At 44.4% G+C, this 205,000-nt stretch overlaps 4 protein-coding genes and 2 long non-coding RNA genes across 6 annotated transcripts in view; 2 read left to right on the forward strand and 4 right to left on the reverse strand.

Moving 5' to 3' along the window:
• Window positions 1-4,410, forward strand: part of LOC310779503 (uncharacterized protein) — a gene marked incomplete at its 5' end in the record, with an annotated part of 4,704 nt that extends 294 nt beyond the window's left edge. The window contains 5 exons of the mRNA XM_083640034.1: window positions 6-37; window positions 369-885; window positions 1,483-1,598; window positions 3,899-4,015; window positions 4,392-4,410. Of these exons, the coding sequence (XP_083496160.1) occupies window positions 6-37; window positions 369-885; window positions 1,483-1,492 (559 nt within the window). The 3' untranslated portion in view covers window positions 1,493-1,598; window positions 3,899-4,015; window positions 4,392-4,410. The remainder of the gene's footprint in view (window positions 1-5; window positions 38-368; window positions 886-1,482; window positions 1,599-3,898; window positions 4,016-4,391) is intronic.
• Window positions 4,411-4,477: 67 nt separating this feature from the next.
• LOC310779263 lies at window positions 4,478-9,207 on the forward strand. Its single transcript, XR_014552826.1, has 4 exons — window positions 4,478-4,875; window positions 5,668-5,782; window positions 8,547-8,667; window positions 8,767-9,207. It is a non-coding gene; the product is annotated as an uncharacterized lncRNA (long non-coding RNA).
• Window positions 9,208-20,597: 11,390 nt separating this feature from the next.
• On the reverse strand, window positions 20,598-138,089 carry LOC310779142 (uncharacterized protein). Its single transcript, XM_083639639.1, has 40 exons — window positions 138,032-138,089; window positions 133,009-133,143; window positions 131,192-131,230; window positions 130,780-130,923; window positions 122,919-122,992; window positions 106,406-106,432; window positions 101,928-101,976; window positions 101,591-101,704; window positions 96,147-96,295; window positions 94,239-94,366; window positions 93,757-93,806; window positions 93,429-93,578; window positions 92,816-92,944; window positions 91,223-91,352; window positions 89,941-89,981; window positions 89,593-89,760; window positions 89,320-89,445; window positions 80,796-80,834; window positions 72,459-72,587; window positions 71,228-71,360; window positions 68,363-68,533; window positions 67,231-67,265; window positions 65,007-65,171; window positions 62,844-62,978; window positions 60,596-60,634; window positions 59,271-59,417; window positions 53,244-53,347; window positions 50,887-50,913; window positions 49,914-49,962; window positions 49,019-49,076; window positions 48,669-48,750; window positions 44,287-44,346; window positions 38,670-38,828; window positions 32,409-32,536; window positions 32,239-32,306; window positions 30,179-31,789; window positions 29,901-30,015; window positions 27,780-27,896; window positions 24,555-24,676; window positions 20,598-21,394 (listed from the first exon to the last, which is right to left on the reverse strand). Exons 1-40 carry the CDS (start codon window positions 138,068-138,070, stop codon window positions 21,317-21,319), a joined length of 5,463 nt encoding a protein of 1,820 aa, XP_083495765.1. The 5' UTR covers window positions 138,071-138,089; the 3' UTR covers window positions 20,598-21,316.
• A 9,320-nt stretch (window positions 138,090-147,409) lies between these two features.
• LOC310779504 (uncharacterized protein) lies at window positions 147,410-175,996 on the reverse strand (the record flags this gene model as incomplete). The annotated part of the gene is made up of 11 exons (XM_083640035.1): window positions 147,410-147,537; window positions 148,735-148,905; window positions 150,308-150,434; window positions 156,986-157,114; window positions 158,868-158,906; window positions 163,371-163,517; window positions 164,910-165,074; window positions 169,026-169,063; window positions 172,299-172,514; window positions 173,350-173,482; window positions 175,880-175,996. The coding sequence occupies 11 exons, from the start codon at window positions 175,994-175,996 to the stop codon at window positions 147,410-147,412; spliced, it is 1,410 nt and encodes a 469-aa protein (XP_083496161.1).
• Window positions 175,997-177,081: 1,085 nt separating this feature from the next.
• LOC310779245 lies at window positions 177,082-180,908 on the reverse strand. Its single transcript, XR_014552825.1, has 3 exons — window positions 180,692-180,908; window positions 177,405-177,439; window positions 177,082-177,208 (listed from the first exon to the last, which is right to left on the reverse strand). It is a non-coding gene; the product is annotated as an uncharacterized lncRNA (long non-coding RNA).
• Window positions 180,909-202,514: 21,606 nt separating this feature from the next.
• Window positions 202,515-205,000, reverse strand: part of LOC310779505 (uncharacterized protein) — a 38,276-nt gene continuing 35,790 nt past the window's right edge. The window contains exons 30-31 of the mRNA XM_083640036.1: window positions 204,402-204,523; window positions 202,515-204,308 (exon numbers count right to left, since the gene is read on the reverse strand). Coding sequence (XP_083496162.1) covers window positions 204,231-204,308; window positions 204,402-204,523 — 200 coding nt within the window. The 3' untranslated portion in view covers window positions 202,515-204,230. The remainder of the gene's footprint in view (window positions 204,309-204,401; window positions 204,524-205,000) is intronic.

Here is a 205,000-nt window from a genome sequence, read left to right on the forward strand (position 1 = left end):
AGAAGCCAACCCAAGAAGAGAACCAGACAGACCCCTGGTAACACACACACACACACGCACGCACGCACGCACGCACGGCACACACACAGATGGGAAGGATACAATCAAGGAATATTCTTCTTACAGTGATTCATCACCTCGTTCATCATCCAGTTTCTCTAAAATCCAGAGGCTCCTGATATAAAGTGTTATCATTTTGTCAACCATGGACTTAAATTACATAACTGTGCATTAAAAGCTAGTAGTTTGATTGACTTTTGTGTTAATCATTTTGTGAGAGTTGGTTTGATTTTTCCAGACTCATCATCACTTGTATTATATTATTTTACAAATTCTCGCTCAAACCGCTCCTCTCCGTCTTTCTGCAGTGAGAAAATCTACCAGAGGAAAACAAGAGAGCACCAAAGTCGAGGAAGAGAAGGAGCCCCCAGCTGCTGACGTAGCCCCTCCCACTTTACTCGACGCCGCCTCCTCGTTGGTCACAGACCCGCCGGTGTCGTCGAGCGACAGCCAGCCGGAGCTCCAGGAGAGAGAGGCTGAGGCGGGAGCGAGCCAGCCCAGCCTCGGGGCCATCCTCTGCCGGGCAGGAGCCGCAGCCTCGACCCCCGGGAGAACCAGCAGGGACGAGGAGGGAGGTGTGGAGACGGGAGAGGAGGAGAAGGAAGGACAGACCAGGGAGATGGTGACTCTGGATGAGGTCGGGGAGGACGAGCCGGGAGAGGAGGAGCAAGGAGGAGTGCTGAGGGACAGAGGGATCACAGAGGAAGAGCTGCAGGAGTTGGTCACTCTGGACGAGATCGGAGACGAAGAGGAGGAGGAGAGCATGCCCGGGGCCCCCGCCCACCCCACCAGGAGAACGAATCGGGAGACTCCTTCAACCCAGAGGTGAGCTGAAAGTTTGATTAAGTGAAACCTTTAATTTTCTTCTTCTGATGGGGTTATTTCAGTCGGGTTTTGGTGTATTTTGTATGTACTATTTTCCTTAAAAACTGCCCATCTTTCATTCAAACCAAATTTCTCTTTAACTAGACCTATGTTCTCTAACTGTATTATCTTGTACACCATTATCCCACACGTTAGATGAGCATACACACACACACACACACATTGAATGAATGAAAAATTTGTATTTCCAACATTTAAAAAAAGGAAATATACATGTATATGCACATATATACACACATATTAAACACACACACACACACACACACACACAAAACAAAACAAACAAAAAAACTAACAACATTGTAATTATCTTGTCCGAAAAGGAGTAGGAGGAAGCAGATGCTTATCTAGTCCTACCCCCTACATTACATTACATTGGTACACTTCTTCAAAGCAACAACTGAAGGTCTGAGTTCGTTTCTGAGTGGTTTTATCAGGAATGGTTTTTTTCTGGTTTGAAACCCCAAAACATTGACACCTAACACCACCCTCTCTCTCTCTCTCTCTCTCTCTCTCTCTCTCTCTCTCTCTCTCTAGACTCTTGTGACAGTAGTTGAAGCAAGTGGTGAGGAGCTAGAGAAGAATGGAGGAAGAAGAGCAGGCTGAGAAAACCTCCACCGCTGCTAAACAGAAACGCAGCGAGGACGACACAGGTGTGTTTTGTTATTGTTGTTTTCTCTCTTTTTCAAACACTGTCCTTTTCACATTCACACACCCACATTCATACCTGGAAGCTGACCAGTACAACCAGTCTGATCTGCTGGCTACTGAGCCGCTCCACTGGAGCAGTTGGGGTTAGGGGTCTTGCTCAAGGGGCACCTTAGTGGTGGTAATGAGGGGGAGGGGCAAGCACTGCTTTTTCGCTTTCCCCACCCAGATCGATCCTGCCAGTCCCGGGGATTGAACCGACGACCTTCCGGTCACAAGCTCCCTTCTCGAAGAGAGCTTGGCTACCACTGCCCACTGTGGTTTGGTGTATTCTACCTCAAGTCTTTCCCCATCCTTGACTTGTTTTAACCGTTATTTATGAGACAACGCTTGTCCCGCCATTGACGTAATTCCAGGTCAATCCGTGTTTTCACTGTCATTGATAGATGGCTCTCTTACTCACCTTATGAAATGCTCCAGCACTTCCAGAGTTACACCAGATTGATGATACACGGTGATGGTCCGCCGACACCAGGCAGGCCGAGGAAAAGCAACAATCTCCCATCAGAAAAAGCTCCAACTCGCTGCTCAAAAGCGCTGGCACCGGCAGCTTTGACCCGAGCCGACGCGCTGATAACACCAGGCGCTGGCAAACGTACACAACAAGGTCAAGTCACTTCTCCTCTCTGGTGGTTTGGTAATCCACTTCCTGAGCTCTCACACCGTGTACATTTCAGCTGGTAGATCAGTCCCAGACCTCCAGACCAGGAGGAGACAGTCGCCCCCCCAGGCAAGACGAGAGTGTGACCCCGCCTCCCCTCTCCTGAGAGCGCGGGGTGAATCTGCCCTCACGCACCGGTGTTACAGTGAAAGCTGTGACCAGAGACATGTTTGGCCGGAAAGGGAAACCAAATCATACAGTGTGGGTTGCATCGTTGAGTGTAACACCGGCCAGTATCCTCCATCAGAGACGTGTGATTCGCTTCAGGACCCGTGAACACGACTTACAATCAAAAATGCATTTTTCTCCGCTTTTTGGGGACAGACGGACGTTTTCGATGAACACTACCTACATTCAAGTGTCAATAGAGAGCCGCAGGGATGACGTATTTTTGTAGTCAGAACGCGGAAGTCCCGGACTTCCTGGTTCTTCACTGTTTCTGTCTATGGGATTTTTGAATGGGTTTTTGCCGCGATGCTTCTAATAATCTCTCTGGGCAACGCTGGCTTAATCAAATGCGAACCAGAGTTCAGTCGGATAATCTTCACACATGAGGACCACTTTCATGAGTTTTGTAGCGTAAATGCGAGCCCTAGAAGTAAAAAGCTCGAGCTAAGCTAATCCAGAACTACACACTGTCGCATAGGCTTCCACGTCACGTCAGCACTCAACCTGGACTGTTGTTGATGCTGTGCACTGATTACCCCGGGCTGAACGGGGCTGAACCAGGTGAGGGAAAGAGAATTTCCGTGTTCGTCGTTTGAAGTGGTGACGTTATTGACGTATATATCCACATCGACTCAGCAGTGTAGTCTCATTTAGCCGTTTGCTAGCTAGCCGCCCGTTTAACGGCATGTAAAAGCTTCAAAACTCATAAAAGGGGTCCTTGTGTGTGAAGATGATATTACTAAACACTGGTTCGCGTTTGATTAAGCCAGCGTTGCCCAGAGAGATTATTAGAAGCATCGCGCCGAAAAACCCATTCAAAACTCCCATAGGCGAAAACAGTGAAGAAGTTAGCATCGATGATTTCCGGACTCATTCCTGCGGCTCTCTATAACTAAAGAACGGATGAAGGTAGAATCAAACTTTTTCTACGGAAATAGAGGCTCTCTTCTTTCTTTTGGGATCTTTAGTGTTTACATCGTCATAGAAGAAAATGTTGTCTGGGTCTTGGAAGGATAGTGACGATTGTTAATCTTAAGAAACACAACGTTTATATCTTCTGCAGTTTATTCAGTGTCACAACAACAACAACACACCCGGCACCGCCACTTTCACACACACAGAGTGAAGCGCACGCGTCACCTAGTCAAGGTGGAACCACTTTTACCGTAAGGAACAGAGTAGATGGGAAGTACAAGTTAACAAGGATGATCAAAAACCCTGTCGGTGGCTGGCGACTTTTCCTTTGAAACCTCTGGCGGGGATTGAGTTAATTTCTTTCAGCAATAGTTTTGCAATATTGGATATACTGAGTTAGATATTCTATTGCACCAAGTCTGAGACGCAGGGAAATGGTTGAATTTGTGTTTGTGACTGACACTGTTTCTTCTTCTTCTGCCTCTCTCTCTCTCTCTCTAGAGGAGAGGATGAACTTTGTGACGGTCGACGAGGTCGGAGAAGAAGAGGAGGAGGAAAAGCAGGTGGTGACACCCAGGACCAGAAGCCAACCCAAGAAGAGAACCAGACAGACCCCTGGTAACACGCACACACACACACACACACACACACACACACACACACACACACACACACACACACACACACACACACACACACAGGGAAGGATACAATCAATTCATATTCTTCTTACAGTTGAAGTTCATCATCCAGCTTCTTTAAAATCCAGAGGCTCCTCATATAAAGTGTTATAATTTTGTCAACCAAGCATTTAAATTACGTAACGGTCCATTAAAAAGCTTCATAGGTTGATTTAATTGTGTGTTGTTAATAATTTTGTGAGAGTTGGTTTGACTTTTTCCAGACTCATCATCACTTATATTAAATAATTTTACAGATTAATTTTGTCATTATTTTGACAACTCAAAACGCCTCGTTCTCCGTGTTTCTTCAGTGAGAAAATCTACCAGAGGAAAACAAGAGAGCACAAAGTGGAGAAAGAGGAAGAGAGGGAGATGCGCGCCGCTGACGTAGCCCTCCCCCGGTGTCGTCGAGCGACAGCCAGCCAGAGCTCCAGGAGAGAGAGGCTGAGGCGGGAGCGAACCAGCCCAGCCTCGGGGCCTCCTCTGCCGGGCAGGAGCCGGAGCCTCGACCCCCGGAGAACCAGCAGGGAGAGGAGGGAGGTGTGGAGACGGGAGAGGAGGAGAAGGAAGGACAGACCAGGGAGATGGTGACTCTGGATGAGGTCGGGGAGGACGAGCCAGTAGAGAGAGGAGCAAGGAGGAGCGCTGAGGGACAGAGGGATCACAGAGGGAGAGCTACAGGAGTTGGTCACTCTGGACGAGATCGGAGAAGAGGAGGAGAGGGCGGATTTGAGCATGCCGGGGCCCCGCCCACCTGGCCAGGAGAACAAATCAGGAGACTCCTTCAACCCACAGGTGAGGTGAAAGTTTGATGAAGTGAAACTTGAATGTTCTTCTGATGGGGTTATTTTTCAGTCGTCGTTTGTGTATTTTGTATCTTTTCCTCAAAACTGCCGCTCTTTCATTCTAAACATAGTTCTTTAGCTAGGCCCATCTTCTCTAAATGTCTTTTCTTGCAGGGGCGTTTCTACGGGTGGGCCTGGGTAGGCACAGGCCCAACCACTTCTTGCCCTGGCCCACCACCAAAAAAAAAATTAATTAATTAATTGGTTGTTTTCTAGAGGCAAACTGCTTGCTGCTGCCTTGCTAGCTAATGGTTTTGTAGCTTAAAAACGCAGGGCACATCATCTCCAGAGTCTAATGCATGACGGCTTCATGACATCTAGGAATTTTGCACGCTTCCCGCGTAAAATTTCGTCACGCAATTGCCCCACCAATTTTCTCCAGACCCACCCAATTTTCTCCAGGCCCACCCATAATTGAATTTCTGCCTACGCCCCTGTTTTCTTGTACACCATCATCACACATTGGATGATCATACACACACACACACACACACACACACACACACACACACACACACACACACACACACACACACACATTACATCAGTACACTTCATGTAAGCAACAACTGAAGGTCAGCATTCAACAGGATGTTGATATCAGATTGTTTTTTTCAGAAATGTTTGTTTCGAACCACTGGAGAACCTGCAGTTCCCCTGCCATTTCTGACACAATTTTCTGTTTTGAAACCCTAAAAATATTGATACTAAACCCCCCCCCCATCTCTCTCTCTCTCTCTAGGCTCTTGTGACAGTAGATGAAGCAGGTGTTGAGGAGGAAGAGAAGATGGAGGAAAAAGAGCAGACTGAGAAAACCTCCAACGCTGCTAAACGGAAACACAGCGAGGACGACACGGGTGTGTTTTTTTTCTACCTTTTTTAATCAATGCGCTTCTACACTTGGGATTATTGCTGCCTTCAAATGGGGTCGTGTTTATGACGAGTCCATATGAACTAGGGGTGCTCCTGAAAGGATCGCGATTCTTAAAACGATTCCTGGATCGATTCCAAATTCACAAGAATCGATTCTTCAATGTCTAATTTTTAATGCTGTGGATGTCTTTTTGAGCTGCATGTGAAGGCTAGCACTGTGCCGCGGAACCAATGGTGTCCATTGAAAAAAAGCACGTGATCTACTCATCATGGGAAGAGCGGAAGGGCTCTTTGCTCAGACCATGGATGTATTAAAAGAACTGGATAGGGGACGAGCCACGCCCACCCATGCATTCGGACGGAGGTTGCTCACTAGGCGCATGAAGGGGGCTTTTTCTTCCTGGTTTTACTTCCTGACCATGCGGCCCAAGGCGAAGTGCACATGTGTGCCATGACGTGTTCCCTGACGTCTCCCACCCCTCCCACCCATGGATTGTATTACAAGAAGAAAATACCCCCGTATACGGCTCTTAGTGGCTTCTGAAGAAAAAAATGCCCCATAAAAAGATTAGTTGATAATTAAAAGAGTCGTTTTATACTTTGAGTGACACCCGGAAAAAAATTCCCCTGGGTTTAACAGCTGCCGGTTCCCCATGCAAGTGGATGGGAATTTTCCTTTCTGGGCTGCATGGCGTCACGTGACTTGCAATACAGAGCTTCGCCACCATGTTCAAATGGCTTCACAGCCCAGCGCTATAGACCCTTCTCACGGGGGCCATTTTGTGTCGAGAAGCCAGGGTAAACACAGGTGCATAGCAAAACACTAATGAGGGTTTCCAACTTCCATGATTGGAATTTGGAAACCCTCATTAGTGTTTTGCTTGCACCTGTGTTTACCCTGGCTTCTCGACACAAAATGGCCCCCGTGAGAAGGGTCTATTCCTGGGGGCTTGGCTCAGACGGGCTGGCTTGTTCTAGGCTCGCCACAAGCTCACAGCCACAAGCCAACCTAGCTGGCTGTTATGAAGAGTCACATAAACAGATGGAATTCAAATGTGTCAGACGATGGTTTTGTACACGGGAGACAGAGCTACAGTTGCAGCAGACAATAGTGCTAGCTAGCGTTAGCTGGCTGGCATGAATAAGATCGCTAGTTAGCATTTTACTGTCGATGGCTAGCGGTAGCGATGTTAGCATTAACGTCAACGTTACAGCGTATATATATATATATGACAGTCGTGAAAGCGGCTACCCGCTCGCTCAATCTTCAAAAGTCCGTTGACTATCTGGCTATCGTTATGCATGGTAGACCATTTATAAGTTAGCAGCTATCTGAATATGCGGCTATGGTTTTAACTATCGGTGCTTCCTTTATCAGACTACGGTAATAGAGCAACGTTAGCTGCTGAACAACACCCAGTGTGTCTAACGTTTAGTAGTCTTTGGTCAGTGATTTTCACTGGATGCACGCAGGGCACTTTTGTCTAACCTGATGCAGGTGTTTATTCAGACTGTCTATCCACTGTCATCAACCTGCCTTACGATGTTAAGCTGAGGGATATGTCCACCACATCTATATGATAATATAATAAAATAAACTATTTGTATAGCACCTTTCTTAACAAGGTTACAAAGTGTTTGTACAATAGAATAAGCACACCAACGCCCTTAATGTATAATAAGGCAAAACAATTATAAACAAGCAGAAGAATTAAAAAGAAAAGAGATGAGAGAAGTCCTTTATCTTCCTTCTCACCTCTCTGGCTCTCCTGTGGGTAAAGCATGGCACTAATAATGCCAGTGTGCCACCACCTCTTGGACATAAGATGTGTAGTTATACTCGGGTTAGTGTCCCCCCCCCCCCCCCCCCCCAAGTCTACAAATCTTTTGTAAATCTACAAAATCTATCTATCAGATAGACAAATCTTTTTGTCTATCTGACAAACATAAGGGGGAATTCCCACCTAGTTTGCAAAATGAATTTTAGGCAAGTTCAGCATTAATACATTTGACCTTTTTGTCTTAGATTTGCCTTTGTGTGTTATTGCAATAATAATTGAGAATCGATTCTAGATTCTGGAATCAAGACTCGTTGGAATCGAGAATCGATTCTGGAATCGGATCGTGACCCTAGGAATCGGAATCGGATCGGTATCGTGGCTTACCCGGATCGGAGCACCCCTAATATGAACGCTTCGAGTTCACGACTTGTCTTGTGACCTTTTCAGAAAATGGGCCATGGACGTGGATGGAAATATATTGTATAATATATTGTAATTTAGCGGTATAGAGCTTTTCATTGTCATTTTATAATATGTCTGAGTAAAATGTTGATATTCCCAACGGTAGATATAAAAAGTAGAGCGCGCACATCCACTCAAAACAGCAGCTGCAGGACTAAGGAACAACAATCAAAAATAAAAACATAGCACAGTAGATTTGTTTCCACATTCGGTCTAACGACCTTCAGAATGAACGACCGAAACGTCAAAATAAATCTACTGTGGGAGACATCTTTAGCAGTGTGCGGACTCTACTTTTTTTATTTTTGATATTCCCAATGGGTCTCATCTTTCTTCATCTGTCTTTATGCCTTTGCATTTCTTGCAATAATGTAGTTAGCTGCTTGTTAGCTAGCGTTGGCTAAATTGTTAGCCTTGGTGGCTCGCTATTCAACTGCACTGGCTGTGTGAACGTAGCCTAAGTCTGACAGTTTCTTCTTCTTTCTCTGTTTCTCTCTCTCTCTAGAAGAGAGGATGGACTTTGTGACTGTCGACGAGGTCGGAGAAGAGGAGGAGAGGAGGAAAAGCAGGTTTGTGACCACCCAGGACCAGAAGCCAACCCAAGAAGAGAACTAGAAAGGCCCCCGGTAAAGCACACACACACACACACACACACACACACACACACACACACACACACACGTACGTACACACGTGTCCCTTACATGACTCTTCTCTCCTTCCAGAAACATCTCCAGAAGCTCCCAAACGTTCAACAAGAAGTTCTGCTCAAGGCCCCACCTCTGATTGATACTGATATTGATACTTTTTTTCTCTTGATAATGTGAAGAAAAATTGAAAGTTGACCTTGGAAAGCTTCATGACAACGTTCTTGAACCAGTGTAGACGGGCAATGTTGCCTGCAGCCTATTAGGTAAGTTTAGCTTAAGCCCCGACGCAGTATTTAGCGCAGATTTCCCATTGATGGATCCAAGGGCTCTGGTATGATCACAATCTATAATCTATTCTATTATGAAACCTATATCAAACACATGTCTGCTAATAATGCATAATCATTTTTTTTGTAATATTAGCAAGGAAAGATGGAAAGGGAGGTTTTTGCTTAGTTGTTTATAAGCTTCAAGAGGTAATTTATTCATGTCTGCAATGATCGAATGAACTGTTACTAAGAAATAATGTCAAGATTAATTTTCTGTTCCCTTAACTAGCAAAATAGGCAAATGGCACACTCACCATAGAAAGTCTGCTAAAAAGGAGATTTAAAGTGTCGTGGACTCTATTCAGTTTCAATGTAGTTATTGGAACATTTTCTCACTTTAACTCAGTAATACATATGTTTGAATTGGGTAATTCTTTGAGTTGTTTTATGGGGTTTTCATAGCCTGATATTCAGACTGCATCGACAATTCATAAACTCATTTCCTCTTCGTCAAGAAGAGCCCAAATCCACAACTGTGGATTCATTGAGATAGCTTTGTGTGTTCTCTGTCCTAACCACATCAAGACACTGTAGTTATGCGTGACTATCCTGATGGATTGACCTAATCCTCATTCAGTGCATTCAGTTGTCACACTGTTCTTTTGGGGGTGCCAACAAGTGCCATTTCTTTAACGAGGGAGCCAATGTGATGATGTGTCTCTGCTGTACATTTTGCTCAGTTCTGTTCTTTAAAACAGAATATTACCCGGTAATAAAAAACTTGTGTGTCTGACCTGATCTGTAATTAAAGTAAGATTAATCCATTTTACATTTGAGTTTTATTAACTCTCTCTGTTGGCATCTGGATCATGGATTAATTAAAAATGTTGAGATATTTTGACACATTTCTTACTCCTACTAGGCCGTTTGACCGATCTCCAGCAACATCACTATGTAGCATCTATGGACCACAAGTTGTATTTTTGTCTTTTTTTTTTATCTCCTTTAGTTTTGAAGATACTATAGAATACTATACTATAGAATAGTTGGGCAGCTTAGCAACAGGGGTTCAAGCCTTTTCTGAACGGTGCTGAAGTCGCAAAAAAGTGTCTGTGGTCCTCAGGACATGGTCCAAATGTATCCCTTTATTTATTAGCACACATTAAATACAGAACCGAATTTAAAAAAAATGCAAACAAGAAAATAATGTGCAGGTAGAGACGGGCGAAAAAGACAATTATGCGCACATCCCAAAAACTTACAGGCGCTAGACAAAAGGTAACTATAACAAAAAGATAAAGTCCGCACACTGAGGCTCCATCAATGGTTTTTGACAAAAAACATTTTTTCTTGGATCTTTGACGAAGGTCCTGTGAAGATCAAAATGTTGCCTCAGTGTGCCGTCTTTATCGTGTTGCAGGTAGAGACAGGCAGCACAGACATTCCTTTTATCTTTATCTTTATTGTTTATTGAAGCAGGGACAGTACACAATAAATATATTGCACCAGAGATAGCTAAAAGCTAATTTGCATCTGTAGTACCTCGGCGCACAGAGTCCTGTGCGCACACAGTACAGACCAGATAATGGATGTGGACATTTCGTGTTAGGCCACCCACATTTTTGGGGTTTGCACGCCCCCTTTTAGTCGAAACCCACAAAATTCAGTACTCATGGTCATTTGATGATATCTCTGAACATTTTCATGATTGGATAATCGGACATGAAGTTATGACAACTTAGGAGATTTCAAAAATCCTAAAAGACAACTTGTAGAGCTTGATCTGTAGAGCATTGCAAACAGAATCCGTTTTTTGAAAAGATAATTATGTCCTTGTGTGCATATGAAACTCCCATCTTACCGGCTTTAGTCAGCCTGTGTGGGCTGTTCCGCTGATAGTTGTAGTGTTGTAGAACTACAAGACTACAGACTTGTAGTTGTAGCAAGCAGAACTCTGGATCCGTAGACTTGTGAGAAAGTATATCGTTTGCTGGCATACATTAGAATGTGGGCCTGGAATGACTCGAGATCAGCAGTAGATATATGAGGACCATGAGATGGGAAAAGTACTTACACACTTTCTTTACATAAGGTGCAGGTAAAAAAGAAATCTGAATTTACATTTTAATAATAATAATGATTGGATTTATATAGCGCTTTTCTAGACACCCAAAGCGCTTCACAGGAATCATTATTCATTCACACCATTCGTACCAGTGGTGGTAGGCTACGGGTGATGTAGCCACAGCTGCCCTGGGGAAGACTGACGGAAGCGTGGCAGCCATTTCGCGCCTACGGCCCCTCCGATTTTGGGCTCATGCAGTGAAAATACAAAGATCCCCCCACCCCACAGGCCCCCAGGGTATACATATGGAGCAAAAGGTGGCATTTTATAAATGCGTGTGACAACACGAGTGACATCACAAGAGGATAATGTTCTGCTGGGCCTGACACAGGGATGCAAAGTTATGGGGAGTGAAAAAAAAGGAGACCGATACATGCGAGAAGCGTACATTTTCAGTTGAGTGACATTTCTGTCATTACTCGTGACAGACACTGCCACAGACACCACTTAACCAATTTTAACAATTGCTCGAGTAACATCACTGATGACATCACATACGAGCAATTGTGTGACATCACTTCCATTTGAGTGACATCACTTAACGCACACCCTCTTCCTCGTCGCCTCGATCCAGACCCAAATCTCGGGGAGTAACACACAAGTGACTGACTACATAGGCTACACATCGTGTTCCTACAGTCTTTTTTTTATTATGATTAATATTTTATTTGCTTTTCCATGACAGTGACACTCATGATTACATCAATGTGGGAGAAATGTAAGTGACATTAAAACATAAAACAGACCGCACATACAGTATCCACCAAGACAAAAACAGAAATGGTGCCTAATTGTAGGTTATGTTACATTACAGTTACAGGCTACAGTGAATAGCAGTCACAATATTTGGTACAATGATCGCACGACTGAATACAATGCAGTCCTCAGCCACTCAAATCATGATATTGCTACCATCGATAGCCATCCACTCTGTTAAAAGGAGTCTATTTTATTTTGCTCCTTGGTCTTGGAATGATCTGCAGACCCGTCTCAAAGTGGTCTCCATTTCATTGTCCAGTTTTAAACAAAAACTGTCAGAGGTCCTTACCTCAAGCTGCTCTGCAGCAATGTATAGGCTATATTTCCCCTTTGGATGTCTTCTGCAACCCTTACATTTTGCAGTAGACTGTACTCTTTGCTCCATTTGTATTGTGTTAATTGTATTGTTTTTTACATGCAACTTTGCTGCCTTCTTGCCCAGGTCACAATTGTAAAAGAGATTTTGTATCTCAATAGTTTTTATTATGTTAAATAAAGGTTAAATACGATAATTTAGCTCTTGGGCCCCCCCCTGTGGCTGCCATGTTATTTTAAAAATTCCGTCAGAATTCTAAATCAAGTTAGGAGTGTTTTGAGTCGACTGTCCATACACCGATTTGTCTTGATTACTCTGTTTTTAACAGTCCCAGACGAACATGCTTTCTTCGATGTTTTGCTGAGCCCTCCTCACTCCAAGCACCTAATTTCTACCTTTGTATGTTTGTTTGACAACTGCATCATGGTCTCTACTGAGAGGATTAGAGAAGCATGGCAGGGGGTACTTGGCATTGAGTTATAGTAGACATCAGCTGATCATATATATTTATATATATATATATATTTATATATATATTATTTATATATATATATTTGAGGTAAGCCACTGCGGATTTAACATGTCAGGAGGATTATTCCCATCCTTTTAGTCAACAGCCCTTCAGCAGCATTTTACATGTTCACTGAAAATCAGAATTCCTCTTGGAAAAGTAAAATGTTCAGTTTATGGAAAACTTCTGTGTCTCCTTGCTCTCCAGGGTACGCCTCAGGGAATTCAAATCTGCAGAAGATGAAAGGGTCTAGCTTGTAAATCATCAAGGCTAATGTAAAGGCTTTCTCAGGTGCCACATCATAGATGGCTTAGTCCTTCTTTTGTGGTCTATTCAGTTTCACCCCAGGTTCCCCATCACAAGAACCTGGTTATTGAATGACCAGCTGCTTCAGGTATGGTGTGAATTAAAGTCTTATGTAATACATTTGGAGTGGATTCAATGAATGCCAATAACATAACCAATAAAAATGTTTTTAACCCTAAAAAAAGAAAACAAAAGTGCAATCTTGGGAAAACACACATCAGTCCATCAGTAGTCTCGCTGGCCAGCCTCCTCTCCCTTCCGTCCGAGGAGTCTGCCGCCGCACGTCTCCATAACTGGGATAACCCCTCCCCTGCTCTACTCTGCTCTCCCATTGGAGGCGTCAGTTTCAGACGCTGCCGGATTTCCGCTCCCCGCTTAAGAAGCTCCTTCATTGGCTCCGACCATGTCAATCAGAGTGGCTTCCCCTCCCTCATCCCTGTGTGTTGCTGTAAAATGCATGTTATTTTAACAAACAAACAAAAAATCAACATAAACACTGTTTCCCCCCCTTATTTATTGAGTCAGTAATACAGTAGTAGCCTACACTTTTGTACCGTTTTTAAATACCAGAAATGATTATTATAGACAAATAGACACAGCTTCTCCTTATATTGGTTTTTAGTGTGTTTACTGCATCATGGAAGCTATTGAACTAAAACAGGAATTTTCCACAAAAATATTAATATAAAATACAAGAAGCACTAAAACCGACAAACAGGTTAGAGCTACGTTACATCAATAGCTACAGAGAATACATTTGCCGTTACCGTTATGTTACATTACATGGAAGGTTATACACGGGAAGATTACTGGAACAATTTCATTACACACAACAAAATGTCACAACTTTTCATAAACGTTCAAGGATTTTAACAATTCCATGACTTTTCCAGGTTTTCCATGGCCGTGGGAACCCTGAGTTAAATGTTTCTCTCTTGAAGTCTCCTTTACAACCAAAACCTTTACCACAAACTGAACAATTAAATTGTTTATCTCCTGTGTGGACTATCATGTGTCTCTTCAAGTTTCCTTTATGACTAAAACCTTTACCACAGACTGAGCAATTAAATTGTTTATCTGCTGTGTGGAATACCATGTGTGTCTTCAAGTTTCCTTTATGACTAAAACCTTTACCACAGACTGAGCAATTAAATTGTTTATCTCCTGTGTGGACTAGCATGTGTGTCTTCAAGTAGGCTATGCTTCATTAGCAAATATTTTACCACAGACTGAGCAATTAAATTGTTTATCTCCTGTGTGGACTATCGTGTGTGTCTTCAAGGATCCTTTACGACCAAAACCTTTACATACAATACAACCAGAGAGCTTATATAACTACTTGGTATATTTATTTGAACATAAACTTTTTTTTATTTCAACATAAACATTGCCCCCCCCCCCCATATTTATTGAGTCAGTAATACAGTAGTAGCCTACACTTTTGTACTGTTTTGAAATACCAGAAATGATTATTATAGACAAATAGACACAGCTTCTCCTTATATTGGTTTTAGTGCGTTTACTGCATCATGGAAGCTATTGAACTAAAACAGGAATTGTCCACAAAAATATTAATATAAAATACAAGAAGCACTAAAATCGACAAACAAGTTAGAGCTACGTTACGTCAATAGCTACAGAGAATACATTTGCCGTTACCGTTGTTACATTACATGGAAGGTTATACACGGGAAGATTACTGGAACAATGATTATTATAGACAAATAGACACAGCTTCTCCTTATATTGGTTTTAGTGCGTTTACTGCATCATGGAAGCTATTGAACTAAAACAGGAATTGTCCACAAAAATATTAATATAAAATACAAGAAGCACTAAAATCGACAAACAAGTTAGAGCTACGTTACGTCAATAGCTACAGAGAATACATTTGCCGTTACTGTTGTTACATTACATGGAAGGTTATACACGGGAAGATTACTGGAACAATTTCATTCCACACAACAAAATGTCATAACTTTTCATCAACTTTCAAGGAGTTGAACAATTCCATGAGTTTTACAGGCCTGGAAAACAAGATTTTGAAATCCCATGACCTTTCCAGGTTTTCCATGGCCGTGGGAACCCTAAGTTAAATGTTTCTCTCTTCAAGTCTCCTTTACAACCAAAACCTTTACCACAGACTGAGCAATTAAATTGTTTACTCTCCTGTGTGGATTATCATGTGTGTCTTCAAGTTTCCTTTCTGACCAAAACTTTTACCACAGAGTGAGCAATTAAATTGTTTATCTCCTGTGTGGACTATCATGTGTCTCTTCAAGGATGCTTTACGACCAAAACTTTTACCACAGACTGAGCAATTAAATTGTTTATCTCCTGTGTGGATTATCGTGTGTCTCTTCAAGGATCCTTTACGACCAAAACTTTTACCACAGACTGAGCAATTAAATTGTTTATCTCCTGTGTGGACTATCATGTGTCTCTTCAAGTCTCCTTTATGACCAAAATCTTTACCACAGACTGAGCAATTCAATTGTTTATCTCCTGTGTGGACTACCATGTGTGTCTTCAAGTATCCTTTATGACTAAAACCTTTACCACAGACTGAGCAATTAAATAGTTTATCTCTTGTGTGGACTATCATGTGTTTCTTCAAGTATCCTTTATGACTAAAACCTTTACCACAGACTGAGCAATTCAATTGTTTATCTCCTGTGTGGACTATCGTGTGTCTCTTCAAGTGTCCTTTATGCCTAAAACCTTTACCACAGACTGAACAATTAAATTGTTTATCTCCTGTGTGGACTACCATGTGTCTCTTCAAGTGTCCTTTATGACTAAAACCTTTACTACAGACTGAGCAATTAAATTGTTTATCTCCTGTGTGGATTACCATGTGTTTCTTCAAGGATCCTTTGCGACCAAAACCTTTACCACAGACTGAACAATTAAATTGTTTATCTCCTGTGTGGACTATCATGTGTCTCTTCAAGTGTGCTTCATTAGCTAATCTTTTACCACAAACTGAGCAGCTGAAGTGTTTCTTCCTTGGAACTTCACTGTTTTTCTGTGAGCCTAAACCTGACTGAAGTTCACTCGTTTCCACCCATTCACCATCATTGTCTTCAGTCTCAGAAGAGTCTGAAGTCTTGTCATCACTAGTTGGTTGTGAATTACTAGCTAGATGTAAGCATATAAAGTTCCTGGCTGGTTCTGATACTCCACAGTCCTCTTCATCAGCTTCTGTTTTCATCTGTTCAGTTGAGCAGGTGGATACAGGCTCTGCCTCTCTGTTCTCTTCAGTTTGGCTTTGATGAAGCTGTGAGGACTGAGGTTTCTCTTCCTCCTCTTCACTCTTCACAGGGACAACAGAGAATGGGAACATGGTGATATCAGCCTCCTCCAACCGTTGAAGCTGCTCTCCCTCCCTCCTGATCCAGAGTTCCTCCTGTTCCTCTTTAATGTCTGGGGGCTCTGGTCCCTCCTGAAGCTGCTCTCCCTCCTGACTGATCCAGAGTTCCTCCTGTTCCTCTTTAATGTCTGGGGGCTCTGGGTCCTTGTGAAGCTGCTCTCCCTCCCTCCTGATCCAGAGTTCCTCCTGTTCCTCTTTAATGTCTGGGGTATCTGGTCCCTCCTGAAGCTGCTCTCCCTCCCTCCTGATCCAGAGTTCCTCCTGTTCCTCTTTAATGTCTGGGGGCTCTGGTCCCTCCCGAAGCTGCTCTCCCTCCTGACTGATCCAGAGTTCCTCCTGTTCCTCTTTAATGTCTGGGGGCTCTGGGTCCTTGTGAAGCTGCTCTCCCTCCCTCCTGATCCAGAGTTCCTCCTGTTCCTCTTTAATGTCTGGGGGCTCTGGTCCCTCCTGAAGCTGCTCTCCCTCCTGACTGATCCGGGGTTCCTCTTTAATGTGTGGGGGCTCTGGGTCCTCCTGGTCGAGACTGGGGCTCTCCTGCTGCTCAGCGGGAACTAACAGCTGCTGGAGGTCTGGAGGCAAGGCTTCTCTGTGTAACCGCACAGCGTCCAGCAGTTTATCTTCATCACCCGCAGTTAGGTGCTGCTTCACCACAGCTCTCAGCTTCTGGACTTTAGACATTTTAATTTTCAGATTTTTCACACAGTGACAGGAACTTTTCCTCCTGAACTTTACTGACAAACTTCCTTCTAAGCTCCGTTAGCTTCACAGCTAAACCATTCATCTGAGTCTAGTGAGTCTTCTCCCTCTGATCAACGGAGCCCTGGTTCCACTTCATATATTCGTGATAATATCGTCCGCACATACGAGTCTTCTGTTTGTAAATTAAACTTCTTAAAGTAGCCTATTATAAACGGGAAATAGGCTAGTATGCTACTGCTAGTGCTAACGTTACTCTTGTTGTTACAAGAACGTTTGCATGATGGCCGCTTCAACATGTCACCCAATACCCAGAATGCCTTGCGGTAAGAAATGCGAGCGGGGTCGGGAGGTGATCATGGGGGAGGGGCGCAGTGAGAACCTGGTGAGAACACAACAAAACTGCTGCCTACGCACAGTAGGAGTGTGTGTGTGTGTGTGTGTGTGTGTGTGTGTGTGTGTGTGTGTGTGTGTGTGTGTGTGTGTGTGTGTGTGTGTGTGTGTGTGTGTGTGTGTGTGTGTGTGTGTGTGTGTGTGTGTGTGTGTGTGTGTGAGTGTGAGAGAGAGAGAGAGAGAGTGAGTGACCAAATCATGTGCTGTGCGACCAACTGAAAAAGTTGTTTTTCTTTTATTGAAGAAAGACTATAAAAATGCATTACAACCTATTTGTGAGGCATATTGTCACAAAGCACTTTGCAGAAATGATTGTATAATAAATGATTGTATAATACAAATTGGGTTTTCACAAATAACTGTGATGATGCCAAAAGAAAAGAATCAGCTGTTAACTGTTTACTTATTGATGCATATTTAAACATGGCCTCCCCTGAAAAGGATAGGGGGGGGGGGGGGGGTCAAATGCTCCAGAAAAAGTCAAGAAGCCTGTAGGCCTTTGTTCAATGATGCGGTCATTTTTGTACAAGGTAAGAAAACTGATCAGATCTCTTGTAACCTTACAAATGTGCTAAGCAAGGTCCAACAGTGGTTGCAAGATACGTGCTTGCTGCTAAACACAAAAAAAACGGTATGTATGATGTTCAGCAAACGACCAGTTGGCATCACCCGGTCCAATGTGTTTCTGGGGGGGGGGAGGAACTGGAACTAGTCTCCCAGTTCAAGTACCTCGGAGTCATCTTGGACTCGAACCTATCCTTCAAGAAACACATCAAAAAAGTTAAACGGACAATTAATTTCAATCTAGTTAATTTTAGACAAATTCGACCATTCCTAACCACTGATGCAGCAAAATCGTATCTTCACTGCATGATATTCTCCCACATTGAATACTGTTTCACAAACTGGTCGTTCGCAGGTGCCACTGTCATAAAAGCCATTGAACAACTTTACCATAGAGCCATCAAGGTATTTGCTAGAAAACCATTGTCATACCACCACTGTAACATTCTGGAACAACACCGCTTTTTGACCTTTGAGAATATCAAGGTCTTAAAGAGTGCGTGTTTTTTCTACAAATGCCTTCATGGATTAGCTCCCCCGCCCATAAATGAATTCATTCACAGAAACAGAACTAGTGGACTTGGCACCAGGTCTGAAACTAGAGGCGACTGCAAGGTCCAGCGCAGACTGACCACGTTTGGTCAGAACGTCCTCTCAGTTAAAGGCAGCCAAACGTGGAACATGTCTGCCAGTCACCATAAGGGAAAGTCCCTCACTTGCCACTTTTAAGGGTTCACTGAAGGAATGGCTGAAAAGCCACCAGTCCTGTGGCCACAGGTAATAAGGTCAATTTCTGAACTTATTTTTATTTTCTTCTTTTTAATGTATACTGTTGTGTTTTTTGAGTGTATTACTGCTGCTTGTGTTTTGCTGTTTTGCACATGTATACTTGTCTTACGGGTGTAAAGCACTTTGACCACGAGTTTTGTTGTTTTATATATTCTGTTTTTATCCTACATCGCACCAAAGCATACAATGTAGGCTATTTTAATGTTATTTGACTTTCTGACCACCCGCCTCAGTGCTTATTATGAGGCCAGAATAACAGATGCTGCCCTTGGCCTTTGGGAAGGCTAACCCTTTACTTTTGGTTTTATTTATTGTGTATGATTCAACTTTTTATCTATTTCCCCATCGCTTAGCCCCATCATACAGTGCAGTACTGTAGTTAAAGGTCCCAATTCGTGCAGCTGTAACCTCTTAAAAACGTGTGTCTCTGGTCCATAAAACATGATTCTGGATTAATCTGTCGAAAATATAGCAACCCCGTTTGTTGTGACGGAGTTCTCACTTCCTCATCTCGTCGCTTCCCAAGAATGGCCTGTTTCTATATTCAGAACTAACAGTTCCCATTGGCCGCTGAGGGAGAGCCCGCCCCAGGCTCCCAGCGGCCAATCAGATTAGCGTCTGTGGACCAGCACGCTAGGTTGCGAGTTATCGTTAACTTAACGGTAGTACGCTAAAGAGGACATCTCAAAATGCCTAGACTTACCGAATGCACCTCTGCAGTTGCTGGATCACATACAGTTGGCGTCACTCCAGCTAGAAGTGTTAATTTTGTGGCTATAGACTAAATGGTGCAGGTAGCTTGTGTGAGAGAGACCCGCGCAGTATGCAGGAGGAAGCTGGTGACGTCCCAATTCCCCTCTGGGCAAACGAAGCGTTTGGGGGTGTGGCTTGGAGGCCTTCAAGCTTTGATAGTTTCCTCTGTCAATATGTGTTTGCATCATTTTATAAATAATCAATGTCATGTGTACATTAAGTCTCACTTACCAGACTTCCCATTAAACATAGTTACTTTTTCACATTCATAGATGCATACCAAGTTTTTGACATCCAGGCAGAATGTTTTGTCTTTTGGATTCGTTTAACTCAATTCAATTCAGAGTAATCTCAGAGGTCACACAGACTAATCTCAGAGGTCTCTCTCTCTCTCTCTCACACACACACACACACACACACACACACACACACACACACACACACACACACACACACACACACACACACACACACACACATCTTTCTTACAGAGATACCTTAAAGCCCCAATCAGTAAGATTTTTTGACATTTTTTACTGTAATATATCAGCTTTTTAGTCACAGGACATGGTAGATTGACTTGGAATAGGGAGACCCTCATCTTTATTTATCCCACACCGCCCTCCATTGGCCAGCACTGGGACTAAGCAGTTTGTCTGCCACGTCCCGTAGCAAGAAAAAAGAAAAAAGAAAAGCATGCGCGCATGCGCTGTACAGCGGAAGCGCTGTGTTCATGAAAACAAGGAAGTAACTCGATTCGGATTTGCTACGAAAATGATGTTTCACGGAACTATGGATTATTATTTCATCACGTGGTGAGTACCCGATGTCACAACATGTACATAGAGCTTTCTGGCGCTGTGTTTTGTTGACTTTGAACGGCGATATCATTATCGATACTAATGCACGCAGAGGGCGCAGTTTCTCCAACAGTAAAACTTGGAAACTTACTGAATGGGGCTTTAAGATAGAAATGTTTTTTTTGATTGGAGGATGGGACATCTGTCCTGCCACAGGTCTTAATAAAGACAAATATTAATCAAATTCAAGTTTATTCATCATAACTACAATTACATTAAAATTACAGTTACAGATCAGGTCATACACACAATATTTTGTTTTTAAGAACACAACTTAACAAACCAAAACCAAACACCCCAAGAGAGTGTGATAGCTGAATGAAGGATTAGGTCAAGTCCAATAGCTTGTGACAGGGAACTAATTATATGTTAGGTTGGGTGAAGTCAAAAATTCACCAGCAATCTGTAAATATTTACAAGCGAGCATTTGTTTTTTAAAGATTAGAATAGATGTCAAAGTGGTTGGATTTCCCCCTCCACAAACAACTCAAAGAATGTTAAAGATGAATTACTGAGTGGCATTTTCCCCAATTAACTGCATAGAAACGGGATAGATCCCGAAACTTGGAAGCTGATTTTGTAGGATGGAGGGTGCCATTTTGGATCAATGGAAAGAAAAGCCCTTGGATCTAACAAACTCAAATTCAACTTGACCTATAGAGCTCAGCAGGCACGTGACTTTTCATGACGTAATTTGCCCCGGAAGTAAGTTCCTCGTACCCTTTTCTCCATAGACATTTCGATAAATCCTTATATAACGAGTTCTAAGGCTCGAACCAAGACAACCTGTGACCTACTGGATCGTGAGTCAGTGACCATATACAAATAAAAATAACAAGTTTCAGTTTTTCTTCACATTATCAATAGAAAAAAGAGAGAGAAAAAAATAAAAGTAGAAATGTGAGTCGGGGTCAATCAGAGGCGGAGCCTTGAGCATAACTTCTTGTTGAACTTTTTGACCGGACTTGTTGAAGCTTCTGGAGATGTTTCTGGAAGGAGAGGAGAAGAGTCATGTAAGGGACGAGTGTGAGAGTGTGAAGCCATTTCTAAACATGCAGTGAACTCCGGAAGATATCCAGACATCACTCGGATGGCCTGCATGTATATAGACACAATTGTCCGTTGTGAGCAGAGCGGCTCTTGTTTAGAAGGTAGAGGCTTCATGTCCAGAGAGCGAGCGAGTGTGTGTGTGCTTACAAGCAAACGATTTGTTGCACTTGTGACAACATAGTGACAAGGAGCATTGTCAGCAAGGGCGCAGGTTTGATTTGGAAAGTGGTGGGGACATGTGGACCCGGGGCATGCATGCCCCCCGGAAGAAAATATAAATTTGAAAGAAAAATGCATCAATCACTGCACTTTGAGACAAAATGAAGAGGCTGGATCTATTCACCTTATTCTTTGCCCACACATGGATGCTTCCGCATTACGTCATTTCGTAATAGTATTTCCGTTTTAGAACTGGATGTAGATTATTTCTTCGAGCTTTATTTTTTAGACTTGCCAAAAACCCCGCACTCCCCTCCTAAGCTGGCAGAATTACTCCCCCATAAACTAAAATATCTTGGCCAATAAGTATGTAACATACAAAATAAAACAACCCGTAATATCTTAATTTTATGTAGAATGCAGAGGACATGTAACTGTTTAGTTAAATTTGCATTCCAGGAATATTGTGCTCTAAAGATGACGTTAGTGGCTCGAGACTGTTTCGTCCTGAAACCCACATGTTTTGCGACAGCGTAACCTATGTGGGATTCGAAATAACGCATCCGAGATAGAAAACGTTATGAATATAGCCACGTTATAAACAACAAACTAACGCTGGTGATCCGTATGGAAACAGTGTTACTTGAAATGTTTAAATGTTATATCAATTTGGTAATTCAGTGGCATTTTACTGCCATATAACATAACTGACTAGCGGCTAATATTAGCCACAGTAGGCATTACCACTGGTCTTAAAGGGCTCGCACCGCGTGAACTACAGTAAAAATGACCGACAACTAGCGCTGAACCGGAAGAACAAATACGTTTGCGTCAAACGCGGAAGAGAGAAAAAGTGGGCGTGGTGAATAAGGTGAATAAAGAACTACAGACATCACATATAATCTTTACGATGATGTGGCTTTACAATGATAAAAAAAAAAGATTGTCTCCTTATTTATTCTGCATAGAGAATTCAGTCAATTCTCTTAAGAACATTCACAAAGCCAATGTTAGGGCTCTAATGTTTTGGCGGCAAGGGATTCCTGGCAATTTAACTCCCGGGGCCCCCTTGTGGCTGAAAATGGAGGCTGACTCTATTGCCAACTGCTCTCTGCCAGCCATGCTGTTTTCTAAGCTCGAGAGGCCGGGGACTTTTCAAAGTTTGAGTTTTGTTGTGAGAAACTCTGTCAGAATTCTGAATCAAGTCAGGAGAATTCTGTCTGCCAGATGTTTCCGTCCACACTCCAATTTGTTTCAATCAATTTTGACTCTTCGGTCAGGGTCTGGCTTCCATCAACGACCTATACATAGATGGCAATTTTGCATCCTTTGGTCTTCTGACGCACTGGCTCAGTTACCTACAAGTCAGAGATTATGTTCGATCCAAAATTCATGGCTTTGTAGTGCTCCCAGATGAGCATGCTTTTTCGATGTTTTGCTGAGCCCTCCTCACTCCAAGCATCTCATTTCTAGATTTGTATGTGTGTTTGACAACTGCACCATGGCCTCCACTGAGAGGATTAGAGAGGCGTGGCAGGGGGAACTTGGTATTGATTTATCTGACATTATATGCGATAGGAGTCTTTCTGTGATACAACTCTGCTCAGTTAATAGTAGACACCAACTGATCCAATTTAAAGTCGCTCATTGTCTTCACTATTCTAAGCATAAGTTGGATAAGATCTTCCCCTCTGTCTCACCATTGAGGGCACACTGTCTCATGCCTTTTCGTTCTGCCCTTCACTAACGGGATTCTGGGCCAAAATATTTGATTGGTATTCTAAGGCCTACAAAATAACCCTTCAGCCGGAGGCTTGCCATCTTCGGCTGCTCGGAGTCCTATCTGAACTTCCCTGCAGCGGTGCAACAGTCTCTGACACAGGGGACAACTGTCGCCAACAGATTCTGAAGGAATGGAGGTTTCCCTCTTCACCTTTTTTCCAGTTGTGGTTAAAAGGCATGGTGCAGGTTGGAGACCACATTGCATTAATATGTGGAAGGGATATATAGCAATGGGATTTGGGGGATTTTTTTTTTTTCAATCACACATAGCTGCGTTGACTAGTTTTTGTAACCATCAGGGGGCACTGGTCCATTTCATGGAACTACCTTTTGTGATGTCACAGGGATGCAAAATAGTCACCTTTAGGGGACAGTCACATTTTTCAGACCAAAATATGAGGATTTCTGAGTGGTTTTATCTCTGCCCTGGTATCTGTCACCTTTTTTCACTCTCCATGACTTTGCATCCCTGTGTGTCAGCCCCAGCAGAACATTCTCCTCTTGTGATGTCACTCCTGTTGTTATGTCACACGCCCATTTATAAAATGCCACCTTTTCCTCCATATTTATACCCTGGGGGCCTGTGGGGGGGGTCTTTGTCTTTTTGGAGTGTTTTCACTGTACTCATGAGCCCAAAATGTCAATTCAGATTTTTTTTTAACCTGCACCATGCTCTGGTGACACAATCTCTGTTATACAGATGGAGAGACTCAGGTTCCTGAGGACCAACTCACACACAAAGATTTCAACTGTCTGGGACCCGTTTCTGGCCTATCTTGACGAGGTCAGAGGTCAGGGGCGACGGGTGACTCGCCTGGCTGGTTTCTCATGGACCCCTTGAGTGCACATAAGCACCTTATGTGGCTGGTAGCACTATCTTGTAATATTGACTGTCGATAATATATAATATATGTGTTTTTTTCCTCTCTCCTTTTTCCCCGTGTCTGAGCCTGTTCGTGTTTGTTTTCTTTCTTCGTGTGTTGCGTGTTCTCCTCCCCCGCCTCCCACTCCTCATGTGTGGAAACAACGATGCCTCTTGTCTGGAAGGGTAACTCCGGGAAATGCCCGGACCTGATTCAACGGACATAGCGAAGAGTTCATGTATCGCTTGTGTGTGTGTGTGTATATGAGTGAGTGTATGTGCATGTGTGTGTGTACCTCCATGTTGTCGTAATGTTTCTGGCTGCTGCAGTGGAGTTTGTTGGTGGTGCTTTCATTCCCGTAGAAGTCGGAGCAGAGACTACAGAAAAACCCTAATTTTGGAACGACAAACTGAACACCTAGAGAGAGAGAGAGAGGGGGGGGGGTGGGAGAGAGAGAAATGTGGCAGAAATTAGAGACAGCTCTAAAGCCCCAGACACAGTAAGCCGACAGTGCGGTGTGTCCCGCACCTTTGCCTCTAGGCTGCTCTGATGGTGGCTTGGCAGCTGATTTTACGGCCGATTCAACATGTTCAATCAACATCGGGTCGTTGGTGAGAGAAATCACTCTGATTGGCTGATTGCATGGTATCACCCATTCAGTGCGGTTTCTCCTCATTTTTCTGCCTCCGCCACTTCCTTTCAGCAGAAGACCAGACAAGGGCTGACATACGCAACTTTTTATCAGACATATTCTCGAGTGGAAGTAGCTCGATTACGAAACCGTTTAAATGAGCAAAATGGTAGGCAAACGCTACTTTCTATTTCATGTTTAATGAATCAGGTCTCACGCAGGCGCATAACGTACACAAGGGCGAATACCTGGTTTCACAAGTGGGGGGGACACAATAAAATGTGGAGCGCCGACCCTCTAGGGGGGTCCGGGGGCATGCCCCCCTGGAAGATTTTTTTTTACATTTTAAAGTAAAATGCATCAATTTGGTACACTCTGAGGGGAAGATTAAGAGGCTAGATCTATGAAGAACTACACACACCACTAAATACATGCCTTTTAGACACCACCTCCTCCAACTCATCAGAGCTCTGATATGAAAGCAGGTGACATGAACAAGGCATAGAACAATACTGATGTGAAAGCCAGAGCCATATTGAAATCACGTTGGTTGTATTATTATTATCATTATTATTAGTGTGCTTTATTTTAAATTCAACCATGTTCACTGCAGTGCTTACCATGTTCACTTCCTCTCATAACTTAACCCTTTATAGAGCAGCAGTGACATGCAGAGAATGTTAGAGGGGCAGGGGCTGGCAAGAAAGTTTTAACGTTTTTAGCCAGATTTAGAGGAATATCTCATGTTAAATTAACATTTGGATGATACTTGTCACAGAAAAATAACTCCACAAACTGAATAATATTAGTACAAAAGTTAAATTTGCTGTTACAATACTGTGAGTGCTGCCTTCAGGGACGGCTTGGAAAGGGGAATTTCCATACAGAGCGCCATTAGAAATGCATTCAGGGTCTGGAGAGGGCACTTTTTACAGACGAGGAAATCCGTGGCAATCTTTTGGAGTAGCCTATAGCTTATAATTAGCAACTCAATTAACATTCTCATGCATAATATGATGGCTGGTCAAACAGTAGCGTATTGAGCATGATTTTTTCAGTTTACCCACGATTTCTTCAGTTTAAAAAGTGGGGGGGACAGAATCAAGGTTTTGAAAAGTGGGGGGGACATGTCCCCCCTGTCCCCAGTGGAAAATTCGCCCCTGTACGTACAGTACGTGCTAGTTGCCCGTCGGCTGCCATGTTTGCGGTGTGTTCGAATGCAACTTCTCGGGCCCGACACAGGAGAGACGTGAGTTGACACAGGAGACGTGAGTTGACACAGGAGACGTGAGTTGACACATCGGTCGACATCTAGTTGCCGCTCGTCCTTTCAAGTGTTTTCGCTGTGTCAGCACCTTTGAAGAGCACGGTGCCGGTTAGACACCGCTTTGCATTAATATGTGGGACTTTTATGTAGCAGTTAGGATTCTCTGGTTTTTGTGAAGCTTCTGGCACGTGCACATAAAAACCCGCAGATCTAGCAATAACACCTGTGATGATTTGAAGACACAATAAACAGTCGGATCATCATTACCTACGTACGCCCAGCGTCTGTCCCGTAACGGTCTGTCCGTCCTTCAAGAGGCGGCTCGCTGCAGTAGCCTACATGTCTTCCCCTCAGTCTGGAGCTAAACATCCTCTCCTCCTGAGCCACTTGCAACCGTCTCTGACGAGAAAGTTATCTGCCTGACACCATTCTGCAGCCGGGTTCCATCAGCTGAGATGGTCGGTCCGCTGTGCGGTCTGATGGCTCTCCAAAATTATATTTGCAAATAGGTGTTATTTTGAAAAAAACGATATTCGGGGGCATATTCGGGGTCAACTAGTTACGTTTGAGACTTGAAACTATTACAAACTTCATAAAGTGCCATATTAACCATAGATAGAGAGCCCAAACTAAACAGAAAGTACAAGAAAACTCGGCTCCGTCATTTCCCCACTAAAGGCAACTGAGTTTTCTTTTCTCCAGTCAATGCCGAAATGCATTCTAGGCAGTGTCGAATTATCGTACCAGAGGGTCAAAATGCTATTGGTTTTGGTGCTAAATTATCGTACAAATACGATAATTATCATACGTCTGCCACCACTGATTCTGCATGATGTAGCCTATTGACTGAATATTATTATTATTACAGTAAGTACAGCAGCCCAAGTGACTTCACAGGTGTTATCAGCCCAGATGTTCCCAGTTACCAAGCTTGAAAATGGTGTTTGTGAGGTCACACAGTGACCTTGACCTTTTACTGTACCTTTGACCACCAACATTGTACCTTTGACCACCAAAATGCAATCAGTTCATCCTGGAATCCAAGTGGATGTTTGAGGCAAATTTGAAGAAATTCCGTCAAGGTGTTCCAGAGATATCGCATTAACGAGCGGTCGTCATGTCACAGTGACCTTGAACTTTGACCTTTGACCACCAAAATCTAACCAATTCATCCTTGCGTCTAAGTCGACGTTTGAAATTTCGTCAAGGCGTTCCTGAGAAATCGCGTTAACGAGCTTGTAAATGGCATTCGTGAGGTCACAGGGACTGTGAACTTTGACCACCAAAATCGAATCAGTTCATCCTCGAGTCCAAGTCAACGTTTGAGGCAAATTTGATGAAATTCCCTAAAGGAGTTCCTCAGATATCACGTTAACGAACATCAGACAGACAGACGGACTATTGCCGGCGGAGGCATACAAATACAGTCCACCACAAGCATACAGTACAAAGTCATCAGGATGACACAAAAAAATCATCAAACTTATTTCCAGTGTGACATGTGTCATGCTTGTCAAGCAGATGAACAGATCATGACAACACACAGAAATCTAACTCATAAGTGTGTGTGTGTGTGTGTGTGTGTGTGTGTGTGTGTGTGTGTGTGTGTGTGTGTATCTCACCAATAGGGTTGTTAGATGTGAACGGTGGCAGTTTGAAGTCAGCAGGGACAGTGGGAGACTGGGAACGAGATCGCTTTGCTTCTGATTGGATAAGCTCCCTCCTCTGTTTACTGGCAACTAGAGAGAGGAAGGAGGGGGAGAGTAAGTTGGGGAGAGAAGGGAGGAGAAGGAGGAGAGAGATATGGAGGAAGGAGAGAGAAACAGGAGAGGAAGAGATGAATGGGAGAGAGTAGGGGAGAGGAGCGGGAAGGAAAGGGGGAGGGAGGAGAGAGGAGGAGGGGGGAGGAGGGGGGGGGGGGGAGTCCCAATACCTTGTTAGACTGATGCTGTTTGACTGATTACATATTGTGGAATTGTGCAAGCTAATTCACATCAGTAGTCCCTTGGCAGGTCAAAACAAAGAAACGGCAGCACAATAAACAGTACAGAGTACAAACAAAGTTATACAAAAATAACACACAACACAAGATACAAAACTACCTACAATAGCACATCACAAATCTATGTTGTTGTTTTTTATCCCATTTTTTATCCCCCATCAGTGCTAATTTTAATTTATTTATCCTGGTTGCTGCTGCCGATCTGGGGAGAGCCGAAACTGGCTCCATGCTTCCTCCGAGACATGGGCAGTAGCCAGCCGCTTCTTTTCACCTGACAGGGGAAGCTTCACCGGTAGGACATAGCACGTGGTAGGATCACGCTATTCCAACATGTTCCCCTCCCTCCGAAAAGGCGCCCTTAACGACCAGAGGAGGCACCACATCAGCGACCAGGATACTGCATGTTTTGGTGTGGGGTTCCTATATGAAGGAAACCCCCAGGGGGCACGGGGAGAACATGCAAACTCCACACAGAAATGCCCTTTTGATGACCCCACCCGGGCGGTGGGCACTCGAGGACATGCGGACGGGCACGCACTCCTTCAGCGCTCACAGCGTCCCAGGTGGGAATCGAACCCAGGACCTTCTAGCTGTGAGGCGACAGCGCTTACCACAGCACCACTGTGCCCCCCACAAATGTATGCTTGTAAACAAAAAAGCAATTATACCATAAGATAGAGCTGGGTGATCATTCCAGTACCCTCTTTTCCCTGATTTCTGAATCCAAGTACCCCCTTTACCCGACTGCAACATTATGCTTAGAAAACAGCAAGAGAAACCTATAGCTATAGGGGCGGCTGCGGCTGTGGTGCGGGTCGTCCACTAATCAGAAGGTCGGTGGTTCGATCCCTGGCTCCTCCATTCTGCATGTCGAAGTGTCCTTGGGCAAGATACTGAATGAAGAACCCCAAATTGCTCCCGATGCTGGTGCCAACACCCTGCGTGGTAGCGATGGTGGTGCCAGCACCCTGAGTGGTAGCGATGGTGGTGCCAGCACCGTGCGCTGTTGGTCACTTGCCACCATTGGTGTGTGAATGGGTGAATGTAGGCATGGGTTCTAAAGCACTTTGAGTGGTCGCTAGACTAGAAAAGCGCTATATAAATCCAGTCCATTTACCATTTATAGCGTTGTTTTGTCTGCAATACCACCAAACACCCATTAGATGGGAGCAAAAGACTGTGTATGAAATTGAAGCTCAGCATTTTAGCTCTCCAATATAGCCTCCAGTGCCGTCTGTTTTGATCGGATAACCACTTGGATGGACTCAAATGACCACGAAAGGGCGAGTAAACGATTAGCTGCTTTTGATGACAGTCGCTTTGGGATTTGATGGAACGTTGAGACATGAACACAAAATCTGACACGTTGAGTCTGAAATGTTGAAGTTTGACAGTGTGATTGCTAAGGGGATGACATGAGCTACTGTAGATAGGTCAGAATATTGTATGCCGTATACCAATGGGAAGTGTCGCTTCTCTACTTTCCGAGGATAACCAAGATGGCGGGGTATTTATATGGCTCTTATTTTCTAACTTAAAATGTTCGAATTATTGACAAACAACCACTGTTTGGACAAAATGCACTTTTGAGGGTTGAAGTGTGAAGGATTTGGAAAAAAAGAAGACAAGGAAAAAACACCACCGCTTTTAATGTACTTTTTACATGCAGTGAAGCCAGGTGGAGCAGAGTTGGGCCCGGTACAGGCCCGTAGAGCTTAAAGGTAGAATAAAACAGACACACCTGTGTCGTCCTTGCTGCGTTTCCGCTTAGCAGCGTTGGAGGTTTTCTCAGCCTGCTCTTCTTCCTCCTTCTTCTCTTCCTCCTCACCACCTGCTTCATCTACTGTCACAAGAGTCTAGAAAGAGAGAGGGAGAGAGAGACAGAGACAGAGAGAGAGAGAGAGAGAGAGAGAGAGAGAGAGAGAGAGAGGGAGAGACAGTTTAGTATCAACATTTCAGGGGTTCAAAACAGAAAATTACATCAGAAAACGACCGCATCGCAGTCTGCATCTCTCCAACCTCTTTCTCATAAGCTGCTGCAGAGGTGTCGCTCTTCTTCATTCGCGTGTTATACGTTTTAACAGCTTCATCTTCTTTCTTTGGTGATTTCTCTTTCTCCTGACTTTTGGATGATCTGGTGGTGGAGCCACTCCTCTTTGTTGGTTTGTCCTCTTTTCTCGCAGGCCTCTCCTCTTTCTTCGTTCTTTTTTCCTTCGCCGCGTCTGACTGATCAGAGACCGGCTGGTCTTCCAGACAATCAATTATCGGATACGTGTCTTCCTCCTGTTCCATCTCTCTAATGTCCTTTTCAACTGTTTGGTCACTGGGTGTCTCAAGCACTTGGGTAAAAATTGGGCAACATTTTTGGCTGTCATCCTCTGTCATGGTTTGATCGTCAACTGAAGCTAAAATCGGGGACGTTTCTTGCTCAGGAACGGCACTATCTGCATTTTGAGAGGTGTCTTTGCTGTCACCGTCTTTGGGAAGCTTGTCCTTCACACAATCTAGAATATGGAGCTCTTCATTAGGGATTTGGCCATCTTTGTTTTCTACATCATTTCTGGCAGCTTTCTTGGCGACTTGTACACACTGTGTTGAAGGCATTTTGCTTTTGTCCTCTTCTATTTTTTGCTTCTCTCTTCTCTCTTCGCTGCACTTTGGAGGGTGTTGACCAACTGAATCCAACACTTGGAAATGATCTTCTTTAGATGCCTCCTCAACTTTACTTACAGTGTCTTTAACTGTAGGTTTATCATCAGATCGGTCTAATGGTTGAAACCTATCTTCCTCGGAAAGTTGCTTTACTGCTCTTTCGTCATCTTTCAGAATTTCCTCTTGATCTATAGCAGTTTCAACTTCGACAACACTGTCTAGCACCTGGAAAGAATCTTCCTTTCCCATTTCCTTGTTGTCTTTGCCTTCGTCAACACTGTCCAATATCTCACAGGTTTCGCCATGCGATGTCTGTCTTTCCTGCGGTTCTGTTTCCTGGTTTTCAGAGCTGCTGTCTTGGTCCCCAGGAGAGCCATGGTCCATCTGTCCATCTGCTTGGTCGCCCAATGAATCGAGGATTTGGTCACTTTCATCCTGCTTCTCTTTAGGTCTTTCAATAGCATCTTCTTTTCCTTCCTCTGTGTTTTTCTTCAGCTCTTGTTTTAGGGTTTCCTCATAAGAAGCAGGCTCCAGAGGGGAGGAGGGACCCTGGGCCTCCCTCCCCAGGAGAGGTGAGCCTCTCTGGGCTTGGCTTACAACGCCTAACCCCTCTCCCTGTGAAGATGGATGAATCTCTGACGATGTTTCCATTTTTGCCTCTGACTCAACACTTTTCACTGCAGTAGTGTCTGCTGACACCTTGTGGTCAGATTTTGCTACGACATCCTCTGCGATTAATGCCACTGTTCCAAGTGGCTCTGAAACAGCCTCTGCCATTGTTTGCGAGGCAGGTTGGAAGTCCTCCTTCGCTGCAGTGGCACTGTCTGTCAACACCTGAGCAGCTGCTGTTGTTTTGGCCATTTCAGTAGAAGCAGAGGACGACCGGGTCCTAATACAACCTGAGGCTGCAGATGTTGTCGGTGGCAAGAACCTTTGGGGGTTTTGGGCTCCGGAGGTTCCACTGCTTTTGCTGGGAGTCTGAAGAAAACAGAAATAATATAACAGCCATTATTACTCTTTGATCAAGTGAAAGTGATTAAAACTGAGACTAGAGTCTGACTCGAGTCCCACCTCTGCCATGTACGCGTCGGCTCTATAGTGTGTATGTGTGTGTGTGTCCTCTGCCATGTACGGCTCTATATAGTGTGTATGTATGTGTGTGTCCTCTGCCATGTATGGCTCTATATAGTGTGTGTGTGTGTCCTCTGCCATGTACGGCTCTATATAGTGTGTATGTGTGTCCTCTGCCATGTACGGCTCTATATAGTGTGTGTGTGTGTGTGTCCTCTGCCATGTACGGCTCTATATAGTGTGTATGTGTACATGTGTCCTTTGCCATGTACAGCTCTATATAGTGTGTATGTGTACGTGAGTGTCCTCTGCCATATATGGCTCTATATAGTGTGTATGTGTGTGTGTGTCCTTACCATTGTCATATCGATGTCTTCGGCCACTACGTCAAAGCCGAGCCTCAATCCTTTTAACCGCAGAGCACCTGGAAAAGGGAAAAGCAAACAATTATAATGGAATGAATATACTGTATTGTTGTTGTTGATGGAAACCAAATACAAATTTGGTTAAAAAAAAAATCTCTTACTTATTGGGTGGAAATGCGTGAAGTTCACTGGACGGTTCACCCAGCCTAGAGGTTCTTCTTTCTTGAGCTTGAGGAGTAACTCCTTCTGGGAGTCCGTGTTGCAGTATTCAATGAACCTTTTTTTTGGTCTGCAGGAAGAACAAGACTAGGTCAAAACCTACTGTAGTCTATGGGTGGATTATGTGTAGTATATGGGTGGATTATGTGTGATGTGTTCATACTAAGACGACCTGGGACGTAGGGCTGCACGATTTGGCCTAAAAATCAAATCTCAGATTATTTTCTCTCAAAATTCGATTTCGATTCAATTTTTTTAATACTATTATACTTCTCTAACCATTTGTTGCCCTGCACAGCTCAAAACAATATTTTTTCTCATATGTGACACAATTTATGCTTTTACTCTGAAGGCAAACAACCCAACTTCCTGTTTTAGCTTGGCGCTGCTATGTCTAACTTCCTGGCTGTTGCTTGCTAACCTGCAGTCACTTGACACGGGTATGTGGGTAACTGCATAGCAGGAGGAGGACATTCAGACAGACGGTGAGTCTGGTAATGTAAAGTTACAGCCAGAGTCAGCTACTCGGTGGCCCCACGTGTTGTTTTGTTGTTATGTGTCCTAAAGGCAACATTTCACCATCCGGTGATAACGTGTTTGCGAAAAGTGTGCGCGTGTGTGCCGTGGCTCGTTATCTTGTGCAGCCCGCAGCAACATGCTGCTCGCATTGCTGTGCTTTTTTAGAGGTGTTGAAATACGTTTGTTGCGCTGCTGTCTTTAGTAGCCACTAGCCACAGCCTTCAGATAGACTTTACAGCAGGCAGAAGGGACGACATAGCAGCACGCGTACATGAGAGAGAGAGCCGATTTGACGATTTAATTTTTTTTAACATCGTCCAACTAATTAACTCGAATTACGATTCAAAATCGATTTATCGTGCAGCCCTACTGGGACGTTGAAAAACATTGTTTCCAATCCGGCCAGTCCTCCAGATTGCAACATCAGAGAACTACACAGTGTGTACAGATCTGTCAGAACTACGTGTTGTATAAATTGTATTATACCATGGTCTGGGTGAATACTCGATTCTGATTGGCTGCAAGGTGTCCATTAAAAAGTGATATTGTACAGTGATAATGGACACCTAGCTAAATGGTCTGTTCACCGTTCATATCAATGCGCCATAGTTTCATCAGTGTTATCAGGAGAGCAGTTTGAGCTCTATACCCCCGTTAAGGGTTAATATGACAATTTTGGATGTTGAGAAAAAAATTGACTCGGTCAAAGTAAGTATTTAAATCACCCCTGTGTGCTCAGTTTATCAAAAATAACTCTTATTTACAATTTTGATTTTCGTTTCGGAGATTTTTAACCTCGCGTCACCAGGCTCTTCTCGGCGACAAAGAGGATATTTCCCTCGGCTCGTGCACGAGCGGGGGCGAGCCCTTAGAGAGAGAGAGAGAGAGAGAGAGAGAGAGAGAGAGAGAGAGAGAGAGAGAGAGAGAGAGAGAGAGAGAGAGAGAGAGATGCATGCAGTGCGAGCCCCCGCTGCACTTTTCTCTTCCTGAAACTCTTCGCTCTTAAATGTTAATATACTTGGCCAATACGTATCTATCATACAAAATAAAGCAAGCAGCCAAACGGTAATGTCTTCATTTAATGTAGAACGCAAAACATCGTTAAACCTGCATTCCTGTGATGAAGTTAACGTTTGAGTCGGCTTTAAAACGGAGATTGGTGGAGGTGGGAGGGACTATTTTATTTCGTGGAAGACTGATTTACAGTATGAATAACAGACATTTAGCCATTTAGATTGCTTTATTTATTACACATGGAAATATAAATGACTGGTCTTATTGTTTTGTTGGCAAGTGACCATGGTATAAGCGGGTTAATGCCCTTCGAGGTGTACATTATCACTTTTTAAGGGACTTCGCGGAGGCAAACCATCCTCGGCTTCGCCTCGGACGGTTCACGCCTCCGCGTCGTCCCTTAAAAAGTGATAATGTACACCTCGTCGGGCATTAACCCTTACTTATACAACGCGTAGTTCCACAAGAGGAAGCACTTCCAACATTGTTTCCCCCCAAATTTAAATCTTTAATGGGTAAATGTACCTTTTCTTATTCAGCAGCTATTTTATGGAACAAACTCCCTGAGAGTATAAAGACCCTTAATTCCAGGTTTTCCTTTAAGCTCGCCTTGAAAAAATGGCTGGTTGGTTGCCAAATGGGTTCCTAACCTTTTATTTTCCTCTGTCTCCTGTATGCTTGCACCATTTGAACCCCTGGTAGGTCTTTGGTTTATTATATGAGCTGGTCTCTCTTTTTATTTATTGATTGGTGCATTTTTGTTGTTGTTTAACTCATTCTCTGCCAAAGACGTACCCGGATGTACTTTTAACAATGGCGTTCTGTGCCAAAGACGTACTCGGACGTACTTTCATGTTTTGGGTGTTTACATTACATCAGACACTTTCCCAGCCTGTGACATTGTTTCAAGTCAAACTGATAAAAGGAACCCGCTAGTTTAGTATTTATGGGTGGAGCCTGTGGTCGAAACAGAGTCCGACCCAGAGTTCTCGGATGGCGACGATGGCGAGGAAGACGCCGGCGTTTTTGTTGTTGCTCCACGACGGAGCGCCAGGGCGACGAAGGCTCCCCTTCACAGCGTTCTGATCCGTCTGACACAGATGAATCGGAGGAGGAGAAATGGGTGCCACTTGGAGAGAGCGATGACGATGGTAAAAAGTAGCCTATTTTTTGTATCGCGTTTGAGATGAAATGATCACACACAGCCGTCTGTGTCACATAAACATTTCAAAGTTTACAGCACTAACGTAGCTATTGTGTGATCTTCTGTGCTAACGTTAGTTATGAGAGGTAACGTGACAGCAGGTAACGTTACAGCACTCGTTATTCCTGTGTGTGTGTGTGTGTGAGAGAAAGAGAGAGAGAGAGAGTGTGTGAGTGTGACCACATAAGGGTTCGTTCCATTTGTTTATGCTTTTATCAAGCTAAGCTAAAAATCCACATGGCAACTGTAAAAGTAAATTATTTATTTGATTTTGTGCACATATTTATCATACTTTGATATTTTGTGTTTTCAGACTCTGAGTCGATGGAGGCGCAGTCCAGTCCTAGTCCCAGTCCTGTGTGTAGTCCTACACCACCTATTTCGGAAAGACCATGTCTCGAAATAGGTTCCAACTTATTCTGAGGTTCTTCCATTTTACTGACAATACTGTAGCAAGGAGGCTGCGGCCAAGCCTCATCTGTCAAGAAACCCCAGGGGCCAAACTCTCTCTCTCTGTAGCCGCTTACTGGGCGGGATGGACCGACACAGCTCCCTCAAATACATTCTCTTATTTTTTATTTTTTATTTATTTATTTGGGAAAACAAATACTGTATATGTCTGATGTGTCACTGAGGCAAAAAATAAAAGGCTCAAAAGAGAGTTCTGCTTGAAACGGTGTCCTTCACTAAAAACCTCCTTTTCTCCTATTTCTCTCCCAAGGAGGGCATTTTTAGTGAAAACAAGCTAACTTCCACTGCTTGTAACTAAACAAGGAAACATGGTAGAGTTTCAGTTTTTTACAAGGGGTAAGAAGAGAGTCTCTGCTTTATTGTGAGATATGTTGTGTAATTTTATTCCTAGCACAGAATATTCTGTGGGTCCTGGGAGATCAGGAAATATGCTCAAAATCCTGGCACTGGGAGCACACAGACCGAAATGACCCTGGCAGAGAATGAGTTAATAACCATTCATTCAATGACTGATCAGTCCTTGAGTGTATGGCTCCAAGGTCAATCATTCTTGAATCAAAGGAATGATTGATGTTGAGTAGTGTTGTTTAATGTATTTGTTGTTTATGTTGCCCGCGCACACACGCGCTCACACATGCAAACGTACACTCACTCCACTCGTCCCATACAAAGGACCACAATGGAAACAAGCCCTCGGCCTTTATTGTGTTTTACAAGTGGTCCTCATGTGTGAAGATTATCCTACTGAACACTGGTTCGCTTTTGATTAAGCTTGCGTTGCCCAGAGACCTTATTAGAAGCATCGCGCCAAAAACCCATTCAAAAATCCCATAGGCGAAAACAGTGAAGAACCAGGAGCGTTAGCATCGATGTTTTCCGGACTCGTTCCTGGGGCTCTCTATTGGCTCTATTAACTGCAGCTGTGCAGAAAGAAACCACAGCAGCTGAGTTAATGGGGCAGTTTTACGTTGCAGGTGTGGTACCTATGCGGTTGGTTGGCTCAGCCTGGCGGACTCAACGGGGACTATTTCTTGTCTAATGGAAATGGAACACTAGGAAAAAGTTTGTTACTTTGAGAGCAAATTGCCCCAAAATATGAACACCATTTTTATATCCTGTATTTTGTTTGGTTGTATAATCGCGCCTTGGTCCTGCCGCATCACTGTTGTGCCAATAACGGGCCCCCTCGGGCTCAGGCCAGAATGCAGGGCTCTAGCCCAGAGTCGCATTCCTCATACACTGAGTGTAACATGCATGCAAAGTATTTGCTTGAGTGAATTCATTCATTTGACAAATTAAATACAATACACCAACAAGCATACAGTATAAAATAATTAATCAGTGTTAGGGGTGCACCGATCACGTTTTTTGCCACCGATCACCTATGGGAAATATCTGCCCGACCGATCACCGATTACTAGGGATGTCACGATATTTCGTCCCACGAAATTTCGCGATACTAAAGTCCCACGAAATTGCGCGATACAAAACATGACGATATCGTGGAGATGAAAAACTATATCCCGAGAAAAAGAACCTCTGAACATGCTGCACTGACGGGCCGGCACTGATCTGTATTCTCTCTCTATCTTTTTTATTGCTTTGCTTGAAATGGGGACTAAACCGCCGCTCATTAAATAACCGACAAGATTAAATGCGCTATTTATAGACTAATGCATTGCTGGCGAAGTTTGCGCAACACAATTCACATTTCCCTGTGCGGTTATCCCAATGCGGACCGCGTGTTTCAGTGGATGACAGCAGCGCACTGGCTGTGTGTCTGCCGCCTGCACTGTCAGAGGCGCAGACGGACACTCTGACAGGGAGACCCCGCCGGTCCGTGGCAGGCGAGATGTCTCCCCTGATAAAGACTAGACCTACAGTAGTCTGAAATGAACTAGTTTGTGCCATTTTATATTGATGTCTTCTTGACCCAATGCAGCACTCCCAATTGTATCTTTATAGTTTGTGCCATTGTTTCCACCGGCACAACATGTCGGGTAAGCAGTTTATAGTATAGCCTACAAATTAATCTCGCTCTGAATGCGTCTAATGTGCGCATAATAGGCTATCTGTCATTAGGGGATGCAGCTCTGTAGGCCTACTCCCGAAACAATTTCTAATTGTACGTTACGATTATATATATAGTTTATTTTTCTTTTAGGCCTACCATGCAACAAACGTTTAGTTTGTGACAGTGTGACACATTATATTGCAATATAAGCCAATTATCTTCCATGTTGTTTTCTAGTTATTATAACAATTTCCAACAACAGCATTTGTTTTGCATTTTGTGTATTTCAAATAAGACTATTTTTCCAGTCATATATTTTCGTTATTCAAGTTTTGTAAAAAACTAATAAATATCGTATCGTATCGTAATCGTGAACCCAATATCGTGTATCGTATCGTATAGTGAACTGAGGGTATCGTGACACCCCTACCGATTACCGATCACCGATCACCGATATATAAACTCCTTAAAAGAAGTTTGGAAACGTTATTTCGGTCGATTATTTCTCCCCTTTAATAATACCAATTGGCATTGTATTTTATATCGTTGGAAAGCCTGATTAGTGATAGTTTTTCTTTTCTTCGTTTTTTCTATATAAAAAAATATCGGCAATCAGCCGAAATATCGGCAATCAGCCGATCGCATATTTGAGGTCAAAATCGGCCGATACAGATTGCTTGCCGATCGATCGGTGCACCCCTAATCAGTATATCACAATAAAGTCGTTATCTTATTTCCATTGTGGTCCTGAGGTCTCTGTTAATAATGAAAAACTACCACCAAGTAAATTGATTGACTGATTATGTCAGTTTTAAATTGTTCTCTTCAATGGATGTGGTTTCACTAATCTAGAACTACAGTTAACTTATATTTTTGAAACCGGCCATGACCCCAGGAAGAATAGCTGCAGCTCTGCTGTAGCTAATGGGGATCTTAAATAAAGACAACGACAAAAGACACCTTATGCAGTGAGTCACTCACATGCGCGTGTTGACCGTCTTGTTGACGACGACGACCCTGAAATTCTTGCCTTGTGGACTTGATTTGTCCACCTTGTGGTCCATGCCGAAGTAGGCGGCCACCTTGTGCACCTGCATGCAGTCATGCCTGCAGGTCGTATGAAACTTCTTAAACTGCGCACTGCAGAGAGTAAACAAGTGCATAATGTAGTCAGAAAACATGTCATATGGGCTACACAAGGGAGGCTACAATTAAATATTACTCCAAAAGACTGCAAGGCACTGGAGGGAAAATAAATAAATACATAAAACTATAAGCTATTGCATTTTTCTTTTTCTTTATGCTTAATAATGTTGCAAATAATGTGATGATGATTTGAAAATTATTTTGAGCAATAAACAAAAAAAAGTGTTTTGCCTTTCTGAAGTGTTTGGCAAACAAGGTCTGAACTGTAATGACAATTCATTTGACTCCACTGTGCACAAGGGGGATTTATTGCAGAAGTATTTCAAATACATTTCAACACAGTAGCACTAGTGATGATACCATCCCAGTGACAGGAGAACATAGAGTGCCAGTCAAAAAACATTATGGTTACTACTACTGGGCTGCCAATATTAGGGCTCTAATGTTTTGGCGGCAAGGGACCCTTGTCACTTTATCTCCCGGGGCCCACCTGTGGCTAAAAATGGAGGCCAGCTCTATTGTCAACTCCTCCCTGCCAGTAGGAGAAGGAGAGCCAGCACACAAAAATGTCCTTTCGTTGAGTTTATTCCAGCTTAACACCAGGTACAGCACACGGACGTTTCAGCCTAACGGCCTTCTTGTGCTGTACCTGGTGTTAAGCTGGAATAAACTCAACGAAAGGACATTTTTGTGTGCTGGCTCTCCTTCTCCTACTAAGTATCTCCTGTGCCGTGCACCGAAACTTTAAAAACACCGGTGAGTGTGCTCGCTGCTGGCTTATGCCAGTTTGTTTGAACAACTCCTCCCTGCCAGCCATATTATTTTCCAAGCTAGAGAGTCCTGGGGCTTTAAGAAATGTAAGTTTTGTTATGAGAAATTCTGTTAGAATTTTGAGCTAAGAGTGTTTTGAAAGTACTGGATGTTTCTGTTCATACCAATTATACCACCAATTTGTTTTAACACATTCACTGCCAGCCTTTTTTTTTTACTGTAGGTAGCTTTTGCCAGAGGGTTTTTTTGAGGATTCTGGCTCATTTTACAAGAGCCAAGGATAATTTTCTGCTTGGAGTTTGTCAACACAAAGTTCACAAAAGTACTAATAGAATGTGTGCTTTCTCTGTCTAAAAGAGTTAGTTTGTAGAGTTAGTAGTTATGTAGATATTAGCCGTTGAGTACAGCATGGTTTCAGCGTCTGAGACAAAAAGCTGAGATAATCGCAGTTTTGTGAAATTCAATATCAAACAGTCACTTTAACCATTTATTTTTGGCATCAGTGAGACATCAGACATAAACAATATAGTTCTGAACAGTAATTTCCTCCATAGCAGCACCCGCACCCCCTCTCCTTACAACTCCTCCCTCCGTGGGCGTGTCTGGTGGATTTCAGCAGCGTTTGTCAGTCACAAGCCAGTCTCTCCTGCCTGTCTGAGCAGTGAGCAGCAGCCTCCATCTCTGGCGGCCCCTCGTCGGCGAGCGTGGATGTGGCTTAATCCGTTCTTGGATTTTCGGTTGAGAGCTTTGACGAAGCCTTGTGTGACTCTAGGCTTTATGCTGCGCGCTTCAAAGTGTGCTTTCCACCCAGTCCACCTTTGGAACCCCCCACCGCCGTGCGCCCGTGTGAAAGGTTTTCGCCTACAGTATGAGAATGAGGCTCGTTCGCTTCTGGGTCCTCGGTTGAGCTCAGCTGGAATGCGTGCGTTTCTGGCCAAACAACACTCAATAGTCTGAGCACCGTCGCCACTCAGTGGGTCGGCGGAATGGATTGCACACGCCCGGCGGCTCTAACAGTATAATAGAAGATGCAAAAGGGCCAGATCAACGATCCACCGTCAAAAAAAAAAAAAGATTTTTTTGACGTATCAATACGTCGCTGGCAGTCAACGGTTGGATTCTGCTTGACGTATCAATACGTCGTTGGCAATGAACGTGTTAATCATTCTTTTTTACCCTTTTTACAGTCAGACAGAATCTGCCATGCCTGGAGTGAGAAGGGACTGGTTTCCATCAAAGACCTGTACATTGATGGCCAATTTGCATCCTTTGATCTTTTAAAGGCAGGGATGCAAACTCATGTATGGTGAAAAAAGAGAGATGCGCAGGAGGGGGAGCGGCGCGGTGCTCTGCCTGAGGGAGGGGAGCGCGGGGGGGGGGGGGGGCAGGGCAGGCAATTGACACATTTCTGTGCTGAATGAGTGAATATTCAACAAACAGCACATTATTAATCTATAAAGGCCTCTATACAGTGAGCCAGAGCCATTACACAGAGCTTGGCTACATACTAGGGATGTCACAATATATCGTCCCACAATATATCGCGATATCAAAACGTGACAATATGTATCGTTGAGATGAAATCTCATATTGCAAGAAAAAGAAGCTGAACATGGTGGCACTGATCTGCATCTGATTGCATGCTCGCTCTCCTTTTCATTGCTTTGTTTGAACAGACGAGGGACGTTACAGACACGGAGGATGAAAATGGTGAAATTACTCAAATTAGCGTGGAGGATGCCCCCTCAACTTACAAATCGATTGCAAAAAAATATTATTAAAATTCGTATCATATCGTTATCGTGAACCCAATATCGTGTATCATATCGTATCGTGAACTGAGTGTATCGTGACACCCCTACTACATACTGTGAACTCTAATAGCCATTAGGCACCTGAGCATAAGTGTGAACCATAACCATTGATTAATCACAAAATCACATCAGTAGGTTCAATTTATGATCCAATGTGTGTTTTAGTGACAATATGAATTAACCCATTTACTCCCGATCATGCTTGTAGAAAGGGCATGTCAGTTCATTACATGTTATATGTGAGCCACTGTAGTGTCCCAAAAAGTGATTGCCAAAAAGTGCAGCTTTTTAAACTTGTAAAAAGGACTGCAAGTGCAATGGTTATTGCAAAATATTATCTTAATTTTATATAAAAGCCTATCTGTAAATAATGTTTCTTATAGCCGTTTCCTAATACAGGCCTAAACAAGGATATTAGACATACCAAACACATATAAACATAGGAAACAATACTATAGTATTGCCTGTAATCATGTAAATGTAACGTTAATGATTAATTGATATTATTATTAATAATACATAAATGTTCTTTTCTCTTTCAAGTAAAATAAGGGCTGCGTTAAAAAAGTAACATACATCAGCAGAGAGCTTAATTTTAGAAAGATTAAATAAAAAGTGTACAATAAGTTGCCTTTTTCTTCTCCTTTTCAACAAAAACTATCTGTGCACATTTGAACAATTCCCCCTCTTTCTCTTGTTCAATGAGACAAGTGTAGCCCAGCTGACCCAGCCTGGTAGAACCATCCTGATAATAATGTGATCTCATACCGCGTTCGGGTTCAAGACAACTCGGACCGCCGTAAGTTTCAACACAGATTGCGGAACCTCCGCCCCCGGCATATTATACGTTCACGCTGTACCTCCCGCTTGGGTGGAAAACATTCGGGGAAAACCAAACACAGGCTATAGGTTGCTATACCCCCAGGGGGTTCCTCCGTATATAACCCCCCCCCCCCCACTAAAAACATGCAGAAGATCAGATCGTCATCGTCATCTGACCAGTGACGACAACATCCGAAGTTGGTCCCCGGGCGCTGTACGAGAAAGCGACCACTGCTCCTGGCCTGCCCCTCGGAGGAAAGGACATGCCTGGATGGGTTAAATGCAGAGGACACTTTTCACCGTCCACCGTCAGCATGTGGCCGCATGCATGTATTGTGGTGTTCGTGTGACAATAAAAGACGGGCTTGTCCGTTACGAGAGAGTTACGAGAGAGTTTTTATAGCAACCTGTGTTGTTAGCATTGTACTAGCTAACAATGCTAACCGAACATGCTGAATGCTGAATTTCACACAGAGCGAAATACAGATGACACAAACACATATTAACTAACAATACATAATTAAGATGTCAAATTTTGTGTTAAAACGTCTTTAAACATCTTTATAATAATTCTGTGATTACCATTAATGATACAAGTCACCATTTTGATGTGGCTGTGACTTTTAACTCGGACAAAGCGGAGCTCTGGATGATACCCGAATTTTCGAGCCGTAATTCCAGCCTGGACGATGGTTCAATTAACTTTTTACAGGTCAGAACCCATTTTTCCCGGCGGTCTGAGTTGTCTTGAACGCGGTATCATACAATCCATTGGTCTGGACTGGACTATCACCTCCCACAATGATTTCAGTGGGCGGGAGTACTTGCCTTGAAAGACAACTCCTTCAGCCAATCAGCGTCGCCACATGCAGTCCAAAATAATCCATCCATCTCATAAGTTTCGTTTAGTTAAGTTTATTTAAGGATCCCCATTAGAAGCACGTGGAAGTACCTCTAGTCTTCCTGGGGTCCTGAACATAGAAAATACAAACATACAAAAAGGTAAAGAACGATGAAAACATCTTTTCCGCTGATAAACTCCACTGGTGCATAGTGGTCATGTTTAATTGTTGTTATTGAGTCTATTTCTGCAAGAACTGCACTTATGGCTGTGTTTACCTCATTGCTTTTTCAGGACAAGGGAGATGCCATTACGCAGCTGAGCGCGGCTGCACTGATTGGCTGGGTAGCATCACCTGGGTTGCCAGTGGTGACACTGATTGGCTGAGTAGCATGTCTGTGAGGCTGGTGAACTAGTGAGTAGTCTAGAAACACTGCGCCGGTTAAAATGGAAACGCTCCGTCAAACTTGAATAATTCTCAATGATTTATCAGTTGATTGATTGATTTTATTATAGATATAAAGACAGCAAAATCCAAGTAAAAGTACGGACACTTATTTCCAACATGATCCCTGGTCTTAAAAACAGGACATACAGTAACACATAACATAGGACAGCGTCTGGGTCCGAGCCTGGACTGCGGTCACCCTACCCCCCCTGGACCTGGATCTGGATGAATCACGTAAGTCACCCAAATTGACATGAGAAAAGCGCAGTTTGCATCCCTGTAATGAGGACATTTTAGATGCCGCAAACACATTTGTACAGATAAATACAAGTTAAACATTACATCCGATCCAAGATTTGCGACTTTGAAGTTCTCCCAGATGAACACACTTTTTAAAATGTTTTGCCATGCCCCCCTCACTCCAGGCATCTTATTTCTAGAGATTTGTATCTCTGTTCGATGGCCGCGTCAGGGCCCCCACTGAGAGGATTAGAGAGGCGTGGCAGGAGGCACTTTATGTTGATTTATCTGAGGTCATATGGGACAGGAGTCTATCTGTGGTCCAACTCTGCGCAATTAACAGCAGGCACCAGCTCAATTTAAAGTTGCTCATCGTCTTCATTATTCCAAACATAAGTTGCACAGGATCTACCCTTCTGTTGCACCATTATGTGATAGGTGCCATCGGGCACACTGTCCCATGCTTTTTGGAGCTACATTTAAATGTGAGTGAGTGGTTGTGAAGATGTGGCTTACTTGTCATCAAGAATGAACTCCATGAATGATCCTTCTAGTTTGAGCAGCACCACTTTAGGCCTGTTGAGGCAAAGAGGGAGAGAGAAGAAAAGGGCAGAGTAGAGAGGGCGAGAGATCATTATTGGGCAGAGTGCAGACAGTGTACCAAGCAAAGATCAAAGACAAGAGGCACTGCAATAAATACCTTTCCAAGTTAACTTAGGTTAGGTTAAAGACCCTGGCAAACGAAATGCACCAAAATCTTCCAACTATGTAATTTATGTGACTAATTGTAAGCCTCAACTAGAAATCCCGCATCGCGGTTGTTATATGCCTCCGCCAACAAGTCAGCAGTCTACAACCATGTCTGTCCAGACTCCTACAAGCACTCACTTAACTCATTCAGGGCCAGTTTAGGACTGCCAATATTTAGCACAGGCCAAAGATTTTCATAATTGTTGGTCATCTTTCAAGACCCACAGTAAATTATCTATTAGCACCAGAGTGATTTGCAATACCTCAAAATGAAGATGTACGTCTCTGGGTTCACCAGGAAAAAAAAAGTGAGCTTTTAGCATGTTCTGTACTCTACTTATAGCCATTTATATACACCCTGTTTTCCCCCAAAAGGTCTCCCTGAGAAAATAAACAGGAGAAAAGGCAATTTTTGTAAAAGGGCACAATCTCAGGCAGAACTCACTCTCAATTATTTTATTTTGAACTGTATTGACATCAGACATGTAAATATTATTCGTTAGGACACAAATGACAAAAAAAAATATATATATATATATATATATATATACACATGAAGTGCTTTTTTTTTTACATTCAACAATACAGTTTACTCGGTGTGAGTGAGTGTGCAGACAGACAGACAGACAGACAGACAGACAGACAGACAGACACACACACACACACACACACACACACGATCCCCCTTTTAGATTTCTAACCCCACATAGGATAAGCAATAACCACGCCCTGTGGCGCTGGGATTGGCCAGGAGCAACACTGGAGGGCACGCAGCCCAGCGATTTCATGAACCAACTGAATAGCTCTTGAGAAAGGACAGCGGGCTGCTGTGACTGCCGCTTCTGCCTTGTGTGTTTATTTTGTTTTGTTCTGGTCCACCAGTCCTCGTCCATGTCTCCCTGTCATATCCTCCCTGCTATCTGATCGTTCCCGTTTTCCCCTCGGCTATTCAACACGTCCTCACCGCCCTCGCAAACTGATCGATCATTTCCTCATTCCTCCGATGATCAAACACATCTCTTGATTACTTTCTCCCGTTTTCTCCCGGCTGGCACAGAGGAAGGCGACTCCAGCTCGTGCAGCGCGCCGAGGCGCGTTTCAATGGCGTTTCTCTTGTCTGCACAAGGAAGCGTTACCCGTTTTCTGCTTTTCCTCTTGCTCAATTTCAAAACAACAGCTGCGGTATGTGTTTGTTCACGTGTTGTCTTAGATGCTAGGGACCTGATACCATGTGACAGGCTGGGGAAGTGTTTTAACTATGCGCTGCACGAATAAAAACAAAAACACGTCAAACACGTCATTGGCCCTCTGGGCTATTCCTGATAACACGTCAAAGACGTCATTGGCCCTGAATGAGTTAATGCCAGCTTTCTTTCAGCAACTAAATTGGCTGCCAGTTGAGAAAAGAGTAATTCAAGCCAAATTGGCTATCTAATTACTTGAATTGTTTCAGAGATATTCACAATTATGTTACTAGAAGAAGCTCTACTGATTTCGTTCTTTCTAGATTTAAGACCTTAATGGGAAAAAACACATTTTTGTACTCGGCAGCAATCGAGTGGAATAAGCTCCCTGTGTCTCTGAAGCTCATCGAAGAGGAGGGATGCTTTAGACGGGCCACAAAGAAGTGGCTAGCAAATGGTCTGTCAAAGTAGGGATTTTGCGCAACCATGGATTGTGTTGCGTTATGCTGTATTTTTTTTTTTTTTTTGCATTACGATGTAAATTAATTATTGTATCGGCATGCTGTGAAGTGAATGAATTTTTTTTGTATTGAAGTGCTGTATATAATGTAAATTGTAAAATGTAAATGTATGTACCGGTATATATATGTGTAAATGTAAAAATTGTTAATAGCGTATTTTAGCAATTTGTTGGACATGACGCTCTTGGCATCTTGCTTGCCTGCCAACCCCCCCCCCCCCCCCCCCAAGAGGATCACATTACAAATAAGCCTTTGGCTTTATTGTGTACTTAATCCTTGGCAGATGTTTTAATGTACTGTATGTAAGTTATAGATAGAATATGAAGCTAGAATATGTATAGTTACTGAATCAAAGATGATGTAATATAAACACTGGTCAATGTGCTGCCTTGGTGCAGTAAAGCTAGAGACCACATCAATCTTGCGTGGCAGTCTCATACAGGGCCCGAAATTAGAGCCCGCCACCCGCCAATGGCGGGCATATTTTAGCTTTGGCGTGTTAGGTTTGGCGTCTCTCCGCCACGTGGCGGGTCGCAAAATAGTCGTCATGTAATATTAAAACTGTGTGTAGCCGCCTGTGTCCCCCAAGCGTCTTTTTCCGACTGTTAAACGCTGGGAGTGCGCTGCGGAGCACTGATCCCAGCCACAATATACAAGGAAGCAGTCTGAAATGAACGTTAGTTCAGTGCAGTAGTATACTGTAACACGAGTGCTTCCTGAGCCTGTTCCATTCTGGCTCTCCCGTATAAGCTACCAAACGTGCCTCTGGAATGAAATGCAGTCTCAATTTAGCGGAGGTAAATTGACAGCCGAACGTCGGGCGAATCAATCAATCAATGAATCAATCGCTCGCACTTGTTGCCGACACTACTCGTATGATACAGTATATATGAGGAGATAATAGTTATGTGTGTTTTGGTGCGCAGCTGGCTTATAGGCTACCAAACATGACTGGAGTGGAATGGAATGCAGTCGTCAATTTAGCGGAGGTAAAAAGCATCTTTTAACCTCTGCTAAATTGACAGCCTACATCGGGCGAATTAATCAATGAATCAATCGCTCGCACTTGTTGCCGACACCACTCGTATGATACAGTATATATGAGGAGATAATAGTTATGTGTGTTTTGGTGCGCAGCTGGCTTATAGGCTACCAAACATGACTGGAGTGGAATGGAATGCAGTCGTCAATTTAGCGGAGGTAAAAAGCATCTTTTAACCTCTGCTAAATTGACAGCCTACATCGGGCGAATCAATCAATGAATCAATCGCTCGCACTTGTTGCCGACACTACTCGTATGATACAGTATATATGAGGAGATAATAGTTATGTGTGTTTTGGTGCGCAGCTGGCTTATAGGCTACCAAACATGACTGGAGTGGAATGGAATGCAGTCGTCAATTTAGCGGAGGTAAAAAGCATCTTTTAACCTCTGCTAAATTGACAGCCTACATCGGGCGAATTAATCAATGAATCAATCGCTCGCACTTGTTGCCGACACCACTCGTATGATACAGTATATATGAGGAGATAATAGTTATGTGTGTTTTGGTGCGCAGCTGGCTTATAGGCTACCAAACATGACTGGAGTGGAATGGAATGCAGTCGTCAATTTAGCGGAGGTAAAAAGCATCTTTTAACCTCTGCTAAATTGACAGCCTACATCGGGCGAATTAATCAATGAATCAATCGCTCGCACTTGTTGCCGACACCACTCGTATGATACAGTATATATGAGGAGATAATAGTTATGTGTGTTTTGCCAGTTTTGGTGCGCAGCTGGCTAATACGAGTGCTTTGTGAGGCTGTTTCATTCTGGCTCTGCCTTATATAGGCTACCAAACATGACTGGAGTGGAATGGAATGCAGTCGTCACTTTAGCGGAGGTAAAAAGCGTATTTTAACCTCTGCCAGCCTACATCGGGCGAATTAATCAATGAATCAATCGCTCGCGCTTGTTGCCGAGCTATGATGAGGAGATGAATCAAAATGCTTACCCACCAATAAAGCCGAAGCGGAGCGGAGAACGAGTGCAGGAGAGCTAACGCAGGTGCCAGGTGTGAGTGGGAGAGAAAGGTGTGTAGCCCAAGTTGTGCGCTGTGCACTGAGACTGTCGCAGTTATTACTTTTAGCTGCGTTGTTTTTTTTACAACAATTTAAGCTCAAGATTGACTTGACATGTATTGATTAATCAATCATCAATCAATATATTAAAATAATTTGCTTCAAATTTTACTCTGGCCTCTTATTCAATTGTGTATTCTTCAACGTAATACCTTCTACTTGAAATGTACTGAAAAAATTGATATATATGGATATATGTGACACAAAAATGCGTTTTTTTTTTTGGCCGGTAAGAAATATGCTTGGCGGGTAGATGTTTTCCATCTACCCGCCACTGGCCGGTGGGTCAAAAAGTTAATTTCGGGCCCTGGTCTCATACCTTGTCTTAGTTTCGCTCATCGTTTTGAACAGAAACTCCTGAAGGCTGTTGCCCGTGGAGTCAGTGTACTCTTGACTGGAGTCTGATGGAGTGGATATCAATGGTACATGGATTACTCTTGAAAACATTGATTTAAAAATGACAAACATGATATTTTCAAGTGGTGTTACAGCATTTATCTTGTTAGTATGAGGGGGGAAATGACTCAACTCATCACATAATATTTAGCAGAGCTTGTGGTCTTGTTTTGTGTACAGCAGGCAGATTATGGCACGAAAACCCATGTTATCAGGGGTTTGATTACGACTATGACACCATGCCACATAAATAATGCAAACAAAGCATCTTACCACGTGACAGCGTCTTGCATGGAGTCTTGTCTTTCTTCTTGTCCAGTTGGATGATATCCTGGAAAATCACAATCCATTATATTATTATAATATATAATATATAATATATCCATATAACTGAAGAAATTTTGTATTTTAATTTTGTTCATTTGCTGTCCATCACATACTATTGATCCTCCACAAACCACAGCTGCATTCAAACAAACAAACTGCAAGCTAGACTAACAGTAGACATTACAGTATTGACTAAGGATTTCTAAATCCATATGTGATAGAGATGTTACACATTCTGGAGCTCCATAAATGGAGAACTGACCAGAGGACTCCTCACACACTGCCAGACTGTACTAGCTTCAGTCTGACTTCCCTTGTAGCATTTGTTGTACAAATTGTACATCTCTCAATAATATACTTTAGGCTACAACATGAAATAATAATAAACAAGTACAGATGCTGTACAGTCCCATGACATCTGACCTAGCTAGTTGTGCAGCATCAAAATGTTGCTGACTGTAGTAATTCTAGTGTAAGTACTACAGTCAGGGGTTCCCAAACATTTTCATGGACAATTTCAAAACGTTTCCATCACTTTTCAAGGATCCATAATAGAATTTCATGTAATGTGAGGCGGTGACACTGAATCAATAGCATCAATTATTTCTACACTGGACAAATAGCCCACACCTCTTTATATTGGATTTTACTGCATCACATTACATGGAAGCTATGAATAATAATAATAATAATAACAAAGAAGGTAAAAGCTGTTATTACTCCTTGATCCTGGATTAGTGAAAGATATATGAACATGTGTGTGTGTGGTAAGTGCAAATGCTGAGTGAGTTGGAAAGCCTCAGCTCAATCTCTGGTTCCCTTTTTTCAGCTGGAGATTTACCTTCTTCAACTTGGATAGGTTTTTTAGACGCGCTGTATGGTCCATAACCCTGAAATGACAGGTGCACAGGAATCGCTAGTGGGCATGGAGGCTTGAATATAGCAACTTTTAAATGGTACAAAATAGTGGTGAAAATCAAGGGAACATATTTTCCAAAAAAGTAGAGGAGCACAATTATGGCTAAAAGGGTAATCTTGTTTATTTTATTAGTGTTGTCACGATTATTAATCACAATTATTAATGTGATGTTCTGGCAGTAACTTTTTGGTTTGGTTTCTTTTCACTTTACAACAGGGGTGCCCGACCTTTTTTGACCCAAGATCTACTTTTCAAGTAGCCAGCCTCTACCAGTCCAGTTTCAACATCGCAAACGCACACACATCATTTCCAGCCTGCAGTAACTAACATCACAACACTTTCTCGTTGTCCCACAACCACTTGACATTAGGGCTGTGAATCTTCACTGGCCACATGAATCAATTCGATTACGATTCAGAGGGCTACGATTCGATTCGATTACGATTATCGATGCATCTTAAATCGATGCATCACTTTTTCCCCCAATACATGATTTATTTTTTCTCACTTTCTTTTTTCTCACTGTGTGGCTACTTTTAAAATAAAAGTGCATTTGGAATTGCATTGTATTATGATCCATAATTAAAATAAACAACTGCATGTACTTCCATTATATTTTATTTGATTATTTAAAAAAAAAAACGATTTTTGACACCCCTCGCGATCGACCTGGGGTCAGTCCGTGGTCGACCAGTAGACCGCGATCGACTGGTTGGGCACCCCTGCTTTACAAACTTTAACAACAGGCATTCTACATCATGGGGAAATACATGAAGACATAAAAATGTTGCCACATTCTGCAGAAACTAGACTATTGTGATTATGCACACACATTTGTGTAGCTTAAATATATAGAGCTTCGGTATGAAGCCCGTTTTCGATAGGACAAACTCACCTTTCAAATTTTCCAAACCAAGTTTTCCTGGGGAAGAGGGGGGGGGGGCAGTTATTCAGCTGGTTGATATCCATGGGTTTATTCAACAAACAAGACTAGGTCAAGACGTAGTATATGGCTGGACCACAGTGTCAATGGTGAAAAATAGGGTACTGAACTGGCCTTCTTTTATTGACTGGTGTCTTTCCTCCGTGATATCACCACCTCTTGTACTCTAGAGAGGGTGACATCACAGGGGAAAGAGACCAGCCAATAACAGAAGGCCAGTTCGGTAACCTATTTTTCACCATTAGGTGTCGGGCTTCATCAAACATTTGAGTTTTGGTGTAGTTACACTTTAAGACTTTTTAAAACCCGCAAACACCCTGTATATCAGTCCCTGCTCTCAGCGGAGGGAGGGGGGCTACGCTGTTTGTGGGAAGCGCTGTGATCATCAGACCTCTCTGGATTAAATAAGCAAGTTCTCATCCTTGGAAACTGAAATAGGCAGGTGCTTTCAAAAAATACCTGGCAGGTGATTGGATGAACCATCTGTCTATCACCATCTATCACGAGCTGGCTTCTCGCTGTCGTCACACCTAAGTCCCACCCATAGCTGACTCAACGCTGACTGGTCCGGCCCACTACTACGGATTCAAATGTATATCTGGCAGCATGACGAGGGGGATTTCTCGTGTGGTCGTGATCTCAAATCCAGCTGCCTCGAAAGGTTACAGAAAACTCAAGGTTATGAATTTAACCCCCGAGTTTATAAAAAAGGTGAGAAGATTCTCACTACGGGTTATCTTGCTCTGCCAAGATCACACAGAAGACAACATCTCTACACCATTTGCCAAATGGGGTAAGCAAAAGGGGCGTGACCCTCCGCCTGGCATGGGGCGGTGCCCCATATGCCCAAGCGGAGAGCGTGCCACTTCAGATTTGGCAGGTTCTCTTCTCGACCCACCCTGGTCAAGAAGGGCAGTCTGGTGAGAATCCTCTCACCTTTTTATAAAACCAGGGTTAAATTCATAGCCTTAAGTTGGCGCGGCTGTGGCTCAGGAGGTAGAGCAGGTCGTCCACTAATCAAAAGGTTGGTGGTTCGATCCCCAGCTCCTCGCATGTCGAAGTGTCCTTGGGCAAGACACTGAACCCCAAATTGCTCCCGATGGCTGTGCCAGCACCCTGCGTGGCAGCTGGCCGCCTTTGGTGTGTGAATGAATGGGTGAATGTAGGCACATTGTAAAGCGCTTTGGATAAAAGCGCTAGATAAATGCAGTCCATTTACCATCTAAGTTTTATCCAAAGGTTTTCGGATTCTCACTACGGGATATGCATCTCTCCCGTAGTGACCAGACACTCCTCAAACCCACCACGTGAGGAGGTGACAGGTTCCCTGCTGGGGTCTCAAGACCGCCTGTGCCACACACGGGCCGGTCTGTAGAAGTGAACAAATGAGAGGGGCGAGGTCCAACTCCCTGCTCTGCAAATGTCACTCCTCTGAAGAGGGCCCAGGATGAAGACATCCTACGAGTAGAGTGCGCGCAGAGAGCCACGGGGGGCTGCGTGCCCTGGCACACAGAGAGCCACGGGGGGGGCTGCGTGCCCTGGCACACAGAGAGCCACGGGGGGCTGCGTGCCCTGGCACACAGAGAGCCACGGGGGGGCTGCATGGCCTGGCACACAGAGAGCCACGGGGGGGCTGCGTGCCCTGGCACACAGAGAGCCACGGGGGGCTGCGTGCCCTGGCACACAGAGAGCCACGGGGGGCTGCGTGCCCTGGCACACAGAGAGCCACGGGGGGGCTGCGTGCCCTGGCACACAGAGAGCCACGGGGGGGCTGCGTGCCCTGGCACACAGAGAGCCACGGGGGGCTGCGTGCCCTGGCACACAGAGAGCCACGGGGGGCTGCGTGCCCTGGCACACAGAGAGCCACGGGGGGGCTGCGTGCCCTGGCACACAGAGAGCCACGGGGGGTTGCGTGCCCTGGCACACAGAGAGCCACGGGGGGGCTGCGTGCCCTGGCACACAGAGAGCCACGGGGGCTGCGTGCCCTGGCAGGGGGCTGCGTGCCCTGGCAGGGGGCTGCGTGCCCTGATGGCAGGTGTCACCCAAGACATTAGCCTCCACAATCCAATGTGAGAGGTGCCGTTTTGGGACGGGCCTGCCCAGGCTAGGATGAACTCAGACTCAAACAAACTCAGACAGAGGAAAAGAAAAGAACGAAAAAGCATACATATACATTGACACTCTTAACATTACAATGTGGTCCAATCAGCCGCATAAGGTGTGGGATCCCACGCAAGCAGTCCATGAGAAACCAGACGGGCGTGTCGCCCGTCGGCCCTAACCTCGTCAAGGTACACCATAACACTTACTGACTGGGCTGATGGTCCTCCTTTCCTTTATACTTCATTGCCTTAATCGCATTCATCTCCTGTAACAAATCTACATCCACAAAGTCATCCATCTCAAAGCACACCTGGGGGGGGAGGGAGGGAGAGAGAGAGAGAGAGAGAGAGAGAGAGAGAGAGAGAGAGAGAGAGAGAGAGAGACACACACACAATGTTTAGGTAATCAAGAGAAAATGGAGACAGAAGGATATTTCTTGTGATGTAAAAATTGTCTTTTTAAGAGAAAGAGAGAAGCATTTTTTTCCTGGCATTTTCTTTGTGTGAAAATGTGCATGTGATTTAATATGGAATAAATAACTCAATAAACTTGTGATGGGATCACACCTAGTCTCTCAAGCCAGATGGTCTCTTCTACATTCTGCGAATGCACCATAAACAGTCTGTAATTCATGCCCACAGAACATGGACAAAGGAAGTTGGGTAAAAAACACTTCAGACTGGAGGAAGTTCGAATCAATGCAGGTGATTGGAGAAATATGAGCGGATGTCCCACCATAATAATAATAATAAAAAATAATAATAGCTTGGATTTATATAGCACCTTTCAAGGAACCCAAGGACGCTTTACAGTAAGTGACACACAATGACAAACAATAAAAACAGAACAGAGAGAAGAGAGGAGATTATAGGCCAAAGGCTTTCTCAAACAGGTGAGTTTTGAGGGTTTTCTTGTAGGAGTCCAGGGATGGGGCGTTGTGGATCTCTGGCAGAGAAGAGTTCCAGAGAGTGGGGGCCGCCACACTGAAAGCTCTGTCCCCAAAGGTTCGCAGGCAGGTGTGGGGCATGGAGAGGAGACCGGAGTCTGAAGACCTCCGATTCCGGGAAGGAGTGTAGGGGTGAAGGTCCTCAGACAGGTACTGGGGGGCAAGTGCATGGAGGGATTTATAGGTGAGGACGGAGCAGGATTTTGTAGGTGATGCGGGACTTGACTGGGAGCCAGTGGAGATGGACGAGAGTGGGGGTGATGTGCTGCCAGGGCTTGGTGTGGGTAAGAACCCTGGTAGCTGAGTTCTGTACATATTGGAGCCTGTCTTTGCTGGGTACCCTGAACAGGACTCCATTGCAGTAATCCAGGCGGGAGGTGATCAACACGTGGAAGAGGGTCTCAGCTACAGAGTCAGAGAGTGATGGCCTGAGTCTGGAGATGATTTTGAGGTGGTAGAAGGCTGATCTGGTGATGGCTTTTACGTGTGAGTGAAAGGAGAGAGCTGAATCAAGGATGACACCCAGGTTGCGGACTTCAGTGGATGGTGAAATGGAGCAGCCGTCAACGTCAAGGAGAAGATCTCCAACCTTCCTGAGCAGTGCCGCCCGGAGCCACAACCATGAGCTCGGTCTTATTACTGTTGAGTTTGAGAACGATAGATGACATCCAGGTTTTTATTTCAAGGAGGCAGTTGACAAGGGATTCGGGGGGAGGTGGGTGGATGGTTTGGTGGGAGAGGTACAACTGTGTGTCGTTGGCGTAACAATGGAAGCTAAGACCATGGTGGCGGATGAGCTGGCCAAGGGGAAGCATGTAAACCGTAAAGAGGAGGGGTCCTAGCACAGAGCCTCGAGGCACGCCATGGTTTACTGGGGCAGGGGTGGAATGGAAATCATTGATGGAAATTAACTGTTGCCGGTTGGAGAGGTAGGATTGGAACCAGGAGAGGGCCGTGCCAGTGAGGCCCAGGTGGTGAGAGAGGCACTTGAGGAGAATGGTGTGGGAGGTCCAGGAGGATGAGGATACTGATATGGCCGGAATCGGAAGCGATGAGGTCATTAGTGATTTTGAGAAGGGCAGTCTCTGTGCTGTGATGAATTCTGAAATCGGATTGGAGGGGTTCATAGAGCTCATGGCTGAGTGGCGACACATTACAAGATATTCCACCAGGAGGAGTCCCCGACAAGTCTGTCTCGTCTCCAAACCACATTTTGTAACATAAACACACACGAGAAATGCGCTGATATGCAGGGAAGAACAAGGAAGAACAAGGTCTGCTCACTTTTTAGCCGGCTTTATTTCCAAACACTCTCACAACATATGCAAATACTTTCTCTGTCTTTGCTCCTCAGAGCACTTGCCCGGTGCTCAGAGGGCAGACAGTCCAGTCTAAATAACACAATTCAGGCTTATCATAATTATCACGGATTCACAGAGGGCTGGAGGGCGCAGCTTCTCCAGCCAGCACAGAGAGCAGTCAACAAGTACCAACTGTGCCAGGCTGCTTCATACAGTGACATTGACACAGTGACACAAAAAATAACAACGGGGGAAAAAAACGATTTATTTTCCCGTTGTTATTTTTTTGTTGTTGCTTAAACCGAATGTTTTATGGTCACTCGCGATTCAGTAGGTCACGGGTTGACTTGGTTCGTGTGAATACGTCGGAATGCATGGGGAACTTCGCAGTAGGGATGGGCATCGAATTTTCGAATAATCGTTGTTATTATCAAGGTCGACTTTTATTATTGAAAGTCGAAATTCGATTTTTTTTTTTTTTTTTTGTGAGTGAAATGTTACATTGTCTCCCCTGATTCTAAGTATAGTCGAATCGCTTGGTTTGAGCAAGTAAAACAAATTTATAAGCATTTTAACACATTCACTGCCAACAGTTTTTTTTTTTACTGTAGGTAGCTTCTGCCAAGGGTTTTTTTGAGGATTCTGGCTCATCTTTCAAGAGCCGAGGATTATTTTCTGCTAGGAATTTGTGAACACAAAATATCTCAAAAGAACTAATAGAATGTGTGCTTTCTCTGTCTAAAAGAGTTAGTTTGTAGAGTTAGTAGTTATGTAGGCATTAGCAGTTGAATACAGCATGGTTTCAGCGTCTGAAAAGGAAAGTTGAGATAAATGCCTTTTTGTGAAATTCGATAGAACAATCACTTTAACCATTTATTTTTGGCATCAAAGACATCAGACATCTAAACAATCGTTCTGAACAGTATTTTCCTCCATAACACCACCCCCACCCCCTTCAAACTCCTCCCTCCATGTGTGTTCTCCTCCTCCCTCCGTGGCTCTGCAGCGGGCGTGTCACAAGCGAGTTTCTGCTGTCTGTGCTGCCTGGCTGCCGCTCTTTGGGCGAGTCTGGATGGGGCTTGTTCGTTTTCGGTTGTGAGCTCAGCTGGAATGAAGCTGCGTGCGATTCTGGGCTTTCTGCTGGTGTTTCAAAGTGTGTTGCACCCATAATCTATTATGCAAATTTGCAATCCCCCACCGCCAGCTCCCAGCGCGAAAGCGAAAGCGTTTTCGCCAATCCATTTTCATGAGAATGGCTTCCTCACGCTGCTGTCTTTGCTTGGCTTTCTCTCGTCTGGAGAGCACTGTCGCCACTTAGTGGGTCAGTAAAATAGGTTAAACACAAATTCAATAGCTCCCATATTTTTATAGGAGATGTAAAAGGGTTTGATCCACGTCCCACCGTCAATTTTTTTTTTTTTTTTTTTTGACGAGATAACTCGTCGACGGCAGTCAACCGTTGGATTTTTTTTGACGAGATATCTCGTCGACGGCAGTGAACGTGTTAAGCAAGGTTTATGGAAAAATGAATGGCGGATGAAATCCCATGAAGAGGGAGAGGGGGTGACTTTGACACCCCTTTGGCACTCAGACCTGAGCCTACTAAATATTTAATGAACCACTCATGATTGTCAAAACTGTTTTTTATTTTCGAAAATGTCAATGTCATGTAACATGTTCTTTACTTCAGTGGTGCAATGCTTGTTTGAGCTAAGTAAAAATCCACAGCAGAAGCTTTTTCTATTAATTAATAAAGCCTTAGACTTAGGGCTGGGCGATATGACGATATATTTCGTCTGGACGATAGAAAATGTATTTCGTCTGATATGATGCTCTATCGTTTATATCGTTGTGTTGCAAATCACTCTCTTTACGGCATTGTTTTCTCACGTCCACAGTCCACACACGCACCAGACTCTGTGTCAACAAGCCCCTTGCGTCCCTTTATAAGTGGCACAAATCAGCCAGTGAGTAGGCTAGAGCAGGGAGATGTTACCTCCACTCCGTCCGCCTAGCCTACCCAGGCATTTGCGCTGTGTTAAGTCCGCGTTTGATCCATATTTGCGTGTGTCCTCCTAACGTTAAACCTGGCAAAACATCTCCTCTCATCATCCCAAGGAAATCTCTTGAGGGCTGACAACAAAACGTCTATCGTTAGCTTTAGCTTTTAGCTTTCCCTGGGTGAGTTGTGTTGGATAACGTTGTTGTTCTTCTTCTACCGTTTTATTCTTCTTCTACTGAACATGTAGGTATTTTGACGTTGACTAAAGGAAGACTGCCGCCTAGTGGCCGCTTTTAGATATGATTCCAAATTAATCAAACACATCAATAGCAAATGCTAGTGTCCTCTTTGAAAATCGAACTGGTGGTGTGGTTCAGTTTGTGTTTCGTTCTACTGCCCTCAGTGCCCTGCAACTAATTATTATTATTTGTGTTGTAAAGAATAGCCATGCTTATCTGTATTCTGAATGCATGTATCCTTTGTGAGGTTTGACAACATTTTAACGGGTTTAACTGCTACATAAATAAATGGCCATGTGGTCATTTTATATAAACTATAAATAGAATTTACAGAAAATGTGCTATATCGTGATATATATCGGTATCGGGATATGAAATGACATATATCGGGATATGAGATTTTGGTCATATCGCCCAGCCCTACTTAGACTTAGAATCAGGGGAGACAATGCAACATTTCACTCACAAAAAAAAAAAAAAAAAAAAAAGCGAATTTCGAATAATGTTTTTGCTAGAAATGCCCATCCCTACTTCGCAGTGAGATGTGCGTTATGGAGTAGTGGAGAAAGGTTTTGGGCTGAGATCTCGTGTTGTCGATGCAGTGTCTGGAGACCTGTGCGCGCGTTTTGGGCATTGCCAATTTCTGCCTCAGGCTCTCCTCCTCCACACCCCAACCCACCCCACTCCTCCCACCCCACTCCTCCCCCCGTCCGCTCTACTCGTCATCGGCAGAAAAAACGGACCATTTCCCAATGTTTCTAAACAAAGATCCCTCATGTCTAGGACGGGAAAACCGGCCATTAACCTGTTTGAACACTTAAAGCAGGTTAATAGCCGGTTTTTCTGTGATGAAACATGAAGTCTGGACCATGGCCGGTTACTTAACCAGACTTCATGTTTTGATGTGGCTTTGGTCCGACCCACCGGAAACCCCCCCCAGAAACTACCAAGTGGTACGCTCCACATCTGAGGATTTCCGGTTTTGGAGCACTCAGCAGTACCGCAGTACAGACTACAGAGAGACGAGGATGTACTGTTTCACATGCAGCAGACCAGTGACAGACACATTCACGAAAAGTAATTAATATACAGTTAATTGCCGAGATATGTCTCGTCTTTTTATTTTCACTGAAATGTTTTGTGTAAATGAGTACAACCCTGACTGTGTCGCTATGTATGATTAACTCTACCGTAACATTACTGCTATCATCTGATGCAACATCAGAGAGGTGGAGAGAGAGCTGCAGCGATAATAACACGGCAACACAGACAACTTGTCAGTAATCACTTTAGCCTTTGTGTCATTACAAGTTGCTGTCTTGCTTTTTGGTCTTTCAGGACTAAATATCTCCACTCCACGGACATGTTGTCAAGTTACAGCAGCCTGCTGTGGAATGGAATTTCTGGAGCGGAGGCATGTCTCATGTTATGTTGGGCTCAGCGCGAGCCATGTGTAAGCTGGATCGGAACCACATGGCACAGATGATACGTGCATGATACATACATGATACCCCGGGCGCTGCACTGCGGCTGCCCACTGCTCCTAGTTCTAAGAAGGTTCCTAGTAGAGGATGGGTCAAATGCAGAGGAGCAATTTCCCCATGGGGATAAATAAAGGATAACCTAACTTATACATACGTAGGTTTAAACTGAAAACTAATAAACATACTTAAAAAACATTTGTAGGTTTGCCCTTTTTTATGTGTTAGATGTCTGAAAACACAGGTGTGTTCATGCGTTTCTACCCGATTGGCGAGCATCAGGTAGTTGCAGACAGGCATCAGGTAGTTGCAGACAGGATGTCTCATCAGGTATGTGATGAGGTCCATGGCCGGCTGTTCAATCTCCACAGTCAGCAGCCTGTATTTCAGCGTGTCCAGATTTTGAAGAGGCTGAAACCAAACAAGAACAAGAGGATTTGGTATTAACTCATTGAGTGCCAGCCACTTTTGGAGAACGGACGCTCCCAGTGCCAGAGTTTCAGAGCGTTTTCAGTGATTTCTCGAGGCCCACAGAATATTGTGTGATATTACTATGTAAACACCGAACACGCAAAAAGAACAAGGAGACTCTATTGTATCATCAGCAAAAAAAAGTTTATTGATACCATTTTCCGTTCTTTAGTTATCAGCCGGAGAAGATAGGTCAAAAACAGCAAAAACATGCATTTCTATCTAGAAGCTGAGATATTCAGCCTTTTGTGAAATGCAGCATTTCAAGCACATTCACTGACTCTAGCTAATATTTTCTGATGTAGTGACCTGGTGTAGTTCTGTGGAGCCTGCGTGCCCCACCCCCCTCTCCCCCACTCAGCTGCAAACTCCTCCCCACACGCACCCAGTCTATTTTCGGAGCCTCCGTTTTTGCGCCGGGCGGCTCCCGGGCGGGAGACAAGGAAATGCGCGACAAGGAAATGCCAAACGGGACTGCAGGTAAAGGTTTGGCCCTTCGGCGTCGAGTGCTGCCTTTCTGGTGGGTAATCGTGTGGAGAAACTATATGCAGACAGACAGACAGAGGCAGAGGAGCTCAGTTGTGTGCGCGGATTGATTGCTGTTGGCAGGCACCGTCAAGCAGCAGCCAGAGCAATCTACATGGCTCTGGGCTGCAGCATGAGCGGTTTCTCTTTGATCACGGCTTTTTCAGGCTGTATTCCTGACATTTCTGTAATCTGGAGAGCACTGTCGCCACCTAAGGGTTCTGTAAAATAGGTTAGACACATTCAATAGCTCCCATATTGTAAGACGCAATGTAAGAGGCTTAGATCGACATCCCCTCGTCAAAAAACGCAATTGACGACTTTAGTCGTCAATGGCACTCTACGTCACTAAATGAATTGACGACTAAAGTCGTCATTGGCACTCAATGAGTTAAGGGCCAGGCGCCCAAAGACAGCGTCTTTCACACAGGGCTGCCCCATTATTCATGATGTATCATCGTTTAATACTATTTCGGTTCCCATGCTGATTATTGTAAAATAATAATAATAATAATAATAATAATAATAATAATTAGTATTATTCTTTCAAGAAATGTAATTAGAAAGTTGGTTTAATAGAACAACAGACTTACAATGTTGCTCAGTTTCATCAGGTTTGTGTACATCATTTCCTGTGAAAAGATCACAAGTCATAGATTATCAGGTTAGTCATTATCTGTTGAATTTTTACAGACTAAACAACAAAAACTAAATCATTAATATAAATAAAAATAATAATAAAAGGCCAAGGATGCAACCCTGGTGGACCCCAAAAAGAAACCTTGACTTCTTGGAAATGCAACCATTTATAGACACAGATTGTTCTCTATCACCTAAATAATTAGTAAGCCACATGAGAGCTGAGTTTGTAAAGATTTATGGTGGACAGTCAACATTGGGCTGTGAGAAAGAGGGATATTTTCTGGGGTATCGGTGAATGGTCTACCCTCAACGTCCCCCTGCCCCCCCTATAACCCTACACCACAAATTAATCGAATAAATACAAGGATACAAAGTAAATTACTTTTCATTTGTCTTACATCCATAGAATCAGAATCAGAATCAGAATCAGAAAGACTTTAATGATCCCCGGGGGGAAATTGGGAATCACAGTAAGATAAATAGTACAGGGCTCAACACTAACTTTCAAAAGTGTTTGCCAGGGTGGCAACCAGGCATCTGCTCTTGGTTGCCGAAACAGAAATATGGTTGTCATTTTTAGTCACCTTATATTTTGAGTAATTAAGATACAATGCACTTAGTCAACTGGTATGGGTTGTTGGTAAATGGAAATGATTCCTGTCAGAGAATCCTTTGTTGTTTGAGGGTTTGATTATTTCAATTAAAGCTGCATTCAGCGATGTTTTTGTGTTCAAATAAGTGTTAAATGGCTCTATATTCTGATAGCAATCACTGAAATAGAGTGTTTGGTCAGTGACTTGAAACCCCCAACCCCCCACTGTCCTCTATCTCTCTCCTGTAGTCCTGCAGGCTGGGCGGACGTATCTCCGCAACCGTAACTTGTAGAGACTCATGGATGGCGGCATTGGATCCGAGGTGAAAAAATACATATATCGGTAGTCCTTTAGAGGGATCGCGATTGGACCTTCCGTTTCTTAGAAAATGTCAACTTTTCTCTGATTGGATCAAAATTGGCGCCGATCTCAAACTATCCATTCACTCTATTTCAGTGATTGCTGTCAGAATATAGAGCCATTTAACACTTATTTGAACACAAAAACATAGCTGAATTCAGCTTTAACTGAGTTGAACATACAGATATTTCAGGGGGTACATGTGGGGTCTAAAGTGACAACTAAAACACCTTGCAAAATGCATGGTACCAAAGGACGCATGGTACGCCAGGCAGGGTCATTTGGTTGGGTTGCCAGGACAATGCAGGATAGCACGGGCAGCCCACCCTTTTTTAGCCAATTTCTCATGGACACACACACAAGCTCCATGTCAAATTACAGCCCTCTGACACTGCCATCCTGCATTTCAAAATTTGCCCCACACCGCTGTTTGGAGGGTTCTGGGGCAGGTTGGCAAAAGGCATGGCTGAGGGCTGAGGACACTTAAATACTGGAGCCAGCTCATCAGCCCAAACCATCTGCTGCCAAAGTTATGGGGGGGGGGTTTGGGTTTAGTTAGTTTGCTTTGTGTTTAGTTGCAGTTGGCGTCCATTTTGTTTACCCCTTGTGTTTCATTTGGTTTGCCCCAGCCACTATATATGTTCCCCTGTGTTCCATTGTGGCAGGTCAGTTTCTTCAGTTGATACCTGTTACTTTGTTACCTTTCGTTATTGTCGTATTTTGTTGACCTCTTTTATAGACCTAGGCATTATATCTTTGGTTTGTCAAAATGTTTTTGGGTAAATAAAACCCTGGTTTTGATGAGCAACACCTGTGTCCTCATTTGCTTCACTGCTTGGTCCCTGACAGTGTTCCTAATGCATTATAGACATGACCTTCATAGAAAGTGTTGCCCAAATGTCTTATTGTCTAGAGCAGTAGAGATGTTGTTGACACTCTGCAATAGCACATGCTCAGTTGAGTTTGTTCCCCCTGAAAACAATAATGGTGGTTACACAGAATGTTGTTCTCTGTTAGGTGGTTTCGAGAATCTTGTACAGTATATTGTAACGGCACAGGCGAGGCTGGTTTTCGAACCCGAGGTCTCCAACTTACAAGCCCAAGACGTTAACCATCCGACCAAAGGGACAATACCTTTTTTTTTTGAGAAGCAGGGTAGTATAAATACTGGGCGGTAATTCCCAAAATGATCACCCGAGTTATAGATGGGTATGACTTTGGGGTGTGTGTGTGTGTGTCTCCATACCTCCCTGTCTACTAGCTGTGTGCGCTGCAAGAGGAGGTGGAGGGTGAGCTCAGAGCCTTGGACAGAAACCGGGCTTTGAATGTGGGACCGGATGAAATCACAGCACTTAGTCCAATCACCGAAATACACAAAGGCCTGTAGGAGAGGAGAGGAGAGGAGAGGAGAGGAGAGGAGAGGAGAGGAGAGGAGGAGAGTAGGCTGCATCAATGTCAAATGTCTGTCAATTGTCATATGGGCACTGATATACTATTTGATAATGACATCATATATCCCCATATATCCTATGACAAGTTGATTCATTCAGTGCGTTTACATGCAGACAATAAACAGTTTATTAGCGGATTTCTGGAGTTACCTGATTATTCAAATGGTCATGTAAACAGCATAAACCGATAAGCTTTATCCGTTTATGGCCGTTATCGGGTTATGAATAAACCGATAAACATACCTAGGTTTTTGGCCAATAACCTGTCTTTTGAGTGCATGTATACAGCGTATCAGGTTTCTTGTGGGTTTATACATCTGCGCATGTACAAGTTGCATGTAAAAAGTTGAATTACCGCCGCCTTCTGGAGAGAAATCCGACTAATTGACTGAATCATGTAAACCCGGGTTTTTCCTATTGTCGGATTATTAAAGTGCACGTAAACGCAGAAATCAGATTATTGCCATAAACTGATTACTCACAGTTATCAGTTTATTGGTGTGCATGTGAACGCACTCAATGATTATTGTGACAGGCCTATTGCCAAGGGCAATAGTCCACACCAGTCTGCTATGATATGGAAATCTTGTGATTCAGATCTGCTACAAAATGTCATTGGTTCTTCCTTGGCCCGTGCTACACCCTTCCACAAAGTAGGGCTGGTCGATTGTTTAGTCGATACGCTCCAGTCCGACCAAATTCTCATTGGCCGGACAATCGCTGGTGTTAATTTCATAAGAAACAAAAGCACTCCGGAACGAAGTAACGTGCCGGAAGCAACGCAGACCTTTTCTGGAAGTGCACACAGGAGCAGAAGTGACAAAAGGATCGATGGATCCCACTGCCCTTGGAGGCAAAACACACCCTGCGCCCGCCTACGCAGCATTCAAGCGCCAGGATTGGCCAGGAGCGAGCAAATACGCCCCAGTGTTCATTTATTACAGTTCAGGGTCACACATAGGTCAAACGCTCTGCATCCACGCATCATAGCAATTTCATTAAGCAACTGAATTCATCTTAATAGCTGATATTGAAATGGTCACGTATGTTCCTTAATGTCTTAGTTACCCTCCTCTGCAGTGTCAGCAGTCACATTGTAGTACATGGAGTAAATGTCCTGTGTGTCTTACCCTCCTCTGCAGTGGCAGCACTGTCACATTGTAGTACATGGAGTAGATGTCTTGTCTTACCCTCCTCTGCAGTGGCAGCACTGTCACATTGTAGTACATGGAGTAAATGTCCTGTGTGTCTTACCCTCCTCTGCAGTGGCAGCACTGTTACATTGTAGTACATGGAGTAAATGTCCTGTGTGTCTTACCCTCCTCTGCAGTGGCAGCACTGTTACATTGTAGTACATGGAGTAAATGTCCTGTGTGTCTTACCCTCCTCTGCAGTGACAGCACTGTCACATTGTAATACATGGAGTAAATGTCCTGTGTGTCTTACCCTCCTCTGCAGTGGCAGCACTGTTACATTGTAGTACATGGAGTAAATGTCCTGTGTGTCTTACCCTCCTCTGCAGTGACAGCACTGTTACATTGTAGTACATGGAGTAAATGTCCTGTGTGTCTTACCCTCCTCTGCAGTGACAGCACTGTCACATTGTAATACATGGAGTAAATGTCCTGTGTGTCTTACCCTCCTCTGCAGTGGCAGCACTGTTACATTGTAGTACATGGAGTAAATGTCCTGTGTGTCTTACCCTCCTCTGCAGTGGCAGCACTGTTACATTGTAGTACATGGAGTAAATGTCCTGTGTGTCTTACCCTCCTCTGCAGTGGCAGCACTGTTACATTGTAGTACATGGAGTAAATGTTCTGTGTGTCTTACCCTCCTCTGCAGTGGCAGCACTGTCACATTGTAGTACATGGAGTAAATGTCCTGTGTGTCTTACCCTCCTCTGCAGTGGCACCACTGTCACATCGTAGTAAACGGAGTAAATGTCCTGTGTGTCTTACCCTCCTCTGCAGTGGCAGCACTGTCACGTTGTAGTACCAGGAGTAAATGTCCTGCGTCTCCAGGTACGGCCACACCAGCTTGGCCACATCGTCCTGCACGTAGCCTCCCTGCGGCAAACCGGTCATCATGATGCAGTTGGGCAGCGGAGTGGAGCTGCTCATCGTCTGCAGGAGACAACAGAGTGGTTACGTTCACACTGCAGCACCAAGTGGCCTGATTCTGACACTTTTCCCTCTCATTTGACTTAAATTATGGTCCTGTTCAAACCTGGTACAGTATTAACATGTATCAAACCTGTAACATGTACAGTATCAAACCTGGTACAGTATTAACATGTATCAGGGGCGATCCGATCGCAAGTGAACAGCTCTAAGTACATCTGTTCACACCTGGCATTAGAATGCGTCTGGAGTGGCCACTTGATCAGATCTCACTTTCCTGTCTACATGCAAATAAACACTTTAGTAATGACTAAACGACTTTGCTTTTCATTTGGCAATTACTATTGCTCAATTATTATAGATACGTTTACGTTTGCAATTATTATAGCCTAAACATGAGAATCAGCAGCTTCTCATGCTGAGTCTCAGACCAGAGGACCCACAAATTCCACTGTGGGCTCCCGTTAAAAAACGGCCGTACTTTTTCATCCGTGTAGCAATCACAACAAAACAGTACTTGCCTTAAAGCCACAAGTTGTTGTCCATCAAAGTGGGGTATTCGTATATTCGTATATATGTTATTTATGCGTTATATATGTGCATGGTTTTCATTACGGAGGGGTTTCTGTCATGTCTGCAACTGTAATTTATTTTCTTCTGGATCATGGGTAATGCATGGTTTTCACCAATAGCCACAGCAGAGAGGGCGCTGTTTCCCCACTGAGAAACGGAAGAACAGCAACGGCCATTTTCAATTGAAAAGACAGGCCAAGACAGGCGTAGAAAGGATACAAACACATCTGTATTGAAAACTATGCAACATTAAGAACACAAATACCCTGCCTTGAAGGTACTTGAAAATGCCCCCTTCATTATTTGCCTTATTTTGTGGAGGGGTTGGTTGAAGTTGAAAATATACAAGCACTGGACACCTCGAGTGTGCACCTGTTAAGAGTTGGGTGTGCAACGTAATTCACATTATTTGGGTATAATGCTTTGGAATTCCCTCACCGCGCCTCTTGAGTTCCTGTTGCACCAGATTGAAACAGTGCTGCCCTCAGAGGTGAGAGAAAAAAAAAGTTTTTTTCTTTTTGTTTCGTTTAACCGATGGGTTCCCAGATTGCCATTTGCGTGCTGCTTTTCTCATTCTCTCTACACATACCGTTTGTTGTTTATTTCGTTTATTCAGTTGAGAACTGGACGAGGAAAAGCTGATTGTCGAGGTGGAGAAAGACAAAGAGCTTTCTTCTCTTCTTCTGGTTGTACGGCGGTTGGTGGGCACACGATGGCAGTAAGAGAAAGCGTGTTGTAAACAAGAATCTACAGGACTATGTAGTGTAGTAAACTGTCTGTTGGACAAACAACAAAACACATGAAACATCTGAGCTGAAGAGGTTGTTCTATCCACGGATTTGCTTCTACTGCCAGATCTGACTAAACGCAGAGGATGTCAGTTGAGTAGGCTGTCCTTCAATGGGTCCTGAGGATGCATTGCGTTCACACAGAAGAATCCATTCAGACCACCTCCAAATGTGGTCTGAGCTATCGATCTCAGGATGCAATGAAGACGCATTGGGTGTGTTCGGACCTGTACCTTTACTGAGATCAGATCATCCAAGATCCAATCTCGCCCATGTTAATTCAGATCTGGTATTAAGGTTTCATGTCCCACACTGACAAGTGAAGAGGCAGGTAGCAAGTTAACTAGTTGAACAAGTTTAGTAGTTTAACAATTCTACACCTCACTCATTTCATGGATTTGGCCATTACAAGAAAATTCTCAGGAATGGGGGGGGGGGGGGGGGGGGGGGGAGTGCTGCTTTCTGCGAGGGATGAGATGGTAAAAGAAGAAATAAGACGTAAGTAAAAAAAAAAAAAAAAAAAAAAAAAAAAAAAAAAAAGATAGGTCCTGAATGTTTCAGGAGCTTCTAGCAGGAGCTGAATTTAACAAGCTGTAGAAAATGGGATAATGTGGATAATGGTGACTTTCAGTTGATCTTATTTCCAAAATGGCTGTATATTCTGGAGAAACACCAAATAGAAAGGTGAGAAATGGACTTACCTCAATGTCATCCAACCCTGTGATTGTCAGGTACTCTAAGAGAAGATAATGATAATAAGAGTGAGAAGAGGTGGACCGATTAATCAGCGCAGATAGGATGGTAATGTCATTGTCTGCTTGAGATAATTTCTATTAAAATCAAAGTTAACTTTAAGACAGCTTTATTAATAAATGATGAGCATGATAAGGTTGCTGGTTAAAGAATGGCATTATTAATGCATTGATAACTGCTGCTCTGCTGAAAGCACAGTGTCTCTGTTATAGGGATGGGGGTCGTTAATTTTGATTGATATTGATACCATTTTCAAGTTTGCTTATCGATCCGGGTTCTTATCTATACCACTATCGATACTTTTCTATTATTTGGTGGAAAGACGAGACCACAATACATTCTCAACAGAACCGCTTTGATTGCTTAACTGTGAGTTTGTGACTGTTTGATTTCTGAACAGTATGATTAGCCTCGATGTAACTGAACAAAATTTAGGCTAAATTAGTCCAATCCCCAGTGGAAACACGGTCTGTATGTTGGTGTTTTTTTTTTTTTCTGTTGTGTTATTGTGGGGAGGGGAGGGAGGTGGTATATGTATGGAATGTTTGTATTGTATTTTCTAAATGTGTTCATTGAATATAATAAATACACTGATGGAAAAAAGAATGATTAGCCTCACCTTCAAATAAACACTGCTGATGCTGGGCATTTGTTTGAAAAGGCAAATAGCAAAATAATAATAGCACAGCAGCAACACTTTTTTCCAACGATAAAGAAAATAAATATGTTGTTGACATACAGAGCCTTTAATGGTTGTATTTTAATTTAAATCTGCTTTGATTAAAAACAAATCTTGGCATTAGGAGATTTTATGTATTACAACAAGCTGTTAGGAAGTTAAACAGGTCATAATTTCCTCTCTAATATTAATTTGATATTGCTGTGCAAACACATTTATCATGCATTGCAAACTGTATTAAAAAAAACTGTAAAAACTACAGTTTGCATGATAAAATGTATTTGAACACATCTAATGTTCTTTACTTAAGTAAAGTTCCAAAATTGATCCTTTCGACTCCATAAGCTACATAACGTAAGATAAAGAAAAATAAATAAATAAACAAACAAAAAAACACTCACCTGGGATGTTGAACCAAGGAGAAGCCGTGGGAAACAAGAAGGGAGGAGCTCTCAGTGGCACGTAGAAGGGTGGAACGGACCCGGGTGGAACGGCAACACCCGTTGACGGGACGGTTGACCCGGTGACGGCTTCCTTGTGGTCCGGCAGAGCATTCAGAGGAAGTTTTGGAGCTGTAGATAAAGCAAGCAAAAAGTCTCCTTTAATAATATCTGAACAGCGACGAAACACAAGAGGCACAGTAGCTGGGTTTCAAATGGTTTCTATCCTACTTTCCCCCCCTTTTTTGTAAAGTATGGGTATTAAATGAAAAGGTTGAATTAAAAATGGCAGAAATTTGTCAAATGTATTCAATATTGTTCCGTTGAAGTGGATTTTGTTGTTGTGGTTGATGAATTAATTACTCAATAGTGATGGAGAAACAAACTCAACAGTGACAAAACAGAACTCCTCATCGGCTTCAAGTCCACCCTCAGTAAAATCAACAACCCCACACTCATCAGGCCCGCAACGTTGGCGTTATCCTTGACCCCTGCCTTTCTCTCGAGCACCACATCCACCAAACTGTCAAATCCTCCTTCTTCCACATCCATAATATTGCAAAGATCCAGCCCTCTCTCACAAGAGCAAAACTCCGATGGTGAAATAAGTTTGCTTGTCACACAATAAATCACACTCGTTTGACTTAAGAGGGCATGTATGTTGTATCCTTCACATTCGCTAACCAGTCTTAGGAACTGAAATCTTTGAAGAAGTTGGGATCCCTGTCGGAGAGAAATAGCCTGAATCGATGTTTATCCGTTCACCTGGTCACGTTGAAGCACTTTTTACAGACTGGCTTCGTTTGATGTGTCCAGGGGCTTGCCTTCGCTGTCGGCAACGTAAGCAAAATACTTCCACATTTCGCTTCGTGCATCTGCTTTCTCTACAAGCAGATGCAAGAACAAGCCACTGCCATTTTCGCTGTCTGTGTCCCTGTCGGGCTGCTGACTGACTGAGGAGGAGGACTGAAGGACTGGCCAGAGAGCGAGCAGAGAAGGGAGGGGGGTAAATCGGCACGCCCACACATGAAGCAGACATACCGCTCTTATTATCACAAGATAATTTCACCAGTTTGCTTTGATGTGCGCGAATGATTAGATTATGCACGCTGGAACGTTAAGCAACGTGTGTACACCTCGCCCATGAGAGAAGGACCGGCAAATGACTTGACACGTTTCACACTTGAGTCGCTCTGCCAGCATACCGGTCCTGTCACTACCTAGGAGGTAGTAAAAGATCGGCGATCGCGGGGGCGCGCTTGTGCCGGAAAACAATTTTCACACATGAAAGGCATAGACCACTTTCTGGTCATTTCCCGGTATAAAGCGCATGTGTGAAAACGGCTATAGTCTTTCAATCCCGCCTCAAGAGCCATCTCTTCTCCATTGCCTTCTCTTACCCCCCATCTATCCTTCTGTGTCTGTGTTGTTTGTCCACTGTTTGTCTCACTAACGCCGTCCCTTAAATGTCTAGTTTTAAGCGACTTTGGGTTCTAGGAAAGTGCTATATAAACGCCATGATTATTATTATTATTAATACTGATGATTTTTCTGGATCGTCTTTAAAATACCTGTCCTCCAGAAATCGGCCTGCCCTCTCATTCTCCTATGTCGCCATCGTGGATTTTTGAACTCTTTGGTGCAGCTGATTATCGGAGTGTATTTTTGCTTTGTTTTTATCTTCAGATGAAAACATGAAACATGGTACGATATTGAATAACAACCACAACCTGCCAGATACCAATTATAGCTGGGTGGTACCATTTGAAAATCGCTACCTTGAATTTGATATCGGTACCAAAACTGTAATCATTTTAACTACTTTATAAAAGCTAGTTACACCTACGTTTTTGGATTATCAAATCATTTTTAGCATTAGTTTTCCTCAACTAAAGGAAATATCGTTTGTAATTTTTTTATCTCTTTATTCTCGATTATTTGATTTGAAAATTCTGGGGACTGGGTTTGGCGTTGCCCAATCCTGGTGTGTTTTTCGCCCACAAATCCAGTGGGATTCAGCGTGTTGTGGTGCTAGGCGAGTGGGATCCGCAGAGTACCATGCTTCCGTGTGGAATGGAGCGGAGTGCTGCCTGCGCGCCTGGAATCTCCGAGGGGCGACCCCTTACGTTAACGTTATCCTGGAATGCGAGTTTAACGAGCCAGTTACATGTCTTTGTATCTTTAGACATTACTGTTTGCTTTATTTTGTATGTTACATACAAGTTATTAGTTAGTTTATGGGCTAGAAATTCTGCCAGGTTACACACTCTAGGCGCCATTTTCTCCATTTCGAGGAGAAGATTCTCTTGAAATGAAGATTGATTGACAGCTGCCATGTCGTGAAATGATTGGTTGAAATGGGGTAGAAATTTGATGGTACTATGTGATGTCAGCAAACTGTAGATTACTGTTATGAATGAAATCTTGGAAAAAAAAAGTTTTGATGTGAAAAAGTGTGAAAAACTAAAGAAATTTCATTTTTGTGATTTTCTTTGCATACATTATTAAAAAGGTGCACTGAATACCCAGGTATTTGAACTAAAATTTAAAAAATATATTTTTGGGTTCAGCTCGTCTTTAAGCCTATTGTCAAGAGATGAACATGAACCAGATAAATGTGTATATCATGTATACATATACATGCATACATACATACCGTCCCCACACACACACACATACACCCCCCCCCCCCCCCCACATACACCCCCCCCCCCCCCCACGCACACCCACCCACCCACCGGGGGGGGGACGACTCAACATTTGACATCTTAAGCGTGAAATTGTTACGCGTTTATTTTTCTTCTCCACTTCAACAAATGTGCTTACCATGTGCCGTGCAGGAGCCTTGTGGTTGTGGAGCCTGCAACCTGATGACTTGGTACCTGGGGAGGTGCTGCAGGTGGCTGAACCAAACCCCGAGCCGGTCTGCATCCTCCACAGACTCAAACTCTACATATACCTGGAACACACACACACGCACACACACACACACACATGCACAAACACACACACACACACACACGCACGAACACGCAAGCACCCACCCCACACACACGCGACCATGGATATTAACTCATTGAGTGCCAAGGACGTCGATCGACGTCAAAGTAAATAGTGACGTAGAGTGCCAAGGACGTCGATCGACGTCAAATGCGTTTTTTGACGGTGGGACGTGGATGAAAGCCTCAGGCATCTCCTGTACAAATATGGGAGCTATTGAAGGTGTATAACCTATTTTACGGACTCATTAGGTGGCGACAGTGCTCTCCAGATTAGAGAAAGGTCCGGAGAAACAGGAGGAAAAAGCCGTGATCAAAGAGAAACCGATGCATGCTGCAGCCAGAGCCATATAGGTTGCTCTGTCTGGAGCTGACGTTGGCTGCGAACAGGAGTCAATCCGCGCCCACAACTGAGCCCCTCTGTCTCTGTCTGTCTGTCTGTATAGTTTCTCCACACGATTAGCCGCCAGAAAGGCAGCACCCGACGCCGAAGGGCCAAACCTTTCCCTGCAGTCCGGTTTGGCATTTCCGTGTGCGCTGGGAACAAAAACGGAGCGCTCCGAAAATAGAGTGGGTGCGTGTTGGCTGTGTGTTAGTGTGGGGAGGAGTTTGGGGTGGGGTGGGGGAGAGGGGGGGGGGGCACGCAGGGCATCACACAACTACACCACGTCACTACATCAGAAAATATTATCTTCAGACTCAGTGAATGTGCTTGAAATGCTTCATTTCACAAAAGGCGGAATATCTCAGCTAATAATTTGAAACGCCTGTATTTGCTCAAAACGACCTATCTTCTCCGGCTCATAACTAAAGAACGGAAAATTGTATCAATAAACTTTTTTTTGCTGATGATACAATAGAGCCAGCTCGTTCTTTGTGCGTGTTCGGTGTTTACATAGTAATATCACACAATATTCTGTGGGCCTCGAGAAATCACTGAAAACGCTCTGAAAACTCTGGCACTGGGAGCGTCCGTTCTCCAAAAGTGGCTGGCACTCAATGACTTAATTTGATTGTATAATGGGATTTTGCCCTGAGACCAAAGTGTGTGTGTGTACCTTGCTCAGCAGAGGCAGGTAGTTCTTGACACCTCCTATCTTTGACAGCGCTGCCCTGAGGTGCCCGGCTGCGCCCGGCGAAACGTTCCAGACAGCCACCACTCGCGCGTGCTCTATCTCAGCCGCAGACTGGAGGAGATAGGAAATCAGGTCCCACCCACACCAGGAAGTAAACAGGAAGACAAAGACACAATCAAAATCACTTTGCAATTTTGGTTTCCAGTTGTTACGGTGAAACCTACTGTAAGTAATTATTTATACAGAGCTTTTCACAGACAGAAGTCACAAAGTGCTTTACATGTGCATAGAGATACATCAAAAAAGAGGGCATTAAGCCACGCAAAATGACAACATATAAAAACACAATAAACAATGACAATAAGATTGCATAATGGAGAGGGCGAAAAATACCCATGGTACATAAGTGCAAGTGCAAGTCAATAAAAATGCAAATTACAAAGTGCACATAGACAGTCAGGTAAATGCCTGTTTAAACAGATAGGTCTTTATCTGAGTCTTAAAAGAGCCAACAGAGTCGGCGGACGTAATAGCAGGGGCCAGAGAGTTCCACAATTTAGGGGCAACGGGCGTAAATGCTCTGTCACCACGGGTCACAAGGCGGGTGGGTGGGACGGATAAGAGATGAAGGTCAACAGATGAGTGAGGGATGAGTAGATCAGCCAGGTAAGCCGGAGCCTGACTGTGCAGTGCTCTGTAGGTAAGTGTGAGAATCTTGAACTGATGCCTAAATGGAACAGGGAGCCCGTGGAGTGATTTTAAAAGAGTGATGTGATCTATTAGATCTAGTGAGAAGTACTAGCAGGGGCGTAACCAGGGATTTTGGGCCCCATGAAAGGATATCACATTGGGCCCACGGATGCGGAAAATTTTGGCCATTTGAAGCCCAATTTAGAGGAATATCTCATTTTAAATCAGAGAGTTCCCCAAACTTTTGAGTAGCCAGTCAGATTGAAAAAGTAGCCGGATCATGTTCGCGGCGTTTTTGTTCCAGTGGTCCTTTTCCCAATTAATAAACAAACCTCAAATATGTATCGATGAGTGTGACAATTGAAATAATACAAATAAACATTCTTATAAAGGCTCAATGCTCAATTTAATTATAAATAAAACAATATCCATATTGCAAAACACAAACAGGCAATGTATATTTTTAAGAACAAAGAAAATACTAATAACTGTAAGTTTCCCACAGGATTTGGAGAGATTGTGGTGGGTAGACCTTGCTTGGACCCTCTTGGGGGGTTCGGGGGGCCATGCCCCCTGTAAGAAAAATGTGTACATTTTAAACTAAAATGCATGAATCTGGTTCACTTTGAGAACCAATTTAACACGTTCACTGCCGTGGACGAGTCAACTCGTCAAGCAGAAACCAACGGTTGACTGCCGTGGACGAGTCAACTCGTCAAAAAAAAAAAAAAAAAAAATTGATGGTGGGACGTGGATCAAAGCCCCCTACGTCTCCTATAAAAATATGGGAGCCACCGAACGTGTACAACCCATTCCACCGACCCACTAAGTGGCGACAGTGCTCTCCAGACTAGAGAAAGCCGAGCCAAAACTGCAGGGGAAAGCGTGAGGAAACCATTCTCATACTGTAGAATGGTTTGGCGAAAATGCTTTCGCGCTGGCGCACAACGGTGGCGCACAACGGTGGGGGGTTCCAAAAATAGACTGGGTGTACTTCTTCCCACTCCTTTTCGAATATGTATATATTCTATTTTTCTTTGTTTCTGAAATGGCTTTTATTTTATTATTTTACTTTCATATTCGAAATAAACACTTCAATCAATCAATCAATAAAGGCCAGAATCGCAAAAGCTTCATCAAAGCTCTCAACCGAAACCCCAAGAAACGAGCGAGCCCCATCCAGGCTCGCCCAACGAGGGGCCGCCAGGCAGCAGACAGGCAGCAGAAACTCGCTTGTGACACACCCGCTGCAGAGCCACGGAGGGAGGAGGAGAACACCCACGGAGGGAGGAGTTTGAAGGAGAGGGGGGTGGGGGTGCTGTTATGGAGGAAATTACTGTTCAGAACTATTGTTTAGATGTATGATGTCTTACTGATGCCAAAAATAAATGGTTAAAGTGACTGTTCTATCGAATTTCACAAAAAGGCATTTATCTCAGCTTTCATTTTCAGATGCTGAAACCATGCTGTATTCAACTGCTAATGCCTACATAACTACTAACTCTACAAACTAACTCTTTTAGACAGAGAAAGCACACATTATATTAGTTCTTTTGAGATATTTTGTGTTCACAAAGTCCTAGCAGAAAATAATCCTCGGCTCTTGAAAGATGAGCCAGAATCCTCAAAAAAACCCTTGGCAGAAGCTACCTACAGTAAAAAAAAAAACTGTTGGCAGTGAATGTGTTAAGAGGCTAGATCAGGGGTGGGCAATTATTTTTCATGGGGGGCCACATGAGAAACCCAGATTGTTGCCGGGGGCCGAACAAATATTGTCATGCCGTAACCCAGGAACTTTGATGATAGAGGGGACCACAAAAAAATTTCCTGGCCACCAGAGGGCCAGATTTTGCCGAGGGTTGGGGGTCGAATGGCGCTGGCGCGGAAAAATTTGGGGCATTTGAAGTCAGGTTTAGAGGAATAACCCATTTTAAATTAACAGTTGTGATGTCATTATTCAGTCTTAACTCATTGAGTGCCAGCCACTTTTGGAGAACGGACGCTCCCAGTGCCAGAGTTTTCAGAGCGTTTTCAGTGATATCTCGAGGCCCACAGAATATTGTGTGATATTACTATGTAAACAACGAACACGCACAAAGAACGAGCTGGCTCTATTGTATCATCAGCAAAAAAAAGTTTATTGATACCATTTTCCGTTCTTTAGTTATGAGCCGGAGAAGATAGGTCGTTTTGAGCAAATACAGGCGTTTCAAATTATTAGCTGAGATATTCCGCCTTTTGTGAAATGAAGCATTTCAAGCACATTCACGGACTCTGAAGATAATATTTTCTGATGTAGTGACGTGGTGTAGTTGTGTGATGCCCTGCGTGCCCCACCCCCCTCTCTCCCCCTCCCCCCCTCAGCTGCAAACTCCTCCCCACACTACACACAGCCAACACGCACCCACTCTATTTTCGGAGCGCTCCGTTTTTGTTCCCATCGCACACGGAAATGCCAAACCGGACTGCAGGAAAGGTTTGGCCCTTCGGCGTCGGGTGCTGCCTTTCTGGCGGCTAATCGTGTGGATAAACTATGCAGACAGACAGACAGAGGCAGAGGGGGGGCTCAGTTGTGTGCGCGGATTGACTTCTGTTCGCAGCCAACGTCAGCTGCAGACAGAGCAATCTATATGGCTCTGGCTGCAGCATGAGCGGTTTCTCTTTGATCACGGCTTTTTCCAGTTGTTTTCCGGACCTTTCTCTAATCTGGAGAGCACTGTCGCCACCTAATGAGTCCGTAAAATAGGTTATACACCTTCAATAGCTCCCATATTTGTACAGGAGATGCCTGAAGCTTTGATCCACGTCCCACCGTCAAAAAACGCATTTGACGTCGATCGACGTCCTTGGCGCTCTACGTCACTATTTACTTGGACGTCGATCGACGTCCTTGGCACTCAATGAGTTAAACACCAATATTTGATCCTTTTCTCAAATCACTCCTATGTCACCACTTGCTCTCCCTACAGGGCTTGAAATTAGCTTTTTTGGCCATCTGCCAATATGGCTGCTAGAAGTTACCAGCCAATTAGAATTTCCACTAGCCAAAATGTTTTTCTTGAAATAAACCAGAATATGAGTGGGTTAATTTAAGCATAAGTATCAGTAAGTGGCCCGGGATTCTCAAAGCCTGTGTTGAGGGTCACACGAACAAAAATGCACTCTTGAAGCTAAATAAATCCAAAACCAACAAGTTAATTATTTACATTTTTTACTTCAATGTAGAACAGTAATTTCTTACACATGAGATTACTTTTAGCCTTTTAGTCATAAAGATTATTGAAAGATATTCCATATTCTAGACTGAAATGTTATAACAGAAGTGGAGTATTGGCCAGAATGACATGAATTATTCAGCGGGTATCTTGTATGTTGTATTCAGGTGCACTGTAAAAAAAAAAATATATATATATATATATATATATATATATATATATATATATATATATATATATATATATTATTTTTAGGGCCCCTGTCAGTCAAGGGCCCTTGGAATCGTCCAGTTTCCTATAGAATACTACAGCCCTGAGTACTAGTACTAGTACTAGATAATTGGAGAGCTGTCTGTTTGTTTGTCTGGAGTTTCAAGGCGCACGGCTGGTCCGATCACCTTAATCTGGTGCCAAAAAAGAGAGATAAAAAGTCTAAATCTAAAGCGATATTTAAAAAAAATTGGCCTTCACAAACTTCCATAACCTCGCCCATCGCCCAACCTCGCCTCATCTCCAGAGTCTCCACCCTAGAAATCGATTCCTAGTTAAATAATTACTATGTCTTTGTCCTTGTATAGTATTATTAGTGTGCTTGCTGCAGGGAAAGCACACTTTTGCTATCTCACATACTTATTTTTCTTCTTCTTCCGAACAGATTTTTGATTCACATCTCCAGTTTTTACACTATAGTACGGAGACACATAACATACATCAAGATGTACAACTCATTGAGGAAGAGTGTTAGCTATTACTTTTCTAAGAGATGCATATTCCACGGCCTTGCCCCCCCGCCTTTCAACAAATTAGTGACAAATCGCAACACCAGTGTGAGAACAACAAGAGCCTCCACTAGAGGGGACTGTTGCGTGCCTTTTAGATTGACTAAATTTTGTCAATCTGCATTCACAGTCAAAGCGGGCGGGCTGTGGAACACCCTGCCAGCAGTAATTAAAGGCTGCAGTACTCTCAGAGGTTTTAAATCCTCCATTAAGAAGTGGCTGAGAGAGGGTCAGTCCTGCGGCCACCTATAGTCATTGGTGTGGCCTCATATACTGTTTCTTTCTGTGCTATGACATTTATTTTTTACCACTACCACATTTGCCAATGTGTGATTTTAGTGGATTGCTATCTACCTCTATGTGTTCTATTTTTACTGTTATGCGCATTGTATATGTTGTATCTTGCTAATAGTATAATTTTTTGTCATGTATCTTGATTGTTTAGACATTAGGATTTTCCTTTAATTGCTGTATTTGATGTGTACTGTGTGCGCACATGACTCTGTGTGCCCAGGGACTACAGATGCAAATGAGCTTTTAGCTATCTCTGGTGCAATATATTTATTGTGTACTGTCCTTGCTTCAATAAACAATAAAGATAAAGATAAAAGATAAAGATATTTGAGATATTAATGATTATTAAATGGCATTTTAAACTAAATACACAGTATTGTAAACTGATGTGAACTCAATCCATTTCTCCCAGACAGTAAGCAGACTCACCAATATGCAAGCTGAAAATAAATGAAGCTAACTGAAACTGAAATAGAATATAGACAGGTTATATAGATAGGTTTTAACTTAACAATAACAACCGTCACAACCCACCTGAATATCGGGTTTACTTCCTGCCTTTGGCTGAGCGCAGGGTGATATTAGGCTCATATTAAATATTAACAGTAGGCCGTGTCTCCGACAGACACAGGAACAACGTAGTCTATTTCGGTCTTTATGTCTTGTAGTAGGTAGTAGTAGTAGTAGTAGTTGTTGTTGTTGTTGATAGTTGCCATAACAAGCACCCGTCGGAAAGATGTGGACACGCTGGGTAGTAGGAAGTGTTGTTGTCTGGTCCGGAGCTAGCCTGAGAGGCTAATAAAAGCTACATGTTACCGAGTAAGCCGACTATCAGTACGTTATTGCACGCATTGGCCTATCTTTTAGGGCTGGGCAATATATTAGATTTTATTTCCCAATACTGAATCGATATTTGGACGCCAAGTATCAATATTTTTTTATTTTTTTATTTTTTTTGCAGACCATGCCATGCCAGGCCTCTCTGCATCTGGTGATTCCCACCCCTAATCGATACTGTATCGATATTTCCCATATCGATGTTTTTGCACAGCCGTGTGGTCAGTGACACAATAAGAATACTTTTTATGTCAGTGCGTTCAGTAACACACTCAACACTCAGTAGTTTTGACTAAATTTGTCCACTAAGTTATCAGTATAAAGTGATGTACATATTATTACACTACCTGGGTGGTACACAGTGTGTTGTATCTTTAGCTCTATTATTTAATTTTGAGTAAATTGTCTAGAACAGTGATCCTCACTACTTTCTCCATGAGAGCCACACTAGCCCGTCAAAGTCAAGAGAGTCACTTTTACCGCAAAACCACACAGTAAGCGTTTGATTTAGTTTTTAGTTTATGATAAAAGATTTAGAACCAATGATAAAAATGTTAGAAACAATTATAAAAATCATAAAAACATTCAGACGACTTTATATATATATATATATATATATATATATATATATATATATATATATATATATATATATATATATATATAAACGATATAAAAAATGATAAAAGTGATGAAAACATTCACACCGACTTTATTAAAATATATATATATGAAAACATTCTGATGTTCAGTCTGTCTCTCTCTGGGATTCAGCTCCAAACCTCCAGACAGCTGCTTTGCTTATCGTTAAAACTCCGACTCTGGGACGCTGGTGACTTGATTGTTGCAGCTTGCGCATTTCTCGTTAACGATGAGGAAATGCCAGCTGCAACAATACGCCCTGTCACACCTGAAGCACTCTGTTTCTGCGTCCCTGCCCAATCCCCCCATGAGGCATTGGCTTGTTTGCAGTGTTGCCAGATTCCGGTAGGCTGGTGAGTTTCAACCCCCATTTGGTGCTCCAAAGGGCCACAAACCTGGCAACCACGCAGTTTGTTTGACACCGCAGTGAGGGAATGGTTTTGACATGATTGTATTATTTCTATCAGCTGCGAGCCGCCAATGAAAGAGTCTAGAGCCGCCATCATCTCGCGAGCCGCGCAAAGAGGACCTAGGCTCTAGAGTATTGCAATATACAGTATCGCAATATGTATTGTATCGCAATGTATCGTGATACAATCGTATCGCGACCCATGTATCGTGATACGTATCGTATCGTGAGGTCCTTGCCAATACCCAGCCCTACTATCTTTACATTTAAACGTTTACATAGCAAAAATAAAAAATAGAAATAGAAGTGTCATGAGTGAGGGATGAACAGCTGAGAAAGTGGACACTGTAAATAGTTAGCACTGTAAAGATGATACAATTCAGTAGGTGGCGGTAATGCAACATTTAAGGATGTCAACCGACATAAAACACAGAAGAAGCTGAGAAAAAGGAAGTGCTGTGAGGTTGGTGGTGAAAACCGTCTATATAGAATTATATCAAATAGCGGTATGCATATGCACGATGCGGGCTGTGGAGTGGAGATCAGTATGGATGTATGGACTTTTATTCTGTATACACAGTCAGTAACAGTCTACAGCGGCGCTTTTACTGGCTGGCTTGATGCAGTTCTATGCTGCTAATGTATGTGATAACTAAAACTAACCGCTTTGCGGTTGTATGCCTCCGACAAACAAGTCAAGTTGCAGTCTCCATCCATGTCTGACTCAAACAAGCACAAATACCTTGAAGCCCACAGGGCAGTGGTGTGGCCATTCTGCCTTATGGCACTTTAGGTAATATTTGGGTGTACCTCAACAACATGGCTAATCGTTTCACCATAGAAAATGGTCCTACCCCTACCCCGACACCACCCACATCCCCTTAGCCACTCCCCCTACCATCCCTCGAACCATGACCTTCCTATCCCTAGCTACGGCCCCTTTACCCTAGCCTTCCCTCAACACGCCCCTCCCACCACCCACAAGCCATTCCACCTTCCCACCCCTCGAAATCCCGACTGTCTTCTACGACCTTCGCATCCCTTGCATGGCCCCTTTTACCTAGCCCCGCCCCTCTCCCTCACCACGACCCCTCCCACCACCCACACCCCCTACCTACCCCTTGAATCCCGACTCTCTACGACTTCTTTGTATCCCTAGCATGGCCCCTTTTACCTAGCACCTCCCACTTATTTGATGGAATGGACGGATGTGAGCTCCCAGTGACCTTGAACTTTGCCCACCAAAATCCAATCAGTTCATCCTTGAGTGTGTTCCTGAGATATCGCGATAACAAGCACGGGACGTACGGATGGACGGACAATCTGAAAACATTATGCCTCTGGCCACGGCTATCACAGACGGTGGCATAAAAACACTAGTCACTAGCCTAGGAGAGGGGATTAAAGTGTGTGTGTGTGTGTGTGTGTGTGTGTGTGCGTGCATGTTACTTACACCACCGTTCAGGGTCATCAGAAATGTATAAAAGCCAACCTGAAACAGACACATCAGAGCAGACAGTGTTGAGTGGAATATTCCTTCAATGAACATTCAATAGTTCAGGTGTCAGAGGGCACTCTGACACCTGACTTCTGGTTCTGCCCTTCACTGACAGGATTCTGGGCCAAAATATTTGACTGGTACTCAAATATAACTCTTCAGTCGGAGGCAGAACTCGCCTTCTTTGGCTGCTCGGCGACCTCTCTGGGCTTCCCCACAGCTGTGCAACAGCCTCTGACACTGGGGAACAACTGTTGCCAAAAAACTCATTCTGAAAGAATCTAAGTCCCCCTCTTCAGCTTCTTTCCAACTGTGGTTGACAGACATGATCTCTGTTATAAGGATGGAGAGGCTCAGATCCCTGAGAACCAACTCACTTAAAAAGTAACTGGGACCCGTTTCTAGCCTACCTCGACGAGGTTGGGGGCAGTGGGTGACTTGCCCGGCTGGCTCCTTCCTGTTGGGCACCTTGCGTGGGACCCCGTGCGCGACATCTCTTACAAGTACATAAGCACCCTATATGGATGGTAGCACCACATTATAATGACTGTTGATATTATATGTATGTTTTTCTTTCTTTTCCTTTCCTGTGTCTGAGCTTGTTCTTTATTTTTGTTCATATCTATATATAAATTTGGCAATGTGGACTCTGTTTACATTTTTGTGCCGACCACAGCTATGTTGCTTTACATGCGATCGGGCCCTGCGGGTGACCTGACGGAGCTAGATTTTTTTATTTGGTGATTGCCCAATTAACTAATGAGTGATGTCATCAGTGATGTCACTTGCGCAATTGAGGGCAACTGATGATGTCATAGATAGGCATTGTGACATCAAAACATGCTATGAAGAATGAAGAGGTTGTTTTTAACCACTAGGGATCTCACGCGCTCGATTCCTAGGCTCGCCTGCTATGCGGGCTCGCCCGTCCTGCAGCTCGCCAAGCTGACCCTGCAGCTTGCATTCGCAGCTCGGCCGCTGCGTGGCCTTGCCCGCAGCTCGGCTACTATGTGGCCAATGAGACCAGCATCACTGATGATGTCAGATTTATGACATCACTGATGATGTCACAGTGGGATTTATGACATCACTGATGATGTCAGTGGGATTTATGACATCACTGATGATGTCAGTGGGATTTATGACATCACTGGGATTTATGACATCCCTGATGATGTCACAGTGGGATTTACGACATCACAGATGATGTCACAGTAGGTTCTATTTCATCCCTGCTGACCGCCAGAGGCGGTGCTTAAGCACTGAATATTCCCCTTCGCGCATGCGCAGTTCGAGTATTGTATACCAACAATGTCACCTGTGACCCCCTGGATGACCGGACCGAGGTTATATCTTCCGGTGTCATCAGGGATCATTTCCTTTTCAACTTCTCGCGCGCAGAGTGCTTTTGAAAGCATTACGAGATACTTCATATTAAACGTTAATTCCGTTGCTAGTAGTTCCGCGGCCGTTGTTGGTCGGAGCAGCGAACGTTCGCCCTCCAGGAGCTGCGACGGAAATATCTTCCTCGTATGAGAGGAGTTATTTTTTGTTCAGGTGGACGCTGCGGCGTTCTTTCGCCGGTAAGGCAGTGTTTTCCACTTCCCTCTCCGGACAAGGTGAGGTGACTTCATAATTGTTTGCAAAGCTGTATCTTCAACGATACCTACTGCTGCAGACTTGCCGGTGAGTGTTGCGTTGCGCAGCCTCCTCCCGGCATTACAAGTGTGGGGGTTGCGTTAGCGCTTCCCGGTTGTTATTAGTTATCGTTATTGTTATGTAATTTGAATAAACCTCTGTTGGGGAAGGCTGCGTGCGCGCTCCCTCTTCCCAGCATATGGCCTCATTTTGTTCATTAACGTTATAGCTTCAGCTCTATGATTAGAGTTTTTTCGTTGTAAGAGTGGTTAAAAGAAAAAAAAAAGAAAAAGAAATAGCCTCTGCTGGTGTAGGCAGCGTACGCGCTCCCTCCCCCCAGTATATGGTCTCATTCTGTTCACTAACGTTATAGCGTCAGCGCTGTGAGTAGTGTTTTCATTTTGGATGAGTTTAGATGTTTTGTTTGGCTAACCACTGCTAGTGACAGTAATATTAATTAATATATATATTAATTAATTACATTGTGTGTATATATATATACTGTGTGAGTAAGCCTCTGCTGCCTGCTGGTATAGGCAGCGTACGCGCTCCCTCCCCCCAGCATACAGCATCTACAGTAGGGACCAGTTGCGTCCGCGCTCTGGGCTAACTGTAAAGGGTGTGCATTAGCCGGTGTGGCGGTGTTCCTAACTGGTGCCACCATGATGGATAATGCACATTATTGCACATCCTGTGAGGCTCCTCTGCAGCCAGAGGATGGCCATGATCTCTGCCCCGCGTGCCTTGGTCCTGTGCACCTGAGGGAGGCACTGTCGGACAACCCATGCATGAACTGCAGCTACATGCCTAGGGCAGTTAGGGCTGTCAGACTGGCAGAGCTGGAACACCCAATGGGCGAAGGTGACATCCCCCCATCGGGCCAAGTGTCTCCGCTCCAACGTAGGAGCTCTAGGCGTCTGGCTGAGGCCGCTGCGGTTGGACCCTCCAAGAAAAAGACGAAGTCTGACCGCAGTGGGCTGTCATCAAAGGTGGCTCAGCTGTCCGCTGAGCTGGCCCAGATGAGGTCCATGCTCATGGTTCACCAGCCTGGTGTCCTCTCAGAGGAGGCTGAGGTGCCCACTCCTCCAATGCCGGTGCTTGCCCCAGAGGAGGATACACTCTCCCTGGCAGCTTCTGCGACTCACTTTCGTGATTATGGGGAAGACTCATTGGATGGGGTCTCCCGGGCCTCAGGGCCGGGCTCCCATTCCTCCACTCACAGTTCGCTGACTGAGACGGAGGACCGCCCCATGCGTACGGTCATGCGCAGGGCGCTAGATCACCTACGCATGGAGATACCGCAGCAGGCGGAATCGGCTCCCGCAAGCGCCTTCTTCAGGCGCAGGCCAGCCTCCACTGCCTTTGAGGTCCCTCACTCAGTGGACTACATAAGGGAGTTGCAGGCCTGTTGGAGGGACACTGGAGCTTGCTCCCGTCTCTCTGCTGATGGGCGAACCCTGGCAGCCATGCACGACACGGCAAGAGTTGGCCTGGATCACATGCCAGCTATGGAGCCTGCCATCGCATCCCTCATTGTTTCCCCCGATGAGGCTCTGCGAAGGGATGCTAGGTGCCCCCGACCCCAGTGTCGGATGACTGACGACCTTCTCACAAGGGCTTATGGGGCGGGAGCTCGGGCCGGTCGTATAGGCAACTCCCTGTCACACCTCATGCTCGCCCTCTCTGCTTCACTACAGGAGGGCAATGTGAATGCTGACTCCGTGGCCTTCTGTGATGCGTCACTGGAGGCGTTCGGCCTTATGTCCAGGGAAATTGGACGGATGATGTCCGTCCTGGTCCAAACTCGTCGCCAAGTCTGGCTTTCACAGTCTAATTTGACTGAGGCGTCGAGGAGGACTCTCCGTAGCCTCCCAGTGGAGCCAGGAGAGATGTTCGGGTCAGCGGCACAGGAAGCGCTGGAACGAACCATCCAGGCTGGGCAGACCAGGCAGCAGCTGGCAGGTCTTCGCCGTATGCCTCCGCCCACCAGGCCCAGGGGCCCCTCGGCTGCTCCCCGAGCCCGCTTTCCACCACCAGAGCACATCAGTAGCCGTCGTGAACCTCAGCAGTACACGCAGAGGCGGGGCCGTGACTTTCGGCCCTCCAATCGGCCTCGGGCCCCGGATCCTGTCCGTCCCCCCTTCAGGGCCCCTAGGGGCCGGCGGGGCGGACATTGAAGCCGCGGGGCCGGCTGTCGGATATTTTTTCCATCAGCAGCTCAGGTACTGGGCTGCTCATGCTTCAGACCCGTGGGTGGTTGCCACCTTAACCCACGGGTACAAGCTTCAATTCCGACGCCGGCCCCCAACATCCAGCCGGGTCAAAATTACCATCATAAACGACCCGGTGAAAGCCATAGCCTTAGACCAGGAGTTGGCTGCCCTCCTGGCCAAGGGCGCCATCGAGGCTGTAGACCCTCTGTCGCACCCCAGGGGGTTCTACTTGACATACTTCCTCGTGCCGAAAAAGACTGGCGGGTTTCGTCCAGTCTTGGACCTGAGGGGACTCAACAAGTTCATGAAGGTCATGCCCTTCCATATGTTGACCACGGCAGACGTTCTGCGAACTGTAGCCCGTGGAGAATGGTTCACATCCATAGACCTGAAAGACGCTTATTTTCATGTCCCCATTGCCCATCAACACCGGCAGTTTCTGCGCTTTGCCTATCGAGGCCACCACTGGCAGTTCAGGGTGCTGCCATTCGGGCTCTCTCTCTCCCCACGGGTGTTCACGAGATGTGTGGCAGCGGCGCTTGCACCTCTGCAGTCTCAGGGCATGAAGGTCCTTCCGTACCTAGACGACGGGCTGGTCTGCGCACCATCCCGAGCTCAAGTGGCCCAAGATACAGGGTGCCTCCTGTCCCACGTGTCCCACCTAGGACTCAAGGTAAATATGGAAAAGAGTTGTCTAGAACCATCTCAAACCACAACCTTCATTGGGTTAGCATTAAACACTGTTACGATGACAGCCTGTCCGTCCCCACACCGTGTGGACGACATCCTACGCCTTCTTCCCTTGTTCCAAAGGGGAAGACTGTTGCCCTATGTCACGTTTCTTCGGCTCTTGGGCAAACTGACATCCATTGCAGCTGTTGTTCCGCTGGGCTTGCTGTTGCTGCGCCCCCTGCAGAGGTGGCTGAACGGCTTCCGCTTGGACGCCAAGCGGCACAGACACAGAAAGGTCAGAGTGGCACAGCAGTGTCTCCTCGCCCTAGCCCCGTGGAGGGACGGGGCCTATATGGCAGGAGGGGTCCCTATGGGCTCCATCCCGTCCCGCAGGGAGACTGTCACCACAGATGCCTGCCAGGATGGGGTGCAGTGTGGCAGAGCAGGACGGCTCGCGGGCAGTGGTCTGGGGAAGACCGCGCCGGACACATCAATGTGCTGGAGCTGCGAGCAGTGCACCTAGCTCTCAAGAACTTCCTGCCATACCTGAGAGGCAGGCACGTCCTCATTCGGTCAGACAACACCTCGACCGTCTATCATATAAACCATCAGGGTGGAACCAAGTCTGCACGGCTGCTGCAAGTGTCAAGGGACCTCCTGACATGGGCGGCCCCCCGCCTGATCAGCCTACGGGCAATATATCTACCGGGAGAGCAGAACCACTTGGCAGACTTCCTCTCCCGTCAAAAGCCTCCATCGGGGGAGTGGTGCCTCAACCCAGAGGTGGTGCACACAGTCTGGAGCCGCTTCGGCAGAGCAGAGGTGGACCTCTTCGCCTCAGAGGTGTCGACTCACTGCCCTCTATGGTTCTCCTTAGCGGAGACAACCAGCCCTCTGGGCCAGGATGCACTGGCTCATCCTTGGCCAGAGGGTCTTCTATATGCCTTCCCACCGCTTCCTCTGATTCGGCTAGTACTTCAGAGAGTTCTTCAGGAGGGGCACAGGATTCTGTTGGTGGCCCCCTTCTGGCCAGGGAGGACATGGTTCCCTTTGCTGCACAGACTCTGTCGCAGCGCTCCATGGCGCCTCCCCGACAGGGGAGATCTCCTGTCCCAACTGGAAGGTCAGATCTGGCATCCCAATCCCCAACGCCTCCAGCTGTGCGTTTGGCTGCTGGAGGGCCCGAACCACTACTCAGCAGCTGTGTAGACCCTGTCAGGCATACTATAATGAATGCAAGGGCGCCATCCACTCGTCTGCAGTACGACAACAGATGGAAGCTATTTTACAACTGGTGTATGGGTCGGAGCGAGGACCCAGTACATTGTTCTGTGCCTACTGTCCTTGAGTTCCTGCAGTCCCTCCTGGACAAAGGCCGGGCTCCTGCTACTCTGAAGGTGTACGTAGCGGCAATATCGTGTCGACATGCCAGAGTCGACAATGGCACAGTGGGGAGCCACAGTCTGGTGTCCCTCTTCCTGAAGGGGGCTCAGAGGTTGCATCCTCCAAGAGCCCCGAGAATCCCAGCATGGGATCTTCCCCTGGTGCTGGATGCTCTATGCAGGCCTCCCTTTGAGCCCTTGGCACAGGCGGAGCTAAAGTGGGTGTCATGCAAGACTGCATTCCTCCTGGCCATTACCTCAGCAAAGCGTGTCAGTGAGCTGCACGCCCTGTCTGTCAGTGTCTCATGTCTGAGGTGGAACTCAGATGGCTCGGGGGTCACTCTGTGGCCAAACACAGCATTCCTCCCTAAGGTGCTGTCGCACTCACACCTCAACCAGCCAATACGGCTTGCACGATTTGACCCCCCACCAGGAGAGAGGGGGGACAAGCGGGAACTGCGGTGCCCAGTGCGGGCCCTAAGAGCTTATATTACAGCTACCATGTGCATTCGACAGTCAGAACAGCTCTTCCTCTGTTATGGTGGCCCTAACAAAGGTTGCGCTCTCTCCAAACAGCGTCTGTCCCACTGGATTGTGGACGCTATCAGCTATGCCTATGGGGCGAGTAACCGCCTCCTGCCATCCGGCGTGAGGGGCCATTCTACCAGGAGTGTCTCCACATCATGGGCTGCCCTGAGAGGGGTATCCCTGGGGGACATATGTGCTGCTGCCTCATGGGCGTCACCAGACACTTTCTCCAGGTTCTACCGGGTGAATGTTGCCACTCCCCATCCACTGGGCGTGGTCCTGGTGCCAGAATCCTCTGATTCTACTCATTGAGGTGGGTACTCAGGATTCCTCGTGACTTTGCTGGTATAAGTCATTCAGTGCTTAAGCACCGCCTCTGGCGGTCAGCAGGGATGAAATAGAACGAAAGTTACGTATGTAACTACGGTTCTATGAATCCCGAATGACCGCCAGAGCGCTCTGTCACTCAGAATCCTCGTGTGCTCGCGAGAAGTTTCTGTAGGAAATGATCCCTGATGACACCGGAAGATATAACCTCGGTCCGGTCATCCAGGGGGTCACAGGTGACATTGTTGGTATACAATACTCGAACTGCGCATGCGCGAAGGGGAATATTCAGTGCTTAAGCACCGCCTCTGGCGGTCATTCGGGATTCATAGAACCGTAGTTACATACGTAACTTTCGATTTATGACATCACAGTGGCCCCTAACCTCATCGAGGTAGGCTAGAAACGGGTCCCAGATAGTTAGAAACTTCCTAAGCGAGTTGGTTCTCAGGAACCTGAGTCTCTCCATCCATATAACAGAGTCTGGCTACCATTTATTTAAACATTTAGTGTGGTTATTTAGTTATGTTGTTCATGTCTTTATTTTATTCCGTTGACAGCAGGTATCGAATGTGTGAATCATGTGGAGTGAGGTAGATCTAGCCCGTTTATTTTATTTTAGGATTTGATGTCTGAAAACATTCTTGGTCTCCGGCTCTACAGATCCATAGTATGTATGGCTCTACCGACTGACTTGATTCAACAGTCTGGCTAGCTCAGTTGGGAGAGAATCTGAATAACAACCTTGGGCCGTGGGTTCGAATCTCCGGAACAAGCCTTGAATTTATTTGTTAGCATCACTTTACAATAGGGTAGACAAAAAGAGTAGCTAATGGACAGGTAATAATTAAGTAATGATTAACTACTATACTCACAAACTGACTATTAAATAACCATTAACTAAGGAGCAATGACTCTACTAAAGAACTGACAACTAATTAGTAATTAATCATTAACTAATGATTAACTACTATACCCACAAAGTGACTTTAATATATACAATATATATACACAATATATAGTGTGTATGGTGCATGTCCTTACAATATATAGTGTGTATGGTGCATGTCCTTACAATATATAGTGTGTATGGTGCGTGTCCTTACAATATATAGTGTGTATGGTGCGTGTCCTTACAATATATAGTGTGTATGGTGCGTGTCCTTACAATATGTGTATGGTGTGTGTCCTTACAATATATAGTGTGTATGGTGCGTGTCCTTACAATATATAGTGTGTATGGTGCGTGTCCTTACAATATATAGTGTGTATGGTGCGTGTCCTTACAATATATAGTGTGTATGGTGTGTGTCTTTACAATATATAGTGTGTATGGTGTGTTTCCTTACAATATATAGTGTGTATGGTGCGTGTCCTTACAATATATAGTGTGTATGGTGCGTGTCCTTACAATATATAGTGTGTATGGTGCGTGTCCTTACAATATATAGTGTGTATGGTGCGTGTCCTTACAATATATAGTGTGTATGGTGCGTGTCCTTACAATATATAGTGTGTATGGTGCATGTCCTTACAATATATAGTGTGTATGGTGCATGTCCTTACAATATAGTGTGTATGGTGCATGTCCTTACAATATATAGTGTGTATGCTGCGTGTCCTTACAATATATAGTGTGTATGGTGCGTGTCCTTACAATATATAGTGTGTATGGTGCGTGTCCTTACAATATATAGTGTGTATGGTGCATGTCCTTACCACTGTCATATTGATGTCTTCGGCCACTACGTGTATGCCAAGTGTCGAGCCTTTGAGCAGCAGAGGGATTTCTTGAAAATGCTGCAGCAAGTTAAGCAACTTAAGCAACGGCATGTGGACAAAGGCCTAGAAGGAAAACCAGCCACACAAAGCACACTTCTCAATGTGGACAGTTCAAATCAGTTGGATATTTAAAATAGACTGTATATTTCATCAACATGGTGGGGGGAGGAGCATCAGGATATGGGATTAATAAAGCAAAGTGGTCCCTACCATGCGCTCTTGGGGCACAACAAAGAATGGAGAATCCATCCTTTTGGATCGAAATGGCTCAAGCAGTTGGGTGATGTTTTCCTCGGTGTAGCAGTTGTCATAGTACGGCGGCAAGTTGGTTATCATCAATATGTTTTTACATTTATGCCGGTTTAACTCGAAGAGGAACTGGGAAAACAGACAAAACCCTTAAGACCCATTGTAGTTACATTCTTCAGCTGATAGCTCCTTTCATAGACAAACCAGACCCAAAGCCACAGCAACTAGACAGATGCATTTCACATTACAGAGTACAGACGTATGATTATCAGTTCACAAATGTATGCAAATGATGTGTAGAAAACCTACATGTTCCCTGTCAATGGAGGGGTCCCAAACCTTGTGGCAATCTGTGAAAGAGAGACAGAGCGGGAGAGGAAGAGAGACAGAGAGAGCATGAAAGGAGAGAGTGACAACGGGCGAGAAGAGAAATAGAAGAATCACGACCACGTTCGCACATTTTTATAGAGATGCTCACTTGACCAAACATACTAGAGTTCCAATGACATGGGTTTTTGAAGGCTGATAGCAATTCACTTGGCTTAAATTTAACATTTGACAATTTTCATGTGAAAAAAAATTCCCAAAATAGCAATTATGCAGTATTTCCCCAAGATCTTTATTCATTGGTGTGTGGGGGGGAGGGGGGGTAAAAAATAAATAACTAGTCGATTCCTAGTCGTTCGCCCGCCCTGAAGCTCAACCGCTGTGCAGGCTCACTTGCTCTTATGACATCACTGATGACCACTGCGCGACGCAGCCTCGCCTGCTCTATGACATCATCACGGATGACATCACTGATGACAATTAGTGCAATCACCTAATTAAAAAATCAGGCTCCGCCAGGTCACCCGCACAGCCCGGGGGCGGAAGCCATTGTGTCCATCTGGTTTCTCCCTTATACTCCCATCACTTATATAGCTTCAGACTGATGACATCACTACTGAACTATCCCTACACTACAAGCTATCCCTGCACTTGGGAAAATCTGAATGTATTGTTTCAGTTTGTTCGGGACGCTCATCAAACACGAGAGCTAGTGTAGCGGACTTGAAACTACCTCATCTAAAAAGCAAGGTGGGCAGAAGGGCATTCCTCTACACGGGGGGGGGGGGGAGAGGAGTGGAACAAGATCCCGAACGAAATTAAGACTGCAAATTCTCTGAGCGCTTTTAAGAACCTTCTGAAAAAAATCCTGCTGAGTAAGCTAGAGAAGTGGGCAGAGTAATTTCACACACACACAATTTAAAACTACCGAAGATGATTAGGGTCACTTGCGATGCCCCCCACCAGTTCTGATTTTAAAGTGATAATCTCTAAGATTTCAGTTTTGTTCTCTTGGGCGATGAGTGGTAATTGCAGGTGAGATCCAAACAGTGTTGCATGATGTGAATGATTTCAAATAACATTTGGACCATCAAGGGACACTAAAACACTCTACTGACTGACTCATAAAATAAAAGAGCAATCTCGGCCCAATGCATAAGCGCGCACGCGCACACACACAGACACACACAGACACACACACACACACACACACACACACACACACACACACACTCTCTCTCTCTCTCTCTCTCTAATCTCTTACTTATTGGCCTGAGACGCAGAGTTTGGGTTTTCAATGCTGTCGCCGTGGTAACCGCATCTGAACCAGACGTGGACGCCAACGGTTGCTGGTTGGTCACCAGTGCCGTGGCACTCTGCGGTACCTTGAGGAACTGAAAAAAAAAGTGATTAAGTCCCATCTCTGCCATGTACGGCTCTATACAGTGGGTATGTGTGTGTGCGTTTCCTTACCAGTGTTTCCCATACATAAAGGAATTTGTGGCGGGCCGCCACAATAATATTTGGACCGCCACAAAATTATGTTGACCAAAAAATCTTTTTTTTTTTTTTTTTTTTTACAGTGCACCTGAACGCAACATGCAAGATATCCGCTGAATAAGTGTCCAATAAATGTTCATGTCATTCTGGCCAATACTTCTGTTATAGCATTTCAGTCTGGAATATGGAATATCTTTCAATAATCTATGATTTAGCTGCTAAATTGTCAAATACCGCCATCTGCTCGCTACCCAGGCACTTATGTATGTACTTAACCTAACTAACTTAACTAACTATCAGGGGCCGGTTGCACCAACTGGTCTTACACTGGTCTTAAGCTAAGTTGGTCGTAACTTTACGACCTAACAGCTACGCCGGTTGCACCAAGACGACTTAAGCCTTATTTTCACTAAGACCAGGCGTAACTCCTACGCCTCGTCAGGAGGAGGCGTAGAGCCTGCCTGTAACAGAGATCTCCGCGGAGACCTTTTTGACCGTCATCGTCGTAACACCGCCAGTTCGCCGTCTTTGAAAGCACGACGTTAGATTATAACTAACTAGTTAACCTAACCCGCCTTCCAAAATGTTGCCGTTAGTTTTTTAGAAGTTAATACATAGAATTGGGAACGTTACATTCAATTTCATTCAGACTGACTCTGTCTGCTCAATAGCCGCCATTTTCCCCCCGGAGCGAGGGAGGATGGGAGGAGGGAGGGTGTTTTACAGTAGTGGCTGAGAGAGCGTAGTGGCTCAGTGCTCCAAGCAGGTCGCGAGGCACATTTTTTGCAACATCATCCAATCAGGGTGCATTCCCTGGCAATTCACATGGACGCGCATTGCTACGACCAGCATAGTTAAGACCAGACATAAGCCGTGTTGGTGCAACAGGCGTAAGTCCATGGTCTTAACTAAGACCGACGTAGGAGTTACGACCAGGCATAGTTAAGACCAGTTGGTGCAACCGGCCCCAGGTGTGCACAACATTGTCAGCCTAAACTCCGGCTGACACCCCAAAAACCTACAATCCGCTACAGAAAAATGTATATTGTTTGTTTATTAACTGGCCCCTCGCCTTCTATCATTTCACGAAAGTGGCAAAGCAAGTTGAGTATCCCTGACCTATAGGGAGAAATTTAGTTTGTCATTGTAAACCCACAGCACAGTAATGATGACATGTTCTTACTTAGATCTAGCCTTTTAATTTTGCTCTTAAGCTTTCTCAAAGTACACCAAATTCATGCATTTTACTTTAAAATGTTTAAAAAAATCTCGCGGGGAGGCATGCCCCCGCACCCCCCTAGGGGGTCTGCGGTCCCCCACCACAAATACTCAAAATCCTGTGGGAAACACTGCTTACCATTGTCCTATCGATGTCTTCGGCCACTACGTCTAAGCCGAGCGTCGACCCTTTGAACAGCAGAGGACTTTTCTTAACATGCAGCAGCAAGCCATACAGCTTTGCTGCAGATGGCATCTCGACGACGGCCTGGAAGAAAAACCAGCCACACAAACCAGACTTATCTTTAAAAAGGTATTAGGTGTAGTGTTTTTAGAGTTCAGCATATTATTGTGAAATCGGTAGCCTGGTAGAATTCGACACAGAATCAATAATCAACTGAATCATTTTCTTTCATTTTTCTAAAACATTTATGACAAGAACATGAATTGCCGTTTAAAGCGCAATTGCAATTGCAATATCTTTCAGCGCTAATATTGTTGTGACTATAAATGCTCATGTGTGGTTATAATTAAACAGATTCATCTATCTTCACAGCGACTGAGAGTGTCCTATTATTTCGACATATTATATATAGATCATAATGATGATCCTCAACAATATAATGTGTCATTACACATGATATTGTTGAGGATCATCAAGCGAAGATCAAAAAACAAAATACATATTCCTGCCCCGATTTCATCACCATGGTGGGCAAAAAAAATAATAAAAAAAATAAACTGGTTCCTACCATGCACTTTTCAGGCACAATTGTGATTTTCTCTGTAATATTAACGCCTGCAAACGGCATCAGCAGTTCGGCGATGTCGCCCGCTGTGTAGCTGTCAAAGCACTGCGGCAAGTTGGTTAACAGCATGTGCCTCAGGTTACGCTGTATGAACTGGGAAAACAAAACCAACAAAGCACATTGGGTTACATTCTTAGGCTGACAGCTCCTTTCATAGACAGACCGGTCTGATTCGAGTCAAAGCCACAGCACGCAGACAGATTAAACACATTACAGAATGATGTATGAAGATCGGTTTATAGACGTATGCAAGTGATGTGAGGAAACCTACCCGAAGCCTGTGAAGCCTGCGCGAGGACTTGGAGTTCGTACCGAGGCATTCTGTGAATGAGACAGAGCGGCAGAGCGAGAGGGGAAGAGAGAGTGACAGAGAGAATAACAGGAGAAAGATGAGAGGTAACTATAACAATCATGACCACCTTCACACATTGCATACAATGCATAGTGATGCTTTCTTGTCCAAACACACACACACACACACACACACACACACACACACACACACACACACAAATATGCACACAGACTAGAGTTCCAATGAGATTAGATGAGTTTTTGAAGTTTCAGGCTGATAGCAATACACTTGGGCTTAGAGGGGACATGTCCATATCTTAACATTTCACAAATTTTCATATCAAAATAAATATATCCCCAAAATGACAATTATTCAACGTTTCCCCAAGATTTTTATTCATTGGGATGGGGGAAAAAAGAATAACATTTGGATCATCAAGGGACACTAAAATCTCTTACTTATTGGCCTGAGATGCGGAGGCTGGGTTTGCCAAGCTTTGGTTTTGTTATCATCATCTCTCTTGAGCTTGAGGAGTAACTTCTTCTGGGAGTCCGTGTTGCAGAATTCAATTAACCTTTTTTTTGGTCTGCAGGAAGAACAAGACTAGGTCAAACCCTACTGTAGTCTATGGGTGGATTATGTGTGAACCATTTCAAGAATATCAAGGTCTAAAAAATTGTATATCCATTTGTGTAATGAAATTAATAGTCTATAATTCTAATGGTAGGTTTATCATAACAGTGACAAACAGAACCTAAAAAATTCAGAAAACTCACATCATAAAAAAATTATAAATTGATTTGCATTTGATTGAGTGAAATAAGTATGTGATCCCCTACCAACCAGCAAGAATTATGGCTCCCACAGACTGGTTAGATTAGTCCTCTCGCTCGATTTTAAAACTCAAGTCGGACTTTTTAAAGAATGTGATGGGTCAATGTCACTGCTTTTCTGTATAAAGTGTTTTTAATATCTTGTATACAACCCCTCCCCACCCAACCCCCTTTTCCTCATTCCTACCTTTTACCCTAACCCCCTCTACCCCCCCCCCCCATCTCATCTCCCCTTTTTCTTAACTGCTCCAACCCACATTCAATTCTCCTTATGACTGTATTACCTTTTATGTTCTTGTTGTGCTTGCGTCTTGTTTTTTTGTTTTTTTTTGTTTTTATGGATGTTGCCATTTTGGCCAGGTCTTACTCGAAAAAGAGATCTTGGATCTCAAGTAATTTTCCTGGTAAAATAAAGGTGAAATAAAAAATAAAAAATAAAGAAAGGACTCCTACTCTCAACCTGTATAAAAGACACCTGTCTCAACTCATTACCTGTATAAAAGGCACCTGTCGACAGAATCAATTAGATTCCAACCTCTCCACCATGGGCAAGACCAAAGAGGAAAAAGATTGTAGTTCTGCGCACGGCTGGAATTGGCTACAAGACCATCGGCAAGCAGCTTGGTGAGAAGGAGACAACTGTTGGGTGTGATTATTCGAAAATGGAAGAAACACAAAATGACCATCACTCGCCCTCAGTCTGGGGCTCCACGCAAGATCTCGCCTCGTGGGGTATCGCGGTGATCATAAGAAAGGTAAGAGATCAGCCCAGAACTACACGGGAGGAACTTGCTAATGATCTCAAGGCAGCTGGCACCACAGTCACCAAGAAAACCATTGGTAACACACTATGCCGTAATAGATTAAACTCCTGCAACGCCGGCAAGGTCCCCCTGCTCAAGAAGGCACGTGTACACATGAAGTTTGCCAGTGAACACCTGAATGATTCAGAGAAGGCTTGGGAGAAGGTGATGTGGTGAGATGAGACCAAAATCGAGGTCTTTGGCATCAACTCGACTCGCCGTGTTTGGAGGAAGAGAAATGCTGACTATAACCCCAAGAACACCATCCCCAGTCAAGCATGGTGGAAGCAAATCAACTTCTATCTTTTATATAATGTAATTTTCTAGATTATTTGGGGTGATATTCTGTCTCTCACTGTTAAAATAAACCCACCATAAAAATTATAGACCGTTCATTTCTAGACAAACTTACAAAATCGGAAACGGATCAAATAACCATTATATATATATATATATATATACCGTATATATATATATATTGTATATAGATAGAATATGAAAGTAGAATATGTATAGTTACTGAATCAAAGATGATGTAAGATAAAGTATTAAAGTACAGAACATTACAAGCAAATGTTTTTACATATTTTGGTCATCAGTAGTATCGGCATGATTCGGTCGGTGCCAACAGTTGGTACCCAGCCCTATCCCACACAACTATTTAATATATGAACACTGTGTCTCTTTGGTGCAGTAGAGTCCACATCAATCTTGCGTGGCAGTCTCATACCTTGTCTTATTTTTGTTCATTGTCTTGACCAGAAAGTTCTCAACGTCGATGGCCGTGCAGTCCTCCTTCTTTTCATGTTCACACTCGTCCTTGGAGGCCTTCTCCTCTTCCTCGTCTGGTGGACAGCTGATGTTAAGTTGGATGATATCCTGGAAAATCACAATCCTCTGATATATACAGTAACTGAAGACATTTTGTATTTAAATTTTGTTCATTTGCTGTCTATCACATACTATTGATCCTCCACAAACCACAGCTGCATGCAAACAAACTGCAAGCTAGACTAACAGTAGACATTACAGTATTGACTAAGGATTTCTAAATCCATATGTGATAGAGATGTTACAGATTCTGGAGCTCCATCAATGGAGAACGGACCAGAGGACTCCTCACACACTGCCAGACTGTACTAGCTTCAGCTCGACTTTCCTTGTAGCATCTGTTGTGCATCTCTCAATAATAGACTTTACAACATGAAATAATCATAAATAAGTAAAGATGTACAGTCCTTTGACATCTGACCTAGCTAGTTGTGCAGCATCAAAATGTTGCTGTAGTAACTAACTGTAGTAGCCCCTGACTGTAGTAACTACAGTGTAGTTAGGTGAACGATGTTGCTAATTCCATTACTTTTCCGCGTCTGGAAAACGAGATTTTGAAATTCCCACTCTTTTCACTTTTCAAAGTTTTCCATGACAGTAGGGCTGGGTCGGTTTGAAAATTTTAAAACCGGTTCGATATTGCCGTCTAAACCGGATCGAACCGGTATACCGATTTTTTTTTTAATTAATTAATTTTTTTTTTTTTTTTTTTTTTTTTCAAGCAGGGCTCCCGAGTGTGGCCCATAACTGTCTGTAGTGCAACTTCAGTCCACCTGATAGCGATAATACACCTCTAAGCTGGTATTGTCAACCAGCAATGATACTGAATAAAAAGAAGCAGGACACCTGTGTAACAAACACCCTGTATTTATTTCTCATAACTATTCAGCTCAACTTTTCTTCTAAACATCAAAATAATAAATGAAATAAGACTTCTGCCTATAGTGCAACTTGAGAAAAAGGCTAATAAAAACACAAGCAGTGCAATCAGAATGGATTGGCTTACAGCTGAGCTGCCTTATAAACTTCAAAACTCACAAATTCACACAATATAGGGCCTAGGCATGGGTCGGTTTGAACATTTTGAAACCGGTTCGATATTCCCCAAAAAAACGTATCAAAGCGGCTGCAGTTGGTGGCGATAATGCACCTCTAAGCTGGTATGCTGCCAACCAGCACGAACACTGAATACAAATAAGCAGAACCTTTTAACTGTAACAACACACTGTTTTTATTTCTCATAACTATTCAGCTTAACTTTTCTTCAAACATCAACATAATAAACAAAATAAGACTTTTGCCTACTAGCGCAACTTGAGAAGAGGCTAATACGAACAATAGTGCAATCAGAATGGACTGGCAAAAAAAAAAAAAAAAAAAAAAAACTAAAAAAAAAAAAAAAAAAAAAAAAAAAAAAAAAAAAAAATATTTTTTTTAGGTTTTTTCGGTTTGCACGTGATCAAACCGGTTTGGGCTCGTATACCGAACCGAACCGGTAAAACCGGAAATCGACCCATGCCTACATGACAGTGGGAAAGATTCTTGGTGTATCTTCTCTTCCTTTTCTTTCCCAAGCTCCTTCGCCCTCCTCCTCCCTCCTCTGCTGCTCCTTCACCCTCCTCCATTGTTCCTGGTCCTGGAACAATGGTGCCAGGACAACCACCTCTCTCTGAACGTCTCCAAGACCAAGGAGATCATTGTGGACTACAGGAGAGGGGGGGGGCGCACACCCCCCAATCACCATCAACGGCACAGTGGTGGAAAGGGTGGACAGCTTCAAGTACCTGGGAGTCAACATCCACCAGGACCTGACCTGGGCCGGCCACACCGCCACTGTTGTCAAAAAGGCCCAACAGCGAATACACGGACTCAGGCGCCTGAAGAAATTTGGGCTAAGGAAAGAAATCCTCAGGGACTTCTACAGAGGCACCATTGAAAGCCTGCTGACTGGCTGCTTCACCGCCTGGTACGGGAACTGTACCGCCATGGACCGCAGGGCGCTACGGAGGGTGAGGCGCGCGGCCCAGCACGTAACAGGAGATGAGTTGCCAGAACTGCATGAACTGTATAACCAGCGGTGCCTCAGGAGGTCCCTGAAGATCATCAAAGACACAAACCATCCCCACAACAGCCTGTTCTCCCTGCTACCCTCAGGGAGGAGATACAGGGTTCCAAAAGCACGCACAAATCGCTTGAGGAAGTTTCTTCCCGCAGGCCACGAGACTCCTTAACATACACAAATAGTGTAGTAGTCGTACCGTACCGTACTGCAGCTGCTACCATTATGTATGCCTAATGTTTAATTGTATGTTTAATAAGGTACATGCTATTTGCACCTGTATGTCAAATACGTCGAATTTAAAATGTCTGAACACGTCTAACGTATGCACAATGCCTAATGTTAATTGTATGTTTAATAAGGTACATGCTATTTGCACCTGCATGTCAAATACGTCGAATTTAAAATGTCTGAACACGTCTAACGTATGCACATGACATGTGCACCTATGTGCAATGAATAAGCCACTGACTTGTCTTATCGCTATTCTGCCTTATTGCCTATTGCTGCTTAGTATTGCTTATTGATGCCTATTTCTTATTGCCTATTGCTCATTGCTTGTTGCCTATTTGTACTATGTCATAAACGGAGTCCACAGCACAAGAATTTCACACGTGATACTTGTACCATGGAGTGACAATAAAAATCTTGAATCTTGAATCTCCTCCCTCCTCTGCTGCTCCTTCACCCGCCTCTCTTCCCTCTCCTTGAGGTCCGGGGAATCCTCCTCTTCCTCGCTCACCTCCTACAGGTTCACCATAGTGCTCCTTGCCACCACCGCTGCTTGCCGTTCTCTCATCTGTCTTGGGTGTGTTTTCTATCTTTTCACATTTGGGCGACGCAGCATTTGCCTGGGACTTCTTTGACAAAGTCTCCTCTATCTCATCTTCTTTTTTCAATGTTCTTTCCTTCCTTTCCCCGTCAGACGCTGCTGTGGCCGTCAGACCATCAGTAACCTGTTCATCTTCCACAGAATCTGGTACAGGGCCTCCTCCCTGACGATCTCTTCTTCGGATCCTCCCACATTATTTCTTGTTGGTGTGTCCTCTTTTTTCTTTCCTCAGTCTTTCTTCTTTCCTTCCTTCCTTCCTCTATCAGACCCTCCAGATCTTCGGGAACTTGCTTGTCTTCTACATAATCTATTATCTGATAGGTGGCTTCCTCCTCGCTCATGAACGTGTCACTCTCCTTTGTTGGTACGTTCTCTTTTTTAGTCACTTTTTCCCTGTTGCCTTCCTCTAAATCTCTGGCAGGAGTGTGCCTCTTTCCCTGTTGGATCTTTCCGCAGTGGTCGGATTGTCGTCGTTTACAGTCTCGTCTTCCACAGAGTAAAAAAAAAAAAAGATATACTGCCTCCTTCATAGTGTTCACTTTTCCGGACGGTTTTGTGAGATTCAGAGTCATTCTGTTCTCTTTCTTTCGTCTTTCCTTCTGTTGTGGCCACAGCATCTGGAACTGGTTCATCCTCAACAGAATCTACTATCTGATACATTGTCTCCTCCACCATCTCTCCAACCTCTTCCTCTTTCTCAGAAGCTGCTGCAGCAGTGTCGCTCTTCTTCATTCGCGTGTTATACGTTTTAACAGCTTCATCCTCTTTCTTTGGTGATTTCTCTTTCTCCTCACTTTTGGATGATCTGGTGGTGGAGCCACTCCTCTTTGTTGGTTTGTCCTCTTTTCTCGCAGGCCTCTCCTCTTTCTTCGTTCTTTTTTCCTTCTGCATCTCTGACTGATCAGCTGGGACCGGCTGGTCTTCCAGAAAATCAATATCCGATATGTGTCTCCCTCCTCTTCTATCTCTCTAACGTCGTTTCTGGCCAGTGGGTGTGCTTCTTCATCTGTAGCCGTTACATCTTCAACTAGAACGAGTGCACTGCGGATATATGCCTCCGCAAACAACAAGTGAGCTGTAGACATCAATGTGTGTCCAGACTTTGACGTTTGAGCTAAATGTGAAGAAATTCCATCAAGGCATTACTGAGATATCGCGTTAACGAGCTTGGAAATGGTGTTTGTGAGGTCACAGTAACCTTGAACTTTGACCACCAAAATCTAATCAGTTCATCCTTGAGTCCAAGTGGACGTTTGAGCCAAATGTGACGAAATTCAGTCAAGGCATTCCTGAGATATCGTGTTAACGAACATCGGACGGACGGACGTATGGACATACAGACGTACGTACCAGTGGGCAAGGCAAAAGGTTTTCCAATGAGGATCAGGAGGTCTCGTCATTTCCATTCACCGCCATGTTAAAATGCCCTACTTTGTAACAGTGATTAAGCAACTTTATAGCCTGGTCCTGAACATGGTTTTGGTCTATATAGCTAATTTCACCATTTCCTCACAACTGTATGGGGGTCATTTTTTAGATAACTCGCCCGTTTAGAGTAAAACAGACAGTAGAAAAGGGGGTGATTGTGTGACCTGGTAGCATGCGTACCACAAAGGCTTGGTCCTTCGCGCGGCCGACCCGGGTTCGAATCAGACCTGCGGTCCTTTGCTGCATGTCATCCCCTCTCTCTATCTCCCAACCTTTCCTGTCTGCCTACTGTCCTATCTAAGGCAAAAAATAAAATGAAATTGTGCTGGGGCAGCAGGCTGAAGGCAGCAGACGCCAACAGACTCAACAAACTGATCCGTAAGGCCAGGGACATTGTGGGGCTGGAGCTGGGCTCTCTGACAGCGGTGTCGGAGAAGAGAACGCTGTCCAGGCTATGCTCCATTATGAGCAATGACTCTCACCCAAGGCGTGCTAGTCAAACACAGGAGCAGGTTCAGTGAGAGGCTGATCCCACCCAGATGCACCACAGAGAGGCACAGGAAATCATTCCTGCCTGTGGCCATGGGACTCTTTAACGCCTCACTTAGAAGAGCACCTCGGAGACACTCAGTCTCCCTGAGACTGAGTCAGCCGATAACCGTGCCTTAGCTGAGCCACATGTAATGGGCAAGCTGACTTAATATAATTCCAGTGTGCAATAACTGCAATTTGACACGTACTGTACATTCTACTTTATTATACTTTACTCTACTTACTCTACTTTATTTTAGTTTACTCTATTGCATTGTACTGCATTTTACTTATTGTACTGACTGTTTAAGTTTAGGGAGTTACTGTGTGATACTGTGTTATGCTATGTGTGTTCTGAGTGCGAGCTGCTGTAACTTGTCCCAATTTCTCCCCGGGGATCATTAAAGTCTTTCTGATTCTGATTCTGATTCCAGCAAAAAGGGGGATACTGGGTACTCACAGTAGTGATATGGCTTTCCTAAGGGTCCATTACCTGGGTTTCAGAGCTGCCATCTTGGTCCCCAGGAGAGCCATGGTCCATCTCCCCATCTGCTTGACTTTGTGGTGACTCCTCTGGTTTTTGGGTTATGGAGCTTCTACTGGGAGTCTGAAGAAAATAGAAAGAAGGTAAAAGCCGTTATTACTCCTTGATCCTGGATTAGTGAAAGAGATAAAGTATGAACAGAAGTGTAAATGCTGAGCGAGTTGGAAAGCCTCAGCTCAATCTCCTGGCTGAGCTCCTGATTTTCTTGGTCAAGCCGGTCCTGGTGAACCTCAGTTATCAGGACCTTGAACAGGTCCTGGTTCCCTTTTTTCACCTGGAGATTTACCTTCTCCAACTTGGCTAGGCGTTCTAGATGCGTTGTTAGGTCCATAACCCTGAAATGACAGGTGCACAGGAATCGCTAGTGGGCAGGAAGGCTTGAATATAGTGACTTTTAAATGGTACAAAATACTGGTCAAGGGAACATCTTTTCCAAAAAAGTAGAGCAGCACAATTATGGCTAAAAGGGTCATCCTGTTTATTTTATTAGTGTTATCACAATTATTAATCACAATTATTAATGTCATGTTCTGGCAGTGATTTGTTTTGTTTTGTTTGGTTCCTTTTCACTTTACCAGCTTTAACCACAGACATTCTACATCATGGGAAATTACTAGGGATGGTGAAAAAGATTTTTTTCCCTGACCAACAACTGACAGTTATTAACTGATCATGCAATCTAACCTAATGCATTCCCCTGGCTGGCAAAGTTATTCACATTTCCCCGTGCGTGTTTCAGTGAATGACAGCGTGTCAGGTAGCAGGACGGACTGACTACGTAGGCTATATGGTCTGTGTCTGCCTGCACATGTGGAGGAGGCAAGCAGCGAGACCCCGACGCAAGCGATTAGGCAGGCGAGATGTTTCCCCTTGTCTGTAAAGACTGGATGAAATAAACTAGTAAATTGTCGTGCCATTGTTTCCACAGACACATGTCGGTAAGCAGTTAATCAATGCATAGCCTACAAATGGATCTCGCTTGGGATGCGTCTAATGTGCGCATATCATGTCTGTCATGTAGCGATGTTTGTTTGTTTGTTTAAGAAAAGGGACAATGCACATTAATTAACATGAGCACGTGAGTCCATCATGTAAATGTGCCAGATTTAGCCATACAGGCTAATTTTCATCTGCAGTCCCTGGCAGGTTGATGTTATATGTGAAACATTAACTCATTCATGGCCAGTTTAGGACTGCCAATATTTAGCACAGGCCAAAGATTTTCATAATTGTTGGTCATCTTTCAAGACCCACAGTAAATTATCTATTAGCACCAAAGTGATTTGCAATACCTCAAAATGAAGATGTACGTCTCTGGGTTCACCAGAAAAAAAGAAAGTGAGCTTTTAGCATGTTCTGTACTCTACTTATAGCCATTTATATACACCCTGTTTTCACCAAAAAGGTCTCTCTGAGAAGAGAAATTGCAGAAAGCATTTTTGTAAAGGACACAATCTCAGGCAGAACTCGCTCTCAATTCTTTTATTTTGAACTGTATTGACATCAGACATGTAAATATTATTCGTTATGACACAAATGACAAAAAAAAAAAAAAATATATATATATATACATGAAGTGCTTTTTTTACATTCAACAATACAGTTTACTCAGTGTGAGTGAGTGTGAATGTGTGTGTGTGTGTGCGCGGGGCCCATGTGTGTCTCTTTACATTACATTACATTTCGTCATTTAGCAGACCTAAATGACCGTCCTGACCTCATTCTGAGATGTGGGCTCACAATCGGCTCCTCATCTGAAATAAAAGCAACATATCCTCAGTAAACTATATAATCACATTTAGTACAGAGACAGTGTAGTGTACTAGTGTCTCAGTAAACTATACGATCATAGAATGCAGAGATCAGTGTAGTCTCTCTCACACACACACACACTCCTTACCGCGAGATCATCCGGGTCCTGTCGCATTGGAGTCCAGTCTTCCTCGCCCTCGACAGGAAAGTGGCCGTGCTGCTTGGCTCTGTGGAAAGCAATTTCTGTGGCGAGGCTGCTGTTCTCCTCCTCTCAAAGTTGTGACTCCGTCTCGTCTCTTTCGGGCTGGCACACAGGAACGGGGGTTTGGGAACAGGATCGATCATGTTGGTCACCGGTTTGACGACCGCGAACAACTGATCCATGTTCGCTCTGCCCTGCAGCAAGCCGACCAGCTCGTACAGCGCGCCGTGGGCGTTTCAATGGCGTTTCTCCTCTCTGCACAAGGAAGCGCGTTTCTCTGTTTTCTGTTTTTCCTCCTGCTCATTTCAAAACAACAGCTGCGGTATGTGTTTGTTCACGTGTTGTCGGCTTGTCTTTGAGGGCAGGGACCTGATACCATGTCACAGGCTGGGGAAGTCTTTGAACTACGCGCTGCACTAATAAAAACAAAAACACGTCAAACACGTCATTGGCTGGGAGGGCTATTCCTGATAACACGTCAAAGACGTCTTTGGCCATGAATGAGTTAACAAACACATGCAATAGTACAGAAGACATAAGTAGACAAAAGCATATAAAAGAAGAAAAGCACAAGCAGATTGATAGCATATAAAAAGAACATGCATGAGCACATATAAAAAGAACATGCAAGATGACATTAGCATATTCTATACAATACATGCCAGAGCAACAGCACATAAGCACATAAAAACAGACAAAAGCATATAAGCACAATTATGCAGCCCCTGGTTTACTGTAAAGCACGGACAAAAGCACAGACAAAACCGCATGACGTACAAAGCAGACAAACAACGAAAAATACTATCCTGGAGTATGGATGCATGTTTGATTGTTCAATAGCCAATGTTTTATGGAGTTGGAGAAGGAGTTGAGAGATGTGATGTTTCTCAGTTCTACGGGTATAGTGTTCCAGGTATGTGCTGCTCTGTAGGAGAAGGCTGACTGCCCAAAGCTACTTCTCCTATGTGGAATTTTACAGTCTCCTCTGGTAGAGGCTCTGGTAGATGAATTTTGGATTTGTGAAATGAATTCCTTGAGCGGAGGGGGGGCCAGACCATGACAAATTGTATACACAAGTAAAATATCTGCAAATTTGATCATGTTTTCCCAATTTAAAAAGTCATATATAGTTAAGATTTTACAGTGGTGATATGAGTTAGATTTTTTGTCCAGTGTTTTCAGGGCTCGCTTATAGCTGCGATGCAGCTCTTATTCACCCTGACAGACAATCTGTCTCCCGTTGTGAAAGAATTTCTCAGAACTGGCATGTGTTGTAACAGTAAAGAGTAACGTTAACTTGATACTTTTCAATCGTCAATTAACGCTGCCCAAGCGCTCAACATGCGGTGTGGTCGGAGACTTAATTGAAGAGGATAACAATTAGATGTGAAGATAGCCTACACAATACACAGCACGTCGCCTGCATGAGTTACCGTATTTCTTCTAAAACCCGGCGGGCCTCCATCTGCCGCTGGGTCTCCTTTAACCGGCGGGGGTTTGACCTGATTTAGCATAATAAACACTGGTCTCGATTAAACGCCGGGGCGTTTATTAGATTTTGTTTCCGTTACGGTATGTTTTTGTGTTGACTGCATTGACTGAATTCAGTCACTAATAGTAATGACGTGTTTTTGCGTAAGTCAGGCATCTTTGTTACTTTCTACTAGCTTTCTACTAACAACAATGACTTTATTATTATTAGTAGTAGCAGCATATTATTATTATTATTATTAATACTTTATTATTCAGAGACTAATTGTTGTAATTATTGTACAATAATAATTCCTCTAAATCTGGCTTCAAGCGGCAACAAAACTGCCAAAATGGTTCGCCAGGCAAAGAGAGACAGAAAGAGAGAGAGAGAGAGAGAGAGAGAGAGAGACCATGATGATGCCAGCCTTAAAATTAGATATTCCTCTAAATCTGGCTTCAAACGGGCAAAACTTCAAATGTAAAACGGAATTCCCCCCCCCCCGCCTTTGCTCACCGGTGAGCATCTGACTCCTGCAGAAGTGGCCCCCCCCAAAGCTAAAAGTCAAACTCTGCCTATGATTGCGTCTACGTATTCAGTAGCAATCTGCTTGTCTGAGAGTGCTGCTTGGTTGCTAAACGTTAGCTGGTGCCTGTTACTAACTGGCAGCGCCGCTGCCTGTTAGCACCATAACGTTGCTAATGCTAACTAGGCTAGGCTTCTTTCCAATGAAACGCAAACAAACTGAATGTGAGCGGTAGGCGAATGTTACTTGTTTGAAATACGGTATGGCTGTTTGGCAGAGGGATAAGAGGAGAGCAATGAACTGATACCGTAAGGTAGTTGGATGATGATGATGATGGCCATTTCAGTTGTTTTCATTCATTCCAGTCCAGGCATGTTCAAAACTGCCTGTACCTACCCTCTTATGTTTACTATCTCAGTGGTTTAAATAAGCAATTTGATACAGTACTTTCTGTTTTTGCTGAGCAGGAATTCTGTACAAAAAAATAATAATCGCCTCATTTTATCTGCCGCCGAGTCTCCTGGGTTGATTTAGCAAAATAAACGCCCGGGCGTTTATTAGAAGAAATACGGTATTTATGAAATATATTGTATAACTTATTTTTCTTTTACCATGCAACAAAAGTTTAGAATTTTCTTGGGGTAAAGTGAACTTTTTTTTTAACTCATTAACTTAACATCCCTAGAAATTACATTTAAAAATGTTGCCACATTCTTCACAAACTAGACTATTGTGATTATGGACAAAAAACTGAGTAGCCTAAATATATAGCGCTTTGATATAAAGCTCGTTTTTAGGATAGGACAAACTCACCTTTGAAATGTTGCATGCGAAGGTGGCCTGGGGGGGAAGAGAACAGAGTTATTCGGGTGGTTGATATGCATTTATTCCACAAACAAGACTAGGTCAAAACCTAGTATATGGCTGGACCGCAGTGTTTCCAACCTCTTTTCCAAGGCAAGTACAAGTCGCCAAATGACGTCACATAATAATAATTAATAATTGATAATTTGCAGATCTATATACAGTAAGGGTGGGTATATAGATTCGTACAAGATCATGAGATCTTGATCACACGACAAATCCATCTTGCCACGCTCCAATCTATTGGTTTGAATCCAAACCACCAGTGGACCAGTGCACCAATCAGCATCCAGAGGCAGCAATGGACAGGATTTAGGGACAACATTGAGAAGCGAGCCTGTGATAGACAGATGGTTCATCCAATCCCCTGCCAAGTACCGTAAATTCCGGACTATAAGACGCACCGGTCTATAAGCCGCACCTTCAAAGGTGACTATTTTTTTCTTCTATAAGCCGCACCGGTCTATAAGCCGCGGGTGTTTTGATGTTTAATTACCATATGTAAGGCTTCGTGCACAGAGGGGATTGTCGGGAAAGAGATGGCTGTTTGGGGAAGCTCCCATTTATTAACATTTCAACAAAACAAAAGTCAGGTCACTAATCCCCAGACAAAATCACACATTGTGGTATTTTTTGTTTTTTTTACAGTGCACACAGTGTCCGCGGTGTGGTGAAAAGAGGGCAAGAGAGGAAATTAAAACAGAAGTGGATTTATAGTTAGAAAGAGTGCTAAAGAAGAGAGAATTCCGTTTTTTATTTTTTTATTTTAGTTACTCACAGTACTATTGACCAGTCCAACTCAAAAGATATTCGGCAGTTTCACTTTGAGCTCTTGTTCCGCCGCTGGGCACACAGTGTCCGCGGTGTGGTGAAAAGAGGGCAAGAGAGGAAATTAAAACAGAAGTGGATTTATAGTTAGAAAGAGTGCTAAAGATAGTCCGGTCTGGTTATGACGAGTCTCGCTGGGTACAGTACGCCAAAGCGATATCCATTGACTCGATGATGCTGTTGTATGTTGCGCGTTTCTGTTGCACCAACGCGGAGAGGTCCTGCCGGACGAAAAAGCGCGTACCCTCCCAGGTGAGGGGCTTCTTCCCCGCAGCCTGGAGGATGAGTTGACGGTCGGGCCAGCGGAGTAGGCAGATGAAGATGGCCCTCGGTGGCAGGCCGGGGTCTGGACGTGGCCGAGGCGCCCGGTGTGCCCTGTCCACCTCTGGTGGTTTCTCGCCTTCCTTCAGGTCCAGGATGTAACACAGGATTTTGCCACAAAAGCGTCCATGTCACCAATCTCAGCTCCTCTTTTACATTGATCAGGCGAATGTTATTTCTTTTACTCCTGCTGATTAAGTCATCAACCTGCGTGTGCAGGGTTTCGATTTTGCATTTTATCCATTTTCGGACTCACTGTGTTGTTTTTGTCCTCCAGTGCGCGGATGCGCTTTTCCGCATTATAAACTCTGTTCACGGTTGCCTTAGTTTCTTTAGTGAGTGAGTGGATGGACTTCTGCACGTTTTCAAACTTGTTTTCAAGCTGCTCAAAACCTCTGAGCGATGTCGGACTTAATCGATAGTGTTTCACGGAGTAAAAGTTTAGCCCAAGCGTGTATCTCCAGCCTCCAGCAGGTGAGTCATTTCCTCATTCATGGCGTGATTGCTTCGTCTTTTTCTTTCTGCTTACCTGTGTTGTGTTATGTTATGTTATGTTGTTAAAAGAGGGCAAGAGAGGAAATTAAAACAGAAGTGGATTTATAGTTAGAAAGAGTGCTAAAAAAGAGAGATTTTTTTTTTTTTTTTGGAAAAAATCCATAGATAAGACGCACCGTTATATAAGCCGCAGGGGGCAAAAAAGCCCAAAAAACGGGAAAAAAGCCGCGGCTTATAGTCCGGAATTTACGGTAGCTTTTTGAAAAGTGCCTGCCTCATTCAAAGGTTTGCCGAGCGTGTTCGCAGATGGTTCTGTGAAAACAAACCATCTGGCAACGTCAGATTAGGGTAGTGAAAGGAGGTTACGATACGTACAAAACATAGGCGGCACAATACAATTGTATCACGATACATTGCGATACGATAAATATTGTGATGCATTGCAATAATCTACATAATCCACTGAAAATTCTCAAATAGAGCTGAAAACACAACTTGCTGTGTACCACCTGGGTAGTCTTAATATGTACCTCACATTATAATGATAACTCAGTGGACAAATTCAAGTCACAACTATTTAATTTAAATGTATTCCAACGGTATTTGCATTGCACCCCATCATACAAAAATAAAGTGCATATTAATGTATGGTGGCTCAGTGGCTAGCACGGTTGCCTCACAGCAAGAAGGTCTCGGGTTCGAACCAGGGCCGGCGCCAGGATGAAATGACTGAGGGGGCTGTTATAACTGGCGAGGGGGCTGATTATTTTGTCTGTCTGTCTGTGTGTCTGTCTGCCTGCACACTCACTCACACTGAGTAAACTGTATTGTTGAATGTAAAAAAAGCACTTCATGTATATATATATACAGTATATATATATATATTTTTTTTTTGTCATTTGTGTCATAACGAATAATATTTACATGTCTGATGTCAATACAGTTCAAAATAAAAGAATTGAGAGCGAGTTCTGCCTGAGATTGTGTCCTTTACAAAAATGGCCTTTTCTCCTGTTTCTCTTCTCAGAGAGACCTTTTTGGTGAAAACAGGGTGTATATAAATGGCTATAAGTAGAGTACAGAACATGCTAAAAGCTCACTTTTTTTTTCCTGGTGAACCCAGAGACGTACATCTTCATTTTGAGGTATTGCAAATCACTTTGGTGCTAATAGATAATTTACTGTGGGTCTTGAAAGATGACCAACAATTATGAAAATCTTTGGCCTGAGCTAAATATTGGCAGTCCTAAACTGGCCATGAATGAGTTAATAGAGGTTCAAGGGTTCATAGGTTCAAATTTAATAAATAGCTACATCTCTGACACCTTGTGACAACCAAAGCACAGCAAATAGCGCTTCCCTGCCAATTCTGAAACAACAGAGCTATGTTTACAGGGGGTAGCCTACATCAACTTAAACTGATCAAATTTGATGAAGACTGCAGAAACAGCAGCCTAAACATGTCAGGTACAAACATTGCCTAACTGGCCTTTATAGATTAACTATTCTTAAAAAAAAAAAAAAAAAAAAAAAAAAATTTTTTTCAAGTGAGGGGGCCGAAAATTGAACTGAGGGGGCTAAGCCCCCTGAGGCCCCCTCGTGGCGCCGGGCCTGGTTCTGAGGTTAAATACCTTGGCCTGATGCTATAGGCACTCACCTAAAATTTGAGAAACACATCCAGTTGGTAAGCAGGACTACAAAAGCAAACCTATAGCCATTTAGGATCATTAGGAATTGTGTACCATTTTATGCTCTCATCTTTCAATCAATGACTCTCTCTTACCTGATTTACTGTGCGACTGTATGGTCGCAAGCTGGTGCGACTGCTATCGGACCTCTTTTTTTTAGTTTTTTTATCCCATTTTTATCCCCCATTAGTGCTAATTTAATTTATTTATCCTGGTTGCTACTCCACCCTCTGCCGATCTGGGGAGAGCCGAAACTGGCTCCATGCTTCCTCCAAGACACAGGCAGTTAGACAGCCGCTTCTTTTCACCTGACAGGGGAAGCTTCACTGGTAGGACATAGCACGTGGGAGGATCACGCTATTCCAACCGGTTCCCCTCCCTCCGAACAGGCGCCCTTAACTCATTCACCGCCAGTTTAGGACTGCCAATATTTAGCACAGGCCAAAGATTTTCATAATTGTTGGTCATCTTTCAAGACCCACAGTAAATTATCTATTAGCACCAGAGTGATTTGCAATACCTCAAAATGAAGATGTACGTCTCTGGGTTCACCAGGAAAAAAAAAGTGAGCTTTTAGCATGTTCTGTACTCTACTTATAGCCATTTATATACACCCTGTTTTCACCCAAAATGTCTCTCTGAGAAAAGAAATTGCAGAAAATGGCATTTATGTACAGCAGACAATATCATGCAGAAATCGCTCTCAATTCTTTTATTTTGAACTGTATTGACATCAGACATGTAAATATTATTCATTATGACACAAATGACAAAAAAAAAAAAAAATATATATATATATATATATGAAGTGCTTTTTTTACATTCAACAATACAGTTTGCTCAGCTCCTTCCCCATCAGCGTTTTCCTCCTCTCGTTCGGGCTGGGAGTGGGACGAATGCTGCGACACGAGTCACACGACACAGGAACGGGTCCGCGGCTTGGCTTTGGGACCAGGCGCTGCTGGAACCGGATCGATCATGTTCGTCACGGGTTTGACTACGCAATCCAGGTTCGCCCTGCAGCAAGGCAGCAGTGCAGCGCGCCGAGAGGCGTTTCAATGGCGTTTTTTCCTCTGTACAAGGAAGCGCGTTTCTCTGTGTTTCCTCCTTTCCTCCTTCTTTCTCGTTTCAAACAACAGCTGCGGTATGTGTTTGATAACGTGCTGTCGGCTTGACTTTGAGGTTTAGGGACCCGTGTCTGTGTCACAGGCTGGGTAAGTGTTTCAACTACGCGCTGCACTCATAAAAACAAAAACACGTCAAACACGTCTTTGGCGTGGATGGCTATTTCTGATAAGACGTCAAAGACGTCTTTGGCGGTGAATGAGTTAACGACCAGAGGAGGAACCACATTAGCAACCAGGATATTGCATGTTTTGGTGAGGGGTTCCTATATGAAGGAAACCCCCAGGGGGCATGGGGAGAACATGCAAACTCCACACAGAAAGGCCCTTTTTGACAACCCCACCCGGCCGGTGGGCACTCGAGGACATGCGGACGGGGACACATTCCTTCAGCGCTCACAGCGTCCCAGGTGAGAATCGAACCCAGGACCTTCTAGCTGTGAGGCGACAGCTCTACCACTGAGCCACCATGCCCCCTGCTATCGGACCTCTTAAGATTCTATACAATCGCGCAATAAAAATTCTTGACAGGAAACCAATTAGGTCCCACCACTGCCGAGTTATCGAAAAACTAAATATGCTAAGCTTTGATTACTTTATTGGTTTTGCTAAGGTAAAACTAATCTATAAATGCATATATAATCAGGCACCACAGGTCCTCTGCAATATGGTAAAACCTCTGGGGGATTCGGGCACAGCTGTCGCAGAGAACTGCAAAGTGAAGAAGAACCGCAGTAGGACAAACTGCCCTCCGACTCCCCACCCATATGAAACACGAACGTAATCTGAGGGCGCGGAACCACTCTAAAGCAGTTCCTAAAGGGTAATTACAAATGCTACCATTTATGACAGTTATGTTGTTTTTGATGTACCAACTGTTGACTAACCAATTGTATGAGTCTGACATGATTATGATCATATCTCACTGCACTTTGCTTTTACTGTTCCATTAATCAATTTTATGAGTATCTCATCTTTGTTATGTTTAATGTATACATTTTATAGGACGAATCAGCGTGACGTCACTTGACACCCAGAAATATAAAATTTCAAAAATGTAAACAGAGTTAACTGGCTAGAGTCAGACACTCACACCTCGCGCAACTTGGGCTCCATAGGGTTCCATTGCCGTTGCCACCCAGTGACGCGGTTTGTTTACCAAAATACTGCTCGGCTGATCCCTCGTATTGTATTTTGTTTTTTAACAGGTACTTTTAATTACATCTAGGGACGGGCATTGCAAATAAGCCTTGGTCTATAAATGCTGTGGTACAGGACATCAGATGTTTTTACATTACATGTTGTCAACATGATATGTACGTGTATCTGTCCCTACACAAATACAATGAAATGAAGTTTGCATGTTCTCCGCGTGTTTGTGTGAGTTTCCTCCAGGTGCTCCGGTTTCCTCCCACAACCAAAAGACATGCATGTTAGGGTTAATACTCCTGTCAGTGTCCCTGACCAAGGCAATGGCAAAATAACTAGAATTGATCCCCGAGCGCTGCACTGCAGCTGCCCACTGCTCCTAGTTCTAGGAAGGTTCCTAGTAGAGGATGTGTCAAATGCAGATCATGAATTATAATATATATAATAAAGGATAACTTACCTAAAACACCTACTGGTGAAAAATATGGTACTGAACTGGCCTTCTCATATTGGCTGGTATCTTTCCTCTGTGATGTCACCATCTCTTGTACATCACAGGGGAAAGAGACCAGCCAATAACAGAAGGCCAGTTCAGTAACCTATTTAGGTGTCTGTCAGGCTTCACCAAACATTTGAGTTTTGGTGTAGTTACACTTTAAGACTTTTTAAAACCCGCGAACACCCTGTATCTCTTGAGTCTGCACATGCTATGCACGCCACAGCATAGCCTGTTCTATTTCATCTCTCATTCGGTGTCTCACCTATGGGAACGCCCTCGCGTGACCGACTTATGGAAGCTCCAATTGCACCACGTCTGCCAACCGGCAGACCAATCACCTTACAGGTGATACGGGACGGGCCGGCCCTCTATATTAGGCCGCGGAAGTCGCCCGGAACATCATTCCAGCTCTCTTCCCCGTGAAGACCACTGCTCCTATACCAGCCGTATCCTTATCAGAGTTTCACTCAACTGTCCATAGACGAGCCATATCGGTAGTCGAAGGACGTGTTATTCTGTTGGAATAAGCTGCCATATATTTCACTGTCAATCTACGTCCGGGTAAGTCTTTGCCGACAAGCCCGTTCGTCTCTGTGTGTCTTAGCTTGACCATCAAAAAGTTAAAGCGGACTTTTACAAACAGCTTAACGAGTCAGATAGACAGTATTAGCGCAAGCGTGCTGTACTACGGTCTCGGTTTATAACGTTAGTCGGCTGACATTAGCGAAAGCGTGTTAGACCGTCTAAAAGCTGTTGTTCCCCTGCCTAGCCGCTGCTACCAGGGTGAATATTGAGCGAGCGGTTACCTTCAGTGTTGTTAACCTAGTAGCTTGAATTAACGTTGGTCGGCTGTCATTAGCACAAGCGTGCCAGTTTGTCCAAACGTTGTTTACTAAACTTTCCTCTGTCTAGCCGCTGCTAACAGGGTGAAATTAATTTAGCTTGCCTGCTAGTCGGTGTATCCACTGTGCCTCACCAGCCAGGGGACCCGTCTATATTAGCGTGACTTGCCGCCTCAGACGTGTCAAGACGCAAGAGCTAACTGCTGCTGCGGGCGTAGCTAAATAAAAAGGGCGACCATGTCAACCAGCTCACTCCCCGAGGCCTCGGGCAGCGGAGCCAAGAAACAGCGTACGGAGGTGGGCATAGACACGGGGCCCCGTGCCTGCCCTACCGCGTGTGGCAACACGCTGGGCAAGAGGGATACACATCCCGTTTGCGTCGCTTGGATGGGCATTAAGCACGCACAGGAGTCTGTCATAGACCCCAGTAGTTGCAGTGACTGCATTACCATGCCCCCCAGAAACTTGCAGCGGCGTCTAAAGATTGCAGCGGCCTCACAACCCGCTCCACGTCTTTCTGACTGCAGTGCAGCCGATTGGGGAGGGGACCATAAGGCCTCTAGATTGGGAGATGGAGACATCTCAGTATGACTACCTCCTCGAGTCCGAAGGCAAACAGGAGGAGGAAGAGGGGCTCGTTGATCAGCTCAGCAATGAGTCTGACGATGATAGCTCCCCCCCCCCCTTGGTGCATCTGACCCGCTCTCACGGCCAGGCAGTGCAACTAGCGGGGACATTCAGCAGGCTGCCTCTCTGCACGATGTTGACATACATGATGTATGCAAGAGAGCAGCCGCTAGACTGAAGATCGCCTGGCCTAGCAGGCAGGTGAGCGAGAGCCAGGAGAAAGATCTTTACGATGGTAAAGTCCTACCCTCTCGCCCCGCTGCCACGAAACAACTTCTCCCTGCTGTCCCCGCGTGCGTTAAAGAAGTTGGACGTTTTTGGGATCAACCAGACAGACAGACAGACAGAGTGCCTGTCAAGGGTTACTCAAACCTGGAGATGGCGAATGCTGAGGCTTTGGGGCTGTCAGAACCCCCACCAGTAGAGAGGGCTGTGGCTCACCACCTCAACCCCTCTCGGGCTACCTTGGCCAAGGCTAGCCCAGCCCTCCCAGGCAAAGCAGACCGCTTCACAGCGTCCATGTACCAGAAAGTGTACAGATCAGCAGGACAATCAGTGAGTAATGTCAATGTTGTCACCCTGCTAGCAGCCTACCAAGCTGAGCTCTTCCAAGACATGGAGCTCATGCTGGATAAGGGTGCTCCAGACATCGCTATCTGGAAGGAGATGTGTGTCGTCACCGACCTCATCCTCCGTGCATCCAGGGGAGTGGTGCAGGGCTGCGGCCGTGTCATGGGCCTGGCGGTGGCAGGAGAGAGAGCCCTCTGGCTTAATCTTACTAGCCTGCCAGACATGGACAAACAGGCCATAATGAACTCACCCTATGACCCGACCAAGGCTAGGGGTTTGTTTGGCGAAGCTGTCACGGCGATGCAACAAACGAGTGACATGAGGAAGCAGCAGGGAGAGGCACTGAACCTGTGTCTCCCCCGCAAAGCGGTCCCCTTCCCGCGACCCCCTGCCCGCGAGGGATTTGTGGCAGTGGCCGAGAAGGGACGCGGCGGCTATCCAAAGGGACCTAAACCCCAGACGGCGAGCACCCCACAGCCTCAACAGCGTGGGGGCCAGCAAAAGAAGTGGCCTAAGAAGTCCTTCGCTGCCGTGGCCGCTGCCACCAACAGCTAAGGTCCGAGCCGTCCTGCCCGTCCGCGGGACGTGAGCAAGAAGAGGCCGGCCTAATGGTTGTGGTGGAAGGGGAGGTAGATTCTCAGAGGTCAGCACTAGAGGAGTTACCTGCTCTGAGCCTCCCCGGGACAGACTGGCTTTCCCCGCCTTCCAAGAGGCGCAGAAGGGACGTTTCAAGCCTACAGTCGTCCCAAGGCGAACTGTTCGAGGGCCCGACGAGGTCAAGCTGCCGTTCCTGCAGTTACGCAATAGCACATGTTCCCCCCGTGCTTCCCATTCAGTTGGGTACAGTGTCACAAAGCACTTTTCACAGTTTCACAAAAATAAAACTGAAACCACTGACGCATCCAGGCCCCCCAATAAGGCCGAGGGCGCAGTGGAACAAAAACTGTCAAAAAGAAAAAGTGGGGAGCGACCTGTGGCCGCCAGATGGCACAGTTGCTCCGTCTCTGGGCTTCAGCCCGCCCGGTCCTCTTGCTGTCATGGCAGAGGCGTGGCGCGCATGCGCGGTTCATCCCTGGGTTCTGACCACTGTCACAAAGGGTTACAGTCTCCAGTTTGCGATGAAACCGCCCTCCTTCAATGGAGTGCAAGCCTCGGAGGTGACAGGGGAGGCGGCCCAGGCTCTGGAGGACGAAATCTCGTCTCTCCTAGACAAGGGCGCAGTGCGAATTGTACCGGAGGGGGAGAGAAATACAGGGTTTTACTCCCGTTATTTTCTCATCCCAAAGAAAGGAGGCTCGCTACGTCCTATCCTGGATTTGCGTATCCTCAACTCACACCTCCGAAAGTACAAGTTCAGGATGCTCACGCACAACATGCTGTTCCGCTCGATTCAGCGGGGCGACTGGTTCACGTCAGTCGATTTGCAGGACACTTATTTCCACATAAGCATCTGCCCGGGTCACAGGAAATTTCTGAGGTTCGCCTTCAGAGGCATAGCCTACGAATTTCAGACTCTACCGTTTGGGCTATCACTAGCTCCCAGAGTGTTCAGCAAATGTGTGGAGGCAGCCTTGAACCCGATGCGAGCCAAGGGTATCAGGGTGCTGGCCTATCTAGACGATTTCCTGCTATGTGCACCGAGCAAAGAGGAATCGGAGAGAGACACTCAGACACTTATGAACAGGCTAAACAGCTTGGGGTTCAGTGTCAATCACGCAAAGAGCGTGTTGTCTCCCACTCAAAATATTGTGTATTTAGGACTCGAGCTAAACACTGTTTTGTTTCGAGCTTTCCTGTCACAAGCACGAGTGGAAACTTTTCGCCAGCACCTGGCTCTGTTTCACCGGAGGAGCCCGGTTTCATTACGGGTCTGCCTCCGCATGACGGGGCTCATGGCATCAGTCATTTCAGTAGTGCCTCAGGGTTTACTGAAAATGAGAGCTCTCCAGAGGTGGGTGTCCTCACTACGCCTAAACGTGCGTCGTCACCTGAGGCGACTAGTGGAGGTTTCCCCGGAGTGCCTCACGGCCCTTCGTCCGTGGCAGGACCACCGGTGTCCCCATGGGGACTATTGTGTTGAGAAAGACTGTGACGACAGACGCCTCACTCACGGGGTGGGGGGGGGGGGGGGGTGTTCGAGGGCAGGGCCGTCAATGGGACATGGCCCCCCGAACTCCGTCTAGCTCACATAAATTTCTTGGAACTGTCAGCGGTCTTCCTAGCCCTGAAACAGTTCCTCCCCTTCTTGGGGAAGTGTCATGTGTTAGTCAGGTCAGACAACACGACAACGGTGGCATACATAAACAGGCAAGGGGGCACTCGCTCCCTGAAGTTGCACATGCTGGCCCAGAGCCTGATCATGTGGAGCAGCGAGCACCTGTTATCACTGCGAGCGATTCACCTCCCGGGTGTCCAGAACAGCGGGCGGATCTGCTCTCCAGGGGAAATCTCCTCTACGGAGAGTGGAGACTCAACCCCCAGGTATGCCACCAGGTGTGGGAGAGATTCGGTCAAGCATCCGTAGATCTCTTCGCATCGAAAGAAAACGCACAATGTCCGCTATTCTTTTCCATGAGAGGCGGGGGTGCGTCACTGGGGATAGACATGCTGGCCCAGCAGTGGCCAGACGTGTTGCTGTATGCTTTTCCCCCGATCAGCCTCATCTCCCCGGTGTTGCTCTGGGTGAGAGAGCAACGGCTATCACTGATACTGGTAGCCCCATATTGGCCGAGCAGACCCTGGATAGCGGAGTTGATACGTCTCCTCCGAGGGCAGCCATGGCCTCTGCCGTTACGCAGGGACTTAGTGTCCCAAGCGGACGGGCAGGTGTTTCATCCCCACATCGAGCGGCTGGCTCTATGGGCTTGGCCCGTGAAAGGATGAATTTGGAACAGTTGGGTCTCCCTCAAGCGGTGATCGAAACTATCCAGAGCGCTAGAGCGCCTTCTACGCGGTCCTTGTATGGCAACAAGTGGCGAGTATTTGAGAAATGGTGTGAGGACAAATCGGTTACTCCGTTCCAGTGTTCTGTCCGGGAGCTGCTGTGCTTCTTGCAGGACTTAAAGGATGGGGGCAGAGCTTTCTCCACCATAAAAGTCTATCTGGCCGCTATCTCTGCCTGTCACTTAGGCATAGGAGAAATGCCGATTGGACAGCATAAACTTGTCAAGAAGTTTATGAAGGGAGCACGCTACTTACAACCAGTTCGTAAGTGTTTGGTTCCTTCTTGGGATTTGCCTACCATATTGGAGGCACTCTCTAGCCGGCCCTTTGAACCTTTGGAGAGTGTGGGGTTAAGGCTCCTCTCTCTTCAGACTATCCTTCTGCTGGCGTTAACTTCAACGAAGCGGATAAGTGAGTTGCACGTGCTGTCCGTGCAGGAGTCTTGCTTACGCTTCACCCCGGACTGGGGGAAGGTAGTGCTGCGCCCTAACCTGGCCTTCATGCCTAAAGTTAGAGACTTGGCGTATAGCTGTGCCACGCTGGAGCTTCAGGCTTTCCATCCTCCACCTTTCACAGGGGAGGAGGAGGCTCGGCTTAACCTGCTTTGTCCAGTCAGAGCGTTACGCTTCTATGTGGACAGGTCTAGGGAATACAGGAAAAGCAACCAGCTTTTCGTGTCCTGGGGGCCCCCGCATAAAGGGGGGCCCCTGACGTGCCAGCGTCTATCACACTGGGTGGTGGAGGCCATCGTCCTGGCTTACGAGAGCCGTGGACTGAGACCTCCTGAGGGCCTGCGGGCCCATTCCACCAGAGGCATGGCCACCTCATGGGCCCTTTTTCAAGGTGTCGCTGTGAGGGACATATGTGCTGCCGCCAGCTGGGCATCCCCACATACTTTCATGCGGTTCTACCGCCTGGACGTCACTGAGCCTTCTGTGGCTCATTCGGTCCTGAGTGTGGGGTCTGGCTAACTGTGTGCTGAAGTCCACAGTTTGGGATCGGGGATTCAACCTGTCACAGGTTATGGTCAGGTGGGCTTCGGAGCATGCAATCCGGGAGTGGGCCATATCTCCCATAGGTGAGACACTGAATGAGAGATGAAATAGAACGTAAGGTTACTTGACGTAACCCCGGTTCTATGAATCTCGAGTGAGGTGTCTCACAACCCTGCCCTTCTTGCGAAAGTTGTGGTACATGGAAGAGAGCCTTATGGAATGATGTTCCGGGCGACTTCCGCGGCCTAATATAGAGGGCCGGCCCGTCCCGTATCACCTGTAAGGTGATTGGTCTGCCGGTTGGCAGACATGGTGCAATTGGAGCTTCCATAAGTCTGTCACGCGAGGGCGTTCCCATAGGTGAGACACCTCACTCGAGATTCATAGAACCGGGGTTACGTCAAGTAACCTTACGTTTTAATATTAAAGTCGAGCTGAACCCAAAAATGACTTTTATTTTATTTTAGATCAAATACCTGGGTATGCAGTGCACCTATTTAATAATGTATGCAAACAAAATCACAACAATCTAATTTCTTTAGTTTTTCACACTTTTTCACATCAAAAGTTCATTTTTCAAGATTTCATTGATAACAGTAATGTACAGTTTGCTGACCTCACCTAGTACTATCAAATTTCTACCCCATTTCAACCAATCATATCCCGACATGCAGCTGTCAATCAAATCTTCATTTCAGGATAATTTTCTCTTCCAAATGAAGTCGAAAATGGCGCCTAGTGCCTGTCATCTGGCAGAATGCCTATCCCATAAACTAACTACTAACTTGGCCAATTGTTAGAAACATTACCAAAAAACTAAAACTATAATCTCTAAGAATGCAAAGAAATGTAACTGGCTCGTTAAAACGCGCATTCCAGGGATATCGTATCGTTACAACAGCGATAATGTCGCGCGCATCCGAGAGCTTGGTTGTCAGGAGTCGCACTTCGGAGATTCCAGGCCGACGTGCTGCACTCTCCGCTCGGCAACACGAAGGCAGCTGGCTGCCTGCGGGTCGCTGAGCTCCACTCCTCCCGTCAAAAGGCTCTTCCCGAGGGGAGGGCCACAACACACTGAATCCCACTCGATTTGGAGGCGGAACACGCCAGGATTGGCCAAAGCCCAATCCAGTCCCCAGAATTGTCAAATAAAATCATCGACATGATACTATAGAGGGTATGCATGTGATGTCACAGAGGCAGAAGTCACTGTGGGGTCACGCCCACTGAGTCACAGCAAGACTGAGCTTGAATGCAGTAATCAGCCTAGATTACTGACACCTGCTGCTCAGGGAGGAACTTGACACTCATTTTGACACTCGTTCCCGATTGAGGGGGCGTGTTTCAGTGGGTGTGCATACCCTCTATTGGCTCATTTCCACCACATTTTACTGCCCTGCACAGCTCGTCACCAGTCGGCTCTACTCGTTTCGGCCCGATGGATGTTCTGCTTCCACGGCCGATCATTTGCCCCCGCCCACAGCTGGTCGTCATAGCGACCTCATATCTGTCCTTTGCTTATAGCCGAAGTACGCTATAACATTAACGTTACAATTAAATCCATCCACAGAACTTTTAAACTGTTTATTAAATACTGGTGCCTCTAAATGACCTACAGTGTACATGGGCGAATGTGACAATCGGCCAGGAGAATGAATATCACTTTGTAGTTAGTCAAACTCACAGGCATGCACTGCGCGGGGACAGGAGAGGCGCTACAGAGTGAAGCCTGTATCCCGGCGGCCTCTCACCAGGCAAGACCGCGGCTTCACCAAAGCGCCTGCGGCCTAGCGGAGCGCTGCACTCACAGCTGCACAGGCTTCCTGACCAGCGGACTTTCACTTTCACTCTCAAAACAATTGAAACCACCGCCATGATTTTATTTCACCAGAGGCGAAGGCAGCAACACAAAAGGCTGATGGAAATAACATAACAGAAGAGAAGGTAAGCACCACTAAACTGGTATGCAGCGCATTGCATTGACAGTCAGTAGATAGACAGAGTAAACACGATTCTGCCTGACCAATCAGTCGTCAACAATGTTTTCACGTCACCGTATGGACCCGGGTTCGCAGAATAGAACCCGGACGAGGCAAGTACGAAAAGTAGCACGACTCGACTCCAAATCAAACCGGGCTGGGACAGTTTTTACCGGTGGGATGAGACCATTTATCGAGTCGAGCGGAGCGGGATCGCGTTACTACCTGCGGTGGAAATGGGCCATATGACCCGCCTCTCAACCTGTCATCTTAGACAAACTATGTTTTCAGTCTGAAATGGACTCATTATGCACGTGACGAACAGGTTCAGTTCGACTTTGAGCGCTGACAATTTCGGTGTATGCTGGTAGCAATTACAAGTGGACCCAATCCTACAGTCCCTGCTCTCAGCGGAGGGAGGGGGGCTACGCTGTGTGTGGGAAGCGCTGTGATCATCCGACCTCTCTGGATTAGATAAGCAAGTTCCCATTTGGGAACTCGTCCTTGGAAACTAAAATAGGCAGGTGCTTGTAAAAAAAATACCTGGCAGGTGATTGGATGAACCATCTGTCTATCACCGTCTATCACAGGCTGGCTTCTCGCCGTTGTCACACCTAAAACCTACCCCCGTAGCTGACTCAACGCTGATTGGTCCGGCCCACTGCTGAGATGGACTCAAATGTACTATATGTTTTGTTTATGTATTGGTTATTGGTTATGTATACATTGGTTATGTATATCTGGCAGCATGACGAGATGGATCTCTGGTGTGATCATGATCTCGCGAATCCAGCTGCCTCGAAAGGTTAGAGAAAACCTGCATCTATAGGAAATCTCAGTGACTATGCAGACAGTCACCGGCTTCATCAGGAAATGCACAGACGTGGTCCCCACAAAAACAGCTCAAGTCCAAACTCCACTCCAACAACCCAAGGAATCTATGGCAAAGACTCTGTGCTGTTACTGACTTCAAGGGGGGGAAACAACAAACTTCACCAACATCACTCAGTCAGTCAGCGACATTATATAGGGCTTTCCCCACTAATGCGGTCCAGCCTAAAACAGCAAGAACAATTCCAACAGCCATCCCTCCCTCCTGTCCTGTCTTGTTATATATACCAATAAAGTAGCTATTGCCTCTCTCTCTCTCACACACAGACACCATAACACATACTGCATCCTTTTCTCTCTCTCACACACAGACACCATAACACATACTGCATCCTTTTCTCTCTCACACAGACACCATAACACATACTGCATCCTTTTCTCTCTCTCACACACAGACACCATAACACATACTGCATCCTTTTCTCTCTCACACACAGACACCATAACACATACTGCATCATTTTCTCTCTCACACAGACACCATAACACATACTGCATCCTTTTCTCTCTCACACACAGACACCATAACACATACTGCATCCTTTTCTCTCTCTCACACAGACACCATAACACATACTGCATCCTTTTCTCTCTCTCACACAGACACCATAACACATACTGCATCCTTTTCTCTCTCACACACAGACACCATAACACATACTGCATCCTTTTATCTCTCACACACAGACACCATAACCCATACTGCATCCTTTTCTCTCTCTCACACACAGACACCATAACACATACTGCATCCTTTTCTCTCTCTCACACACAGACACCATAACACATACTGCATCCTTTTCTCTCTCACACACAGACACCATAACACATACTGCATCCTTTTCTCTCTCACACACAGACACCATAACACATACTGCATCCTTTTCTCTCTCTCACACAGACACCATAACACATACTGCATCCTTTTCTCTCTCACACACAGACACCATAACACATACTGCATCCTTTTCTCTCTCTCACACACAGACACCATAACACATACTGCATCCTTTTCTCTCTCACACACAGACACCATAACACATACTGCATCCTTTTCTCTCTCACACAGACACCATAACACATACTGCATCCTTTTCTCTCTCACACACAGACACCATAACACATACTGCATCCTTTTCTCTCTCTCACACACAGACACCATAACACATACTGCATCCTTTTCTCTCTCTCACACAGACACCATAACACATACTGCATCCTTTTCTCTCTCACACACAGACACCATAACACATACTGCATCCTTTTCTCTCTCTCACACACAGACACCATAACACATACTGCATCCTTTTCTCTCTCACACACAGACACCATAACACATACTGCATCCTTTTCTCTCTCTCACACAGACACCATAACACATACTGCATCCTTTTCTCTCTCACACACAGACACCATAACACATACTGCATCCTTTTCTCTCTCTCACACACAGACACCATAACACATACTGCATCCTTTTCTCTCTCTCACACAGACACCATAACACATACTGCATCCTTTTCGGAATCCGATCCAGCTTCTTATAGCTATAGCCAACAACGACGTCATCCATCTCAAAGCACACCTGGAGGGAGGGAGAGAGGGAGGGAGAGAGAGAGAGAGGGAGGGAGGGAGGGAGGGAGAGAGAGAGGGAGGGAGGGAGGGAGAGAGAGAGGGAGGGAGGGAGAGAGGGAGGGAGAGAGGGAGGGGGTGAGGGAGGGAGGGAAGGAGGGAGGGAGGGAAGGAGGGAGGGAGGGAGGGAGAGAGGGAGGGAGGAAGGGAGAGAGGGAGGGAGGGAGGGAGGGAGGGAGAGAGGGAGGGAGGGAGAGAGAGAGGGAGGGAGAGAGGGAGGGAGGGAAGGAGGGAGAGAGGGAGGGAGGGAGAGAGGGAGGGAGAGAGGGAGGGAGGGAAGGAGGGAGAGAGGGAGGGAGGGAAGGAGGGAGGGAGGGAGGGAGGAAGGGAGGGAGAGAGGGAGGGAGTGAGTGAGGGAGGGAGGGAGAGAGGGAGGGAGGGAGAGGCAGGGGGTTTAGTATCAAGGTAATCAAGAGAAAATGGAGATAGAAGTACAGTAAATTTGTTGTGATGTATAGAATAGCATTTTTCCATGCAATTTTTTTCCTGGCATTTCCTCGTGTGAAATAGAATATGCGAAAATAATACATTTACACTGCATGCAAAAAACGGCATGGTTTTAGCCAAAAACGCTATAGGATTAGCATAAAGTGGGCATGTCTGTAAAAGGGAGATTCGAACACATTCTCATTCAGATATTTTGACGTGAATATATAGTCATACCAGTTTTGACTTTGCCCAAAAAGTAGGCTACCAGGGCTGAGAACTGAAACAGCTTTTTACATCTCCTAGCCTAGCCAATCGTGTCATTTGCTCATGTAGGTCCTATAGAGGCACCAGTATTCACACAACCAGTTTAAAAGTTCCACGTGAAGATTTCATTTTAACGTTAAATGTGTATTTTGGCTAGAAATAGGAGCCCTGTAGAGAGACGAGTCATCAGAATGCTTCAGGACCTAGGGTTAATAGATGTGTGGCGAGACACACATAAATCAGAACTAGATTACACCTTCTACTCAAACAGGCATAATGCCTACTCTAGAATCGATTATTTCTTTATGTACAATAGAGACATGCACAGAGTAAAGAACTGTAAAATAGGTCAGAGGGACGTCTCGGACCACTCGGGGGTGTACCTATCAATAGAATTAGAATATAAACAGAAAAACACAATATGGAGGTTAAACGCTGGCATGCTAAACAACCAAGCGTTCATAGCTGAAATGTCCACACGCCTAGATTTATATATGACCGAAAACGATACGGGTGATGTCGACCCAATCATACTTTGGGATGCGGCTAAGGCAGTCCTCAGAGGATCCATTATAGCTAGGACTTCACTCCTTAAGAAACTTAAGAACATGAAGTTACTCGACCTACAAAAACAACTTAGAAACCTGGAACAGATTCACAGTAAAAGTAAGGACCCCTCCATTCTATCTCAAATGAAACCAATCAGACAGGAAATTGATAAAATACTTAGTGAAGAAATAGAGAAGAAATTAAGATTCATGAAGCAGAGGTTTTACGAAGCAGGCCCGAAAGCTGCGAAATTACTGGCTTGGAGACTTCGAAAACAAGAAGCAGATAGAACAATTCATAAAATCAAAGAGCCCCATACCAATAAAATGACCAGTACATATGAGGGCATACAGAAAGCCTTTGAAAACTACTATAAATCCCTTTACACACGAGTAGACAAAACTGACCGACACACAATTAAAACATTTTTAGACTCATTAGATCTTCCTTCAATTGGTGAAGAACATAATAAAGTATTAACCTCCAGAATCACCTTAGAAGAAATTGATAGGGCAATCTCAAACCTTAACTCTAATAAATCGCCAGGCACTGATGGCTTCCCCCCCCGAGTGGTACAGGGCCATGAGAAACAAATTACTCCCCCTATTAGACACCTGTTTTAATCATGTTTTGAAAGAAGGTACTGCACCTCCATCCTGGAGGGAGGCTTTTATATCGGTCATTCCAAAGGAGGGGAAAGACAGGACTGACTGTTCAGGGTATAGACCTATCAGTGTTCTTAACACTGACTGCAAACTCTATGCCTCCATACTAACTAAACGGATGGAGGCGGTGATGCCTCTCTTAATAGACGAAGACCAGACGGGCTTTATAAGAGATCGGCAGACACATGATAACATCAGGAGAACCCTCCACACTATTCACCAAATTAAGAAAGACAAAACATGCTCAATTTTGCTTAGTTTAGATGCGGAAAAGGCTTTTGATTCTGTTGGGTGGGAATTTTTATTTTTAGTTATGAACAAATTCGGATTCAGTAAGGAATTCATATTCTCAATACAGGCACTCTATACGTCCCCGACAGCACGGATCAAGGTCAATGGTAGTCTATCAAACCCTATAAACATACAAAGGGGCTGCAGACAGGGTTGTCCGGCTAGTCCCCTCCTCTTCAATTTTTTTATAGAACCGCTGGCCCAATTAATCAGGCAGGAATCAACCTTAGAAGGCATTTACATAAATGGGAGAGAATATAAAATATCTCTGTATGCGGACGATGTACTGATCACAGTCAGGGAACCTGGCTCCAGTGTACCAAGGCTGATGAACATCCTGAAAGCATATGGACAATACTCTGGATATGTCATTAACATGCATAAAACACAGGCCCTGTTATTTAATTATACTCCCACACAAGAACTTAAAGATAGATATAACTTTAATTGGCACTCCCCACATATAAAATACTTAGGTGTACATATACCAAAAGAACTATCATCACTAAACGACATTAACTATAATTATATTAATAAAAAATTATATGATGACCTCAACAGATGGGACCATCTCCCACTTGAACTTGGTAACAGAATTAGAACGGTGAAGATGAATATTCTACCACGTCTACTATACTTATTCCTGACTCTTCCAGTGGAGATTTCCCCCAAACAATTTAGAGAATGGAACAGACATATATCACGTTTTATTTGGAACAATAAGAAACCTAGGGTGAAATATACGACACTTCAATTACCAAAGGAGAGGGGGGGGCTTGCCCTTCCATGTTTGATGGACTACTACCTATCAGCCCAACTGAGACCTTTAGTAGGCTGGTGCAATCCCACATATGTGGCAAAATGGAAAAACATCGAAATCTCTCTAATAGAGACTCCAATTCAATCATTACTTAGCCACCCTAACATGATAGGGGAATTGACACTGGCTTCAAACCCATGGGTTAACCTCTCACTTAAAGTGTGGAGGCAAGTGGTCAAGAGATTCCGGATTCAAAGTGAGATTAAGTTACTCAGCTGGCCAGCGTACGACCCGGGTTTTGCACCAGCCTCTATGGACTCCAGATATAAAAGATGGTCTCAAAATGGAATAACAGCCCTCTGTGGAATAGTGGTGAACGGGGAAATAGATAGTTTCCAAAACCTGTACCAGAAATATGACTTAGACCCCAAATCAGACTTTTTTAGATACCTTCAGCTTCGCAGTTACTTCTGGACTAGCATTAAGGATGCAAACACCGGGGAAGTGTCAATGATAACCAGAGTATTCATGGATGCTTATAACTCAGCGAGTAGCAGGGGCGGTTCTAGGCCGTTTTTGGGTGGGCTTTAGCCCACCCAAAAATAGTCTCAGCCCACCCAAAAAAATAGAGGCAAAAAAACGTTTTTTTTTTTTTTTTTTTTTTAATCCCTCTCCAAATCCATGGTGGTCATTAGTAGCAGTTTCTGACTACACTCAATGCGCTGTGTGCATGTTTCCCCCCCCCCCCTCTATGTTCTTAGGGTGGGCTGAGACAAAAATTTAGGGGGGTTCAGCCCACCCGAAAAGTTTCTAGAACCGCGGCTGCGCAGGCGCTCCCTCCTCCATCTATCTGCCTAATCCCACATCACTTCACACAGGTCACACACACAGTACAGCAGCGAAGTGGTCCTCCACAGTCCACACAATCGTTCTCCCCACTCATGATCAATGAAACTGAGGTGAGCATTGAGCAGTCAGAGTCGTTAGTAGTTACTTAATTAGCGCATATTGATATGCAAATTAGCACGTAACGTTGTCGTAGGCTAAACAAAAGAACTTGTCGCTGTGCCTGCCAGACAAACAGGTGGACTGGAGGAAGGTAGGTAGGCTACCATGGCACCAGCCAGCCATGTCATGCTAGCTCGCAGTAAGCGGGTGTAAATGGATGTGATGTTTTTTGAGAAACATATGGGCATAAGTGACAAACATTTTCAAACGGGTCCCTTGTTATCTGAATGAAATTAAGCCCTTCAGAATCGCAAGTGGCTGCTTTACACAGCCTGTCTGATGTGATGATGACGATAGCTTAACATGCGTGCATGGCATCACTTATGTCTTGCTGTGATGTTAGTTCAGTATCTCAATAAAAGTTCTTACAGGCTTGTTATTTCCCTCTAAGGCAGGGATGTCAGAGATACAGCCCACGGGCCGGATCCGGCCCACGGGCAGGTTTCATCCGGCCCGCGAGATGTTTTGGAATATTAAAATATATATATATATATATTATTATTATTATTAAATTCGCACCCCATTATCATGAACTACGTGTGGCTAATAAGCAAGCTAAGAGTTCATTCATAAGTTAATTAACCTGCACTACAAGGAAGTATGTCAGTAGGTCATCAGGTGTAAACAAAGCCGCCATGATGCCACGCTGGAATTGAATCGCGCATTCAGCTACCTACCAAAAAACAAAAGAATCAACAAGATCAGGCGCGGACTGCATAATCGGGCACGTCGGGCAAATGCCCGGTGGCCTGGCCTGGCCTGGCCTGGCCTGCAAAAAAAAAAAAAAAAAAAAAAAATTGTGCCCGCACTCACTGAACAGCAGGCCAGGCGCCGCCTACTGGTTTACTAGTGGTTTTATTACTTTATTCAGGATTAAAGTGGGTGCATCTCATTGTAAAATTGGACTTGGCCCAAATTGGGCTTCAAACGGCCCAAATTGGGCTTCAAACGGCCCAAATCTGGCTTTAAACGACCCAAATTGGGCTTCAAACGGCCCACATCTGGCTTCAAACGGCCCAAATTGAGCTTTAAACGGCCCAAATTTTTCTGACGCCGGCACGTGCGTCAGCCCGTATCGGCCTGGCCTGCTTGGTATCTAATGCCCGGCCTGAATTATGATCCCAGTCCGCCCCTGAACAAGATGCTGTCGAAAAAGAGAAAGGTTGACACGGAATGCAGGCAGTTTCAAGAGAAATGGAAAGAGCAGTATTTATTTTGTGAAGTAAATGGGTAAATGAGTCGAATTGATTTTAGTAAAAAAAAAATCCGGCCCCCATGAGGTCTCAGTTGAACAAATCCGGCCCTCTACCTAATATGAGTCTGACACCCCTGCTCTAAGGGAGTGCAAGGCAGATATTTAAACAGCCTTGTTTGTGTACAGTACCAGTGGCATGGGAGTAATAAAAAGGGATTAAGGACCAGGACCCCTGGTGGTCAGTAAGATGGGCTGGTTGAGCCAATGTTAAAATGATCTTTATTTATTATTTATTTTTGCTTTAAAACTATTTTTTAATTTTCTGCTTAAAGTTCATGAAAAAAGTGGCATTCTTGTTTTTTCACACAATAATTTCATAATACCATTTGTAATGCCACCGTTGTAGTGCTGTTGTTCAAAATTAAAGTACATTTTCTCAGATTTATTGGTGTCTTTCTAGTCACACAATTTAATAGTCAGTGTTTCCCATACACTGATCTATTTGTGGTGGTACACCCTACATAGATTTTGACCCCCACAAATACTGCCACATATTAATTTCAACTAGTTGACTGCAAACTCCTGCTTTAGTGCTTACAGTATATTATTATCTTGTCGGAATATTATTCCAGCCAATAAGTTAGGAAGTTCCCTTTTGATTTAATTTTACTTTTGTTTTGCCTACAAAGCAAAATGTTACTTTACTTGAAACTCCCCTGAAGTGATTTTGGTATTATTTATGCAAGCATAATTCTACCATATAGTAACCTGTATGCAGAATATATATAGTATATATAGGGAAACAATTATTTTTTCATTGCTGTAAAACCACAGAACGGTAAAGAAGATATTGATGTGTGTAGTTCTTCATAGATCTAGTCTCTTCATTTTGATCTCAAAGTGCGCCAGTTTGATCCATTTTTACTTGAAACTGTACAAAATTTTCTTCCGGGGGGGCATGCCCCCGGACCCCCCTAGGGGTTCAGTGGTCCATGACCTTTGGGTGGGCTGAGCCCACCCAAAGCTCTGATGCTAAAACCGCCCCTGGCGAGTAGTAAGGGTATCATAAGTAAATTATATCATGGTATTCGGTCTCTGAATAAACACTCTACAGAGTACATAAAGCAAAGGTGGGAAAGAGAAATGCAAACAGATATAACAGAAATTATGGAGTAATGTCTGGGAAATCCAAACCACTTCCACAAACTCTCTAACGTGGAGAGACTTTTGTTGGAAGAATATAATTCGCTTTTTTATCACTCCAAAACAGAAATCTAGGCAAATGGGGACTCCACTGCCCTGTTGGAGATGTGGGGCAATAAGGGTGGACCATGCCCACATATTTTGGTCTTGTCCGGATATTGGGTTATTCTGGAAGGAGGTGTCAGGGATAATCTCTGACACGTTGGGCTACGATGTTTGCTTTTCTTTTCCCACCTTATACCTCGGACTAGTTTCAGAGGATACCGAAAGAAATTATCTATATCTCCTGAAGATATTTCTGGCAACTAGCAAGAAGGCCATCACGAAATGCTGGCTTCAGAAGCACCGCCCCCCGGTGGATATGTTTATAAACATTGTAGAACAACTGCACAGAATGGAGCAACTAACTTTTAGTCTGAGGTTACAAAAAGAAAAAGGGGAATCACTCTGGTACAAATGGACAGTTTTCCTAACTCATAGAGCGGAGAGGTCTGGACCTCCTTGAGTGGGGGACAGAACGGACGATGTGGAACATCAGCCCCTTCTCCACTGTTTCTGCCTGGAGCTTGTCTGTGGACTGTTCTGAGACAAGGGTTGTCGGGGACGCACTGCCGGCCTCTGGGCCAGATGTTGGACATGCCTGTTATGTGAAATGACTCCTGCTATTACCCCGTTTTACATTTACTTTTTTTTTTACTTTTTTTGCCAAACTATATTGTACAAAGAGATATGCTGTGTATGTTGTGACCTCTCCTGACCTCCTGTTACATGATTTTGCAAAAATGATGTAAAAATAAAAGTATTTAAAAAAAAATGTGTATTTTGGGCGACTGAATGGGGATAGGCAGCTGTACCGTTAACTCCCATTCATTTGCGAACCTAACTAACTGCAGGGCTGTATCTCACAGTGTACTGCACGGAAAGTGACGATAAAACATTGTTCATCTTGTTTATGTATGAGCAATATGGCAAATAGGTGAATCTCTCAAAAAGTTGGCCTATTCCTTTAAAGCCAGAGTCAAGTTTCTGGTATCATATGAAGCTATAAGACCTAAGGGATGTCATGCTAGCTTGTCAGGAAGGTGGCTAAATAACACCCCAAAATTAGACTAAAATTTTTTTTCAAAGGGGTCCCCCTTTTTCACAGCCTAATGTTGGCAGGTGTGTGTGTGTGTGTGTGTGTGTGTGTGTGTGTGTGTGTGTGTGTGTGTGTGTGTGTTTAAACCAGTAGCCTTATGTTGTTATATAGCCTTGCTGTTGCATGGTTAAATCTGCAAAATTTGGTTTGGTACAGTACATAGTGGTACTTGGTCGGACAAGTTTTGGAACGCCTGTTTTAGATGCCTGAAAGGACAGGTGTGTTTGTGCGTTTCTACCCGATTGGCGAGCATCAGGTAGTTGCGGACACGACGCGATGTTGCAGTCACACTGCTCATCAGGTATCTGATGAGCTCCACGCCAGGCTGTTCGATCTCCAGAGTCAGCAGCCTCTCTTTCAGCGTGTCCAGATTTTGAAGAGGCTGAAACCGAACAAGAGGATTTGGTATTAAGGGCCAGGCGTCCAAAGACAGTGTCTTTCACACAGGGCTGCCCCATTATTCATGATGTATCATCGTTTAATACTATTTCGCTTCCCATGCTGATTATTGTAAAATAATAATAATAATAATAATAATAATAATAATAATAATAATAATCATAATAATAATAATAATAATCATAATAATCATAATAATCATAAGACAAGAAATGTCATTAGAAAACTCTTTAATAAAAACACAGACTTACAATGTTGCTCAGTTTCATCAGGTTTTGGTACATCATTTCCTGTGAAAAGATCACAAGAAGTACTGGCAAGCTTCACTCATAATGGAGCTATTTCATAGATAGAAACAAACATGTACTCATTGAAAATAGGAAATAATGTGTACTTTCTTCTTTATCAACATTTATTTTTCACCTCACAGCAGCACCGCGGCTCCCTCAGAGTGAGCAGACAGGCAACAGTGTCAAGCCAGCCGGACTTAAATACACCACTTCTGGTCATAACTTTCAAAATAAAATCCCTGTCTTTCCCAGGCTTCAGCTGCTGCACTGCGTCGAGGAGTTCGACACTGTGATTTTTTTTTTTTTTACATTTATGTAAGCATTCTGCGTTGGAAAGCACTTTAAACAGCTAGTTGTTTACTGATGCCTATGTCATTACCACCGTAACCCATGCAGATAGGTTGGTGGTGTCTGGACACATAGATCCGACTTGAATACTTGCCCAAATCAGATTTGTGGCAGTGCAGACACTCTCCCAAATCAGATTTGTTAGTCAAAAGTCTGACCTGAGAAACAAATCCTTTCAAACACTGTTGTCACTTTGGCATGAGGGTATAAGGCATTATTATAAACATTTATAAAGAGTTTTACAAAGCCGTATAAATGTATTATAATGTCCTATGAATGTGCTCCTAATTAGAGCTGGGTATTGGTTCAAATTTCAAGAATCGATTCGATTCCGATTCACAAGGTTGCGAACCGATTAATCGCGATTCGATTCGATTCTGATTCGATTAATTTCAATATCGATTTGGTTAGTGATACCAAAACGTGTTTTTTGAGCTGTAACCTGAATTACATGACTTTCCAGTTATGTAACACAGGGGTTCCCAACCTTTTTTGCGCCAAGTAGATACATAGGGAAAAAAAGTTGCGGACCGGTTGTCAATTTTAATATATTTACTCACCAGGTGGTGAAAAAGGGTAAATAACAGCCTTTTCATCTGTCAATAAAGACACTTTCACAATTATGCACAGTGATTTGATTTCAGCCTATATAATTTCTAAAAGTAGATATTAATGATCAAACATTTCCATTTATGTAGCCTACAGTATTTATGTTTTTGTTTCAACTACAAACATAAATAAACGTCAACTTGAAACTATGTTTCAACTACCACACACAGCATAATATTTTAGCCTATGTTTATTTAATTTTTTTTTTTTTTTTTTATAAAAAAAAAAAATCGATCTCTCTGGACATATGAATCGATATCAAAGGATTAAAATAAAAATCGATAAAAAATCGGAGAATCGATTTTTTTAACCCAGCCCTACTCCTAATGCATTATAGACATGACCTTCATAGAAAGTGATACCCAAATTCAGGGATGCAAACTCATGTATGGTGAATAAAGAGAAAGAAACGGCGGCGGAGGGCGGCGCAGCGGAGGGTGGCACGGCGGGTGGTGTGGCAGGTGGCACACTGCACGATCGCACCAGTTATTTCACTATTTCTCTATAAAACTAGTCCATTGACAAGAACAACGAAAGCAATTGGCACATGCCTGTGCTAAATAAGTGGATATTCAACACAGCAGCATTATTAATCTATAAACATAGTGCAATAAGGAGCTCTGGAGCCCCCCAGGGGTCACCTGATGCAAAGAAAATATGGTAAATCAGTGGGCACGGACGACCGACCAAGCCGGAGGTAACACGAGGGTGCGAACCGGCGACCCTTGTGTTGGTAGGCAGGGAATCAACCACTATACTATCGAGACGCCCGATAGATTATTATGACTTTGGGTTGTGTGTGCGTGTGTGTGTCTCCATACCTCCCTGTCTTCTAGCTGCATGGGCTGCAAGAGGAAGTGAAGGGTGAGCTCAGAGCCTTGGACAGAAACCGGGCTTTTAATGTGGGACCGGATGAAAGCACAGCACTTAGTCCAATCACCGAAATACACAAAGGCCTGTAGGAGAGGAGAGGAGAGGAGAGGAGAGGAGAGGAGAGGAGAGGAGAGGAGAGGAGAGGAGGCTGTATCAATGTCAAATGTCTGTCATTGGTCATTTTTCGATAATGATATCATATAACTCCATATATGTCCATACATCTTACGATAAGTTCAAGCGCCAGGAGCGAGCCAATACATCCCGGTGTTCATTTTTGACAGCTCAGGGTCACACAGCGCAAATCTCCCACACACTCTGCATCCACGTGTCATAGCGATTTCATTAAGCAACTAAATTAATCTTAGCTGACATTGGTCATGTACCTTCCTTAACACATTGAGTGCCAAGGACGTCTGTGGACGTCCTAAAAAAAGTAACGAGAAGTGCCAAGGACGTCTGTGGACGTCCTAAAATCATAATTCATATTATTCCATAATTCTGCTGTTTAAGGTCGTACCCAGCCAGTGAGCATGAATCCCTTCAAGGGATCACACGGCGCCACCTTAAAATCTACACGGGAGCTGCGCCACCCTAAAACCTTGGCGCTCAGATCCTTTACTTTGTGCAGGAGAAAGCCGTGATCAAACAGACACCGATGCTGCTGCTGCAGCCAGAGCCATATAGATCGCTCTGTCGGCAGCTGACAGTTGGCTGCGATCGGCGCCCACAACTGAGCTCCTCTGTCTGTCTATCTGTCTGTATATATTTTCTCCACACGATTCCCTGCCAGAAAGGCAGCACCCGACGCGGAACAGCCAAACCTTTTCCTTCAGTCCCGTTTGGCATTTCCTCGTCGCGCTGGGATCCGCCGGGGCAAAAACGGAGGCTGCGAAAATCGACTGTGTGCGTGTGGGGAGGAGTTTGCAGCTCAGGGGGGGAGAGGGGGGTGGGGCACGCAGGCTGCACAGAACTACGCCATGTCACTACATCAGAAAATATTAGCTAGAGTCAGTGAATGTGCTTGAAATTAGAGTGCAAAAAGTATTCATAAAAGTGACTTTATCTTGAAAAGTAAAAAAAGACAGCAGAAAACCCTTGAAAGTGCTCTTCTTTCAGAGGCTGTCATTTCATAATGGAACTGTCTAGAAACAAAATTTCTTCTTTGAAAGAAGCAGGCGTGTCCAATGTTTCATTAGAGTCCAGCCCTGTCCATATAGCCCTAATAGAAAAAATTCTATAGCTGTTTTCAACTGAATGGAAGTGAATCTGGCACAGGCTCCAGACAATTTTACTGAAGCGCTGTGGCACTCAATGTGTTCCTTAATGTAACGTGAACGCTAACATGGCTTCATTGGATCAATATTGCTCGACTGCAGCCCACCTGAAGCCACCATTCCTTTGATCAATAACGCAAACCTTGCGTTCTTGCGTACCTATTGTAGTAAGTGTGCTACCCAACTTGTAATAGGCCTATTGTTACGGACTAGCAGTCTAGGGGACAAGATGTGTTTGTAGCATTTTAGCTATCGAAGCTAGTCCTAACCTGGAGTGTGTTAAAGAGGAGAAAAGAGGGGATAGAAACAGACAAAACAAAGGACTGGTTTCCAAACGAGAAATAATGACTAGAGGTGGGTCAGCTTACCGTAGTAGTAGATTGATGTCATGTAGTAGCTGACTACGTTAGCGGACCTCTGACAAGGCCTCGCCAGCACCGTCTTGGCTCTCCAGAGCGGCGAGCTCCGTCTTTGTCGTTTCAGTTCAGTTTAAGTTGTTTAAGGAAGGATCCTCAATGTAAAGCAAAAAGCTGGTTCTCAATAAATAAGTGTATCGGTCCAAAAAGAAGTGTGTGAGTGTGTCGGTCCTCTGGCGTGGTGTGGCGTCTCGAGCATTCATTCAAATCTGCCGCGCGCACACACCTGGGCAGTGTTCATTCATAAATGTGCTTCAGTGGCTGCGTGCGCATCTCAATGACATCACATGGACACACCTGCTTAACCACACCTCATTTCTCAATGAAAACCAGTCACAAGTGTTTAGGAAAGGAAACGTGGAAGAAAGGAGAAGAGGTACAATAACCCTCCCTATCATTCCTAACACTATATAGACTAATAAATTAATTACAGTAGAATCTTCATTGTTTCTCTGTCACCTAGATCAGATTTGTGCAGTACTCTCCACACCCCTGTAATCAAACATGAGTGGAATTACCACCCTAGGGGCATTTGCATTGGCATCTGATGTGCAAACTCTGAGATATTCTTCTTCTTGGGGTTGATGCAGGTAAACTTTGTATTTTTTTTTCTAACGGTGCTTTTGTTTGAGTCTTGCAATCAAGTCAGATTTTCTGAAGAGAAAGATCATATATTTTAGACCATAGTATTCATAGTAAAATGTTATTCCATAAGCAAACTTGAGGAGATAATGCCTGCTATTCAGAATGTGAAATGGGGCAATGGAAAAATACATGGCCAGACAGTAACAGGACATTAACTTCAATTTAAAGTTAAAAGGTTAAAATGGTTAGAACGACATGAAAAACAGTCAATACACTTTGACTGTTTTTCATGTCGTTCTAACCTTTTTAAACTTTGAACTTTTGTTAACCTTTTACCATGTTTCTTTCTGTATTCTATTGTATCTTACTCTACAGCAAAGTCATGGGCCGAGGCTTTTAACTTTCATTGTAGCTTGCTGCACAATAAAGTTTCCTTGATCCTTCCTTGATCCTTGAAACCTGGCCTCTTCTCATTGTTCTCGTGTAGCTTGGTAATCATCATGTTTGAGTCAATAACAGAACAGGCTATCGTGATTAAAAGAATAGGTAACTTGCATTACTTATATGACATAACATGACGGCTCTGTGCTCTGTGCAGGCGTTTAGCGGAGGAATACGGTAGTCCTACGGTTGGGAGGAAATGTAGTGCCGAATGAGAGGGCTGTTTGACGGTAAAGTAAAGTGCTGAAAATTGTCAAAATAGAGCGTACATGTACACTGATATTGATTTGTTTAGGTGGCCGTTGTTTTAGGTGGCTAAATTACATTTAGTTCCTGGCCCCCTGTACTAGAGACAGAGCTCTGGAGGCTGCTGCTTCAGAGTGCCGGGTCTCGATACACGGTGTGCTCAGCGTCCAGAACGCTTTACCTATTTCAGTTAGTGTATGGAACTAGCTGATAGGACCCCACTTTTATTTTTTATTTATTTTATTTTTTATTTTTATTCACTTCAAACAAACCCAAATATCCCTTTAAGCTTAAATTAAATGTGCATCAGCCATGTCCATACAAATATGAGAATATTCTTATTGCCCGTTATTAAGCAGACGACCAGTTGATTTGCCACTTAACGAGGAGTCTATTTAACGAGCAGCTCTCAATATTCGTCTGATCGACTTTATGGATCACAGAGGCAGCATCATGTAGGCTACAGGTAACACAAGGCTAATTCTTACCTTTGCTTCCAGTTTTTTATAAAGCAAATATTCCCATGTTGTGAAGTAGCCTAATTGGGACGGCATTAGCTCGGGAGGTAGAGCAGGTCGGCCAATGACTCAAGGGTTGGCGGTTCGAATCCCGCTCCCTCCCAGCTGTTGTCGTTGTGTCCTTGGGCAAGACACTTAACCCTCATTGCCTCGTATGAATGGGTATGAATGTCTATGAATGTTGGTGGTGGTCGGAGGGGCCGTAGGCGCGAAATGGCTGCCACGCTTCCGTCAGTCTTCCCCAGGGCAGCTGTGGCTACATCACCCGTAGCTTACCACCAACTGGTACGAATGGTGTGAATGAATAATGATTTCTGTGAAGCGCTTTGGGTGTCTAGAAAAGCGCTATATAAATCCAATCATTATTATTACTATTATTATTAATTAAGTCCGTTCTGAAAGCGAGTTGGACGCCCACGTGTCAAACAGCTGCAGTCTGCTTCTAATAACGTTATCTTCGTCATGGTCAATATAGACCACTTGGTTTCTCCTTTTAAAAGTTTGACTGTCTGTTTATGTCTCATCTCTGGCTCGTCTCTGCTTGGCATCATCAGGCACGGTAGGGTGACGAGAGGTGCACAGCTGCACTATCCGAGTGTGTGCATCCTAAATTGTAAATGTAGCAGTTGCCTGTATTCCTATAGGGAGTCATGCTTATGGATTTAGTAGGAATACTTGTTTTTCAGAAGGGAACGCAACAGGCGATAGGCTACTGCAGTAACAGCCACCCCCCCACCGCCCCCAATTCCTTTGACTCCATGGCTGTATTGAATTATATCTGCTTTGGTTAACTTATTTCTGGTAGTAAATATCAATCTGTCATTGTCTTGTTATGAATGAGCTGCTTCTCTGCTTTTTAGACAGATGTTGATTCGGGGCTGATAACAAAATTACACGCATGCAGGAAGTTATGCGTCATTCGACTCAATCACGCCACCCGGGGCAAATTCGCTTCTACTCACCTGTTTGTATTGACTTTGCATGTAATCTCGTCGCACGAATTTGCGAATTTCACATTGGTGTGAATGCACAGTTAGAGCTCCCCTACCCTCCTCTGCAGTGGCAGCACTATCACATTGTAGTACATGGAGTAAATGTCCTGTCTGTCTTACCTTCCTCTGCAGTAGCAGCACTGTTACATTGTAGTACATGGAGTAAATGTCCTGTCTTACCTTCCTCTGCAGTAGCAGCACTGTTACATTGTAGTACATGGAGTAAATGTCCTGTCTGTCTTACCCTCCTCTGCAGTGACAGCACTGTCACATTGTAGTACATGGAGTAAATGTCCTGTGTGTCTTACCCTCCTCTGCAGTGGCAGCACTGTCACATTGTAGTACATGGAGTAAATGTCCTGTGTGTCTTACCCTCCTCTGCAGTGGCAGCACTGTCACATTGTAGTACATGGAGTAAATGTCCTGTGTGTCTTACCCTCCTCTGCAGTAGCAGCACTGTCACATTGTAGTACATGGAGTAAATGTCCTGTCTTACCCTCCTCTGCAGTGGCAGCACTATCACATTGTAGTACATGGCGTAAATGTCCTGTCTGTCCAGGTACGGCCACACCAGCTTGGCCACATCGTCCTGCACGTAGCCTCCCGGCGGCAAACCGGTCATCATGATACAGTTGGGCAGCGGAGTGGAGCTGCTCATCGTCTGTAGGAGACAACAGAATGGTTACGTTCACACTGCAGCCCAGGGTTCTCCAAGCTACATTCAAGACTTTTTAAGACATTTTTAATACCACCGAGAATAAGATTTAATGCCAACTTTACTGTCATACTGGCAAAAGTATTACAAGTACTTGAATGTAATAATACTCATATTCATATTTAACAAACAATACCTTCGCAAGGTTATGTGTGTAATAACATAACATTTAAAATTATATATATATATATATATATATATATATATATATATATACACACACACACACACACACACACACACACACACACACACACACACACATATACATAATACATACATACATACATACACACATATGTATGTATATATATATATATATATATATATACATATAATATACATATATATATATAATATATATTCTGGATTAACACCGCAAAGAAAAGTGACAAATGGACTTACCTCAATAAAGTCATTCAGTCCTGTGATTGTCAGGTACTCTAAGAGAAGAAAATTACAATAAGAGTGAGAGAGAGTGAGGAGAAGAATTTCTAGAAGAGGTCGACCGATTACTCAGCGCAGATAGGATGTTTTTCAATCGTTGGAACTTTGCTTTGATAATGGCCGATGGCTGCGTAGCCTCCACCGGTCATGCTGGGTCATCCGGTCATCAATGTTTTGCATGGAGGCTCTATAGACCAGTGGTTCTCAAATGGGGGTCCGCGGACCCCCAGGGGTCCGTGGCACTTTGCCAGGGGGTCCGCGAAAAGTTTTCAGGTAATTTTTTTTTTTTTTTTTTTATTAAAAAATAAAATGCTACATGTTAATTATTCCTTCTCAAACTACTTCCTACATGGTGCTAGTCTATCAAAATATCTTGGCTGTCATTGATTGTGTTGCATAGTGGTTTTCTGTACTGTTGACAAAGTGTGTAAGTCGCTTTGGACAAAACAAAAGCGTCTGCTAAATGACGTAATGTAAATGTAATGTACCGTAAATTCCGGACTATAAGGCGCACCGGTCTATAAGCCGCACCTTCAAAGTTGACTATTTTTTTCTTCTATAAGCCGCACCGGTCTATAAGCCGCGGGTGTTTTAATGGTATTTTTTGTTTTTTTTACAGTGCACACAGTGTCCGCGGTGTGGTGAAAAGAGGGCAAGAGAGGAAATTAAAACAGAAGTGGATTTATAGTTAGAAAGAGTGCTAAAGAAGAGAGAATTCCGTTTTTTATTTTTTTATTTTAGTTACTCACAGTACTATTGACCAGTCCAACTCAAAAGATATTCGGCAGTTTCACTTTGAGCTCTTGTTCCGCCGCTGGGCACACAGTGTCCGCGGTGTGGTGAAAAGAGGGCAAGAGAGGAAATTAAAACAGAAGTGGATTTATAGTTAGAAAGAGTGCTAAAGATAGTCCGGTCTGGTTATGACGAGTCTCGCTGGGTACAGTACGCCAAAGCGATATCCATTGACTCGATGATGCTGTTGTATGTTGCGCGTTTCTGTTGCACCAACGCGGAGAGGTCCTGCCGGACGAAAAAGCGCGTACCCTCCCAGGTGAGGGGCTTCTTCCCCGCAGCCTGGAGGATGAGTTGACGGTCGGGCCAGCGGAGTAGGCAGATGAAGATGGCCCTCGGTGGCAGGCCGGGGTCTGGACGTGGCCGAGGCGCCCGGTGTGCCCTGTCCACCTCTGGTGGTTTCTCGCCTTCCTTCAGGTCCAGGATGTAACACAGGATTTTGCCACGAAAGCGTCCATGTCACCAATCTCAGCTCCTCTTTTACATTGATCAGGCGAATGTTATTTCTTTTACTCCTGCTGATTAAGTCATCAACCTGCGTGTGCAGGGTTTCGATTTTGCATTTTATCAATTTTCGGACTCACTGTGTTGTTTTTGTCCTCCAGTGCGCGGATGCGCTTTTCCGCATTATAAACTCTGTTCACGGTTGCCTTAGTTTCTTTAGTGAGTGAGTGGATGGACTTCTGCACGTTTTCAAACTTGTTTTCAAGCTGCTCAAAACCTCTGAGCGATGTCGGACTTAATCGATAGTGTTTCACGGAGTAAAAGTTTAGCCCAAGCGTGTATCTCCAGCCTCCAGCAGGTGAGTCATTTCCTCATTCATGGCGTGATTGCTTCGTCTTTTTCTTTCTGCTTACCTGTGTTGTGTTATGTTATGTTATGTTATGTTGTTAAAAGAGGGCAAGAGAGGAAATTAAAACAGAAGTGGATTTATAGTTAGAAAGAGTGCTAAAAAAGAGAGATTTTTTTTTTTTTTTGGAAAAAATCCATAGATAAGACGCACCGTTATATAAGCCGCAGGGGCCAAAAAAGGCCAAAAAACGGGAAAAAAGCCGCGGCTTATAGTCCGGAATTTACGGTAATAAAAAAAAAAAACATTTTTTTTTTGCAAAATCTTCATAGTTCAACGAAAATAGTTTATGCTTTAAATCTAAAATGGTTCATGGATTACATTCTATTAAATTGAGTGCCATGGACGAGTATGTTTGTCAATTGGTTTAGTAACGTAGAGTGCCAAGGACGAGTATGTTCGTCAATTGCATTTTTTGACGGTGGGACGTGCATCAAAGCCAGATCCATCTCCTGTGAAAGTATGGTGGCTGTTGAATGTGTAAAAGCTATTTTAGGGACCCATTAGGTGGCGACAGTGCTCTCCAGATTAGAGAAACGCGAGGAAAAAAGAGAGAAGAAGTCATGAGGAAACGGAAATCGCATCGATATGCATGAAGCATAACGTTAGCTGTGCCTGTAAACAGCAGTCATCTGCTGCCACAATTGAGCCCCTCCGTGTCGGCTGCGATAGCCCCTCCATATGATTTAGTTGCCGACACCAGCGTCTTTCTGAAAAGTTACATTATTCTCAGCTGGGAGCCGGCGACATGCTGTGAAAAAGCTGCGTGCAGCGGACTTTTCAGTGCAGAGCAAACGCAGAGCAAACGCACTCGCAGCAGAGCCCCAGAGACACTCCTCCCACCACGGAGGAGGAGGAGGAGGGGGGTGGGGCGCGCAGGGCACTACAGCATACAACCATTGACAGTAAACACAGACCCAGGCAGCAGGCTCGATGAGACAGGCAAACAAGCTAGAATAGGCTATCTGATGCCCACCAGCAGCAAATCAAGACCAGCAAGAAGCTGCAACCAGCAGCGCACGCAGGGGCCAGCGCTGCTGGTTGCAGCTAAAAAATATTATTCTGCCAAACAAAATTCCCTGGCCTTCACTGTTTTATTGAAGGAAATTATTTTTGAGGTGTGACTACATTAGAAAATATTAGCTTCAGAGTCAGTGATGTGCTTGAAATGTTTAATTTAACAAAAGGCTCATTATCTCAGCTTCTAGAAAAAAATGGCTGTTTTTGGTTAAATCAAGCTATCTTCTCCGGCTCATAACTAAAGAACGGAAAATGGGATCAATAAACTTTTTTTTGCAGATGATAGAAGAGAGTCTCCTCGTTCTTTGTGCGTGTTCGGTGTTTACATAGTAATACCACACAATATTCTGTGGGCCTCGAGAAATCACTGAAAACGCTGGGAATGGGAGCGTCCGTTCTCCAAAAGTGGCTGGCACTCAATGAGTTAACAAACCTATCAAATTAAAAGTCAAGCACGTTACAGTGGAAACAATTAAGCTTAGCCCAAAATCACAAATCAGAATGAGGGGGTCCCCGGTATATTTTCTATCTTGTAAGGGGTCCTTGGCTGAAAAACATTTGAGAACCTCTGCTATAGACTACCGTCCACAGACGTGAAGGGAGCGAGACTGAGGATACGTCAGCACACGGGAGAGGTGTGTGGATAGTTGGGAGAGACAGGTGAAACTTTCTGACAGCGCCTCACAGCAAAGTCTGTTCGCCTCGTTTTTTCTTCTGTTTATTATTACAGGCATTAACGGCAGCATACAAACAACAACTCTGGGGTTTTTATTGCTGCCATCGCTATCGCTATTTTGTAATGGAACAGAAACGACAATAAGGCCGTTACTATAGTTGTCAGCTGCAGGACGGTATGTCAACAATATGGCGCTGTCCGGGGTTAGCGAATAAGGTCTATATTAAAACATGGCACAAGGGTTAAACTAGCATTATGTAAGGGTTAATGCCCGACGAGGTGTACATTATCACTTTTTAAGGGACGACGCGAGAGGCGTGAACCGTCCGAGGCGAAGCCGAGGATGGTTGCCTCCGCGAAGTCCCTTAAAAAGTGATAATGTACACCTCGAAGGGCATTAACCCGCTTATACCATGGTCACTTGCCAACAAAACAATAAGACCAGTCATTTATATTTCCATGTGTAATAAATAAAGCAATCTAAATGGCTAAATGTCTGTTATTCATACTGTAAATCAGTCTTCCACGAAATAAAATAGTCCCTCCCACTTCCCTCCGTTTTAAAGCCGACTCAAACGTTAATTTTATCACAGGAATGCGGGTTTAACGATGTTTTGCGTTCTACATTAAATGAAGACATTACCGTTTGGCAGCTTGCTTTATTTTGTATGATAGATACGTATTGGCCAAGTATATTAACATTTAAGAGCGAAGAGTTTCAGGAAGTAACACAGAGCAGCGGGGGCTCGCACTGCGTGTGCTGTTGTGGTGACATGCAGAGAGTTCTCTCTCTCTCTCTCTCTCTCTCTCTCTCTCTCTCTCTCTCTCTCTCTCTCTCTCTCTCTCTCTCTCTCTCTCTCTCTCTCTCTCTCTCTCTCTCTCTCAGGCCCCCGCTCGTGCACGAGCCGAGGGAAATCTCCTTTGTCGCCGAGAAGAGCCTGGTGACGCGAGGTTAGAAATGTCCGAAACGAAAATCAAAATTGTAAATAAGAGTTATTTTTGATAAACTGAGCACACAGGGGTGATTTAAATACTTACTTTGACCGAGTCAATTTTTTTCTCAACGTCCAAAATTGTCATATTAACCCTTAACGGGGGTATAGAGCTCAAACTGCTCTCCTGATAACACTGATGAAACTATGGCGCATTGATATGAACGGTGAACAGACCATTTAGCTAGGTGTCCATTATCACTGTACAATATCACTTTTTAATGGACACCTTGCAGCCAATCAGAATCGAGTATTCACCCAGACCATGGTATAAATAGGAATTAAAAGCTGTCAAAGAGATGTGAGGGTACGGGTGACTCACCCGGCTGGCTTCCCATAGACCCCTTGAGTGAGATCCCAGGTATATCGTTTACAAGAACATAAGCACCTATCACTTTGTAATGTTGATTATATATATATTAGGTCTGCACGATATGAGGAAAATCTGCGATGTGCGATAACATTGTTCAATATAGCGATGACGATACGACTTGCGATAAATAAACAAATATTAAAGTATGCATATTAGCTATACAGTTCCTATGTCTTTCTGCTTTAATAATGCTAACATAGACCCCAAACATAGCCTATGCCCACTGAATAAAGAAATGAAATACACACTGACTCTATCTGAACACACAGCGTGTTTGGGCTTTGGCAGAGGGGCGGAGCTACGCACTGTTGCAAGGGAAAGGTGTGAGCTGGATTTACAACACAAGACAAAATGATCAGATGCCGAGTGGGAATGCATGTAAATAAAACCACTTTTGTTATTCATTGCATTTCAGGCAGTCTTTGCGATGTGTTTATTGCGCATGTTCATATTGCGATGACGATGACAATAAGGGCTGTCAAAGTTAACGCGATAATAACACGTTAATGCAAATTAACGCCACTATTTTTTTTTACGCGCGATTAACGCATGCACTTTCTGTGATGTTTGCGCCTTGGTCCGCCCCGTAGTTTTGGAAATCAGGAAGTAGCCTCCTAAAGCAGAAATAAATCTCAGTGAGGAGTAGAAAAGGAGGAAGAAAAGGGTATAAAATGGCAAGTTCCGCTTCAAGTAGGGTGAGCAGATGTCCTGCTTTGTGCAGGACTGCACAGCATTTTCATGACTTCACACGTCCTGCAAATTGAGAAGATGTCCGAGACAGTGAGAGAGAGAGATAGAGAGAGAGACCAAGACAGCGAGAGAGAGAGGCGGGGAGAGCCTCGCCAGCGAGACTACTTGTTAACAGACTGACACTGCAGTCTCAGAGATGCGTAAGTATTCTAACTACAGTGTAGCAATAATAACAATAGCCTACCAAAGACCAATTACATACTAATATGATACTACCCATATTCTTTGCACAAACACAAAGTTCAGATGAACCAGTAGGCTAATTATGCAGCCTACAGTAGCCTATATGCTTCTACTTCACTATACAGTATGGTTCAGCATGCACACCCTTGAGGTAATTCTGAAGAATATTCTGGACAGTATTTGTCATTGTTCCAATAATAATAAACATATCCGCATAAAGCAAGCATATTCGTCTACTCCCATGTTGATAAGAGTATTAAAAACTTGAAAAATATCGGCTTAAGGTAGATTTAGAACAGATAAAAAAAATTGCGATTAATTTGCGATTTATCGCGATTAACTAGGACAATCATGCGATTAAGCGCGATTAAATATTTTAATCGATTGACAGCCCTATATATATATATATATATATATTCCCTTTCTTTCTCCTGTGTCTGAGCCTGTTTGTCTGTTTTGTCTTGTTTGTGTTCTATAAACATTTAAAATATTAAAATAAAATATATATAAAAAAAAAAGAGATGCGAGGGTACGCTTCACGCAGTTTAAGATCATGCATCGCTTCTATTGGACTCCCTCCAGAACGTTTAGACTTGGGATAAGTGACACACCAAACTGTTGGAGATGCAAGTCTGAGGAAGGTCATTTAATCCATGCTTTATGGATCTGTGACAAAGTCCAAGTATTTTGGGCCAGGGTTTATGATCATCTCCGTGAGATTTCAGAGACCCAAATTCCATTCAGCCCCAGATTATTTGTCTTAGGTGATGATGGATCAATCTTGACAGGAGGCGACAAATAGGTTAACAATTGGGTTCAAACTAGTATCATGATGGCAGATAGGGGTGCACGATCCACTTTTTTCACTTCCGATCCGATTCCGATACCCGAATTTGGATATCTGCCGATACCGATATTATGCCGATACCAATATTTTTCTTGAATATACAGTATAGGCAAAGATTTGGCCAATTAAAGTTTTTTTTTTAAATATACCTTGCAAAAAGCAGACAAATTTAAGAAAATATACAAGGCAAAGAAGGATACTATTATACATTATTATACAAATTATGGCCAGCCGTGCGCTGGAATTGCAATTTTTTTTTTTTTTTTTTTTTTTTTTCAATTCCGATCCGATCCGATCCGTGAATTAGTGCCATATCGGCACCCGATACCGATATTGGATCGGATCGGCCCCATCCCTAATGGCAGACAGATTCTTCTCCGAGGATGGAAAAAAGAGGGGGTACCATCAGTCTAAGACTGGGCTGCTGAATTGGCGAGAGTGGCAGCGTTTGAAAAGATCTCTTCTGTGCGGTTTGATAGATTGGTATACAATAGTAAATGGGGCAGATACTTAAGGCTTGGACATGGTCGAGCGAGGCACCACGAGGCGGAGCTCCGCATATGGCGTGCACACTCTGCACTGGGACTGAGGCTTTCATGGTCAGAGCGGCAGTCAAAGTGATCATCATGTTTCATTGTACAGTGATAAGTGAGACGGCCCATGAAAAGTCACAATGAAACGCCATTATGTGCAGTACTGAGTAGGGATGTGGCCGATCCGATCCAATATCGCTATCGGGTGGCGATATTGGCACTAATTCACAGATCGGATCGGACTCGGGGATTTTTTTTTTTTTTTTTTTTGCAATTCCAGCGCGGGCCGCACAGGGGGCGCTGGCCGTAATTTGCCCATGTATAATAGTATCCTTCTTTTCCTTGTATATTTTGTCTGCTTTTTGCAAGGTATATTTAAAAAAAAAATCTTTAATTGGCCAAATCTTTGCCTAGATTACTAATACTGTATATTCAAGAAAAGTATTGGTATAGGCATAATATCGGTATCAGCAGATGTCCAAATTCAGGTATCGGAATCGGATCGGAAGTGAAAAAAGTGGATCGGTGCACCCCTAATACTGAGTGTGGTTTCACTCTCAAACGACTGTATACCAGCGCATGAATAGAATCACCAAATTTGTTTTTCCTGAATGTTGTAAAGGCCCTTTTCTCAGCCCTGATAACCTACTTTGTGCTGATCCCTCAACACAGCACATTTACTTGAAATGACTAAGAATGAACGGTTATAAATCAAGTTTTCTACAACAGCATGAGTGAATACTGGATTCTGATTGGCTAGCAACAGTGGTAAATAGGGCAACAATCTACAGTTCGGCTCCAACCGCAGTATCACTCCGATCCCTGATGCTGAGTCCGCTCCCTGTGCTGACTCCGCCCACTGTTAGCCTGTCAGTCTGCAAATCTTTAACAAGGAAATGGCCGATCTCTTAACAAGGAAATGTCCGATTTCGTAGTAACGTTTGATTTACTGGGTGGATTGAGTTTTGAGCAGTGGTTAGATGAAGATGAAGGTGAAGTGAACAAAGAACGACATGGTGAAATTGGGGAGAGAGAACTGGTTGAGCTTGAGTTGTCACGAGTTCGGACTAGCGGGAGGTCGGACTAACGGGAGGTCGGACTAGCGCCCGGACCCCGAACCTGGGACTGTCAAACAAACAAACGCCCTCTGCCGTCACCAGATATCAACACACCACCACCAAAACGGGCTGCTTTAGATAACTGTTTAAATAACTGTACTTTTACAGGCAATGTATCAATAACTGTGAATCCCGTTAAGGAATAGGTTAGTTGTTTTTTGGCTCAAAGGCAACTAAATGTTTAGTGCAATCATTGATCTTGTGTATGGAACTATATTCTGTGGCGGAAGGATAAATGTATTCTGAAACCAGTAATGATTGTAAATAAATGAATTGGATGTTACAATTGTGTATTTTTTATATTATTTGGTAGCTGTTGTAGAAAACAAATTTACCACTTGAGGTCGGGGGTTGTTGGCTGATTTACCACTGGTACAGGGTTTATAGCACTCGGCTTCGCCTCGTGCCACAACCCTGTACCAGTGGTAAATCAGCCAACAACCCCCTCCCTCTCGTGGTAAATTTGTTAATTACCACATGGGTCAAGAGATGTGGTCAAAACACGGCTCAGTGTACTTACTTATTCCTTTCTCTCCCTGTCTCTCCTACAAAGTGCAGTGCACCACGGAGCTGTGCGCCTACAAGCGGTTGCGGAGGCCTCGGCCCCCTGACGCACCCAGTGCGATGACATCATGTTTGCCACGCGCCCCCTCACTGTCTCGCTCGACCATGTCCTGGCCTTGAACCTTCTTGGATGGCTCTCGGGCTGCATTCTGGGGGGAGTCGCATGCTTCACGTTAAACGTCTCAGTATATGAATGGACAATTATTTTGTAAGTGTCTTGTACTTTTTCTCTCTCTTTCTGCTTCCCGTTCTTCTCATTAAGAACTGTGTCCTTTGCATATGATGTAATGTAAGCTCTGTTGACAACCAAGAGCAAGTGTGTACATGGGGATGACATGTTGGAGTGTTTGGGGGGGGAGGGGGGGGGGGGTATGTATGGGTATGTTTTGTGATGTGTTCTCTTGCACTATGCCTAAGGAATATAAAAAAGGGGCAGCCATAATGCGACAGACTTTAAAATATGTACATCAGAGAAAGCGATTTTCCACTCCACCTTCAACCCATGAGTCTGGCCACAGGGTTAGACAACTAGAGAGCTCGAGAACTTCCCAGCGCTTCTCTAATGCCCCCTCCTAGCTAGACAGTCATAAACAACTGTCTTCCAGCATTCCTTTTCCAGCCTATTAACATTCTTCCTAAAGGTGCGTTCACACCGACCTATTAACGTTTTTCGCTGGCATCGAGTTTACATACAAAGTCAATGCAAACGAGCGATTGAGCGTATATTCGCCCGGGAGAAAAATCGATGGGCGTCCGAGCGACAGAGACAGGGTGGGGTGAGTTCTGACAGAGATAGGGTGAAAATTCGCTCGTCGCCCGAGATGAAATATCCCAACTCGAGCGAAGTTTCGCTGGCAACAGTCGCTCGCCGCTCAACGCTGATTGGCTGCCGTAACGGGCCCGGAGTATTTATTCATTCTTGCATCGGGGGAAAACACAGTTGTGTTGTTTGCGTTTTCATCCTGTCTAACGTTAGAGCTGTGTGCTGCTTGTTTCTTGACAGTGAAGATCTCTCTCGTTTCTCGCTGCACTCCGCCCACATCTATCAGGCCGACACAGGTGCTGCCAATTGTGCACAAATAGTCTCTCCCTCTCTCCGAGCTCTGAGTATGAACACCTCGGCCCGAGGGCGGAGTGCGCTCCCGGTTTGCGGAGCGATTTAAACACAGCGACAGAGCGATTCCAAAGGGTTGAATCGAGCGACAGGGAGAAAAATGAATATCTCGGTGTGAACACAGCTTAAGAGTGCCTTTAAGGAGTCAATTATATTTTACTAAATTGCAAAATGGATTATTACAACTCGACAAGCTACATCATGTAAGATTAAATAAAACCTCACCTGGGATGTTGAACCAAGGAGAAGCGGTGGTAAAGAAGAAGGGAAAAGCTCTCAGTGGCACGCGGAACGGCCCAACGGACCCGGGTGGAACGGCAACGCCCGTTGACGGGACGGTTGACCCGGTGACGGCTTCCTTGTGGTCCGGCAGAGCATTCAGAGGAAGTTTTGGCGCTGTAGATAAAGCAAGCAATGAGTCTCCTTTAATTATATCTGATCAGTGATCAGCAACAAAACACAGAGGCAGAGTAGCTGGGTTTCAAATGGTTTCTATCCTACTTTTTTCCCCTTTTTTGTAAAGTATGGGTATTAAATGAAAAGGCTGAATCAAAAACAGCAGACATTTGTCAAATGTATTCAATATTGTTCTGTTGAAGTGGATTTTGTTATTCAAATAGTGATGGAAACAAACTCAACAGTGACAAAACAGAACTCCTCGTCGGCTCCAAGTCCACCCTCAGTAAAATCAACACCCCCACACTCATCAGGCCCGCAACCTTGGCGTTATCCTTGACCCCACACTTTCTCTCGAGCACCACATCCACCAAACTGTCAAATCCTCCTTCTTCCACATCCGTAATATTGCAAAGATCCAGTCCTCTCTCACACGCCCCATCTGCTGAAACACTCCTCCACACCTTCATCTCCTCCCGTCTCGACTACTGTAACTAGTGGTGCATTCCTTTGAAAGTCGGGTACCGGAAGTTCTGACGCAGTATTTCCAAGTTCCGCTCTAAATGCCTTCCATTGCATCTGTGTGGAAAAACATGCATGCCTACAAACATGGACGGCTAGTAGGCTACCTACCGCATGCTTCTATCAAGCACAAATCAACTGTGTGGGAATCGAAATGGCAACTAAAAGTTGTTTCATAACACAAACACTACATCAAGTGAAACATTTGTGAAAAAGTACCTTCTTACTTATCACAGTGTGTGTGTCTTTGTGCGCCGCCATGTTGATTGTGACGTCAGATTGTTTATCTCGGCAAACTCAGGCTTGGTGGATGCTGCCCGAGTTTCCGACTCGGAGTTCCGTCTTGAACGACCGTTCCATTGCACTTTTCCCTGTCGGAGGTCATTTTTTACGAAATTCCTCATCAACAGACTCCAGCTGGTAAAGAACGCAGCTACCCAACTTCTTACCCACACCAAATCCTGGCACCACATCACTCCAGTTTTAAAAGAACTTCACAGAAAATGCTTTTACACAGAACCAAGCAGCCCCACCATATTTCCGCCCCAGAGTGTGCTTTTAGATAGCTTCCACCTCTCCTGGATTGAAATGATGCATGAACCATGGCCGCTGATTGGTTCATCCTTGAGTCCAAGTTGACGTTTGAGACAAATTAGATGCAATTCTGTCAAGGCGTTCCACAGATATTGCGTTAAAGAACATCGGACGGGCGTATGTACGTCCGTCCGTACTATCGCCAGCCTGGCTATCGCCGGCGGAGGCATAAAAATCCAGTTACCTAAATTGTTGGATTATCAAATCATTTTTTACCATTAGTTTTCCTCAACTAAAAGAGTGTTTGTTAGGAGTGTATTTTTCTTCTTCACTTGAACGTGCTTACCGTGTGCTGTGCAGGAGCCTTGTGGAGCCTGCAGCCTGGTGACTTGGTAGCCGGGGAGCTGCTGCAGGTGGCTGAACCAAACCCCGAGCCGGTCTGCATCCTCCACAGACTCAAACTCTACATACACCTGGAACACACACACACACACATACACACACACACACACACACACACACACACACAAATGATTTATTTATGTCCACATAGATACAAGTATGCAAAGGACATAAACACTAGTAATGCAATCAGATATTGAGAGTCAGTCAATCGGCAAACATAGGATAACAACACACAGGATGATAACATTGGCAGGTGGACAGATCCAGTTTTACTGTATGACAAGTAAGTATCCACTTCATGGGTGGAAAAAGCAGAGCCTCCTCTATATTGAGCGGCTACCAATAATAGCAGATATTGAACAATACCTTGCTAACTGCTTGGCCCTTCTCTTAGGGAGACCAGCCATCTGAAGGCCTCTCACAACCAGCTTATGTACGTGTCCCAGAAAGGCCTCCTCTAGGCTGTGGTCAAAGGTGCAGCCAACCTCTAGAACAAACACCTCTCTATGATTCTCACTGACAACGACAACATCAGGAGTGTTAGCTGGAATATTAGAGAACACGTCTCAATTGTCACTACACAGACTGAACTTGCTCAGCTTCACAATATAATGTTTAATTAATTATTAATTAATAAAATAATTAATTATTATTATTATTATTATTTTTGCTATCAGATCCACTATTATGTCATGCATACATAATGTCAAGCCCTTTGTATGCATGGCAACCATTGAAGATGTGAGATACATGGTTTCAGTTATCTGTTCATGACCATGATGTGTACAGTGAGAAAGTGTGACTGTCAGGACGCCAGATGGAACAATTGAGCTTGGTTGGTAAAAACCTGGGGCCGTATGCACAAACATTCTGAGAATCCTCTCAGAGAGCTCCTAACTTAGCCTAAAAACTTCTAGCCAGGAGTCTTAGCTTAGGAGTGATTTAGGAAAGTTCTCAGAGCAACTCTGAGGAAGTAAATGACAGAAACTTTGATCTTAGTGAGGTGTGGTTGACCCCGTTGCTAGGTATGACTCATTATTTTAGAAGCTGTGATTGGTTGATCAACAAAGGAAAAAAAGAAAAACACACTCAGTGATAGAATGGACAGCGAAATAAACCGTTCATAGAATTTAGTCTGTATTAAGACTGTATTCACCCAGATGATTTTTCACAACTGCCTAAAGCCCGAAACGCACAGGAAATGACAGAACCATCACTATTTGGGGGAAAAGGCCACTAATTTATATGTAATCAGGCACAATTTACAGATTAAAAAAAAGTTGTTGTACCGTAGTTTTGAGCCCCTGTCATAAGCCTCTTCTAAACATGAACTGCGGATTATAACCGTAGAATCAGTTTGACGCACGTCAGAAGGCTCTTGGTGGGTGTTCGGCCGTTTAAAACAATGGGTGGGCTTTCAAACGCTAGCGTCAGACACTCGCTGTGCGTTTGGGGCTTAACCCTACCCCTCCAGGTTAACTCCAGAGCCGTTTTCACACATGCGCTTTTTACCGCTAAATGACCGGAAAGCGGTCGAATGCCTTCATGTGTGAAAATTGTTTTCCGGTATAAGCGCGACCCCGTCATGGCGGACATTTCACCAGTTTCGAGCCAGTCAGAAGAGCGGTATGCCGCGATAAGGGACACAAGTATGAAACGGGTCCAGTCATTTGCCGGTCCTTCTCTCATGGGCGAGGTGTACACACGTTGCTTAACGTTCACTTCCAGCGTGCATCATCTAATCATTCGCGCACATCAAAGCAAACTACTTCCACATTTCGCTTCGTGCATTTGCTTTCTCTACATACATACAAGCGTTGGGCGGCTTGCAAGCCGCTGCCATTCTCGCTGTGTCTGGCTGCTGCGAAGTGCGGAGGACTGAAGGACTGGCCTCTCGAGCAGAGAGGGGAGGGGGGAAATCGGCTGTGTTTATTACGCTGGCTTGACGCTGCTCTTAAGTCAAACGAGTGTGATTTATTGTGTGACAAGCAAACTTATTTCACCATCGGAGTTTTGCCGACCCCCAAAATAAGTTTCTAGGTTGTCATGAGAGCGGTACGTATGGCTGCTTCATGTGTGGGCGTGCTCCCCCCCCCCCTCTCTCTGCTCGCACTCTGGCCAGTCCTTCAGTCCAGCCCGACAGGGACACAGACACCGAAAATGGCAAAGGCTTGTTCGAGTCTTGCAAGCCGCCCAACGCTTGTAAGAACATGAAGCGAAATGTGGAATGAAGCATGAAGCGTGAAGCGAAATGTGGAAGTATTTTGCTTACGTTGCCGACAGCGAAGGCAAGCCCGGACACATCAAACAAAGCCAGTCTGTAAAAAGTGCTTCAACGCGACGCAGGTGAACGGATAAACATCGAACCAGCCAGGCGATTTCTCTCAGACACGGATCCCAACTTCTTCAAAGATTTCAGTTCAAAGACTGGTTAGCGAATGTGAAGGATACAACTTACATGCCCTCTTAAGTCAAATGAGTGTGATTTATTGTGTGACAAGCAAACTTATTTCACCATCAGAGTTTTGCCGACCCCCAAAATAAGCTCCCCCCTCCCCCCGCCCCCCAACATACAGGCTATTTGACGGACTATATTCACACATGCAGCGCTCAGCGCAGAGATGGGCAGTATTTGAAATACTTGTATTTGAAATACGTATTCCAACTACTTTTTTGTATTTTGTAATTTGTATTTGGCTGGGCAGAGAAAAATGAGATGTAATTTGTATCAAGATACTTTCAGATCTTGTATTTTGTGTACGTATTTCAAATACATAAAATACATTTTTCTTTTTATTCTCAAATTGACACATGTAAACATTGACACAGGTTTAAACTAAAGATGGAGAAATTAGTTGTACTAAAAACAACTACCGTAAGTGAACTAAACTGAAACCTGATATGAATAAACAGAGAAATTACTTGTACTAAAAAACAACTAACTGGACTGAACTGAAACCTGATTTGAATAGGAGAAATTAGTTGTACTAAAAACAACTAAGTGAACTAAACTGAACTGAAACCTGATATGAAAAGATGGAGAAATAAGGTGTATTGAAAAACAACTAACTGAACTGAAACCTGATGTGAAAAGATGGAGAAATTAGTTGTACTAAAAACAACTAAGTGAACTAAACTGAAACCTGATATGAATAAACAGAGAAATTACTTGTACTAAAAAACAACTAACTGGACTGAACTGAAACCTGATTTGAATAGGAGAAATTAGTTGTACTAAAAACAACTAAGTGAACTAAACTGAACTGAAACCTGATATGAAAAGATGGAGAAATAAGGTGTATTGAAAAACAACTAACTGGACTGAAACCCGATGTGAAAAGATGGAGAAATTAGTTGTACTAAAAACAACTAAGTGAACTAAACTGAAACCTGATATGAAAAGATGGAGAAATAAGGTGTATTGAAAAACAACTAACTGAACTGAAACCTGATGTGAAAAGATGGAGAAATTAGTTGTACTAAAAACAACTAACTGAACTAAACTGAAACCTGATATGATTGAGAATAGATAGAGAAATAAGTTGTACTGAAAAACAACTAACTGAACTAAACTGAAAGCTGATATGATTCAGAATAGATTGACTAAACTGAAACCTGATGTGAATAGCTGAAGAAATAAGTTGTACTGGAAAAAAAACAACTGAACTATACTAAAACCTGATATGAATAGATTGAGAAATAAGTTGTACTGAAAAAAAACCTAACTGAACTAAACTGAAACCTGATTTGAATAGGAGAAATTAGTTGTACTGAAAAACAACTAACTGTCATAAACCTGATTTGAATAGATGGAGAAATTAGTTATACTGAAAAACTATAACTGAACACCAAAGTCCCCTAATGAAAATCAAAAATGTCTTTCTGTTGCTACAAGGATGTCTGAGCTTCACTGTGCATAATGATGGCTGTGCAGATTTTGACACTAGAATGGTGTTACCACTGCTGATAGTGGAAAGTTGTATTCAGTGAGTGATTGTTCTTTAGTAATTATGTTCTAGATAGCCAGGTTGTTTTGGATTTGGTTTATGAAGCAGAAGGAGGGGAAGTCATTTTAAGGATGTAAGGATTTGAACAAGAGTCCAATTTCATGGAAGGCCTTTTTTGTTTGAGATGCAGTTTCTCATCGTTCCTCTCACCGATTCACAATTTCACAACCTTAGACAGGATGTGCATCAGGGCATTCAATTCCTGAAATGTAACCTTTTCTAGTTGTATAAATATGTTTGCACGTTAAATAAATACTGTGACGACAAGTTACTGACATGGTGGTGAATGTGAAGTTGTTTAAAGGGGACCTACTATGCCTTTTACCTATTTCAGTTATTTATATATTGTGTTATGATGTCAGATATCTATGGCTAAACATAGTCAAAGTTCCAAAACTTGAGGTTAACATGCAGAAATGCTGCCTTTAAGTCAAAAGCCCTCACAGAAGGTGATTAACAGCTGAGCTGAAGGAGAAATTAGTTCTACTGAAAAACAACTAAAACTAAAATGGAAGAACTGCAGTGTGTTAGGGAGTACACATTATGGCCCCTATCGTTGCATCGGCCTAGTTTCTACTCCGAGCGCCTGGCGCAGTGGGCGTGGACCAGCGCACTTGATATCTTGGTCTTGGCGCTAGACGCAGCCTCAACCATTACAACCACGCCTTTTAGGCGTAAAATTATGCACCTTCAGTTCATTGGATAAGTGCAATAAACGAATCGCATGCTTGCCTTTTTAGCTCCAATTCCACTGGTCCCGCAAAACCAGACGAAAGCCAAGCGCTCTGCCCCCCCCCCCCCCTCCCTTCATCCAGTCTGTCTGCTCCATTATAGGCTATTATTCCATATTATTATGCTTCTCAAACCAATCTAACTGCAGTTTAAATACTGCAAGCATGTAAATACGCTACACTATAGCAAGATCAAAGTGAAAATAATGTTCTAAATGCATCAGCTAGAAAAATATAGCCTATTAGATTGGTGAAAGTTTGTCCAGAAAGATATCATTTTCTCTCGCCTGCTGCAGGAAGGATGATGCACATAAATATAGCCTACATTATGTAAAGTCATTGCATAAATGTGTTTTTATTGTAAAACTAAATGTGAAGTAGGGCCAAGTTATTGGAGCGGACATCACAGTATAGCAGATGACAGTAGAAGCTTCCGAAGCGCGTTCCGCTGTCACTTATCTAAATCACGTTAAATCGACAAGGGATATTTATAGCCCCAGTAGGACATATATGTTTCACATAGGGTGGTGTTTTCATTTCGATGTTTTATTTGGTCCAATATTGAAATGTTCTACAATTGGAGGTTGTGTTACCATTACACATTATTTAGATCCTCCCTTAATATAGGTTTTCGGCTCATTTGGTTGCTATTTAGTAGCGAAATGGAGAAGCACAATGCATGTTGGGACATTCACATTGCAGTGAACTTACAGCTTATTTTTTCTATGGGACTCTGAGCGAGGGAGTCAGAGAGAGAGAGTCGTATTGTGCCTGTCAGACTGATATGAGCAAGAGAGAGGGAGTGACACAGAGAAGGGTGACAGAGGGGAGCCAGAGGAGTGCTCCGCGCAACAGGCGCACTGAATAGGCCTGGTTTTCAAAAGCGCAAAGCGCTAAATTTACGCCAGGTCGGAAGATATCAGTAGGCCGGTATTTAGCGCCGACACGCCTATTCTGGCCCATTCTGGGACTGCGCCACGCCCATTCGGCCTAAAGCGCATTTGGCAGCGTAAAGCCATATTGCTATCTTCCCGAAACAGGCGCAAGGCACGTTTTTTTGCGTTTAAGGCCCGTATTAGTGCCGAAGGCCTGTGGGAGAATAGGGCCCACTGTGACAGAGGACTAAAGAGAGGATTTACTGTCTAAGGAAACCAGAAAATTTCACTTTTGAATAGCTGAAATCAGAGAATTAGGACAGAAGAAATGTCTCTAAATGATTAATAGATCATCAAAATAGGCAATTAATTTAATATTTGGCAATTCATCTATGAATTGACTAATCGTTGCAGCTCTTTATAAGTTTTTATAAAATGTATTTTCATGTATTTTCAAAATACAAAATACGTATTTGTATCTCAAATACATTTTCAGACAGGGATTTTGTATTTGTATTGTGATACATTTTTTGAGCAAGTATTTGTAATTTGTATCAAAATACTTTATGATGTATTTTCGCCCATCTCTGCCTCAGGTGTGAAGGGAAATTCCGGGAAATGTCCGATATTGACTTACAGGTAATTTTCTGGTACGCATGTGTGAAAACGGCTCAGGTGAACTCTCGTGCTCCTACTGACAAAGTCTAGAATGGGCGATAAATTAATTTAATTATCGTTTATCATCTGTCAGTGGGATCATATTGTGAGGATATGGTGATTTTGAGATTGATGACAACAAGTACATTTTATTTAAAACACTGACAAAATTAGGTATGGTAGGAATATTAGTTTTGTTTGAGATCCTACCTAACATTACCATTCAATTCAATGGGATGGATATTAATTTGATTGTATAATGGGATTTTGCCATGAGACTAAAGTGTATGTGTGTATGTGTGTGTGTGTGTGTGTGTGTGTGTGTGTGTGTGTGTGTGTGTGTGTGTACCTGGCTCAGTAGAGGCAGGTAGTTCTTGACGCCTCCTATCTTTGACAGTGCCGCCCTGAGGTGCTCGGCTTCGCCCGACGAAACGTTCCAGACAGCCACCACTTGCGTGTACTTCATCTCAGCCTCAGACTGGAGGAGGAGATAGGAAGACGGGTCCCACCGACACCAGGAAGTAAACACGAAGACAAATCAACTGAATGAAAATTAGTTTTAAAAATTGGGGTTTCCAGTTTTTATGGTGAAACCTGCTAGAAGTCTTTGCAAGCTGCTGCCCTTATTTCCCCTCGTCTCCCTGTTATCTTACTACTATAGTTGGAGAGCTGTCTGTTTGTCCAGAGTTTCAAGGCACACCGTTGCTCCGATCACCTCTAAAATTTGCCAAAACACTTTTCAAACACTAAAGCTAAAGCGATATTTTACATGTTTGGCCTTCACAAACATTTCCATAACTGTGCCCATGGCGCATCATCTCCAGAGTCTCCACCCAAGAAATAGATTTCTAGTTAAAATAATTACTATTTCTTTGTCCTTGTATAGTATTATTAGTGTGCTTGCTGCAAGGACAGCACACTCTTACTATCTCACTTCTTCTTCCGGACATATTTTGATTCACATCTCCAGTTTTTACACTATAGTACGTAGACATTATCATACAACAAAATGTACAACTCATTGAGGAAGAGTGTTAGAGATTATTTTTCTAAGAGATACATATTTGAGATATTAATGATTATTAAATGGCATTTTAAACTACGGTAAATACACAGTATTGTAAACTGATGAGAACCATGTAAACTCAATCAATTTCTCCCAGACAGCAAGCACACTCACCCATATGCAAGCTGAAAATAAATGAAGAGGAAATTGAAATTGAATCTATAGAATTGCATCAAATAGCGGTATGCACATGCGCGATGCGGGCTGTGGAGTGGAGATCAGTATGGATGTATGGACTTTTGTCCTGTATACACAGTCAGTAACGGTATACAGCAGCGTTTTTACTGGCTGGCTTGATGGAGTTCTATGCTGCTAATGTATGTGATAACTAAAACTAACCACCTCGTGGTTGTATGCCTCTGCCAACAAGTCAAGTTCCAGTCTCCATCCATGTCTGTCCAGACACAGACAAGCACAAATACCTTGAAGCCCACAGCGCAGTGGCCATTGTGCCACTGCGCTGGCCATTGTGCCTTATGGCACTTTAGGCAATGTTCGGGAGTCCCTCAACAACATGGCTAATCATTTTCAACGTGGAAAATGGTCCTACCTAGCCTGGCTCCAGACCTTCGAAGCCATGCCCACTCCACAGTCGTGGACTGGCTCTTCTCCGTCTGGAATCGCCGTGAGCAAACAATATTCCTCCGGTTGAAAATCCAATCACAGGCGCTGATTGGCTAACGCTGTTGTCAGTCATGCACAACAGAAACAGACACAGCTGTGGCCAAAGCAGAGATTGACTACTAACTACTAAGCAGCCAAAGTCGGCCGACTTTGTCTACCCTTCGTTTTAACAAACTTATGTTAAAACGACAAGTAGAAAGTCGGCCGACGCGGAGAAGCTGACTAGCATTAGCTAGCTACGTAAGCTTGTGCTTGTGACTAGCAAGACTGCTGTGGCTGGGGACGAGTCGGGAAGAGTTTTTAGACGAGATGGGTTCGCCCAGGTCAACTGCTGACCTACAGGTGCATACGGACAAAGTCACACAAAGAAGCAGCTGCAACGCTTAAAAATAAATAAATAAATTTACAGGCGACCCCAATTAGGGTGGCGACCCCAAGGTTGGGAACCACTGCTTTAAACTATGGAGAGGGGATTAATGTGTGTGTGTGTGTGTGTGTGTGTGTGTGTGTGTGTGTGTGTGTGTGTGCATATGTTACTTACGGCACCGCTCAGGGTCATCAGAAATCTATAAAAGCCAACCTGAAACAGACACAGAGCAGACAGTGTTGAGAGGAATATTCCTTCAATAAACATTCAATAGAGCATTCAACTGTCACGTGGCATCATGACGTCACCTCCCTGTTTCCAGAAGAGTATTTCCCCATTCATTTTTCTCAATCGCAGTTTACAAAAAGGGTCTATTGTCTTTGTCTAAGACTCTAATGTTTGTAACTCAAACTGAATTTTAGTGCTATTTTCCGTTTTCTGCGAAGATTACCGAGTGCTGATCTACATTTGGAAACTCTGCAATCTCTGCATGCTGGGGGCCTATCCACCTACTCCGAGGCTTGCACTGCACTCTGGAGCCTTCAGAACTTCACCTCAGCTGTGGGTTATGGTGACTGTGGACATCTCAAAGTTTTTTGCTTTTTTGCTTAGATGTAAATGTAGATGGCCAAGTCAAGTCCATGTCATTAATGTCAAGTCCCAAGTCTAAATGGACATGTAAATGTAGATTGGCAAGTCAAGTCCATGTCATTAGTGTCAAGTCTCAAGTCTAAATGGAGATGTAAATGTAGATTGGCAAGTCAAGTCCCTGGCATTAATGTCAAGTCTCAAGTCTAAATGGAGATGCTAAATGTAGATGGCCAAGTCAAGTCCATCTTGTTAACGTCAAGTCTCAAGTCTAAATGGACATGTAAATGTAGATGGCCAAGTCAAGTCCATGTCATTAATGTCAAGTCCCAAGTCTAAATGGAGATGTAAATGTAGCTTGGCAAGCCAAGTCCATGTTGTTAATGTCAAGTCCCAAGTCTAAATGGAGATGTAAATGTAGATTGGCAAGCCAAGTCCATGTTGTTAATGTCAAGTCTCAAGTCTAAATGGACATGTAAATGTAGATTGGCAAGTCAAGTCCATCTTGTTAATGTCAAGTCTCAAGTCTAAATGGAGATGTAAATGTAGATGGCCAAGTCAAGTCCATGTCATTAACACTTTGAGTGCCACGGCCCTTGGGCAAAAGGTTGCTTGCTGTGCTATGTAAACACTGAACACGCACAAATAACGATGAGACTCTCTTCTATCACCTGCAAAAAAAAGTTTATTGATCCCATTTTCCGTTCTTTAGTTATGAGCCGGAGAAGATAGCTTGATTGAAGCAAAAACATCCCTTTTTTTCTACGAGCTGAGATAATGAGCCTTTTGTGAAATTAAACATTTCAAGCACATCACTGACTCTGAAGCTAATTTTCTGATGTCTGGGTCTGTCTGGGTGAAGTGTATGCTGCTCTGCCTGCTCTGCGTGCCCCCCCCCCCCCCCCCCCCTCAACTGCACACGCCTCCTGGGTGTGTCTGTTGGCTCTCAGTCTCTGCTGAGTTTGCTGCGCACACACAGTGAATGGTGCGCGACACCCAGCTTTTTGGTTCCGCGTGTGTTTGTCACGGGCTCGCATGCTTCCAGTTCGGAATAATAAGGCTGATTATGCGAATGTGCTGTTGCAGCGTACACGGAGGTGCGAGTTGTGACAGCGGATGCTGCTGCTCTGGGCACAGCTGGCGTTGTGCTCGTTGTGCTTCTGCACGTCGATGCATACGGACGGATGCGATGCGATTTCCTCCTTTTCCCCAGTGACTATTTCTGTGTGTTTGGCTCCTTTTTCTCTGATCAGGAGAGTGCTGTCGCCACCTAATGGGTTTGTAAAATAGGTTATCGACCTCCAATAGCTACAATATTGTTAGAGGCGACGTAAGAAGCTTAGATCGACACCCCCCCGTCAAAAAAACAATTTTGAGTTACTGACGCCATTTGGCGTCGCTGGCACTCTACGGTAAATTTCTAATGACGCCATATGGCGTCGCTGGCACTCAATGTGTTAATGTCAAGTCCCAAGTCTAAATGGACATGTAAATGTAGATGGCCAAGTCAAGTCCATGTCATTAATGTCAAGTCTCAAGTCTAAATGGAGATGTAAATGTAGATGGCCAAGTCAAGTCCATGTCATTAATGTCAAGTATCAAGTCTAAATTGAGATGTAAATGTAGATGGCCAAGTCAAGTCCATGTCATTAATGTCAAGTCTCAAGTCTAAATGGAGATGTAAATGTAGATGGCCAAGTCAAGTCCCTGGCATTAATGTCAAGTCTCAAGTCTAAATGGAGATGCTAAATGTAGATTGGCAAGTCAAGTCCATCTTGTTAATGCCAAGTCTCAAGTCTAAATGGACATGTAAATGTAGATGGCCAAGTCAAGTCCCTGTCATTCATGTCAAGTATCAAGTCTAAATTGAGATGTAAATGTAGATGGCCAAGTCAAGTCCATGTCATTAATGTCAAGTCTCAAGTCTAAATGGAGATGTAAATGTAGATGGCCAAGTCAAGTCCCTGGCATTAATGTCAAGTCTCAAGTCTAAATGGAGATGCTAAATGTAGATTGGCAAGTCAAGTCCATCTTGTTAATGCCAAGTCTCAAGTCTAAATGGACATGTAAATGTAGATGGCCAAGTCAAGTCCATGTCATTAATGTCAAGTCTCAAGTCTAAATGGACATGTAAATGTAGATGGCCAAGTCAAGTCCATGTGATTAATGTCAAGTCTCAAGTCTAAATGGACATGTAAATGTAGATGGCCAAGTCAAGTCCATGTCATTAATGTCAAGTCTCAAGTCTAAAGTCTAAATGGACATGTAAATGTAGATTGGCAAGTCAAGTCCCTGTCATTAATGTCAAGTCTCAAGTCTAAATGGACATGTAAATGTAGATGGCCAAGTCAAGTCCATGTCATTAATGTCAAGTCTCAAGTCTAAATGGACATGTAAATGTAGATGGCCAAGTCAAGTCCATGTCATTAATGTCAAGTCTCAAGTCTAAATGGACATGTAAATGTAGATGGCCAAGTCAAGTCCATGTCATTAATGTCAAGTCTCAAGTCTAAATGGACATGTAAATATAGATGGCCAAGTCAAGTCCATGTCATTAACACATTGAGTGCCAAGGACGTCTGTGGACGTCCTAAAAAAAAGTAACGAGAAGTGCCAAGGACGTCTGTGGACGTCCTAAAATCATAATTCATATTATTCCATAATTATGCTGTTTAAGGTCGTACCCAGCCAGTGAGCATGAATCCCTTCAAGGGATCACACGGCGCCACATTAAAAATCTACACGGGAGCTGCGCCACCCTAAAACCTTGGCGCTCAGATCCTTTACTTTGTGCAGTTGAAAGCCGTGATCAAAAGAGACACCGATGCGTGCTGCAGCCAGGGCCATGTGGATCGCTCTGTCTGCAGGTTGGCTGCGATCCGCGCCCACAACTGAGCTCCTCTGTCTGTCTGTCTGTCTGCATATAGTTTATCCACATGATTCCCTGCCAGGGGGGCAGCACCCGACGCCGTACAGCCAGGCCTTTTCCTTCAGTCCCGTTTGGCATTTCCTTGTTGCGCTGGGATCCGCTAAAACGGAGGCTGCGAAAAATAGACTGTGTGCGTGTGGGGAGGAGTTTGCAGCTCAGAGGGGGCAGAGGGGGGGAGAGGGGGGTGGGGCACGCAGGCTGCACGGGGCTACACCATGTCGCTACGTCAGAAGGTGTTGGCTAGAGTCAGTGAATGTGCTTGAAATTAGAGTGCAAAAAGTATTCATAAAAGTGACTTTATCTTGAAAAGTAAAAAAAGACAGCAGAAAACCCTTGAAAGTGCTCTTCTTTCAGAGGCTGTCATTTCATAATGGAACTGTCTAGAAACAAAATTTATTCTTTGAAAGAAGCAGGAGTGTCCAATGTTTCATTAGAGTCCAGCCCTGTCCATATAGCCCTAATAGAAAAAATTCTATAGCTGTTTTCAACTGAATGGAAGTGAATCTGGCACAGGCTCCAGACAATTTTACTGAAGCGCTGTGGCACTCTCAAGTCTAAAGTCTAAATGGACATGTAAATATAGATGGCCAAGTCAAGTCCATGTCATTAATGTCAAGTCCCAAGTCTAAAGTCTAAATGGACATGTAAATATAGATGGCCAAGTCAAGTCCATGTCATTAATGTCAAGTCCCAAGTCTAAATGTAGAACAGCAAGTCAAGTCAAAACATATCAAGAGTCCAGTATCAATTTAATATCTTAAAGCAAAGTAAGTAAAGTAACTTTTCAAAAGGTTTTAATATGATAAAAAAAAAACTTGGTAACAGCATCGTGAGTTTGTTTCTATAATCAGTTTCAACTTCAATAAATTAAATCATTCAATACAGTACAAATTCAGTCGTCTGCTGGAGGAAATCTCATGAATTTCAATCCAAGTCATTTACACAAACACGAGATCTCAAGTCAAGACTTTAGAAAACATTTCAAGTCATCAAAGTACAAGTCGAAGTCATTGTCCCAAGTCACCAGAAGGCAAGTCAAGTCAAGTCTCAGGTCTTCTCTTCGTGCATCAAGCCAAGTCTTAAAAAAGTAAAACTGAGACTCGAGTCTGACTTGAATGCAAGTCATGAATGCGTATGGCAGTGTGTATGTGTGTCCTTACCACTGTTATATCGATGTCTATGGTCAATACGTGTATGATGAGTGTCGAGCCTTTGAACAGCAGAGGCTTTTTCTTATTCTTCTTACTCTTTTTCAAATTCACCAGCAACTGTGACACCTTCGCAGGCGAGGGCATCTTGACAAAGGCCTAGAAGGAAAAGCAGCCACATCACACACACCACCAGACTTATCACTGCATCACACACACCACCAGACTTATCACTGCATCACACACACCACCAGACTTATCACTGCATCACACACACCACCAGACTTATCACTGCATCACACACACCACCAGACTTATCACTGCATCACACACACCACCAGACTCATCACTGCATCACACACACCACCAGACTCATCACTGCATCACACACACCACCAGACTCATCACTGCCACATCACACACACCACCAGACTTATCACTGCATCACACACACCACCAGACTTATCACTGCCACATCACACACACCACCAGACTTATCACTGCATCACACACACCACCAGACTCATCACTGCATCACACACACCACCAGACTTATCACTGCATCACACACACCACCAGACTTATCACTGCATCACACACACCACCAGACTCATCACTGCCACATCACACACACCACCAGACTCATCACTGCATCACACACACCACCAGACTTATCACTGCATCACACACACCACCAGACTCATCACTGCATCACACACACCACCAGACTTATCACTGCATCACACACACCACCAGACTTATCACTGCCACATCACACACACCACCAGACTTATCACTGCATCACACACACCACCAGACTTATCACTGCATCACACACACCACCAGACTCATCACTGCATCACACACACCACCAGACTTATCACTGCATCACACACACCACCAGACTCATCACTGCATCACACACACCACCAGACTTATCACTGCATCACACACACCACCAGACTTATCACTGCATCACACACACCACCAGACTCATCACTGCATCACACACACCACCAGACTTATCACTGCATCACACACACCACCAGACTTATCACTGCATCACACACACCACCAGACTTATCACTGCATCACACACACCACCAGACTTATCACTGCATCACACACACCACCAGACTCATCACTGCATCACACACACCACCAGACTCATCACTGCATCACACACACCACCAGACTTATCACTGCATCACACACACCACCAGACTTATCACTGCATCACACACACCACCAGACTTATCACTGCATCACACACACCACCAGACTTATCACTGCATCACACACACCACCAGACTTATCACTGCATCACACACACCACCAGACTCATCACTGCATCACACACACCACCAGACTTATCACTGCATCACACACACCACCAGACTTATCACTGCAGACAGATCAAATCAGATGCATCTTTCAATGGAAACGGAAGAAAGCAAGAAAGATCCATAGTACCGCTGCCCGCCCCGATTTCATCACCATGGTGGGGGGGAGCATCAGAACATGGGATGAATAAACCAAACTGGTCCCTACCATGCGCTCTTGAGGCACAACAAAGAAGCTTGATCGACGAGTTCCTCCAAATAAAGGCTTAAGCAGGTCACGGATGTTTTTCTCCGTGTAGCAGTTGTCGTAGTACGGCGGCAAGTTAGTTATCCATATGCTGCTGCACTTAATACGTCTCAACTTGTCGAGGAGCTGCAAAATGTAGAGAAAGAAAGACAAAACCCATATTACATTATTAGGCTGTGTGTCCACTAAGCTTCTTTTCCGAAGCACCGGTGTCTTTTTTTCAGTTGTTTCCAATGAGGAGAGAGCATACGCGGGCGCATAAGGCCGTCTAGAGAAAGTGTGCTGCGACCAGCGTCTTTTTTTCAGTTGTTTCCAATGAGGAGAGAGCATACGCGGGCGCATAAGGCCGTCTAGAGAAAGTGTGCTGCGACCAGCGTCTTTTTTTCAGTTGTTTCCAATGAGGAGAGAGCATACGCGGGCGCATAAGGCCGTCTAGAGAAAGTGTGCTGCGACCAGCGTCTTTTTTCAGAGGGCTCCGGCTTTTGATTGTGCGCCGGCTCCCAGCGTTTCCAGCTGAAAATATCTCAACTTTTCAGAAAGGCGCTGGTGTCGGGCGCTCCTTTTCAGGCAACTATTCATACGGAGCAGGGGTTCCCAAACTTTTCCGTCCAAGTACCACTACGTACCAAACCAAATTTCCCAGAGACCACTTCCACTGCATATACTGTACCACCCCCCCCCCTCACCCCCATCCCACATAAAATAAAACTTGCTGATTTAACCATGTTGTGAAAAAGAGGACTCCTTTGAAAATATTTTTTCCCTCACCAAAATTTTGTCTAACTTTGGAGTGTTATAATAGCTACCTTCCTGACAAGCTAGCATGACAGCCAGGGTTGGCACAAATCGATTCCTTAGGTCTTCTACGGTAGTTTCATGATACCAGAAACTTCACTCTGGCTTTAAACTGAGCCTGCTGCAGCCTATAATAAATGAATAAATGTCCAAAATTGTGATATTTCCCAAATAGGTTAAGGTCAAGGTCAAGGTTTCTTTATTAGTACCCGAGGGTAAAATAGTTATGCAGATGGGAAGTTCAGCTGTCCAGAAGATAAAAACAAAACATATGAAATCACAAGACATCAAACAAGCATCATTACAATAGAGCACATTAAAATACAGTAAGATCAAAGTAAAACCACGATAAAGTGCTTTGTGACAGGACACTAGAGTGCTGAAAGACTAAAGTGCTTCTGCACACGCTTGTGCGCGCACACTCATGTGCACACACACACACACACACACACACACACACACACGTAGCTACTCATGAGACGCTCAGAGTGTCATGTATGTGAGGAGTAAGAATGAGAAATAAAACAAAGAAATCATCCCGTAACAGCTTTGTTTAGCAGTGCAATGGCAGCAGGTACAAAAGTGCTTTTGTAGCGTTTGGTCCTACAGCGAGGGACCGCAAACCGCCGGCCAGAGCGAAGGAGCTGGAATTCACTGTGTAAGGGATGGGAACGGTGTTGTAGAATAGAGCTGGCCTTACACTGCAGCTGTGAGCAGTAGATAGCTGACAGGTTGAGTTGAGGCTCACCTATAAGCTTACTAGCCCACTTCACAATTTGGTTCAGAGCGTTTCTGTTTTTCCGTGACAGGTTACCAAACCATGACACAAGACAGGATCGATTCAACATAGGCCCGGTAAAAGAGGGTCAGCATGGTTTTGTCTATGTAAAGACGGGACAGTTTTCTCAGGCAATAGAGACGTTGATGACCCTTTTTGCACACTGCCTCACAGTTCTTCTCAAAGGTCAGCTTAGAGTCTATGACGATGAAATAATGCGATATTTCCAAAAATCAGCCCAATCCGGCTACTCCTCAGGGTTAATATGTATTATGTAAAAACTGTTGTCTGTAAAAAAATAAAAAATAAAAAATAAAAAAAATCTCTGGCGGACCACCAGGCGGAGCCCTGTGGCATGGTCTGTGGACCACAGTTTGGGAACCAACGATATGGAGAAACTATCACAACAGAGACAGAAAGGCTCAATTGTGGAAGCAGATTGGCTAGACACTTACTAATATTTCTGGTGAGTGTTGTTAACTGTCAGAGAAAGAAGCTTAGTGGACACACTAAGCCTAGCAAACTTTCATTTCATAAGGAACTGCATGTCAACTGAGGCTGTTAGACTGTACATGAATGCCATGATCATATCACACATAACCTGCTGTCTAACAAGCTGGTCACAGGTAAGTAGTTCTACCTTGAGACCTGTAGAAACACTATACAAACAAACCATGAAAACCCTTGACAAGAAACCAATCCGCTTTCATCACTGCAGCATATTAAGCCCTTTTCCCACATGCGTACCGGAAAATTACCTGTAAGTCAATATCGGACATTTCCCTGAATTTCCCTTCACACCTCAGCGTTCGCAAGTGAGAATCTAGTCGTCAAATAGCCGGTATGTTGGCGGGTGGGGTGGGGTGCGGCGGAGTGGGTGGGGTGCGGCGGAGCGGGCGGGGGGCGGAGGAGAGTGGCCTGGGGTCTGTGCTGCAGGCCACTGAGGCCAGTCAGGAAAAAACAACAAACACACATGGAGCCGGCGTCCACTCTTTTGATAATATTGCTGACGCGCTTTTTCCTCAAACGTAGACAGCGACGCAGACAAATTAAGGCGAAAATGGAAAGGGATATAAGTGCGAACAGAAACAGATTCATGTTCGCAGTCTTATACCCTATATGAAGATAGACTAAACCGGGGACAGATCATGGCAGTGTTATGTACCTCTGCGCTGCTGCGTGAGACTAGAGCCGTCTGGAAGCGAGAGAGACCAGGAGGGAATTTATTTTGGGAAGATGCTCTGAACAATTTTGACGACGTGGAATGGAAGCGTCATTTTCGCATGTCCCGGTACTACGTGCTGAGTCTGGTCCGACCCGCACGCAAGATCACCCGGTGGCGAAAACCACTGGAAGCGCGTTTGCGACTGGCAATAGTCCTTTGGTGGTACGCAACACCAGGGGAATATCGAACAATCAATCAGCTGTGTATTTGGTGTTGGACTGTCTACTGTGTCTGTGTGCAACCTGGTCCGCGAAGTCACAGCCAACTGATAGCGGAAAATGACTGGACCCCTTTCTCACCTGTCTGTCTATCGCGGCATACCGCTCTTCTGACTAGCTCAAAACTGGTGAAATGGCCGCGACGACGGGGTCGCGCTTATACCGGCACGGCGCCTTTCCCACATGCAGGCATTTGACCACGTTCCGGTCATTTTGCGGTACAAAGCGCATGTGGGAAAAGGGCTTTTGAGAAACACAACCTTTTGAGCTGGGAAAACCTGATCAAACATGCAAACATATGTCTCGTTTACAAAATTATTCATGGCATGGCTCCTCCCCCACTCAGTGTGTTTGTTAGCCAACGACATAACACTAACCATATCACAAGAGGAGTCACTAAAGGAAACTGCATCATCCCCCTAAGAAAATCCGCCTTCAGTCAGTCAGCCTTCTCAACTATAGCCGCACATGAATGGAATGTTATACCAGCCCATATCAGAGAACTTACCACCTACAGGTCTTTTTCCAGAGCATTAAGGACATGGTTACTAAGTCACCAAATCTGCCCGCATTACTTTAGGAAACCATTCTGTGTGCGCCATTGTGTTATGCTGCACATGTCTGCATGTCCTCATATGGTGCTGCTGTCTCCTGTCGCTTGTCCCTACAGTAACTATGTCTGTGGTGCTGCTGTAACGTTGTCTTGCTGTTTGTACTGTATCTACCTTACTGCATGTCTATTATTATTATTGTAAACTTGTCTTTTGTTTTTAGGATGCCATCTTTACACGTGGCCAGGGACTACAGATGTAAACTAGCCCCCGGGCTAACTCTGGCACATTTATGGTGTTTGTTAACACACACTGTTTATTAATATGCACTGTGCCTGTGAAATAAATAAATGAAAAGAAAAAAAAATGAAAACGGCCATAGGCTGACAGCTGCTTTCATAGACAGACCAGAGCCAAGTCAAAGCCACAGCAACTCAGACGGATGTTTTTCACATTACACGTATGATTATCACTTTACAAATGTATGAAGATTATGTGTGGAAAACCTACATCTTCCCGGTCATTGGAGGGGTCCCAAACATGGCGATCTGTGAAAGAGAGACAAAGCGGGAGAGGAAGAGAGACAGAGAGAGAATGAAAGGAGAGTGACAGAGGGGGAGAGAGAAAAATGTAAGCATCATAACCACGTTCACACATCTTTATAGCGATGCTCTCTTGACCATACACATACACACTAGAGTTCCAACATTTTTTGAAGGCTGATACTAGCAATACACTTGGATTAGAGTTGACATTTTGTGTCCATGTTCACCATCTTAACTCATTCATGGCCAGTTTAGGACTGCCAATATTTAGCACAGGCCAAAGATTTTCATAATTGTTGGTCATCTTTCAAGACCCACAGTAAATTATCTATTAGCACCAAAGTGATTTGCAATACCTCAAAATGAAGATGTACGTCTCTGGGTTCACCAGGGAAAAAGAAGTGAGCTTTTAGCATGTTCTGTACTCTACTTATAGCCATTTATATACACCCTGTTTTCACCCAAAAGGTCTCTCTGAGAAAAGAAATAGCAGAAAATGGCATTTATGTACAGCACACAATCTCAGGCAGAACTCGCTCTCAATTCTTTTATTTTGAACTGTATTGACATCAGACATGTAAATATTATTCATTATGACACAAATGACAAAAAAAAAATATATATATATATATGAAGTGCTTTTTTTACATTCAACAATACAGTTTGCTCAGTGTGAGTGAGTGTGCAGACAGACAGACAGACAGACAGACACACACACAGACAGACAGACACACACAGACACAGACACAGACACACACACACACACACACACACACACACACACACAGAGAGAGAGAGAGTTCTGTCCACAGCTGCTGCTAGATCGCACCTCCTTCCCCCGCACCTCCTTCCCCCTCCTTCCCCATCAGCGTTTTGCCTCCTCTGCTCGTTTTCCTCCTCTCGTTCGGGCTGGGACGAATGCTGCGACACGACACAGGAACGGGTCCGGCTTGGGTCGATCATGTTCGTCACGGGTTTGACTAGGCAATCGAATCCAGGTTCGCCCTGCACTGCTCGCCTTGCTGCAGGCTGCAGCAAGGCGAGCAGTGCAGCGCGCCGAGCGGCGTTTCAATGGCGTTTCTCCTCTCTACAAGGAAGCGCATTTCTCTCTTTTTCCTCCTTTCCTCCTTCTTCCTTATTTCAAACAACAGCTGCGGTATGTGTTTGATAACGTGCTGTCGGCTTGACTTTGAGGTTAGGGACCTGTGTCTGTGTCACAGGCCGGGGAAGTGTTTGAACTAAGCGCTGCACTAATAAAAACAAAAACACGTCAAACACGTCTTTGGCGTGGATGGCTATTTCTGATAACACGTCAAAGACGTCTTTGGCGGTGAATGAGTTAAAGGATTTTTTTTATTTTTTTTACAACCTGGACCTTATTTTCCGCTTTAATTATGATTTTTGACTCACCCTGAAAAGTTTGTTTCTTAACACATTCACTGCCAGCCGTTTTTTCAATACTGTAGGTAGCTTCTGCCAAGGTTTTTTTTTGAGGATTCTGGCTCATCTTTCAAGAGCCGAGGATTCTTTTCTGCTAGTATTTTGTGAACACAAAATATCTCAAAAGAACTAATAGAATGTGTGCTTTCTCTGTCTAAAAGAGTTAGTTTTTAGAGTTAGTAGTTATGTAGGCATTAGCAGTTGAATACAGCATGGTTTCAGCGTCTGAAAATTTAAGCTAAGATAAATGGCTTTTTGTGAAATTCGATAGAACAGTCACTTTAACCATTTATTTTTGGCATCAGTAAGACGTCAGACATCTAAACAATAGTTTTGAACAGTAATTTCCTCCATAACAGCAGGAAACCCCCCTCTCCTTCAAACTCCTCCCTCCGTGTGTGTTCTCCTCCTCCCTCCGTGGCTGCAGCGGGTGTGTGACAAGCGAGTTTCTGCTGTCTGTGCTGCCTGGCTGCCCCTCGTCGGGCGAGTCTGGATGGGCTCGCTCGTTTCTTGGGGTTTCGGTTGAGAGCTTTGATGAAGCTTTTGCGATTCTGTTCTTATTTATGCTGCGTGTTTCAAAGTGTGTTGCACCCATAATCTATTATGCAAATTTGCAATCCCCCACCACCAGCTCCCAGCGCGAAAGCGAAAGCGTTTTCGCCAATCCATTTTCATGAGAATGGCTTCCTCACGCGGCTGTTTTTTCTTGGCTTTCTCTCGTCTGGAGAGCACTGTCGCCACTTAGTGGGTCGGTAAAATAGATTATACACATTCAATACCTCCCATATTTTTATAGGAGATGTAAAAGGGGTTGATCGACATCCCACCGTCAAAAAAAAAAAAAAAAAAAATTTGGACGAGATATCTCGTCCACGGCAGTCAACCGTTGGTTTCTGCTTGACGAGATATCTCGTCCACGGCAGTGAACGTGTTAAATGAAAAAAAGGGCTCGCAACACAATTTTAGATAGCTCCCGTGGTGGAGTTTCGGCCTGGTTCGGGCCTTCGTCAGTGTCAAGTGAAAAATACATTTTAGGAAGTGCTTAAATAGCGTTTTCATGGGTCTTTGTCTCCGCCTAGTGGTGTGGAGGCAGACCCAGGTACAATCTTCAGAGGAGTTTCACAAAGCATACATCACAGTCTAAGGAAAAGGAAAATGGTGGCAGAACCTATTCAGCTCTCCAAATAAAACTCAACATACAATAGCTCTACACAGCAATCACTGCACAGTATATCTATAGAGTATGAACATATTTTAGAACATATTTTAGAACTGGACGCCAACAGTCAGCTCGGCCCTCTAAGTATCTCACAGAGAACATCCATCCATAGAGTCTAATATTCACCATCTTAACATTTTGACAAATTTGATTTATTATGTCTTTCCGATTTCCCTCCCATTTTCACCCTAATTGGCCAATTTCCCCCTTTGTTGCCCCGGTCGCTGCTGCACCCTCTGCCGAGCTGAGCAGAGCCAAGACTAGCACCATGCTTCCTCCAAAATATGCGCAGTTGCCAGCCGCTTCTAGTTTTCACCTGACAGCGGGAGCTTCACTGGTAGGACGTAGCACATGGGAGGATCACGCTATTCCCACCAGTTCCCTTCCCCCCCGAACAGATGCCCGACCGACCAGAGGAGGCGCTAGTGCAACATTTTGACAATTTTCATGTCAAAATAAATATCCCCAAAATTACAATTATTCTGCGTTTCCCTAAGAGTTTTATTCATCTCTGTGGAGAAAGATAAATCATATTTTGAAATAACATTTGAACCTTCAAGGGACACTAAAATCTCTTACTTATTGGTCCGGCACCTATAGTTTGGGTTTTCAATGCCGTCGCCGTGGTAACGACATCTGAACCAGACGTGGGCGCTAGCGGTTGCTGGTGGGTCAGTGGTGTCTTGGTAACACTCTCTGGTACTTCAGCAGACACAGCAGAGTCTTCGCCCACAGTGTTGGAGGTGACCGTTGTCGATTCAGCTTCCATTTTAGACTTACTTGCTGTCGCCGCATCTTCAAACAAAGTGAATTTAAGGAAGGGATTTTGAAAGTTACTCTCCACAGGGTAGAATCACGAGATTACTTTTCATTTTCATTAAAAAAATATATATATATTTCATTATGAAATTATTAAAGTACATAGTGTATAATGTAAAATGACACCATTCAAAAGGAAAAATAAATTTAATTAGCGCATGACACACACATTTTCCACAAACACCACATAAACCTAAGCATGGGCCAATAATTGATAATATCAAATATCACACTGTTATCAGGAATATTGCAATATTTTCTGCGATATTGAACATCACCCCCCGTGATGTAAGTAGAAATGTTATGTAATTTGAAAGTATAAACAGGCGATTGGCATTTGAGAGCGGGTTAAATAATAATTCAGCCCTGTACAGTTTTCATGAATGGGAAAATTAGCTATAGATTTTTTTTTTGTACAAGGCTGTAAACATGTTTATTTCTGAAGTAAAGTTGGGCATTTTAACATTGGGGTCTATGGGGAATGACTCTTTTGAGCCAGCCTCAAGTGGCCATTCGAGGAACTGCAACTGTTTTTGGCATTTCCACATAGGCTTAATTTTTCAGCACCAGATGAGTTTTTGAAGGCTGATAGCAATACGATCTTAACATTTGACAATTTCAAATGAAAAGAATATCCCTAAAATTAAAATTATTCAGTGTTTCCCCAAGATTTGTATTAATCGGGGTGGAAAAAATCAACATAATTTGAAAAAACATTTGGACCATCAAGGGACACTAACACCAATTTTCAATATAAGTCAATATCAGCCCAATGCATAAGCGAGCGCACACGCAGACACTAATCTCTTACTTATTGGCCTGGGAGGCAGAGTTGGGGTTTTCAATGCTGTCACCGTGGTAACTGCATCCGAACCAGACATGGGCACGAGCGGTTGCTGGTTGGTCACCAGTGTCGGTGTGGCGCTCTGCGGGACCTTGGCCAACTTTAATCAATTCAATCATTCCATACAAATTCAGAAAACAGAATTTAAATTCAGTCATCCAATACAAATTCAGAAATCAGTCTTCTGCTGGAACAAATCTCATCACTTTCAATCTAAGTAAGTTACCACAAACACAAGATCAAGATGAAACACATTTAGAAACATTTTCAAGTCATCAAAGTACAAATCAAAGTCAAGTCTAAAGTGATTAAAACTGAGGCTGACTCAAGTCCCACCTCTGCCATGTACGGCTCTATAAAGTGTGTATGTGTGTGTGTGTGTGTGTGTGTGTCCTCTGCCATGTACGGCTCTATATAGTGTGTATGTGTGTGTCCTCTGCCATGTACGGTTCTATATAGTGTGTATGTGTGTGTCCTCTGCCATGTACAGCTCTATATAGTGTGTATGTGTGTGTGTCCTCTGCCATGGTCCTCTGCCATATACGGCTCTATATAGTGTGTATGTGTGTGTGTCCTCTGCCATGTATGGCTCTATATAGTGTGTATGTGTGTGTGTGTGTCCTCTGCCATGTATGGCTCTATATAGTGTGTATGTGTGTGTGTGTGTCCTCTGCCATGTACGGCTCTATATAGTGTGTATGTGTGTGTCCTCTGCCATGTACAGCTCTATATAGTGTATATGTGTGCGTGTGTGTGTCCTCTGCCATGTACGGCTCTATATAGTGTGCATGTGTGCGTGTGTCCTCTGCCATGTACGGTTCTATATAGTGTGTATGTGTGCGTGTGTCCTCTGCCATGTACGGTTCTATATAGTGTGTATGTGTGTGTGTCCTCTGCCATGTACGGCTCTATATAGTGTGTATGTGTGTGTGTCCTCTGCCATGTATGGCTCTATATAGTGTGTATGTGTGCGTGTGTCCTCTGCCATGTACGGTTCTATATAGTGTGTATGTGTGTGTGTCCTCTGCCATGTACGGCTCTATATAGTGTGTATGTGTGTGTGTCCTCTGCCATGGTCCTGTGCCATATACGGCTCTATATAGTGTGTATGTGTGTGTGTCCTCTGCCATGTACGGCTCTATATAGTGTGTATGTGTGTGTCCTCTGCCATGTACGGCTCTATATAGTGTGTATGTGTGTGTGTCCTCTGCCATGTACGGCTCTATATAGTGTGTATGTGTGTGTTCTCTGCCATGTATGGCTCTATATAGTGTGTATGTGTGTGTCCTCTGCCATGTACGGCTCTATATAGTGTGTATGTATGTGTCCTCTGCCAGGTACGGCTCTATATAGTGTGTGTGTCCTCTGCCATGTACGGCTCTATATAGTGTGTATGTGTGTGTCCTCTGCCATGTACGGCTCTATATAGTGTGTGTGTGTGTGTGTGTGTGTGTGTGTGTGTGTGTGTGTGTGTGTGTGTGTGTGTGTGTTAGAGAGCTGCAAACCCGAGGGTACCCTCGCGGGGCCCTCGGGCCTGCCAATACGGGCCGAGGCCGGGCTTGTTTTTGATTTATTTTTAATTAATAGGTCCGGGCCGGGCCGGGGTCGGGCCGTTTCAATAATTAAATTAAATAACGTTGTGTTACTCGCTTGATTTGACACAGCAGAGCAGTCAGACAAAGAGGAGGAGTGCACAGACACTCCCCCAGCCACAGTCACACACAGACCCTCACGTGACGTTAGTCTGCCAGGACTCATGTCATGACATGTAGCTTTCTGCTAAGTCAGCAACAGACAGCGTGCTGTCAGTATGTAAAAAACAACGAAACAAGCCGTGTGCCGCGTGTCCGTCGGTGTACAGCGCAGACAGCTCCCGAACAGAGAGAGAGAGAGAGAGAGAAAGAGAGAGAAACAAGCCTTGTGTGCGTCCGTGTAGGCTACAGCAGCGGAGCGGACAGAGAGAGAGAGAGAGAGAGAGAGAGAGAGAGAGAGGCTGCAGGAGCACCGCAGCAGCTGAGGAACAGAGAGGGGGAGAGATGTGTCATTATATCGTAATATTGGCTTCGGGCCTCGCAACGGGCTCGGGCCAATTAATTTCATAACTCCTCCGGGCCGGATCGGGCACGGGTCTGCATGTCACGGGCCGGGGAGGGCTCGGGCCGAGATTTCAGGCCCGCGCAGCTCTCTAGTGTGTGTGTGTGTGTCCTCTGCCATGTACGGCTCTATATAGTGTGTATGTGTGTGTGTGCTCTGCCATGTACGGCTCTATATAGTGTGTATGTGTGTGTCCTCTGCCATGTACGGCTCTATATAGTGTGTATGTGTGTGTGTATGTCTGTATGTGTGTCCTCTGCCATGTACGGCTCTATATAGTGTGTATGTGTGTGTCCTCTGCCATGTATGGCTATATATAGTGTGTGTGTGTGTGTGTGTGTGTGTGTGTGTGTGTGTGTGTGTGTGTGTGTGTGTGTGTGTGTGTGTGTGTGTGTTTTTTTACCATTGCCATATCGATGTCTTCGGCCACTACGTCTAAGCCGAGCGTCGACCCTTTGAACAGCAGAGGACTTTTCTTAACATGCAACTGCAAGTCAAACAACCTTGCTGCAGTCGGCATCTCGACGACGGCCTGGAAGAAAAAGCAGCCAAACACAAGCCAGAGTCATCTTTAAAATGGTTTTAGAGATCAGTATATTATTGTCAAATCGGAGCCTGGTAGAATTCAACACAGAATCAATAATCAACTAGTCTCGCTGGCCAGCCTCCTCTCCCTTCAGCCTCCTCTCCCTTCAGACTCCTCTCCCTTCAGCCTCCTCTCCCTTCAGACTCCTCTCCCTTCAGACTCCTCTCCCTTCAGCCTCCTCTCCCTTCAGACTCCTCTCCCTTCAGCCTCCTCTCCCTTCAGCCTCCTCTCCCTTCAGCCTCCTCTCCCTTCAGACTCCTCTCCCTTCAGACTCCTCTCCCTTCAGCCTCCTCTCCCTTCAGCCTCCTCTCCCTTCCGTTCGAGGAGTCTGGCGCCGCAGGTCTCCATAGTGGGATTGCGATGGGCGGCGCTTAGCGGCAGTGCCCTTGGAAAATAGTTTCAAACAATCCAACTTGCTGTTTTCAGCGTGTAGCAACGAGCTAGCGTGTAGGTTTCTGCCGTTAGCTTGCTAGCTAGTTAGCGTTGTTTTCCCTGAGGCGGCAGGGGACTATTTACAGCAACACACAGGGAGGAGGGAGCGGACGTCACTCTGATTGACATGGTCGGAGCCAATGACAGAGCTTCTTAAGCGGGGAGCGGAAATCCGGCAGCTTCTGAAACCGACGCCTCCAATGGGAGAGCAGAGTAGAGCAGGGGAGGGTTTATCCCAGTTAAGGAGACCTGCGGCGCCAGACTCCTCGGAAAAGAAGGGAGAGGAGGCTGGCCAGTGGCCAGCGAGACTAATAATCAACTGAATCATTTTCTTTCATTTTTCTAAAACATTTATGACAAGAACTTGAATTGCAGTTTAAAGCGCAATACTCTCAAATAATCAATATCTTTCAGTGCTAATATCATGTGCAATGGAAAGCGAAGATCAAAAGACAAAATACATATTCCGGCCACGATTTCATCACCATGGTGGGCAAAAAAGAAGAAGAAAAGAAACAAAAAGCATCAGAATATGGGATAAAGGAAAAAAAAGCAGGTTCTTACCGTGCAACTTTCAGGGACAATTATGATTTTCTTTGCAATATTAACGAATACAAACGGCATCAGCAGTTTGGCGATGTCGCCCGCTTTGTAGCTGTCAAAGCACCGCGGCAAGTTGGTTAACAGCATGTGCCTCAGGTTACGCTTCATGAACTGGGAAAACCGAGACACAGAGAAAGACAAAAGCAACAAAGCACATTGGGTTACATTCTTAGGCTGACAGCTCCTTTCATAGACAGACTCTGACTCGAGTCAAAGCCACAGCACGCAGACAGATGTATTTCACATTACACATGTATGGATATCAGTTTGTAGATGTACAGTATGCAAGTGATGTGAGGAAACCTACCTGACGCCTGGTCAGGGACTCCGTACCGAGGCATTCTGTGAAAGACAGAGCGGGTAGAGAGAGAGCGAGTGAGACAGAGAGAATAACACGCAGCGGCTCGGTTTCAGTTGGGTTCAGTTGCTGTGACAAGTCGTGTAGTGTATGGTAGTGCTGCACAATTTGGGGAAAAATGGTATCTAGGGTTGTGACGGTATGATAACCTTGGACAAATATACCATGGTTTCACAGTATCAAGACTAAAATACATGAAATATATTAAAATATAAAATATATAAAAACTATTTTGAATAAAATTATCTTTCAAAAAATAAAACCTTTTAAAAACAGAATACAGCATATTTTTTCTATAATAAAATCTTTACAAATGATATAGCCATGTACTCTTCACAACATCCTGTGATATCAGTGTGTTTGAGACATTTTTCTGTGTTTTTCAAACACAGAAAAAATAAACACCAGAAAAATAGAAACTGCAGCCCTGTGTTATAGCACATAATAACACATAACACAGCATATTATGCTGGGTAAGATGGCTCAGACTGCAAAGTTAGTTACATCTGTACTAACTAACTACGTCTGTCCAGTAATACAATGAGTAATTGTATTAGAGATGCAACACCGAGGCTGTCTACAAGAAGGGACAGAGCAGACTCTATTTCCTGAGGAGGCTCAGATCCTTCAACGTGTGCAGCAAGATGCTGCATATCTTTTATCAGTCTGTGGTAGCAAGCGCAATTCTCTTTGCAGCCACCTGCTGGGGCAACTGCATCAGAGCCAGCGACTCTAACAAGCTGAACAAACTTGTTCGAAGAGCGGGCTCTGTGCTGGGGACCACTCTGGAGCCCCTGGAGGTGGTTGTGGAGGGAAGGATGCTACAAAAAATACTCAAAATCATGGATGACACGACACACCCCCTTTACGACCTGCTGGCTGGACAACGGAGCGGTTTCAGTCAGAGGCTCCGTCAGCTTCCCTGCAGCAAGGAGCGTTACAGGACGTACCCACCGCAATAACAATTTACAATAACTCCTGGACACGCAGAGAGAGGAGGGCCCTCCTCTCCCTACCGCCCCTCCCGCCCTCCTGAACATTGAATCCAATGCACTGTGCACATGCCCACATTGCACACTCACTATGTATAGTATGTATAGTCATATCAATCATTATATAAATATATATATATATATATATATATATATATATATATATATATATATATATATATATATATATATATATATATATAATAACAAACTGTACAGCTTTAGTTTAGTTATAGAAATAATAGGAATATAAATAATAGTATTATTCAATACTATTTAGGAGTATTTAGTGTTAGCGGATTTGATTTAATTTACCTACAGTTCTGGGAAACGTAAGATGTAAAGGCGGTGGAAGTAAAGTGGTATATATTGTTATTGTATATTGTATATTTTCGCGTATTGGTTTGTTTCTTTTCTTATTGCAATATTTTAATACTGCTGTTTCTGCACCTTACCTACGGAAGTTGTGTAACTTTTTTTATTTTGTGTAACTTTTTTTTATTGTCTAATTGTTTAATGTCATTGATGCTCTTGTCATTGATGCTACTGCTGCTGTGACGCCAGAATTTCCCCTCGGGGATGAATAAAGTACTCTATCTATCTATCTATCTATCTAATACACAGCCATTTCTTTTGTAGCGACAGATTACAAACGACCTTAAACGCCACACTCACGTGAGAGACGGGAGTAATGTGCAGAGACTACCTCGTGTCAACAGGCTCTTCCCGAGGAGAGACTGCAGACTTCATCGAAGTAACCTGACAGCGTCATGTGACTGGCTAGCTAGGAGCTGAGGTGCTGCTGCAGATGCAAAATGTCTCTGCTCTCAACCTTGTTAATCTTGTTATATTCTTCAGCACAGCAGCTCATTACCCACTGTACACTTAGGGTGCATTCACACCTGTAGGTCGTTTGCTTTGTTCCGATTCAGGTACTTAATTGATACAATTGTTGCATTTGTGCCTTGGTTCGTTTGTGTTCACACAGCCACAAATCAAACGGTCCAAATAGTATTGTCAAACTTCCTGGATTGGCCAGCAGACACTCTGATAGGCTAATAGCCTCTCGGGATGGAAAAGATTATTCCCAGAGATTTTCCTATATGATTATAAGAATGCGTTTTGTTAGACCTACATTGTAGGCTATGTCGGGCGTGCGCCGTGCGAGGAGAGAGAGAGAGAAAGAAAGGGGGATGGATCGGGAGAGAGAGAGAGGGAGAAAGTTCTTTATTTATTTATTAATGTAGGCTATGTAGCCTATGTATTTATTTAGCCTATTTAGGCTATCGGGAATTTGGAGATAGAAGATCAAAGACCCTCGCAAATTCTGCTATTAGGCTACTATCACGGAGACGAGGATTAGCCGAGACATAGGCTATATGAACACCTGTCCTGTCAGTAATAAAATATAAATAAATAATTGAATAATAACGGACATTTCGAGGAAGACATGCAATCAGTCTGATTGTACCAGACAATCTTATCACAAAGAAGGCTGGCTCTGATTACCACGACTTGTTTTCATTTATTGAATGGAGACCGAGGTAAGTTGATTGAGTTCAAACTGCTGATGTGATGATCCAAAAATCCCCCAAAGTTTATCGATGCAAGTCACAAGTCGCCAAAACAGGATCTGAAAGACGTTGTTTTTAAACGATAAAAATGCTCGTTCTTCAGGCCATTACGCACAGCTGACTACGGCAGCTGGTTTATCCAAAAATGCGCACTGTTTCCTGCAGTTGTGGCGGATCGAGGTCGGATCGAGGTCGGATCACGTTCTCACCACAAACGAACCGCACCAGAGTTTGTTTAAAGCGGACCGAGACCACCCTTTCTTGGCGATCTCGGTCTGCTTGTTTTGTCCCGCATCCGAGTGCGATTGCTGTGTTCACACTCCCCCAAACAAACCGCACCAAGGGGGAAAATGCTCTCTGTTTCGGAACAACTGCTCCAAACGAGATAGGTGTGAATACACCCTTAAATGTGCACTAGTTCTGCATAAGCACCCGCAGATCTCTCCTTCTTTTACCAACTTTCTCTCTAATCACACACACAGAGACGAGACGTTTTTTTTTTTTTAAATAATCGCACCCTTTTGTGGTTGTGTAATCGCATGTGCTGACATCGCGATTGGATTAATCATGCAGCACTAGTGTATGGTCCCTCATCTGAGGCAGTCGTGCAGTCTATGACCCCCAGTTTTTCAGTCGTCATAAAACACACACCCTCTCTCTAATATCTTACTTATTGCCTTTAAATGCAGATGGGTTTTCAATTCTGTGGCAACAGCATCTGAACCAGAAGTGGATGGTAACGGTTGCTGGTCGGTCACCGGTGTCCTCGTGGTGCTCTGCGGTGCAGGGGGCAAGATGGTCTGCTGTATCTGTATAAGGTTTTTTTTTGTTTTGTTTTTTTTAAGGTTCCCCTGGCCCTGAGTTGGTGGAGGCGGATCATCCTGGCCCGGGATTGGTGGAGGTGGATAATGCTGGCCCTGGATTGATGGAGGTGGATAATCCTGGCCCGGGATTGGTGGAGCTGGATAATGCTGGCCCTGGATTGGTGGAGGTGGATAATCCTGGCCCGGGATTGGTGGAGCTGGATAATGCTGGCCCTGGATTGGTGGAGGTGGATAATCCTGGCCCGGGATTGGTGGAGCTGGATAATTCTGGCCCTGGATTGGTGGTGGAGCTGGATAATGCTGGCCCTGGATTGGTGGAGCTGGATAATGCTGGCCCGGGATTGGTGGAGGTGGATAATGCTGGCCCTGGATTGGTGGAGGTGGATAATGCTGGCCCTGGATTGGTGGAGGTGGATAATCCTGGCCTGGGATTGGTGGAGCTGGATAATGATGGCCCTGGATTGGTGGAGGTGGATAATCCTGTCCCAGGATTGGTGAAGATGGATAATACTGGCCTGGGATTGGTGGAGCTGGATAATGCTGGCCCTGGATTGGTGGAGGTGGATAATCCTGGCCCGGGATTGGTGGAGGTGGATAATCCTGGACCTGGATTGGTGGAGGTGGATAATACTGGCCTGGGATTGGTGGAGCTGGATAATGCTGGCCCTGGATTGGTGGAGGTGGATAATCCTGGCCCGGGATTGGTGGAGCTGGATAATGCTGGCCCGGGATTGGTGGAGGTGGACACTTCGGGATAAACACTGGAGGCTGCATATGGTAAGAGGCGTCAGCGCTGCTGGGCATGTAAGGAGTAGGAGGAGGGAAAACTGAAGACCAGTTCGACTGCTGCATCTGCATCGGTGTCTGCTGCATCTGCATCGGTGTCTGCTGCATCTGCATCGGTGTCTGCTGCATCATGGTCTGCTGCTTCATCGGGCGTTTTATAGTTTTAGGCATATGGAGCACGGTCTTGTTAGTGGTGGTGGTTGTTGGGGTGTCTTCTTTCCGTTTGCATTCAGGCGCTGCAGCATTCGCTTGGGACTTCTTTGTCGAAGCAGAAATCTTCTGATTGGTCGTGTGTTTGGCCGTAGGCAGCTTCTGATTGGTCGTGTGTTTGGCCGTAGGCAGTGGAGTTTTTTTCAGGTCAGAGGATAAAGACTTGGGAGGCTTTATAGTTTTAGGCGTAGGAAGCACGGGTTTTTTAGTGGTGCTGGTTGTGGATTTCTCGTGATGACTTTTGGAGACAGTGGAGCAGACAGGATTTCTATGGACAAGAGACAAAGTTGGATCAAGGAGGAAAATGGTGGTAGGCAATTCAAAGGTCATGGTTTGTATTTCCCATCATTTGAGTGTTTTCTTGGGGAAAAATGGGGTGGGGGATTCTTGTTGTCATGGTTCCATTAGAATGTACCATAAGAGATACAGAGATAGATATGAGATATTTTGGCACTTTGTAATGTTATGGGCTTACAAAAAGGGTTGAACTGCTAGCAATGTTGTCATTCTTTAGAGTCATGCCCCTTGGACACGCTGTGCAGTTGCAACAGATGGTTTGACCATTATTACATTACAAACCAGAAGACTCGTGCTTACATTTTTCAGCCAACATTTACAACATATACCAAGTTTCAATCCCCAGAGATCATCTATACTGTAGCAGTGGTTCTCAACTGGTCTAGCCTCACGACCCACATTTTTTTCTTTTTCAAAATCGCGACCCAAATTTCCGCTTTTGTGGGGGCCTACATGCTTTTTAAACAAGTTTAAACTGGTGATCAAGTTTCAAGAATCTAAATTAAACTGTATGAAATATGAAGTTAAACTTCATGACCCTTGACCACCAACATCTAATCAGTTCATCCTCGAGTCAAAGTGGACGTTTGTGCCAAATTTGAAGAGATTCCCTCAGGGCATTCCTGAGATATTGGGTTAACGAGAATGAGACGGACGGAAGGACGTGAATTATGTTTCGGCATTGAAAAAAAGGGGGGGGGGAAACTTACTTTAGAGAAAGGTTTTTTTGCTTCTTCGAATAGTTCTGTAGACAAAACAACAGAGACATGTAGATTGGATTATTTGGAAGATTTTGAATATTGGCAACCACTCAGACAGTAATACTGTATGTACATTTCAAAGAATGAAAGAACAAGAAAGACAAAGAGAAAAGTGTGTGACTGTGTGTGTTTTACCCGTTTTACCTCAATAGTGACTGGAAATCCTTTAATGCTGAAGTCCTTGCTGCTGGTAAAAGTCTTCACGTCTTCTTCCCTCTGAAAACACACAGTGACCTACACGTACGTACGTACGTACGTACGCACGCACGCACGCACGCACGCACACACACACACACACACACACACACACACACACACACACACACACACACACACACACACACACACACACACACACACACACACACACACACACACACACGGGAACACTTTTTGTGAAAACCTCCTTTTTTGTGTGGAAAAAAAAAATAGTTGATTGATGGTGGATTGACACGCACACTTTGCTGGTTTCTTAGCAGTAAAACCGTGGTAGTTTTGCCAAATCGTTCCACGGCATCGACCACGTCTTTGTGAGTCACACAATCAGGAATCCCCTTCAGCGTCACAAAGCGTGTGCCCTGGGTAGCCTGGCGTGTGAGAGCTAGAGTAGAGTGCCTAGAGAGCTGTGGAGAGAGAGAGAGAGAGAGAGAGAGAGAGAGAGAGAGAGAGAGAGAGAGAGAGAGAGAGAGAGAGAGATAACTAAGTGACCCCCTCTCACATCATTACCAAGCCCTGCAATGTCAAGAGCTGAGCAATAGGAGCACCCTTACCCAACTGATCCTGAGGCTGAGTCCACAAACCTGCTCTCTTAACACAGCCCCGGAACAGAACACATCACCAATCGGACTCAATCAAATTATAAAACAGTTCAAACAAAACTACAACACCTATTGGCAAACACAACACTGCTGCACTGTCTTTGTCTTTTTGCCTGAGAGCGAACCAAGACAAATTCCTATCAACTATGTTGACGTGGAAATACGTTTATTGAATCTTGAAACACAAACAAAATCACAGAGCAAAATGCAGTGCTATCTGGCTCTAAATCGACAGTAGCTGATTATGTAAGAATAGCAGATTATTTGAGCATGGTGACTGATCAACAACTCTAACAACTCGAAAGAACCTTGACAAAGTACAGACTGCGTGAGCACAGCCTTGCTATTGAAAAGGGGAGACACAGGAAAACCTGGCTGCCTGCAGAGCAAAAACTTTGCAGACATTGCACCCTGTTAGATATTAAAGAAGTATTTTCAATTTGCTTAAAACATGTAAAGCTTTGCTCTTCTGATACTCTACTGCAATGTGACCGTTTTGCCTCTTATATATCTGTACACCCTGTGCAAACATTTCTGCAGCTGTGAGACGGCCTCAGGCCGCAAGTTATTTATGAGCGTCTCTGTACAAACGAGACGACCTCAAACTGTTAGTTTTAGAGTGGCAGTTTGACAGCTCAAACACCCACAGGGTATATACGTTCAAACTGTCTTTGAGGTGTCGTGAGAAGGCGCATAGTGTGCAGTTTCCATAGAATGAGCTGGAAGAACCAGTTTCTGCATGTTGCTTCTTGTGTAACCGCTAGTTGTTCAATAAAAGGACGAGCAGCGGAAGAAGGAGCCAGGCGTGTCTAGGAGTCGTACAGAGGTGTAGCTCAGACATGGTCTCCTTGCTGCTTGCAAGTAAAACATTGAAACTCGAGTCTCTGTCATCTTTGATCACTGGGTGTTGGTCTGTGAAAAGAACAGCGGGGGCTTTCACTCTTGAAATACCCCACACACCCTCAGTGAACCGGAGACAGAGTGTAGTATATTTTAATCTATTGTTCATTATGCACACACATGCAGCACACAGTCCAAACTAGAGAACACTCTTTTCTCTCCCTCCCTCTATCTGCTCCATGTGTGCACACTCAAACATAAACACTGTTGTATTCACCTTATTCACCACGCCCACTTTTTCGCTCTTCCGCGTTCGACGCAACATATTTGTTCTTCCGGTTCAGCCCTAGTTGGCGGCCATTTTCAAAATAAAACGTCAGTATGAATGAAGTTTGGCAACATTCATAATTAAGCTTAGCTACACTGCGGCCAACTTCAGTTGCATGTGTTCATAACGTTACTGCTGCGAGGAGCCGATGGCTGTACCCGGTCGGCATTTTAACGTTAGTTACAAAAGCACGTCGACAGTGTTTTCTCACTGCCAGTAGCCTAACTACAGTAGGGTTTGACAGATAGCTAGTCCGACCGGTGTCAGCACAGTCAGCGCTCCCGGTCCTCGCTGCTCGTTAAGGATTTCCAATAGGCGTTATTCTGATAAACTGGTCACATATATGTTACGTTCTCACCCGACAAATATCAAAACTTTAAAACAGTTTGGGTTTTTTTTTGCTTAAAAACAGCTTTTTGGCAAGTCTAAATGACTGCGGTAGGCGTACTCTACGTCCGTGTTTAAAACCGGAAAGACGATTTACGAAATGACGTCATGCAGAAGCGTCCTTGTATGGGCAAAGAATAAGGTGAATTCTCTTCATACCTCTTCTCTCCCGCTCCCCAAGCTCCCATTCTAACGCCGAGGAGCCCAGCATATTCCACACTTCTTTCTCTCCTCACACATAGGCTCCCCTCTCCAAGATGCACACATCACTATACATGGTGGTCTGAGAGATCATCTCAGCTAGGATACTAAAGGATTCCATGGTACATTTAAGGACATATGGTTGCTACATCTGTGTGTATAATCATAACATTATACCATGTTGCATGTTGCATTGTAAATGCAAGCGGAATTGCGCTACTGTAAGTGGAGATGTTTAGATCATGCTATGCTACGTCACTGCACACTATAAGACAGGATTACTGTACATTGTAAGTTCATTTTGGTTCCAGTCTGGCTGTTCAAACTCTCCATCTTACTGCAGAAAGATGTGTTTTCTGATGCTTTGTCTATTCAATAAAGAGAGAGAAGGTATCAGGCGGTTTCTTTGAACTTTTCCTTCTCCTTTTTGAAAAGTGAAATTTTACCTCAAGAGCTACATTTCCTCTCCCTCAGTGAACCTGAGACAGAGCTACACTTCTTCTCCCTCAGTGAACCTGAGACAGAGCTACACTTCCTCACCCTCAGTGAACCTGAGACAGAGCTACACTTCATCACCCTCAGTGAACCTGAGACAGAGCTACACTTCATCACCCTCAGTGAACCTGAGACAGAGCTACACTTCCTCACCCTCAGTGAACCTGAGACAGAGCTACACTTCATCACCCTCAGTGAACCTGAGACAGAGCTACACTTCATCACCCTCAGTGAACCTGAGACAGAGCTACACTTCCTCACCCTCAGTGAACCTGAGACAGAGCTACACTTCTTCATCCTCAGTGAACCTGAGACAGAGCTACACTTCTTCATCCTCAGTGAACCTGAGACAGAGCTACACTTCTTCATCCTCAGTGAACCTGAGACATAACTACACTTCCTCATCCTCAGTGAACCTGAGACAGAGCTACACTTCCTCATCCTCAGTGAACCTGAGACAGAGCTACACTTCCTCACCCTCAGTGAACCTGAGACAGAGCTACACTTCCTCATCCTCAGTGAACCTGAGACAGAGATACACTTCATCACCCTCAGTGAACCTGAGACAGAGCTACACTTCCTCATCCTCAGTGAACCTGAGACACAGCTACACTTCATCCTCAGTGAACCTGAGACAGAGCTACACTTCCTCATCCTCAGTGAACCTGAGACACAGCTACACTTCATCCTCAGTGAACCTGAGACAGAGCTACACTTCCTCATCCTCAGTGAACCTGAGACAGAGCTACACTTCTTCACCCTCAGTGAACCTGAGACAGAGCTACACTTCTTCACCCTCAGTGAACCTGAGACAGAGCTACACTTCTTCATCCTCAGTGAACCTGAGACACAGCTACACTTCTTCACCCTCAGTGAACCTGAGACAGAGCTACACTTCTTCACCCTCAGTGAACCTGAGACACAGCTACACTTCTTCACCCTCAGTGAACCTGAGACAGAGCTACACTTCCTCATCCTCAGTGAACCTGAGACAGAGCTACACTTCCTCATCCTCAGTGAACCTGAGACAGAGCTACACTTCCTCATCCTCAGTGAACCTGAGACAGAGATACACTTCCTCATCCTCAGTGAACCTGAGACAGAACTACACTTCTTCACCCTCAGTGAACCTGAGACAGAGCTACACTTCTTCACCCTCAGTGAACCTGAGACACAGCTACACTTCCTCATCCTCAGTGAACCTGAGACAGAGCTACACTTCCTCATCCTCAGTGAACCTGAGACAGAGCTACACTTCCTCATCCTCAGTGAACCTGAGACAGAGCTACACTTCCTCACCCTCAGTGAACCTGAGACACAGCTACACTTCCTCATCCTCAGTGAACCTGAGACAGAGCTACACTTCCTCACCCTCAGTGAACCTGAGACAGAGCTACACTTCCTCACCCTCAGTGAACCTGAGACAGAGCTACACTTCTTCACCCTCAGTGAACCTGAGACAGAGCTACACTTCCTCATCCTCAGTGAACCTGAGACACAGCTACACTTCCTCATCCTCAGTGAACCTGAGACACAGCTACACTTCCTCATCCTCAGTGAACCTGAGACAGAGCTACACTTCCTCATCCTCAGTGAACCTGAGACAGAGCTACACTTCCTCACCCTCAGTGAACCTGAGACAGAGCTACACTTCCTCATCCTCAGTGAACCTGAGACAGAGCTACACTTCCTCACCCTCAGTGAACCTGAGACAGAGCTACACTTCCTCACCCTCAGTGAACCTGAGACAGAGCTACACTTCTTCACCCTCAGTGAACCTGAGACAGAGCTACACTTCTTCACCCTCAGTGAACCTGAGACACAGCTACACTTCTTCACCCTCAGTGAACCTGAGACAGAGCTACACTTCCTCACCCTCAGTGAACCTGAGACAGAGCTACACTTCCTCGCCAAAAGTGAAAAGTAGAAACATGTTAGAGAAGCGCATTTTAAAAGATTTGAATGAATAACAAACTGTTTCATTAACCTGTTAAGGGGGGGAGTCACAGAGTTGTGCGTTAGCAGCAATCAATGTTGCTGCCTGCCATAGACTGACGGACAGTGAGTGACTAGTCTCTTAGAACAGACGAGTTGGCTTCCGCAATTTTCAAATGCTTCCGCCATACCGTCTGTACTTCGTGGGGGAGAATCATGCACCAACCGGAATGGGAAGCAGAAAGGCGGGTCTTCCGCTCATTAGTCCAATCAGAATCCAATATGCCGGCAGAAAGGCAGGTCTTCCGCTCATTAGTCCAATCAGAATCCAATATGCCGCATTCGCGTGTCGTGATTGGTCGGATTCCGTAGAACTTCCTTCCAGTCTGAAGGTTTTTTTCCCAACTTCCTTGTGCATGTTCTGGGGGTGTAACGTACAGACTGTATATAGCTGCATTCGCCGGATGTAGATGATACAGTCTGTTTTAAGAGACTAGTGAGTGACAGTCACCTGACACATGTTGCTGTTACAGTATATCTGTTTCTTTAATGTTCTTTGTTGTTGCTGCTGCTAACAACAGATCTTTTGTTTGTCTTGTAGTTTGCTTCTTTGCTATTCACAGTTTGTTCTTTGTTGTGAATATCTAAGAGATCATTCGTTTGTCTTGTCACCGTTGCGAAGTGCTGCTCTTGTTGGGGATTTGTTTCAATGGCCACATGACCTCGCAGTATAATCACCAGTGCATGTGAGCATTGTTTCAATTGTTGGGTCTAAAATAAACAGCCTGGTCTTCTACCTGCTCTATTTGTAAAGCGCCTTGGCATAACTCTTGTTATGATTTGACACTATATTTGATTGATTAATTGATAGCAGGTTTTGATATAGTAAGTTTTCTAATTCATGTTTAGCTTTTCACTTTGCTTTGGCAATATGTACATGTATGTTACGCCATGCCAATAAATCCATTTGAATTGGAGTGAGAGAGAGAGAGGGACAGAGAGAGAGCTCTTCCCCAAGCTAGACTTTCATTCTGACGAGAGTTTACTCACCACATTCTTCCCTGCTGATGAAGACGCCGCAGGAGGAGGAGACGGGGAGCGTTTTCCTCTTTTAGAGGAGGAGGAGGAGGAGGACTTCATCTTGGTTAGCTTGGTCAGTAAGGCAGGAACCGTGGCATCCAGGTTAGTCTGGTGGTCCAGGGAGTGGACAGCTAGAGGGACGAAGACTAGACGGGCAAATAAGGATGGGAAGCGGAATTCAATATATTGCAATACAAAAATGACAATGCCTTTCATGGAGAAGAATGAACGATCCATTTTACTCGGCTGTAGTAATCACAAATGAGACACTTGCAAGGCGTTCCTGAGATATCGCATTAAAGAGCTTGGGAATAGCCTGCCTAAATAGCCTAAATAGCCTAAATAGCCTGCCTCTGCCCAGGCTAAGAGCCCTTCTCTCGGGTACCAGAGACCCAGGCCAGCCCCCTATCACCACCCATCCACTACCCAGGCTAAGAGCCCCTCTCTCGGGTACCAGAGACCCAGGCAGGTCCCCTTACCTCCACACTGCGTGAGGTCACAGTGACCTTGAACTTGACCACCAAAATCTAATCAGGTCATCCTTGAATTCAAGTGGACGTTTGAGGCAAATTCGAAGAAATTCCATCAAGGCGTTCCTAAGATATAGCACTAACGAACTTGGGAATGGCGTTCGTGAGGTCACAGTGACCTTGAAGTTTGACCTTTGACCACCAGAATCTAATCAGTTCATCCTCGAGTCCAAGTCGACGTTTGAGGCAAATTTGAATAAATTCCGTCAAGGCGTTCCTCAGATATCGCGTTAACGAACATCGGACGGGCGTACGTACGTAACGGGAGAAACAGGATGGTCTCGCACCAAGTGGACTGAAATTTGGTAGCATATCTCTTCTTCTTGGGAGTTGGGACCCATTTCATGGCAAAGCGAGCGGAGCCCTTTGACTGTATACATGGCAGAGCGCCTCACCCAAGAGCTGCTTGAGTGAGCGCAGCGACGCACCGCGCGTCACTCGTCACTGCCTCTGGCTGGGTTGGGTTGCCAGGTACCACGACACATATCCTACAAAATCGGGAGATTAGCGGGAGAAATGACCAAGCTGGAGCAGAGCGGGAGAAAGGGTTAAAAATCGGGAGACTCTCGCCTAAATCGGGAGTGTTGGCAAGTATGGAGGTTACCGATTTTGGAATATTAGTGGCTAGTGGGTGCATGTGTGCAACGTTACTGAGAATGGGTCTATACTGTACAGTACAAATGTAAACGTCTGGTTTCTCTCACATGGTGTTTCCAGCAGTTTCTTGGCATGTCTCTCAGCGCTGCTGCTGTTCTGTTGGTGGCTGGTTGATCTTCCTGGTGACGACCGTCTCTCGGGGCTCCTGGAGCGAGAGCGACGCCGGTGAGAGGAGGAGGAGGAGGAGGGAGGGTCACGCCGCGGGGAGCGGGAGTGAGACCGGGACCTGGACAAATTATACAGTTCAATATTTTCACTGGGGAAAACTCGACTAGTTTTATATAAACATCATCAGAATCATTTTATTGCCACGTTAGGTGAAGTGTAGGAACTGAGTCTCCTTGAAGAGTGAAAGGGCTTGGAGTCCGCTGATACAGGCTTGTTTAGGTTACGAAGACTTTATTGGAACAAGCGAGCATCATGACATGATCTGCAGATATCATGTGGAGAAGCCAGGCCAGATAGTGGATTCTTCTCCCAGAACGGAGGGCTGTCTTCCCTTTGATAAGCCACATGACGCATGTAAACTATATCCTAAACAATGTAATTGTCAAATTAACGAACAAATGGAATTACAAAGCCCATCATTCTAAATAAGGTGATGTTTCCAGACCAGATGACCATCAAACAGTAACACGTGTGTGCTATAATGAATATGTGACCAGATGTGACAGGAGATGTACATTTGTGTACGTCACTTCCTGAGGGACGATTAGCTAAGTGGTGTAATTTCTTTATTTGTTTGAATGAAGGGAGGCCTGTTTTCTTCACGACACGATACAGCAGCAGTGCGTGGTACTGCCTATGGAAAGAATGTCTTCATGTTTACGTTAGAAAGAAAAGAGAACAGAACGTCATAGGTAATCAGATTACATATGAGGAATGAGCGTAGCGGTAAAAAAAATATACAGGCCTAATTCAACACAAAATTAACACGTTCACTGCCAATGACGAGTTGACTCGTCAAAAAAAATCCAACGGTTGACTGCCAATGACGAGTTGACTCGTCAAAAAAAAAAAAAAAAAAAATTTGACGGTGGGACGTGGATCAACGCCCCCCACGTCTCCTATAAAAATATTGGAGCCACCGAACGTGTACAACCCATTCCACCGACCCACTAAGTGGCGACAGTGCTCTCCAGACTAGAAAAAGCAGAGCCAAAACTGCAGGGGAACGCGCGAGGAAACCATTTCTCATACTGTAAAATGGATTGGCGAAAACGCTTTCGCTTTCGCGCATTATCGCGCTGGGAGCTGGCGGTGGGGGATTGCAAATTTGCATAATAGATTATGCGTGCAACACACTTTGAAACACCGGCAGAAAGCCCACAATCGCACGCAGCTTCATTGCAGCTGAGCTCACAACCGAAACGACTCATGCAGACTCGCCCAAAGAGCAGCCGCCAGCAGCCAGGCAGCACAGACAGGCAGAGCCTCGCTTGTGACAAACGCTGCAAAGCCACCAGAGACACACCCACGGAGGGAGGAGTTTGAAGGAGAGGGGGGTTTCCTGCTGCTATGGAGGAAATTACTGTTCAAAACTATTGTTTAGATGTCTGACGTCTTACGCCAAAAATAAATGGTTAAAGTGACTGTTCTATCGAATTTCACAAAAAGCCATTTATCTCAGAATAAATTTTCAGACGCTGAAACCATGCTGTATTCTACTGCTAATGCCTACATAACTACTAACTCTACAAACTAACTCTTTTAGACAGAGAAAGCACACATTCTATTAGTTCTTTTGAGATAATTTGTGTTCACAAAATCTTAGCAGAAAAGAATCCTCGGCTCTTGAAAGATGAGCCAGAATCCTCAAAAAAAAAAACTTGGCAGAACCTACCTACAGTATTGAAAAAATGGCTGGCAGTGAATGTGTTAAGAGGTCCTAAATAATGTAAAATAAGAATTTACAATAGAAGAAAAATGTATGATATAAGATAAATATAAAGAATAAAATATAAAGAACTTGTGAGAGAATCTGTATCCCACTGACCTGCGGCTGTGTCTGGAGCTGTGTGGAGATCGTGAGTGGTCCCGGGGCGTCTCCCTCGTCTTCCTCCCCGCTGAGCCACGGCGACGTTGACGACTGGGCGAGCGGGAACTGGAACGAGAGCGAGAACAGGAGCCGCTTCCATGTCTGGGTTTCTGGCGCCGTTGCTGTGAACTCTGGAAAGAGGAGGTGGAGGGCTGGGCGTCTCTACCTGAAGGACTGGAGGGAGCCCTGGATGAGAGAAGGATGGAGGGACGAAAGGGAAGTTAGCTAAAGACATTAGAAAATAGATTTGCTCGTTTAGTGTCTGAGAAATTGCAAAAAAAACTGAACCTGGCACCCACAACTACCCTCCTGAAAACCCTACTGTAACTGTGCGTTCACACCGGGGCGATTTTCGCAAATTCGCGCAACGAGATTACATCCGATGCGAGTGACACGAATTTCGCAGCGCGAATGACGCGAATAACTGCTATTTAAACATCTATTGAAACTATCTATTAAACATTTATCATTTATCTAAACATCTGCATAAAAAATGGACAGGCGGAGGGCACTTTCTCCTGCCAGGCTCCATTAAAAAAAATCTGTAAATTTGATATTTCCTTGACAATCTGCAAACAAAACACCTGGCAGAGCAAACCTGAACATCTTTCCTGAATCGTTGGGCTCTTCTGGTGAATCAAGCTAGTATAATCTGCTCAGCAGCGCTTCATTCTAATAAGATCTCGACTTTTAGATTTGGTTACTAACTTCCTACTGCAATTTGGTGCAAGAGGATATGCAGAGGACAGGTGAACGCATAATTACGCTTTTCTGCTCTGAGTTGAAGTTCTTTCAACTGGAGGCACGAGGAACTTGACTGGGATTAATTAACTATAGGAACGTAGCGGTCGAGTTTATAATAGAAGAAAAATGAAGATAACAAATAAAAAGAAATAATACAATGTAAAAAAATATCCTGGTTAGAGAATCTGTAACGTTATCCCACTGACCTGTGGCTGTGTCTGGAGCTCTGCGGAGATCGTGAGTGGGCCTGGTGCGTCTCGCTCGTCTTCCTCCCCGCTGAGCCGCGGCGACGTCGACGACTGGGCGAGCGAGAGCGGGAACGAGAACGGGACCTGGAGCGAGAACGGGAACGAGAACGGGAGCGGGTACGGGAGCTTCTTCCATGTCTGGCTTTCTGGCGCCGTTGCTGTGTACTCTGGGAAGAGGAGGAGGAGGGCTGGGCGTCTCTACCTGCAGAACTGGAGAGAGCGCTGGAGGAGAGGATGGAAGGATGGAAGGATGAAGGAGACATTAGCTAAAATCAGCAGGCTAAACACTGGAAAATGAATTTGGTTGTTTAGTGTCTACGGGTACATTCATACAGATTCCAGTGAGACGCAGTGGTCGCTGCATGTAAAAAAAAAAAAAAGGGAAGAAAAAAAAAAAAAAGGGAAGAAAAAAGATACATTTTTAAAAAGCCTGTAGGCCATTTGTCGCTTTAGTTTCGTTTCTCAAACGTACTTGCGATATCTGCTATTTTACGTTGTTAACGTTGTTGTTAAGAAGGTTCCGATCAATGTGCTAAGTGGGATGATGGCCGGTAGCCCAGTGGAGAAGCTGTTGCAATTTACTAACTGTAGTCTCATCCCTCGGAGGTCGCCTGGACAGGTGGCACCTCGGCATCTGAAAGGACAGGTGCGAGGCGAGGAGGTCATCATGCGTGTGACCTCACCGGGATGTCATAATCCGCTGCCATGATGACATGGACCTTCGTGACCGATGACATCATAAATGATGTCAATCTGATCTTCAGATCTCATCTGCGTCCTGTCGGGGGCAAGCGCCGGCTAACTACGAATCAAGCGAAACACCCGGGACTCGGGTGTCCTAGCCCACCCACAACAAGCTCCTTTTTCCCCAGTCTCTGCTAGAACTGCGGGTGGTTACTATGGCCGAACAAACTGACTAACGTCACATGCAACACTGTTTGGATCTGACCTGCAATTACCGTTCATAGTCATAGGTGTCGCCAAAGAGAACAAAACTGAAATCTTCGAGATGATCACTTTAAACATCTATCTAAACATTTATCTAAACATTTATCATTTACCTAAACATCTGCATAATGGACAGGCCCTTTCTGACGTTCAGGGCGCATACAGCGGGAAAAAGTGAGGCACTCAGCAACGCAAAAACACTTCACTCCCATTGAAAACAATTACAAAAAGCCACCCCAGGCTGCTAAAACGCCCTATATCTGATTGGGAAAAGAGAAAGAGAAAAGAAAAAAGAAAGACTGACCCTTTTCGGAAGAGTTTGCAGTTCTCAAGGTGACGGCTGGTGTTCTGGTGGGAGATCCAATCCTAGCAGTTAAAACAACACACACAGCATTTAGACAGGTGTTATGGTAACCATCATCACTATGGTAACCATCATCACCATGGTAACCCTCATCACTACTATTATCAACTTCATTATCACAACCACCACTGCTGTGGTTATCTTTGTTTACAAAATACATTTTATTCAACATCACGCAGTCTTGAAAAGTTCCTCACTCTTCTTCGTCAGTCCGTCGTGCATAATTAAAAAGATGAATTCCCAAAATGTCAAATACTGTTTTTCTCTGCTCTTGAAAATACAAGAAAAGAATTGATAAAAAAATAAATGTCCATGTTAACACATTGAGTGCCAGCGACGCCATATGGCGTCATTAGAAATTTACCGTAGGCTGCCAGCGACGCCAAATGGCGTCAGTAACTCCAAATTGTTTTTTTGACGGGGGGGGTGTCGATCTAAGCTTCTTACGTCGCCTCTAACGATATTGTAGCTATTGGAGGTCGATAACCTATTTTACAAACCCATTAGGTGGCGACAGCACTCTCCTGATCAGAGAAAAAGGAGCCAAACACACAGAAGAAGTCGCTGGGGAAAAGGAGGAAATCGCATCGCATCCGTCCGTATGCATCGACGTGCATGAAGCACAACGAGCACAACGCCAGCTGTGCCCGCAGCAGCAGCATCCGCTGTCACAACTGAGCACCTCCGTGTACGCTGCGACAGCACAATCGCATAAACTGCCTTATTATTCTCAACTGGAAGCATAGGAGCCCGTGACAAACACGCGGAACGCTGTAAAAATGCTGGATGTCGCGGACCCTTCACTGTGCAGAGCAAACTCAGTAGAGAGCCACCAGACACACCCAGGAGGAGGCGTGTGCAGTTGGGGGGGGGGGGGGGGGGGCACGCAGAGCAGCAGAGCACCATACAACACTTCACCCAGACAGACCCAGACAGCAGGACAGGATTACAGGAGGAAGGGTCGGTTACATGGCATTTGACACAGGAGGAAGCTGTAACCAGCAGCGCACGCAGGGGCCAGTGCTGCTGGTTACAGCTAAAAAATATTATTCTGCCAAACAAAATTCCCTGGCCTTCACTGTTTTATTGAAGGAAATTATTTTTGAGGTGTGACTACATCAGAAAATTAGCTTCAGAGTCAGTGATGTGCTTGAAATGTTTAATTTCACAAAAGGCTCATTATCTCAGCTCGTAGAAAAAAAGGTCTGTTTTTCGTTCAATCAAGCTATCTTCTCCGGCTCATAACTAAAGAACGGAAAATGGGATCAATAAACTTTTTTTTGCAGGTGATAGAAGAGAGTCTCATCGTTATTTGTGCATGTTCAGTGTTTACATAGTAATTATTAAAGAAATTATATGACTGTTTTAAAATGCATTGCGGCCTATGTGGCACAGCAAGCAACCTTTTGCCCAAGGGCCGTGGCACTCAAAGTGTTAAGAAACAAAAAAAAGATAGATGGAGAAGCGGTCTTCTTCTTGGGTTCTTGATTTCTGTAACGAGCGGTTCTTCAGTCAGTGTCTTGTTGTGAAGTTGCGTGAAATTTGTTGAAACCCAGCAGGGCATGTGTAGGATCGGGACAAAGCAAGGACAGCAGAAAGTGTTGAGAAGATCGGGTAGAGCCATATGATTTCCGCAAAAGGGAGAAAATGCACGGAATCATGGAATTTGGTAATAAAAATTGAATCAACTGTAAAACATGGAATATTGCAGAACTTTCCATAATTTGGCAGAAATTGATAAAAAGTAGCCCTAACTATCAAAATCAAAAGTAGACCTAATTATTGTAGTAACCTAAATGATTTCATAGTGTTAAACCTTCAAGAACTATGAAACAAATTGGCAAAACATCCGGGATAGTATACGAGGGATCAGCGTGACGTCACTTGACACCCAGAAATGCGGAACCCCGCGGCAGTTAATAGTATGAGTTGTGTCAAACAAACGTTAATATCTCAAAAACTATACATCACATCGCTTATATTTTGACATTCTGAGTGAGAGCAGAAGTAGCTCAAGAGTTTGATGTATAATATATGCATGTAGTTAGTTAATGGGCTAGAAATTCTGCCAGATGACAGGCACTAGGCGCCATTTTCTCCTTCATTTGGAAGAGAAGATTATCCTGAAATGAAAATTTGATTGACAGCTGCATGTCGTGATATGATTGGTTGAAGTGGGGTAGAAATTTGATAGTACTAGGTGACGTCAGCAAACTGTAGATTACTATTATGAATGGAATCTTGAAAAATGAACTTTTGATGTGAAAAAGTGTGGAAAAACTAAAGAAATTCGATTTTTGTGATTTTTCTTTGGCATACATTATTAAATAGGTGCAGTGAATACCCAGGTATTTGAACTAAAAGAAAAGAAAAGTCATTTTTGGGTTCAGCTCGACTTTAAGTTGCAATTATTCCGAATTTAACAGCCTTACACCAAAACCCTCATCGCAAATACCGTAAATTCCGGACTATAAGCCGCGGCTTTTTTCCCGTTTTTTGGCCTTTTTTGCCCCCTGCGGCTTATATAACGGTGCGTCTTATCTATGGATTTTTTCCAAAAAAAAAAAAAAATCTCTCTTTTTTAGCACTCTTTCTAACTATAAATCCACTTCTGTTTTAATTTCCTCTCTTGCCCTCTTTTAACAACATAACATAACATAACATAACACAACACAGGTAAGCAGAAAGAAAAAGACGAAGCAATCACGCCATGAATGAGGAAATGACTCACCTGCTGGAGGCTGGAGATACACGCTTGGGCTAAACTTTTACTCCGTGAAACACTATCGATTAAGTCCGACATCGCTCAGAGGTTTTGAGCAGCTTGAAAACAAGTTTGAAAACGTGCAGAAGTCCATCCACTCACTCACTAAAGAAACTAAGGCAACCGTGAACAGAGTTTATAATGCGGAAAAGCGGAAAAGCGCATCCGCGCACTGGAGGACAAAAACAACACAGTGAGTCCGAAAATGGATAAAATGCAAAATCGAAACCCTGCACACGCAGGTTGATGACTTAATCAGCAGGAGTAAAAGAAATAACATTCGCCTGATCAATGTAAAAGAGGAGCTGAGATTGGTGACATGGACGCTTTTGTGGCAAAATCCTGTGTTACATCCTGGACCTGAAGGAAGGCGAGAAACCACCAGAGGTGGACAGGGCACACCGGGCGCCTCGGCCACGTCCAGACCCCGGCCTGCCACCGAGGGCCATCTTCATCTGCCTACTCCGCTGGCCCGACCGTCAACTCATCCTCCAGGCTGCGGGGAAGAAGCCCCTCACCTGGGAGGGTACGCGCTTTTTCGTCCAGCAGGACCTCTCCGCGTTGGTGCAACAGAAACGCGCAACATACAACAGCATCATCGAGTCAATGGATATCGCTTTGGCGTACTGTACCCAGCGAGACTCGTCATAACCAGACCGGACTATCTTTAGCACTCTTTCTAACTATAAATCCACTTCTGTTTTAATTTCCTCTCTTGCCCTCTTTTCACCACACCGCGGACACTGTGTGCCCAGCGGCGGAACAAGAGCTCAAAGTGAAACTGCCGAATATCTTTTGAGTTGGACTGGTCAATAGTACTGTGAGTAACTAAAATAAAAAAATAAAAAACGGAATTCTCTCTTCTTTAGCACTCTTTCTAACTATAAATCCACTTCTGTTTTAATTTCCTCTCTTGCCCTCTTTTCACCACACCGCGGACACTGTGTGCACTGTAAAAAAAACAAAAAATACCACAATGTGTGATTTTGTCTGGGGATTAGTGACCTGACTTTTGTTTTGTTGAAATGTTAATAAATGGGAGCTTCCCCAAACAGCCATCTGTTTCCCGACAATCCCCTCTGTGCACGAAGCCTTACATATGGTAATTAAACATCAAAACACCCGCGGCTTATAGACCGGTGCGGCTTATAGAAGAAAAAAATAGTCACCTTTGAAGGTGCGGCTTATAGACCGGTGCGTCTTATAGTCCGGAATTTACGGTAATCAAGAATTCTAATTGGTATTTAAAAATCAAAAGAGACAAAAACAGAGCCCATTAAAATAAACACTGCACCAACTCGTAGAGGGAGAGAAAACAGCATGGTGTGCTACTCACCTTCATCTCAGCACATTCTTTGTTACACAGAGAACAGGTATATGGAAAGCTTCTGGGTGTCGTCGCCGTGTAGTCGGCCATCATGGTCGCCGTTGGCAACTGATGGTCAGGGGAAGAATCCAAGGTGCTGCTGCATTTCACCAATTTTTTCACCAGTTTTTTCAGCAGCGGCTCTAGGCTGTGGCTGCTAGTAGCATAACTGTCCATCGACATGCTGCCACCTCCACCGCTGCTAGCTCCGACGCTACTGATCTTCCCACCGATCTCATCCCCACGCCCTCCAGTACATGCATCAGTATGTCCATCATCAATAAATGTACTCTGCTGGTGAATGGTAGGTGCCGTTTCTTCCGGTCGTATTGCCGCCTCTCCAGAACTACCCAAAATTTGGTCCGATCCGCTCATGCCTCCAGGGTGTCGTTGATGCTGGTGCATTTTTGCCTCAGTTTCAGTCGCAGACTTCTTGTCCTTCTGGATGCGGATTTGACGTAGGATGAACGGCAAAGTGGCAGGCGTGATCTGGTCCTCAGGGTAGGAGCTGAGGTGTTCCAAGTCATTCTTGTTGAGCCCAAAGTGCGAAAGGAGGTTAGAGGCAGATTCTGGGGTGTATCTGGGCTGGCTGGACTCTGTAGCGGTCGCAGGTGACTCTGGATAATCTCCTAATCCTGGAATGAATGGCATGTCTTCTTGAGCAGAGGACGAATACAAATTTGAAGAGTCATCAGCAGTAGGGCTCTGGTAGCTCGACAACCAGTCCACTGAGCTACTACCACTTTGCTCGTCTGAGCGTCCGACCAAATGCCCAAGGGAAGTGGGGGGCAAAGACACAGAATATCCTGCGCTCATCCTCGCACCCGAGGAGAGCATCTCGTCCCTTGGATGGTTAGTTTGGCGAGGGACCGGGCCTGTGGGTTGCTGCTTTCTCTGGTGCGTTGTTTGGCTTAGGAGCCCTACCTCTTCTCTGGCCTTTGGGTCTGGTCTTTGGGTCCCCAAGGCATAGGGGTTATACATGGGATGGGACATGGTGTTTGCAACCTTCAGACGTTAACGAGATCGGTGGCCGCAGCAGTAGGAGAGGGTGGTGTTGTGGGTATAAAGGGAGTAGGGGTGTTGGAGTCGGCGGTCAAGGTAAGTGGCTCAGTTGCCAAAAGCGATCGTGTAGCATATCTGTGTCAGAGCTAACTGGGCTTTGATCTGAGCTAGCTGCAAAGAGGCAGCCTGCTGGCCAATCAGGAGCGAGCTCACTGGGAACCCCCCAGTCAGGGGGCTCGTTAGGCCCCTGGTGGCAGGAGATGAGGTAGAATGCTCCAATAGCAACACAAAGCTGAAAAAGATAGCAGAACACAAAAGACGGATTATTGAAGAGTAGAGTAGAAAAGTTATATGTTTGAATGTGAGTGGATCTCAGTATCTCAGAGGGTAGATGGGTGATTGATAGATCCTTCATATCTGACACGACACGCAGACGCAGGCCTTGTTAGGACCTGGTATTAACATAGGGCTGGGCGATAAAACGATAGCAATATATTGTAGCGATCCGGGGTCTGGGTGGATAAAGCGAGCACGTTGGTCCTTGGCCAAAGGGATTGTCCCTTTGGTCGGCTGGTTAACGTGTTGGGCTTGTAAGTTGGAGACCTCGGGTTCGAAACCAGCCTCGCCTGTGCCGTTACAATAATATTGCGATAGACACGTGATCAATACAATAAAGAAATGGCTCGAGATCGAGTTTTTTCCTATAGGTGTCGCACTTTGAGCAACCGTTCCCAGTGGCGCCCATAAATGACTGTAGTGTAATTCTAGTCCACTTGGTGGGGCTGGTTTGCCAATAATGCAAGAACAAGAACAACTGAACTGTGCTTTTATTAAACTAGGCATCTCGCGCGCTCGATTCCTAGGCTCGCGTGCCCTATTGGCGCGCGCGCGGGCGGGTGTGTGTGTGGTGTGTGTGTGTGATAGATGTTCTCCTACTATTCTCTGCTATGCTGCCCCATCTCCACTGCATTGCAAGACATTTTTTTAAGGGAAACCTGAGGAGGAAAGCCCCCCACCCCCCCATTTCTACCACTGACTTTAATACCATGTTGTTCAATGGTCATTTTGAGTGGTTGGACTGCCCTCTAGTGTACAGAGCGGTACATAACAATCACATGCTGATTTGCATTCATTCGAGCATTGAAAATGTGAATACAAATCAAAAATCAAAATAATAAAATACTGAAATTCGAATTGGATTTTAGAGGAGCGGAAGACTGACAGTGACAGCCCTGTAAACACAGTCAGTGGACTGGTCACCCTATTAGACCAGCAAGAGTTCCGGTGTGACTGTATCTGTTAGCAGCCTCAACTCAAGATGTCACTAGATAGCAACCGAGCTCAAACAGATTCGCCTGGGGTCCAGAATGGTCCAGACCGACCTGTCCAGACCTTCGAGCCCGGCTGGAAATGAGTAGCTGGAGCCAAACAACTGGCAAGCCTAAAAGCTAAACTAGTTTATTTGCCCTGATGACTGCATATCTAGTTATCCACTTAAATCAACGTCAGCGGCGAACATGCCTTTTCCGGCATTAAAGGAAAAGCGGCATTTCCGGCATTAAAGAAGCGGACATGATGCAGATAGCCCCGTTTCTCCTCTTTCTGTGTAGGCTATGCTATGCTACCCTAGAAAGAGGAGAAACGGGGCTAACGTGCAGATAAACAGTTTTTGTTTCATACCTTCTGCTGTTTGCTCAAACTTGTGTTCGGCTGCTTGCCTGAAACAGCCAGGTGGGAAGTCACTACCCTACTCTTTTAACACATGTTTATTTATCACCACTATCTTTGGTGAAGGAAGTAGTATCCCAGGCAGCGACAGTGCGCATGCGCACTCTCAGTCAGAGGTTCTTCTTCTTTCAATTTGATTGGTGATTGGCAACCAGCTTAGAGGTGCATTACCGCCACCTACCTGCACACTTAAAAGTGTGGAACATCTATAAAGCCAGTTTCTTTCAAATACCTACTAATTAAATGACATGCGTCAGGGGTTCAAAACTCATCTGTATGCCCCAATCACGGCTAAGAATGAGAATGACGTTATCTTCTGTAGATTTTATTTTGTGAAAAAATATTTGACAACATTGTAAATCTGAAAACTCTGTTATGTAATAGCCTACTGCGTTCCCACACATCATAGATACAATTTCAACTTTCCATGACTTTTCAAGGTAATGTCAGGAGGTGACTGAATCAATAGCCTACCAGAAATGACTAGACTGGACAAATAGGGCACTGCCTAGTCCAGTGGTTCTCAAACTTTTTCCTATCGACGAGGACCCCTAATTTGGTCCACATTGCAGCCACGAACCCCCATTTAATGTCTTTTTCTCTCTAACCCAAATCTGGAAATGTGTCTAGAGATAACAGTGAAACTATGAGCAAAGCAGCAATTCTTCTACTCTTGTAAATGAAATCATTGTTAAGTTTAACAATTCATCAATTTGCTGGGATACCCCTCAAGGACCATTGGTCTAGTCATTTACAAAATCCCTAGCTTGGTAAACTATACTGATCACAATTTTTTTTTAAATAAAATATATATAAAAAAGAAAAAACTTTACTGATCACTTGAACTTGCATTCTGTAGAATGATACGGAATGTGAGTTCACTGATCAGTATGACTTTTCCAAAACGTTCAAGGATTTTACCAATCCCACGACTTTTCCAGGCATGGAAAATGAGATTTTGAAATGATTTTTCCAGATGGCCATGACCGTGGAGGGAACCCTCTAAAGATAATATAATATGGCAATGAAGTCCTCAAAAATGGAGGAACAAACTTTCCCATTACAATCAGTAAACAGCATCAAATAACCCGAGAACCTGAAACAAAGAGCCGCTGTAGTTTGTTTTTATTGCCTTTATTGAATTAGAAGACCTTCATTATCGCAAAAAAATAGAAAACTTGCCTAATGGGAAACTGAAGAGCAGCAGGACAAGATTCAAATACTGATACAGGAACTGAACCCAGAGATCTTTCATATTTGATATACACTACTGGATGCTCGACCACCAGTAATAAGAAATGGTACTCTGCCCGGTCTCCTAAATGGTCATGTGGTCACCGTGACCATTGACACCTCACACTTGAAGTGTTGTGAGAGAGAGCCTGGTGACACAGGCCGGGGTTAGTGCTGACCTAGCAAGCTTACTTGAGCTAGAGATCGTGAGTTCCAAACGCCACACAAACCGCACATAGCCTATAAACACAAAGCTGCCCCTTGTTAGCTCAATGTAGTTGTAACTAAGATATTCGATTAAAAAAAAAAAAAAATCCAACTACAGATTTCATTACATCAGCAAACTTCACATGTAGCTTTAGCTAATCGCTCCCTGCTAACGTGGGGGCAAAATAATCTGTCATAATCTGTGATCACATTCACTCCTCCCTTTGACTCCAATAGACTCCTAGCGTATGTGGGCATAGACCAGACCAGCACATCCGGGTAATTTGCAAAACATGAAGGCCGCGCCCCTTTTTAGGGGATAACACAAGCCACTCGCGTTGACTTCAATGTAAAATAGCAGTACCAAAAACATCTATAGGAAAATAACAGAATTCATTTTGTTTATAAATGACCCAAAGACACGACAATATATTTCAACTCGGCTGGCCATAGAATGCACAAGATACATCGACACGAGGTGCTTGCCTTATATGAACGCTGTATCCAGTTTCCACCAGGGTACATGCATCGTCCACATTGACGGTGTCACCCCTACTCTATCGCAGACCAGTTTTTTGTTTTTTTTATTGTTAGTGAAACTATAACAACACAGCAACTCTTCGGCATATCTCTATAAAATTAAACCGTTTTAAATAGTTTGTTTGAAGTGGTTTCGGCTTCTTGTACCGTCTTTTACTATGGTGGGTTTCCCCTAAAAAGGGGCGCGGCCTTGGCGCTGGACGCTTGAAGACGCGACGCAGTTCTGGTGTATGGCAAGTCTCCTAAGTGGGCGTGGCCATGGAGAAACAGATACAGGAAGTGATTGGAAGATGGTGCGTCTCACTTTGATATCCCACCGTCTCTGCTGAAGCCGCTCCAGCAGGTCTCGTCTCTCGATCATGACATCACACACTCGCGACTTGCATTTTGAAGTTTCTTGCTTAGGAATAGTGATAACACGGTGGATGGAAAGAATATAATATTCATAAAACATAATATTCTGTTAGGAGCACTGGTTTACATAACAGGATTGAAATGTCAAATTCCATGATTTCAATCATTTATATAACTTTCAAAACATGCTGGCCAGCCAACAATTGTGTAACGGGGGAACTGTTGGTCGAGCAACGTCCCGACACTGTACAATTTGCAACTGCACTGAACACGCAACCGACAAACAGCCTCCGTGACTTTTGTAAGCAACTGTGACCAACCGAGCTTCATCATATTGTTGCCTCTTATAATCCATTGTGACATCCACAGTGACCTGTCTCAGGTGTCTGTCTGTCTACATGGCTTCAGAAAGTTGCCGATGTGTCATGATGCGTTTGAGCATTTTCCAAGGTCACTTGCAGTTTTATTTCACATGATCAAAAACAAACAAACAAAACATAAAAATGTAGTGGGCGGAGTCATGGTCAGTCAGAGGCGGAGCCTTGAGCATAACTTCCTGTTGAACCTTCTGACCGGACTTGTTGAAGCTTCTGGAGATGTTTCTGGAAGGAGGGGAGAAGAGTCACGTAAGGGACGTGTGTGTGTGCGTGTGCGTGTGCGTGTGTGTGTGTGTGTGTGTGCGTGCGTGCGTGTACCTCCATGTTGTCATAGTGTTGCTGGCTGCTGCAGTGGAGTTTCTTGGCAGTGCTTTCATTCAGATAGTATTCGGAGCACAGATTACAGAAAAATCCTAATTTAGGAGCAACAAACTGCATACCTAGAGAGAGAGAGACAGAGAGAGAGACACAGAGAGAGAGAGAGAGAGAGAGAGAGAGAGAGACACACAGACAGAGAGACAGAGAGAGAGACAGAGAGAGAGAGAGACAGAGAGACAGAGAGAGACAGAGAGACCGAGAGAGAGACAGAGAGAGAGAGAGACAGAGAGAGAGACAGAGAGAGAGAGAGACAGAGAGAGAGACAGAGAGAGAGAGAGAGAGACAGAGAGAGAGAGAGAGACAGAGAGACAGAGAGAGAGACAGAGAGAGAGAGAGACAGAGAGAGAGACAGAGAGAGAGAGAGACAGAGAGAGAGACAGAGAGAGACAGAGAGAGAGAGAGAGAGAGACAGAGAGAGAGACAGACAGAGAGAGAGACAGAGAGAGAGACAGAGAGAGAGACAGACAGAGAGAGAGAGAGACAGAGAGAGAGACAGAGAGAGAGAGAGAGAGAGATGTGGCAGAAATTAGATATAGCTC

This window comes from Poromitra crassiceps (genome assembly GCF_964638095.1).
Source record: "Poromitra crassiceps genome assembly, chromosome: 7".
In the NCBI taxonomy this organism is placed as follows: Eukaryota; Metazoa; Chordata; class Actinopteri; order Beryciformes; family Melamphaidae; genus Poromitra; species Poromitra crassiceps.

Excerpts from the sequence above, each read along its gene's own strand:
- LOC310779142 (XM_083639639.1), bottom strand. The coding sequence starts at position 138,070 with ATGTACTACAATGTGATAGTGCTGCCACTGCAGAGGAGG. Across the intron at positions 130,924-131,191 it reads TGATGAAACTGAGCAACATT|CCTCTTCAAAATCTGGACAC; the intron begins GTAAGTCTGTGT and ends GTTCGGTTTCAG. Across the intron at positions 49,963-50,886 it reads TGGTTTGGAAAATTTGAAAG|GGTTATGGACCATACAGCGC; the intron begins GTGAGTTTGTCC and ends CTGTCATTTCAG.